Consider the following 283,381-nt stretch of genomic DNA (forward strand, 5'->3'; position numbering starts at 1 on the left):
GCAACTCTCATCAGCGTTTATGCTCCAACCCTGAAGTCTAACCCAGCTGACAAAGATAAGTTCTACACAGATCTCCATAAACTCATCCAGAATGCCCCTCTCAAGGACAAAATTGCCATCCATGGCGGGTTTCTACGCCAGAGTGGGCCGTGACAGCCTGGCATGGAAGGGAATGCTCGGAAACCATGGAGTTGGAAACTGTAATGAAAACGGACGTTTACTCTTAGAACTCTGTGCAGAACAGTAGCTGTCGAAAACCAACACCTTCTTTCAACAAAACGATCGCTTCAAGACCATATGGAAGCATCCCTACTCTAAACACTGGCACCTGATAGATTATATCTTGGTGCGCCAATGTGACCTAAATGATGTCCTGCATACTGGAGTCATGCCCAGTGCTGACTGTCATATAGACCACTGGCTCGTTCATTCAAAGTTGAACTTCCACTTCAAACCTAAGCCCAAGAAAAGGCCTAGAGACAACCCATCAAAGAAATTTTGAGTCAGCAATATGCAAACCTCATCTTGCAGCAATAGATATCAAACAACCTTACAGACTAGACTGGAACACCCTGATCTCACTGCTAATTCCACTCCAGAAGAACTTTGGGAACACATCAAAGCTGCAGTACTGGATACTTCCAACAAGATCATCGGACCCAGCACCAAGAAGAATAGGGACTGGTTTGATGAAAATGACAAGGAAATTCAAGATCTGCTAAAAATAAAAAGGTCAGTTCATCAGACTCACCTGGCTCAGCCGGCCAGCCAAAAGAAAAAGACAGCCTCCCCTCAAGCATGCAGCACCCCTCAATGTAAACTGAGGAACACGTAAAATGACTGGTGGATCGCACTTGCGGAAAATACTCTACTGCACACTGATACTGGCGACATAAGAAGTTTCTATGAAGCACTAAAATCTGTCTATGGACCAGCAGATCAAACCCAAAACTCCTTAAGGAGCGCTGATGGCAAGATCCTACACACCAACAAGGAGTCAGTCCTGGATCACTGGTCGGAGTTGGTTGAAACTCCCTTCAGCGCCAAGTGCCCAATGCATGATACTGCCATCAATTGCATCCAACAACAGCCTGTCAAAGAAGAACTGGATGAGGGCCCAACTCTGGAGGAAACTGTGACTGCCATCAACCAGATGAAGAACAACAAAGCTCCCGGAGCCAATGGAATTTCACCCGAAGCCTTGATGCATGGTGGCCCTACCCTATACACCAAGCTACATGGGTTTTTCACGGCCTGTTGGGAACAGGGCAGGATTCCACGGGATCTTCCTGATGCCGTTATCATCACCTTGTACAAAAACAAAGGAGAAAAATCAGACTGCTCCCACTAACGTGGGATCACCCTCCTTTCTATTGCTGGGAAGCTCCTGGCAAGAATACTTCTGAACAGGCTTATGCCTACCATTGTGGAAGAAAAACTCACAGAGAGCCAGTGTGGTTGCAGAGCAAACAGAGGCACCGCAGGCATGGTATTTGCACTCAGAGAGTTACAAGAAAAGTGCTGTGAGCAAAACAAAAACCTGTACATCATTTTCGTAGACCTCACCAAGGCATTCAACACTGTGAGCAGAGTTGGACTTTGGATAATCCTTGAAAAACCTGGATGCCCACCCAGGTTCCTGGCCATAGTGAAGCAGTTTCATGAAAATCAGTATGGACAAGTCAAGCAAAACAGCGACCTCTCGAGTCCCTTCCTAATCTCCAATGGCATGATGGTGCAGCAGGCAACGGAACGCCTTAAGGAGGGAGTTTACCTATGCTTCTGGACTGATGGAGGCCTTTTCAACCTCAGGCGCCTTCAGGCTCACACAAAGACACATAAAAACACATCCGTCAACTTCTTTTCGCTGATGACTGTGCTCTGCTGGCCCACAGTCAGTCAGACCTGCAACGTATAACAACATGGTTTTTCGAGGCGGTACAACTCTTCGGGCTAAAAATCAGTTTAAAGAAAACTGAAGTCCTGCATCAGCCTGCACCCCAAGAAGAATATGGACCACCAAGCATTGTCATTGAGGAACTGAGCTGAATGCCATCAAGCAATTTACTTATTTGGGCAGTGTCATCTCATTTGATGCCACCATAGAGGCAGTGGGAGTACTGGGGAGGCAGTGGCGTACTGGTATTGTCACTGGACTAGTAACCCAGAGACCCAGGTATTGCTCTGGGGACATGGGTTCGAATCCCATCACAGCAGATGGTGGAATTTGAATTCAATTAATAAATCTGGAATTTAAAGCTGGTCTAATGATGGCCATGAAACCATTGTCGATTGTTGTAAAAACCCATCTGGTTCACTAATGTCCTTTAGGGAAGGAAATCTGCTGTCCTTACCTGGTCTGGCCTACATGTGACTCCAGATCCACAGCAATGTGGTTAACTCTTAGATGCCGTCGAAATGGCCTAGCAAGCCACTCAGTTCAAGGGCAATTAGGGATGAGCAATAAATGCTGGCCTGGCCTGGCCTGCAACACCCACATCCCATGAAAGAATTTTAACAAAAGACAAGGAACTGGGCGATAGGGTCTCAAAAGCAAACAATACATTCAGCAGTAATAAAAACAAGAAATGCTGGAAATACTCAGCAGGTCTGGCAGCATCTGTGGAGAGAGAAGCAGAGTTAATGTTTCAGGTCAGTGACCCTTCTTCAGAACGGCGTTCGTACATTTGGCAGACTCTACAAATGAGTGTGGAGCGACCCCACAGCCTCAGAGCACAGACCAAACTCAAAAATCCATAGTCCTCACTACCTTTCTGTATGGCGCCGAGTCATGGATCCTATACTGCCGTCATGTATGCCTTCTAGAGTGCTTCCATCAGCGCTGCCTCCACAGTATTCTCAAGATCTGCTGGCAGGACCGTATCACAAACAGTGAAATCCTGGAAACAGCCAACATCACCAGCATCGAGGCCATCCTCCTGCAAAGCCAACGGCGTGGGCGGGTCCCATTGCCTGGATGGACGACAGTTGCCTGCCCAAGACCGTGTTGTACGGAGAGCTCACCATGGGTAAAAGGAACAGAGGGGCCCCATGCAAATGTTTCAAGAACTCCCTGAAGAAGTCCCTCTCTGTGTGCCACATCAACCATCGCCAGTGGGAAGCGCAGGCCATAGATCATGTTGCCTGGAGTTGCTACATCAGGAGGGCAACAGAGACCTTTGAGACTGAGTGAAGAACCAGCATGAAAGAGAAAAGGAGAAGGATAGATCCAATTGCCCCCAGCAGCTACTACAACCTCTCTTGCACCCGCTGTGGGAGAATCTGACAGTCACTGATAGGCCTGATTAGCCACCAGCGGGCCTGCATCTGATGAGTACAACCTTTCCAAAATCTTTGTCCACAAAGAAATGCCTGTGGCCATCCCCCTCTCTAACAGATATACTGCTTTGGATATTGTTGGGGGAGATGGCTCAGGGGAAAGCAGCAAGAGCTAAGTTCATGGCACCATGGGTGGCTCTGCTGCACAGGAGGGGAGTAAGAAGAGTAGTAGGGCTATAGTGATAGGGGATTCAATCGTAAGGAGAACAGACGGGCATTTCTGCGGCCACAAAAGAGACTCCAGGATGGTATGTTTCCTGGAGTGTGTACGTGACGGTTTTTTAGACCAATACGTGAAGAACCAATTAGAGAATAGGCTATCCTGGACTGGGTATTGTGCAATGAGAAAGGATTAATTGACAATCTTGTTGTGCAGGGTTCCTTGGGGAGGAGCGCCATAACATGATAGAATTCTTCATTAAGATGGAGAGTGAAGTCGAATCTGAAACTAGGGTCCTGAATCTAAATAAAAGAAACGATGAAGGTATGAGGCACGAGTTGGCTATGGTAGATTGGGGAACTTTACTATAAGGGTTGATGGTGGGTAGGCAATGGATAATATTTAATGGACGAGTGCATGAATTACAACAATTATTCATTCCTGTCTGGCGCAAAAATAGAACCAGAAAAGTGGCTCAACTGTGGCTTACAAAAGAAATTAGGGATAGTATTAGATCCAAAGAGAAGGCATATGAAATTGTCAGAAAAAGCAGCAAGTCTGAGGATTGGGAGCAGTTTAGAATTCAGCAAAGGAAAACAAAGAGGTTGATTAAGCGGGGGGAAATAGAGTATGAGAGTAAACTTGCAGGGAACATACAAGCTGACTGTAAAAGCTTCTATAAATATGTGAAGAGAAAAAGATTAGTGAAGACAAATGTAGGTCCCTTACAGTCAGAAACGGGGGAAATTATAATGGGGAACAAAGAAATGGCAGAACAATTAAACGCCTGCTTTGGTTCTGTCTTCACAAACAAGGACACAAATAACTTCACAGAAATGTTAAGGAATCTAATAAGAGGGAGGAACTGAAGGAAATCAGTATTAGTAAAAAAATAGTGCTCGGTGAATTAATGGGGTTAAAGTCTAACAAATCCCCAGGGCCTGATAATCTACATCCCAGAGTACTAAAGGAAGTGACCCTGGAAATAGTGGATACATTGGTGGTCATCTTCCAAAATCCTATAGACTCTGGAGCAGTTCCTACAGATTGGAGGCTGGCAAATGTAGCCCCACTATTTAAAAAACGAGGGAGAGAAAAAAACAGGGAACTACAGACCAGTTAGCCTTACATCAGTAGTGGGGAAAATGCTAGAGTCTATTATAAAGGATGTGATAGCAGAACACCTGGAAAGCATAAATGGGATTGGGCAAAGTCAGCATGGGTTTATAAAAGGGAAATCATACTTAACAAATCTATTGGAGTTTTTTGAGGATGCAACTAGTAGAATAGATAAGGGAGAACCGGTGGATGTGGTGTATTTGGATTTTCAGAAGGCTTTTGATAAGGTCCCACATAAGAGGTTAGTATGCAAAATTAAAACACATTGTATTGGGGTGTTGTAGGGTATTCCCAAGCGCAGAGGCACCTGCCGTAAATATCATAATGTTTAAATATTATTTGAGTAACCAGTAACTTGTAATATTAGTGAACAGTGAGGAGGTTGCAAAGCACCATGGGGCTCAGTTAACTTGACCACATTCCACAGGAGTGAGTAATCCAATCTCAAACAATAGGCTAATTAAAATGAAAAGCAGACGCCCTTGTGGAATGCTGACAAAGTTGCTAGCCTGTAACGAGGTGAAAACATCATGAGTAATCCCCTATCTGTGTATGGGCCGGTAACGAGGTGAAGATAAGGGGGTATGGAAAACATCATGAATAATCCCCTATCTGTGTATGGGCCGGTCATGCAGCCCCTCTATGCCTAGTAACTGCTTCTATTGGCTCTAATAATCAATGTATATAATCGATAATCATTGTGATTGGACCATGTCCGGCCGGGATGGGCTGAGTAACTGTTTGAAAATGTATAAGTATGGATGATTTTCCTTTGTTCAGTGGAGAGGCATCTGGACAGCCCAGTGACCTGCTCCCCGCTGGCGTAACTAAATAAACTGTTTGACATTGGAGCAGACCTGAGTGTCGAGTGATTCTTCTAGATTCATTCCCACTAACAGGGGTAATGTACTGGCGTGGGTTGAGAATTCGTTGACAGACAGGAAACAGAGAGTAGGAATAAACGGGTCTTTTTCCAGGTGGCAGGCAGTGACGAGTGGGGTACCGCAGGGATTAGTGCTTGGGCCCCAACTAGTCACAATATATTAATGACTTGGGTGAGGGAACTAAATGTAACATTTCCAAGTTTACAGATGACACAAAGCTGGGGGGGGGGGGGCTGTGAGCTGTGAGGAGGATGTAAAGGGGCTCTAATGTCATTTGGACAAGTTGGGTGAGTGGGCAAATGCATGGCAGATGCAGTATAACGTGGATAAATGTGAGGTTATCCACTTTGGTTGTAAAAACAGAAAGGCAGATTATTATCTGAATGGTGATAGATTGGGAAAGGGGGAGGAGCAACAAGACTGGGTATCCTTGTACACGAGTCGCTGAAAGCAAGCATTCAGGGGCCACAAACAGGAAGACAAATGGTATAGAGTCATAGAGTTATACAGCACACAAACAGGCCCTTCGGCCCATTGTGTCTGTGCCGGACATCAAGCACATCTCTATTCTAATCCCATTTTCCAGCACTTGGCCGTAGCCTTGTATGCTATGGCATTTCAAGTGCTCATCTAAATACTTCTTAAATGTTGTGAATGTTCCTGCCTCTACCACCCCTTCAGGCAGTGTGTTCCACATTCCAACCACCCTCTGGGTGAAAAAATGTTTCCTCAAATCCCCTCTAAACCTCCTGTCCCTTACCTTAAATCTATGCCCCCTGGTTATTGACACCTCCTCTAAGAGAAAAAGTTTCTTCCTATCTATCCTATCAATGCCCCTCAATTTTGTATACCTCAATCAGGTCCCCCCTCAGCCTTCTCTGCTCTAAGGAAAACAACCCTAGCCTATCCAGTCTCTCCTCATAGCTGAAATGCTCCAGCCCAGGCAACATCCTGGTGAATCTTCTCTGCACCCTCTCCAGTGCAATCACATCCTTCCTATAGTGTGGCAACCAGAACTGTACACAGTACTCCAGCTGTGGCTTAACTAGCATTTTATACAGCTCCATCATAACCTCCCTGCTCTTATATTCTATGCCTCGGCTAATTTAGTTTAGAGATACAGCACTGAAACAGGCCCTTCGGCCCACCGAGTCCGTGCCAACCATCAACCACCCATTTATACTAATCCTACACTAATTCCATATCCCTGCCACATCCCCACCTGTCCCTATATTTTCCCTACCACCTACCTATACTAGGGGCAATTTATAATGGCCAATTTACCTATCAACCTGCAGGTCTTTGGCATGTGGGAGGAAACCGGAGCACCCGGAGGAAACCCACGCAGACAAAAGGCAAGTTTCCCATGTGCCTTCCTAACCACCTTATCTATCTGTGCTGCTGCCTTCAGTGATCTATGGACAAGTACACCAAGGTCCCTCTGACCCTCTGTACTTCCTAGGGTCCTACCATCCATTGTATATTCCCTTGCCTTGTTAGTCCTCCCAAAATGCATCACCTCACACTTCTCAGGATTAAATTCCATTTGCCACATCTCCGCCCATCTTTCCAGCCCATCTATATCGTCCTGTAATCTAAGGCTTTCCTTCTCACTATGTTGGCCTTCATTGCAAGAGGATTTCAGTACAGGAGCAAGGATGTCTTACTGCAGTTATACAGGGCCTTGGTGAGACCACATCTGGAGTATTGTGTGCAGTTTTGGTCTCCTCTTCCGAGGAAGGATGCTATTGCCATGGAGGGAGTGCAAAGAAGATTTACTAGGTTGATTTCTGGGATGGCAGGCTTGACGTATGAGGAGAGATTGGGTCGACTAAGCCTATATTCACTAGAATTTAGAAAAATGAGAGGAGATCTCATAGAAACCTATAAAATTCTAACAGGACGAGGCAGGCTAGATGCAGGGAGGATGTTCCTGATGGCTGGGGAGTCCAGAACTAGGGGTCGCAGTCTCAGGATACGGGGTATGCCATTTAGAACCGAGATGAGGAGAAATTTCTTCACTCAGAGGGTGGTGAACCTGTGGAATTCTCTGCCGCAGAAGGCAGTGGAGGCCAAGTCATTAAATATATTTAAGAAGGAGATAGATATATTTCTTCATGCCAAAGGGATCAAGGGATATGGGGAGAAAGCGGAAACAGAGTACTGAATTAGACCATCAGCCATGATCTTTTTTGAATGGCGGAGTAAGCTGTCCGGAGGGTCGAATGGCCTACTCCTGCTCCTATTTTCTATGTTTCTATGAAAAAAAAAGCTGTAGTGGAACAGCTTGACTAGAGGCGTGGATGGTTCTGGAGCAGAAGTCTTCAGCACCACAGCCAGGATGTTGTTGGGGCCCACACCCTCTGCTTATCCAGTGCGCTGAGCTGTTTCTGGATATCAGTTGGAGTGAGTCAATTTCTGTTATTCTTTGAAAGCTTTTTATCCAAGTGTATCATGTTGCATATGGTATTACAGGAAAGGAGGCAGGGCATCAAACAGGTAAACCTGAAATAAAAACAAAAAGCGCTGGAAATACTCAGCAGGTCTGGCAGCATCTGTGGGGAGAGAAACAGAGTTAACATTTCAGGTCTGTGACCTTACATCAGAACAGACCTGAAACGTTAACTGTTTCTCTCTCCACAGAGGCTGTCAGACCTGCTATTTCCAGCGCAATCTGTTTTTATTTCAGATTTTCAACATCTGCTGTATTTTGCTTTTAGCTAAACCCGATTGGCTCCATCTGCAAAAATCCCTGTGTATTTCAAATATATATATTAGAAAGTGAACAACTCGGGAAAAGTAAATCCAGAAAATTACTTTTAAATTGCTTGACTGGGTCAAGAAATTGAACTTAAAACTAGTTAAGACAAATTTTGAACTGACGCCACAGCGCACTTAGTCAAAAAAGTGGAATTTGGGAATGCAGTGAGGTGAGATTTGCTGGAATCATTTATGAATCATTTAGGAGCTGCAGTGGGGGATGTTATGGTACTGCTGGATGGGTGAATTAAGATGAGACGAATGGCTTCCCTCATCTGTAATTATTTTGTGATCTCGTGGTTAGAGTGTCTCCTGTGTGAATCAATAGGGGAAATCTAGTCATTGCATTATGGACTTGATACAAACAGCGTCCTGGAATTTCTCAGTTCTCGCTGCTGTTCACAGTTGAAACATCGAGTAATTGCTTTCCCCTTTCGATTGCAGCAGAGACAAACAAACCTTCACGTACACGTTCTCCCTGGTAACAGTTGATTCTCTCCCAGACCTTTGTTCTCATTGGTCAATAGAAACAAATTTATAAAAGCAAAATACTGCGGATGCTGGAAATCTGAAACAAAAACAAGAAATGCTGGAATCACTCAGCAGGTCTGGCAGCATCTGTGGAAAGAGAAGCAGAGTTAATGTTTCGGGTCAGTGACCCTTCTTCGGAACCCGAAACGTTAACTCTGCTTCTCTTTCCACAGATGCTGCCAGACCTGCTGAGTGATTCCAGCATTTCTTGTTTTTGTTTCAGAAACAAATTTATCACTGGTCGCTGTATTCCCAGATTAATTGTTCTATTTTCGGCCCTATGCTTAGAGACAAAGTGAGATGTATCTTTACTGTTTTCCTATTGCAGAAAATAGGGCAAGGAACATTTTCTCTGTGTTAAACTGTGTAGAGTTCATTAATGTATCTTGTGGATATAAAATACTCATTGGTTTAAGGCCTGCGTGACAAATGGGCGGAGTGCTTATCCACTCTCTATGGTACGTGCATAACAAGCTCTTTTCTGACAACAAGTGGTATATTCTAGTAGCCGGTTTACAGAATAAGGGTTTTCAGTTGCGATACACTGCTCTCGCAATCATTCGTGAAATATTAAGCAGAGAATGGTACACTCCGAACCACAGGGTCCATGAGGTCCAGTTACACAACTGACCAGTGGGACTAAACCCAAGAAAATATCTCATACAAAAACCCTAAAAATTGACAGCACAGAAACAGGTCATTCAACCCAGCAGATACTGGATGGTTCTTCGGAAGCAGTACAATCATATTTTGTTGTACTTTATATGGCATTGCAGGAAGGAAGACCTGAGGGTAACCATCAAACAACTGAACCTCTTTGGTTGCACCAAGTCAATCGTCACCAATCTTGCCTATTCTGATAACTTTCACTGGGAGTGGAGTGGTGAATGCAAGGCGCGTCCTGGAATTTCTCAGTTCTCGCTGCTGTTCACAGTTGAAACATCGAGTAATTGCTTTTCCCTTTCGATTGCAGCAGAGACAAACAAACCTTCACGTACACGTTCTCCCTGGTAACCGTTGATTCTCTCTCAGACCTTTATTCTCATTGGTCAATAGAAGCAAATTTATCACTGGTCACTATATTTCCAGATTAATTGTTCTGTTTTAAGGCCCTATGCTTAGAGACAAAGTGAGATGTGTCATGATTGTCTTCCTATTCCAAAAAAATAGGGCAAGGTACATTTTCTCTGTATTAAACTGTGTATAGTTCATTCATATATCTTGTGTAGATAAAGTACTGATCGTTTCAAGGCCTGATAACTTTCACTGGGAGTGGAGTGGTGAATGCAAGGCGCAGTTAAGGGACCCGGTGAAGATGATTTTTAAAGATATATATAAGATAGTGAAACAACATGGAAATGTAAATCCAGAAAGTTAACTAGTAAAAGCAAATTTAGGACTGACGTCAGGAAGTACTTTCTCATTCAAAGACCGGTCAGTGCCTAGAATTGAATGTGAGAATGTAATGGAGGTAAAAACATTCCGGCATTATATATGAATCATTTAGGAGATGCAGTGGGGAATGTTAAGGTACTGCTGGATGGGTGAATTAAGATTGAATGAATGGCTTCCCTCATCTGTAATTATTTTATGAGCTTGTGGTTAGAGTCCTGTAGACCCAGTAAAAACACATATAGCAAAAACACTTTAGAACGTAAATAAAACAAAGGGGCACAGCACATAGATAGCCGAGGAATTGTAGATATGATTATAGAAAAGGTATTGAGGATACCAGAAACTAGGAGTCATCATGGACACCAGATATGATTAAAGAAAAGGTATTGAGGAGGATCCCAGAAACTGTACTTGGACTTAGCAGATATAGGCAGTGGTCATGGATACCAGATTTAATTAAACTCATAATAGACAATGGGAAACTGTGAAGGTTTGAACAGGTTCTCACTGAGCCAAATAAGGAATTATCATTATGTCATTATACCAGACCCCTATGAGTAAGTAAGAGAGGCGGGTCTTAGAAACAAGATTTAACCCCTGACTGAAACTGAGGAAGGTACGAGAACCCTGGGGAAGAACACTCGAGAAGATACCCTGAGCCAGGGGCTCAGAGAACCGAAGAGCAGCCGCAAGTCCAAGACTGATCACCTCGTGACTTGACGGGTAGTATACTGTACAAGTAGTGCGAGCTTGTACTTTGATGAGTTTTGATACTCTACAAGTAGTGAGAGCTTGTACTTGATGATTTAGTGTGGGAATAAAGTATTGAGATACCTTTCACCAATCGGACTCCGTGGATTCTTTAAGAGTAGTGTGCGTGCGTGTAAGGCACAACAGTGCCTCCATATAATTTTATTTGAATGAAAAAGACATTTTATCATGGATTTGATACAAACAGGCTCCAGAAATTTCTCATTCCTCGCTTCTGTCAAAAGTTGAATCATCCAGCCTTTGCTGTTCGACTGCAACAAAGACCAACAGCCTGCACTGACACAATCCCCCTGGTAACAGCTGATTGTGTCCCAGTGCTTTGTTCTCATTGGTCAGTGGCTCCGCATTTTTCCTTGGTTACTATGTTCACAGGTTATTTATGAGAGGAGAAACCTTGTGTGAAACAATCAACAAGTTAAAAAAACAAATAAAGGGAGGAGAAGAAAACACACTGGAGCCAGTCTCACTGAGAACACCTGAGGCTACCTGCCAGAATAACACTATAGCTATCACCTAACTTCAGCATCAATAACTAGCCAGAAGTGCAATAACATCGATTTGTTGACAAAGTGTACCATGGGAATTTAACTTTCCAGTTATATTGATGTAATCACCGATAGTTACAGGTCATAGGAACATTAGGAACGGGTGTAAGCCATTCAGCCTCTTGGGCCTGCTCCACCATTAGATCATAGTTCTGATGAAGTGTCACTGACCTTAAACATTAACTCTGCTTCGGTATCCACAGATGCTGCCAGACCTGCTGAGTATTTCCAGCATTTCTTGCTTTTATTTCAGATTTCCAGCATCTGCAGAATTTTGCTTTTATTATATGTTATATTATATTAGATCATGGCTGTTCTGTAGCTTGACTCCATTTACCCACCATAGATCTACATCCCTTACCCAATAAAAATATATTAATATCTGTTTTGAAAGCTCCAATTGCCCGAAAATCCACAGCCTTTTGGAGGACAGTATTTTGGATTTTCACTACCCTTTGTGTGAAAAATTGCTTCCTGATTTTGGTCTTGCAAGACTCAGGTGTAATTTTAATACTGTGTCTCCATGCTTACGATTTCCCCACTAGGGGAAATAGTTTCCTAATATCGGCCCAATCAAATCATGTCAACATGTTGTGACGGAAATTGCACCTGCCTAATGGAAACATATTAATTTTATCATATGGAATACTGTTTGAGAACTTCTTTTACTGGACATTGCAAATAACTTTTTAAAAAGCAGAACTGAGCAGTTAAAAAATGGCCAAGGCAATTTGCATTCTGAGAAGACAAGGGCTGGCTGAGAGACAGAAAGAAATTAACCAGTCTAGCTGGGACAATGGGAGTGCTCCCTGATTCCAGTAGTGAGATTGGTTTTACCAAGAGGGGTAATCAAAAGACATCGACACCACTTTAACTTTGTAAGAACCAAACACCAGCCCCCAGCGAGTATGTCTTGAAGACTTTTGAAATTCCAAACGGGTTGGCAGGGGAACATGGAAGCTCAATGCTACACTGCTAACCCCAGAGAACATTGAGGAACTCAAAAGGGATTACAAAGGTTGGAGAACCGTGAAACCCCTCTTTGAGTCTCCATTTCACTGGTGCGAGGCGATCAAGGAGAACATCAAGAGGTTCTTTATATTTAAAGGTGTTCAGAGGGCGAGAGAGAGACAGAGGGAAATGTCCTGACTCCAGAAAAGTATGCAAAATCTGCTCCGGCTGCAGTCGATGGGGGTCGAGGACAAGGAGGACCTCCACAAGGTGAAGAGCCAGCAGGCCTCGCTCTTTGCCACGGAGGCCTCCAAGATCATCTTCCGGTCCAGAGTCCGCTCCATTGAGCAAGATGAGATGTGCTCGCGTTACTTCTTCCAAAAGGTACACAGAGAGAGCTCTGTTATCAGCAGCCTGAAGGAAGAGGATGGCTCGGTAACTTCTTCGCAGTCCGACATACTAAGGATCAGCAAATCCTTTTATGCCGGGCAGTATGGCGCAAAGCCCACAGACAGCACGGCCTCCTGGTCCTTCCTGTCATCTATCACAGAAGTCTTAGATGACAGCATGAGGGAGAGACTGGACAAGCCGTTAACCCTGGACGAGCTGACAAAGGCCATCGAGTGCTTCGAGACGAGTAAAACGTCCAGAAGCGATGGCTTACCTGTTGAGTTGTATTCGGCCCTGTGGGACTGGGTCGGCCCGGACCTGCTGGAAGTATACAAGAGTATGCTCCTGGCCGGCAGAATGGCAGAACCCATGAGGAAAGGCATCATCACCCTCATCTACAAGCGGAAGGGGGAGAAGGCAGAAATCAGAAATTGGCGGCCCATCTCACTGCTTAATGTTGACTACAAGATTCTGTCCAAAGTCATAGCCAGTCGAGTCAAGTCTGCTCTGGAGTTGGTGATTCACCCTGACCAGATCTGCACTGTACCCGGCAGGAAGATCTCTGATAGTCTCGCGCTACTCAGGGATACAATCGCCTATGTATGGGACAGGAAGGTCTGTCTCATCAGCCTGGACCAAGAGAAGGCTTTTGACAGGCTATCACACACCTACATGATGGACGTGCTCTCCAAAATGGCAGAATCCATGAGGAAAGGCATCATCACCCTCATCTACAAATGGAAGGGGGAGAAGGCACTCGAGTCTGGGGAGGGAATCTGCAATTGGATCAAACTGCTCTATACGAACATCAGTAGCGCAGTCTCAATCAACGGATGGAAATCAGAAAGTTTCCTGATCCAATCTGGAGTCAGACAGGGCTGTCCTCTCTTCCCTGTCTTGTTTGTTTGCTGTATTGAACCCTTTGCTGAGTCTATTAGGAAGGATGCGAGCATAAGAGGGGTGACAATCCCAGGTAGTGGAGGCACCCAGGTTAAAACCTCCCAATACACGGATGACGTCGCCGTCTTCTGCTTGGATCCACTGTCCGTTCGCAGAGTGATGAGCATCTGCGACCAGTTCGAACTGGCCTCGGGAGCCAAAGTTAACCACGGCAAGAGCGAGGCCATGTTCTTTGGGAACTGGGCTGACCGATCCTTTGTCCCCTTCACCGTCAGGTCAGACTACCTGAAGGTGTTGGGGATATGGTTCGGAGGGGCTGGGGCAAGCACCAAAACCTGGAAGGAGCGAGTAGCCAGGATACACCATAAGCTGAGCATGTGGGGCAGCATTCTCTTTCCATTGTGGGTAAGAACCTGGTCATCAGATGCGAGGCGCTCACGTTGTTGCTGTAAGTGGCGCAGGTCTGGCCCGTACCCCACTCCTGCGCCGTGGCGGTCACCCGAGCCATTTTCCGCTTCATATGGGGATCCAAAATGGACCGGGTCTGGAGGGACACGATGTACAAACCTCTTGATAAGGGTGGGAAAATATACCCAATGCCGCCCTCATCCTGATGACCACTTTCGTGTGCGGCTGCATCAAGCTGTGCGTGTACCCCAAGTACGCAAACTCCAAGTGTCACTACGTGCTGAGGTTCTATCTGTCCCCAGTGTTGCAAAGGATGGGTCTGGTCACATTGCCGTGGAATGCTCCATCCAGTTGGACCGTGCCGTACCACCTATCCTTCGTGGAAAAGTTTCTACGGAAACACACCTTTGACCACCAATCCATCAGGCAGTGGTCTGCACGGAACGTCCTCAAGGCCCCACGGGAAAAGAAGATGGTGGATCCGGTTGGATGGTTCCCTGAGCATACTGCCAAAGTCATTTGGCAGAATGCCTCATCACCAGAACTTTCAAACAAGCACCAATATGTGGCTTGGCTGGTGGTGAGAAGAGCCCTCTCCGTCAGATCCTTCCTGCAAGCCCGGAGTCTCACACCCTTTGCACAATGCCCTCGAGGTGGCTGTGGTGGGGAAGAGACGGTTGCCCACCTCTTTCTGGAATGTGTCTTTGCAAAGCAGGTGTGGAAAGAGATGCAGTGCTTTTTGTCGAGGTTCATACCAAGCAGCTCTGTAACACAGGAGTCTGTGCTCTACGGGCTGTTCCCAGGGATGCACATCGAGATAAACATCAACTGCTGCTGGAGGACTATCAATTCGGTGAAAGACACCCTTTGGTCTGCCCGAAACTTGCTGGTCTTCCAGCACAAAGAGTTGTCCACGACCGAATGTTGCAGACTGGCACATTCCAAGGTCCAGGACTACGTGCTGAGGGACTCACTAAAGCTTGGGGCAGCCACAGCAAAGGCTCAATGGGAAAAGACCACTGTGTAAGGTCCCCCCCACCAAAATGAACTGAGGGGCTGGATCCATGAAAACCCCTCGAACTGTATCCGGAAGATATTTGTTTGCTGTAAAATGTACATGGCATGTAAAATGAAATGGAAGGGTTGTGAGGCAACTCACTCCTGTATTGAAGGAAACTGATCTCCTTTGCACTCTTTGTATTGTTTGACTTGGTCCATTTTGGAACTGTTTTGTAATGTATTTTTTACAGATTTTTATGAATAAAGTATATTTCGGAAATAAAAAAAATGAGAGCTGAGTGGCCCTGGCGGAACCCAAACTGAGCGTCACTGAGCAGGTTATTGCTAAGCAAGTGCCGCTTGATGGCACTGTTGATGACACCTTCCATCACTTTACTGATGATAGAGAGTAGACTGATGGGACGGTAATTGGCCGGGTTGGACTTGTCCTGCTTTTTGTGTACAGGACATACCTGGGCAATTTTCCACATTGTAGGATAGATACCAGTGTTGTAGCTGTACTGGAACAGCTTGGCTAGGGGCACGGCAAGTTCTGGAGCACAGGTCTTCAGTACCATTGCCGGAATATTGTCATGGCGCATAGCTTTTGCAGTATCCAATTCTTTCAGTCATTTCTTGATATCACGCGGAGTGAATTGAATTTTGAGGATATAACTAGTAGGGTAGATAAAGGGTAACCAGTAGATGTAGTATACCTGGATTTTAAAAAGGCATTTGATAAGGTGCCACATAAAAGATTAATAGGCAAGATAAGGGCTCATGGTATTGGGGTGAATATATTAGCATGGATAGAGGATTGGTTAACAGATAGGAAGCAGAGTGGGCATAAATGGGGCATTTTCAAGCTGGCAGGCAGTGAATAGCAATGTGCCGCAAGGATCAGTGCTGGGGCGTCAGCTACTTACACTCTATATTAATGACTTGGACGAAGAGACAGAGAGTAATGTATCTATGTTTGTTGATGATACAAAGCTCGGTGGAAAGGTGAGCTGTGGGGAGGATGTAGAGAAAAACATAGAAACAGAGAAAATAGGAGCAGGAGTAGGCCATTCATCCCTTCAGGCCTGCTCCGCCATTCAAAAAAGATCATGGCTGATTGTCTAATTCAGTACCCTGTTACCGCTTTCTCCCCATATCCTTTGATCCCTTTGGCATTAAGAAATATATCTATCTCCTTCTTAAATATATTTAATGACTTGGCCTCCACTGCCTTCTGCCGCAGAGAATTCCACAGGTTCACCACCCTCTGAGTGAATGAATTTCTCCTCATCTCAGTTCTAAATGGCATACCCTGTATCCTGAGACTGTGACTGTGACCCCTCATTCTGGACTTCCCAGCCAGCGGGAACATCGTCCCTGTATCTAGCCTGTCTCGTCCTGTTAGAATTTGATAGGTTTCTATGAGATTCCCTCTCATTTTTCTAAATTCTAGTGAATATAGGCTTAGTCGACCCAATCTCCCCTCATACGTCAATCCTGCCATCCCAGAATCAACCTAGAAAATCTTCTTTGCACTCCCTCCTCAGAACATCCTTCCTCAGAAGCGGAGACCAAAACTGCAAACAATACTCCAGATGTGGTCTCACCAAGGCCCTGTATAACTGCAGTAAGAGAGGTTGAAAAGAGATATAGACAGGTTAAGTGAGTGGGCAAAAAGATGGCAAATGGAGTATAATGTAGGGAAGTGTGAAGTTGTTCACTTTGGTTGTAAAAATAGAAAAGCAGAATTTTTTAAAAGGTGTAAAACTGCTAAATGTTGATGTTCAAAGAGACATGGGGGTACTTATACAAGGAACGCACAAAGTTAACATGCAGGTGCAGCAGGCTATTAGGAAAGCAAATGGCATGCTGGCCTTTATTGCAAGGAGATTGGAGAACAGGAATAAAGAAGTCTTACTAGAATTGTATAGGGCTTTGGTAAGACAGCATCTGGAATACTGTGTGCAGTTTTGGTCTCCGCATTTAAGAAAGGATATACTTACACTGGAGACAGTGCAGCAAAGATTTACTAAATTGGTCCCTGGGATGAGGAGGATGTCCTATCATGAGAGGCTGAATAAATTGGGCTAATATTTCCTGGAATTTAGAAGAATGAGAGGCGATCTAATTGAGACATACAAGATTCTGAAACGGCTTAAGGGCCAATCATTCAGGACTGAGATGAGAAGAAATTACTACACTCAAAGGGTTGTGAATCTTTGGAATTCTCTGCCCCAGAGGGTTGTGGATGCTCCATCATTGAATATATTTAAGGCTGGGATAGATAGATTTTTGGTCTCTCAGGGAATCAAGGGATATGGGGAGCGGGCAGGAAAGTGGAATTGAAGCCCAAGATCAGTCATGATTGTATTGAATGGTGGAGCAGGTTCGATGGGCCATATGGTCTACTTCTGCTCCTATTTCTTGTGTTCTTGCAAAATCACGGTGGCAGTTTCTAAGCTGCGAGACTCTACAGACGACCACTAAAAAAACAAACAAAACCTCTCTTCGACCTTCTGGTGCCAGAGAAGCAAGCCTGAAATTGTGCACGTGGCCCCAGCAAGGACGCCAAGACTTTAACTTCAATCAGGACATTAAGGACAGTACTTGTGTCCATTTATTACCAACTCTACTTCAACCTCCCAATTCCTTCTTTCTCTCTGTATCTACTTGTGTGTGTGTGCCTTTCGTATGTATATGAGTATGGATGCATTGCGTATTTTAGTAATTTTAACCAGTTTAGAGTGATAAGGTTAATGAACTTACATCTTTCTTATTTAAACCCAAGAAAACCTGTCTGATTGGTTCATTTGCAATTGTAATTAGAGTGCAGTGAGGTGGTAAGCTAAAATCACTGTGTTTAAAAAGATAAACCCTGTTGTGGCCAAACCAGAGAAGGGGCAAGAGGGGAGCCTGGGACCCCTTCCTTACCTGGTCATAACAATTGTAAAAACTTTGATCAGATTACCCCTCAATCCTCAAGGGAATACAAGCCAAGTTTATGCAACCCATCCTCATAATTTTACCCTCTAAGCCATAGTATTATTCTGGTCAATCTGTGCTGCATCTCCATTTGTATAACTATAATCATAGAAGCATAGAATGATACAGCACAGGAGGTCATTCAGTCCATCATACAGTGCAGCTCTTTGAAAATCTTATACAATTAGTCCCACTACCCTGCTCTTTCGCCATAGTGCTGTTTTTTTCCCCTTTAAATATTTAACCAATTCCTTTTTTAAAAGTTACTATGGAATCTGCTTCCACCACCTTTTCAGTCAGCATATTCCCGACCACAACAATTTGCTGTGTGTAAAATAAAATCCTCATGTCACCTCCAGTTCTTTTACAAATCACCTTAAATCTGCGTCCTCTGGCTTCCGACCCTTCTGCCACTGGAAGCAGTTTCTCCTTATTTACTCTATCAAAATAGTTCATGATTTTGATCAACAGCTTCTATTTATCTAGCACATTTAACGTAATAAATGTCTCAAGGTGCTTCACAGAGGCATTATAAAACAAAATATGCCAGCTACATAAGGAGATATTAGATGATCAAAAGTTCAAAGAGGTAGTTTGTAAGGAATGTCTGAATGGGGGAAAGTGAGGCAGAGAAGTGGAGAGGTTTATGGAGGGAATTCCAGAGCTTAGGGCCCAGGCAACTGAAGGCGCAAAGGTGGCACAATTAAAATCGGGGATGCTCAAGAGGCCGGAATTAGATGAGTGCAGATATCTCAGAGGATTGTAAGGCTGGAGGAGATTACAGAGATAGGGAGAGGCCAGGCCATGGATGGATTTGAAAACAAGGAAGAGAATTTTAAAATCGAGGTGTTGTTTAATTTGGATTCAATGGAGTCAGCAAGCGCAGGGGTGATGGGTGAACAGCATGAATGTGTTTATCAAATCTCTTCTCTTTTTCTGCTTTAAGGATAACAACCACTACTTCTCAAGTCTGTATCTTGGTACCATTCTAGTAAATATCTTTAAGGCTTTGACATCCTTCCTGAAGTGTGATGTCAGAATTAAACACAATACTCCAGTTGAGGCCTCTCCAGTGTTTTATAAAGGTTCAGCATAACCTCCTTGCTTTTGTATTCTATGCCTTTATTAATAAAAAGTCATACAGGATCCTTGGCTTTAACAACCTTAAGTATAACCTCCATCCCTTTGTATTCCAGCCCCCTTGAGATAAGCCAATATTCCAAATGACTTTTTGATAGTTTTTGTACCTCTGTATCTTATAGTGATATGTGTACTTGGACACCCAAGTCTCTTTGCTTCTCTATAGTTCCCAGTTTCTCATTATTTAGAAAATACTCTTGATTTATCTTTCATAGTCTAAAGTGAATGACCTCGTACATTGAACTCAATTCTCCCCAATTTTGCTTATTTACTTAATCTGTCTATCTTCCTTTGCAACTACTGCTCTCTACTACACTTTTTACTGACCAAGCTTTTGGTCACCTGTCCTAATATCTCCATGTGACTCAATGTCAAATTTTGATAATCGCCCCTGTGAAGCAACTTGGGACCTTTTCCTATATTAAAGACACGAAACAAATGCAAGTTGTTATTGTTGTTGTCTCTCTCTTAAACTTTGTGTATCTGTAAACTTAGATGAATGATTAGAAAGTTGTATATCCAAGTCATTAATATGGTGAAAAGTTGAAGCCTCCAAAAACAGATCCATGGTAAATGCCACTTGTCATAACCCGCAATCAGATAATATTCCTGTTATCCCTACATTTTGTCTATCTTGCAATCAATTTCCAACCCAAGTGATGAGGCTCCATCTAGTTCTGTGCACCCTCGTTTTTTCTAATCGCTCTAAAGAGGAAAAGAAAATTCCAGAGGCATTTGTTGTAAGCTTTACAATACGTTTAATGACAGCAATACAGATTGTTAAGTACTAGCGTTTAATATACAAGCAGAGATGCACGGAACGAGGAAAGGCTTCAAAACAAAGAAAATAAAACACATTTCCCCGACACGAGATAACATTAAAAAACATTACAAACAATTCTGAGGGGAAATTGTTCAGCATTCCACCTTTTTAATTTTTTTTCCAGATTTCTTTTGCTGTATAAAACAAGACAATGTGCATCTTATATTTTTACTGTCTCTCTACAGATTTACAGCCAAGTAGAAAATCATGTCAAGCAGCCAAGAATTTTCTGTCTCTGTCTCGCTCTCTCTGTTCAAAGAGGTACCAGGGGTTAGATGTGGCAGGTAAAATTCACTCAGGCAAAACTTCAACTCCAAAAAAGCCTTTTAAAAAGGTGCTATTAAAGATATACATATTTCAGAAGCTAGATCCCCTTGTAGGGGTAGTGGTGGGGAGTGTGGGCAAGACCGACTGACAGTGGTCTGGTCAGAGTTTGTGCATGCATACTGTGCTTGGTGACTGTCCAAATCTATAGTTTGTGCAGTTAAGCACCCCTCCCCCCTCAACCCCCCCCCCCCCCCCCCAAGGTCATTAATACAATCCAATGGCACAGGATTGATTTATTGATTGATTTTGAAACGTGTCAACACCAGCCAGTAGTTCAGTACGGATTTTTAAAGTCTTTGCGGCGATCCCTAAATTTTGAATCTATGAGTGAATTATTTTGCTGAATGTCCATTACAGTTCCTCTGACGCACACCGATCAGAGATAGATATGGGGCAAATCGACAGGCCACAGGTTCACAGTGTCCCGAAGATGACCCCTGTTGATTTCCCTTCCCAAACCCAGGAATGCTGGGCTCCTAAGGTGACATGCTCTATGCTGAGGTCGGCTAACTCACCACAGGGCAGGCACACCAGAGTTCAGAACCATTGTGAGATACAAATCACCTGAGCTTAGCGGTTGCTCCTCCCAACATTTTACAGGTAAGCAGGATAATGCAGTATTCCCTGGCACAAAATCTCACCTGCCGGAGACCCCGCCCATCGCCCTCAGTCCCGTCATAAAAGTAGCCCCACTGTGTGGGTTTGCAAACTCTTTTCCAAGTTTCATCTCTACGACACTGCCGACCGAATCAAGCAAGATTACAGCACTGACATGACTCAACTGGATCCACAGTACGAGGGTTCAGGACTGGTTTGAAAACTGTCCCACTTGGAATGCATTTAGACCGGTACACAGAAATAAAAAGACACTGGAGACAAACTGCAGGTCTGTCAGTGTCTGTAAAGAGGAAAGGCAGATTAATGTTTCAGGTGTGGATCCTTCCTCAGAATCCAATAAAACTCCACTCCAGAAACTGGATTCTGAAGAGTCTGTATCTAAAACCTTAACTTGTACTTTCTGCTAAATCTGCTGCATACTTCCTGCATTTCCTGGATTTATTTCAGATCTTCAGTATTTCTTTCTTTTGTATATGTACTCAGAAATCCACATAGGTAGAGATTAATTTTGTCCAATATAGACCTGCATATTCTCCAACCATTGGGACTTACTTTCCTAAATTTCAACAGTGATTACACTTCTAAAGTACTTAACTGGCTGTGAAACTCTTTGGAACATCTTGAGGTTGTGAAACGCGCTATATAAATGCAAGTTCTTTTTTCTTTAAGCCCAGAGTATTCAAGTGCAGGCTGGAGTCAAGACTGAGCGATCTCCCCAAGAGTGTGTAGAAGTACTGCACTTTACCGAGTAGCACTTTGGGATCCCAGTGCGCAGGATCCACAAAACTGGATTCACTGTGAGGTCCCAGATCCCAGCTCACAGGATCCACAACACTGGATTTACTTTGAGGTCCCTGTCAAATCAGGTCAGGAACTTGTGTGATCCTTGACCAGTTTCACAATGCATGTTAAAAAGAGAATAAGTTTATTTATGTTACGTTGGTTAAAGAGCAGATTTGGAAATATTATGTGCTCCAAACCGTGAGAGGCATCTTGGATTAAAACAAAGCTAGACAAGATACCTACCTCACAGAGGATAATGTTCAAGTACTGCCAAAGACTGACAATTGAAAGGAAAAATCTGTTATGTGTTGAAATCTGAAATATCAACAGAAAGCAGCAGAAGACCTGTCAACATAAGTCAGAACTTGCAGGGGTCTCTGACACCTCATCTTGGTAACCAGTCTTCACATATGTGCCAAGACAGTGAGTGGTAGCTGGGTTTTTAACTGAGGGAGCTATCACAGCCAAGACCGATCCTGTCCGTACATAACATTTGCACAGGTACAGTTTCCAGTACGAATCGCTGGATACCAATCAGGACCAGGTGTTTTTTACCTCCAACCCAGGGGTGCTAAGGCCAAGTGTAGCACCCCTGGCATCGCCCTAGGCAAGATGCCAATCTCAGCTTGGCCCAGAGGTGACACCTGGGACCTGCCTGGTCTGCATAACTCAGCTACTTACTGAATAAAATTTCTGAAGCTTTGGAGAGTGTCATCTAGCAAAAAAAAGCTTAAATGTTGTTTGAAAACCATGCAATAAAATCACCAATATCCCTTGAAAGAATATGCAGGCCCTTGTGCCGTGGAGTCCATCGCTGCTGTAAAATGCAGGGGCTTTGTGAATTCAGATGCATGTTACTGTAGACTTCTGTCTTGATAACTTTCTTTAAGGAGGTACTGTGGGGGTGCGGTCTATAGCAGTCTTTTGAGTTGGGGAAGAAACAGAAAATCTGGATGCCAATAATCACCACCCTCCCCTTCCCCCATCCCCAGTGTTTGTCCCCTTCTTACTGTCTCTTACAGTCCCATTGGCACCTGCTGCCCGTCCATGTGTTCCATTCTTCATGCGATCTATGACAGTGAGTGACGGTGTGCTATTCAACCACATGGGCATCACAGCCCCGTCTTCACCCAACATCCATGCATGGGTACTTTTGCTGTAATGTGTCACCAGATAGTGATCAGGAGCTGGACCCCTAGCTGAGACCAGCTGTAGCTACACCACCACCTCCCCCCGCCCCCCTCCCAACAATATTCTTGCTCCTGCTGAAATCAGCTAATGCAGCATAGTCCAGGAGAATGAATTTTGGAACATCCTGGTCCATACAGCTCAGTACCACACAGAGGGCCCATTTGCCCATTGCGCCAGCTGTGGAACCTTCTAGAACAGCAATTTATTTTCCTGCTCAGAGCTAAAGTGAGAGAGCACTTAGCAGGAGCGGAAAGGAGCTAGAATTGGGGCAGGCTTCAAATCTTCTCAGCAGCAACTTTTTTTTTAACACTTTATTTTAAAAAGAGAGAGTTAGAGGAAAATACTTTGTAGGAGCTAAAAAAAAATAGAAGCGGGTATTATATCCAATAATTAATGATAGATTGGGAAGGAGAGACCAATGATTGATGCTTGCGTTATTGGCTGCACAAGTTGGTTGCACAGTGACAAACCAGCCCCCAGTACCTCCACTTGTGGTTACTTTGACAGGTAGATTTATTTTGGGTTTTGGAACGAGCGCCGGACGTTCTGTACATCTTTACTGTGAGGCCTGCGATGTTGGGTTCTCCGACTTGCTCTCTTGGCTTGATGGGGGCTTGCTGTTCCAGGGGCTGTTGGCCCCCAGCGCAGGTGAGTTGTTGAAGCTGTCCTCATCGTCGATGCCATTGGTCGCATCGTACTGCGTGTTCTCCAACCGTGTGATGAGCCGCTCGTCCTCGTCGCCAAACTCGCCCCCCATCAGGGTGGGCTCACCCACCACCATCACGTCCTGTAACAGGGAGGTGACCTCAGCTCATTTAAAGAACAACTCACGACAGGATAGACAGACAGACCCATACAAACATGCACATGCACAGAAACACCTGAACACAACAGTGACTTGCATTTATATAGCGCCTTTAATATAATAAAAAAAATCCCAAGGTGCTTCACAGGAGGGCAAATCAGAAAAAAAATTGACACTGAGCCCACATAAGGCAACATTAGGACAGGTGACCAAACACTTAGTCAAAAGAGGTAGCTTGGGGTGTGGGGGAGGTGGTGGGGGGTAGGGGCGGCGGTGATGGTTGGATGGAAGGTAGAGATGCAGAGAGGTTTAGGAAAGGATTTCCAGGCACTGTTTGAAACCTACCCTTTGAATAAGATTTTGGTCGCCTGTCCTAATACTCCCTTATGTGGCTGAATGCCAATTTTTGTCTTTTAAGCTCTTGTGATGTACTTTTGGATGTGGCAAAGTGGAGAAATTTAGGGAGGGAATTCCCTAAGCAGCTGAAGGAACATCTGCCAATGCTGGGGCAATATAAATCGGGGATGCACAAGAGGTCAGAACTGGAGGAATGCAGAGATCTCAAGAGGATTGTTGGGCTGAGATAGTACGGGGGAAAGGCCATGTAAGAATTTGAACACAAGAATGAGAATTTTAAATTCGAGGCATACAGGCATATGGGTGTAAACATTCAAAACACAGACAGTCAAACTCAACCCAGACACACACATAACTCCAGACACACACCTAGATACACTGACACAGAGAAATATTTTGCCTATAGTTTTTACACGAGTCCACACATTGACTGTAGGGTTAGAACCCATTTGCCAATTTGTTAGTGTGTTCTCCCCATCATTAAGATACATTTTCCTCAACCCTTCATGACCCCCTCCCCCACCACCCATGCACACAACACTGTCAAGAAGGGAGGTGGACAACCTACTCCCAAGTCCCTGTCAGTACCACCCTATAATTAGCTTGAGATGTGACCAGGCCTGCTGGACATTCTCCATCCCTCCGTAGATCGACTTTCCAATTCACTCCAGCAAACCCAGATGGTCAGAAACCCATCCCATTGGGTGACTTGTGGATCTGAGGTCAATCACCAATGCATCTGATAAGCCAAGTCTTTTCTATTTATTATTTTCCTCGGATTTAAGGCCACAACCACCGCCCACCCACCGCTCCTCCCTAGCTCCTGAAGGTGTTGACTGTCGCTGGGTGTGGTTCTGTGGGCACACAGTCCCACCATTATGCCCTTGGGTGAGGTGCCTGAGTGGTCAGCCCAGACCAGGGAGTGCCAGTGGGTCATCAGATCAGTGTTCAAAGCTGACACTGGGTGGAAAGAGTGAAGCAAAGTGATAACAACATTAAATCCAAAGAAAATTTCCCAGAAAGAGAGTGGAAAATCTGGTGATTTCCAGTCCTTGTATGGTTCAGTGAGTGAAGGGCAAAGAAACGTGGATGCTTACAGGTACCTGACTGGACAGCGCAAAACTACTGGCCGGACTCTTCTTTTTGCTGTTGCTGTTGGTGTTGGAGTTTGGGCCACTGCTGATGGTGCTGCCCCCTGACATTTTCCTTTTCCTGCGTTTGCTTGGTGCCTGTCTGGCTGGTTCAGCTGCCAAAACAAGAAATCAGTTATCAAGGAACAATGAGTAATTTTATTAGAATGTCATAAAGCTGTCTAACAGGTATGTCTACCCAACTAACCACCCCATCTTGAGTCAGTTTTCATTTATCACACTGAGAGATGCTTGTTTTGACGAATGGAACCAAACCAAAGTCAACACTCACTGCCAGGGCAGGTCCAATGCATGTCAGATGCAGAACTCACTGCCAGTGATAATTTTCTACTTCCACATCAGCAAACCTGGGGTCTCTTTGAGAACCCAGGACCCTTTAGTCTGTTTTTCATAGTAATTGAGCTGAATGGAGTGTATATATCCACTGGGGTAAATATACATAAGTGTTTTATTCCTCACCACTTTTCTCTGATAACCTGCTCCAGAAGGCATTGAATTATTTCTGTTGCACTGTTCCACTGGTGCCAGTCACCTTGTAGCAGCATGTCTTAGTGTCATTAATCATGTGAGTGTTGATCTTTAATGTCACCAGTCTGCATGGATATTACACCTGATATTGACAGGCACAGGCACAGATGTCCAGCAGGGCTCATAGGGGCAGGATGCTTGTGCTTCCTCCCCCTCCCACCCCCCGAGCATACAGACATCAGTTATAGTACGAGCTCATCAAGAATTGAACCAAGTATCTTTATGGTCTATCACTCAGCTACTCACTGAGGCATCTGGGGAACTACTGTTCTTTAAACTATGGGATGGACAATAGGCTGGCCCAGAATTGGGCTTGGAGCCTCATTACCATTATTTGGGCAAACTGTCGGTGCCTTATGAGCCTCCACACTCACCTCATCCATTTTGAAAAGACAAAGGTAAGGACCCTTTCCTTGCCGGTGACAGTAAGTCAAGGGATGACAGCTGGAGCAGCAACTGTGGGCGGGGCTGAGGCACTGATCACAAGTGCTGAGGGGGTCAGGGGAGCACTCCAGCTCCTTCTGGCTCCACAGGAACGAGTTTTAAAATGTTTTACTTTTTGTAGACAGTCACAGTTGCAGACCAATTTCAGAAAGGGGACATAAAACAGGCACTAGGCCTCTCATTTATAATATGTAAGGTGAGGGTATGGATGCTAACACTTAGTTTAGTTTAGTTTAGAGATACAGCACTGAAACAGAACCTTCGGCCCACCGAGTCTGTGCCGACCATCAACCACCCATTTATACTAACCCTACATTAATTCCATATTCCTACCACATCCCCACCTGTCCCTATATTTCCCTACCACCTACCTATACTAGGGTCAATTTATAATGGCCAATTTACCTATCAACCTGCAAGTCTTTGGCATGCGGGAGGAAACCGGAGCACCCGGAGGAAACCCACGCAGACACAGGGAGAACTTGCAAACTCCACACAGGCAGTACCCAGAATTGAACCCGGGTCGCTGGAGCTGTGAGGCTGCGGTGCTAACCACTGCGCCACTGTGCCGCCAGGGACACATGAAAAATAGCCAGATCCAATCTTTTGGAGGTCCTTCAGGTGCAGGCAGTTGGTCCCTAAAATTGGCCCTTGTAATGTCCGCTAAAGGAGTGCAACAAGGTCCAGTTTCTTCCTGCATGGAGTTTTTTTTTATGTATAAACATTTTTCTCATTTGCTTTCGCTGTTGCAGACACGCAGAAACTAAAGAGTCATAAAGCCTCTCATGCACTTACCAGGGGGTGCAACCATCCGCTGCCACTTCTGAAACAGGCATGTCTTGAGGCAGTCCCTGGGGCTTAAGCTGTAGGTTTTATGCCTGGACATCAGCTCCTGCATTGGCTCTAAAATAACACAGAGCTGCCAGAGGGTGAGGAGGAGGAGGGAGCAAGGGAAAGCATGAAGAGGAAAGGATGAGTTTGGAGGAGGGGGAAGAGGGGTTGATGAATAAGAAGCAGCATTGGATAAAGGAGGGACATAAGGAGACAAAGAGGAGAAGAACCAGTTATGCATCTTGGTGCACAGAAGCATGTACACGACATTGGTATTCTACCATGGGAGATGTACAGACTCTTTCTTTCCAGACATTGTGACTTGCCATCTCAGGTCTTCCCAAGTCTCTAAAAGGGTAAATATTTGTTTTGGTCTGCAGTTCTGATGACCAGCTTGTATCTAACCTGGGTCTAAACAAGGCTCACCCTAAATTGGGCCTCATGTTAATCGGGGTGAGCTGCTGACACATGTTCTGCCTCCAGAAGCAGTTGCCACCTGCAGTCTGATAGAATTTGGGTCATTTGGCTCACCAGCAGTGGCCGTCTGGTATGTGGGAGAAGAACATGAAGAAGGATGATTGCAGCTGGCAGCAGTCTTCAGGAGTGCTGAGGAGCCCGGCTCATTGCTCCTGCTCCACCCGGCTCCACAGAAAGGTAAAATGAAAAAAAAATTTGCATTTTGGTGTCGGCTGCAGCAATTCCACCGAAACCTGAGAGAACCAGACCTGGATATTGCTCTGCTCAACAAGAGTGAATTCTGCTGGTTAGACCCCTCATTAGCATATACAAAGGACCAAATAGTTCTTTAAGATGCCTGAAAATCATCTGAGGCCAATATTGGTCAGTGTCTCCCCGTTTTACACTCAGGAAACATCAAATATCAAATTCTACCCAAAATCAAATAGGGAAATGTTTCAATGCAGTAGGAGTATGACAAAAACCCAAAGACATATATTCTAGCACTTCAGATAGTGTAAACTTTGTTGTAAAACATCTTACTTCATGTAAACCTTACAAGTTTTCCATCTATCCTATTAGGATTCTGAATCAGCTATTACGTCACTGGAACTCCTAATGTTGCATCTCCCAAGTCTATTGCTCCATTGCCCAAGCAACGCAGGGAAGTTTTCCTGCAACACTAGGAGCTAGTGCAAATCAACCAGAATCCCCACCACTAAATGTGGAAAATGTTGTAAAAAAGGTAACAACTCATTACTACATTACGAACTGATAAAGGAATTAGTTCACTGCACTGAGTCCAAACACCAGGGTCTGCTCCAGAATCCTCAAAGGATGGGTAATTAAAGCCAGACTTGCTAGTGACACCCACATCCCGAAGAATGATTAAAAAAAGCACTGTAGGACTGCAATAATCCAGGGATGGGCAATAAATGTTGTCACATCCCAAGAAAAAATTAAAATAAATTGTTATTAGTCTCAGAGCAAGGGAATCCACTTTTTTTTGTCTTTTCTACCTTGAAACCTTGAGGTCACATATAAAATCTAAATAAACCTTGTTAATTGCACGTATTTCAAGTTGCTGATAGTAACAGATTCTGATATTCCGATTTCTTAATTTGTGTAAAGTGGGTGGTTGTCTCGGCTACCTCAGAGCCCAGGTGGACATATATCGGCCGTTTTTTCAACACCAGTGGGTCAAGATCCAAGAACTCCCTAGTTAACAGCACTGTGGGTGCACCTACACTTCATGGACTGTAGCGGTTCAAGATGACAGCTCACCACCAACTCCTCAAGGTCAATTAGGGATGGGCAATAAATGCTGGCCTTGCCAGCGACGCTCACATCCCAGGAATGAATATTTTAAATCATGTGGGACTGTGTGACCAGAGTTACCTGTACATGAGATAAGTCCTCTCCCAGCAGGATATTTTATTTCTTTTTAAATGATAATCCAACATAGTCATTTCTTCCTGGTGCCAAGCCACAAAATTACCAGATTTATGAAATTCAATTTCATAATTATGTTTCTATGGGAATGAAAGGTTATTGGAGGTAGATGGAAGTGTGGAATTCGAGACACAAACAAGTTAGACATGATCTTATTGAATGGCGGAGCATGCTAGAGGGGCCGAATGGCCTACTTCTGCTTCTAATTCGTATGTTCATAATTTGTCCATGGTGGGCTCTGAACTCATGACCTCCAGGGTGCAAGTCTAGTCCCATAAACTGCACTACTCTTCCCAGCAATGAGATAGGTGCACTGAGGTCAGTCCATTCCACACTTCCAGACCCCCAGATTCAAACAAGTGAAAAGTATAAGTAAATATGGAGCTGAGCTTCCTGGGCTCTGAGGCCTAAAGCTCAGGGCCACCGTTTGGCAACCCTTGCTGTAGGATATCGCAGTTAGCACAGTGCTCAACAAATTTTCCAATAAACAAATAAAATCTGCCACTTTCTGTTCAAAAGAAAGCTAAGGTTGGGACTGGACCCCTTTAGCATGACGTGATACAGCAGTCTTATAACAGGATTCCCTGGCATTCTCTCATCCATAACAGAGGGAGAACTGCATTGGATTTGAGCAGTGGCTAAGATTACAGGAGGAAATCAAAAGGACCTGTTCCATCAGGGATGTGTTCTCCTGTAGCTACCATCAGTAGCTGCATCGAACTGTAGTGCCTTCCATGAGCTGGCTAGCTCCACACTGTCCAGGGTTCACATTTTGAGGAAGTACCCAGGACTACTAGCACCCATGAAATCTGGCAAAATTGGAAGTGGCAAATAATTTTAAGATAAATTAACTCAGATGAAATATTCTTTCAATCAAAACTTCAAAAGAACATGTAGTATTTAGTAATTAATATGGATTAAAGTGTTGCCAAGAGACTGCGATGCCTTGTTTCTTCCTAGTAGATTTTTAAACCAGGACGCTTTACTTTAAAGTGCCCTTACTCGGAGGTAGTTGAGTGTAGAGTTGGACAGGCCACATCTCGTGATGTTCTTTGACAGCTGATCCAGCATCTGTGGGTCCTGGGACTGTTAGAAAAACAAGGAATACAGATCAATGAGCAGGTTGGTGAGGCTTTTTTATTCTTTCACAGGATGTGGGCATTGTTGGCAAGGCCATCATAGAGGACAGTTAAGAGTCAACCACTTTGCTGTGGTTCTGGAGTCACATGTCGGCCAGACCAGGTAAGGATGGCAGATTTCCTTCCCAAAAGGACATTAGTGAACCAGATGGGCTTTTACGGCAATCGATGATAGTTTCATGGCACCATTACTGAGACTAGCTTCCAATTCCTGATTTTTATTAGAACCATAGAAAAATTACGGCACAGAAGGAGGCCATTCAGCCCGGCGTGTCCGTGCCAGGCGAAACAACTAGCCGCCCAATTTAATCCCACCTTCCAGCACCTGGTCCATAGCCTTGCCGGTTACAGCACTACAGGTGCAGGTCCAGGTACCCATTAAAAGAATTGAGGGTTTCTGCCTCCACCACCGTTCCTGGTAGTGAATTCCAGACACACCCCACCCTCTGGGTGAAAATGTTTTCCTCGTGTCCCCTCTAATCCTTCGACCAATCACGTTAAATCTGTGCCCCCGGTAATTGACCTCTCCGCCAGGGGGAACAGGTCCCTCCTGTCTATCTAAGCCCCTCATAATTTTGTACACCTTAATTCAGTCACCCCTCAGCTTCCTCTGTTCTAAGGAAAACAACCCTAGCCTATCCAATCTTTCCTCATAGCTGCAACCTTCAAGCCCTGGCAACATTCTTGTAAATCTCCTCTGTACTCTCTCCAGAGCAATTATGTCCTTCCTGTAATGTGGTGACCAGAACTGTACGCAATACTCCAGCTGTGTCCTAACCAGCATTTTATACAGTTCCAGCATTACGTCCCTGCTTTTGTATTCTATACCTCGGCCAGTAAAGGAAAGCATTCCATATGCCTTCTTCACCACTCTATCTACCTGTCCTGCCACTTTCAGGGACCTGTGGACATGCACTCCAAGGCCTCTCACTTCTTCTATCCCTCCCGTTTATTGTGTATTCCCTCGTTTCTTTGCCCTCCCCAAATGCATTACCTCACACTTATCTGGATTGAATTCCATTTGCTACTTTTCCGCCCACTCAACCAAACCATTGATATCTTTCTGGAGTCTACAGCTATCCTCTTCACTATCACATGACCAATTTTTGTGTCGTCAGCAAATTTCCCAATCATGCCTCCCACATTTAAGTCCAAATCATTAATATACACCACAAACAACAAGGCACCCAACACTGAGCCCTGTGGAACGCCACTGGGAGCAGCTTTCCATTCACAAAAACATCTGTCGCCTACTACATTTTGTTTCCTGTCCCTGAGCCAATTCTGGATCCAACCTGCCACATTCCCCTGTATCCCATGGGCTTTCATTTTGCTGACTAGTCTGCCATGTGGGACCTTGCCTTACTAAAATCCATGTAGACCACATCCACTGCACTATCCTCATCAATCCTTGTTACTTCCTCAAAAAATTCAATCAAGTTAGTAAGACATGACCTTCCCTTAACAAATCCATGCTGACTATCCCTGATTAATTCGTACCTTTCTAAGTGACAGTTAGGGGAGGCGGTGGCGTAGTGGTATTGTCACTGGACTAGTAACCCAGAGATGCAGGGTATTGCTCTGGGGACAAGGGTTCAAATCCCATCACAGCAGAAGGTGGAATTTGAATTCAATTAATAAAATCTGGAATTAAAAAGCTAGTCTAATGATGGCCATGAAACCATTGTCGATTGTTGTAAAAACCCATCTCGTTCACTAATGTCCTTTAGGGAAGGAAATCTGCTGTCCTTACCTGGTCCGGCCTACATGTGACTCCAGACCCACATGCCCTCTGAAATGGCCTAGCAAGCCACTCAGTTGGCAGCTCACTGCCACCTTCTCAAGGGCAATTAGGGATGGGCAATAAATGCTGGCCTGGCCAGTGACGCCCACATCCCATAAATGAATTTAAAAAAAAGTTTATCCTGTCCCTCAGAATAGATTCTAACAATTTACCCACCATCAAGGTCAGACTGACCGGCCTATAATTATTTGGCCTATCCCTCGGATTAATTAATTCAATTAGTTAATTGAATTTAAATTCCACCAGCTACCATGGTGGAATTTGAACCCATGTCCCCAGGGCATTAGCCTGGGCCTCTGGACTACTAGTTTAGTCATTACCACTACGTCACCATCTCCCCATAAATTATTAATGTATTAATACAAAACCTCAGATTCTCCCAGGTTCCAAGAAACTCAGAGCAGAGTCAAGGGTTTATTTTCAAAGTGTGAGTTTGTGGTTTTTGGTGGTTGGTGGGGGGAGGGGTGGGGGCAGGCGGTGTTAATTATTCATCCTTAGTGACCTGTATCATCAAAGGTGACACACCTTAGGCATCAATGGCCTATCACTTTGAAAAGTCAGCTTGTACTACGACCAGGAAGAATTTTACACTTTTAGTAATCATACGGGAGCGAGCCTCTTACACAGTGGAAGCCTTCCCACCTCTGAGTCAGATAATGCCAATGAGTGGAAACTAGAATATGGTCTCCAAATACTGGGTTGATATTCAAGGAGGAATTTCACATGCAGATAAAGTGACCCCTGGCTCAAGGGTAGCATTACCGCCTCTGAATTCAAAGTTAGGTTTGGACCCTACTCCAGACAGCCCAGGTGAGCGGACACCGGCTCTGAATACTAGGTTGACATCCAGTGGGGGCATATGAGTCTGATGGGTGTAAGTGGCTCCCTGCCATTGTGAAAGGTAGAGGAATCTTTAGCCCTGTTTATAGTCTACCTCGGAGAAGGTCCTCCGAAGACAAAAACCGTGAGGAAGCGAATACGAAACCACCCCAGCTACTGCTTCCCTAATAAGTGGCTCAAGCATCTCCAAATTCGAGAGAATGGTTTAGGACTCAAAAACACAAGAAATAGGAGCAGGAGTAGGCCGTACAGCCCCTTGAGCCTGCTCCACCATTCAATAAGATCATGACTGATCTTCGACCTCAACTCCACCTGCCTCAGGGTTGAACATAATAGAATAAATTGATGATGTAGTGTTCCATTTATGGAGGTTACGTCACACATTAAATATGATAAGAATTTTTCCATGAAATATTAATTTTAAGGGAATTTTCAAAGTGTAAGCATTCCAAAGACACAAACCACAATGATAGCACTGAATCTGAGTGAATCCATTAAATCAAAACTTTTCACCCCTCTACCAAATCAATTACTTCATTCATTTATGACAGAAACAGATCACTGAGACCAATGGGAAAATTAAAAAAAAAATAAAGATTGGCCCCTCTCGCTCAAAGTATTTGAACTGGAACTAGAGCAACCAAATCGGTGAAGGAAGTTTTCTTGTGGGTTTTAGTGCTTGTTAAGGTGAGGGATGTTCGGGTTGGACAGTTGAACACTTGCTCATTTCAGCTGCCCAGCATTAACATCGAGTGCTCCAGTGTAACAGTCTGCTGAGAAAATGCACCAAAGTTTACAGATCTGAGTGGGTGAAGGAGGAGTCCAGGTTCGGGAAGAAAATACTCACGTTCATAGCGAGGATGCTGCGTGGGATCAGCTCACGGTGCTGCCGGATGTTAAAATGCCAGGTCTTAATCCTCATCATATCATCAAACATGAACTCCAGATATAATCGTCCCTCCACGCACACCTAACAACACAACCATTGGCAAGATAAATAGCAATGGTACATCATTATATGTGTCAGATCTAACACTCTACTGGACCTCACCTCAGTTATAACTCACATATCCCACCTTCATTACAAATCTGTTAACACACCCCACCCTCATTTTTTCCATTCTCAGGATGTGATGTCATCTGGCATTTATTGCCCATCCCAAGTTGCTCTTGAGAAGGTAGTGGTGGGCCTTCACCTTGAACAAACCCTGTTAAACTTTGTGCCATTGTTGGCCTGCAAAGATGGCACATTGCCACAAAATCCCCCTCAGCCACAAAAAAACCCACCTCTGCAAATTCAACTATAGGACCAGGGTTTGACTCCAGCTCCACTTGATGGGGTTTCTTTGTTTATTGGATGTAAGTAGAGTTGCCAACTGGCTAGAGGTTTCATCACATGACTTCTTGCCTCCAACTCCAACCTGTTCAAGTAGTTTATTTTGTTTATATTGTAAATGGGGAAAAGTGTTCAAAGAAATGTCTTTTTTAATGCCTCTATGATTTTTGTCTCCCGAGTTGCTTGCAGCAGTGTCCAGGAAATTAACCTTTAATTGCTGAAAACCCCAGGGCAATAGTCACTTGAACAAATGCAGGTTAATTAAGGAAAGCTAGCATGGAATAGTTTGTGGAAAATCGTGTTTAACTAATTTGCTGGAGTTTTTTTGAAGGGGCAGCAGAGAGGGTTGATGAGGGCAATGCAGTTGATGTGGTGTACATGGACTTCCAAAAGGCAACTGATACAGTGCCACACAACAGACTTGTAAGCAAAGTTACAGCTCATGGAATGAAAGGTATTGTAGCAACAAAATTGGCTGAGTTACTGGAAACAGAGAGTAGTGGTTAATGAATGTTTTTGGGCTGGAGGAAGGTATGTAGTGTAGTTCCACAGGGGTCAGTGTTGGGATCCTTGCTTTTCCTGATATATATTAATGACTTAGACCTTGGTGTTTGGGCACAGTTTCAAAATTTGCAGACGATACAAAACTTGAAAGCATTGTGAACTGTGAGGAGGATAGTATAGAAATTCAAAAGAACATAGACAAGCTGGTGGAACGGGTGGACAAATGGCAGATGAAGTTCAATGCGGACAAATGTGAAGTGATTCATTTTGGTAGGAAGAACATGAAAAGACAATATAAAATAAAGGGTACAAGTCTAAAGGGGGTGCAGGAACAGATGGACCTGGGTGTATAGGTGCATAAGTCATTGAAGGTGGCAGGACAGGTTGAGAACGTGGTCAATAAAGCATACAGTATCCTAGACTTTATTAATAGGGGCATACAGTACAAGAGCAAGGAAGTTATGTTGTACTTGGATAAGACACTAGTTCAGCCTCAGCTGGAGTTTTGCGTCCAGCTCAGGGCATCACATTTAAGGAAAGATGTGAAGGCACTGGAGAGAATGCAGAGAAGATTGATGAGAATGGTACCAGGGATAAGGAACTTCATTTACGAACATAGATTAGAGAAGTTGGGACTATTTGCCTTGGAGAAGAGAATGCTGAGTGGAGATTTGTTAGAGGTATTCAAATTCATGAGGGTTCCGGACAGAGTAGATAGAGAGAAACTGTTCCCACTCCTGAAAGGATCAACAACGAGAGGGCACAGATTTAAGGTAATTGGCAAAAGAAGAAGTGTTGAAACTAGGAAAAACTTTTTCACACAGCGAGTAGTTAGGATCTGCAATGCACTGCAAGAGTGCGGTGGAGGCAGGTTCAATCGAGGGATTCAAAAGGGAATTAGATAGTTACTAGAAAAGAAAGAATGTAGAGGGTTATGGGGAGAAGGCGGGGGAATTGAACTAAGTAAATTGCTCACTCGGAGAGCTGGTGCAGACATAATGGGCTGAATGGCCTCCTTCTATGCTGTAACAATTCTGTGATTCAGAATCTTGGATGGATGGCAAACTTAACTGTAAGGGTCCTATATAATGAGTTTAGGTTAGTCTCAATGCAGTTCTTAGTGTGAATGGGTCCACAACATGGAATTGATCTTAATTTGGCAAACACTCTCAGAGAGTCTACAAATACAGAAATTATGGGACCAGCAAAAGGAGAGGCCCGGGAGAGGAGAAGCAGAAAAGGAAAGGCCCGGGAGAGGAGAAGCAGAAAAGGAAAGGCCTGGAAGAGGAGAAGCAGAAATGGAAAGGCCCGGGAGAGGAGAAGCAGAAAAGGAGAGGCCCAGGAGAGGAGAAGCAGAAAAGGAGAGGCCCGGGAGAGGAGAAGCAGAAAAGGAGAGGCCCGGGAGAGGAGAAGCAGAAAAGGAGAGGCCCGGGAGAGGAGAAGCAGAAAAGGAGAGGCCCGGGAGAGGAGAAGCAGAAAAGGAAAGGCCTGGGAGAGCAGAAGCAGAATAGGAGAGGCCTGCAAGAGGAGAAGCACAGAAAGGACAGGCCCTCATGGGGAGCAGCACAGAAAGGAGAGGCCCGTGAGGGGAGCACCACAGATAGGAGAGGCCCGCGAGAGGAGCAGCACAGAAAGGAGAGGCCTCTGAGAGGAGCAGCACAGAAAGGAGGGGCCCGCGAGAGGAGCAGCACAGAAAGGAGAGGCCCGTAAAGGGAACAGCACAGAAAGGAGAGGCCCGTGAGGGGAGCAGCACAGAAAGAGAGGCCCGCGAGAGGAGCAACTCAGAAAGAGAGGCCCGCGAGAGGAGCAGCACAGAAAGGAGAGGCCCGCAAGAGGAGCAGCACAGATAGGAGAGGCCCATGAGGGGAGCAGCACAGAAAGGAGTGGCCCGCAAGAGGAGCAGCACAGAAAGGAGAGGCCCGTGAGAGGGGCAGCACAGAAAGGAGAGGCCTGCGCGAGGAGCAGCTCAGAAAGAGAGGAACCTGAGGGGAGCAGCACAGAAAGAAGAGGCCCGTGAGGGGAGCAGCACAGAAAGGAGAGGCCCTTGGGAGGAGCAGCACAGAAAGGAGAGGCCCGTGAAGGGAGCAGCACAGAAAGGAGAGGCCCGTGAGGGGAGCAGCACAGATAGGAGAGGCCCACGAGAGGAGCAGCACAGAAAGGAGAGGCCCACGAGAGGAGCAGCACAGAAAGGAGAGGCCTCTGAGAGGAGCAGCACAGAAAGGAGAGGCCCGCGAGAGGAGCAGCACAGAAAGGAGAGGCCCGTGAAGGGAGCAGCACAGAAAGGACAGGCCCGTGAGGGGAGCAGCACAGATAGGAGAGGCCCGCAAGAGGAGCAGCACAGAAAGGAGGGCCCCTGAGGGAAAAAGCACAGAAAGGAGAGGCCCATGAGGGGAACAGCACAGAAAGGAGAGGCCCGCACGAGGAGCAGCTCAGAAAGAGAGGCCCGCGCGAGGAGCAGCACAGAAAGGAGAGGCCCATGAAGGGAGCAGCACAGAAAGGAGAGGCCCGTGAAGAGAGCAGCACAGAAAGGAGAGGCCCGTGAAGGGAGCAGCACAGAAAGGAGAGGCCCGTGAGGGGAGCAGCACAGATAGGAGAGGCCCGCGAGAGGAGCAGCACAGAAAGGAGAGGCCTCTGAGAGGAGCAGCACAGAAAGGAGAGGCCCGCGAGAGGAGCAGCACAGAAAGGAGAGGCCCGTGAAGGGAGCAGCACAGAAAGGACAGGCCCGTGAGGGGAGCAGCACAGATAGGAGAGGCCCGCAAGAGGAGCAGCACAGAAAGGAGGGCCCATGAGGGGAACAGCACAGAAAGGAGAGGCCCGCACGAGGAGCAGCTCAGAAAGAGAGGCCCGCGCGAGGAGCAGCACAGAAAGGAGAGGCCCATGAAGGGAGCAGCACAGAAAGGAGAGGCCCGTGAAGGGAGCAGCACAGAAAGGAGAGGCCCGTGAGGAGAGCAGCACAGAAAGGAGAGGCCCGTGAGGGGAGCAGCTCAGAAAGGTGGGCCCGCGAGAGGAGCAGCACAGAAAGGAGAGGCCCGTGAGAGGAGCAGCACAGAAAGGAGAGGCCCGTGTAGGGAGCAGCACAGAAAGGAGAGGCCCGTGTAGGGAGCAGCACAGAAAGGAGAGGACTGCGCGAGGAGCAGCTCAGAAAGAGAGGCCCATGAGGGGAGCAGCACAGAAAGAAGAGGACCGTGAGGGGAGCAGCACAGAAAGGAGAGGCCCGCGCGAGGAGCAGCTCAGAGAGAGAGGCCCGCACGAGGAGCAGCTCAGAAAGGAGAGGCCCGCGAGAGAAGCAACTCAGAAAGAGAGGCCCGCGAGAGGAGCAGCACAGAAAGGAGAGGCCCATGTGGGGAGCAGCACAGAAAGGAGAGGCCGGTGAGGGGAGCAGCACAGAAAGGAGAGGCCCGTGAGAGGAGCAGCACAGAAAGGAGGGGCCCGCGAGAGCAGCAGCACAGAAAGGAGAGGCCCGTGAAGGGAGCAGCACAGAAAGGAGAGGCCCGTGAGGGGAGCAGCACAGAAAGGAGGGCCCATGAGGGAAAAAGCACAGAAAGGAGAGGCCCGTGAAGGGAGCAGCACAGAAAGGAGAGGCCCGCGAGAGGAGCAGCACAGAAAGGAGAGGCCCGTGAAGGGAGCAGCACAGAAAGGAGAGGCCCGTGAGGGGAGCAGCACAGAAAGGAGGGCCCATGAGGGAAAAAGCACAGAAAGGAGAGGCCCGCGAGAGGAGCAGCACAGAAAGGAGAGGCCCGCGAGAGGAGCAGCACAGAAAGGAGAGGCCTGCGCGAGGAGCAGCTCAGTAAGAGAGGCCCACGAGAGGAGCAGCGCAGAAAGGAGAGGCTGGTGAGGGGTGCAGCACAGAAAGGAGAGGCTGGTGAGGGGTGCAGCACAGAAAGGAGAGGCCGGTGAGGGGAGCAGCACAGAAAGGAGAGGCCCGTGAGGGGAGCAGCACAGAAAGGAGAGGGCTGCGAGAGGAGCAACTCAGAAAGAGAGGCCCGCGAGAGGAGCAAATCAGAAAGAGAGGCCCATGAGGGGAGCTTCACAGAAAGGAGCGGCCCGCGCGAGGAGCAGCTCAGAAAGAGAGGCTCACGAGAGGAGCAAATCAGAAAGAGAGGCCCATGAGGGGAGCAGCACAGAAAGGAGCGGCCCGCGCGAGGAGCAGCTCAGAAAGAGAGGCTCACGAGAGGAGCAAATCAGAAAGAGAGGCCCATGAGGGGAGCAGCACAGAAAGGAGCGGCCCGCGCGAGGAGCAGCTCGGAGAGAGGCCCGCAAGAGGAGCAGCACAGATAGGAGAGGCCCATGAGGGGAGCAGCACAGAAAGAGAGGCCCACGAGAGGAGCAAATCAGAAAGAGAGGCCTGCGCGAGGAGCAGCTCAGAAAGAGAGGAACCTGAGGGGAGCAGCACAGAAAGAAGAGGCCCGTGAGGGGAGCAGCACAGAAAGGAGAGGCCCTTGGGAGGAGCAGCACAGAAAGGAGAGGCCCGTGAAGGGAGCAGCACAGAAAGGAGAGGCCCGTGAGGGGAGCAGCACAGATAGGAGAGGCCCACGAGAGGAGCAGCACAGAAAGGAGAGGCCTCTGAGAGGAGCAGCACAGAAAGGAGAGGCCCGCGAGAGGAGCAGCACAGAAAGGAGAGGCCCGTGAAGGGAGCAGCACAGAAAGGACAGGCCCGTGAGGGGAGCAGCACAGATAGGAGAGGCCCGCAAGAGGAGCAGCACAGAAAGGAGGGCCCCTGAGGGAAAAAGCACAGAAAGGAGAGGCCCATGAGGGGAACAGCACAGAAAGGAGAGGCCCGCACGAGGAGCAGCTCAGAAAGAGAGGCCCGCGCGAGGAGCAGCACAGAAAGGAGAGGCCCATGAAGGGAGCAGCACAGAAAGGAGAGGCCCGTGAAGAGAGCAGCACAGAAAGGAGAGGCCCGTGAAGGGAGCAGCACAGAAAGGAGAGGCCCGTGAGGGGAGCAGCACAGATAGGAGAGGCCCGCGAGAGGAGCAGCACAGAAAGGAGAGGCCTCTGAGAGGAGCAGCACAGAAAGGAGAGGCCCGTGAAGGGAGCAGCACAGAAAGGACAGGCCCGTGAGGGGAGCAGCACAGATAGGAGAGGCCCGCAAGAGGAGCAGCACAGAAAGGAGGGCCCCTGAGGGAAAAAGCACAGAAAGGAGAGGCCCATGAGGGGAACAGCACAGAAAGGAGAGGCCCGCACGAGGAGCAGCTCAGAAAGAGAGGCCCGCGCGAGGAGCAGCACAGAAAGGAGAGGCCCATGAAGGGAGCAGCACAGAAAGGAGAGGCCCGTGAAGAGAGCAGCACAGAAAGGAGAGGCCCGTGAAGGGAGCAGCACAGAAAGGAGAGGCCCGTGAGGGGAGCAGCACAGATAGGAGAGGCCCGCGAGAGGAGCAGCACAGAAAGGAGAGGCCTCTGAGAGGAGCAGCACAGAAAGGAGAGGCCCGCGAGAGGAGCAGCACAGAAAGGAGAGGCCCGTGAAGGGAGCAGCACAGAAAGGACAGGCCCCTGAGGGGAGCAGCACAGATAGGAGAGGCCCGCAAGAGGAGCAGCACAGAAAGGAGGGCCCCTGAGGGAAAAAGCACAGAAAGGAGAGGCCCATGAGGGGAACAGCACAGAAAGGAGAGGCCCGCACGAGGAGCAGCTCAGAAAGAGAGGCCCGCGCGAGGAGCAGCACAGAAAGGAGAGGCCCGTGAAGGGAGCAGCACAGAAAGGACAGGCCCGTGAGGGGAGCAGCACAGATAGGAGAGGCCCGCAAGAGGAGCAGCACAGAAAGGAGGGCCCCTGAGGGAAAAAGCACAGAAAGGAGAGGCCCATGAGGGGAACAGCACAGAAAGGAGAGGCCCGCACGAGGAGCAGCTCAGAAAGAGAGGCCCGCGCGAGGAGCAGCACAGAAAGGAGAGGCCCATGAAGGGAGCAGCACAGAAAGGAGAGGCCCGTGAAGGGAGCAGCACAGAAAGGAGAGGCCCGTGAGGAGAGCAGCACAGAAAGGAGAGGCCCGTGAGGGGAGCAGCTCAGAAAGGTGGGCCCGCGAGAGGAGCAGCACAGAAAGGAGAGGCCCGTGAGAGGAGCAGCACAGAAAGGAGAGGCCCGTGTAGGGAGCAGCACAGAAAGGAGAGGCCCGTGTAGGGAGCAGCACAGAAAGGAGAGGCCCGTGAAGGGAGCAGCTCAGAAAGGAGAGGCCCGTGAGGGTAGCATATAAGAAAGGAGAGGCGCAGGAGAGGAGCAGCACAGAAAGGAGAGGCCCGTGGGAGGAGCAGCACTGTGATCTGTGATCAGACTGGACAAGAAAAACAATCGTGAAGTGACGTCACAGGACAAAAAGTTCTGTGAGGCGAGTATTCTAGTAAGCTTTTAATTTAATTTAAATTCATGAACTATAAAGTAAGGCTAAATCAATTAATTAGTATAAATATGTAAAGCTCCTGTTATGACCCAGTGAAAAAGAGGTCCAGGTTTACCTTTCAGCATTCACCTGGCCTTACAGTTAGAGGGTTTAATTTTAAACACACCATGTTTTTAGCTCCCACTTGGTGAAGCCTTCTTCACCGCTTTCCAATTATAAGGCAAAGAAACCAGCACAAACAGGTTTACTTCGGTTTAAAGAAACGAAGGTTGAAATTTATTAAACTTAAACTCTAATTCGGTTGACGCCTATGGATACACGATGCATGGCTAGCATGCATACGTGATACACACATGCAAATAGAGACAGAAAAGAGCAGAAAAAATAAAGTGGAAAAAGTTTGAGGCAATATCTGAAGAGTTTTTGTTACAGTTCTTCGAGCTCACTGGAGAGTCCTTGATTGTAGGTGGATCTTGCTTTTCGTTGGGGCCCAGTATTCTTCTTAAACCTTGTTCTCTGTAGGAGACTTTTCTCTCTTGGGGTTCATCTCTCTTCAGTGGATTCAGAGGCTTGTGAGAAAGAGATGGGAGCAGACAGGAGAGATCTTCTCAGTCATGGAGCAAACAGTCTTTCTGAGTTCAAACTCTCTGTGGCTAGTTCAAAACCCTGGAACAGTCAGTTAGTCATATGACCAGCTGGTCTAACCAATCCTGGATTGTATCACCTTAGCAGTCTCTGGAATGCTTCTCTTACACACAATACCTGGTGATCGAGGTCCATTGTGGGTTGAATGTGTCAGGGAATGGTCCTTTGTCCTTCCAAGCACTGTCTGTTAATATGCAAACATCTTTTCCAGCCACGGCTGATCTGCTTAACAAGTCATTTCCTCACTCCAGCAACATTTTAAAATCAGTGTTCATGACAAAATTAATGTGCCTCACAGGCAGGTGGGGGCCCAGCATGTCACTATTTTGATGATTTATCATATAATTAAAATCAGTGTTCAAGTAATCAGATCTAGGGGGTAAAGTTAAAATTAAATAACAAAGGGAAGTAACATTAAAAGTTCCTGAATTTTTCAGTAAATAAAAATCTGAGGTATTTAGATAATAAGAGTTAAGTAAAAATATTTAACTTAACGGCCTATAAAATAAAATGATGTTAGTTCAAGGGAAGCAGCTGATTGGCAAGTATCTGGTGAGATTTTATTTATTTAAGTCTTGTTTATTTCCATTAAGTCAGTTAATAGTCAAACAGAGGAATTTCAGGGCACCTAGAACCCGTGGAGTGTACATCCTGTTCCACGTGGGAACTCGAGGACAGTTCCCGTGTCCTGGACAACCACATGTGCAGGAAGTGTCATCAGCTGAAGCAGCTCGAGTTCCGGGTTTCAGAGCTTGAGCAGGAGCTGGCATCAATGTGGTGCATCCATTGGCTAATAGTATCGTGGATAGCACATTTCTGAATGGTCATCCCACAGCCTAAGAGTGCGCAGGCAGAGAGGGAATGGGTGACTGCCAGACAGTTGAGGAGAACCAGGCAGGTATTGCAGGAGTCCTCTGAGGGCATCTTGCTCTCCAACCAGTATTCAGTTTCGAACATGGTGAGAGTGATTGCTGTTTGTAGTATATATAAATGATTTGGAGGAAAATGTAGCTGATCTGATTAGTAGGTTTGCGGACGACACAAAGGTTGGTGGAGTTGCGGATAGTGATGAGCATTGTCAGAGGATACAGCAGGATACAGATCGGTTGGAGACTTGGGCGGAGAAATGGCAGATGGAATTTAATCCGGACAAATGTGAGGTAATGCATTTTGGAAGGTCTAATGCAGGTGGGAGGTATACAGTAAATGGCAGAACCCTTAGGAGTATTGACAGGCAGAGAGATCTGGGCGTACAGGTCCACAGGTCACTGAAAGTGGCAACGCAGGTGGATAAGGTAGTCAAGAAGGCATACGGCATGCTTGCCTTCATCGGTCGGGGCATAGTGTATAAAAATTGGCAAGTCATGCTGCAGCTGTACAGAACTTTAGTTAGGCCACACTTGGAATATTGCGTGCAATTCTGGTTGCCACACTACCAGAAGGACGTGGAGGCATTGGAGAGGGTACAGAAGAGGTTTACCAGGATGTTGCCTGGTCTGGAGGGCATTAGCTATGAGGAGAGGTTGGATAAACTCGGATTGTTTTCACTGGAACGAAGTAGGTGGAGGGGCGACATCTTAGAGGTTTACAAAGTTATGAGCGGCATGGACAGAGTGGATAGTCAGAAGCTTTTTCCCAGGGTGGAAGAGTCAGTTACTAGGGGACATAGGTTTAAGGTGAGAGGGGCAAAGTTTAGAGGGGGTCTGCGAGGCAAGTTCTTTACACAGAGGGTGGTGAGTGCCTGGAACTTGCTGCCGGGGGAGGTGGTGGAAGCAGGTATGATAGCGACGTTTAAGAGGCATCTTGACAAATACATGAATAGGATGGGAATAGAGGGATACGGTCCCCGGAGGTGCAGAAGGTTTTAGTTTAGGCAGGTATCAAGATCGGCGCAGGCTTGGAGGGCCGAATGGCCTGTTCCTGTGCTGTACTGTTCTTTATTATTTGTTCTTTGATGGTTCCTCTGAGGAGAGCAGCCAGAGCCGGGTCCACAGTACCACCGCTGTATATGGGGGCAGGAAGAAGATTGGGAAAGCAATAGTGATAAGGGATTCTATAGTTAGGGGAACCGACAGGCACTTTTGTGGCCGCAGACATGAAGCCAAAATGGTACGTTGCCTCCATGGTGTGGTCAGGGATGTCACTAAGCAGCTGCAGAGCACTCTTAAAGGGGGAGAGTGAACAGCCAGTGGTCGTGTTCCATATCGGTACCAATGACATAAGTAGTAAGAGGGATGAGGTCCTGCAGACAGATTTTTAGGGAGTAAGAAAGAAACTAGCAAGCAGGACCTCAAAGGTAGTAATCTCCGGATTACTCCCAGTGTCACATACTGGAGAGTAGGAGGATAGAGCAGATGAATGCATAGCTGGAGAGAAGGTGCAGGATAGAGGGCACCTGAACACAGCCAAGACTAATGTTCTTGTGGGGTGGTTTGCTAGTGCCAGTCTTCTTCTTCTTTGGCCTCCTTGTCTCGAGAGACAAAGGGTAAGCGCCTGGAGGTGGTCAGTGGTTTGTGAAGCAGCACCTGGAGTGGCTATAAAGGCCAATTCTAGAGTGACAGACTCTTCCACAGGCGCTGCAGATAAAATTGGTTGTCGGGGCTGTTACACAGTTGGCTCTCCCCTTGTGCTTCTTTCTTTTTTCCTGCCAACTGCTAAGTCTCTTCAATTCGCCACACTTTAGCCCTGCCTTTATGGCTGTCCGCCAGCTCTGGCGATCACTGGCAACTGACTCCCATGACTTGTGATCAATGTCACAGGACTTCATGTCGCATATGCAGACGTCTTTAAAGCGGAGACATGGACGGCCGGTGGGTCTGATACCAGTGACGAGTTCGCTGTACAATGTGTCCTTGGGGATCCTGCCATCTTCCATGCGGCTCACATGGCCCAGCCATCTCAAGCGCCGCTGGCTCAGTAGGGTGTATATGCTGGGGATGTTGGCCGTCTCGAGGACTTCTGCGTTGGAGATACAGTCCTGCCACCTGATGCCAAGTATTCTCCGGAGGCAGCGAAGATGGAATGAATTGAGACGTCGCTCTTGGCGGACATACGTTGTCCAGGCCTCGCTGCCTTAGAGCAAGGTACTGAGGACACAGGCTTGATACATTCGGACTTTTGTGTTCCTTGTCAGTGCACCATTTTCCCACACTCTCTTGGCCAGTCTGGACATAGCAGTGGAAGCCTTTCCCATGTGCTTGTTGATTTCTGCATCGAGAGACAGGTTACTGGTGATAGTTGAGCCTAGGTAGGTGAACTCTTGAACCACTTCCAGAGTATGGTCACCGATATTTATGGATGGAGCATTTCTGACGTCCTGTCCCATGATGATCGTTTTCTTGAGGCTGATGGTCAGGCCAAATTTGTTGCAGGCAGCCGCAATCCTGTTATTGAATCTCTGTAGACACTCTTCAGTGTGGGATGTTAATGCAGCATCGTCAGCAAAGAGGAGTTCCCTGATGAGGACTTTCTGTACTTTGGTCTTCGCTCATGGACGGGCAAGGTTGAACAACCTGCCATCTGATCTTGTGTGGAGGAAAATTCCTTCTTTTGAAGACTTGAATGCATGTGAGAGCAGCAGGGAGAAGAAGATCCCAAACAGTGCAGGTGCAAGAACACAGCCCTGTTTCACACCACTCAGGATAGGAAAGGGGTCTGATGAGGTGCCGCTATGCTGAATTGTGCCTTTCATACTGACATGGAATGAGGTGATGATACTTAGTAGCTTTGGTGGACATCCGCTCTTTTCTAGTAGTCTGAAGAGACCACGTCTGCTGACGAGGTCAAAGGCTTTGGTGAGATCAATGAAAGCAACGTAGAGGGGCATCTGTTGTTCGCGGCAATTCTCCTGTAGCTGGCGAAGGGAGAACAGCATGTCAATGGTGGATCTCTCTGCTTGAAAGCCACACTGTGCCTCAGGGTAGACACACTCAGCCAGCTTCTGGAGCCTGTTTAAAACGACTCGAGCGAAGACTTTCCCCACTATGCTGATGAGGGAGATTCCACGGTAGTTGTTGCAGTCACCGCGGTCACCTTTGTTCTTATAAAGGGTGATGATATTGGCATCGCGCATGTCCTGTGGCACTGCTCCCTCATCCCAGCACAGGCAGAGCAGTTCGTGGAGTGCTGAAAGTATAGCAGGCTTGATTATTTCAGGGGTAATGCCGTCTTTCCCAGGGGCTTTTCCACTGGCTAGAGAATCAATGGCATCGCTGAGTTCTGATTTTGTTGGCTGTTTGTTCAGCTCATCCATGACTGGTAGAGGCTGGACTGCATTGAGGGCAGTCTCAGTGACAGCATTTTCCCTGGAGTACAGTTCTAGGTAGTGCTCCACCCAGCAGTCCATTTACTTGCATTGGTCAGTGATCGTGTCCCCTGATTTAGACTTGAGAGGGGCGTTCTTCCTGATGGTTGGCCCAAAAGCTCTCTTGATGCCATCTTACATTCCTCTGATGTTTCTGGTGTTGGAGGCCAGCTGAATACGACTGCATAGGTGTTGCGAGTAATCATTTGCGCAGCGCCAGGCTGTTCTTTGTGCAGCGCTTCTGGCTGCTTTAAGTGCTACAGATGTTAACTCGCTGGGGGCTTTCTTGTAGTTCAACAGTGCAATGCGCTTAGTGGCTATGACAGGTTCCAGCTCTTCAAAGTGAGATTGAAACCAGTCTGCATTCTGCTTCACACATTTGCCAAAGGTGGTCATTGCTGAGTCATAGATGGCACCTCTGATGTGGGCCCACTTGGTCTCTGCATCCCCTGTAGGAGTGTTTTGAAGGGCTTTTTCAGTGAATTTAGAAACTTAAGTAACAGCTGTGGATAAGAAATTCTGCTAGTGCTGATGCACGGGCGGCCCTTCTGCTTGGAGTGATACAGCTTCTTTGGTTTCAGTCTAACCTTGCTGCACACCAGTGAGTGGTCCGTGTCACAGTTCGCATTGTGGAAGCTGCGTGTGATTTGAACGCTGTGTAAAGAGGCTCGCCTTGTGACAATGAGGTCCAGCTGGTGCCAACGACGTGATCTTGGGTGCCTCCAAGAAACCTGGTGACAGGGTTTAGTATGAAAGAACGAGTTGCTGATGCAGAGGTTGTGATAGGTACACAACTCAAGCAGTCCCTGTCCATTCTCATTCATCTTTCCAATGCCATAGCGCCAAAGGCAGGAGGGCCATGAGTCATGGTTGGGCCCAATCCTGGCATTAAAGTCCCCCAGCAGGAACAGATGTTCGGTATTGGGGATGCTACTAATGATATTATGGAGTTCCTCGTAGAACTGATCTTTAGCTTCAGGTGGGGAGCAGAGTGTTGGAGCATAGATGCTGAGTACGTGTACTGGACCAGAGGCGGTGAGCAGTCCGATGGATAGTATGCGTTCCGAGCCATTTGAAGGTGGCTCTATCATGCTGAGCAAGGAGTTTCTGATGGCGAAGCCCACTCCATGCTGTCTTGGTTCTTCAGGATCCCTACCCTGCCAGCAGAAGGTGCAGTCTTGCTCTCTTAGAGATCCGCTTGCAGGGAGGCGTGTCTCCTGAAGTGCTGCAATGTCCACATTGAGTCTACTGAGATCGTTGTTAATGATGGCGGTCTTCCAAGAATCGTTGATTTGTGTAAGGTCTTCCGACAGGCCAGGACACATAGTTCTGACGTTCCAGCTTGCAAAACCAAGGGCTGGTACCTTCTTTCCTTTTTTTGTCGTGCTGTTTGGTGCGGTATTACAGTCCACTTGGCGGGCAATGACCCTGAGCTCCAAGCACCCATTGAATCAGGTGCACTGTGGGGGGACAGAACCTTACTGACTGGGGGCTGCCCGGTTTGAGGTGGGCGGTAGCTGTCCAGTGAGATGCGAAGACCTCTCCCACCGACAAAGGCAACCCGTGGCGCCCAATCTCTACGCCAATTGAGCTGGACTTATAACCCGTAACTGCTGCCTTCCATGTTGTTTTGGTCGCTGTGAGGCGACTATGGAGTGACCTCTCCATAGCGCATGCCTGGGCGGATGAGTTGTGAGTTGCCCAAACGTCAAAACCCCCCTCTCGGCCTTCCTGGTGGGGTCCAAAGGAGTGCAGAGCACGACGTTTAGCACCAGTATGGCTGCAGGAACTGCCGGAAACATGCCAAAGATGACACATGACCGCCTTCGGGGTTCCGCTCCGGATTTTCTGTTTGGGTTTACTAGTGCTAGTAGGGAGGGTTCAAACTAACTTGGCAGCCGATGGGAACCAGGAAGTAACATTAGCAAGGAAAAGCAAGGGGCATAAAGAATTGGGAGATACAGATGCACCAGAGTAAAACATAGTAAGGTTATTGGGTTGGGTCAGAGTAAGAGGAAATGCACTAACGCCTAAATTGGGTTTACTGTGCATGCATATGTAGTGAGCACGGCATGTAGTAAATAAGGTTCATAAGCTGCAGGCACATGTAGCCACGTGGGAATATGGTGTTCTGGCGGGACCTGGTTCAAAAAAAAGACAGAACTGGGTACTAAATATTGCTGGATACAAGGTGTTCAAGAAAGAAAGGGAAGGAAGGAAAGGATGAGGAGTGGCAGTATTGATTAAGGATAATATTACGGTGTTGGAGAGAGTGGGCAAGGACAGAATCTATTTGGTTCGAGCTAAGAAGCTATAGAAGTACAGTTATACTGCTGGGTATATTCTATAGGCCACCAACTAGTGGGAAAGGTATAGAGGAACAAATTTACAAGGAAATTACAGAGAGATACAAAAACTATAGTTATACTGGAAGACTTTAATAATCCTAATATCAACTGGGTTAGTAATAAAGAGCAGAGACTGGAAAGAGTTTATGAAGTATGTTCAGGAGAATTTTCTAGATCAGTATGTTTGTAGTCCAATGAGGAAGGAGGCATTGCTTGATCTGGTTCTGGAGAATGAGGTGGGACAAGTGGATCAAGTGTCAGTCAGGTAACATTTAGGGAACAGTGACCATCTTATTATACGGTTTAGGTTAGCTATGGAAAAGGACAATGAGCAATCCAGAATAAAAATTATTAATTGGGGGAGGGCCAATTTCAACCGGGTAAGAACAAATCTGGCCCTGGTAAATTGGAATCAAAGACTGGCAAAACTGTAACTGAACAATGGGCTACCTTTAAAAGTGAGATAGTTCGAGTACAGTTGAGGTACATTCCCATGAGGGGCAAAGGTAGGAGAAACAAAGCTGGAGCGCCATGGATGATGAAAGAGATAAAGAGTAAGATGAAGCAGAAAAAGGGTGCATATGATAGATGTCAGGTTGATAATACAAGTGAGAACCACGCTAAATATACAAAGTTCAGATGGGAACTATGAAAAGAAATAAGAGCAGCAAAGAGAGAATATGGGAAGAGACTGGCAGCCAACATAAAAGGGAATCCAAAAGTCTTCTACGGGCATATAAATAGTAAAAGGAGGGGTAGGGCCGATTAGGGACCAAAAAGGGGCTTTGAGCATGGAGGCAGAGGGCATCGTTGAAGTACTAAATGAGCACTTTGCATTTGCCTTTACCAAGGAAGAAGTTGCTGCCAAAATTGTAGTGAAACAGTAGGTAGTTGAGACACTAAAAAGGCTAAATATTGATAAAGAGGAGGTATTAAAAAGGCTGGCTCTACTTACCAAGTTGGCAAGTCACCAGGACTGGATCAGATGCATCTGAGGATACTGAGTGAAGTAAGGGTTAAAATTGCAGAGGCACTGGCCATAATCTTCCAATCCTCCTTAGATACAGGGGTGGTGCTAGTAGAAGACTAGAGAACTTTATATTTTACAACTTTGTTCGAATAAGGGTGTAGGGATACACCCAGAAACTACAAGCCACTCAGTTTAACCTTGGTTGCGGGAAAGCTTTTAGAAGCAATAATCCCGGACAAAATTAACAGTCGCGTGGGTAAATGTAGATTAATTAAGAAAGGGCAGCACAAGTTTAAGGGCAAATCATGTTTAACTAATTCGATTGAATTTCTTAATGTTGTAACAGAGAGGGTTGATGAGGGTACTGCGGTTGATGTGGTGTACGTGGACTTCCAGAAGGCGTTTCATAAAAGTGCCACGTAACAGGCTTGTCAGCAAAGTTGAATCCCATGGAATAAAAGAGACAATAGTAGCATGGATACTAAGTTGGCTGAATGACAGTAAACAGAACCTAGTGGTGAACAGTTGTTTTTCAGACAGGAGGACTGTATATAGTGAGGTTCCCCAGGGGTCAGTATTAGGATCACTGCTTTTCTTGGTCTATTTTATCTTTGGGTGTGCAAGGCACAATTTCAAATTTTGATACAGAATTTGGAATTATTGTAAACTGTAAGGAAGATAGTGATAAATTTTAAGAGGACATAGACAGGTTGGTGGAATAGGCGGACACGTAACAGATGAATTTTATGAAGTGATAACATTTTGGTAGGAAGGACGAAAAAAGACAATATAAAATAAAGGATGCAATTCTAAAGAGAATGCAGGAGCAGAAGAACCTGGAGGTCTATGTGCACCAAGTGTTGAAGGTGGCAGGGTAGGTTGAGGCATTGATATCATAATCCCTCAAAATGAGGATGACGTCTGCCAGGTTCATGATTTGTGTGTCCTCAGGCAACTCAGCAGGCCAGTCCTGGAACCACAGGTCTTTGTGCAGCGAGGACAAGTGTTGCCCTGAGGGAGGGGGGTTCTCGAGCCAGGGTTCTGCTCTCTCTCCTTCTGTTTGCGATGCTTCTCTGTGACAGAGTTTATGTGGTCAGTTTCCGACTGTGTTGTGGCTTGTTGGATGAGGCATCACCACATGGCACAGTTAGCAGCAAGTTCCTCCCAAGCATCAATGTCAGTTTGTCTCCTTTTCAATGAAGTCTTCAGAGTGTCCTTAAAATGTTTTCTCTGTCCTCCTTGAGATCGGGTGCCATCCTTAAGTGTGAAATGAGGATCTTCTTTGGAAGCCCATTATTTGGCATGCAGATGTAACGTCCAGACCAGTGGCGCCAGTTTCGCATGATCATGGTTGCGATGCTGGAGGAATTACCTTCGGTGAAGATGCTGGAGTTTGTTCGCCTGTCTCCCCACTTGACTTTGAGTATTCTGCGGAGACACCGCTGATGGAAATTCTCCAATAACCAGAGGTGTCTTTGGTAGGTGACCCAAGTCTCACTGTCATATAGAAGAGTGGTGACAACATCAACGTTGAAGACTAAAGCCTTCGTCCTCTTATGGAAATCTCTGTTGTTGAAGACATGGTTATGCGATTTTTAGAAAGCTGTGCAGGCACAGCCAATTCTGTGCTGGATCTCCGCTTCAATAGTGACCTTTTGAGAAAAGTAGCCGCTGGGTTATGGGAAGAGTTCAACACCTTATAAAGTCTCCCCATCAATAACAATAGCTGGAGATGTAGGTGCTTTTCAGGGGGAGGGCTGGTGGAGGATTTTGGTCTTGCTGATGTTGAGTGAGAAACCAACCCTTTGTATGCAGAGGCTGAGGATGGTCTGAATGTCACGTGCAGTGTGGGCCACAACTGCACAGTCGTCAGCATATTGTAAGTCATGAATGTGCTGGAGAATCACTTTAGTCTTGGCTGTCAGCCTGTTATGGTTGAAAAGCTTCCCATCGAGTCGAAACTGAAGTTGATCACGAATGAGTTTCATGACCAGGCTGAGGTAAATAGTGAAGAGAATTAGTGCAATCACACAGCCTTGCCGCGCCATTCAGAGACATAGAAACATAGAAAATAGGAGCAGGAGTTGGCCATTTGGCCCTTCGAGCCTGCTCTGCCATTCATTATGATCATGGCTGATCATCCAACTCAGTAACCTGTTCCCGCTTTCGCCAGATACCCTTTGATCCCTTTAGACCAAAGAGCTATATCTAATTCCTTCTTGAAAACATACAATGTTTTGGCCTCAACTGCTTTCTGTGGTAGCGAATTCCACAGGCTCACCACTCTCTGGGTGAAGAAATTTCTCCTCATCTCAGGGCTCGGTCCCAATCCATTGCAAAGGACAGGTGCTGTCATACTGTCATGCAACAGTCGCAGGACAGTAACATATTTTGCTGGATATCCAAGTCTCTGGAGGACTTTCCAAAGAGTTTCGCAGTAGATGGAATCAAAGGCCTTTGACAGATCAATAAAGGCCACGTAGAGTTCTTTACATTGTTCCAGGCACTTTTCTTGGATTTGTCGAGCAACAAAGATCACATCTGTGGTTTCCTGGATGGCCGTAAACCACATTGGGTCTCTGGATGTATGTCTTCGCTGACGGGTAGGAGGTGGTTAAGAAGGATTCATGCGAGAATCTTTCCCACTGTGGACAGGGGGGATATGCCTCTATAGTTCCCACAAATATATTTATCACCCTTCTTAAAAAGTGAAACAATAATGGCATTGCGGAAGTCAGGAGGTAGTACCTTTTCCTAGATTTTTATAAAATGGTCTGAGAGATTTGAGCAAGAATTCATTTTATAGATCTCTGCAGGAATGTTGTCCGAAACACTCGCCTTGTTATTCTTCATCTGTTGGATAGCCTTTTGTATCTCAGCAAGTGTTGGCAGCATTCCCAAATATGATCCTGCAGGCTGTTCAGGGATTGTTTTGATGGTTTTGTCTGATACTGTTGACTCCCGATTGAGAAGGTTCTGGTAGTGCTCCTTCCAACAGTCCCGCATAGCTGCATCATCTTTGAGAAGAGTAATGCTGTCTTCAGCTCGGAGGGGGTGGGGAAGGACCATTTGTTTTTGGTCCTGATGGCCTAGAAGAAGCTGTGCATGGCGTGCAGGTCTGCGTAATGATAGATTTCATTGGCCTTCTCTACCCACCACTTATTCTTGATGACCCGTATCATTCTCTGAGCTTCAGATTTGAGTAGTAAATATTATTCTCATTTCTGCTGTGATGTAGGGTGACTTTGACACATAATGAAGGCTTGGCATTTCCGATTGAGAATTTTGCATATTTCTTTATCCTTCTCGTCGAACCAGTCTTAGTGCCTGCGAGATTCGAACCCGATTATCTGGATCGCAGATTTGATTTTCTCCCAAAGCCTTCCTACACTGGCATCATTGGAAACTGTGAGAGCAAGACGGGAAGAATGTTGCACCTGGAATTATTCTCTGGTTTTCATATCCTGGAGAATATGGATGTTAAATCTTCTCCTGGATTTCTTTGAGGATCTTATGGTACAGCGTACAAGTATGTGGTCTGTCCAGCAGCTGTTTGCACCCGGCATGGCTCGGGTGACTGCACATCCTTTTTACCCCAGTCTCAGACAGTGACGTAGTCCAGGAGGTGCTTGGATCGGGGTGTTTCCACGTTGTATTGTATTTATCTTTCTGATGAAAGAATGTGTTTGTGATGGTTAGCCCATGTTCAGTGCACTTGATGAGGAGGAGAAGACCACTGACATTTAAATTTCCCACTCCTCCTTTCTCGTTGGGGCCCTTCCACACAGTGTAGTTGCACCCAATTCTGGCATTACATTCTCCCAGTAGAATCAGTTGGTCTTGTTTTGGGACAGCTGCCAATGCAGAATTCAGATCTGCATAAAAGAGCTCTTTGGTTTCATCAGTAGAATCAAGTGTGGGAGCATAAACACTGTTGATTGTGGCCCATTAGTTGCCACTGAGTTGAAGCCGTAAAGACATGAGCCATTCGTTAATGCCAGTTGGAAGTTCTGTTAAGTATATCTGGAATGGATGTGACGATTCCCCTCTGTTTTCCCCTTTGAGAAGAAAGTGCAACCTCCTCCTTTCTCTCTAAGTTGGCCTCCTGCAGGGAGTCACGTTTCACTGACAGCTGCAACATTGATGAGATATCTCGCAAGCTCCCGAGAAACTATGGCGGTTCTTCTTTCAGGGCATTCACTGCTTTGATTGTCCATAGGGTGCGCACATTCCAAGTTCAGAAATTCATGCATTTTATTATTTGTGTGTGTTTTCAACTGCAAGGTGGTGATCTCACCAAGTGCGGTTTTCTGGTCAGGACAGTTTGGGACAGCCTATTTTTGAGGCACCTTTTCTAGCCCCTTCCTCAAGTGAGGTGAGCAGAGGGGATGCTAAAAAGGACTGCTCTGTCATGGATGCTGCTGCCACAGAGCTACTTCTGTCCTAATTCCAAGAGCTCAATGACCATCAGGCAACCACCATGCAGATTTGTGATTAGAGACCTCCAAGTTCACATCCCAGTCTCTGATAGTACTCATCCAATGCCGTAGTGCTTTTCTAGCAGAGGACTGCGCACATCTTCTTTTAACGTGAGGAAGTCAGTGCGTCGTTGACAACCACACAATCTTGATGGGTTGGCAATCTTTATCCAACGGCATGGCAAGCCAGGACGACTGGTGAATGCCAATCCCACTGCAGCCTTCACAGCCGTTGATGTAGATCTGCCTCATTCATCTGCCTGTTCTACTGTTGAGGACTTGAAATGTATTTTTATTAAGGTTTATCCCACTAGATCCGCCAAGATCAGTGTAGCAGGCTCCCCTCGTGCAGGTTTTGGCTGGGATGATCTTGAAGGACAAGCTGTGAGCAGAGCCACAACCAGTCCGCCTCCCTGGGATGCGAAGACAAGTTCCAGTGGGAAGGTACTACTCAGCAGAGCCTTTGAGCAGTTTGAGAAAGTGGTGAGAAGCTATAAGGGATCCAGGGCTTTATAAATAGAGGCATAGTGTACAAAAATAAGGAAGTTATAGTGAACCTTTATAAAACACTGGTTCGGCCTCAATTGGAGTAGTGTGTCTAATTCTGGGCACCACACTTTAGGAAGGATGTGAAGGCATTGGAGAGAATGTAGAAAAGATTTATGAGAATGGTTCCGGTGATGAGAGACTTCAGTTACATGGATAGATTGGAGAAGCTAGGGTTGTTCTCCTGAGAGGAGAATGTTGAGAGATTTGATAGAGGTCATAGAGTTATACAGCACAGCACCTAACTATCCTAATCCCATTTTCCAGCACTTAGCCCGTAGCCTTGTATGCTATGGCATTTCAAGTGCTCATCTAAACACTTCTTAAATGTTGTGAGGGTTCCTGCCTCTACCACCCCTTCAGGCAGTGCGTTCCAGAATCCAACCATCCTCTGGGTGAAATTTTTTTTCCTCAAACCCCCTCAAAACCTCCTGCCCCTTACCTTAAATCTATGCCCCCTGGTTATTGACCCCTCCACTAAGGGAAAAAGTTTCTTCCTATCTAACCTATCAATGCCCCTCATAATTTTGTATACCTCAATCATATCTCCCCTCAGCCTTCTCTGCTCTAAGAAAAACAACCCTAGCCTTTTCAGTCTCTCTTCGTAGCTGAAATGCTCCAGCCCAGGCAACATCCTGGTGAATCTCCTCTGCACCCTCTCCAGTGCAATCACATCCTTCCTATAGTGTGGTGCCCAGAACTGTACACAGTACTCCAGCTGTGACCTAACTAGCGTTTTATACAGCTCCATCATAACCTCCCTGCTCTTATATTCTATGCCTCGGCTAATAAAGGCAAGTATCCCATATGTCTTCCTAACCACCTTATCTACCTGTGCTGCTGCCTTCAGTGATCTATGGACAAGTACAACAAGGTACAAGTGACCCTCTGTACTTCCTAGGGTCCTACCATCCATTGTATATTCCCTTGCTTTGTTAGTCCTCCCAAAATGCATCACCTCTCACACTCCTGAGGATTAAATTCCATTTGCCACATCTCCACCCATCTTACCAGCCCATCTATATTGTCCTGTAATCTAAGGTTTCCCTCCTCACTATTTACGACACCACCAATTTTCGTGTCATCTGCAAACTTACTGATCATACCTCCTGTATTCACGTCCAAGTCATTAATGTACACTGCCAACAGCAAGGGACCCAGCACCGATCCCTGTGGTACACCACTGGTCATAGACTTCCACTCGCAAAAACAACCCTCGACCATCACCCTCTGCCTCCTACCACTAAGCCAATCTTGGATCCAATTTGCCAAATTGCCCTGGATCCCATGGGCTCTTACCTTCTTAACCAATCTCCCATGCGGGATCTTATCAAAAGCCTTACTGAAGTCCATGTAGACTACATCAACTGCTTTACCCTCATCTACACATCTAGTCACCTCCTTGAAAACTTCAATCAAGTTAGTTAGACACGATCTCCCCCTGACAAAGCCATGTTGACTATCCCTGATTAATCCCTGCCTCTCCAAGTGGAGATTAATCCTGTCCCTCAGAATTTTTTCCAATAGTTTCCCAACCACTGATGTTAGACTCACCGGCCTGTAATTACCTAGTTTATCCCTGATACCCTTTTTGAATAATGGTACCACATTCACTGTCCTCCAGTCCTCTGGTACCTCTCCTGTGGCCAGAGAGGATTTGAAATTTTGTGTCAGAGCCCCTGCAATCTCCTCCCTTGCCTCACATAACAGCCTGGGATACATCTCATCTGGGCCTGGGGATTTATCCACTTACAAGCCCGCTAAAACAGCTAACACTTCCTCCCTTTCAATGCTAATATGTTCAAGTATATCACAATCCCCCTCCCTGATCTCTACACCTACATCGTCCTTCTCCATAGTGAACACAAATGAAAAGTAATCATTTAAAACCTCACCTATGTCCTCTGGCTCCACACACAGATTGCCACTTTGGTCCCTAATGGGCCCTACTCTTTCCCTGGTTATCCTCTTCCCCTTAATATACTTAAAAAACGCCTTAGGATTTTCCTCTATCTTGCCCGCCAGTGTTTTTTCATGTCCCCTCTTCGCTCTCCTAATTACTTTTTTAAGTACCCCCCTACACTTTCTGTACTTCTCTAGTGCCTCCACTGTTTTCAGCGCTCTGAATCTGCCTCCTTTTTTTACCTTATCCAATCCTCTATATCCCTTCACATCCAGGGTTCCCTGGACTTGTTGGTCCAATCCTTCACCTTAACGGGTATATGTTAGCTCTGAACTCTCACTATTTCCTCTTTGAATGACTCCCACTGGTCTGATGTAGACGTTCTGACAAGTAGCTGCTCCTATTCCACTTTGGCCAGGTCCTGTATTATCATATTACAATCGGCCTTCCCCCAATTCAGTACCTTTATTTCCGGTCCATCTTTGTCCTTTTCCATAACTTCCTTAAATCTTACAGAGTTTTGGTCACTATCCCCAAAATCCTCCCCAACTGACACTTCTATCACTTGTCCAGCTTCATTCCCTAGGATTAGGTCCAGTACTGCCCCTTCTCTTGTAGGACTTTCTATGTACTGGCTCAAAAAGCTCTCCTGCATGCATTTTAAGAATTCTGCCCCCTTTAAGTCTTTTGCACTAAGACTATACCAGTTGATATTGGGGAAGTTGAAATCCCCTACTATTATTACCCTATTATTTTTACACCTCTCTGAAATTTGCCTACATATCTGTTCCTCTATCTCTCCCTGACTGTTTGGAGGCTTGTAGTACACTCCCAGCCAAGTGATTGCCCCCTTTTTGTTTTGAAGTTCTACCCATATGGCCTCATTTGAGGAACCTTCTAAGACATCATCCCTCCTTACTGCAGTAATTGACTCCTTGATCAACAGTGCAATGCCACCTCCTCTTTTACCCCCTCCCCTGTCACGCCTGAAGATTCTATACCCTGGAATATTGAGCTGCCAGTCCTGCCCCTCCCTCAACCATGTCTCTGTGATAGCAACAATATCATAATCTCATGTACTAATCAACACCCTCAATTTATCTGCCTTACTAGTAAGACTCCTTGCATTAAAATAGATGCAATCCAGCCTTGCATTTTTCACTTGTGCCTTTACAGGTCTAAATTTGCTCTGTCTTCCAGACAGACTCAGCTTCTCTTCTATATTTGACTGTGCATCACCCCCTACTGTACCTCCACTCTGTATCCCATCCCCCTGCCAAAATAGTTTAAACCCCTCCCCAACAGCACCGGCAAACCTCCCAGCAAGGTTGTTGGTCCCATTCCGGTTCAGGTGCAACCCGTCCAACTTGTACAAGTCCCACCTTTGCCAGAAACAGACCCAGTGATCCAGGAAACTAAAGCCCTCCCTCCTACACCATCTCTTCACCATGCATTCATCTGCTCTATCCTCCTATTCCTATAGTCACTAGCACGTGGCACCAGGAGTAATCCAGCGATTACAACCGTTGAGATCCTGCTTTTTAATCTGCTACCTAGGTCCCTAAATTCTTGTTGCAGGACCTCATCCCTCTTTTTGCCTATGTCACTGGTACCAATGTGTACCACGATCTCTGACTGTTCCCCCTCCCCCTTCAGAATGTCCTGCAGCCGCTCCAAGACATCTTGACCCTAGCACCAGGGAGGCAACATACCATCCCCCAGTCTCGTTTGCGGCCACCGAAATGCCTGTCTGTTCCCCTTACAATTGAATCTCCTATCAGTATGGCTCTCCCACTCTTTTTCACCCTCTCCTGAGCAGCAGAGCCATCCCTGAACTTGCCTGTTGCTGCTTTCCCCTGGGATGCCATCCCCCCCCAACAGTATCCAAAGCAGTATATCTGTTTGAGAGAGGGATGGCCACAGGGGACTCCTGCACTACCTGCCTGCGCCTACTACTCCTCCTGGTGGTTACCCATCCCTTTTCTGCCTCTGCAGCCATTACCTGCGGTGTGACCACCTAGCTAAACGTGCTATCCACGACGTCCTCAGGTGTTCAAACTCATGACAGGTCCGGTAGACAAGGTAGATTGGAAGAAACTGTTTTCACTGGCAGAAAGGTCAAGACCAGAGGACACCGATTTAAGATGAATGGCAAAAGAACTAAAGGCAACACGAGGAAAAATCTTTTTTATGCAGCGAATGGTTAGGATCTGCAATGCACTGCCTGAGAGTGCGGTGGAGGCAGATTCAATCGTAACTTTTGCCGGGCTACAGGGAAAAGGCAGGCGAGTGGGGCTAGCTGAGTTGCTCTCGCAGACAGCCGGCACAAACACAATGTGCTGAATGGCCCCCTTATGTGTTGTAACCATTCTATTATTATATCCCACCAGTGGAGGAGGTGCCAATCCTCTGATCTGTTCCAACATCACATGAATCAGCTTGCCTCATTTCACAGGGTGGAATCCCTGCCTAGAGCCACAGTCGAAACACAAACCTTGCCCCCGCCCATGAAAAATGTTAAATTTCAAAGAATAGTTACAGCACAGGAGGAGGCCATCGTGTCCATGCCAGCTCTCTGTCAGAACAACTCAGCTAGTCTCACTCCCCCACCTTTTCACCGTAGCTGTGCAAATCTTTTCTCTTCAGATAATTCCCTTTTGAATCTGCCTCCACCACACTCTCAGGCAGTGTATTCCAGATCCTAAACACTCGTGTAAAAATTGGGACTCAATCCCGCCCATCTTCCCACTGTGGGTCCCTGGTGTAAGAGCCCCGGGCTGCAGTTGGTGGGTTTCCCAAGTCAGGCCATACCTTAGTGAACATGGGCTTCCCGTGCTGTGTCACCATTGTGCATTGGTCGCAGTCCAATGACACAAAGTTATTGTGGAATGATTCCTTTGGGTGCTTGAGGACATAATACAGGTCGGTCGCCCCTCCCTCGAAGATACTACGAAAATAGCGTGGGATCAAAGTCCGGCCGATAGCTGCAGGAGAGATGGAAGAAACGGGAAATTATTATTTGATTTGAAGGTACCTATTCTTGCTCTGATAATAGTTCCACTGGTGCCAGCCTTCCTCCTGCACTTTGCCCATTCTCCGTGTGACAGTCTGGGCAATGAGTGTCAGTAAGTTCGTCAAGAAATAACTTGCATTTCTATAGCGCCTTTCATGTCCTCAGGACGTTCCAAAGTGCTTTACAGCCAATTAAGTACTTTAATGAAGTGTAGTCACTGTTGTAATGTAAGAAATCGGCAGCCAATTTAAGCACAGCCAGGCCCCACAAACAGCAATGAGATAAATGACCACATAATCTGTTTGAATGATGTTGGTTGGGGGATAAGTATTGGCCAGGACACCGGGGAGAATTCCACTGTTCTTCAACAGCACCTTCCAAACCCGCGACCTCGTCCACCTAGAACGACAAGGGCAGCAGACGCGTGGTAACACCACCATCTGCAGGTTTCCCCCAAGCCACACATCATGCTGGCTTAAGGGGATACGGTGGCACAGTAGTAATTTCACTGAGCTAGGAATCCTGGGGATAGTGGTTCAAATCCCACCACAGCAGCTGGTGGAATTTAAATTCAATTAATTAATAAAAATCTGGAATTGAAAGCTAGTCTCAGTAACAGTGCCATGAAGCTCTCATCGATTAGCCCTTTAGGGAAGGAAATCTGCCATCCTTACCTTGTCTGGCCTACATGTGACTCCACACCCACAGCAATGTGGTTGACTCTTAACTGTCCTCTGCCAGCTGACAAGGGCAATTAGGGTTGGGCAACAAATGCCGGCCTTTCCAGTGGTGCCCACATCCCATGAAACAAATAATCCAACGGTGCAGCACCCTCCGTACTGCACTGAAATGTGAGAATTGATTTTGTGCTCAAGTCTCTGGAGTGGGATTTGAAGCCACGAATGACCACCTGACTCAGAGGAAAGAGTGTGGTTGAATGAGCTAAACTGTCACGGCATTAGGGCTGAACCTGATCCTGTCTCATTCAAAGTCCGCACCTCCCAGTAGGGGTCACGGGATGATGATCAGGAGCAAAAGCTCTGGGAAATTTCTTTTCCCCTTCACAGGTGCAGGCACTGAAACCAACTGAATTCAGTACAGACCACACTGCCCAGGAATTGATGCCTCGATCTCCAAGCTATTGGAAGTTTCCGGATCATGTAGTTCTTTATCTCAAACTACGAGAAATAGTTCTCAGGAGAGGGCTCAGATACAACAGCGTGAAACTTCATATCCAACAATGCTGTGGCAACTCACTACTGGTGTCGTCAACAGTTGAGAGCATGGGCATTAAGAAGTGAGAAGAGAAAGAGTGTTATTGGGAAATGGAACAATAGAATACTTACTGTATCTCTTCGGCCCGTCTTCCAAGCAGAAGGTGATGGTTAACATGGCATCATCTTCAAAGAACTCTGTGGTAAAGGCATCCCACCAGAGATTGTCGCATTCCTGAAGAAAGCAGGATTCAGTTAGAGGACGGGAATGTGAGAATGAAGAAAGAGAAAATGAAAGTGTGAGAATGAAAAAAAAAATGAATAAGGGGAAAACCAAGAGAAAGACTAAGAGAACAAGTGAGAGAGCAACAGAATGAGAATAAGAGTGAGTGAGTGAGTGAAAGAAAGAAGATGAGAGAAAACAAAAGAGAGATGGAGAGACAGGAAGAGAAAGGAGGAACAAGATTGTATAAGAGAGATTGTGAGAGAGGACGAGAGAGAGTGGAACAGAGAAAGGATGAGAAAGATTGTGTAAAAGAGAGAGGAAGAGACAAAGAGATAGAGTGGGAGGAAGAATGAGTGAGTGAGAAAAACAGAACATTACCCCCTCACAAGTTACATAACAGTTATAGCCAGGCTGCACTGATGTCAATGACCCTCACTATCACTCTAACTTCTCTGCCAGTTGATATAACTCATTGAAACATATAAAATTCTTAAGGGGCTTGACAGGCTAGATGCTGGGAGGATGTTTCCCCTGGCTGGGGAGTCTAGAACTAGGGGTCACAGTCTCAGAAAAAGGGGTCAGTCGTTTAGGACTGAGATAAGCAGAAATTTCTTCACTCAGCCTTGATCTTATCGAATGGTGGTGCAAGCTGGAAGGGCTGAATGGCCTTCTCCTATTTCTTATGTTCTTAGATAGCTCTCAACCCATTGTCATTGTTCAATCCCTGGTTCCCACACACAGTGACACCTGCTCAACTCTGGTCTTTGATAGACTTTTCCCAGCTGGGACTCATTCCATCACCTTCCAAGGGTCAAATTTCATGAATATGTTTTGCAAATGCATTCAACAAATCCCTGTCCCAAAATAGAGATCCAGCGGCCGAGAACTTGCAGTCAGTCAGTGGGCAGTGTGGAGGGGAGCACTGACCAGCTTCTTATTGATCCACAACGGGCTGGAACTATTATCTCAATATTTTACTTTGAAAAGTTTCAAGCTTGTCTGATGAGTCAGATGGTTTAGAGGAAGTTAGGTGAACACATGAGGAAGAAAGAAATTGAAGGATGTGCTGATACGGTGTGATGAAGTAGGATGGGAGGAAGCTCACGTGCAGAATAAACACCGGCATGGACCAGTTGGGGCAAATGGTCTGTTTCTGTGCCATCAATACTTTGTAACTTCTAGGTGAGGTGTACTGAGCAGGATGGTCCCTGCTCAATTCTGGGTCTGAGCTGAGTTAGTTGCTCTCAGCAGGGCAAGGGTAAGAGTGATATTATAATTGATCCAAGCTCCCATGAATTAGAAATCAGAAATAAAAATCAGACATGTTTGCATTCCTTATTCCTGTGGCCTAGTGATAGATGGAACAGTGTAGACGGAGCTTTACTGTGTATTCAACTCATGCTGTACCTGCTCTGGGAATGTTTGATGGGACAGTGTAGAGGGAGCTTTACTCTCTAACTAGCCCTTTTATTTTTTGAGAGGCGGCAGGTACAGACAGTTCTACTCTGTATTTACCTGCCCGGGATGTGTTCGATGGGACAGTGCAGAGGGAGCTTTACTCTGTATCTAACCCCGTTTTTTTTTTTTCGTTTTTTTTCTCTTTTTTTTTCTTTTGTGATGCTGTCCTGTGTCGAGCGAGCTTTACTCTGCATCTAACCCCCCCGTTTTTTTTTCTAACCCCGTGCTGTACCTGCCCTGGGAGTGTTTGATGGGGACAGTGTAGAGGGAGCTTTACTCTGTATCTAACCCCGTTTTTTTTTTTTCTTTTTTCTTTATTCGTTTTTTTTTCTTATTTTTTCTTTTGGGATTTGACCAAGGGATTAGTACCTCAGGGTTACTCGTCATACTGTTACCATGGGTGACTGCACCTCTGGATAAAGAAGGGTCAGAATTAACTGAGGCCCCTGTTCCTGATTGTGGTACATTGCTACAGAGTACATGTGCCCTGGACATCAGAGGAGGACAGAATTGGGATGGAGTGTGGCGCCCTCATGGTTGAATAGCTTCCTGACATTCACAGTCTGGAAACTCTTGCAAAGAATGGTGAGGGAACCTCCTGTCCTGGGAGTGTTTGATGGGGACAGTGTAGAGGGAGCTTTACTCTGTATCTAACCCCCGTACTGTACCTGTCCTGGGAGTATTTGACATTGATACTAGGTACCTGACATAGAAAGTGTAGCATTCTCCTGCACTAAAATTCCTCCTATTAATGAGTAAACAAAGTTTACAAAAACAACTTTCATTACAAATTGATTTTTTTTACCTCTGCCCAGTTCTGTAATCGTTTGTTGAGTTCGAATATCCTGTAATCAGTCTGGTTCATGTAGGGTGTGTGTCTCCTGTCACAAAAGAGAACAACTGCTGAACAAAGCACCTCATTCACAATAAGTCTGCTTTTCTTTTATTTGTATTTATGCCCAAATTGAATTCATTTGCACTCAGATTGACCACCAAACAACACAGACATTTTTTCAAAAATGTTCAGTTTTATTTTTCTTTCCCATATCTCTCTCCCACTCTCTGTTCTCTTGAAGACTTCTATTTCACTGAAAGGCTTAGACTCGTCTTCATTTCAAACTCCTCTCATGATCTTCATCAGTTTTGATGCTGCACCAAGGCCTGAATTTATGATAACTGTCCACTGCCAGGATTGGTGGCAGCAGTTTTGATCCCTTAGGCCTGAATGTGACCTCCTTTGTAACTAAAGACCATAGCCTATAAACGAAGGGTTTCTGGTCATGAAATTATTTGGTGCTCTCCAAAAAATTGACTTCAGAATTTCATCCTCATTTACAAGTCCCTCCATGGACTTGCCTCATGTGATTTCTTCCTGCCTCATTTTCTCCATATGCACCGTGCCAGCCGTGGTTCAGTTGGTAACACTCTCACCTCTAAGCCACAAGGTTCTAGGTTCCTGAGGACTTGAGCACAAAAAATCCAAGCTGACACTCCTAGTGCAGTACTGAGGAAGTGCTGCATTGTCAGAGGTACCCTCTTTTGTATGAGACGTTAACCCCAGGTGCCATCAGCTCTTGCAGGTGGACGCAAGATATCCCATGTCACTATCCAAAGAGCAGCAGGGGAGGTATCCCTGGTGTCCTGGCCAATACTTATCCCGCAATCAATCAACATCACAAAAACAGATTATCTGATTATTATCACAGTGCTGTTTGTGGGAGCTTGCTGTGTGTAAATTGGCTGCTGCGTTTCCTACATTATCATAGGATCAGAGGAAACAGAGTTGGCCATTCGGCCCATCGAGCCTGCTCTGCCATTCAAGCTGATCATCTACCTCTACGCTATTTTTCCCCACTATCTCCATATCCCTTGATGTCATTAGTATTCAGAAATCTATTGATTTCTGTCTTGAACATGCTCAATGATTGAGCTTCCATAGCCCTCTGGGGTAGAGAATTCCACAGACTCACCACCCTCTGAGTTAAGAAATTCCTCTTCATCTCAGTCTTAAATGGCCTGCCCCTGATTCTGAGACTATATCCCCTTGTTCTAAACTCACCAGCCAGAGGAAACATCTTATCCACATCTACCCTGTCTCTCCCTATAAGAATTTTGTAAGTTTCAATGAGATCATCTCTCATTCTTCAAAACTCTAGAGAATACAGGGCCAGTTACAACAGTGACTACACTTCAAAAGTACTTCATTGACTGTAGAGTGCTTTGAGATATCCAAAAGTCATGAAAAGTGCTAGATAAATGCAAGTCTTTTTTCTCTTCACTCCTCGTCACTCACTACTCCCTCTTCTCCACCAATGGTGTCTGCTCATTCAGACAGAATCACAGAATAATACAGTGCAGAAGAGGTCCTTCGGCCCATCAAGTCTGCACCAATGCATTAAAGACACTTTGGAACTTTTTGCTTCCACCTTTTCAACTCTTCCCTGCTTTTAAAAGCCACCTTAAAACCCCTCTCTTTCACCATGACTTTGGTACCTGCCCCAACTCTCTCCATTTTCTCTTCTCTCCAGCTTTTAACCAATGTTTTGAGGTGCCTTCTGGTGTGTGTAATGTCGTGTAGAAACGCAAGTTGTTAGAAAAGCTCATGAATTTGGACAGGAATGCAGTGGGTGTGGAGCGGCCTGTTGCTGACTAACCTGATTTTTAAAAATTCTTTCATGGGATGTGGGCATCGCTGGCCTGGCCAGGCCAGCATTTATTGCCCATCCCTAATTGTCCTTGTCCTTGATAAGAAAGTCACTATGCCAGTTTCAGTTACAAAGGAGGTCACATTTAGGCATCAGACTTCAAAATGTCGTGAATCCTGACAGTGAACAGATAATAAAGATTCAGGCCTTGGTGCAGCAATGCTCCTCTCACAGGGTAAAGTGGAGATGCAGCCAGCTGAGGTTCCAATGTGCTGCTGCTTCTGAGAATAACAAGACCATACATATTGTCTAGAGTCTATATGGCAGTGAGTGAATCATTGAGTCACTCACTTTTATTTAATTAGTCTGTTCCAAATTAATTGAATATTTCATGTCAAGATGTTTCCTAGTTTCTAAAGAAGAAATCAAGAAATACTTTGCTAATTCAGACCCCATTTGGAGCACTTACGTCAGTAATGAACACCACACCTGGCCTTGGAGAAGTTGCAACACAGATTCACCAGTATGATACCAGGGCTAAAAGGGTTAAATTACAAGGACACAGGTTCCAGGAATTTGTCTTGTATTCCCTTGATTTTAGAAAGTTGAGAGTTGATCTACTCGCGATACTTTAAATGATGAAGGAATTCAATAGGGGATAGAGAAACTGTTTCCTCTGGTGTGGGAATCCAGAACAAGAGGCAACATCTTAAAATTAGAGCAAAGCCATTTAGAAATGAAATCAGGGAGCATATTTTCACACAAAGGGTAGTGGAAATCTGGTACTAACTCTCCCAGCAGCTGCAGATGCTGGGTTTCAGTTGAAAATTTTAGGCTGACATTGACAGATTTTTGTTGGGTAAGGGAATCAGCCAGCATCTCCTGTCCTGGTCATCCACCAGTGATCCTTGTTGGAAACTGCACGTTGTGGGAATGTGAATTCACACTACCCATATATCTCAATGTACCTCATCGTTTGTGGGATCAGCACACAATGAGTTAAAACAACTTTCAGTTCTGTTGAACAGGGATGCTTTGTAGAGGATGAGAAGCTGAAAGAATGGGAAGATAACTCATCCTTTTCTTAAGGATCTGGGACATGTTATTTGGTCACTGTTTACAGTAATAAAGTGACAGAAGAGCTTAAGTGGACCATAAAACCATGGTAACAGAATCATTGGGAGAGGTTGAGATGAACATGAGTGTATCTTCTTGGCTCCATGTTATCTGAAGTCTGCATTGTCTGTCTTTTGATGTATTGTAGTTTAGTGTTAGCCTGCCATCAATGTAGAGATTAAAGGTAGAATTCTTATAAGTGTTTTGAACAAACCACTGTTTGCTATGGTCTTGCTGGAATTGTAAAGTGTGGTATCTGAGTTCTTATAGTGAATCGTGAACTCAATAATAAAGAATCATATAATCATATGGAATCGTATTGTATGATTTGACTGAGTACGCATGTTAGATTGTCTTTAACTAGTTCATGCTACACAAAGATTTGATTCTGCTGTTGTTACAAATGATGTCTGTTTAAAGTAACAAAAAAATAGAACAGGAAAGCAGTCCAACACATGTGACTAGACATTGGGTGAGGAAAGGATCCGAGTTTTGCCTGTGATGACCTCCGTGGGTGAATAGCTTCTGATACACACTGCCCCTGGCTCACACCTGTAGAGTGGGCAGTCAGGCATGTTAGCACAGACTTTGATTCAAACCTGGAATCTTCCAGCTCTGTATGACCCAAGTACCACAAGATCCATCCAGCTGACTGCCAAGCTATTAATGCAGTTCTGCCACTTACCCAATACCAGGCTCCAGGTATGTTGGAGGATACATAGGTGTCGGACTGTCAAGAGGAAGAAAAAGTACAAAGGAGAGTTTAAAATACAGGAATATTCAGTGGGATTCACTTTTCATCCTTGGAATAATATAACCACTACCCCCAACCCCACCATAGCAACTTGCCAAGGCATCTTCCACAGCACCTCCCAAACCCACGACCTCTACCACCTAGAAGGACAAGGGCAGCAGACACATAGGAACACCACCACCTTCTTAAGCACAATCAGGAATGGGTACATAAATGCTGACCTTGTCAGTGACACCCACATCCCATGAATGAATTTTTTTTAAACCCAGAATGACAAAGGATTTTATCGCTGGAGTGTATCTCAGTCCCAGAATTTCCTCTAATCTGGTAACTTCTACTCAGTCCATTGGAGCATCAGTTCCAAAGAGGGGTCAGGGATGAACCAATAAAAGTAACTGATTACCCATCTTGTATGGTGCAACTTACTGGCAACAGACAAGTGCAAGTTTTTGTTGTTGCTGAACAGTTTTGTTGTGGTACTGCAGTGCATAGATTTACAATGGCACCACCAACTGGCATCATTGTGGTTTTGCAGCTCAAACATCAGAGAACCATGGAAACGTACAACACAGGAGGAGGCCATTCAGCCCATCGTGCCTATGCTGGCTCTTTGAAAGAGCAGTTGTGTTTTGTCCCACATCCACACTTTTTGTTTGTAACCCTGTAAGTTCCTCATCAAGTATCTGTCCCAACTCCCTTTTAAAATTATTTATGGAATCAGGTTAAGCATTCCAGATCCCAACAACTCAGAGTGAAAACATTTCTCCTCATCTCCCCTCTGGATCTTTTGTCACTGATTTTGAATCTCTGACCTCTAGTATTGACCCATTCGCCAGAGGGAATCATTTTTCTCTACCTACGCTATCAAAATCTCGCATCATCTTGAAAACCTCTACTAGGTCACCTCTTAAACTTCTCTGTTCCAAGGAGAACAGTGCTAACTTTTTCAACCTCTCCTCATAACTGAAGTCCCTCATCCCTGGTAACATCCTCGTAAACCTCCTCTCTATCCTTTCTAAGGCCTTTACATCTTTCTTGAAGTGTGATGCCAAGAATTCGCCACAATATTCCAGCTGGGGCCTAACCAGTGATTTATAAAGTTCTAGCTTGATCTATTTGTTTTTATATTATGTTTTTCTACTTATAAACCCAAATTACCCATATACTTTTTAAATCATCTTATCAACTTGCCCTGCTACCTTAAGGATTTGTGTCACCAAGGACCCTCTGTTCATCTACACTTTTCAAAATCATTTATATTACACTGTCTTTCCATATTAGTCCACATTGAACTTAGCTGTCATGCTTCTACCCATTTCCACATTCTGTCTTGTGTCATCCTGAAGCTTACAACTATCCTCATCACTATCTATTACTTTATCAAGATTCATATCTTCTACAAACTTTATAATGCTGCACCCTACACCTGAGTCGAGGTCATTTATAAAAATTACAAACAGCACTGATCTGAAAACTGATCCTTGGGGAACACCACTACAAACCACCTCCTGAGCTGAAAAACATCCATTCATCACCCTGTGCTTCCTGCCACTGAGCCACTGAATCCATACCATCATTTTCCCCTTAATTCCATGGACTTCCATCTTCTTAATAATTCTTGTGTGTGGCACTTTGTCTATTGCCTTCAGAGAATTGATATATATATAACAGTTACTGTAAGACCTTGATCAACCTTAAGAACCTAAGAATGTAAGAAATAGAAGCAGGAGTAGGCCATATGGCCCCTCGAGCCTGCTCCACCATTCAATAAGATCACGCCTGAACTTTGACCTCAACTCCACTTTCCCACCTGATCCCCATATCCCTTAATTCCTTGAAATCAGAACAGAAAGTGCCAGAAATACTCAGCAGGTCTGGCAGCATCTGTGTAGAGAGAAACGGAGTTAACGTTTCAGATCTGTGTCCTTTCATCAAAACTGGCAAAAGTTAGAAATGTAACTGTCTTTGAGCAAGTGAAAGAGGGGAGAGGGGAAGAAGAACAAGAAGGAATGGGTGTGATAGGATGGAGCAGGGAGAGATTAAATGACAAATGTCATGGAACACAACGCAAATGGAGTGCTAAATAGTTGTAGCAAATGACAAAGCACAAGTCCAGAGAGAGTGCTAACGGCAGAATAATGAACAGTTCTGTACAAAAGCAAAAACATGAAAAATAAGATTGACTAGCACATGGTTAAAAATGAATAATTAAAAAAGAAAATATATATATATATATAAAATAAATAAATAAAAATAATAAATAAAAAATAATGGGGCTCATGGTCTGAAATTATTGAACTCAATATTGAGTCCAGAAGGGTGCAGAGTGCCTAATCGGAAGATAAGGTGCTGTTCCTCGAGCTTGCGTTGATGTTCACGGGAACACTGCAGCAGGTCGAGGACAGAAATGTGGTCATGGGAACAAGGTGGTGAATTAAAATGGCAAGCAACCGGAAGCTCGGGATCATGCTTGCGGACCGAGCAGAGGTGTTCTGCAAAGCTGTCACCCAATCTGCGTTTGGTCTCCTCAATGTAGAGGAGACCGCGTTGTGAGCAGCGAATACAGTATACTAAATTGAAAGAAGTGCAAGTAAATCGCTGCTTTACCTAAAAGGAGTGTTTGGGGCCTTGGATGGTGAGGAGAGAGGAAGTAAAAGGGCAGGTATTATACCTCCTGCGATTGCATGGGAAGGTGCTGTGGGACAGGGAAGAGATGTCGGGGATAATGGAGGAGTGGAGCAGGGTAAAGGCCTGCTCTGGCCTGCAAAAGAAAATCCAACCCGAGCCCAACAGAACCACATCTGACCCGAGTCTGACCCGGCCCAAGTCCTTCCATTTTTTCCCACACCCAACCTGACCATCAGTTGCAGAACACCTCCACTCGGTCCGCAAGCATGATCCCAAGCTCTCGGTTGCTTGCCATTTTAATTCACCACCTTGTTCCCATGACCACATTTCTGTCCTCGGCCTGCTGCAGTGTTCCAGTGAACATTTGTTGCTGATCTGCACAAGCTTAAAATAACTGTAACAAAACCACCTTTCTAGTCCAAACATTACATTAACAGTGGAGCCACTTACCTGTGATAGAGCGTGTCTGACCCGGTCCGACCCGAGCCCGAATGCCGGACCCGGAAGTGCAGCCCGACCCAACCCGAACCCAACACGTCGTCGGGTCCCGTTGGGTTCGGGTTGGGTAGCAGGCTTTTATACCAGGGTGTCACGGAGGGAACGGCCCCTTTATCATGCTGACAGGGGAGGGGAGGGAATGATGTGTTTGGTGGTGGCATCACGCTGGAGGTGGCGGAAATGGCAGAGGATGATCCTTTGGATGTGGAGGCTGGTGGGGTAGAAAGTGAGGACAAGGGGCGGCACAGTGGCGCAGTGGTTAGCACCACAGCCTCACAGCTCCAGCGACCCGGGTTCAGCTCTGGGTACTGCCTGTGTGGAGTTTGCAAGTTCTCCGTGACCGTGGGGGTTTCCGCCAGGTGTTCCGGTTTCCTCCCACAGCCAAAGACTTGCAGGTTGATAGGTAAATTGGCCATTGTAAATTGCCCCTTGTATAGGTAGGTGGTAGGAGAATGGTGGGGATGTGGTAGAGAATATGGGGTTAATGTAGGATTAGTATAAATGGGTGGTTGTTGGTCGGCACAGACTCGGTGGGCCGAAGGGCCTGTTTCAGTGCTGTATCTCTAAATAAATAAATAAAGGGGAACCCTGTCGCAGTTCTGGGAGGGAGGGTGAGGGCATCCACAGTATTTTTCTCTTATTCCTTTAATTTCTTGGTGTGCAATAATCGATCTCAAACTTGAATATACTCAACAATTGAGCCGCCACAGCTCTCTGGGGTAGATAATTCCCAAAGTTCACAACCCTCTGAGTGAAGAAATTTCTCATCTCAGTTCTAAATGGGCAACCCCTTATCCTGAGACTAGTTCTAGACTCTCCAGCCAGGGGAAGCAGTCTCTCAGCATCTACACTGTCAAGCCCTCTCAGAATCTCATGTTTCAATGAGATCACCTCTCATTCTTCTAAACTCCAGTTTAGGCCCATTCTGGGCAAAATTGGATAAACCTCTCATCCCAGGAATCAATCTAGTGAACCTTCATTGCACCCCTTCTAAGGCAAGTATATCCTTCCTTAGATAAGGAGACCAAAGTGTACACAGTATAGTTTGATCTCACCAAAGGCCCCGTACAATTGCAGCAATGCTTCCTTACTCTTGTATTCCAACCCTCTTGCAATAAAGACCAATATACCATTTGTCTTCCTAATTGCTTGCTGTACCTGAATGTCAATTTTCTGTGTTTTGTGTACAAGGACACCCAGGGTCCTCTGAACACCAACATTTAATAGTTTCTCACATTTTAAAAAATATTCTGTTTTCTATTCTTCCTACCAAAATGAATAGCCTCACATTTCCTCATACTATACTCCCATCAGCCACTTTCTTGCCCACTCACTGAACCTTTATTATCCCCTTGCAGACTCTTCAAAGCCTATTTTCCCACCTATCTTTGTATCGTCAGTAAACCTGGCTACATTGCACTCAGTCCCCTCATCTAAATCATAAATATAGATTTTAAACAGCTGAAGCCCCAGCACTGATTGTTGCAGCTCTCCACTAGCAACCTGAAAGTGACCCACTAATTCCTACTGCTTTCAGTTCCCTCATCAAAGAATTAAATCAAGTTAGTCTTTAACAAATCCATGCTAAATCTCGATTAACCCATGCCTTTCCAAATGAAAGTTTGTTTTGTCCCTGATAATAGTTTCCAATAACTTTCCCACCATTGAAGATAGGCTGGCTGACTCCTACTACTTCCGAAGAAGGGTCACTGACCCGAAACATTAACTCTTCTTCTCTTTTCACAGATGCTGCCACACCTGCTGAGTGGTTCCAGAATTTCTTGTTTTTATTTCAGATTTCCAGCATCCGCAGTATTTTGCTTTTATCCTACTTTATCTCTCTCTCCTTTATTAAATAGTGGTATTACATTAGCAACTCTCAAGTCCTCCCGCACTGTATCCAATGAGGATTGAAAAGGTTGTGCCCAATGCCTCTGCTATTTCTACCTTTGCTTCATTCAGGAATCTAGTATGCATTCCATCTGGACCAGGTGCCTGAACAACTTTCAGTAATGTTAATCTTTTTAGTACCTCTTCTCTATCCTGTCCATAACTTCTTTCTTCTCTTTTAGTCTAACTTTCACATCATCTACTTCCTTTGTGAAAGACAGATGCAAAGTACTCATTTAATACTTTAGCCATGTGCAATATAGATATACTGCACCATCATATGGAGATTCAAAATGATATAAGGACTATCCTCCTTGGGTGAGCTAGGTGGGATCTCTTCAGAGTCGATACTGGATCCAAGTAACATACCAACTGATGGAATTTTGGAACCTTTACAAACAAAGAGACTGAGCAATTGAACAAATATGAACTGATCAGAGAGAGCCAGCATGAATTTGTGATGGGTAAGTTCTGTCAAACAAACCTAGTTGAATTTTTTGAAGAGGTAAATAACAATAGATAAGGAAGTGTCTATGGATCTTATTTACATGGACTCACAGAAGGCATTCAACAAGGTTCCACAAAATGAGAGTGCATAGAATTGGAGGCAACCTATTGCCATGGATGGGGAATTGGTTAGGAGGTGGGAGACAGAGAGAGATAATTGGATATGACTGGTGGTGTCCCCCAGGGACCTGAACTGGGGCCTCAAATTTTCACTATGTTTTTAAATGACTTAACACAAAGTAATAGAGAGCCATACATACAAATTTGCAGACAAGGCCAAGTTAGGAGGCAAAACCCAAGACAGAGCTAAAACCTAACAGTGGTTGCAAAAGGAGTGAATTGTAAATGGAGTGCAAAATTTGGGAATTTGGTGAGAATGAGATTTGGCGCAGAAGGAGGTAGAGGTGCTTCCTTTTTTCCTTCAAAACTTCTACTGGTTTGTATAAGCCTGAGGCAGTCCAGTATTTAAAATTTTTGTCCGGTGTTTTTCTTAAAGTGCTTCATGGAAGTTAGCGGATATAAAAAGAAAAAGAAAACTTACAACAAATTAAAAAGTAGATATAAATAATCTAGTCTAAGATATGGCAGAGCAGGTTGTGTGTCTCACTGTAGTATGTAAGAGTTTGTGGACAGCGAGACTGTCTCGAATGAATCCATCAGCATCAGATGTCTCAGTCTCAAATCTCTCCAGTCAGAGCTGAAGTGTGAGTTGGAGACACTCAGACACATAAAGGAGGGGAGCAGTATCTGGACAGTTTGCTCCAGATTTCGGTCACACTTTGTAGGGAGGTACACATTCAGAACAAGGTTGGGGTGAACAATAGTTTACGGTGTAAGGGGAACCCAGGTGAGATAGAGATCGAGGATCCACAGAACTGATCCTATGCAGCGGGTACTATGTACTTGCTATCTGTGAGGAGAAGGATAAAGACAGTCAGAAGCACAGCTAGAATATGGACCATGGCATCTTGGAGCAAGAGGCTTTCCAAAGGAATGGGGTGAGGGGAGGGTGCGGGGAGAGGAGGGGGAGGGGAAGCCTAATGTGGTAGTTGTAGCGGATTCAATAATTAGGGGCGTGAATGACATCTTTTGTAAGTAGGATCGAGAGTCCCACATGGTTTGTTGCCGACCTGGTGCCAGGGTGAGGGACATCGCGAACTGGCTTGAAAGGATATTGGAGAGAGAGCGGGAGGATTTAGTCATTGTGATCCATGTTGGAACCAACAGCATTGGGAAAAATCGACAAGAGGTCCTCTTTGGAGAGTACCAGGAGGTAGGAGCTAATTTAAAAAGCAAGACCTCCAAGCGTTACAATCTCTGGATTATTAGCTGAGCTACATGGTAATTAGCATTGGGTTAAGCAAATTAGGGATTGAACTCATGCCTGAAGGAGTGATTATGGGAAAGAGGGGTTCCATTTCTTCGGACATTGGCACCAGTACTGGGACAGGAAGGAACTGTACTGTTGGGACGGGCTTCACCTGAACCGGGCTGAGACCGGGTCCTAGCAGAAAGGTTAAATAGGGCAGTCACAAGGGTTTTAAACTTGTATATGGGAGGTGGGGTGGGAGGGGTCAGGTGTAAAAGGTAGCATAAATAATGGTTTGAAAATAAATGAAAGGGAACAGAGTAGAGTCACAGGCAAAAATAGTGTTTTAGCAACATCTATACATAAAGGAAAAACTAAAAGATGTAATTAACCCAGGAGAAAGAAAAATAAAATATGTGGATAAAACAATAGAGTGGAAGGATTGGTTAGATGGACGCCCAAATTGGTGTTCTTTATACAAACACACAGAATATAAGGAACAAATTGAATGAATTGCAGATGCAAACTCAACTTGCAGGGTTTGATATGGTAGCCATTACTGAGATGTGGCTGCAAGAACGCAAGGCTGGAAAGTTAATATAGCAGGTTATAACATCTACAGGAAAGATAGGAAAAATGACAGAAGGAGAGGAAAAGCCTTAGTGATTAAGGATGAAATCACCTCAATGATACAACAGGATATAACAAGAGGGAGAAATTTTATGAGTAGAATTAAGAAAAAGAAAGTGATTTAAGTTAGTGGTTGGAGTTGTGTATAGGCTCTCCTGGTAGCAGCTGTAAGGTGGTAGATTGTACAAATGCAGAGATTAGACAAGCATGTAGCAAAGTCAGAGTGGTTTTTAATGGGGGATCTTAACTTTCTTATAGATTGGGATAAGCAGACTAGTTTATGTCAGAAAGGTAATGAATTTCTTGAGCGTGTCCGGGATAGTTCTGTGCAGCCACAGGTGGAATCTTACAGCCTTAAATCTCTGACGCAACAGCGTTACCATTTTCAGGTAACAAACCCAACCTCCCTGGTAAAGCCAGGGGGTTGCCCGCTGCACTCTCAATCTGCTGTTGGGAAGCCAGAAGGAGTCATTTTCTGCAATTTTCCCGCCTCCACCAGCCTGGGAAAATTCCACCCAATATGTCCTAGAACCAACAAGGGGCTGGCCATATTACATTTAGAAAGGTGCAATGATCTAGTGAACATTTATCGAATAATGATCATAATATAATCAAGGTCAACGTAGTGTTTGAAAAGTGGAAATTCAAAACAATAACTAAGATTCTAAATTAGGCTGGCTTCATTGCAATGAGACAGAGACTGCCCACAGTAAACTGTGCAAATTATGTTAATGGGTAAAACAACAAAACATCTGTGGGAGGTGTTCAAAAAAGAATTTGTCAGACAAACCCAATTTATATCCTTAAGGGACAAGAGCTCTACTTGCCAAAAAATATAGCCATAGACAACTTAAGAGTTGAGATACAACATAAAACTAAAAGTAAAAGCATACAGGAAAAAAAAGCATGGATCCTGGCAAACACGAAAGAAACAAAAATAGCAAAAGTGAGAAAACAGATAGTAAGAGCTACAAAAAGAAGGTATGAAAAGAAACTTGCAAAGGATATCAAAAATAAACACAGTGACAAATCCCAATGACCAGATGGTTTCCATCCCAGGGTTTGAAAGGAAGTTGGTGAGAACATTGCAGATACCCTAACTATAATATTCCAAAGTTCTCGCGATTCGGGAAACGTTGCTTTGGATTGGAAAATTGTGCATGCCGTTCCATTATGTAAGAAAGGTGAGTGAGGGAAACCAGGGAATTATAGACCAGTTAGTCTAATATCTGTTGTCGGGAAATTATTGGAGTCTATAATTAAGGACTGAATACCTTGAAATTTTCAGCTGATGAGAGAAAGCCAACAACATGAATTTGTAAAGAGTAGGTCATGCCTGATGAATCTAATTCAATTTTTTGAAGTGGTGACCAGTGTCCCCTCTATTTTCACATTGTGCACAGCCTGTTAATTTGAATGCACAATACCTTTAATTACTTTTTTTAAGCAGCTACACACACACAGTATCTAAAAGGGGACAACTTGTGAGCATGCTGTGCAATACCTCCCATGTTGCACATGTGTTGCTTACAGGTAACATTGAAGGTGACTAAAATAGTGGACTGGAGAATGTCTATGCATGTTATTTATATGGACTTCCAGAGAGAATTTGGTAAAGTCCTTCATAAGAGACTGTTAGCTAAAGTTGAAACTCATAGAATTAAAAGAAAGTTATTGACCTGGTGAGGAAATTGGCTGAGAAGCAGGAGACAGAGAGCAGGGATAATGGGCAGGTATTCTAACAGGCCGGACGTCGATGGTGGGCACTGAGGAAATGGCTTATTACCTGCACCCGCTTTCCCCCCCCTTTCCCCCCTTCCACTTCCCTGCTCCACCCTCTCAGCTCACCCCCTCACAACCCCGTCCCAGCCCGCCCCCCCTTGCACCATCTTCCCCCCGTACCCCCTTCCCCTGCACCCCCCCACCCCCTTACAGCCCCCTTCCCAGCTCCCCCTCGCACCCCCCTCCCTCTACCCCTCCCCCTCGCATCCCCTCCTCCCACCGGCACCATCCTACACCTGTGTAGGGGCCCCAACAACCCCACTGCCTTGTGGGCGTCTCGGGAGAGACCAAGGATGAGGGAGTAAACCCTAACAGATAATCCGGAGCGGAACCCCTAAGGCGGTCATGTGTCACCTTTGGCATGTTTCCGGCAGTTCCTGCAGCCATACTGGTGCCAAACGTCGTGCCCTGCACTCCTTTGGACCCCACCAGAAAGGCTGAGAGGGGGGTTTTGACGACTGGGCAACTCTCAACCTCCATAAACTTGCCCAGGCATGCGCCATGGAGAGGTCACTCCATAGTTGCCTCACAGCGACTGAAACAACACGGAAGGCGGCAGTTACGGGTTATAAGTCCAGATAAATTGGCGTAGAAACTGGGCGCCACGGGTTGCCTTTGTCGGTGGGAGAGGTCATTGCACCTCACTGGACAGCTACCGCCCGCCTCAAACCGGGCAGCCCCCGGTCAATAAGGTTCTGTCCCGCCACAGTCTACCTGCTTCAATGGGTGCTTGGAGCTTAGGGTCATTGCCAGAAAGGTGGACTGATACACCGCACCAAACAACACGAGAAAAGGAAGGAAGGTACCAGCCCTTCGCTTTGCAAGCTGGAACGTCAGAACTATGTGTCCTGGCCTGTCGGAAGACCTTACACAAATCAACGATTCTCGGAAGACCGCCATCATTAACAACGAGCTCAGTAGACTCAATGTAGACATTGCAGCACTTCAGGAGACTCGCCTCCCTGTGAGTGGATCTCCAGCAGAGCAAAACTACACCTTCTTCTGGCAAGGCAGGGATCCTGAAGAACCAAGACAGCATGGAGTGGGCTTCGCCATCAGAAACTCCTTGCTCAGCATGATAGAGCCTCCCTCAAATGGCTCGGAACGCATACTGTCCATCTGACTGCTCACCACCTCTGGTCCAGTACACCTACTCAGCATCTATGCTCCAACACTCTGCTCCCCATCTGAAGCTAAAGATCAGTTCTATGAGGAACTCCATAACATCATTAGCAGCATCCCCAACACCGAACACCTATTCCTGCTGGGGGACTTTAATGCCAGGGTTGGGGCCGACCATGACTCATGGCCCTCCTGCCTTGAGCGCTATGGCGTTGGAAGGATGAATGAGAACAGGCAGAGACTGCTTGAGTTGTGTACCTATCACAACCTCTGCATCACCAACTCGTTCTTTCACACTAAACCCTGTCACCAGGTTTCATGGAGGCACCCAAGATCACGTCGTTGGCACCAGCTAGACCTCATCGTCACAAGGCGAGCCGCCTTAAACAGCATTCAAATCACACGCAGCATCCACAGTGCGGACTGCGACACCGACCACTCCCTGGTGTGCAGCAAGGTTAGACTCAGACCAAAGAAGTTGCATCATTCCAAGCAGAAGGGCCACCCGCGCATCAACACGAGCAGAATTTCTCACCCACAGCTGTTACAAAAATTTCTAAATTTACTTGTAACAGCCCTTCAAAACACTCCCACATGGGATGCTGAGACCAAGTGGGCCCACATCAGAGACGCCATCTATGAGCCAGCTTTGACCACCTACGGCAAAAGTGCGAAGAGAAATGCAGACTGGTTTCAATCTCATAATGAAGAGCTGGAACCTGTCATAGCCGCTAAGCGCATTGCACTGTTGAACTACAAGAAAGCCCCCAGCGATTTAACATCCGCAGCAGTTAAAGCAGCCAGAAGCACTGCACAAAGAACAGCTAGGCGCTGCGCAAACGACTACTGGCAACACCTATGCAGTCATATTCAGCTGGCCTCAGACACCGGAAACATCAGAGGAATGTATGATGGCATGAAGAGAGCTCAGGGGACATAATCACTGACCAACACAAACAAATGGACCGCTGGGTGGAGCACTACCTAGAACTGTACTCCAGGGAGAATGCTGTCACTGAGACTGCCCTCAATGCAGCCCACCTCTACCAGTCATGGATGAGCTGGACATACAGCCAACCAAATCGGAACTCAGTGATGCCATTGATTCTCTAGCCAGCAGAAAAGCCCCTGGGAAGGACAGCATTACCCCTGAAATAATCAAGAGTGCCAAGCCTGCTATACTCTCAGCACTACATGAACTGCTTTGCCTGTGCTGGGACGAGGGAGCAGTACCACAGGACATGCGCAATGCCAATATCATCACCCTCTATAAAAACAAAGGTGACCGCGGTGACTGCAACAACTACCGTGGAATCTCCCTGCTCAGCATAGTGGGGAAAGTCTTTGCTCGAGTCGCTCTGAACAGGCTCCAGAAGCTGGCCGAGCGCGTCTACCCTGAGGCACAGTGTGGCTTTCGTGCAGAGAGATCGACCATTGACATGCTGTTCTCCCTTCGTCAGATACAGGAGAAATGCCGCGAACAACAGATGCCCCTCTACATTGCTTTCATTGATCTCACCAAAGCCTTTGACCTCGTCAGCAGACGTGGTCTCTTCAGACTACTAGAAAAGATCGGATGTCCACCAAAGCTACTAAGTATCATCACCTCATTCCATGACAATATGAAAGGCACAATTCAACATGGTGGCTCCTCATCAGAGCCCTTTCCTATCCTGAGTGGCGTGAAACAGGGCTGTGTTCTCGCACCCACACTTTTTGGGATTTTCTTCTCCCTGCTGCTTTCAGATGCGTTCAAATCCTCTGAAGAAGGAATTTTCCTCCACACAAGATCAGGGGGCAGGTTGTTCAACCTTGCCCGTCTAAGAGCGAAGTCCAAAGTACGGAAAGTCCTCATCAGGGAACTCCTCTTTGCTGACGATGCTGCTTTAACATCTCACACTGAAGAGTGCCTGCAGAGTCTCATCGACAGGTTTGCGGCTGCCTGCAATGAATTTGGCCTAACCATCAGCCTCAAGAAAACGAACATCATGGGGCAGGACGTCAGAAATGCTCCATCCATCAATATTGGCGACCACGCTCTGGAAGTGGTTCAAGAGTTCACCTACCTAGGCTCAACTATCACCAGTAACCTGTCTCTAGATGCAGAAATCAACAAGCGCATGGGAAAGGCTTCCATTATGTCCAGACTGGCCAAGAGAGTGTGGGAAAATGGCGCACTGACACGGAATACAAAAGTCCGAGTGTATCAGGCCTGTGTCCTCAGTACCTTGCTCTATGGCAGCGAGGCCTGGACAACGTATGCCAGCCAAGAGCGACGTCTCAATTCATTCCATCTTCGCTGCCTCCGGAGAATACTTGGCATCAGGTGGCAGGACCGTATCTCCAACACAGAAGTCCTCGAGGCGGCCAACATCCCCAGCTTGTACACACTACTGAGTCAGCAGCGCTTGAGATGGCTTGGCCATGTGAGCCGCATGGAAGATGGCAGGATCCCCAAAGACACATTGTACAGCGAGCTCGCCACTGGTATCAGACCCACCGGCCGTCCACGTCTCCGCTTTAAAGACGTCTGCAAACGCTATATGAAATCCTGTGACATTGATCACAAGTCGTAGGAGTCAGTTGCCAGCGTTCGCCAGAGCTGGCGGGCAGCCATAAAGACAGGGCTAAAATGTGGCGAGTCGAAGAGACTTAGCAGTTGGCAGGAAAAAAGACAGAGGCGCAAGGGGAGAGCCAACTGTGCAACAGCCCCGACAAACAAATTTCTCTGCAGCGCCTGTGGAAGAGCCTGTCACTCTAGAATTGGCCTTTATAGCCACTCCAGGCACTGCTTCACAAACCACTGACCACCTCCAGGCGCGTATCCATTGTCTCTCGAGATAAGGAGGCCCAAAAGAAAGAAAGAATTCTAACAGGCAGGCTGTGACCCGCAAGGATCTGTGTTGGGGCCTCAAGTATTCACCATATTTATTAACAACTCAGATGATGGGATAGAAAGCCACACATCCAAATTTGCCAATGTCACAAAGATAGGCAGCATTTTAAGCAGTTTAGATGGAAGAGTAAAATTACAAAGAGGTATCGATAGATTAAGTAAATGGGCAAAACTGTGGCAAATGTGAGGTCATCCACTTTGGACCTAAAAAGGTTATATAACATGTTACTTTCTAAATGATGACAAGCTGGAAACAGTGGAGGTCCAAAGACACCTGGGGGTTCAGGTGCACAGATCATTAAAATGTCATGAATGGGTACAGAAAGCAATCAGAAAGCCTAATGGAATGCTGGCCTTTGTATCTAGACGACATCTAGAATACAAGGGAATAAAAGTTATCCTACATCTATGCAAAGCCCTGGTTAGATCACACCATGAATACTGTGAGCAGTTCTGGGCACCACACCTTAGGAAACATAAGAATATGGGAACAGGAGCAGGCCATTCAGCCCATCGAGCCTGCCCCACCATTCAATACGATCATGGCTGATCATCCACTTCAATGCCTTTTGTCCACACTATCCCCATATCCCTTTCTGTCATTGGTATTTAGAAATCTGTCAATCTCTGCTTTAAACATACTCAATGACTGAGCTTCCACAGCCCTCTGGGGTAGAGAGTTCCAAAGATTCACAACCCTCTAAATAAAGAAATTTCTCCTCATCTCGGTCCTAAGTGACTTCCCCCTTATTTTGAAATTGTGTCCCTTGGTTCTAGACTCCCCAACCAGGGGAAACATCTTAGCTGCATCTACCCTGTCGATCCCTTTAAGTATTTTGTAAGTTTCAATGAGATCACCTCATATTCCTCGAAACTCTAGAGAATACAGGCCCAGTTTCCCCATTCTCTCTTCATCGGACAGTCCCGCCATCCCGGGAACACTCCCTCTATCATAATAATATCCTTCCTAAGGTAAGGGGACCAAAACAGCACACAATACTCCAGGTGCGGTCTAACCAAGGTTCTATACAATTGAAGCAAGACTTCACTACTCCTGTACTCAAATCCTCTTGCGATAAAGGCTAACATACCATTAGCCTTCTTAATTGCTTGCTGCACCTGCATGTTAGCTTTCAGTGACTTACTGACAAGGCCACCCAGGTCCCTTTGTACATCTACACTTTCTAATCTCTTACCATTTAAGAAATACTCTGCATATCTATTCCTCCTACCAAAGTGGATAACCTCACATTTTTCCACATTATAAAGAACATAAGAAATAGGAACAGGAGTAGGCCATTCAGCCTCTCAAGCCTGCCCTGCCTCCAATAAGATCATGGGTGATCTGTCCAGGCCTCAACTCCTCTTTCAGGCCTGCTCCGCATAACCCTCGACTCCCCGAGATTTCAAAAATCTGTCTACCTCCTCCTTAAATACTTTTAGTGACCTAGCTTCCACACTCTCTGGGGTAGAGAATTCCAGAGATTCACCACCCTCTGAGAGAAGAAATTCCTTCGCATCTCAGTTTTAAATGTGTGCCCCTTATTAACAGGTTCATCAAACATGATTTCCCATTCATAAATCCATGTTGACTATGCCCCATCAGATCATTATTATAACATTTATCACATCCTTTTGAATAGATTCTAGCATTTTCCCAATGACTGATGTAAGGCTAACAGGTCTGTCATTCCGTTTTCTCTCTCCCTCCCTTCTTAAATAGTGGGGTAACATTTGCTACTTTCCAATCTGCAGGAACCGCTCCAGAATCTATAGAATTTTGGAAAATGATCACCAATACATCCACTATCTCCATAGCTACCTCTTTCAACACTCTGGGATGTAGAATATCAGGTCCTGGGGACTTAACAACCTTCAGCCCTATTAATTTCTTCAATACGACCTTCTAACTAATACTAATTTCCTTGAATTGCTCATTCCCCCTAATCCCTTGGATCTCTAATTCTGGGAGATTTCTTGTATCTTCCTCAGTGAAGACAGACACAAAGTAATCATTTAGCTTCTCTGCCATTTCTCTATTCCCCATTATAAATTCTCCTGATTCTGCCTATAATGGACCCATATTTGCCTTAACCAAATGTTTCCTTTTTACGTACCTATAGAAGCTTTTACAGTCTGTTTTTATATTTTTTGCTGGTTTACATTCATATTCCATTCTCCCTTTCTTTGTCATATATTGGCCTTGGTGGGAGTACAAGGTAGATTGACCAGAATGATACCAAGGGTGAGATTATGAGGAGCAATTACACAAACTAGGGTTGTATTCCGTGGAATTTAGAAGGATGAGGAATGATTTCAGCAAAGTTTTCAAGATATTAAGGGGAACAGCTAGGGTAGATAGATAAAAACTATTTCCACTAGTTGTAATCTACAACTAAGGGACATAGCCTAATAATTAGAGCCAGACCTTACAGGAGTTAAATTAGGAAACAATTCTACACACAAAAAGTATTACAAGTTTGGAACTCTCTTCCATGATAGATGCAAAATCAATTGTTAATTTTAAATCTGAGATTGATTTAAGATTTTTGGTGGTCAAAGGTATTAAGGGATATGGGGCAAAGACGGGTATATGGAGTTAAGTCCGTGCCGGCCATCAAGCACCCATCTATTCTAATCCCATTTTCCTGCACTTGGCCCGTAGCCTTGTATGCTATGACGTTTCAAGTGCTCATCTAAATACTTCTTAAATGTTGTGAGGGTTCCTGCCTTTACCACCCCTCAGGCAGTGTGTTCCAGATTCCAACCACCCTCTGGGTGAAAAAATGTTTCCTCAAATCCCCTCTAAACCTCCTGCCCCTTACCTTAAATCTATGCCCCCTGGTTATTGGCCCATCTACTAAGGGAAAATATTTCTTCCTATCTATGCCCATCATAATTTTGTATGCCTCAATCTTTTCCCCCCTCAGCCTTCTCTGCTCTAAGGAAAACAACCCGAGCCTATCCAGTCTCTCTTCATAGCTGAAATGCTCCAGCCCAGGCAACATCCTGATGAATCTCCTCTGCACCCTCTCCAGTGCAAACACATCCTTCCTTTAGTGTGGCGACCAGAACTGTACACAGTACTCCAGCCTTGGCCTAGCTAGTGTTTTGTACAGCTCCATCATAACCTCCCTGCTCTTATATTCTGTGCCTCGGCTAATACAGGCAAGTATCCCAATATTTTTTTTTAATTCATTCATGGGATGTGGGCGTCACTGGCCAGGCCAGCATTTATTGCCCATCCCTAATTGCCCTTGAGAAGGTGGTGGTGTGCTGCCTTCTTGAACTGCTGCAGTCCATTTGGGGTAGGTACACCAGAATTTTGACCCGGCGACAGTGAAGGAACGGCGATATAGTTCCAAGTCAGGATAGTGTGTGACTTGGAGGGGAACTTGCAGGTGGTGGTGTTCCCATGTATTTGCTGCCCATGTCCTTCTAGTTGGTAGAGGTCGCGGGTTTGGAAGGTGCTGTCTAAGGAGCCTTGGTGCATTGCTGCAGTGCATCTTGTAGATGGTACACACTGCTGCCACTGTGCTTCGGTGGTGGAGGGAGTGAATGTTTGTAGATGGGGTGCCAATCAAGCGGGCTGCTTTGTCCTGGATGGTGTCGCGCTTCTTGAGTGTTGTTGGAGCTGCACCCATCCAGGCAAGTGGAGAGTATTCCATCATACTCCTGACTTGTGCCTTGTAGATGGTGGACAGGCTTTGGGGTGTCAGGAGGGGAGTTACTCGCCTCAGGATTCCTAGCATCTGACCTGCTCTTGTAGCCACGGTATTTATATGGCTACTCCAGTTCAGTTTCTGGTCAATGGTAGCCCGAGGATGTTGATAGTGGGGCATTCAGCGATGGTAATGCTGTTGAATGTCAAGGGGAGATGGATAGATTCTCTCTTGTTGGAAATGGTCATTGCCTGGCACTTGTGTGGCGCGAATGTTACTTGCCACTTATCAGCCCAAGCCTGGATATTGTCCAGGTCTTGCTGCATTTCTACACAGACTGCTTCAGTATCTGAGGAGTCACAAATGGTGCTGAACATTGTGCAATCATCAGCGAACATCCTCACTTCTGACCTTATGATTGAAGGAAGGTCATTGATGAAGCAGCTGAAGATGGTTGGGCCTAGGACACGACCCTGAGGAACTCCTGTAATGATGTCCTGGAGCTCAGATGATTGACCTCCAACAACCACAACCATCTTACTTTGTGCTATGTATGACTCCAGCCAGCGGAGGGTTTTCCCCCTGATTCCCATTGACCTCAGTTTTGCTAGGGCTCCTTGATGCCATACTCGGTCAAATGCTGCCTTGATGTCAAGGACAGTCACTCTCACCTCATCTCTTGAGTTCAGCTCTTTTTTCCATGTTTGAACCAAGGCTATAATAAGGTCAGAAGCTGAGTGGCCCCGACGGAACCTAAACTGAGCGTCACTGAGCAGGTTATTGCTAAGCAAGTGCCGCTTGATGGCACTGTTGATGACACCTTCCATCACTTTACTGATGATAGAGAGTAGACTGATGGGGCGGTAGTTGGCCAGGTTGGACTTGTCCTGCTTTTTGTGTACAGGACATACCTGAAGATTGTTGCAAATGCTTCAGCCTTATCTTTCGCACTGATGTGCTGGGCTCCCCCATCATTGAAGATGGGGATATTTGTAGAGCCACCTCCTCCAGTTAGTTGTTTAATTGTCCACCACCATTTCACGGCTGGATGTGGCAGGACTGCAGAGCTTAGATTTGATCCGTTGGTTATGGGATCGCTTAGCTCTGTCTATCGCATGCTGCTTACGCAGTTTGGCACGCAGATAGTCCTGTGTTGTAGCTTCACCAGGTTAACACCTCATTTTGAGGTATGCCTGGTGCTGTTCCTGGCATGCCCTCCTGCACTCTTCATTGAACTAGGGTTGGTTTCCTGGCTTGATGGTAATGGTAGAGTGGGGGATATGCCGGGCCATGAATGTTACAGATTGTGGTTGACTACAATTCTGCTGCTGCTGATGGCCCACAGCGTCTCATGGATGCCCAGTTTTGCATTGCTAGATCGGTTCGAAATCTATCCCATTTAGCACGGTGATAGTGCCACACAACACGATGGACGGTATCCTCAATGTGAAGGCGGGACTTCTTCTCCACAAGGACTGTGCGGTGGTCACTCCTACCAATACAGTCATGGACAGAAGCATCTGCAGCAGGCAGATTGGTGAGGACGAGGTCAAGTATGTTTTTCACTCGTGTTGGTTCCCCCACCACCTGCCGCAGACCCAGTCTAGCAGCTATGTGCTTTAGGACTCGGCCAGCTCGGTCAGTAGTGGTGCTACCGAGCTACTCTTGGTGACGGACATTGAAGTCCCCACCCAGAATACATTTTGTGCCCTTGCCACCCTCAGTGCTTCCTCCAAGTGGTGTTCAACATGGAGGAGTGCTGAGGGAGGGCGGTAGGTGGTAATCAGCAGGAGGTTACCTTGCCCATATTTGACCTGATGCCATGAGAGTTCATGGGGTCCGGAGTCAATGTTGAGGACTCCCAGGGCAACTCCCTCCCTACTGTATACCACTGTGCCACCACCTCTGCTGGGTCTGTCCTGCCAGTGGGACAGGACATATCCAGGGATAGTGATTGCAGTGTCTGGGACATTGTCTGTAAGGTATGATTCCGTGAGTATGACTATATCAGGCTGTTGCTTGACTAGTCTGTGGGACAGCTCTCCCAACTTTGGCACAAGCCCCCAGATGGTAGCAAGGAGGACTTTGCAGGGTCGACAGGACTGGGTTTGCCGTTGTCGTTTCCGGTGCCTCGGTCGATGCTGGGTGGTCCATCCGGTTTCATTCCTTTTTATTGACTTCATAGCAGTTAGGTACAACTGAGTGGCTTGCTAGGCCATTTCAGAGGGCATGTAAGAGTTAACCACATTGCTGTGGGTCTGGAGTCACATGTAGACCAGACCAGGTAAGGATAGCAGATTTCCTTCCCTAAAGGACATTAGTGAACCAGATGGGTTTTTACAACAATCGACAATGGTTTCATGGCCATCATTAGACTAGCTTTTAATACCAGATTTATTAATTAAATTCAAATTCCACCTTCTGCTGTGGTGGGATTCGCACCCTGTCCCCAGAGAAATACCCTGGGTCTCTGGGTTACTAGTCCAGTGATGATACCACTACGTCACCGCCTACCCAATATGCCTTCCTAACCACCTTATCAGCCATGATCTCATTGAATGGGGAACAGGCTTGAGGGGCTAAATGGCGTCCTCCTGTTCCCAGGTTCCGAAAGTGACTGAATAGTGCAGATGGGGGCAGAAAGTTGCAAAGGGACACTGTCAGATTATGTGAATGGGAAAAACTGTGGCAGATAATACAATGTAGGAAAATGGGAGACCATCCACTTTGGACTTAAGAAAAATACTTAAGTATTTTCTTAATGGTGAGAAGTTAGGAACAAATGCAATATCCTATTTCGACATAAGGGCTGCACTACTACAACATGCCTCACCGTGGCACTGCTGCAAATTCCAGACCTGCCATACTGCAAACTGCTGGCAGGTGGCGCCACTTAACATTCATGATGCAGTCGGCAGCGCCACCAGCAGGTACTTTGTGATATTGCAGCTCATTAAAAATGATTTAGAAAGGTCAGCTTTAATATCCCGTAAAACATTTGCAGTCAAATGAGTATACTTAACCAATTCCATCATTTCATCCACCCCTCCCATGCCATTCCCATACCATGCCACCTGCAAAACATTTGCAGTCAAATTAGTCTCTTTATTGCAACAGTACTTATTTAAATACAGGATTTCCAGTTATTCTTTCACCACGACTTTAACAGAATCAAAACTTCTGTCTCTGGAAAAAGCTACGTAAAGCTGTCCGTGTGTAAAACAGGCCTTGGAATATAAATACAAATTTTGTCAAGAGTCTGGCCTTGTGACTTCTTTACAGTCATAGAATATGAAAGTCTAATTGGGAGCTGTTTTCTCCTGGATTGAATAGGCAGGTTTATATCTGATGGGCTCAATGTTATTCAAGGAATAAACACACTATTTCCTTGAAATCTGCCTGTTATAATTTCAGCATCTATCATTGGAAAAACCAGCTTCCAAACTACCAATCTGGTTCCATGATAAGAACATAAGAAACAGGAGCAGGAGTAGGCCATTCAGCCCTTTGAGCCCACTCCGCCATTCAATGAGATCCTGGCTGATCTTCTACTTCAACACCATTTTCCTGCGCTATCCCCGTATCCCTTGATGTTTTTAGTGTGTAGAATAAGAGCATAAGAAATATTCTTCGGATTCAAGTTTTGCAACAGTAAGTGCTCCTTCCTTGAGTTTAAGTTTGTGTATGGCCATTGGAGTTAGACTGTGTAGAAACTCTGGAGAGTACAGACTATTATCATCTTCTTCATCTATACAGTCAACACTTTTAATTCACCTGACTGCTTTTCTAAAACCTTTTCATTCAAATCCGGTGAATCTTCATTTTTAGCGCAAAGAATAGCTTTTGAACAGTAAGTGGTATTTAAATACATCAATGCTTTCACAAAATAGGAAATAACACAATTTGACTCCTTGGAAAAACAATTCTTCGTCATTTCAATTGAATCTCCCAAATTTCTATCCCCTAGAACTTGCCCCAAAATGTTAACCTGAAATTTTCCTTCAATAGTTCATTGTTGTTTTTTAAATAAAAATTGAACACCCTGTGGTTCCTGAGAAGGGTGGGTGAATATGCACCACCTCCCCCGCCAACATAAACAGAGGACGCTTACACCTTACTCCAGGTGCCTTGTATCAGATGGATCAAAAAAATTGTTATACTCAGTACACTCAGTACCCAAATGGTACAATAAAGTTTTAAAGTACCCAATTAACCAGCTATCATTGCACAAGTACGGGAGGCACCGCCCACAAATAAACCCACCAACAAACACACCCCTTAAACTGACCAATCAAAACAGTTCAGACAGACAAACTTGGGGGACCCCAGTTCTACAATTCATGTATAAAATGCCACTTGGGGTTTGAGATTCCAAAGGTTTTTTATCGGGTGGGGACATGGTCTGCTCAGCTTCAATCCCCAAACCCTGCAGGTTGGGGGGGGATGAGAGGTGATAATGTGGAGCAGTCATGGGGGATGGGACACCTTGCCTGACTGTACCCCTGGAGGGAGAGTTGGCATCTCACCTGACTGTACCCTGGGAGAGGGAGAGAGATGCACCTCGCCTGACCGTAATCCGTGGGGGTGGGGGGGAGAGAGAAAGAGAGAGTCGGCACCTCACCTGACCATACCTCCAGGAAAGGGTCAGCACCTCAGCTGACCGTACCTCGGGGAGAGGGTCAGCACCTCGCCTGACCGTACCTCGGGGAGAGGGTCAGCACCTCGCCTGACCGTACCTCAGGGAGAGGGTCAGCACCTCGCCTGACCGTACCTCGGGGAGAGGGTCAGCACCTCGCCTGACCGTACCTCGGGGAGAGGGTCAGCACCTCGCCTGACCGTACCTCGGGGAGAGGGTCAGCACCTCGCCTGACTGTACCTCGGAGAGAGGGTCAGCACCTCGCCTGACCGTACCTCGGGGAGAGGGTCAGCACCTCGCCTGACTGTACCTCGGGGAGAGGGTCAGCACCTCGCCTGACCGTACCTCGGGGAGAGGGTCAGCACCTCGCCTGACCGTACCTCAGGGAGAGGGTCAGCACCTCGCCTGACCGTACCTCGGGGAGAGGGTCAGCACCTCGCCTGACCGTACCTCGGGGAGAGGGTCAGCACCTCGCCTGACCGTACCTCAGGGAGAGGGTCAGCACCTGGCCTGACCGTACATTGAGGAGAGGGTCAGCACCTCGCCTGACCGTACCTCGGGGAGAGGGTCAGCACCTCGCCTGACCGTACCTCGGGGAGAGGGTCAGCACCTCGCCTGACCGTACATTGAGGAGAGGGTCAGCACCTCGCCTGACCGTACCTCAGGGAGAGGGTCAGCACCTCGCCTGACCGTACCTCAGGGAGAGGGTCAGCATCTCGCCTGACCGTACCTCGGGGAGAGGGTCAGCACCTCGCCTGACCGTACCTCAGGGAGAGGGTCAGCACCTCACCTGACCGTACCTCGGGGAGAGGGTCAGCACCTCGCCTGACCGTACCTCGGGGAGAGGGTCAGCACCTCGCCTGACCGTACCTCAGGGAGAGGGTCAGCACCTGGCCTGACCGTACCTCAGGGAGAGGGTCAGCACCTTGCCTGACCGTACCTCAGGGAGAGGGTCAGCACCTCACCTGACCGTACCTCGGGGAGAGGGTCAGCACCTTGCCTGACCGTACCTCAGGGAGAGGGTCAGCATCTCACCTGACCGTACCTCGGGGAGAGGGTCAGCACCTCACCTGACCGTACCTCGGGGAGAGGGTCAGCACCTCGCCTGACCGTACCTCAGGGAGAGGGTCAGCACCTGGCCTGACCGTACATTGAGGAGAGGGTCAGCACCTCGCCTGACCGTACCTCGGGGAGAGGGTCAGCACCTCGCCTGACCGTACATTGAGGAGAGGGTCAGCACCTCGCCTGACCGTACCTCAGGGAGAGGGTCAGCACCTTGCCTGACCGTACCTAGGGAAAGGGTCAGCACCTCACCTGACCGTACCTCAGGGAGAGGGTCAGCACCTCACCTGACCGTACCTAGGGAAAGGGTCAGCACCTCACCTGACCGTACCTCGGGGAGAGGGTCAGCACCTCACCGGACCATACCTCAGGGAGAGGGTCAGCACCTCGCCTGACCGTACCTCGGGGAGAGGGTCAGCACCTCGCCTGACCGTACCTCGGGGAGAGGGTCAGCACCTCGCCTGACCGTACCTCAGGGAGAGGGTCAGCACCTCGCCTGACCGTACCTCGGGGAGAGGGTCAGCACCTCGCCTGACCGTACCTCGAGGAGAGGGTCAGCACCTCGCCTGACCGTACCTCGGGGAGAGGGTCAGCACCTCGCCGGAGCTTACCTTCCACCTTTTTTCCCTCGCAGATATCAACCTTTTCCCTGTAATAACATTTTTACAAATCTATCATGCATCTTATCCCACTAACAAAAGATTTCATTTCTACTACTCACCTCCATCCAGTCCAAAACTAAATCCAGGCACCGTTCATCAAATAAACCCACCAACAGACGGACTCCTTATTGTAATATATTCTTGTAACACTAAGATAATGAATGTACTGAATGTAACAATCTTTGCTCAATTTTTGATAGAAGCCGCCTGGAATAAAGGAGGAAGGTCCTAAACCAACAGACGCAGCCCTTAAATTGACCAATCAAACCAGTCCAGACAGACAAAAACTGCATATTATTATAGATTGTCTCGACAGTAGGTGCATATTGTCTGCACTGAAAATTATTTTTGAAACATGAAGGGTATTCATGACTATGTTTATATAAATCCTGGGAATTATCAGGTAATTGCTCCACATATTATAGAGTCAGAGTCAATTACAGTACAGGAGGCCATTCGGCCCATCCAGTCCATGCCTGCTCTCCACGGAGCTATCCAGTCAGTCCCACTCCCCCTCTCGATCCCCATAGCCCTGCAAGTTTATTTCCTTCATTGTGGCCATCCAATTTCCTCTTGAGATCATTGATCGCCTCTGCTTCCACCACGCTTGTGGGCAGCGAGTTCCAGGTCATTACCACTCGTTGTGTAAAAAGGTTCTTCCTCATATTCCCCCTGCAATGTCCTGCAATCTTCAAAGATCGATGCACATGCACCCCCAGGTCCCTCTGCTCCTGCACACACTTTACAACTGTACCATTAAGTATATACTGCCTCTCCCTACTCCTTCTGCCAAAATGCATCAGCTCACACTTGTCCGTATTAAATTCCATCTGCCACCTCTCTGCCCGTTCTGTTAGCCTGTCTATGTCCTTTTGCAGGTGGTTCATATCATCCTCACTGTTTGCAACTCCTCCAAGTTTGGTGTCTTCAGCAAATTTTGAAATTCTACTCCGTATTTCATGATCCAAGTCATTTATATATCGCGAAAAAGCAGTGGTCCCAGCTCTGACCCATTGTCTACCATCCTCCAGGCTGAAAAACACCCATTTATCACAACTCACTGTTTTCTGTCCTTAAGCAATTTTTTTCAGCCAATTGGACACTGACCCTCCTATTCCATGAGCCTCAATTCTGTTAACCAGCCTTTTATATGGTACCTTATCAAATGCTTTCTTAAAATCCATATAAACAACATCCACCGCATTCCCTTCATTAATCTTCGCTGTTACTTCATCAAAAAATTCAATTAGTCAAGTATGATCTGCCTTTTACAAATCCGAAGTTGGCTATCCTTAATTAACTCAAACCTCTCCAAGTATCTGTTGATTTTTTGCCTGATTATTGTTTCTAAAACCTTACCCACCATTGATGTTAAACTAATCGGCCTGTATTTGCTAGGAATGTCCTTACACCCTTTCTTAAATAAGGGTGTCACATTTGTCACTCTCCAATCCTCTGACACCTCCCCGTATCCAGGGAAGATTATGCCCTTCCACTATCCTTCTGTGCTGTAACAATTCTGTGATCCTTCCTTTGGCAACCTGGGATGCAAGCCATCCTGACCAGGTGACTATCTAGCCTAAGCATAGTCAGCCTTTCCACTACCTCCTCCCTCTCAATTTTTACCCTATCCTTTGCCTCTGCTCTCTCTGCTTCTACTTATTTTGTCAGATTCCTCTTACTTAGTACTCATGAAGTATTCTTAGCCTTGCCCTGCGTCTGTAAGCATATATTACCCCCTTGCCCCTGATAAGTCTCACTCTACCTCTTACTACCCGCTTACTAGTAGCAGACTTTTGGGTTCCCTTTTATGTTGATTGTCATTCTATTCTCATATTCTGTCTTATTTCCTCTTCACTTCCCTTCTCAACTTATTAAATATGGCCTGGTTCTCACTTGAAGAATTCACCTGACATGCGTCATACACCCTCTTTTGTTGTTTCATCATAATCTCTGTCTCCCTCGTCATCCAAGGCTTCCCTACCTTTCACCCTTGTTGGAACGTTCCTAGCCTGTACCTGAGTCTCTTCCTTAAAGATTGTTCTTTTTTTTTAAAAAAGAGATACAGCACTGAAACAGGCCCTTCGGCACACCGAGTCTGTGCCAACCAACAACCACCCATTTATACTAATCCTACATTAATCCCATATTCCCTACCACATCCCCACCATTCTCCGATCACCTACCTACACTAAGGGCAATTTATAATGGCCAATTTACCTATCAACCTGCAAGTCTTTGGCTGTGGGAGGAAACCGGAGCACCCGGCGGAAACCCACGCGGTCACAGGGAGAACTTGCAAACTCCGCACAGGCAGTACCCAGAACTGAACCCGGGTCGCTGGAGCTGTGAGGCTGCGGTGCTAACCACTGCACCGCCCTTTTCCTGTCAGTTCCTGTTTTGTGCTGAATTTCTCCCAGTTCTAATCCCAGGCTGAGTGGAATACTGTAAACAAACCCATTCCCAAACATTTGCTTGAGTCTGTCAATCAGCAGATATGTGACAAGGTGTTAAAATTGGTCCCAGTGTTCGCTGAGCAATGAAGGATACAAATCAGGCTGGGTCTCTCTTTGGATTGCCTTCCAATTACACCCTCTACTGGAAAACACAAGTGTATGAACATTGATTTCTGCCAATCAGGCTCAGCTGTTCCCCAAAGTCAAATATCTTGTGGGTACTCATTGTCTGGGCTCTTTTGTTGAAGAATGGGTGAGGTAGGAAAAGATGGCTTCTGTCTGTTGAACTGTATTCCAGCACGAGAACATGCATTTGGAAGAGGGAGAAGCTTGACCAAGGATATAACTATACCGCACTAGATATTTGGGATTGATGCCAGGCTATCCTCTGCAGGGTACTACTTATTCATTATAATAGGTGGCAGCAGGAAGTAGTTAGAGACACGAGCTTTGAAAATATTATTGATGGCGTGTTGAATTGCAGTTCTCAGACTTCAAATCATTCTTGAGGACAAGCAAAGGTTTCCACTCAGTAGAGGCATGACTAGCAGAAATTGAGGACCCAGGGGAACAGTGCATATCTTGGGGGGGTGGGGGGTGCTAACCTGAGCGCCAATTCCATTAAAGTCAGCAGCTTTTCTATAGCCTTCCTATGAGTTTGATCAGACAGAATGCGTTATTCCCCTCAGTTCAACTCTTGGCTCCTCACGTTACATTTCAGATGTTTATTTAAATATGGTGTCTGAGCAGTTTATGCGTAGAATATCGGACATAGGTTTTAATCTAATCGAGGGGTTTGGGTGGTTTATGTATATATAAAGCAGTGGATACCCAGGTGTGAGTTACAGGCTATAATCTAATCAAGGGATTCAGAGTGTTTATAGATAGATTAACAGATACCTAGGAGTAAGGCTGAAGCTAATTGAAGGGTTCAGGTGGTTTATATGTAGACTAACAGATACCCAGGAGTGAGCTACAGCCTGAAATCTAATCCATCACAGTACACCACATTACATATCACTATTGGTGCTCTGTATCACTACACCACAGTTTCATTGTGCTGAGTCTTGTGTGTTGCACGATTTCACAAGCTTCGACAGAAGCTTGAGAAGTTCCAGAACTATACAGATGTACTTAACTTAAACAATTTCTTTGTCATTCATTTATCTATTTTCCCTTTCCCCTTGACTCCAGCATACCCCACACCCACCACAGCCAGATGAGTAACCCAGCTCCTGACAATGTCACTCCCAAAGCAGGGATTCAGCCATGATTAAAATCATACTCCTCCTTTTAACCTCCCTCCACCTGTGAAGGTGCTGACTCACTTTGGCTGACAGGTTCCATGGTACTTGGCCCTACTGGGAAGTCTTCATGAGTGCCACTTCATGAGAGAGCCTAGAGACCGAGTGCCAGTAGGCCATTCGACTTTGGGAGGCATCACATACAAGCCTGATCTGACCCTCAAATGCATGCAAGGGTCAGTCGACAGTGATTAGGAGCAGGAACCCTAGCTGGTTTTCCCCGACCCTCCACCAGGAGACTTGAGACAATTGTAAATCCACTAGGAACAGCCCCCATTCGAGATATACAGACTTGGCACACTCCAAGGACTGAACCCGAGCCCTTCCTGGTCTGTGTGGCTCATAATGTGACATTCACCCACTGAGATACCAGGCCTTTCCATAACTGAGACTTTTTTTAATCACCTCAGCATTCTTCGAATATAGGAAAAAGAACTTGCATTTCTATAGCGCCTTTCATGATCTCAGGACATCCCAAAGCGCTTTACAGTCAATTAAATACTTATGAAATATAGTTACTGTTGTGTTGTAGGAAACATAGTCAATTTGCACACAAGACCCACAAACAGAAAAATGATAATGACCAGATAATCTGTTTTCAATGACATTGGTTGAGGGATAAATGGGAGAAAACTCCTACGAAAGAGCCTTATCTGTTCTCTGAGCTCTCAGATGTGCAGCGACTCACACAAACAGTGCAACAGGACAATATTCCAGGACAGTCCTCTCTGCAGCTGAAAGCAACCTCACTCCCTCAGCGGAACCTCAACTCCCTATTCGGAAGCACAAGAGAACAGGACTCCCTTGTCAGCTGCCGATCTCTAGCTCCCTGATGACTTGAATTCAGTGCCCGATGATCCAGACGGATTAGTGAAATCTCAAGGTCCGTTGCTGATTGATGCTAAACTGGTGTCAGCAGTAGCTCAGTAGGTAGCACGCTCATCTCTGAGTCAGGAGGTTGTGGGTGTGAGCAGCACGCCAGAGATTTGAACACAAAATCCAGGCTGCCACTCTGCTGCAGTACTGAGGGAGTGCTGCAGTGTCAGAGGTGCCATCTTTTGGATGAGACATTAAACCGAGACCTCTCAGGTGGATATTACAAAGATCAGCAGGGGAGTTCTCCATAGTGTCCTGGCTAATAATTACCCCTCAATCAACACCACTAAGGACAGATTATCTGGTCATTATCACATTGCTGTTTGTGGAATCCTGCTGTGTGCAAATTTGCTGCCAGGTTTCCGACATTACAGCAGTGACTACACTTCAAGTAATTAATTGGCTGTAAAGAGCTTTGAGCTATCCTGTGCTGGTGAAGGGTGCTACAGAAATGCAAGTTCTTTCTTTAAGTTAGCTGGTCTCAGCTAGGGCAGTGGTAGAGGTGTTACAATTGGGTCTCTGGGATTAGGAAGGGAAACAAGTCAAACAGCTGAACTACAGGTCCTCTACATTCTTCAGTCCCTCCAGCCTTGCTCCTGACCGCTATTCGGGGGCTTCTGCTGCAGGAGTGTGGATGTCGGCCGAGGACGGGCTCAGACACGTCTGCAATTCCCCACTCAGTTAAATCGCCTGCTGCATCTCTCACAGCCTAGACTCACACACGAGCAACAGGCAAGATATTGGGAGTTGGGGGAGGGCAGTAGTGGAACTCTACTCCAGCCAAACACCCTCAAGTGAGAAAGTGACTGGGAATGAAGAAAAACCAATGCAGCTCCCCGCACATGGTGATTGCACAAAATCACAAAGTAGGTAATTAAAAGGGAAGTTGTGGCCTTCCAAGACCAGGGGTGAACCATCTCTCAGTCGGGCACACTAGCCACGTACCTCTGGGCCCAGGGCTGGGACAAGCGTCTGGAGTATTTCCACCTTTTTCCCAGTGGAAACGAGCATTCGGAACAAAACGGCCCATCTTTAACTCCCAGCAGTGTTCCATTACCTCAGTAGGTTGATTCCCATTATCCGACTTTACCTCCCTGTGTGAAAACAGGTTCCTGCGGATCACCGATTCCTGAATGCTGAAATCAGGAATTTCCCACAGGTGGCCCTGGTCGGCACAATGTGTCTCAGAGCAGCTTCATAACTAAACAACACCTAATGTAAACAGCCAGTTCCTCCAGCCCATGGCTTAGTGGGAGTTCACACCCCTAACACTTCAAATTAGGGAGGCACAAAAATCAGCCAAGGTTCCTACACCTGCCTGATTGCTAACCTTGGTAAAAGTACATGCAAGCATAGATCACACAAGCAGAGAATCAGACTCATCTGTTCTGCCTCTCACTCTCAAGTATTCTGCTGCCACTGCCTGTCTGGACTTAACTATGACAATGGCCACTTTTGAGAGGAACTAGAGGGCAGTCAGTGTCCGTGGGACCCATACCCCAGTAAGAGTTTCTAGTTTTGTGATGACTGCACTGAGGCTGTAGCGAGGGCTGTTTGGTTAGATGACTGGTACCCATGGAGAAGAGCTGAGTGTCAGACCGGGCAGAGTTGTCAGAATCTGCGAGAGTAACTGGTTTTTGAAGGAAAGAAAGCATCATCGAGTGCACATCTGTTCCCAAGAGGCTGACACTTACCCGACATCGCGATCCAGCATGCTGCCCGGGTGGTAGGGGGGAAATGCGTTGCCGTTAGGAGGTTCCTTCGGCGAGTACAGTTTGAATGACTTAGACGAACACCCTGGAACAAGAGGACAGATGAACATAAATACAGTCACAGATACATAATTACATAAAGTACTGCGCATGAATTGGAGTGTATTCTCACCAGCATCTCCCCTTCCCCCACATAAGTTATCAGCTATTTAAGGTGGACTCCATTTGCCTCCACTTCAAGCCCCTGTGGAGTATTGACCTTGGAAAGTGTGCAGCACCGATTCACCAGAACGTTATCCGGGCTCCAAGGATTAGATTATGAGCAGGAATTACATAAACTAGGGTTGTATTCCCTCAAATATAGAAGGTTAAAGGGTGATTTGATTCAGGTTTTTTTGGATTGTAAAAGCAACTGATAGAGAAACATTTTTCTGCTGGCTTGGGAGTCTAGCACAAGGGGACATAACCTTAAAATCTGAGCCAGGCAATTCAGGAGAGAAGTAAAATCAGAAAGTGCTGGAAATACTCAGCAGGTTTGGCAGCATCTGTGGAGAGAGAAGCACAGTTAACGTTTCAGGTCTGTGACCTTTCATCAGAACTGGCTAAGGTTAGAAAAGTATTAGGTTTTAAGCAAGTGTGGCAAAGAAGAGAACAAAAGGGAAGGTGTATGATCGGGCAGAGGGCAGAAGAGATTAAGTAACAAAGATGTCCTGGGACAAAGGCAAAGAGAGTGTTAATGGTTGTGGTGAACGACAAAGCATTAGTCCAGAGAGAATGTTAATGGCAGAATATTGAGCAGCTCTGTCCAAAAGCACAACATGAAAAACAGGCACATGGTATAAAATAAAATCATTTTCATAAATAATAAGGCTAGGTCATGTTCTGAACTTGTTGAACTCAATGCTGAGTCAGCAAGGCTGCAGAGTGCCCAATTGAAAGATGAGATCCTGCTCCTCGAGCTTGCGTTGATGTTCACTGGAACACTGCAGCAAGACAAGGACAGAAATGTGGGCATGAGAGCAGGGGGGTGTGTTTAAATGGCAAGCAACCGGAAGCTCGGGGTCATGCTTTCGGACTGAGCAGAGGTGTTCCGTAAAGCAGTCACCCAATCTGCATTTGGTCTCCCAGATGTAGAGATGACCACATTGTGAGCAGTGAATACAGTATACTAAATTGAAGGAAACACTAGTAAATTGCTGCTTCACCTGGAAGGAGTGTTTGGGACCTTAGATGGTGAGGAGAGAGGAGGTAAAAGGGCAGGTATTACACCTCCTGTGATTGCATGGGAAGGAGCCGTGGAAAGGGGACAAGGTGTCGGGGTGATAGAAGAGTGGAGCAGGGTGTTGCGGAGTGAACGATCCTTTCGGAATGCTGACAGGGGAGTGGAAGGGAAGATGCGTTTGGTAGTGGAATCACGCTGGATGTGGCGGAAATGGCAGAGGATGATCCTTTGGATGTGGCGGCTGGTGGGGTGGAAAGTGAGGACAAGGGGAACCCTGTCACGGTTCTGGGAGGGCGGGAAAGGTGTGAGGGCAGAAATGCGGGAAATGGGTTGGACACGGTTGAGGACCCTGTCAACCACAGTGGAGGGGGAATGCTTGGTTGAGGAAAAAGGAAGTCAGGTCAGAAGGGCTGCTGTGGAAGATTGCATCATTAGAACAAATGCTTCAGAGACGGAGAAACTGGGAGAATGGGATGGAGTACTTATAGGAAACAGCATGTGAGGAAGTGTAGTCAAGGTAGCTGTGGGAGTCAGTGGGCTTATAATGAATTTTAGTGGACAGCCTATCCACAGAGATGGAGACAGAGAAGTCGAGGAAGGGAAGGGAAGTGTCTGAGATGGACCATGTAAAGGTGAGAGAAGGGTGGAAATTGGAAGCAAAGTTGATGAAGATTTCCAGTTCGGGGCGAGAGCAGGAAACGGCACCGATACAGTCACCAATGTACCGGAAAAAGAGTTGGGGGAGGGGGCCTGAATAGCGCTGGAACAAGGAATGTTCGACATATCCCACAAAAAGACAGGCATAACTAGGACCCATGCGGGTATCCATAGCAACACCTTTTACTTGAAGGAAGTGAGTGGAGTTGAAGGAGAAGTTGTTCAATGTGAGAACAAGTTCAGCCAGGCGGAGGAGGGTGGTGGTGGATGGGGACTGGTTGGGCCTCCGTTCAAGGAAAAGGCGGAGAGCCCTCAAACCGTCCTGGTGGGGGATGGAGGTGTAGAGCGATTGGACGTCCATAGTGAAGAGGAGGCGGTTGGGACCAGTAAACTGGAAATTGTCAAAATAACATAGGGCATCAGAAGAGTCACGGATGTAGGTGGGAAGAGACTCGACCAGAGGAGAAAAGATAGAGTCAAGATAGGAAGAAATAAGTTCAGTGGGGCAGGAACAGGCTGAAACAATGGGTCTGCTGAGACAGCCTGGTTTGTTGGTTTTTGGGAAGGAGGTAGAAGCGGGCTGTCCAAGCTCTCCACCCTCATTCTCAGGCACTTCTTCCTACTACCTCCCCCGGACCATGACCCCACCACCGAACATCAAGCCATCCAGGACTGTCACTGACCTCATCTCTTCCTGAGATCTTCCCTGTACAGCTTCCAACCTTATAGTCCCACAACCCCGGACAGCCCGCTTCTACCTCCTTCTTCCTTCATCTCCACTCACTTCCATCAAATAAAAGGTGTTGCTATGGGTACCCGCATGGGTCCTAGTTATGTCTGTCCTTGTTCCAGTCCTACTCAGGCCCCCTCCCTTACCTCTTTTTCCAGTACATTGATGACTGCAGGAGTGCTGCTTCCTGTTCTCGTCCTGAACTGGAAAACTTCATTAACTTTGCTTCCAATTTCCACCCTTCTCTCACCTTTACATGGTCCATCTCCAACACTTCCCTTCCTCAACTTCTCTGTCTCCATCTCTGAGGATAGGCTGTCCACTAATATTCATTATAAGCCCACTGACTCTCATGGCTACCTTGACTACACTTCCTCACACTTTGTTCCTGTAAGGACTCCATACCATGCTCCCAGTTTCTCCGTCTCCGACACATCTGCTCTGATTAAGCAACCTTCCACAACAGCACTTGTCTTCCTTCTTCCGCGACCGAGGAATCCTCCTCCACTGTGGTTGACAGGGCCCTCAACCGTGTCCAACCCATTTCCCACACTTCTGCCCTCACCCCTTCCCCTCCCTCCCAGAACCGTGACAGGGTTCCCCTTTCCACCCCACCAGTCTCCACATCCAGAGGATCATCCTCCGCCTTTTCTGCCACATCCAGCATGATTCCACCACCAAACAGATCTTCCCTTCCCCTCCCATCAGCATTCCGAAGGGTTTGTTCCCTCCGCGACACCCTGGTCTACTCCTCCATGACCACTGACACCTCGTCCCCTTCCCACAGCACCTTCCCATGCAATTGCAGGAGGTGTAATACCTGCCCTTTTATCTTCTCTCTCCTCACCATCCCAAACACTCCTTTCAGGTGAAGCAGTGATTTACTTGTACTTCCTTCAATTTAGTCTACTGTATTCTCTACTCACAATGCGTTCGACTCGAAGGGCCCAATGGCCCACTCTTGCTCCTATTTTCTATGCTTCTATATTGGGGAGACCAAATGTAGATTGGGTGACCGCTTTACGGAACACCTCCGCTCAGTCCGAAAGCATAACCCCGAGTTTCCGGTTGCTGGCCATTTCAACACACCCCCCCCCACCCAAATGTGAGCTCGCATGCCCACATTTCTGTCCTTGGTGTGCTGCAGTGTTCCAGTGAACATCAACGCAAGCTCGAGGAACAGCATCTCATCTTTTGATTCGGCATTCTACAGCCGTGCAGACTTAACATCGAGTTCATCAATTTCAGAGCATGACTGGCCTATTTATTTACTTATTTGTAAAAAAAAAAAATTTATATCACGTGCCTGCTTTTCACATCGTGCTTTTGAACAGAGCTGCTCATTACTCTGCCATTAACACCCTCTCTGGACTAATGCTTTGTCATCCACCACTAACATTAACACTCTCTTTTCCTTTGTCCCAGGACATCATTGTTATTTAATCTCTTCTGCCCTCTGCCCTATCAGACACCTTCTCTTTTCTTCTCTACCCTCGCCCCCCTTTCACTTGCTTAAAACCTAATATTTTACTAACCTTCACCAATTCTGATGAAAGGTCACAGATCTGAAATGTTAACCGTGCACAGTTGCTGCCAGACCTGCTGAATATTTCTAGCACTTTCTGTTTTTATTTCAGATTTACAGCATCTGCTGTATTTTGCTTTTAATTCAGGAGAGAACAAAGTTAGGAAACGTTTCTTCATGCAAAGGATGTTAGGAATTGTGGAGCTTTACCACAAAAAAAACAGTAGATGGTAGATCAGCTGATATTTTAAAATCTAAGATCGACAGATTTTTGTTAGACAAAGGTATAAAAGGATATGGAGCCAAGGTGGGTGGATACAATACAGATTGGCTATGATCTCACTGAGCCGCAGAACAGGCATGAGAGGGCTGAATGGCCTTTTCCTGTTCCTATGCTGATAGTAGCAACCCTCCATATCGTGAGGTCAGCACAGAAGGAGGCCATTTGGCCCATCATGCCTATACCAGAGGAATCGAGGACAAGGCAGCACAAGCTTATAATTAGAGCTAGTCCATTCAGGAGTGAAATCAGGAAGAAAGTATTCACACCAAGGGCAGTGGAAATGTTAAATTCTCTCCCCCAAAAAACTGCGGATCATGGGGGTCAATTGGAGCTTTCAAGACTAACGTAGATTTTTTGTCAGGTACAGAGCAAAAGCAAGTAAATGGAGCGGAGATACATATCAGCAGTGATCTAACTGAATGGCAAAACAGGTCAGAGGAGCTGAATGGCCTCCTCCTGTTCATAGGTTCCTCCGATTGCTCCATGGGAAAACACACCAAAGTGGTACTGCGTCCTACAGACTTAGCGTCATCTGCAAACTCGGATAAGTAACTCTCTATTCCTTCATCCAAGTCATTAATAAATATGGTGAAAAGATGTGGTCCCAGAACAGTTCCCTGAAGAAGATCACTTGTCACATTCCGCCATTAGAGAATGAGCCCTTCATCCCTGGCTCTGTCTCCTATCTCCCAACCAATTACCAAACCAGGTTACAAGTTTAACCCCAATTACATCCTCTTTTATTTCTGATAATCTCTTTTGCAGAATCTTATTAAATGCCTTCTAGAAGTCATTCTAGACAACATCCACTGACAGTCTCCAAACCACTGTGCCAGTAACCTCCTTAAAGTCCTGAATAGCCTAAGCGGCATCGCACTACCACAGAGTCATGTGCAACAGACTCATGTATCTTTATTATCACTCCTTTCCACCCAGCCACTGTCAACAATGATAATATTGGATTGTTTTCACATTCCAAAACTCATACAAGCGAGAGAGATGATGGACTCATTAAACAAGTCCTGAAGCCATGGGAAATTCCTAACTTGCAAGATCAGATATGTCAGATAAATGTTTCTCATATTCTACATTCACCATGAAGCAATCCCATGGGTTAGATACAGAGTAAAGCTCCCTCTACACTGTCCCCATCAAACACTCCCAGGACAGGTACAGCATGGAGTTAGATACAGAGTAAAGCTCCCTCTACACTGTCCCCATCAAACACTCCCAGGACAGGTACAGCATGGAGTTAGATACAGAGTAAAGCTCCCTCTACACTGTCACATGAAAAAAAAAATGAGGTTAGATACAGGGTAATGCTTCATTTCCACCATCCCATCAAACATTTTCAAGATGTCTCCTAAAAAAAAAGAAAAAAAAAAAAAAAACGGGGTTAGATACAGAGTAAAGCTCCCTCTACACTGTCTCCATCAAACACTCCCAGGACTGGTATAGCACGGGTTAGATACAGAGTAAAGCTCCCTCTACACTGTCCCATCGAACACTCCCAGGGCAGGTACAGTACGGGGGTTAGATACAGAGTAAAGCTCCCTCTACACTGTCCCATCGAACACTCCCAGGACAGGTACAGTACGGGGGTTAGATACAGAGTAAAGCTCCCTCTACACTGTCCCATCGAACACTCCCAGGGCAGGTACAGTACGGGGGTTAGATACAGAGTAAAGCTCCCTCTACACTGTCCCATCAAACACTTCCCAGGACAGGTACAGCACTGGGTAGGCTGCTTTCTGATTGGGAATCCTGAGTGCCTCAATAAGGTATGGCTGACAGTGCTGCAGTCAGTTGCTGGAGGTGCTGCTGGAGAGGGAGAGCTGAGGACGGAACTACAAAACTTTGAACAACTTTTGCTGTAGTGGAGGAAAAACTTTGGCAATAAGACTGTATTTCGAGGTGGGTGTCGAGCACCAGACTTTTATTTCATTTGGATTTATTTTTATTTATGGATACAGCACTGAAACAGGCCCTTCAGCCCACCGAGTCTGTGCTGACCATCAACCACCCATTTATACTAATCCTACATTAATCCCATGTCCCTACCACCTTCCCTCAATTCCCCTACCACCTACCTATACTAAGGGCAATTTATAATGGCCAATTTACCTATCAACCTGCAAGTCTTTAGCTGTGGGAGGAAACCAGAGCACCCGGCGAAAACCCACGCGGTCACAGGGAGAACTTGCAAACTCCGCACAGGCAGGACCCAGAATTGAACCCGGGTCGCTGGAGCTGTGAGGCTGCGGTGCTAACCACTGCGCCACTGTGGGATTGTTGTGGGAGGTGGCAGGTGGAAGAGGACGGAACAACAAGGGGTGGGGGGCTGTACAATTCTATAGGGAGCTGTGCAATTGCACTGAATACACAAGGAAGCTCCCTCCTCACCCTAATTGCCCAGCCTGGGTCAGCTGAAGCTGCCTGGCGATAGAGACAGAAGGATCGAACTAGTGCCTGGGCAGCTTTCGGCTGACCCAGGTGAAGACCCCTCCCACAACCAGAAGACCGGAAGACCAGGAGTGTTTAGAGTGCTCAGAGTACCACCCTTCAAGGAGAAAAAAAAAGCAGTCATCGCTTGCAGCCTGTCTTTCCCCTTTCCTGTATTCCCTCAGCCTCTCCCCAAACTTACTAGTTGGTTTGTTTGTTTTTGTTTGTTTGCCTGCAATTAGGGGGTGGGTTTGGCTCTTGAACCATGGCAAGCCCATCATCACCGGTGGTGGGGCCCTCTCATATCGATGCAGCTGCAGCCTCTGTGGCCACCCGTGTGACTCCGTCACCTTTTAAATTAATTACTTCGAGCCATGGGGTAAAAAGCTATCCCCACCCCAATATGTCTATATAGGCCTGTGTAAAGGCAATGGCCGAGGTTATCGGCCCCTCGGCCATTGTGGCTGCCTCAAAAATGTACAGGAAGTCTGTGTTCTTTTTGAAGACCGAGCGGGCCATGTCCCTGGCCCTGAATAAAGGGCTCACTGTGGGTGGGACTTTCCTGCCGGTGGACCCTCTAGGGGCCACTGCGCAGCGGATAATGCTATCAAACGTCCCGCCCTTTATTCCCAGTGAGCTCCTCCTCCCCCACCTGCACCATCTGGGGGAGGTGAGGTCGGTGAACATCCCAGTCCAGCTCGGTCTTCGGGAGCACAGCCTCCGACATGTTTACTACTCCCGCCGCCAGCTATTTATGCAGCTGGCGCGGGAGGAGGTCTTGGAGGGCCACTTCAGTGTGGAGTTCCAAGGGACGGCCCACCGTGTCATTTGGACCTCGGACGGGGCGCGGTGCCACATCTGCAAGGGGGTGGGGCATGTTCCTAAGAACTGCCCCAATCTACCGGCTACCAGTTCCACCTCGGCGGCCCAGGGTTGCGCCACTGCACTTCCTCCCACACATCCAACAGACATCTCGCAGTCGGTTCCGGAGGCTGTGGTTTTCACAGCCTCCGGCGGGGAGAGGAGTGCCCGTCCGAGTGGAAGGACGGCGCGGAGGAAAAGTAAACACCGAGAGGCTCATCCCCTGGACGCCGTAACACAACCCGAGGCTGGGCTCAGCCCAAGGCCCACTCCCAGGGAATCCAGCTGCCCCAGGGCTGGGCTCAGGCCCAGAGTAACTGAAAAAAAGGAGGGTGCGGAGGAGGAGGCCTCTGATGACATGGAGATCTCTGAGCCTCTGCGCCCTAACGGGAAAAAGAGGAGAAGGCACCCCTCCACAGAGGTGACACAGGGCCCTGAGGTGCAGGGCCCATCTGTTGGAGAGGAGCTGTCTCCTGTTTCGGGTCCCCAGGTTCCCCCTACCACCACCAACATCAAGGCTGCAAAGTCTGGGCAGGAGCCCCCTATTCTTCAGGATGGAAGGGTGTGGGAGGCCCCTCCTATGGGAGCAAGTGAAGCCCTACTTGTGGTGGGAGAGTCTGGGGTCGCTTCTGGAGAAGCCTCCCATTCTGCCACTGGATGAGGTGCCCTGAGTGGAGGGGAGGGCGAGGCACTAAAGGGTCGGCCCTCCCAGCCAGAATCCACTGACAACCAGGAGACACCCGACCCGGGTAAACTGAAAATGCTGCCCCATCTGCTGGGCCTGTGAGTGCTGGCGGAGCGGGAGATGGCCTCCTCTCTCCGCCTCCAGTCTCGGCACCGGCTGGATTTCCGGAGTCGGGAACTTCCGTCTCCCCTGGACCGTTCATTGGCCTGGGGACGGAGAAGGAGGGGGGTCCTGAACCGTTGGGGGGTCCTGAACCCACAGGCTCCAGTTCTATCTTAGAACCCAGAGAGGACTCCTCCGCCATCGATCCTGGGGGTGGGATCGTGACCGAGGCGGGACCAGCTGGCGTGGCCGGGACGTCCACCCCACAGTGTGTGGTGGGTGTGTCGACCGCTGGCGGTGACAACCCGGAGGAGGATGGGGACTCGGTGTGGGGCACGGAGGACGACCTTGATTCCATCGCCAGTGAGGTGGTGGAGTCCCTCGTGCCTCCCACTGAGTCTCCTCTCATCCCCACGGCGGAACTCCGGGATTTCCTCGCGGCTTGCAGGGGTTGCCGCGATAAAGTTCAGCTGGCCCTCGGCCGTTGGTTGAGTCTGGAGCTGATCATCCAGTCCGTCCGCGCCGCCCTCAAGAAAGCGGGCAAGGATGCAGGTGTGAAACTGGTTGAGAGGCGCCGTTTTAATGCGTTTCTCAATGGGTTGCTGGGGGAGTGGAAGGCCAGGTGCACTTCCACTCCCTCCTCACAGTGAGGTGTTGGTGACGGGTTTTTTTTTAAAGTACCTTTGACATGAAGATAACCATAGCCAGCCTCAACATCAACGGCAACAGGGGGTCTCACCCCAGATTTCACAATCTCTCAGTCCTCAGGGAAGGGAGATGCGTGGTGAGCTTTCTGCAGGAAACCCACACCGTTCCAGGAGACAAAGCCACCAGCTCCTGGAGTGGCAGGGTGGGGTCTAGAGGAGTCACCTCACCCCTATTTCTAGTGGGGTGGCTATCTTGTTGGCCCCGACCTTTCAGCTGGAGATCTTGGGGGTCAAGGAGCTAGTGCCGGGCCGCTTGCTCCACCTCGCCGTTCGCCTGGGTAACGTGCCGCTCCACTTTGTGAACGTGTACGCGCCCAGGCCCGGCGTGTTGCAAGCACGCTTCTTTGAAGAAGTGTCCGCTCTCGTGAGCTCCATCGATAGCGGCGAGTGCATCATCCTCAGGGGGGATTTTAACTGCACCCTCGAGGTGGGGGATCGCTCCGGTCCCCAGCGCGGCCAAGCGTCGGTGGAGAAGTTGAGGGGACTGATCAGCTCCCTTAACTTGGTGGACGTCTGGCGGAATCGCCATCCCGACTCCAGCGCCTTCACGTGGAGGTCTGGAGGAGGGGGGTCGCGAATCGACCGCCTCTACATTTCGCAGGCGTACGTCTCCCGCGTTTCGGCGGCCTCCATGCGGCTGGTGCCGTGCTCAGACCACCGCCTGGTGTGGGCGGAGTTTACTCCGCTCCGCACGCGGGCGGGGTCCGCGTACTGGCACTTTAACAACCGGCTGCTGGAGGATGAGCGATTCCGGGACTCGTTCCGTCGATTCTGGACCGACTGGAGAAGGAAGTAGGGCAGCTTCCCCTCCTTGAGGCTATGGTGGGATGTGGGCAAGACTCACATCCGCGTCTTCTGTCAGGAGTATGCAAAGGGGTCGACCAAGAGGCGGGAAGCCGAGATCGGGCGCCTAGAGAGGGAGGTGCTCGACTTGGAGTCCCGCCTCGGTCATGCCGTCGCGGACCCGGCCCTGTGGCAGGCGTATAAAGAGAAGAAGGGCGTGCTGAGGGACCTGCAGCTCATAGAGTCCCGAGGCGCATACGTGAGGTCGCGGATCCAGATCCTGGAAGATTTGGACCGCGCTTCACCCTTCTTCTACTCGCTGGAAAAATGGCGGGGGGTCCGTAAGCAGCTCGTCGAGCTGCTGGCCGACGACGGATCCTCCATCACGGATCCGGAAGGAATGGGCCTCCTGGTCCGTACTTTTTACAGTGCATTGTTCTCTCCAGATCCGTCCAACAAGGACACGCACAGAGTTTTGTGGGTGGACCTGCCGCAGGTCAGCCCGGAGGGCGCCAAAGGATTGGAGGCTCCACTCACGTCGGTGGAGTTGACTGGCGCCCTCCACCAGCTCTCGAGGGGCAAATCCCCAGGGCTGGATGGGTTGACTGCGGAGTTGCGCAGGGCGTTCTGGAACGTCCTGGGGGATGATTACTTGCGGGTCCTGGGGGAAAGCCTGGCGACCGGGGAGATGCCCCTCTCATGGCGCAGGGCGGTCATCGTCCTGCTGCCGAAGAGGGGCGATCTCCGCCTGCTTAAAAACTGGCGTCCGGTCTCCCTCCTCTGCATGGATTATAAGATCTTTGCCCGGGCTATGTCTACCCGCCTGGGCTCCGTGCTGGCCTACATGATCCACCCTGACCAGTCCTACACGGTCCCAGGCCGGTCCATCCAGGATAACATCCACCAGGTCCGGGACCTGATCCATCTTTCCCAGAGGACTGGTCAGTCGGTCGCCTTTCTCTCCCTCGATCAGGAGAAGGCGTTCGACAGGGTGGATCACGAATACCTTTTCGGGACTCTGTGCGCTTTCGGACTAGGGCCGTATTTTGTGGCCCGGGTTCAACTTTTATACGTCGCCGCGGAGTGTCTAGTCAAGGTTAACGGGTCCTTGACGGCGCCCCTTCGCTTTGGGAGAGGAGTGCGTCAGGGATGCCCCATGTCCGGCCAATTGTATACCATCTGCGTGGAGCCGTTCCTGTGCCTGCTTCGCAGGAGGTTGACGGGATTGGCTCTGCCTGAGCCGGCCATGCGGGTCGTCCTCTCGGCTAACGCCGACGACGTGCTCCTCGTGGTCACAGATCCCGTTGACTTGCGGAGGATGCGCAACTGCCAGCAGACCTTTTCTGCCGCGTCCTCTGCGAGGATCAATTGGGAGAAATGTTCCGGTCTCCTGGTGGGTCAGTGGCGGGTGGACTCCCTGCCGGAGGAGTTGACACCTGTTGAGTGGAGCACCACGCACCTCCTCTATCTGGGAGTCCACCTTAGCCCCGCTGAGGAAGCCTGGCCGGCAAACTGGCAGGAGTTGGAGGCGAAAGTCACCATTCGGCTGGGGCGTTGGACAGGACTGCTCCGAGTGCTTTCCTACAGGGGCCGAGCGCTGGTCATAAACCAACTGTTGGACTCCATGCTGTGGTACCGGTTGGTCACTTTGGCCCCGCCCCCTGTATTTGCCACCAAGATCCAGAAGAAACTCGTCGATTTCTTCTGGGGCAAGAGGAAACACTGGGTCTCTGCCGCGGTCCTGAGTCTCCCGATCGAGGAGGGCGGCCAGTCGCTGGTGTGCGTCCGCACCCAGGTTGCAACTCTCCGCCTTCGGACCCTGCAGAGATACCTCCCAGATGATGTGCGCTGGCGACATATTTTTTCCGCCAGTGTCACTGTCTTCAAGACGACACATAGCTCCCGGTGGAGACTGTTCGCTGCGCCTCTCTGAGGGAGTTGCCTGTCTTTTACCGGGATCTATTCCTAGTCTGGAACGTGGTCGCCTCCAGTCAGGGCGCTCCCCCGCCGGTGGAGGAGAGCGCCTCGGCTGTCCGGGTGGCCGACTCCGGGGACGGACCGGCGGGCGGAGGAGTAATCGAAGCCCCCAGGACGCCCCTCACTGTGGGTGGCGAGGGGGCTCGGGAGTGCGGAGCGCTCCCGGTGGAGCTGACCTCCGCTCGGCCGGAACTGCTCATCGGTCCCAGGCCCCGAAACCCTCCTCGGGAGCCGGTCCTGCACAACCCGAGCCGCCTCTCGGAAATGCCCTCCGTGCCATTCCAATCGGCGCGGAGGGGTTTCCTGTACGGGCTGCTCCTGCACACTCTCCACCTCCTCGCCCTCGTCAGCCGGCTGGACACGCCCTGGCGGTCCGCGTTGCCATCTGGCGGCGAGGGGAAACCCCGATGGAGGTCTCTCTACGCAGGACCCCTTCCCCTTTACATCGGGGACCTGGGGTGGAGGGTGTTGCACAGGGCTGTCCCGTGCAATAGACTTTTAAGTAGGTTCACGGACTCCCAGGCCGCCTGTACTTTCTGCGGCCTGGACGAGTCCGTGTTTCACATATATATGGAGTGTGCGAGGTTGCAGCCCCTGTTTGAGTATTTGAAGGGACTGCTCCTCAGGTTCTGGCTGCACTTCAGTCCCACGCTCCCGATCTTTGGGCACCCAGTGCGGAGGGGCGTGGGCCGGGAGGAGGATCTCCCCGTCGGTCTGCTCCTGGGCCTGGCCAAGGTGGCAATTCACAGGTCCAGGCTGTGGGCTGTCAGGGGGTCGGTCCTCCCCGAGTGCCTGCCCCCCTTCCGCGGTTACGTTTGCGCCCAGGTGTCCCTGGAGAAGGAGTGCGGTGTCTGCCGGTACGCTTGAGGCCTTCTGCGACCGGTGGGCACAGCAGGGACTGGAGTGCATCGTGGGACGCCGAAAATGGCATTTTAATTTGAGTTTTTTTGTTTAGTTATCTGTCTTTAATAAAGTTATTTTAAAAATATAAATATGTATATAAAGGGGTCTGAGGAATAAAGGCCCCCTCAACATAAAATATATATAAAAGGGGCCTGGGGTATAAAGGCCACCTTAAAAAAAAAACGGGGGTTAGATACAGAGTAAAGCTCCCTCTACAATGTCCCATTAAAAAACCGGGTTGGACAGCTCCCTGTACTCTACTAACTTTGGAAAAGTATCTCATGTTTAACCCACGTGGCATTTTCCCAGTTCCATACCAGTCACATGACTGTCCGAGGAAGCTTGCCACTGCCAGTTTGGTGCCAATCAATGGACAGTCAATCCTAAAAGTGCCAAGTGGATGCTTCTACTTCGCGCCTTCCTGAGGTCCCGATATTCATGGATACCAATGTCCAGCCAATTCAGTTCACATCACTGAACATTAAAAAGCAGCTGTGTGCACTGAACACCGTAAAGAAAATGGAACACAACAAAATCCAAATGTAGTGAAGAACTAACAGCCTCCCCCAGCCAAGCAGTTCCAGTATAGCTTTCCACTGGCATCTCTCCGATAGTATAGAAGATTGCCCAGGGTGTCCTATCCACAAACTACAGGATAAATTTAGCCTGTCCCATTGAAGGAAGAGAAAGACAGACTTGTATTTATAAAGTGTCTTTTCTCACCTCAGGAATGGTCATTTAGGGCTGAGATGGAGAGAAATTTCTTCACTCAAAGGGTAGTGAATCTTTGGAATTCTCTAGCCCCGAGGGCTGTGGATGGTCAATCAAATGAGTATGTTCAAGACTGAGATAGATAGATTTTCTGGCACTCTGGGAATCAAGGGATATGGGGATTGGGCAGAAAAGTGGAGTTGAGGTAGTTGATCAGCCCTTGGCCTTATTGAATAGCAGAACAGGCTCAAGAGGCCTACTGTCTTAAGTTCTTTAACCAATCTAGCATTTTTTTCACGTGTAGTCACTGTTGTAACGTAGGATATAGGGCAGCCAATTTGCACACAGCATGTTTCACAAACAGCAATGTGATAATGAGTAGATAATCTGTTTTAGTGATGTTGGTTGAGGATAAATATTGAACAGGACAGAGGGGAGAACTCCCCTGCTCTTCTTCAAAATAGTGCCAGGGTATCTTTTACAGACACCTGAGGGGGCAGACAGGGCCTCACTTTAACATCTTATCCAAGAAACAGCACCTCCGACGAAGCAGTGCTCCCTCAGTACTGCACCAGGAGTGTCAGCCTGTATTATGAGGCTAAGTCTATTCAGTGGGACTTGACTCCACAACTTTCAGAGGTGTGAGTGCTGGCCTCCGAATCACGGCTTTAGCAAATACACACAAAGCTAAAAACAACCATTGCACCGAATACACCACACAGAAACAGGCCATTCAGCCCAATCGGTCCATTCCAACATTTATGTGCCCCTCGAGCCTCCTCCATCCTTCAGCATAAACCTCTATTTCCTCCATCAGAGGTCCCCTCTTTTGAATGCAGTTAAACCGAGGCTCCGCCTGCTTCCTCAGGTGTGCATCTGCCATAAAATTAATCTATACCTCTCCCACAGAACTGTTATTGACCTATAAGCCTTGCTGGTAGGCTGTTCAGCTTAGAGGGCATTTTAATTGTGGGCACTCCTATCCTCACACAATTTCAATAGGTGTTACTGCATCGTAATTAGCAGTGGGAAACCCTGGATGATGTTTCTTCCCTATAGGGTCTATGGCCTGTTACATGGTCCTTACTGCTGCCTGGCTGGGATCCAGTAGATCGAGGTATCAAACCTGTAACCTGTCTTATCTACAGCAGCAATAATTGACATTTATATAGTGCCTTTAATGAATGTAGTAAAACGTCCCAAAGCACTTCACAGGAGCATATTCAGACAAACTTTAATGCTAAGCCAAAGAGGGAGACATTAGGAAAGATGAGCAATAGTTTGGTCAAAGAAGTATGTTTTCATGAGCACGTTAAAAAGGAGAGGTGGAGAGGCTGAGGGAGGGAATTCCGGAGCTCAGGACCCAGGCAGCTGAAGGCACGGCCACCAATGGTGGAGCGATTAAAATCAGGAATGCACAAGAGGCCAGTGTTGGAGGAATGCAGAGATCTCGGTGGGGGGAAGGGGTGGTGTAGGACTGGAGGGGGTTACAGAGATAGGGAGGGATGAGGCATGGAGGGATTTGAACACAAGAGTTGAAGTAACAGTGTTTTAACTTGTTTTTATAACCACGACAACAGAGATTATCACCGGCACTTTCAGGCAGAATCAGGGCTGTGTATATGTAGAAAATTGCCAGGAAAAATGCACCACCCCACACCCGTTCCAGCAGATGCCATCTTTAAAGACCAGGAACACCTACCTGCCCACCAGCTTCAGGCGCCAGGTCTCTTTGCTGCAGCACCCCTGAGTACTCAGGACCCCGGTCACTATTCTGGGAGACAACTGAGCCACAGGGTCACCGAAAAGTTGAGTTTTAAATTATTTTTGTGGGAGGCTAGAGGACGGAATAGTGCCTTAACCAGAGATGGGCAATTATTCTTCTTTCAGTATGCCATGAGCTAGTTTTAAACCTACTTCACAAACATGTGGAAGAGTTGGGTACAAAAATACAGGGGTGCAAAAATACAAAAAGGAATAAAAGTGATCTTGCATTCGTACAGCACCCCAAATATCCCCAGGATGTCCCAGAGTCTCTCACTGCCAAGGAGAACAAATGGATCTGCCCCCTGTATACTGAAAAGCCAGAGAAACAATGATCCTTTTAGAGATTTCTTAACACAGCTCAATCTCTACCAGGGCAGCTAAACGATTAAGGCGCCTTTTCGAAAGAAGAAGCACCAAAAAAAAAAGCAAGAGTGGACATAAGCGGAGAGTATCAGGGGCCAGACTGAGGGTGAAGGCAGGGGAATAATGGCACAAACGTCACTTATGAAGGCCAGCTACAGACTCCTGCTGTTTCTAGATAAGATTATCTGCTTAATAACTCTTCTAACCGTTGCCTGTTTAACACATCACATGAGAGCAGTACAGGAACCAACAACAACACCACCCCCCCCCTCCGCCTTTTCCCATTTTTTGTTTTGTTGTCTGTCATTGACGGGCTGTGTTTTTCTAACCAGGCCTTTAATGCTCTTTCTTTCATTCACCTTCTTGCTTCCTGCCAGGCCACCAAATCGGCTTCTTTATTTAAAAGGTAAATGTACAATCAGCTACAAGTAGCAAGAGACTTTCGAGAAAAGCAGCAATTTTTTTTTAAAATTAGCACCAGCCTCTGACCAACCCCCTTCCCCTGTCATCCCCCACAGCCACAGCAAACAATGAGGAATCTCCTCAGCTCCTCCAGCCCCAGGCCTCAGGCCTAGGCTCGCTCTTTATGTGTCAGCAGCAGTCTGGCACTCAGTTAAAACAAATAGAAGTGCCTGGAATGTGAGCAGCAATCACACACAAACAAACACACGCATACACAGCAACAAGAAACAGTAAAAAGAGGCTTTCTTTTTACCTTGGTAGAAGCTGATCCGTAGGAAGGGGGGGGCACCCAAGGCTGATTGGAACTGAGAAACCCCTCCCCTCCCCAAAAAAAACACTTCAGCAATATAATCTTATTTATTTATTATTTCTTCAAGCCAAAGCCCTGAAGTGAGGTGGAATGCCTGCTCTCTCTCTCTGAGCCTTCCCAAGTCTTTTGTTCTGTGGAGAGGTGGGGGGGGGGAGGCAGCTGTCAGCAAACAACAATAGCATGCAGAAAGGAAAGGCCCACTTGGTGTGTGTGTGTATGTGGCCCCGGTTTGCACTGAGTCGGAGGCTTGTGGCAGACAGCTGGCCATTCTCAGCACCTCCCCCTGCTCCCAGGCAGACAATACCAGGGCCCTGGATGCTGCCTCCTCAAGGGAGCCAAACTGCCTCTCTGCTACACAGGCCCCAAGACAAAGGAAAAAAGGGCTAACATTATATATATATATATATCTGCAAATGCAAAGAATAAAGACTGTACATTCAGCCCCTCACAGCAATGAAGGTTATCTCCCCTTCCCTTTTTGTTGGTGAGAGTGAACCCTCTAATTTATATTCCCTCTGCAAGGCAAAAAAAACATTAAAAAATATAATCAGAGTGTGTGGGATGCGTAAGGGACACGTTCAAGGATGACTGCAAATCAGGTCATTTTTCGTGTCGAACTTACTTTCGATTTTACCCCTGAGCATGAAGGAAAAAAATTTTTAAACCATTCTGAATGGTTCTGTCACGTGAGAAAATGGGTCAGGCATGAAATGAAAACCAAACCTTTCTGTCTTGAAACAGGTCCTTGCAAAAATTACTCAAATGAGATATTTGTCAAGGAATGAAAGTAAAATTGAAATGGCAGTCGCCCATTATTTATCCTTTGTAGAGATCAGAAATTGTTCCCTGTTTTCTTTCCCTTACAATCTTGCCCTGAACATTATATCTGCTGTGCAATTTTATTTTCTAAATTTAATACGGTAATTTTTCTTTCTTTTCCAAGTGACACTGTCATTATGCAGCCTGAGGCCACAGAAACAGATATTACTTTAATTTTTTAAATTCACTATCCACACCCTACCCCTCCACTGATAAATATTCACCGACCACCCCCCCCACTCCATCAATATCCACCCCCACCCCCAATCAATATGCACTGGTACCCCCAATCGCTCTCCCATTCTCCCCAGTCACGATTCCCTTCCTCAAGAACACTGTTCCCCTCCCTCTACATCAATATCAACCCAATCACTATCGACCAACCCTCCCCTTCCCCAATCATTATCCAGCCACTGCCTGATCTTAACGACCAACTGCTCACTCCAGTCTTTATCCAGCAATCTCCACTCTCTTGTCAGCTATTCAGCAACATCTGCTTGAGGTGCACCTGTGGACCTCACGTGGTGGAAAAGATCAGGCACTGTTGTGATGCCTCCTACAGTTGAATTGCCCCTTGACATTCATTATTGGTTTTTCCACATGGAAAGCGGCCACTGGATTAAGATAGCAGAGGCCGATTGGTAGCTGTGGGAGAGAGCTGGTCTGCGAAAATCAGTTTCAGCTCAGCTACAGAGGAGGCATGGGTCAAAAGCGGGGGTGTTCCTGCCCTTCCCTCACATAGCTCACAAGAAAACAGTGTCATAAAAAGTGTCGTAAATATTAATGCATAAACTACAACCATATTACAACATTATAACCACAAAAATATATGTAAAACTACAGCCTTCATCACCTTTGAGACACTAAGAATGAAAAACAATCTTTAAAAGGAGAAAGAAAGCCAGTCATTTCCTGCAACTTTGGCTGACCTTGGGATTTATAAACAACGGCCAGTCTATGAAGGAATAATTATCCTCCAATTACTTATAGATGGAAACTGGCCCTCAACCAGAACAACAACTTGCATTGTATAGCACCTTTAAAGCAGTAGAATGTCCCAAGATACTTCACAGGTGTGATATCGCAAACAAGCGACTTAAGGAATATTCGGGACAGATTAAGGGACCGATAACCAAAGGCTCGGTCAAAGGGGTAGATTTTATGGAGCATCTTAAAGGAGGAGGGGCAGAGAGGCGGAGAGGTTTAGGGAGGGAATTCCAGAATTTAGGCCCTTGGCATCTGAGGGCATGACTGCCAGTGGTGGAGCGATTAAAATTGGGACTGCCTAAGAGGTCAGAAATGAAGCAGCACAGAGATCTCGGAGGGTTTTATGGGTGGAGGAGATTACAGAGGTAGGGAGGGGAGGAGGCAACAGAGGGATTCCAAAACAAAGATGAGAAATTTAAAATTGAGATGTTGCTGGACTGGGAGCCAATATAGGTCAATGAGCACCGCGGGTGATAGGTGAATGGGACCCGGTGCAGGTTAGAATACAGGCAGCAGAATTTTGGATGAGCTTACGTTATGGAGGGTGCAAGGTGGGAGGTCAGCCAGAAGCTAATTGTAATAGTCAAGTCTGGAACTAGCAAAGACATCAATGAGGGTTACAGCAGCAAATGAGCAGAGGCAGGGGTGGAGTCAGACAATATTGTAGAGATATGAATTAGAATTAGAACATTACAGCGCAGTACAGGCCCTTCGGCCCTCGATGTTGCGCCGACCTGTGAAACCATCTGACCTACACTATTCCATTTTCATCCATATGTCTATCCAATGACCACTTAAATGCCCTTAAAGTTGGCGAATCTACTACTGCTGCAGGCAGGGCGTTCCACGCCCTTACTACTCTCTGAGTAAAGAAACTACCTCTGACATCTGTCCTCTATCTATCACCCCTCAACTTGAAGCTATGTCCCCTCGTGTTTGCCATCACCATCCGAGGAAAAAGACGCTCACTATCCACCCTATCTAACCCTCTGATTATCTTATATGTCTCTATTAAGTCACCTCTCCTCCTCCTTCTCTCCAACGAAAACAACCTCAAGTCCCTCAGCCTTTCCTCGTAAGACCTTCCCTCCATACCAGGCAACATCCTAGTAAATCTCCTCTGCACCCTTTCCATAGCTTCCACATCCTTCCTATAATGCGGTGACCAGAACTGCACGCAATACTCCAGTTGCGGTCTCACCAGAGTTTTGTACAGCTGCAGCATGACCTCGTGGCTCCGAAACTCAATCCCCCTACTAATAAAAGCTAACACACCATATGCCTTCTTAACAGCCCTATTAACCTGGGTAGCAACCTTCAGGGATTTATGCACCTGGACACCAAGATCTCTCTGTTCATCTACACTACCAAGAATCTTCCCATTAGCCCAGTACTCTGCATTCCTGTTACTCCTTCCAAAGTGAATCACCTCGCACTTTTCCGCATTAAACTCCATTTGCCATCTCTCAGCCCAGTTCTGCAGCCTATCTATGTCCCTCTGTACCCTACAACATCCTTCGGCACTATCCACAACTCCACCGACCTTAGTGTCATCTGCAAATTTACTAACCCATCCTTCTACACCCTCTTCCAGGTCATTTATAAGAATGACAAACAGCAGTGGCCCCAAAACAGATCCTTGCGGTACACCACTAGTAACTAAACTCCAGGATGAACATTTGCCATCAACCACCACCCTCTGTCTTCTTTCAGCTAGCCAATTTCTGATCCAAAGCTCTAAATCACCTTCAACCCCATACTTCCGTATTTTCTGCAATAGCCTACCGTGGGGAACCTTATCAAACGCCTTACTGAAATCCTTATACACCACATCCACTGCTTTACCCTCATCCACCTGTTTGGTCACCTTCTTGAAAAACTCAATAAGGTTTGTGAGGCACGACGTACCCTTCACAAAACCGTGCTGACTATCTCTAATGAACTTATTCTTTTCAAGATGATTATAAATCCTGTCTCTTATAACCTTTTCCAACATTTTACCTACAACCGAAGTAAGGCTCACAGGTCTATAATTACCAGGGCTGTCTCTACTCCCCTTCTTGAACAAGGGGACAACATTTGCTATCCTCCAGTCTTCCGGCACTATTCCTGTCGACAATGACGACATAAAGATCAAGGACAAAGGCTCTGCAATCTCCTCCCTAGCTTCCCAGAGAATCCTAGGGTAAATCCCATCTGGCCCAGGGGACTTATCTATTTTCACACTTTCCAAAATTGAAAGAATAAAGCACATCTTTAGCAGCAGAACACCACACCACACGTTACATGCTATAATAGTGCTGTCCTTGTACATCAGCGCATTCGCTAAATTGGTATCACCAGTGCCACAAACAGATCTTCTAAACAGGAGGGACTACATCATTCCCCAGTAAGTGCATCGCAGAGTATGGGATACTGAGCCACATAGATCAGCAAGCTCCCAGGGTCTGTGTCGGATTGTATTACAGGAGCTGATCATCAACTAAGTGGATGGCAAGGGTGTCAGCATTGGCATCAGTGCCCCCTTTGGTAGATGTTGAGTTGAGGGAGGGAGAATCCATCAAGGCTCCTACTCCTGCTCAGCATCCAATGAACCCTAACAGAAAGTGCCAAAGACAATGACAGGTTATGAAGCTTTCAGCAGTCGAACAGCCTGCTGACACTGGCCATCTCAACTCATAGGACAAAACTGTTTCCAGGGAGAGGTCAGCACAGTCAGCAGAGGAAGGGAAGAGAACTCGTGCAGAAAGTTGGAAAGCTTCCGGGCAGGGTACATACCTCCAGCCTCATAATCCTCCTCCATCTCTTTACAACAGTTCCTTCAACAAGTATTCTTTTTAACATATATACATATTTAAATAGGACTTGTTCTTGATGTAGCTCTGTCCTGGATTTGAACCGTGCACTCGGACGAATGAATGCAAATTGCTTCCTCTCAGTTTCAAGTGTTGAGTGTTACATGCTGCGGCTGGCATGATGATGGGTGGAGCTGGGGGAGGGGTGGGGTGGTCGAGTATTGGACTGACTGCCAAGGAGATACTATCAGATCAGTTTGTGCGCCACTGAGGTAGGGTGAGTAAGCAGGGCCTGCAGGCTACCCCAGCTCCCAGTTACTGAGCTGGAAACCGCAGGCAAAAGCCTGGCCGGTTCTGATAATGACTCGATCAGATTGCTGTGTCTCAAATACCCTGAGGCATAAGTGGTGCGGGTATATGAGGTCAACTCAAAAAAATATATATAAAGTGTTTGACATTTTTAGTGTGTGCAGACTGCATGCAAGAGGCCTGTATTCAATTTAGTTACCAAGCAAACATTTAGGATGTCCTTACCGATTCTGCCTTGCAGGTGACTCCAGTTCCACACCAATGTGATTGACTCTTAACTGCCCTCTGAAAAATGCTCACCATCAACTTCTCAAGGCAACAAAGGATAAGCAATAAATGCCGCCTTGCCAGCACTGTCCACATCCCAAAAATAAATGACAAAAGATACTGATTCTGATAACTGATTTTACAATATTGTTTTCCCCTACCCCTCATTATATTCACTCAGAAAAATGCTAACACAGAAGGTATTAAGCCCGACATAGGAACAGGAGTTCATTCAACCCCCTCAAGCCTGTTATGCCATTAAATTAGATCATGGCTGATCTATACCTCAACTCCATTTACCCGTCTTTGCTCCATACTCCCTGACCCAAGAAACATCTATTGAACTGTTTCTGTGCTGTATTATTCTATGACTCTATAACAAGCCCCTAAGGTAAGCTTACTTGTGCACCTTTTTTCAATATCTTTCAACCCCATCTATCTAACATCCCACAATATCCCTCAATCCCACTCACCCACCTTCTCACAATATCCCTCATCCCCACTCACCCACCTTCTCACAATATCCCTCAACCCCACTCACCCACCTTCTCACAATATCCCTCAACCCCACTCACCCGCCTTCTCACAATATCCCTCATCCCCACTCACCCACCTTCTCACAATATCCCTCAACCCCACTCACCCACCTTCTCACAATATCCCTCAATCCCACTCATCCACCTTCTCACAATATCCCTCATCCCCTCTCACCCACCTTCTCACAATATCCCTCAACCCCACTCACCCACCTTCTCACAATATCCTCAATCCCACTCATCCACCTTCTCACAATATCCCTCAACCCCACTCACCCCTCACAATATCCCTCAATCCCACTCATCCACCTTCTCACAATATCCCTCAACCCCACACCCGCCTTCTCACAATATCCCTCATCCCCACTCACCCACCTTCTCACAATATCCCTCAATCCCACTCATCCGCCTTCTCACAATATCCCTCAACCCCACTCACCCACCTTCTCACAATATCCCTCAATCCCACTCATCCACCTTCTCACAATATCCCTCAACCCCACTCACCCGCCTTCTCACAATATCCCTCAACCCCACTCACCCGCCTTCTCACAATATCCCTCATCCCCACTCACCCATCTTCTCACAATATCCCTCAATCCCACTCACCCACCTTCTCACAATATCCCTCAATCCCACTCACCCACCTTCTCACAATATCCCTCAATCCCACTCATCCACCTTCTCACAATATCCCTCAACCCCACTCACCCGCCTTCTCACAATATCCCTCAACCCCACTCACCCGCCTTCTCACAATATCCCTCATCTCCACTCACCCATCTTCTCACAATATCCCTCAATCCCACTCACCCACCTTCTCACAATATCCCTCAATCCCACTCACCCACCTTCTCGCAATATCGCTCAACCCCACTTATCCACCTTCTCACAATATCGCTCAACCCCACTCACCCACCTTCTCACAATATCCCTCAACCCCACTCACCCACCTTCTCACAAGGTCCCTCAACCCCACTCACCCGCCTTCTCACAATATCCCTCAACCCCACTCACCCACCTTTTCACAATATCCCTCAACCCCACTCACCCGCCTTCTCACAATATCCCTCAATCCCACACACCCACCTTCTCACAATATCCCTCAATCCCACTCATCCACCTTCTCACAATATCCCTCAACCCCACTCACCCGCCTTCTCACAATATCCCTCAACTCCACTCACACACTTTCTCACAATATCCCTCAATCCCACTCATCCACCTTCTCACAATATCCCTCAATCCAACTCATCCACCTTCTCACAATATCCCTCAACCCCACTCACCCACCTTCTCACAATATCGCTCAATCCCACTCATCCATCTTCTCACAATATCCCTCAATCCCACTCACCCACCTTCTCACAATATCCCTCAATCCCCGCACCCATCTTTTCAACCTATCCCACAATGCCACCCACCCACCTTCTCCCTATATCCCTCAATCCCACCTATTCACCATATCCCTCAACCCCATCTAACAACCTTCTCACAATATCCCCCAACCGCAACCACCTTTTCCCCATATCCCTCAACCCCACCTACCCACCTTCTCTCCATATCCCTCAACCCCACCTACCCACCTTCTCTCCATATCCCTCAACCCCACCAACCCACCTTCTCTCCATAACCCTCAGCCCCACCTACCCACCTGCTCACCATATCCCTCAGCCCCACCCTCCCACCTGCTCACCATATCCCTCAGCCCCACCCTCCCACCTGCTCACCATATCCCTGAGCCCCACCTACCCACCTGCTCACCATATCCCTCAACCTCACCTACCCACCTGCTCACCATATCCCTCAGCCCCATCTACCCACCTGCTCACCATATCCCTCAACCCCACCTACCCACCTTCTCTCCATATCCCTCAACCTCACCTACCCACCGGCTCACCATATCGCTCAACCCCACCTACCCACCTTCTCTCCATATCCTTCAACCCCACCTACCCACCTTCTCTCCATATCCCGCAACATCACCTACCCACCTGCTCACCATATCCCTCAGCCCCACCTACCCACCTGCTCACCATATCCCTCAACCTCACCTACCCACCTGCTCACCATATCCCTCAACCTCACCTATCCACCTGCTCACCATATCTCTCAGCCCCACCTACCCACCTGCTCACCATATCCCTCAACCTCACCTACCCACCTGCTCACCATATCCCTCAACCTCACCTACCCACCTGCTCACCGTATCCCTCAACCTCACCTACCCACCTGCTCACCATATCCCCCTGTCCAAGTTCTCTCCAGAAATACATCCCATTTACACTGCCCACTTCAATGTTCTTCCCTGGGAATAGGTTCCAAAACAATGACAACAACAGTAACAACAACTACTACTTAGATATTTATATAGTGCTTTTAAAGTAATAAAATGTTTCAAAGTGCTTCACAGGAGAATTATAAAACAAGATATGACGCCGAGTCAAATGAGGAAATACTCGGTCAGATGACCAAAAGCTTGGTCAAAGTGCTATGTTTTAAGGACTTAAAGGAGGAAAGCAAGGTGGAGAGGCGCAGAGGTTTAGGGAGGGTACTCTCGCCTTAAGGCCTAGAAAACGGAAGACGCAGCTACGAATGGTGGAGCAATTAAAATCGGGGATGCTCAAGAGGCCAGAATTAGAGGAGCGCAGATATCTCGGAGGGTTGCGGAGTTGAAGGAGATTACAGAGATAGGGAGGGACGAGGCCATGGAGGGATTTGAAAACAAGGATGAGAATTTTAAAATCAAGATGTTGCTTGATCGGAAGCCAATGTAGGTCAGCGAGCACAGGAGTGATAGGTGAACAGCAGCAGCTGAGAAAGGGGCGAGGTCGGGTGATGTTGCGGAGATGAAAATAGGCAGTTGTAGTGATGGTACAGATATGAGGTCGGAAGCTCATCTTGGGATCCAATGAGACACCAAGGTTGCAAACAGACTGTTTAATCTCAGACTATTGCTAGGGAGAGGGATGGAGTTAGTAGTTAGGGAACGGAGTTTGGAGTCGGGACCGAAAACAATGGCTTCAATCTTCCCAATATTTAATTGGAGTAACTTTCTGCTCATCCAGTACTGGATGTTGGATATGCAGTCTGATTTTACATGAGATGTGAGTGTCGCTGACAACAGCAGCATTCGTTGCCCATCCCTAATTTCTCTTGAGAAGGTGGTGGTGAGCCGCCTTCTTGAACCGCTGCAGTCCATGTGCTGTAGGTACACCCACAGTGCTGTTAGGGAGTTCCAGGATTTTGATCCAGCGACAATGAAGGAACGGCGATATAGTTCCAAATCAGGATGATGTGTGGCTTGGAGGGGAACTATCAGGTGATGGTGTTACCGTACATCTGCTGCCCTTGTTGCAGTCTCAGGATAAGGGGCTGATCATTTAGGACTGAGATGAGGAGAAATTACTTCACTCAAAGGGGTGTGAATCTTTGGAATTCTCTACCCCAGAGGGTTGTGGATGCTCCATTATTGAACACATTTAAAGCTGGGATAGACAGATTTTTGGTCTCTCAGGGAATCAAGGGATATGGCGAGCAGGCGGGAAAGTGGAGTTGAATCCTAAGATCATCGATGGTCGTTTTGAATGGTGGAGCAGGCTTGTTGGGCCATATAGTCAACTTCTGCTCCTATTTCTTGTGTCCTTGTGTGGTACAGGCTGCGGGTTTAGAAGGTGCTGTTGAAGAAGGCTTGGTGAGATGCTGCAGTGCATCTTGTAGATGGTACACACTGCTGCTACTGTGCACTGGTGGTGGAGGGAGTGAATGTTTAAGTTGGTGGATGGGGTGCCAATTAAGCGGGCTGCTTTATCTTGGATGGTGTCGTGCTTCTTGAGTGTTGTTGGATCTGCGCTGATCCAGGCAAATGAAGAGTATTCCATCACACTCCTGACTTGTGCCTTGTAGATGGTGGACAGGATTTGGGAGTCAGGAGGTGAGTTAATTGCCACACAATTCCCAGCCTCTGACCTGCTCTTGTAGTCACAATATTTATATGGCTGGTCCAGTTCAGTTTCTGATCAATGGTAACCCCCAGGATGTTGATGGTTGGATTCAGAGATGGTAATGCTGTTGAATGTCAAGGTGAGATGGTTAGATTCTCTCTTATTGGAGATAGTCATTGCCTGGCACTTGTGTGGTGCAAATGTTACTTGCCATTTTTCGGCCAAAGCCTGAATGTTGTCCAGGTCTTGCTGCATGTGGACTGCTTCAGTATCTGAGGAGTCATGAATGGTACTGAATACTGTTCAATCATCAGCAAACATCCCCATTTCTGACCTTATGATGGAGGGAAGGTCATTGATGAAGCATCTGAAGATGGTTGGGCCTAGGACACTACCCTGAGGAACTTCTGCAGTGATGTCCTGGGGCTTAGATGGTTTGACTCCAACAACCACAACCATCTTCCTTTGTGCTGGGTATGACTCCAACCAGTGGAACGTTTTCCCCCTGATTCCAACTGACTTCACTTTTGCTTGGGCTCCTTGATGCCACATTCAGTCAAATGCTGCCTTGATATTAAAGGCAGTCACTCTCACCTCACTTCTTGAATTCAGCCCTTTTGTCTATGTTTAGGCTAAGGCTGTAATGAGGTCTGGAGCCGAGCGACCCTGGCAGAACCCAAACTGAGCATGGGTGAGCAGGTTCTTGCTGTGTAGGTGCTCTTGACGACACCCTCTGTCACTCTACTGATGATCGACTGGAGACTGCTGGAGCGGTAATTGGCCGGACTGGATTTGTCCTGCTTTTTGTGAACAGAGCATACCGAGGCAATTTTCCACATTGTCGGGTAGATACCAGTGTTGTAGCTGCACTGGAACAGCTTGGCGAGGGGCGCGGCAAGTTCTGGAGCACAAGTCTTCAGTATTACTGCTGGGATGTTGTCAGGGTCCATGGCCTTTGTTGCATCCAGTGCCTTCAGCAGTTTCCTAATATCATGCGAATAATTTAGCAACAGTGGAGGGGTCAAGAGGTGGTGATGAGGTAGAGCTGAGTGTTGCCAGCATACATGTAAAAACTAACGCTGTGCTTTCGGATGATGTCGCTCAGAGGCAGCAGGAAATGAGAAATGGGGGGGGGGCCAAGGATAGATCCTTGGGGGACACCAGAGGCAACGGTCTGGGAGCAGGAAGAGAAGCCATTGCTGGTGATACTCTGGCCACAATTAGACAGATAAGAATGGAACCAGGTGAGAACAACAACTTGCATTATATATAGCATTTAACATTAGGCCCCAGCGTCTAGCTTTCAAAGGAGTGGGTCTGAATTGATTAAAAAAAAAGCACTGGATGAGTTCATATATGTGTCAATTAAGTGGCTATGGATATTGCGGCTCTCGTATTCGCTGTTGCTGGAGAATTTTTGTGTCCATTCCAAATGCTGCCTTTGCATCTTATATTGTTCCTTCCACATATGGCACAGAAATTTGCATTGGACAGTGCATGATGTTTGCAATGGCTTCTCTTCTTGCTCCCTGAGGTGCTACAGATATGCTGAGGTAATTTTTCTGATATTATAGATCAATATAAAAAAGAAAAACTTGCATTCCTATAGTGCCTTTCACGATGTCCCAAATCAGTTTATAGCCAATGAAATACTTTTTGAAGTGTAGTCACTGCTGTACTGTAGGAAATGTGGCAACCAAATTGCACTCAGCAAGATCCCACAGACAGCAATGAGATAAATGATCAAATAATCTGTTTTATTAATGCTGTTTGAGGGATAAATGTTGCACGGAGCCAAGGGGGAGAGGGTAAATCAGGGAGAAAGTCAAGACATGGGCAGCTCACGTGGAGCTGCCTGAGATCGGCTGCAGAACTGGGTGGGAGGTAACAAGCTAGTTCCCTATCAGCTGAAGATTCTGGGAAGTCTGCAAGGCATGTAAAACGCCCAAGGCGCTTCACAGGAGCGATTATCAAACAAAATCTGACACCGAGCTACGTAAGGAGATATTAGGACTGGTGCCCAAAAGCTTGGTCAAACAAGGGTTTTAAGGACCATCTTAGAGGAGGAAAGGGAAAGAGACAAGGAGGTTTTTGAAGGGAATTCCACAGCATAGGGCCGAGTCAGCTGAAGACACTGCTGCCAATGGTGGAGCAATGAAAGTCGGGGATGCAGAAAAGGGCAGAATTGGAGAAGTGCAAAGATCTTAACAGACAGTGAGCTGAGCCTGCGCAGCCTCCACAGGTGAATTATCCCAACTGCACTCATGTTCTGTACATACATGATGAGAATGGTCACCGGGTGCCTGTGAATACAAATCCCAGCAAGGAGAGACGAGAACAGGGACTAAATTGAGAAAAGCAAATATAAAAAAGAGGGGGAGAGAAAGAGAGCAAATTAACACAGAATACAGAGGAAATAGAGTTCACTATCATATTCATCTCCATGGCAACTGGTGCCTAATAATCCAGCTGTCGCTGCTTTGGTAATTAATCTCTGCCCTAAATCTCAGAGCCAAAGATCCTTTCAATGCAAACAAATTTCAGAGCAGCTCAGCTTCCTTACGTTCGTGCACAACTGGTTCCAAAGAACGTTTTCCAATGTCTCCTGCTCAGAGAATGTTTACAATCAAGAAATGGCCATCAGACCCAATAATCCTCCATCATAGATCAACAGCACCCGCCTTCCCACTATATCCCTCAACCCCACCTTCCCACTCCATTCCTCAACCCCACCTTCCCACTATATCCCTCAACCCCGCCTTCCCACTATATCCCTCAACCCCACCTTCCCACTCCATTCCTCAATCCCACCTTCCCACTATATCCCTCAACCCCACCTTCCCACTATATCCCTCAATCCCACCTTCCCACTATATCCCTCAACCCCGCCTTCCCACTATATCCCTCAACCCCACCTTCCCACTCCATTCCTCAATCCCACCTTCCCACTATATCCCTCAACCCCACCTTCCCACTCCATTCCTCAACCCCACCTTCCCACTATATCCCTCAACCCCGCCTTCCCACTATATCCCTCAACCCCACCTTCCCACTCCATTCCTCAATCCCACCTTCCCACTATATCCCTCAACCCCACCTTCCCACTATATCCCTCAATCCCACCTTCCCACTATATCCCTCAACCCCGCCTTCCCACTATATCCCTCAACCCCACCTTCCCACTCCATTCCTCAATCCCACCTTCCCACTATATCCCTCAACCCCACCTTCCCACTATATCCCTCAATCCCACCTTCCCACTATATCCCTCAATCCCACCTTCCCACTATATCCCTCAACCCCACCTTCCCACTATATCCCTCAATCCCACCTTCCCACTATATCCCTCGACCCCACCTTCCCACTATATCCCTCGACCCCACCTTCCCACTCCATTCCTCGACCCCACCTTCCCACTCCATTCCTCGACCCCACCTTCCCACCCCATTCCTCGACCCCACCTTCCCACCACATTCCTCGACACCACCTTCCCACCCCATTCCTCGACACCACCTTCCCACCCCATTCCTCGACACCACCTTCCCACTCCATTCCTCGACACCACCTTCCCACTCCATTCCTCGACACCACCTTCCCACTCCATTCCTCGACACCACCTTCCCACTCCATTCCTCGACACCACCTTCCCACTCCATTCCTCGACACCACCTTCCCACTCCATTCCTCGACACCACCTTCCCACTCCATTCCTCGACACCACCTTCCCACTCCATTCCTCGACACCACCTTCCCACTCCATTCCTCGACACCACCTTCCCACTCCATTCCTCTACACCACCTTCCCACGCCATTCCTCTACACCACCTTCCCACTCCATTCCTCAACACCACCTTCCCACTCCATTCCTCAACCCCACCTTCCCACTCCATTCCTCAACCCCACCTTCCCACTCCATTCCTCAACCCCACCTTCCCACCCCATTCCTCAACCCCACCTTACCACCCCATTCCTCAACCCCACCTTCCCACCCCATTCCTCAACCCCACCTTCCCACCCCATTCCTCAACCCCACCTTCCCACTCCATTCCTCAACCCCACCTTCCCACTCCATTCCTCAACCCCACCTTCCCACTCCATTCCTCAACCCCACCTTCCCACTCCATTCCTCAACCCCACCTTCCCACTCCATTCCTCAACCCCACCTTCCCACTCCATTCCTCAACCCCAACTTCCCACTCCATTCCTCAACCCCAACTTCCCACTCCATTCCTCAACCCCATCTTCCCACCCCATTCCTCAACCCCACCATCCCACTATATCACTCAACCACACCTTCCCACCACATTCCTCAACCCCACCTTCCCACTCCATTCCTCAACCCCATCTTCCCACCACATTCCTCAACCCCACCTTCCCACTCCATTCCTCAACCCCACCTTCCCACTCCATTCCTCAACCCCACCTTCCCACTCCATTCCTCAACCCCACCTTCCCACTCCATTCCTCAACCCCACCTTCCCACCACATTCCTCAACCCCACATTCCCACCACATTCCTCAACCCCATCTTCCCACTCCATTCCTCAACCCCACCTTCCCACTCCATTCCTCAACCCCACCTTCCCACTCCATTCCTCAACCCCACCTTCCCACTCCATTCCTCAACCCCACCTTCCCACCACATTCCTCAACCCCACCTTCCCACCACATTCCTCAACCCCACCTTCCCGCCACATTCTTCAACCCCATCTTCCCACCACATTCCTCAACCCCACCTTCCCACCACATTCCTCAACCCCATCTTCCCTCCACATTCCTCAACCCCATCTTCGCTCCGCATTCCTCAACCCCACCTTCCCACCACATTCCTCAACCCCATTTTCCCACCACATTCCTCAACCCCACCTTCCCATCACATTCCACAACCCCATCTTTCCACCACATTCCTCAACCCCACCTTCCCACCACATTCCTCAACACCATCTTCCCACCACATTCCTCAAACCCATCTTCCCACCACATTCCTCAACCCCACCTTCCCACCACATTCCTCAACCCCACCTTCCCACCACATTCCTCAACACCATCTTCCCACCACATTCCTCAAACCCATCTTCCCACCACATTCCTCAACACCATCTTCCCACCACATTCCTCAACCCCATCTTCCCTCCACATTCCTCAACCCCACCCCGCCACATTCCTCAATCCCACCTTCCCGCCACATTCCTCAATCCCACCTTCCCACTCCATTCCTCAACCCCACCTTCCCACTCCATTCCTCAACCCCATCTTCCCACCACATTCCTCAACCTCAACTTCCCGTCACATTCCTCAACCCCAACTTCCCGCCACATTCCTCAATCCCACCTTCCCACTCCATTCCTCAACCCCACTTTCCCACTCCATTCCTCAACCCCACCTTCCCACCACATTCCTCAACCCCATCTTCCCTCCACATTCTTCAACCCCATCTTCCCTCCGCATTCCTCAACCCCACCTTCCCACCACATTCCTCAACCCCATTTTACCACCACATTCCTCAACCCCACCTTCCCACCACATTCCTCAACACCATCTTCCCACCACATTCCTCAAACCCATCTTCCCACCACATTCCTCAACCCCACCTTCCCACCACATTCCTCAACCGCACCTTCCCACCACATTCCTCAACACCATCTTCCCACCACATTCCTCAAACCCATCTTCCCACCACATTCCTCAACACCACCTTCCCACCACATTCCTCAACACCATCTTCCCACCCCATTCCTCAACCCCATCTTCCCTCCACATTCCTCAACCCCACCCCGCCACATTCCTCAATCCCACCTTCCCGCCACATTCCTCAATCCCACCTTCCCACTCCATTCCTCAACCCCACCTTCCCACTCCATTCCTCAACCCCATCTTCCCACCACATTCCTCAACCTCACCTTCCCGTCACATTCCTCAACCCCACCTTCCCGCCACATTCCTCAATCCCACCTTCCCACTCCATTCCTCAACCCCACCTTCCCACTCCATTCCTCAACCCCACCTTCCCACTCCATTCCTCAACCCCATCTTCCCTCCACATTCCTCAACCCCATCTTCCCTCCACATTCCTCAACCCCACCTTCCCACCACATTCCTCAAACCCATCTACCCACCACATTCCTCAACACCACCTTCCCACCACATTCCTCAACCCCACCCCACCACATTCCTCAACACCATCTTCCCACCACATTCCTCAAACCCATCTTCCCACCACATTCCTCAACACCATCTTCCCACCACATTCCTCAAACCCATCTTCCCACCACATTCCTCAACACCATCTTCCCACCACATTCCTCAACCCCATTTTCCACCCCATTCCTCAACCCCATCTTCCCACCACATTCCTCAACACCACCTTCCCACCACATTCCTCAACCCCATCTTCCCGCCACATTCCTCAACCCCATCTTCCCGCCACATTCCTCAACCCCACCTTCCCTCCACATTCCTCAACCCCATTTTCCACCATATTCCTCAACCCCACCTTCCCACTATATCCCTCAACCCCACATTCCCACTCCATTCCTCAACCCCACATTCCCACTCCATTCCTCAACCCCACATTCCCACTCCATTCCTCAACCCCATCTTCCCACCACATTCCTCAACCCCACCTTCCCACTCCATTCCTCAACCCCACCTTCCCACTCCATTCCTCAATCCCCACCTTCCCACTCCATTCCTCAACCCCACCTTCCCACTCCATTCCTCAAACCCACCTTCCCACCACATTCCTCAACCCCATCTTCCCACTCCATTCCTCAACCCCACCTTCCCACTCCATTCCTCAACCCCACCTTCCCACTCCATTCCTTAACCCCACCTTCCCACTCCATTCCTCAACCCCATCTTCCCACCACATTCCTCAACCCCATCTTCCCACTACATTCCTCAACCCCATCTTTCCACCACATTCCTCAACCCCACCTTCCCACCACATTCCTCAACACCATCTTCCCACCACATTCCTCAAACCCATCTTCCCACCACATTCCTCAACACCATCTTCCCACCACATTCCTCAACCCCATCTTCCCACCACATTCCTCAACCCCACCTTCCCGCCACTTTCCTCAACCCCACCTTCCCGCCACATTCCTCAACCCCACCTTCCCGCCACATTCCTCAACCCCACCTTCCCACTCCATTCCTCAACCCCACCTTCCCACTCCATTCCTCAACCCCACCTTCCCACTCCATTCCTCAACCCCACCTTCCCACCACATTCCTCAACCCCACCTTCCCGCCACATTCCTCAACCCCACCTTCCCGCCACATTCCTCAACCCCACCTTCCCACCACATTCCTCAACCCCACCTTCCCACCACATTCCTCAACCCAATCTTCCCTCCACATTCCTCAACCCCACCTTCCCTCCACATTCCTCAACCCCACCCCACCACATTCCTCAACCCCATCTTCCCACCACATTCCTCAACCCCATCTTCCCACCACATTCCTCAACCCCATTTTCCCACCACATTCCTCAACCCCACCTTCCCATCACATTCCTCAACCCCATCTTTCCACCACATTCCTCAACCCCACCTTCCCACCATATTCCTCAACCCCACCTTCCCGCCACATTCCTCAAACCCACCTTCCCGCCACATTCCTCAACCCCACCTTCCCGCCACATTCCTCAACCCCATCTTCCCACCACATTCCTCAAACCCACCTTCCCGCCACATTCCTCAACCCCACCTTCCCGCCACATTCCTCAACCCCATCTTCCCACCACATTCCTCAAACCCACCTTCCCACCATATTCCTCAACCCCACCTTCCCGCCACATTCCTCAAACCCACCTTCCCGCCACATTCCTCAACCCCATCTTCCCACCACATTCCTCAACACCATCTTCCCACCACATTCCTCAACCCCATCTTCCCTCCACATTCCTCAACCTCACCTTCCCGCCACATTCCTCAATCCCATCTTCCCGCCACATTCCTCAACCCCACCTTCCCACCACATTCCTCAACCCCACCTTCCCACCACATTCCCAAACACCATCTTCCCACCACATTCCTCAACCTCACCTTCCTGTCACATTCCTCAACCCCACCTTCCCGCCACATTCCTCAATCCCACCTTCCCACTCCATTCCTCAACCCCACCTTCCCACTCCATTCCTCAACCCCACCTTCCCACTCCATTCCTCAACCCCATCTTCCCTCCACATTCCTCAACCCCATCTTCCCTCCACATTCCTCAACCCCACCTTCCCACCACATTCCTCAAACCCATCTACCCACCACATTCCTCAACACCACCTTCCCACCACATTCCTCAACCCCACCCCACCACATTCCTCAACACCATCTTCCCACCACATTCCTCAAACCCATCTTCCCACCACATTCCTCAACACCATCTTCCCACCACATTCCTCAAACCCATCTTCCCACCACATTCCTCAACACCATCTTCCCACCACATTCCTCAACCCCATTTTCCACCCCATTCCTCAACCCCATCTTCCCACCACATTCCTCAACACCACCTTCCCACCACATTCCTCAAACCCATCTTCCCGCCACATTCCTCAACCCCATCTTCCCGCCACATTCCTCAACCCCACCTTCCCTCCACATTCCTCAACCCCATTTTCCACCATATTCCTCAACCCCACCTTCCCACTATATCCCTCAACCCCACATTCCCACTCCATTCCTCAACCCCACATTCCCACTCCATTCCTCAACCCCACATTCCCACTCCATTCCTCAACCCCATCTTCCCACCACATTCCTCAACCCCACCTTCCCACTCCATTCCTCAACCCCACCTTCCCACTCCATTCCTCAATCCCCACCTTCCCACTCCATTCCTCAACCCCACCTTCCCACTCCATTCCTCAAACCCACCTTCCCACCACATTCCTCAACCCCATCTTCCCACTCCATTCCTCAACCCCACCTTCCCACTCCATTCCTCAACCCCACCTTCCCACTCCATTCCTCAACCCCACCTTCCCACTCCATTCCTCAACCCCATCTTCCCACCACATTCCTCAACCCCATCTTCCCACCACATTCCTCAACCCCATCTTTCCACCACATTCCTCAACCCCACCTTCCCACCACATTCCTCAACACCATCTTCCCACCACATTCCTCAAACCCATCTTCCCACCACATTCCTCAACACCACCTTCCCACCACATTCCTCAACCCCACCTTCCCGCCACTTTCCTCAACCCCACCTTCCCGCCACATTCCTCAACCCCACCTTCCCGCCACATTCCTCAACCCCACCTTCCCACTCCATTCCTCAACCCCACCTTCCCACTCCATTCCTCAACCCCACCTTCCCACTCCATTCCTCAACCCCACCTTCCCACCACATTCCTCAACCCCACCTTCCCGCCACATTCCTCAACCCCACCTTCCCGCCACATTCCTCAACCCCACCTTCCCACCACATTCCTCAACCCCACCTTCCCACCACATTCCTCAACCCAATCTTCCCTCCACATTCCTCAACCCCACCTTCCCTCCACATTCCTCAACCCCACCCCACCACATTCCTCAACCCCATCTTCCCACCACATTCCTCAACCCCATCTTCCCACCACATTCCTCAACCCCATTTTCCCACCACATTCCTCAACCCCACCTTCCCATCACATTCCTCAACCCCATCTTTCCACCACATTCCTCAACCCCACCTTCCCACCATATTCCTCAACCCCACCTTCCCGCCACATTCCTCAAACCCACCTTCCCGCCACATTCCTCAACCCCACCTTCCCGCCACATTCCTCAACCCCATCTTCCCACCACATTCCTCAAACCCACCTTCCCGCCACATTCCTCAACCCCACCTTCCCGCCACATTCCTCAACCCCATCTTCCCACCACATTCCTCAAACCCACCTTCCCACCATATTCCTCAACCCCACCTTCCCGCCACATTCCTCAAACCCACCTTCCCGCCACATTCCTCAACCCCATCTTCCCACCACTTTCCTCAACACCATCTTCCCACCACATTCCTCAACCCCATCTTCCCTCCACATTCCTCAACCTCACCTTCCCGCCACATTCCTCAATCCCATCTTCCCGCCACATTCCTCAAACCCACCTTCCCACCACATTCCTCAACCCCACCTTCCCACCACATTCCTCAACACCATCTTCCCACCACATTCCTCAAACCCACCTTCCCACTCCATTCCTCAACCCCACCTTCCCACTCCATTCCTCAACCCCATCTTCCCACCACATTCCTCAACCCCACCTTCCCACCACATTCCTCAACCCCACCTTCCCACCACATTCCTCAACCCCATCTTCCCAAAACATTCCTCAACCCCACTTTCCTACCACATTCCTCAACCCCATCTTCCCTCCACATTCCTCAACCCCACCTTCCCTCCACATTCCTCAACCCCACCTTCCCACCACATTCCTCAACCCCATCTTCCCACCACATTCCTCAAACCCATCTTCCCACCACATTCCTCAACCCCACCTTCCCACCACATTCCTCAACCCCACCTTCCCACCACATTCCTCAACACCATCTTCCCACCACATTCCTCAAACCCATCTTCCCACCACATTCCTCAAACCCATCTTCCCACTCCATTCCTCAACACCACCTTCCCACCACATTCCTCAACACCACCTTCCCACCACATTCCTCAACACCATCTTCCCACCACATTCCTCAACACCATCTTCCCACCACATTCCTCAACCCCACCTTCCCACCACATTCCTCAACCCCACCTTCCCGCCACATTCCTCAATCCCCCCTTCCCACTCCATTCCTCAACCCCACCTTCCCACTCCATTCCTCAACCACACCTTCCCACTCCATTCCTCAACCCCATCTTCCCACCACATTCCTCAACCCCACCTTCCCACCACATTCCTCAACCCCACCTTCCCACCACATTCCTCAACCCCATCTTCCCAAAACATTCCTCAACCCCACTTTCCTACCACATTCCTCAACCCCATTTTCCACCACATTCCTCAACCCCATCTTCCCACCACATTCCTCAACACCACCTTCCCACCACATTCCTCAACACCATCTTCCCACCACATTCCTCAACCCCATTTTCCACCACATTCCTCAACCCCATCTTCCCACCACATTCCTCAACACCATCTTCCCACCACATTCCTCAACCCCACCTTCCCACTCCATTCCTCAACCCCACCTTCCCACTCCATTCCTCAACCCCACCTTCCCACTCCATTCCTCAACCCCACCTTCCCACTCCATTCCTCAACCCCACCTTCCCACTCCATTCCTCAACCCCACCTTCCCACTCCATTCCTCAACCCCACCTTCCCACTCCATTCCTCAACCCCACCTTCCCACTCCATTCCTCAACCCCATCTTCCCACCCCATTCCTCAACCCCACCATCCCACTATATCACTCAACCGCACCTTCCCACTCCATTCCTCAACCCCACCTTCCCACTCCATTCCTCAACCCCACCTTCCCACTCCATTCCTCAACCCCATCTTCCCACCACATTCCTCAACCCCACCTTCCCACTCCATTCCTCAACCCCACCTTCCCACTCCATTCCTCAACCCCACCTTCCCACTCCATTCCTCAACCCCACCTTCCCACTCCATTCCTCAACCTCACCTTCCCACCACATTCCTCAACCCCATCTTCCCACTCCATTCCTCAACCCCACCTTCCCACTCCATTCCTCAACCCCACCTTCCCACTCCATTCCTCAACCCCATCTTCCCACCACATTCCTCAACCCCACCTTCCCGCCACATTCCTCAACCCCACCTTCCCGCCACATTCCTCAACCCCATCTTCCCACCACATTCCTCAACCCCACATTCCTCAACCCCATCTTCCCTCCACATTCCTCAACCCCATATTCCCTCCACATTCCTCAACCCCACCTTCCCACCACATTCCTCAACCCCATTTTCCCACCACATTCCTCAACCCCACCTTCCCATCACATTCCTCAACCCCATCTTTCCACCACATTCCTCAACCCCACCTTCCCACCACATTCCTCAACACCATCTTCCCACCACATTCCTCAAACCAATCTTCCCACCACATTCCTCAACCCCACCTTCCCACCACATTCCTCAACCCCACCTTCCCACCACATTCCTCAACACCATCTTCCCACCACATTCCTCAAACCCATCTTCCCACCACATTCCTCAACACCACCATCCCACCACATTCCTCAACCCCACCTTCCCACCACATTCCTCAACACCATCTTCCCACCACATTCCTCAAACCCATCTTCCTACCACATTCCTCAAACCCACCTTCCCACCACATTCCTCAACACCATCTTCCCACCACATTCCTCAACCCCATCTTCCCACCACATTCCTCAACCCCAACTTCCCACCGCATTCCTCAACACCATCTTCCCACCACATTCTTCAAACCCATCTTCCCACCACATTCCTCAACACCACCTTCCCACCACATTCCTCAACCCCACCTTCCCACCACATTCCTCAACACCATCTTCCCACCACATTCCTCAACCCCATCTTCCCTCCACATTCCTCAACCCCACCCCGCCACATTCCTCAATCCCACCTTCCCGCCACATTCCTCAATCCCACCTTCCCACTCTATTCCTCAACCCCACCTTCCCACTCCATTCCTCAACCCCATCTTCCCACCACATTCCTCAACCTCACCTTCCCGTCACATTCCTCAACCCCACCTTCCCGCCACATTCCTCAATCCCACCTTCCCACTCCATTCCTCAACCCCACCTTCCCACTCCATTCCTCAACCCCACCTTCCCACTCCATTCCTCAACCCCACCTTCCCACTCCATTCCTCAACCCCATCTTCTCTCCACATTCCTCAACCCCATCTTCCCTCCACATTCCTCAACCCCACCTTCCCACCACATTCCTCAAACCCATCTACCCACCACATTCCTCAACACCACCTTCCCACCACATTCCTCAACCCCACCCCACCACATTCCTCAACACCATCTTCCCACCACATTCCTCAAACCCATCTTCCCACCACATTCCTCAACACCATCTTCCCACCACATTCCTCAACCCCATTTTCCACCCCATTCCTCAACCCCATCTTCCCACCACATTCCTCAACACCACCTTCCCGCCACATTCCTCAACCCCATCTTCCCGCCACATTCCTCAACCCCATCTTCCCGCCACATTCCTCAACCCCACCTTCCCTCCACATTCCTCAACCCCATTTTCCACCATATTCCTCAACCCCACCTTCCCACTATATCCCTCAACCCCACATTCCCACTCCATTCCTCAACCCCACATTCCCACTCTATTCCTCAACCCCACCTTCCCAGTCCATTCCTCAACCCCACCTTCCCACTCCATTCCTCAACCCCACCTTCCCACTCCATTCCTCAACCCCACCTTCCCACTCCATTCCTCAACCCCACCTTCCCACTCCATTCCTCAACCCCACCTTCCCACCACATTCCTCAACCCCACCTTCCCACCACATTCCTCAACACCATCTTCCCACCACATTCCTCAACCCCATTTTCCACCACATTCCTCAACACCATCTTCCCACCACATTCCTCAACACCATCTTCCCACCACATTCCTCAACCCCATTTTCCACCACATTCCTCAACCCCATCTTCCCACCACATTCCTCAACTCCATTTTCCACCACATTCCTCAACCCCATCTTCCCACCACATTCCTCAACCCCATTTTCCACCACATTCCTCAACCCCATCTTCCCACCACATTCCTCAACCCCATTTTTCACCACATTCCTCAACCCCATTTTCCACCACATTCCTCAACCCCATTTTCCACCACATTCCTCAACCCCATCTTCCCACCACATTCCTCAACCCCATTTTCCACCACATTCCTCAACCCCATCTTCCCACCACATTCCTCAACCCCATTTTCCACCACATTCCTCAACCCCATCTTCCCACCACATTCCTCAACCCCATTTTCCACCACATTCCTCAACCCCATTTTCCACCACATTCCTCAACCCCATCTTCCCACCACATTCCTCAACCCCATTTTCCACCACATTCCTCAACCCCATCTTCCCACCACATTCCTCAACCCCACCTTCCCACCACATTCCTCAAACCCATCTTCCCACCACATTCCTCAACACCACCTTCCCACCACATTCCTCAACCCCACCTTCCCACCACATTCCTCAACACCATCTTCCCACCACATTCCTCAAACCCATCTTCCCACCACATTCCTCAACCACACCTTCCCACCACATTCCTCAACCCCATCTTCCCTCCACATTCCTCAACCCCACCTTCCCGCCACATTCCTCAATCCCACCTTCCCACTCCATTCCTCAACCCCACCTTCCCACTCCATTCCTCAACCCCACCTTCCCACTCCATTCCTCAACCCCACCTTCCCACTCCATTCCTCAACCCCACCTTCCCACTCCTCAACCCCACCTTCCCACTCCATTCCTCAACCCCACCTTCCCACTCCATTCCTCAACCCCACCTTCCCACTCCATTCCTCAACCCCACCTTCCCACTCCATTCCTCAACCCCACCTTCCCACTCCATTCCTCAACCCCACCTTCCCACCACATTCCTCAACCCCACCTTCCCACTCCATTCCTCAACCCCACCTTCCCACTCCATTCCTCAACCCCACCTTCCCACCACATTCCTCAACCCCATCTTCCCACCACATTCCTCAACCCCACCTTCCCACCACATTCCTCAACCCCACCTTCCCACCACATTCCTCAACCCCACCTTCCCACCACATTCCTCAACCCCACCTTCCCACTCCATTCCTCAACCCCATCTTCCCACCACATTCCTCAACCCCACCTTCCCACCACATTCCTCAATCCCACCTTCCCACTCCATTCCTCAACCCCACCTTCCCACTCCATTCCTCAACCCCACCTTCCCACTCCATTCCTCAAACCCACCTTCCCACTCCATTCCTCAACCCCACCTTCCCACTCCATTCCTCAACCCCATCTTCCCACCACATTCCTCAACCCCACCTTCCCACCACATTCCTCAACCCCACCTTCCCGCCACATTCCTCAACCCCACCTTCCCACTCCATTCCTCAACCCCATCTTCCCAAAACATTCCTCAACCCCACCTTCCCAGCACATTCCTCAACCCCATCTTCATTCCACATTCCTCAACCCCATCTTCCCTCCACATTCCTCAACCCCACCTTCCCACCACATTCCTCAACCCCATCTTCCCACCACATTGCTCAAACCCATCTTCCCACCACATTGCTCAACCCCACCTTCCCACCACATTCCTCAACCCCATCTTCCCACCACATTCCTCAAACCCATCTTCCCACCACATTCCTCAACCCCACCTTCCCACCACATTCCTCAACCCCACCTTCCCACCACATTCCTCAACACCATCGTCCCACCACATTCCTCAACCCCACCTTCCCACCACATTCCTCAACCCCACCTTCCCACCACATTCCTCAACCCCATCTTCCCACTACATTCCTCAACCCCATCTTCCCACTACATTCCTCAACCCCACCTTCCCACCACATTCCTGAGCCCCATCTTCCCACCACATTCCTCAACCCCACCTTCCCACCACATTCCTCAACCCCATCTTCCCACTACATTCCTCAACCCCACCTTCCCACCACATTCCTGAGCCCCATCTTCCCACCACATTCCTCAACCCTATTTTCCCGCCACATTCCTCAACCCCACCTTCCCACCATATTCCTCAACCCCATCTTCCCACCACATTCCTGAGCCCCATCTTCCCACCACATTCCTCAACCCTATTTTCCCGCCACATTCCTCAACCCCACCTTCCCACCACATTCCTCAACCCTATTTTCCCGCCACATTCCTCAACCCCACCTTCCCACCATTTTCCTCAACCCCATCTTCCCACCACATTCCTGAGCCCCATCTTCCCACCACATTCCTGAGCCCCATCTTCCCACCACATTCCTCAACCCCATCTTCCCACCACATTGCTCAAACCCATCTTCCCACCACATTGCTCAACCCCACCTTCCCACCACATTCCTCAACCCCATCTTCCCACCACATTCCTCAAACCCATCTTCCCACCACATTCCTCAACCCCACCTTCCCACCACATTCCTCAACCCCACCTTCCCACCACATTCCTCAACACCATCGTCCCACCACATTCCTCAACCCCACCTTCCCACCACATTCCTCAACCCCACCTTCCCACCACATTCCTCAACCCCATCTTCCCACTACATTCCTCAACCCCATCTTCCCACTACATTCCTCAACCCCACCTTCCCACCACATTCCTGAGCCCCATCTTCCCACCACATTCCTCAACCCCACCTTCCCACCACATTCCTCAACCCCATCTTCCCACTACATTCCTCAACCCCACCTTCCCACCACATTCCTGAGCCCCATCTTCCCACCACATTCCTCAACCCTATTTTCCCGCCACATTCCTCAACCCCACCTTCCCACCATATTCCTCAACCCCATCTTCCCACCACATTCCTGAGCCCCATCTTCCCACCACATTCCTCAACCCTATTTTCCCGCCACATTCCTCAACCCCACCTTCCCACCACATTCCTCAACCCTATTTTCCCGCCACATTCCTCAACCCCACCTTCCCACCATTTTCCTCAACCCCATCTTCCCACCACATTCCTGAGCCCCATCTTCCCACCACATTCCTCAACCCTATTTTCCCGCCACATTCCTCAACCCCACCTTCCCACCACATTCCTCAACCCTATTTTTCCGCCATATTCCTCAATCCCACCTTCCCACCATATTCCTCAATCCCACCTTCCCACTACATTCCTCAACCCCACCTTCCCACTACATTCCTCAACCCCATCTTCCCACCACATTCCTCAACCCTATTTTCCCGCCACATTCCTCAACCCCACCTTCCCACCACATTCCTCAACCCCATCTTCCCACCACATTCCTCAACCCCATTTTCCCACCATATCCCTCAACCCCACCTTCCCAATACATTCCTTAACCCCATTTTCTCACCACATTCCTCAACCCCACCTTCCCACCATATCCCTCAACTCCACCTTCCCACCACATTCCTTAACTTAACCCATTTTCTCACCACATTCTTCAACCCCATCTGCCCACCATATCTCTCAACCCCACCTTCCCACTACATTCCTTAACCCCATTTTCTCACCATATCCCTCATCCCCTTTTCTCTCTACGCATATCTAATTGTTCTTTATGCTTATTTGCATCATCCACCTCACTAATGGAGCACCCCTGGTTGGAATTCCTTACTTTGTGATAGTTTTAGACCTATAAGGTTGGAATTGGTCTGCACAGAATGCGTTATTAATGGGAAAGAAAATCAGGCATGGTGTAAAAATGGGCCGGTGATTCGCCATGTAGAAATCGAAAATATCATAATAGAGTGGTCAGCACAGATTTCAAAGGCGAAGGTCATGCTTGACCAACCTTATTGAACTCTTTGAAGAAATAACAGAAAGGGTGGATAAGGGTAATGCAGTAGGTGTAATAAAAGGCCTTCGATAAGGTACCGATCACATAGTAGACTCATGACGAAGGTCAGAGCATGTGGAGTCAGGGGACAGTCAGCAGAATGGATTGCAAGCTGGCTACAAAGCAGAAAACAGAAAGCAGGGGTTAAGGGTAATTACTCAGACTGGCAAAAGATGTTAAAGTGGCGTTCCACAGGGATCAGTGCTGGGACCACTGCCATTCACAATTAACATTAATGGTTTGGACTCAAGAGTTGGAAGTATAATTTCAAAAGTTGCAAGCAATGCCAAATTGGGGGGTGTAGTTAACAGAAAGGAAGAATGCGATACAATATTAGAGGGCCTTAATAAACATGCAGAATGGAAGTGTAATTAGATGAATGTACAATATATAGGTAAGTGTGAGGTGGTGCATTTTGGTAGGAAGAATAAGGAGGCCACTCACTGCTTGGATAATAAAAGTCTAAATGGGGTAGAGCAGGGTTGTCCAACATATGGCCTGTGGGCCAGGATCCAGCCCATGAAAGATTTCCATCCGGCCCGTTGATGTATTTCAGAGATGAGAAATTTCCCATTGGCTTCTTCTTGCAGACCGGCTTTTTAAAAAAGTCACGGTCAGTTTCACAGATGACAGGTGAAGGGAGCGGGTACATCAGTTTCCGAACTTCGGAGAGATTCGGGGTTTTCCAGCAAGTTCTGACTTTTTTGTAAAAGCTCGCCGGAAAATCCCAAATCTGTCCGAAGTTCAGAAACCACTGTTCCCGCTCCCATCACCAGAGGGGTGAGAGAGAAAGAGGGACAGAGAGAGAGAAGGGGGCCAGAGAGAGGGGAAGAACAGAGAGAGAGAGAGGGGGACAGAGAGGGAGAGAGGGGCAGAGAGAGAGAAAGGGGGCAGAGAGAGAGGGGGCAGAAAGAGAGGGGGGAACAGAGAGAGAGAGAGGGGGACACAGAGAGAGAGAGAGGGACAGAGAGAGAGAGGGGGACAAAGTGAGAGAGAGGGTAGAGTGAGGGGGGGGACAGAGACAGAGGGGGGCAAACAGAGGGAGAGAGGGACTCAGAGAGGGGGCACACAGAGAGAAAGAGACAGAGAGAGGAGGGAGAGAGCACAATCAAAATCACTCCTGACAGATGGACATTTATCTGGAACACTCCGCATCGCTACAAGTGTGCAGGCAAACAGTGATTACTTGTGCAAGCAAAAAATTGCCAGGTATCTCATTAAATCAGTGTCCAACATAGTGATGAGAAAGTAAGTCAATAAATTAATCTTCTCATTTAAAGCTTCTTCAGAAAAATGCGCATTTGTTGTTTTGATTAATAGTAAGATAAATTTTTTATGCCTTTATTTTTCCAAAATTGTCTCACCAGTCCCTTATGTAAGACAAAAGTAGTAATGCGGTCCCCCACGCGAAAAGGTTGGACAACCCTGGGGTAGAGGGACAGAGAAATCTGGGATACAGAAACACACATCACAAAAAGTACCGATGCAGGTTAATAAGGCCATTAAAAAAAAGCAAACCAAACCAAAAACTGGTGTTCATTTCGAGAGAGATAGAATTGAAAAGCACAGAAGTTATGTTAAACTTGTATCAAACTTTGGTTGGAGCACACTTAAATACTGTGAACTGGTCTCCATTTTATAAAAAGAGTACACAGGCACTGGAGAGGGTGAAAAAAAGATTCACAACAACTGAGAGGATATAATTATCAAAAAAAAAACCCTCAACAGCTTTTCTCCAGAAAAGAGAAGGCTGAGGGGTGACCTGATAGAGGTCTTTAAGATAGTGAAAGAGTTTGATAGGGTAGACAAAGGGAAAATGTTTCCACTAAGTCTAAAATTAGACATCATAAACATAAGATAGTCACTAATAAACCTAATAGGGAATTCAAGAGAAATGTCTTTATCCACAGAGTGGTTAGAATCTGGAACTTGCTACCAAAAGGAGTGGCTGAGGTGAAGAGTATTGGATGCAATTAAGGGAAAGCTAGCTAAACACATGAGGGAGAAAGGAATAGAAGGATATGCTGATAGGGTGAGATGACGAGGGGTGGGAGGAGGCTCATGTGGAGCATAAACACCAGCCTAGACTATTTGGGTCGAATGACCTGCTCCATGCTGTACACTCAAAGTATCTATTAGCCTCTGTCATGGTTCTAGGAGCTAACACAGTGTGCAAAGCAGTTTAATATCTTGAAGCATCAGGTGGCATCAGGGAGTTGCTGGGAGTGGTGGTGAAGGCAAGTGAGAGAAGACTGACTCTGGGAACTGGGACTGGGGAGGGGAGGCGTCAAATACCACACAGAATAGGGGAGAGAATGCAGGATCGAGTTGGGGGAGGATTACTAATAAACAATTTGAAAAGTATTATACAATTAGATTTAGAAATAGAGATTCCCGAAACATATTTAAAAGAGCTGGCAATTTTTACACAAAAATTAAAATGAAAATCCCAGCAAATTTACGTCAACATTCCGCAATTATCTGATGACCCTGCTCAGTTTTCTCTGAATCTTCCTGGTTGCTCACCCTTCCCCCTCTCGAGGTCAATAAGACACTCCCTCTTACGAGGTTCTGAGAACAACACTCAACACAGGGTCTGACACATCAGGGTGGAAATTCCAATACCCTGATCACCAGTTAGCAATCTTCCAATCCTTTTACACCTCAGATTTTAAAAGCCTCGTCCTAGTGTTCAAATCCCTCCAGGGCCTCACCCCCTCCCTATATCTGTAACTTCCTCCAGCCCTCAACCTTCCAAGATCTCTGCATTTCTCCAATTCTGGCCTCTTGCACACCCCAATTTTAATCGCTCCACCATTGACAGCCGTGCCTTCAGTTACTTAGGCCCTAAGCTCTGAATTCCTTCTCTAAACATCTCCGCCACTCCCTCCTCCTTTAATAACCCTCTTTAAAACCTACATCTTTGACCATGCTATTGGTCACCCCTCCAAGTATCTCTTCCCCAGGCTAGCCAGAATAAGCACTGACAGGGGAGAAAATTGTGCAGATAAAGCAAGTTTGCAAAGACAGATGCTTTCAGTTAAAAGGGAATTAAAACAAATGAGGACCAGTCTCAGTTTATTAAACTCAGATTTAACATTAAACTCAGTACATGGTAGGAGCCTACTTCACAGGAAGGTAGACTTTGGTAAGATTGGTACTGAGCTCTATGAATCTTTGATAAAGCTGTGTGTGCCTCCGAGAATGTGTGGTGAAGGGTTGGATCCCTTTTGTTAAATATACATTGGCAATGTGAAATTATTGATGTGTGCTTTGATGAAGGGGCACTGGAGATAGACATGCCAAAGCTCGCGATTGGCCAGGATGCGGAGAATCTCCAACATGACCTTGCACCACAAAACTATTTCACCACAAGGCAACTGATTGCAAGTTCCCCCCACCCAGGTTTCTCCACAACTGTTATTGGGATTCAGTTCTACCCCCTAGTGTCAGCCGTGGTTCATTTGGTAGCCACTTTTACCTCTGAGTCCGAAGGCTGTGGGTTTGAGCCCCACTCCAGAGTCTTGAGCGCATAATTCAGGCTGACACTCTCAGTGCAGTACTGAGGGAGTGCTGCACTATCGGAAGAGCCGTCACTTGGATGAAATGTTAAATCGAGGCCCCGTCTGCTCTCTCAGATGGATGTAAAAGATCCAATGATACTGTTTAGGAGGGGAGTTCTTGCTGGTGCCCTGGGCCAATGCTTATCTCTCAACCTAGATCACTAAACAGTTGATCTGGTTATTATCACATTGCTGTTTGTGAGCTTGCTGTACGCAAATTGGCTGCTGTGTTTACTACATTACAACAGTGACTGCACTTTAAAAATGCGTCATTGACTGTCAAGGCACTATCCAAATAGGAACAGGAGGAGGAGGAGGCCATTCAACTCCTTGAGCCTGCTCTCCCATTCAGTTAGATCATGGCTGATGTTCACCTCAGTTCCATTTTCCCATCGAGATTATTTAAACTTGAGTTTTTATGAAAACAAAGCACATATGCATGAGTAGAAAAAAAGGTAAAATTGAAAATTGAAAAGAGTAAAAGTTGGATGGAGAAAGAAGAGTAGAACAAGGTGGAATGGGACACCAGGAAAAGTGGAATTAAAAGGTTAAATATTATTGTCTTTAAATTGTATTTTAAGTGTTTAAGTGTTTATATTTGTAGTATAAAGCTAAATCCCCAATTCCTGGTATTTGAGTAGATTTATTGCAATAATGTTAGTGTTTGTTTCAGTGTCACAGTGTGAGCAGAAAGTAAAAAAAAAAATCATTCAGACTGAGGGTTCCCCAGATTCTGGCATAGTATTAAGATGGCTCTTCATTAATTCTTTCTCTTCCCCATTCCATTCCTTGTCTGCTCTCCAAAGGGCGGCTTTGAGTTGCACTTAGGGAGTCACAGTATATGCATGCATGTATGCATGCATGGGTACACATCTATATTACAGTATATGTATCTTGGGTCTTAATCCTGCACTGGCCACAAAATAGGAAGATTAGCAAATGTATGTACATGTGTGCCTCCTTGTGTGCCCACTGGTGCTGTATTGTGCCTATGTGTGTGGGCATGCATGAGTGAACAGGTGTGTATGTGTGTGCACAAGCATGTTTTTCTGTGTGCGTTTGAGGGTGTCGGTGTGTGTGCATGTTTGTGCGTGCGCATGTTTGCGTGTATGTGAATAGCCTGCCATCTACTGGGCAGTTTTGGGAGCTTCATCCAGTACTCAGTGACACATATTAGGGCAGATTCTAACTTTGATGAACTTTGACCCTGATTGCAAATTAGAAGGACGAAAAGGCAAAGAATGCACCCCACAAGTTCCACCCATTTGCATCATGTGTTAAGCAGCCTAACCAGCAAATCTTGAGGGACCACCAGAGGCTGTTCAGAAAATTGCCAAAGTTTTTATTAAAGTTTCATTTTTGTGGGGCTAAGGGAGAGCCAACAATAAAACATCTGTAGGATTGGGGGGGGTGGGGTTGGAGGCGGGGGTGGGGGGGGGCACAGGGAAGTCGCGTCTGAGCTCCCACTCTTAATTGGGATCCAGCAGACAGTGTTCGATATCAAGCTGAGCTTATGAGATCCTCCTCCGCCTCTAGCAGTTCAATAGCCTGCTGCCACTCACCATCAAGCAGCAGACATGATCACACTGGCTGGTTGGGCAGGGTGTCAAGAGCAAGCCCAGGGAAGGAAGGAGAGAGAACCGCAGAGAAAATCAGAAAAGGACAAGCAGAGATCATTTAAAAAGGAAAACTGGAAAAAATATAATATAAAATATAAATATATAGTCAACTTAAATCAAGTCTGTACCTTAGCTGAAATTTATTAAGTTGTGTTTTAAGTTTTCTTTGGAAAACACTGATGAAATATTTTTAAATTCATATTTGTTAAAGTGGACCCATCATGCATAGGGAGCTGCTTCTTGACCCGGAAGTAATGCTGGCATCATAATACTTCAAAAGTAAAAAGAGGGAGGAGTGCACTGTTTTTCTAGTTCCACTTCTCTACAGGCCACAACATATATTTAAATTTTTCCCAGTTACCAATACGGTCATAGACTCTATTTTTATCCCAGAATGAAATACACCAACCAGGTTTCCTTAATAAACAACAAAATTATCAGTTTATTATAAAACAAGACATAACCAGTAATGAAGCAAAGCATTAACACACAGAGTGAAATACGAAATTTCTCTTTTACCTTAACCCCTCACACACACATATACCAGTTAACCGAAAAAATAAAGAGATTTTCTCTTTAGAGCTCTATTACAAAAAAAAACCCTAAAAAATACTTTGGCCAAGTACTTGCTCATTCTTGAACAAAAAAAGAGAGGATATGGAAAGATATCATATATCCTTTGTTTTGGTTTGGCGTCCCAAATATGCGTAGACGGCTGTCACTGGGATCTTCCTAGAACGTTCTTTTCAGGTGACGTTGAGGATCAGTTTTGCAAGCCTTTCAGGAGAAATGCAGCAACAGTTTCAGTCTGTTTCTTATACTTGCTTCTCAGGCCTTCTTAAAGAGATGGAAAAGCTGTCAGGCTTTTCAAAGAGCTGGAACAGGCTGAGTTGGGGTTTGCTTCCCTGGCATGTTTTCTCCAACTGTCTTTTTAACACTGTCGACACCTCAAACTCACTGTCCAAACCAAAACCAAACAAATGTCACAAGAGCCAAGCCTCCTGTCTTGACCTGTCACTTCTTTGTAAACATGTTTCCCCAAGTCAAGAAACCCCTGCTGGGTAATTATCTGAAGACAGGTGACTTCCAGGAAGGGCTTGTTTTTAGCACTCCTTAATTCTTCCAGTAATTGTTTGTTTTCAAACCAAGTCCAGAAGACCTTCCAATGACCTCTTTTTTAAACAAAACACCAAGTCCTGCATCTATGGAGTCCTTTTCAGTTTTAAAACCCAAGTCCTCAAAAAAAAGTAACAAAAAAATGGAAGCACTCGTAACAGATGTGAGATTGATTATTTTATTAATTCTCAGGATGAGGGCGATGCTGGCCAGGTCAGCTTTCATTGTCCCTGTAAAGGTGGTAGCGGGCCTTCTTGTACCGCTGCAGGTTTGATTCAACTGACTGCCTTGCTAGGTCAGCCTAGAGAACCGTTAAGAGTTAACCACGTTGGTGTGGGAGTGGAGTCACATATAGGCCAGACTGGGTAAGGACGGCAGATTTCCTTCCCTAAAGGACATTCGTGAACCAGTTTGGGTTTTTTATGACAAGCGCTCAGTTTCATGGTCATTTTCACTGGATAACAAATTCTTTTTTATTTTCGGATTTTTAAAAACTGAAGGGGGATGCGAGGAAGAACTTTTTTACACAGCTAGTGGTAATGACCTGGATCTCGCTGCCTACGAGGGTGGTGGAAGCAGAGATGTTGAATGATTTCAAAAGTAAATTGGATGGGCACTTGAGAGAAATAAACTTGCAGGGCTACGGGGATAGAGGGGGAATGGGACTGATCGGATTGCTCTAGAGGGACTCGATGGGTCGAATGGCCTCCTCCTATGCTGTAATGACTATGACTATAAATTCAAATACTCAAAACGCTGTGGTGGGATTGTGACCATGTCTCCTCAGGATCCAGTAATGGACCCTCAACTGTGCCCACGACATCCTGAAAATATGATACAGTGCCACATAAACATACAGTTCTTTCTCTTTCTGTGTGCCAAATGAGGAACATTTTCTTTTTTTGTCTTGAATCTGTTTTGTTGCTGGGTCTAGTTTCAAGAGTACTGGGCCAATCACCAATCACTCACTAAATTAGCTACTCTTGATTTGTGAGCCCGAAACATCAGCTGGGTACTCAACTATGTAAGGCATCGCAGCTGAGCTTGATCCTGTCCTAGAATCATAGAATCTTACAGCACAGAAAGAGGCCATTTGTCCCGTTGTGCTTGTGCCAGCTCTTTGAAAGAGCTATTTAGTTTAGTCCTACTCCCCTCTGCACTTGCCCCCATAATCCTGCAAATTAGTCTTCTTTAAGAGAACTCTTCACCCAACAACTAGATACACGCAAGCACGCACGCAAACACACAATCAGCAAACAGGGGCCTGGACCATGAGAAGCCGAGGACTGATTTTGTCCCTTCTCTATTGAGGAGTGGTTCAAGTTAACATGGAGCCCCTTAATTCTCAACCTGACAAATTCAGCAAACAACAAATGGGGTAGGAAAAATTTCAGGTTTTGTTTTAAAAGTTCATTACCTAAACTTGCACTTCCCAAGATTTTTTTTAACTTCCTTGCAGTCCCGTACGTAAGAATTCTTTGCCTTTTCAAAAATGAGCTCTGCAAATCCTGGGGCTCATTGTGAAATGATCAGATTTGGCAGGGCCTTTTTCTGATGCAGACTTCCACCCTGCTACAACTGTTAAAACCTAAGAAAGGGGGGCGTTTAATTAAGAAACAGCAACAGCAGCAGGAACTGGAACTGGGAACTGTTTGCTAAGGAAATGATGAAAAGTTAAGGGGCATTGTGTGGGTGTTCTACACCATCCTGTATGCAATCACAGCATCACAATTCTTTGAAGACTAAACAGCTACACACAGGGAATGCCTCTGATGGCTCAGGTATTGACTATGTGCTGAGTTAGCTGAGCCCAGCTAGGAAGATAATTTTCACACCCCCAAAAGGGCAGATAGGGCCTTGAATTAACATATCATTCGAAAGTTGGCACCTCTGACAGTGCGGCATTCCCTCTTTACTGGCACTGAGAACGTCAGCCTCGATTATGTACTCAGGTCTCTGCAATGGGACTTAAACCCAGAACCTTCTGACTCAGAGACAAGAATGCTACCCAGTATGCCACGACTGACAATTATAATCACTTTCTAAGTTCACATATAAAGAATGTGAGCTGTTACTTCAGATTTCCACCATCCACGGTATTTTGCTTTTGTTTAAAGAATGGATACCTATGTGAGGCAGTGGAGCCATACCACAAGCATAGTCACCAGAGAATAAAGACAAAGGGTTGGGAAGAAAAAAGTAAAACCTGGGAACATCCCAGATTGGGATTCCCTGGGACATCAGGTGTGAGGCGCAGAGAAAAATTCATGTTTTTACAGCATTAAGATGTAGTAGCGAATAGCCCACAACCTCATCAGCCCCCTCCCCACCCCATGTTATATTTTTCTTTTATTCATTTATGGGATGTGGGTAGTGGCTGGCAACATCCCGAAGTGCCTTTGAGAAGGTGATGGTGAGCTACCTTCTCGAATACAACTGAGTGGCTTGCTAGGCCATTTCAGAGGGCCAGACCAGGTAAGGACAGCAGATTTTCTTCCCTAAAGGTCATTAAAGGTCACTAGTTGGGTTTTTAACAAGAATCTGGTAGTTTCGTGGTCACCATTTCTGATACTAGCTTTTTATTCCAGATTTACTTAATTAACTGAATTTAAATTCCCCAGCTACCGTGGTGGGATTTGAACTCATGTCTCTGGATCTCTGGATTACTAGTCCAGTAACATATTGTAAGATATCTCCATGTTAGCTTCCCATCCTCTATCTTCCATGAACTCCAACTTGTCTAAACCTCCAGCTGCCCAAATCCTGTCCACACTATGTCCTGTTCACCCAATCACTCATTACAAACCTTAATACATGAACAAAATATTTCTCCTTATGGCCTTATGTCACCTCACCTCCGCAATCTCCTCCGGCAAGGTCAAATTCCTGTGGGAACACTATCATCATTCGCACTGCAGTAGGTCAAAAAGAAGTCCTATCACTACCTTCTCAAGGGCAACTACATCCCAAGAATGAACTTAAAAATAAAATCTCCTCCTGCATCCTTCATTCCGCTGAGTCCGGTCTCCTGTATATTCACCCTCCCCTCCCAAATCATGCCCCTATTCTTGGGATTTGCCCATCCTTATGTACTGTGACAGCGTTAACCACAAGTCAACCAGGTGGTGTGGTCTACAGTAATAGGTATCCTAATTCGCACCAATTCCATTCACCCATCACCTCCTATACTCACTGACCTATATTGGCTTTCAGCCCAGCAATGCCTCGATTTTAGTTTTGAGATACAGCACTGAAACAGGCCCTTCAGCCCACCGAGTCTGTGCCGACCATCAACCACCCATTTATACTAAACCTACACTAATTCCATATTCCTACCACATCCCCACCTGTCCCTATATTTCCCTACCACCTACCTATACTAGGGGCAATTTATAATGGCCAATTAACCTATCAACCAGCAAGTCTTTGGCATGTGGGAGGAAACCGGAGCACCCGGAGGAAACCCACGCAGACACAGGGAGAACTTGCAAACTCCACACAGGCAGTACCTAGAACTGAACTCGGGTCGCTGGAGCTGTGAGGCTGCGGTGCTAACCACTGCGCCACTGTGCCGCCCAATTCTCATCCCTATCTCTGTAAGTTCCTCCAGCCCTACAAACCTGTGAGATCTCTGTGTTCCTCCAATTCAGGCCTCTTGTGCACCCTTGATTTTAGTTGCTCTCCCATCAGTTTCTGTGCCTTCAGCTGTCCAGGCCCTGAGACTGGAATTCCCTCCCTAAACCGCTCCGTCTCTTCACCACTCTCTCTTCCTTTAAGACACTCTTTAAAACCTATTTCTTCAACCAATTTTTTAGTCACCTGCCCTATTATCTCCTTATGAGGCTCGATGTCAAACTTTGTTCGATAACATCGAGTTGCACTGAATGTACAGCACAGAAACAGGCCATTCAGCCCAACGAGTCTATGCCAGCATTTATGTTCAATACAAGCCTCTTTCCATTCCTCTCATCTCACCCTATCAGAATATCCTTCGATTCCTTTCTCATGTACTTATCTAGCTCCTCCTTAAATTCATCTAAACTATTCACCTCAACCATCCCTTGTGGTAGCACATTCCACATTCTTACCACTATCTGAGTAAAGGGGTTTCTCCTGAATTCCCTTTTGCATTTATTAACGATTATCTTATATTTATGGCCTCTAGTTTTGGAGTTCTACAAGTGGAAACATGTTCTCTATATCTACTCTATCAAACCTGTATCCTCTCAGTTCTGGTATCATCCTTGTGAATCTCTTTTGCACTTTCCCCAATGCCTCTATATCCTTTTTGTAATATGTAACCCAGAACTGAGCCCAATAATGTTCCTGTGAAGCACCTTGGGATGTTTTACATTAAAGGTGCTTTATAAATTCAGATTGTTGTTGTAGCAGGGGAGTGACAGGTTCCTATCCCTGAAGGGCATTACAGAACCACTTGGCTTTTCAACAACAATCCAGCAGCTTTCATTTCCATTCTATCCGTTGCCAATCCATAAATTCCAGAATTATTTTTAATTCACTTTCACCACTTTCAGTAGTGTGATTTGAGCTCGGGGTTGCCAGTTCAGTACCATAACCACAAGACCAGTGAACCTATAATTGGCCACTTTGATTCCACTCTCTGGAATTCCCTCTTCAAAGCCCTCCTCTCCACATCGCTCTGGTGTTAACCGTGGCTCAGTGGTTAGCACTCCTGCCGCTGAGTCAGAAGGTTATGAGTCTGAGTCCGATTCCAGACACTTGAGCACATAACCTAGGCTGCCGTTTCCAATGCTCCACTATCAGAGATGCAGTTTCTCAGATGGGCAGTTAAATTGAAGCTCCGTCTTCCCACTCAGGTGGATGTTAGAGATCCCACAATGTTATTTTGAAACAGAGTGGGGGAGTTTTTCCTGGTAGCCTGATCAATATTTATCCTCAACTGACATCACTACCAACAGATTATCTATTTATTAACACATTTCTGTTTGTGGGAGCTTTCTGTGCACAAATTGGCTGCCGAGTTTCCTACATTAACATCGGTGACTACATTCCAGAAGTATTTAATTGGCTGTAAATTGCTTCAGGATGTACTGAGGGCATGAAAGATGCCACAGAAATACAAGTTCTTTCTTACTCTCTGTATCTTTACAAACCTTCTCAAATGCCTCTTTTTGACCAATCTGTCAAATACCCCTCCAAACTCCCCAACCACAGCTCAGAATCCATCCCCTTTTCCCCATCTGATTCATCTTGTAAAAATGGAATATTTTCTACTTTAAAGAAAGAAAAAAACTTTCATTTATTTAGCGCCTTTCATGTAGTAAAATGTTCCAAAGTGCTTCATATAAGGGGATACTAGAACAGGTGATCAAAAGCTTGGTCAAAGAGGTAGGTTTTAAGGAGCATCTTGAAGGCAGAGAGTGAGGCGGAGAGGTTTGGGGGGAATTCCAGAACTTAGGGCCCAGGCAGCTGAAGGCATGACCACCAATGGTGGGGAGTGAAGGAAATCGGGGAGGTGCAAGTGGCCAGAATTGGAGGAGCTCAGAGACCTCAGAGAGTTGTAGGGCTGGGGGAGATTACAGAGATAGGGAGCGGGTGAGGCCATGAAAGCATTTGAAGGTTGAGCAGGAAACCAGGCTGAATTACCCCTTCACCAGCTCAGGCCCATTGAACCCAACAGTAGTGACTAGCTACCTCGCGGCAGACTGGGAGCCAAACCTGGAACACACCTGGTCTGTGCTACGCCCCAAACCCCTGCTTTGTAAAGCTCACGTTAAACCCTGGGCCCTACCCAGCCACTAACGCACCTTCATTTACAGAAATCTCACCGATTGTTTTACAAAAAAAAGATAAATATCTGTGTTATTTATCTGAGTCAAGCCGTGGGCAGGCATCACGGTTACAAAAGCAGAAGCGAATTACCAGTCAAGTGGCGCACTCTCACGTAAGCAAGTGTAAAAGTTTACAGATGACGTGACTGCTGAATGGATATTCTAAAGCCTGTTTTTTTTGCATTCTACGAGATTCCTAAATACGCAATAGCCAGAAGGGCAATACACATGTGTATGAATAGAAATATAAAATAAAACGTTCATCAGACATCGTTTTGTTACATGCTGCGTGTGCTCTTGGAGGAATAAAATCCTTGCAGATCAAATCTAAAATGGTTCAACCACAAAAAAACACATTAAGGATCTTTTTCCCTCTCTCTGCTTCCACAGCTATGTCTGAACCGAAAATAATGTGGAGCCACAGGCCTCAACCCAGCCCCACATAAACCACACATTTCCACATCAATAAAGTTAATTGGTTAGCCATTAGTTACTGGAGTATGCTGTACTCACCAGGACATGAGCAACCTCCTGACATTTTTCACATCTCTGAACTCCCTTCCTATATGTATATATGTTTTTTTTAATCCTTTTTTTCCCTTCTGGTTGCAACAAGCAGACAACACAGCCTCTCTCTACTTCATGGTGTCCTGTGTGTGTTGATGTCACGTACTGAAATCTCTGGGAAGGAGAAAAAAAAAGAGAGAGGGACCATCAGAGAAACAGGAAGCAGAAATTATTCGTCCCTCAAAGACGGAATGCCTCCGCTCATTAATATGCAAATACAAAATTCAGTGGGTGGAGTGTGTGTCTGGCAGGGTAACCCAGGAAACAAGAGATGGCAAAGCAACAACAAGCATGTGACCCAGATTTTCTCTCTCTCTCTCTCTCTCTAAAAGGTTGTTTTCTACAGAGAAATCCCGTTCCCATTAAATTCCTTTCGCTATCCATCAGTGCCCTCTGAACAAGGAGAAACCGTAGCCCCTTTCAGCTAGATCTGCAGTGTTTATTCATCGAATAGAAGTCACTTACCTTCCCCCTCCCTACCCTGTTCCTCCCCTCCCTCTCTCCTCTCCCCCCACTCCCAGTCCAGAATCTGGGAGATTGAGAATGTTAACTCTTTCTGAACCGTAGTCCAAGATTTTAAGAGAACTATTTTTTGTTCTCCCCATTGCTTTATTCAGAGGTCATACAACACAAATTCAGTGAATAACTGCACTGCCCACCTCTGTACTGGGAATAACAGACTGCAAGGTCCCATCTTTGATTTCCTGATTTGAGTTAAGTGATGAAGGGCTTGCCTCAGTGCGCCTGGGATTGGAAGGAGAAGAATCTGCCAGTGTTCCTGCTCCTACGGTTTTGAGTCTCCAGGAATTGAAGATTAATTCTCTAGGACACTGTTGCAAGCAAAAACCAGAGAGAAAAGTCATTTGTGTCTTTAAAAAATGATTTTTTTTTTCATTTTTGTCAACACTTTTGCTTATTTGTTATTAAAATGTTGGAAAATATGGGGAAAAAAGGCTGTTTGGCAGTCAACTATTGGGCAACAAAGAGTCTCTGATTGGCCCTGGGAAGGGGAAGGGTTGTGACGATGGACATGTTGGGTGGCCAATAATGGGAGCATGGGGGGGAATGGTTGAAGTCGGGAGATCATGTGATGAAACCGCCAGGACTACATCCAACAACAGGTGGAAACTGTACAGCTCCTAAAGGATGCATGTGGTGTCAGCCCTGGCTCAGTGGATAGCACTCTTACTGCCAAGACAGAAGGTTTGGGTTCAAGTCCCACTCCAGGACTTCAGCATCAAAGACAAAACTGACACTTCACTATTCAGTATAATCCATAAATAAACCTTATGTGGAAAATTGGTTGATGCCCCAGAAATACAATATAAACAGCTGTTGGTGTATCACACTTGGGTGGCTGCCAAAGTTACAGCAGGAGTTTGGCAGAACCCGGGTGGAAATTCTACCACTCTGTTTTTTGATGGCATTTACTGAGGGAGGATTGATGGTCAGAACACTAGGAGAGTTCTCTGCTCTTCTTCAAATAGTACCTTAGGATTTTTGAAGTTCATCTCAACCAGCAACTCCAACAACACCACCTCAGCTGAGGTTATGAGCTCAAAGTCTGGAAAGGGATTCGAACCTAAAACCTCTGAATCAGAAATGAGAGGGCTTCAACCCGCCCAGATCAATGTGTTTCTCTAACTCTGGTCTCATGTGCATCACTTAGTTCCATCAGCCCACCATTGAGGCCATACCCTCTTATTGATATATAATAATGACCTGGACTTGGGTATACAGGGGCATCATTTCCAAGTTCGCAGATGATACAAAACTCGGAAATATAGTAAACAGTGAGGAAGATAGTAACAGACTTTAGGAGGACCTAGACAGACTGGTGAAATGGGCAGACACATGTCTGATGATATTCAACACAAGGAAGCGAGAAGTAATTCATTTTGTTAGGAAGAATGAGGAGCGGTAATATAAACTAAATGATACAATTTTAAAGGGGGTTCAGGAACAGAGAAACCTGGGAATGTATGTGCACAAGTCTTTGAAGGTGCAAGGCAGGTTGAGAAGGTGGTAAAAAAGGCATAATGGATTCTTGGCTTTATAAATAGAAGCACAGGACTGAATTTTACTGGCTCCTCGATGCCATGGGTCGCAGCATGCGGGGGCCGGTAAAATGCTGCGGGGAGAGGCCTGCCTCGACCTGCAGCATTGAGAAGGGCCCGCTGCATATTACCGGCGGAGGGGGACCTCGGTGCAGCCCTCCTGCCGCCTGGTGGCAGGCCCTTCATCTCCATATGCAGATCGGCACTAAATATATGCAAAATAACTTACCCGCCGTCCCACGCAACTTTACGGCCTGCGTCCAGCCTTCGCCCGCTTTCGGGACTCCACACGGAGTTCTGAGGCGAGGATCTGGTGGGGAGTGATAAAAACTACAGGGTGGGAGGGATGAGTAAGTGGTGAAAACAAATGTAATTTGTTGTGTGAATGGTGGGAAGGGGTTAGAGGCCAAATGTTAGAAGGTTGGGGGGGAAAGTTTGGGTATTTGAGAAATCAATGGATGGTCATTTCAGGCAATGAAATGACCATTGTGGGGGTGGGGGTGTTGGGGAGGGGCCTCCATTACTTACCTTTCCATTTAATACAAATCACTTAATTTTTCACTTTAAAAATTAAAATTAATTGTACGGGCTTAAAGCCCTTTAAAAATGGCACTGGTGCCTGCGCAGTGGCACCAGACGCCGTTGCCGGGGACGCGGAGGCCGTCCCTACACGTCATCGGGGGCGGGTGCTCCGTCCCCACTATTTAGATGAGACCCCACGCGAAATATCACAGGGGCTCCTCAGCGGCCGCTGAATGCGGACACCCCGCCGAGTTCAAACGGCACCGCCGCAGAGCGCAGCGCCCGAGTAAAATTCAGCCCATAAAGTACAAAAACAAGGAAGTTATATTAAATCGTTATAAAAAACCGGTTAAACCCCAGCTGTAGTATTGGGACTAATTCTGGACACCGTGTATTATAAAGAATGTCAAGGCCTTAGAGAGGGTGCGGACGCGATTTATTAGAATGGTAGCAAGGCTGAAGGACTTCAGTTATGTGGAGGAACTAGAGAAACTGGGGTTATTCTCCTTAGAACATAGAAGGTTAAGGGGAGATTTGAAAAGAGTTTCTCAAGATTACAAAGGGTTTGATAGAGTAAATATGTTTCCAGTGGCAGAAGGGTTGGTAACCACAGGACACAGATTAAGGTGATTGGCAAAAGAACCAGGGGAAGATGAGGAAAAAAATTTACCCATGATTATTTGGTCTGGAACGCGCTGCCTGAAAGGACAGTGGAAGCAGATTCAATATTAACTTTCAAAAGGGAACAGGATAAATACTTGAAAAGGAAACATTTGGAGGGCTATGGGGGGAAACAGCAAGGGGAATGGGACTAATTGGATAGCTGTACCAAAGACCCAACACAGACATGATGGGCCGAATGGCCCCCTTCTCTGCTGTATCATTCTATGAATGCTGTCCAGCTATTGCTTTATTTTCAGGTTTAGACTGAATCTAGCACCTTAATGATCTGCCAGACTCAGTGTCACAACCGACATTTTCTGTATCCACCAAGCTACTATGCAAGGTTAAAGTAAGATTCATATGAGTACATTATGCTATTGGTTTAAATCTCTCAGAAAAAGATAGAACTTGCATTTCTATAGCACCTTTCATGACTTCAAGACCTCAAAGTAAAGGCCTGCTACCAGACTCGAACCCAACGACGCATGTCGGGTCGGGTCGGACTTCTGGGTCCGCCATTCGGGCTTGGGTCGGGCTCGGGTCGGATCGGACACGCTCTATCACCACCTCAGGTAAGTGACTCTAATGTTAATTTACTTTTTGGACTTTAAAGGTGCCTTTGCTACAGTTATTTTAAGCTTGCGCAGGTAAGGAACAAAGTGAAAAATAGAAGGTAAGTTAACTGATGGTCAGGTGGGTTGCGGGAAAAAATGGAAGGACTCAGGCCAGGTCAGGCTCGGGCTCGGATGGGGTTCTGTCGGGCTCGGGTCGGGTCTCATTTGCAGACCCGAGCAGGCTTTTACTTCAAAGCGCTTTTGAAGTCTAGTCACTGCTGTAATGTAGGAAATGCACAGCAAAATCCCACAAAGGCCAATGCGATAAATTACCAGATAATCTGTTTCAGTGATATTAACTAACAGATAAATATTGGGCAGAACACGAGGGAGACCTCCCTTGTATCAGAGGGATCATTTACATTCACCCAAGAGGGCAAAAGGAATCTCAGTTTGATGTCTCATCTGACAGATGGCACCTTTCAATGGTGTATTCCCTCAGTACTGCCCTGGGATTGCCACTCTAGATTAGGTGCTCAACTCTCTGGAGTGGAGCTTACACCTACAACCATCTGACTCAAAGATGAGTGTCACCCATCGCTGACACCTTAAATTACAACAATGTGAGTGAGCACTGCGCGCTGCTCAATCCGAGAAGACACAGTGTGATCCCAGGGCTGGGAGTCTAGTCTCTGCTTCAGCCCCTCCCTCCTAAACTTTAAAAAGTTGTTCATCATCTTCAGCCCTCCCTTCCTGCCAAGAGTTGAGGCATTTTTCTCAAGGCCAGATTCTCAATTCCAAACAAGACATTCCTAAGGATAATGGACCTTCAAGTAATTTTGCTCACGGACACAAGGAGAGTTCTGTTCAGACTGATTGCCTTGGGCAGACAGCCAAAGCTGCATTACACAGTGGGAGGCCTCCTTAAGACTGGGCATTACGTAACACACAGGGGAAAAGATATCCAGCAGCAGTGCAGACTAAACACTTTGCCACACAGAGAGCTGTGTGTACTGAACAATGCGTTACACATGGTGCTGTGTGTACTGAACAGTATGTTACACATGGAGCTGTGTGTACTGAACAGTACATTACACAGGGAGCTGTGTATACTGAACAGTGCATTACACAGGGAGAGCTGTGTGTAATGAAGAATGTGTTGCACAGAGAGCTGTGCATACTAAAGTGCATTGCACAGAGGGAGCTGTGTGTACTGAACAGTGTGTTACACATGGAGCTGTGTGTACTGAATAGTGTGTTACACAGGGACAGTTGTAGGTATTGAACAGTGCGTTACACTTGGAGCTGTGTGTACTGAACAGTGTGTTACACAGAGTTATGTGTACTGAACAGTGCGTTACACAGGGAGAGCTGTGTGTACTGAACAGTGTGTTACACAGGGACAGTTGTAGGTATTGAACAGTGCGTTACACTTGGAGCTGTGTGTACTGAACAGTGCGTTACACAGGGAGCTATGTGTACTGAACAGTGTGTTACACAGAGTTATGTGTACTGAACAGTGCGTTACACAGGGAGAGCTGTGTGTACTGAACAGTGTGTTACACAGGGAGCTATGCGTACTGAACAGTGTGTTACACAGGGACAGTTGTAGGTATTGAACAGTGCGTTACACTTGGAGCTGTGTGTACTGAACAGTGCGTTACACAGGGAGCTATGTGTACTGAACAGAGTGCTACACAGGGAGAGCTGTGTACACCGAACAGTGTATTGCACAGGGCACTGTGTGTACTGAACAGTATGTTGCACAATGTGTTACACAGGGAACTGTGTGTACTAAACAGTGCGTTGCACAAGGTGCTATGTGGACTGAACAGTGCATTACTCAGTGAGTTCTGTGTGCATTGCACAGGGATAATCTCTGGGTTATTACCTGAGCCACGATAAAATTGGTGTAGGGTAAATGAGATTAAACAGTTAACTGCCTGGCTCAAAGATTGGTGTGGGAGAAATGGGTTTTGATTCATGAGGCATTGGCACCAGTACTGGGGAAAGTGGGAGCTGTACCGTTGGGACGGTCTGCACCTGAACCATGCTGGGACTAGTGTTCTGGCGCGTCGTATAACTAGGGCAGTAGAGAGGGCTTTAAACTAAATAGTGGGGGCAAGGGATCAAGTGAGGGAAGATGTGATAGTTTAATGAGAGAGGAGGAGGCAAGACAGCAAGATAGCAATAAAGATAACGATGATCAGGGTGTGAAAGGAAGGGACAGTGTGTACAAATTGGAGTGAGCCAGCAAATAAAACTAGAGGTTGTGAACTAACAGAGTGGGGGGAGGGTTCGAAAGAGGTGAGGTTTAGAAATCCAAAGAGAAAGGCCAAGGTATCTTGTAACAGTATAACATTGGGTAAAGACAAGCGGAATGGGACAGGAAGGAACAGAGAGTTTAACAGAAATTGTACATCAGCAAATAAGGTCATTGAAGGGAACAGAAGTAAAAAAATGAAATTAAAGTTTCTATATCTGAATGCACGAAGCATCTGCAATAAGATAGATGAACTAGTGGCACAAATAGAGATACATAATTTAGATCTAATTGCCATCACAGAGACATTGTTAAATGGTGAAAAAGGTTGGGAAATAAATATTCCAGGGTATACAATATTTTGGAAAGACAGACAGAATAGCAAAGGAGGAGGGGTAGCACTGATGGTAAAGGATGACATAAGGGCAGTAGAGAGAAAGGATCTTGCCTCAGAAGATCATGAAGTAGAATCAGTATAGGTGGAAATAAGGAACATCAAGAATCAGAAAACATTGGTGGGGATAATTTATAGTATTTTTGTATCATATATTTGTGATACAAACTAACAGTAGTTATAGCATTGGACAGAGCATTAAAAAATAAATTATTGGAGCTTGTAACAAAGGCAATGTAATAATTGTAGGGGACTTTAATCTTCATATAGACTAGGACAATGAAATTGGCAGGAGTGGTCTAGGAGATGAGTTTGTCGTATGTTTCCAGGACAGTTTCTTGGAACAATATGTTGTGGAGCCAACTAGGGATAAAGCTATCTTAGATCTAGTATTGTGTAATGAACCAGGGTTAATAAACAATGTTTAACTAAAAGATCCACTGGGAAACAGTGATCATAATACCATCGAATTCCATGTTAAGTTTGAAAGTGACATGCTCCAATCACAAACAAGAATCCTAAACTTAAACAAAGCCAATTATGTAGGCATGAGGGGAAAACTGGTTACGGTAAATTGGGTAAATAGACTAAACGGTATGGCTGTAAATGAACAGTGGGAAATGTTTAAAGAAACAATTCAAAATGTTCAACAAAAATTCATTCCTTTGAAAAACAAAAACTCAGTAAGGAAGGCTCATTTGTGGCTCACTCAGGAAGTTAAGGATAGTATTAGATTAAATGAAAAGGCTTACAATGCTGCAAAAACGAATAGCAAGTCTGAGGATTGGGAGTGTTTTAGAAACCAGCAAAGGGTCACCAATAAAAAAGGAAAAAATAGGATATTGTCAGAAGAGTTTTGTTTTTTTATTTGAAAGCTTAGTATTCTGTGTGTTTTTAAAAAGACCAGGAAAAAGGATTTTTTGTGAACACTGAATGCTGAAACTTGGTGTTTGAACTGAGTGGGACAGACTGGAAAACAACTATTCCAAACAATAGCAAGGGAAATGACAGGTCACATGACTTATTGTTAGAGTTCAGTTTCACATTTGGCTTTGTGAAAGACCAGTGCTGGACAGGCAGGAGACAGAACAAACTGGCTGGGACCTGTTTTTTTGCAGAACAGATAAAAGAAGTCTCCCTGAAAAAGAAGGCTTGCCTCTCTTGTAAAAAAAGAAATTCTGCATTTGAGGTGCTGGCTGTGGTCTGCCTGGAGAGAGAAAAAGACCCCTGGAGTGGAAAAGACCCAAGAAAAGAGGAGTTGCAGCTCTCTGTGGAGGAAGGTTGCTTTGCTGAGAGGAAGCCCTGCATTTTTAAAGGTAGCAAATTCCTATTGCCTCCAGTCTCTGAAAAATTGCCTCAGGAGTGATTCCTGTTGCCTCTTATGTTTTGGGAGATCCTGAAAGCTCAAGAAGCTTCTATTGCTAGATTGCTAATTCAAAACCCAAGTCAACCTGTTGCTACACCCTTTGCTGAAAGATCTGTGTGACAGCTGTTGCAGATGAAGTGACAGCTGTTGCAGATGAAGTGCCATGAACACCCACCCATCACACACTATTCATCAACCTCGTCTGGACAGACCTCGAGTGGCATCCGACTATTTGACTCTGGGACACCTCACCGACCCAGAAATATCATATCTGAACGTGACAACATATTTATTTTATTATTCCTAAGAAACAGTTGTAAAGCAAAACATCCTTTTAAAACCGATTAACTTTTTTTAATGAATGTGTGTGTGCATGAGGGTTAGGAAGAATAAGAAATTTTAAAAGAATCTTTTCACATATAGAGTTATCTCATTATCATTTATGACTTAGTTTATTAATAAATAGTTAATTTTGTAGTTGTTTAAGGAAACCTGATTTGCTGTGCTTTATTCTAGGGGCAAATAGAATGTTTAATTTCGCTATTTTCCAGTAGGTGGGAAACTTTACTAATATGCTATGACCTGTAAGTAGTGGGATTGAATTAACAGTGCTATACTCCCGCCTTGGTCATAATATGAGAGTAAACTAGCCAGTAACATAAAAACAGATTGTAAGAGTTTTTATAGGTATATCAAAAGGAAGAGAGTAGCTAAAGTAAACACTGGTCCCTTGGAAGCAGAGACAAGAGAAATTATCATGGTGAATTAGGAAATGGCAGAGGCATTGAACAAATATTTTGTGTTTGTCTTCATATTAGAAGACACAAGTTCCATACCAGAAATAGGCAGTAACCTAAGGGCTAAAAACAGTGAGGAAATTAAGGAAATTAATATCACCAGGGAAAAAGTATTAGAGAAACCTAAGGGACTAAAATCTGACAAATACCCAAGACCTGATGGCCTACATCCTAGGGTTCTGAAAGAGATAGCTGCAGATATAGTGAATGGGCTAGCTATGATTTTCCAAAATTTCTTAGATTCAGGAATGGTCCCATCAGATTGGAAGTTGGCAAATGTAACACCGCTTTTCAAGAAAGGAGGGAGAGAAAAAGCAGGGAACTACAGGCTAGCTTGCCTAACATCAGTCATTGGGAAAATGCTGGAATCTATTAGTAAGGAAGTCTTAACAATGCACTTAGAAAAGTATGGTATGATTAAAACAAATCAGCATGGTTTTTCCAAAGGGAAATCTTGCTTGACAAATTTATTAGAGTTTTTTGAGGACGTAACTCGTAGGGTAGATAAAGGGGAACCAGTAATTGTAGTATACATGGATTTCCAAAAGGCATTCAATGAGGTGCCACACAAAAGGTTAATCGGCAAGATAAGGGCTCATGGAGTTGGGGGTAATACATTAGCATGAATAGATGATTGGTTAACAGACAGGAAGCAATGAATGGGCATAAATGGGGCATTTTCAAGTTGGCAGGTAGTGCATAGTGCAGTGTTGCAAGGATCTCAGCTATTAACAATCTATATTAATGACTTAGATGAAGAGACAAAGAGTAATGTATCTAAGTTTGCTGATGATACAAAGGTAGGTGGAAAGGTAAGCTGTGGGAAGGACACAGAGAGGCTGCAAAGAGATATAGACAGGTTAAGTGAGTGGGCAACAAGATGGCAGATGGAGTATAATGTAGGGAAATGTGAAGTTATGCACTTTGGTCGTAAGAATAGAAAAGCAGAATATTTTTTAAAAGGTGTGCAACTTGTAAGTGTCGATGTTGAAAGAGACTTGGGTGTGCTTGTACAAGGAATGCAGAAAGTTAACATGCAGATACAACAAGCAGTTAGGAAGGCAAATGGCATTTGGCCTTTAGTGCAAGGGGATTGGAATACAGGAATAAGGAAGTATTTGCTACAATTGTTCAGGGTTTTGGTGAGACCACATCTGGAGTACTGTGTGCAGTTTTGGTCGCCACATTTAAGAAAGGATATACTTGCACTGGAGGCAGTGCAGCAAAGGTTCACTAGATTGGTCCCTGGGATGAGAGACTAAGTAAATTGGGCCTATATTCTCTGGAGTTTATGGAATGTGTCTTTGCAAAGCAGGTGTGGAAAGAGATGCAATGGTTTTTGTCGAGGTTCATCCCAAGCAGCTCTGTAACACAGGAGTCTGTGCTGTATGGGCTGTTCCCAGGGACGCACACCGAGATAAACATCAACTGCTGCTGGAGGACCATCAATTCGGTGAAAGACGCTCTTTGGTCTGCCCGAAGCTTGCTGGTCTTCCAGCGCAAAGAGTTGTCCCCGACCGAGTGTTGCAGACTGGTACATTCCAATGTCCAGGATTACATGCTGAGGGACGCACTTAAGCTTGGGGCAGCCGCTGCGAAGGCTCAATGGGGAAAGACCACTGTGTAAGGTCCTCCCACCAAAGTGAACTGAGGGGCTGGACCCATGGGAAACCCCTCGGGTTGTATACACCAAATATGGGTTTGCTGTAAAATGTACATGGCATGTAAAATGGAACGGAAGGATTGTGAGGCAACTCACTCCTGTATCGAAGAAAACTGTTTTCCTTTGGACTCTTTGGAATGTCAACTTTGTGCTGTTTTGAACTGTTTTGTAATGCATTTTTTTTTTTACAGATTTTTATGAATAAACTATATATTTTGGGGAAAAAAATTCTCTGGAGTTTAGAAGAATAAGATCTGATCTCATTGAAACATATAAGATTCTAAAGATAAAAGCAAAATACTGCAGATGCTGGAAATCTGAAATAAAAACAAGAAATGCTGGAAATACTCAGCAGGTCGGGCAGCATCTGTGGAAAGAGAAGCAGAGTTAAGTAAGATTCTAAAGAGACTGGCTAGGGTAGACTCTGAGAGATTATTTCCACTGGTTGGAGAATCTAAAACACGGGGGCACAGTTTCAGGATAAGGGGCCAATCATTTAGGACTGAGATGAGGAGAAAGTACTTCACTCAAAGGGGTGTGCATCTTCGGAATTCTCTACCCATCGTTGAATACATTTAAGGCTGGGATAGACAGATTTTTGGTCCCTCAGGGAATCAAGGAATATGGCGAGCGAGCGGGAAAGTGGAGTTGAATCCTAAGATCAGCGATGATCATTTTGAATGGCGGAGCAGATTCGCTGCTCCAATTTCTTGTGTTCTTGTACTGAACAGTGTGTTACACAGTCAGCTGTGTGTACTGAACAATATGTTACACAGGGATCTGTGTGTACTGAACAGTGTGTTATACAGGCAGCTGTGTGTACTGAACAGTGCATTACACAGGGATCTGTGTGTACTGAACAGTGCATTACACAGGGATCTGTGTGTACTGAACAGTGCATTACACAGGGATCTGTGTGTATTGAACAGTGCATTACACAGGGATCTGTGTGTATTGAACAGTGCATTACACAGGGAGCTGTGTGTATTGAACAGTGCATTACACAGGGATCTGTGTGTATTGAACAGTGCATTACACAGGGAGCTGTGTGTACTGAACAGTGCATTACACAGGGAGCTGTGTGTACTGAACAATGCATTACACAGAGACAGCAGAGGTACTGAACAGTGCGTTACACAGGGAGCTGTGTGTATTGAACTATGCTGAGTACCCAGACAGTGGTGACTGCCATGAAATCTGAAGGCCAGCACAGAGCCCAATTTTAGTTTGTTCAGTTTGTTTCTACTGTGCCTACCAACTGTGTTTATTTCATGTTTGTGCTTGTGGCTGTTCAGTTTTCAGTCCATTAACACCCGATCTGTACTAATGCTTTGTCTTTCAGCACACTATTAACATATTGTTTGCCTTTGCTCCATGACCTTCTGGTCAGCTATTCTGTGACCTTGTCCTATCTACACCTTCTCTTTTGTTATGTCTTGTCCCACCCCCGCTTTACTTGCTTAAAATCTTTTACATTTCTTATAGCTGCCAGTTCTGAAGAAGGGTCACTGACCTGAAATGTTAACTCTGCTTATCTCTCCACAGATGCTGCCAGACCTGCTGAGTATTTCCAGCATTTCTTGTTTTTATTACACAACCCAAATACCCCTGACTACTATTAAGCTGCTTAGCAGAGCAAGACAGATCAGTAATATACTTACAGTCATAGAGTCATTCACCGCACAGAAGGAGGCCATTTGACCCATCGACTCCGTGCCGACTTCTAACAGAACCTGGACAGTGCTGGAGAAACAGAACAGAAGCAAAGTGCATTAAGACAGTTTGCACAGGATGCACAGGTGTTAGAAGCTGATGATCTAGTTATCTCTTCTCTTCTTTGGCCTCCTTGTCTCGAGAGACAATGGGTAAGCGCCTGGAGGTGGTCAGTGGTTTGTGAAGCAGCGCCTGGAGTGGCTATAAAGGCCAATTCTAGAGTGACAGACTCTTCCACAGGCGCTGCAGATAAAATTGGTTGTCGGGGCTGTTACACAGTTGTCTCTCCCCTTGTGCTTCTTTCTTTTTTCCTGCCAACTGCTAAGTCTCTTCAACTCGCCATGCTTTAGCCCTGCCTTTATGGCTGTCCGCCAGCTCTGGCGATCACTGGCAACTGACTCCCATGACTTGTGATCAATGTCACAGGACTTCATGTCGCGTTTGCAGACGTCTTTAAAGCGGAGATATGGACAGCCGGGGGTCTGATACCAGTGACGAGCTCGCTGTACAATGTGTCCTTGGGGATCCTGCCATTTTCCATACGGCTCACATGGCCAAGCCATCTCAAGCGCCACTGGCTCAGTAGGGTGTATATGCTGGGGATGTTGGCCACCTCGAGGACTTCTGTGTTGGAGATACGGTCCTGCCACCTGATGCCAAGGATTCTCCGGAGGCAGCGAAGATGGAATGAATTGAGACGTCGCTCTTGGCTGACATACGTTCTCCAGGCCTCACTGCCATAGAGCAAAGTACTGAGGACACACGCCTGATACACTCAGACTTTTGTGTTCCGTGTCAGTGCACCATTTTCCCACATTCTCTTGGCCAGTCTGGACATAGCAGTGGACGCCTTTCCCATGCGCTTGTTGATTTCTGCATCGAGAGACAGATTACTGGTGATAGTTGAGCCTAGGTAGGTGAACTCTTGAACCACTTCCAGAGTGTGGTCGCCGATATTGATGGATGGAGCATTTCTGACGTCCTGTCCCATGATGTTCGTTTTCTTGAGGCTGATCTTTAGGCCAAATTCATTGCAGGCAGCCGCAATCCTGTCGATGAGTCTCTGCAGACACTCTTCTGTGTGAGATGTTAATGCAGCATCGTAGGCAAAGAGGAGTTTCCTGATGGGGACCTTCCGTACTTTGGTCTTCGCTCTTAGACGGGCAAGGGTGAACAACCTGCCACCTGATCTTGTGTGGAGGAAACTACCTTCTTCTGAAGACTTGAACACATGTGAGAGCAGCAGGGAGAAGAAGATCCCAAACAGTGTCGGTGCAAGAACACAGCCCTGTTTCACACCACTCAGGATAGGAAAGGGGTCTGATGAGGTGCCGCTATGCTGAATTGTGCCTTTCATATTGTCATGGAATGAGGCAATGATACTTAGTAGCTTTGGTGGACATCCAATCTTTTCTAGTAGTCTGAAGAGACCACGTCTGCTGACGAGGTCAAAGGCTTTGGTGAGATCAATGAAAGCAACGTAGAGGGGCATCTGTTGTTCGCGGCATTTCTCCTGTAGCTGACGAAGGGAGAACAGCATGTCAATGGTGGATCTCTCTGCTCGAAAGCCACACTGTGGCTCAGGGTAGACATGCTCAGCCAGCTTCTGGAGCCTGTTTAAAACGACTCAAGCGAAGATTTTCCCCACTATGCTGAGCAGGGAGATTCCACGGTAGTTGTTGCAGTCACCGCGGTCACCCTTGTTCTTATAAAGGGTGATGATATTGGCATCGCGCATGTCCTGTGCTACTGCTCCCTCATCCCAGCACAGGCAAAGCAGTTCGTAGACTGTTGAAAGTATAGCAGGCTTGGCACTCTTAACTTAGCTTTTTGAGTTAGCTGCTCATCACAGTGAAAGCTAGTACCAAACACAGACATTGAGACAGTCTTGTGGTAAGACACTATGCCTGTCCTGTTTCTCAAATTAGGGAATTCTGCTCATTGGCTTTCATGTAGCTGTCAGAATATGTGATGCTTGTCATGTGTTCTTTGTGTTATTTTGGACCAAGGGACTGACGGAATCTCGTGAGGGTATAGACGTTCTTTATGTTGTTGTGACTGGTGGCTCTGGCATGCCTCGCACATCCTCACTAACTTTTCGATGTCACCGTTGAACCCTGGCCAGTAAACAGTGTCTTGTGCCAATCATCTCGTTCGCTCTATGCCCATATGGTCTTGGTGAAGTTGAGACAAGATGTCCTGTTGGAGAGCTTGGGCACAATCACTTGTTTTCCTTTGAAGATGACACCTCTTGAGATACCTCTGTAAGGCCAAAAGCATCTGAGGGTTTCTGGCACCTCTTTTATAGCATCTGGCTAACCTTAGAGTCATGGAGTCATACAGTTATACAGCACAGAAACAGGCCCATTGTGTCTGTGCCAGCCATCCAGCAAATAACTATTCTAATCCCATATTCCTGCACTTGGCCCGTAGCCTTGTATGCTATGGCGTTTCAAGTGCTCATCTAAATACTTTGTTGTGAGGGTTCCTGCCTCCACCACCTCTTCAGGCAGTGCGTTCCAGATTCCAACTACCCTCTGGGTGAAATTTTTTTCCTCAAATCCCCCCTAAACCTCCTGCCCCTTACCCTAAATCTATACCCCCTGGTTCTTGACCCCCTTGCTGAGGGAAAAAGTTTCTTCCTATCTAACCTATCAATGCCCCTCATAATCTTGCACACCTCAATCATGTCCCCCCTCAGCCTTCTCTGCTCCAAGGAAAACAACCCCAGCCTATCCAGTCTCTATTCATAGCTGAAATACTTCAGCCCAGGCAACATCCTGGTGAATCTCCTCTGCACCCTCTCCAGTGCAATCACATCCTTCCTATATGTGGTGACCAGAACTGTACACAGTAGCTGTGGCCTAACTAGCGTTTTATATAGCTCCATCATAACCTCCCTGCTCTAATATTCTATGCCTCGGCTAATAAAGGGAAGTATCCCATATGCCTTCCTAACCACCTTATCTACCTGTGCTGCTGCCTTCAGTGATCTATGGACAAGTACACCAAGCTCCTTCTGACCTTCTGTACTTCCTCGGGTCCTATCATCCATTGTATATTCCTTTTATTTGAGTTTTAGTTTAGAGATACAGCACTGAAACAGGCCCTTCGGCCCACCGAGTCTGTGCCGACCATCAACCACCCATTTATACTAATCCTACACTAATCCCATATTCCTACCACATCCCCACCTGTCCCTATATTTCCCTACCACCTACCTATACTAGGGACAATTTATAATGGCCAATTTACCTACCAACCTGCAAGTCTTTTGGCTTGTGGGAGGAAACCCGAGCACCCGGAGAAAACCCACGCAGACACAGGGAGAATTTGCAAACTCCACACAGGCAGTACCCAGAATTGAACCCGGGTCGCTGGAGCTGTGAGGCTGCGGTGCTAACCACTGCGCCACTGTGCCTTGTTAGTCCTCCCAAAATGCATCACCTCACACTTTTCAAGATTAAATTCCATTTGCCACTTCTCCGCCCATCTTACCAGCCCACCTATATCTCCCTGTAATCTAAGGCTTTCCTCCTCACTATTTACAACACCACTAATTTTCGTGTCATCTGCGAACTTACTTATCATACCTCCTATATTCACGTCTAAATCATTAATGTACAATGTACCTTGTATGATGACTCTCCACAGGGCCTTCAGTTGTGGGTCATTGGCTGTTTCTGATTGCAGTTGGCCACATTTGTGCTGCCCAAAATGCAATAAATCGATTTTGAGCACATCTTCCACCTCAATGACCATGCTGTTCACTTGTAGATCCAGTGGAACTTCTTCATTCTTGTTCGGGTTTGGCAATCTGCTCAGCGTATCCAAAGTGACCATTTTGGTACCCGCTTTTGTAGCAGACATTGAAGATCTAGACATATCCTGATTGCTCCATCCTTCTTTATTATGCATGTAATTGAGCTGCACCAGTCTGTGTGATGATGCACACGATGGGTGCTGCCATTGCATTCCATGTCATCCAACTCGTGCTTAAGCTGTTTTTGTATGTGCACTGTGCACTTTCTGGGACGGTTGATTGGCAGAATTGCATCCTCTCTGAGGTGCAGTACGGCATCGCCTTTGAAATCTCCTATGGCGTCGAACCTGTCCGGGTACATTTGTTGTAGGTCGTGGACTGACTGACTCAATGCGGATATCCTTGGTCTCTTCTGCTGTAACGGGTACCTTGGTGAACTCATGGATAGTCACGATGTTGAGGTCCTTACATGATGGTAGTCCTGCCACTGCTGGTCTGCTTGTGTCTACCAGGTAAAATATTTGTGGTTTCCATGCCAACTTGCCATAGCTGCATTGCATTGTTAATGTGCCGCTGCAAGGGATGGGTGACCCGTTTTATGTAATTAACTTTGCAGTTGTCGGTTGTATCATTAACATCCAACAACCCCAGTACATATCCTTCAGGATTCAGACTGGTAGGATATTTGCACTCGCTCCCGTGTCAATCTTAGTCCTGAATGTGCGCTTGCCAACTTTCCTTGGGCACGTGATATTAATAATAGCGAAAGCTTCCAGTTGTTTGACTTCAACACAATCCATCAGGTTCACAATGTGAAATGCCTGCTTTCTTCTGGCTGAGAATCGCTCCACTCTGAGCCTTGTCTTGGGTCTATTTCGCTGTAGACTTCGTGTATCGGCTTGCGTTTATGTAGGTCTCTCGCACTCTCTTTGCTGTTGTTGCCATGTTGCTGCACCTGTCTTCTGTTTGTTTGTGTCCTATTGTGACTTCTGGCTGTGTTTCTGGAGCCATATTTCTTGAATAGGTGGGCCAGTGGCCTTTTGCACTGCACAGGACTTGAAATGCAGGACAACTTCGCGGTGAGTGGGACAAACCACACTTACCACACAGCTTGCTTGCTTTTTGTGACCTGGTTATGGTATGGTGCCGATACTGTCGGTTGCACCTAGTGCTTGCACATGTTGTTGTCCAGCTACAATGGCTTCGTATTTCTTGCCATCTTCTAGCAGCGCATCAATGTTGTGATCTTTGTTTTTCCCCAAGAGGTCTTTTTGAAATGCTTCAATAGGTGTTGAAACAATCACCAGCTCCATTGTTTGCTCCAACAACTCAGTTTCTGAAAAATCACATTTGTTGCCCTTACTACGGCATCTACTGATAAATTGATTATTGATTCCTGTGGCTGTTGCTTGGAGGACATCAATTCCAGGCAATGAATTCTAAAATTCACTCTTACCCAGAGCTGATCTTCTACCACTTTCCATATCTTCGTGGGATCTTTCTCATTCTCATCAGATAAGCCATTGATTCTGTATAACCTCTCATTTCCAACTGCTACCAGTATTTTCACAGCCTGCCTCTCTGGTTCTACAACCACTTGGTCTGTAAAGCATAACTGCATTCTTTGTTTAAAAAGTTTGAACTTGGATAGAGTATCAATGGCCTTCCAGTTCATGCTGGGAAATTTGCTATCCATCTTTCTGTTGTTATTTTGCTTTCTGCTCTATATTTAACTTTGTTCAGCTGTGTGTGCCTTCAGCGCTGTATTTATTATGACTTTTCTATTTGTGATTTGAAACTGGTTTTAAAACCTGTTCTATTAACACTGTACGGTTCACCCTTTAAGAAAATCTCCTTTTTTAGACTAGCTGCTTTGATGGAATGTAACAACTGCTTGACAGCGTTCTCTGTTTATTTTGCTTTCAGCACTTCAGCCTGTATGTTTACACAGCTGTTCGAAAGGCAGTTCAAGGGCTTTCCGCTTTGCCTTTTTTGCTAGAGTTTAGTTATGTTCGTCACGCTTGACTGGTTTAATTATTTTTTCAACTTGACTGCTTTAATGGAGACTCTGAAGTGTTTGGGTTTTCCCGTGCTTTTTTTTCACGATTGGATTTTGTTTGTTTTTTAATTTGCACTGTTACGAATAGGTGAGGAAGGGGTCTCAGGCTCCCCTTTTTGCCCCTTTGTCTGGTTTGACCGCAACAGGGTTTATTCTTTTACACAGTGATTGAACTTACCATCTCGGTGAGTGCTTGCTCCTATTCCTCTAATATAATTGCCAAAGAACCAATCAGACAGATTTTTTTCAGTTTAAGCAAGGAAGATGCAAGTTATTATCCTTAACACTCTAAACTGGTTAAAAATACTAAAATATGCTACACATCCATGCATACATTCACACAAGAGCCACACACACACAAATAGATTACAGAGGGAAAAACAAAGTTGGGTGGTTGGAGTAGAATCTGTAATAAATGTAATTTAAATACAGTTTATCAGTCCCAGAGTCCTTAGTTGAAATTGTAGTCCTGAAATCCTCACTGAGCCACGTGCACGGATCGGGCTTGCTTCTCAGTGCTTCGGAAGGCAGAACAGAGGTTTTTGACCCTTGTCCCCTCGGTGGTGGTTGTGGTGGGCTGTAGACTTGGCTTTACCAGTTGCAGTTGTGTCTTCTCGGGATCTGTATTGGAGAGAGGGAGAGAAAGAGAGAGTACTGCTCCCTTGATGGCTTACAGCTACTGTCCTGCTGTCTGAGTCACAACTCGCAATCTCCCCAGAGTTGCACAAGCAGTCACATGACATTACCAACCCTTTGGGTTTTAATGAGGTTCTTCTGGAATTTTCTCTGAGAATCAAGGCTTTACTCCCCCTCAGGCTGTCCAGTCACACCTGGTAGGGGTTGGCTCTTTCAAAGTCAATGGGTGCCAAAGGCTGTTGATGAGTATTTTGAGAAAGCCATCTCAGGTAATTTAATCAGAAATCACCCCATTGTTCTGGCTAGGTTGCCTCAGTCATGTTGTCTCTGGTCTACTCTGTTACTGTTTCATATGCAAATTGCTGTGGCCACCTGGGCTGCCAGATTACGCTTTTTAAAAGATGTTATTTGTAAGAATTTCCAGTAAATGTCTTAGGCAAATTTCCAATCGATGAAATTAAAATTTCCCATTTGGCATGTGGGGTTTTCACGACAACGCGCTTTTCAGGGCTTTCCCCCTTTTTCCCCTCTGGCTCACACAGAGCCTTTAGAAAATGATTTTTTTAAAAAACTTGTCAAAGGCTTTTTTTAACCTGGATTTTTCAATCATTGGCACAATGATTCACCCGATCGCTTGCCCCTCAGCCAGGCTTCCGTTCTATGATTCGCAGCCTTCTAAGGTCACTTCAAATTTTCTCTTCCATTATCTCTACTGCTTTTAAATTTTGTTTGCTGTTTTACCAGTGGTCTTCAAGCTTATATCCTGTCTTTTCACCACCACTACCACCATGTCATGTATTTTCTGTGTTATCTTAAGTAACACAATGAGGTACGGGGATTCCAGTTCCTTGAAGATCTCTAAAAGGTTTATTAACAACTAAACTACTATATACAATATAGAGAAAACTATATACAGAATATTTGTCTAGGGTGTTACAGTTGCAGAGAGACTATGGCTTCTAGTCACATGACTATATCCTGGTACTTAGCTCATTAGCATACTGAGTTCTTAATGGGACATCACTCTGAAGGCGATCATACAACAAAGCTCTGCGGTTTTCCCTATATGCTTAACCCTCGCTGACTAACATTTCCCATAACACTTCACACTTCGGCCTTTTCCACAAAATTTATCCTAAAACATGGTCTCACTGACATTGTGCACCAAACTTCAGGAAGGATGCGAAACAGCGCAGATTCACAAGAGTGGTTAAATTATTAGGACCGGTTGCATAAACTTGGCTTCAATTCCCTTGGGTTTAACAGCTTGAGGGGTGATCTAATCAAGATGTTTAAAATGATGAAGGTATTTGTTGTGTGCAAATGCAGGTAATGTTATTTCACGCAAAGGGTAGTGCAAGTCCAGAACTCTCTCTCCAAAAGGTTATGGATACTGGGGGACAATTGGTGCTTTCAAGCCTTAGTTTGATAGATAGTTGTTTGGTAAGGGTATCATGGGTGTTTAGGTGCTAATCCATGATATAATTGAATGCCAGAACTGCTTGAGGGGCTGAATGGCCTACTCCTGTTCCTATATCCAACCTGTGCTGTACCTGCCCTGGAAGTGTTTGCTGGGACACAGTAGATGGAGCTTTACTCAGTATCAAACCAGTACTGTACCTGCCCTGAGAGTGTTTGATGGGACAGTGTTGAGGGAGCTTTACTCCGTATCTAACCTGTTTTTTTTATTTGCTGAGGGGGCCTTTATTCCCCAAGCTCCCTTTTTATACATTTAAAACAGATAAATAAAACAAAACTCAAATTAAAATGCCATTTTCGGCATCGATGATGCACTCGGAAGTCTTCAAGCAAATCAGCGGACCCCGCATGCTCCTTCTCCCGGGACATCCGGGCACGAATGTAATCTCGGAAGAGAGGCAGGCAATCAGGGTGGACGGACTCCTCCCAATGGCCCGCAGCCTGGACCTGTGAATTGCGACCTTGGCCAAGCCCAGGAGCAGACCGACGAGGAGATCCACTTCCAGGCCCACCCCCTTCCACACTGGGTGCCCAAAGATCAGGAGCATGGGCTGCAGTGCAACCAAAACTTGAGGAGCAGCCCTTTTAAATACTCAGAGGGGCTGCAACCTTGTGCACTCCATATATTAATGGAACACGGACTCGTCCAGGCCGCAGAAATTAGAGGCGGCCTGGGAGTCCGTGAACCTACTTAAAAATCTATTTCATGGGACTGACCTGTGCAGCACCCTACACCCCAGGTCCCCGATGTAAAGGGGGAGGACTCCCGTGTAGGGAGACCTCCACTGGCGTTTCCCTTCACCATCAGATGGCAACATGGACCGCCATGACGCTTCCGGCAGGCGGACAAGTGCGAGGAAGTGGAGAGTGTGTAGGAGCAGCCTGTACAGGAAACCCCTCCACACGGTGTGGAATGGCACAGAGGGCATTTCCGAGAGATGGCTCGGGTTGTGAGGGACCGGCACCTGAGGAGGGTTTTGGAGCCTGGGTCCGATGAGCAGTTCTGGCTGAGCGGGGGTCAGCTCAGCCGGGAGCGCTCCACACTCCCAAGCTCCCTCCTCATCTGCAGTGAGTGGCTTCAGCCCCAGAGCCGACTGCCCGGACAGCCAAGGCACTCTGTCCACCAGCAGGGGTGCGCCCTGACTGGAGGCCTTGCAGCTCCCGGCAGAGGACATTGCCCTTTATTTTACCAGGATCTATTCAGAGTCTTTTTTCTTCTCTTTTTTTTCTGTAGAGTTATAGCCTGTACCTGCTCTGGGAGTGTTTAATGGGGACAGTGTAGAGAGAGCTTTACTCTGTATCTAACCCTGTGCTGTACCTGTCCTGGGAGTGTTTGATGGGACAGTGTAGAGGAAGCTTTACTCTGTATCTAACCCCGTGCTGTACCGGCCCTGAGAGGACATGAAAAGTTGTAAATAAGATCCCTATCAAGTACTGGTACATAATGTAAAAATGGGCCTGTGGATGCAGAAGGCACTTTTTTGACAATAAATCCACCAACTGCCTGCCCCTCCTCCACGTGCTTCAACACAGCCATTTACAAACATAAAATACTGATTGCAGCAGCTTTGCCTCCAACTGAACGTACCCTGGAGGCGAGAAATTTGTGGTCACTCAGATCCATGGGAATTTCCGCTATCTCTGGGGCCGCATGTGCAGGAATTCCAAGGCTTAGGCTGCAAATCATGCAAAGAGCAATGGAAATTCCTGGGCTTTGTTATAAAGAAAGAACTTGCATTTCTGTAGTGCCTTTCACAATCTCATGACATCCCAAAGCACTTTACAGCCAATGAGTTACTTTTGAAGTGTAGTCACTGTTGTGATGTAGGAAATGCGGCAGCCAATTTGCATACAGCAAGCTCCCACGAAGTATAATAATGACCAGATCATCTGTTTTTTTTCCAAAAGATGTTGGTTGAGGAACAAATATTGACCAGGACACTGAATGAAGTCCCATGCTCTTCTTCATATATTGGTCATGGGATTTTGTGCATCACCTGAGAGGGCAGAGGGAGCCTCAGTTTAACATTTCCTCCAAAAGACCACCAGCAGAGCAGTTCTCCCTCTGTACTACATTGGCGCCTCAGCCTGGATTATGTGCTCAAGTCTCTGGAGTGGAACTTGTACTAATGACTTTCTGAATCAGAGGCGAGAGTGCTATGCACTGAACCAAGGCTAACCCCACAATAGCATAACAACATGTCTGCAGAGGTTTGAACGATTGCAGATATAGGGGGAGTAGGATTGACCTGGAGTCTGCAGGCTTGAAGATCAATCTCCTGGACACTGCTGCAAGCAAACCCAGGAGAAAAATCAACAAGACATTAAAAAAACTGTGTGTTTTTTCTTGTTTCCTTTGAACATTTTCATTCATTAGTTATAAATGTATTGTAGGAGGTACTATTATAAAATATACTGGAAAATTATATACAGTAAGCCAGTGTCTTATGATATATACAGGAGCATTATACTCAGTAACACATGGTGTGTTATTATATAATATATACAAGAGTGTTATTCCCAGTAAGATACGGTGTGTTATTATATAATATATCCAGCGTTATACCCAGTAACACACAGTGTGTTGTTATACAATATATACAGGATTTTTATACCCAGTAACACAGTGTATTATTATATAATATATACAGTTATATGCAGTAACACAGTGTGTTATGATATATACTGAAGCATTATAACCAGTATCATAAGACCTTAAGGAGGGAGTTTACGTACACTTCCGGACTGAGGGAGGCCTTTTCAACCTCAACGTCTGGGATGTGGGTGCACTGACTAGGCCAGCATTTATTGCCCATCCCTAATTGCCTTGGAGAAGGTGGTGGTGAGCTACCTAACTTGAACCACTGCAGTCCATATGAGGTAGGGGCACCCACAGTGCTGTTAGGAAGGGAGTTCCAGGATTTTGACCCAGCGACAGTGAAGGAACGGCGATATAGTTCCAAGTCAGGATGGTGTGTGACTTGGGTGAGAACCTGCAGGTGGTGGTGTTCCCATGCATCTGCTGCCCTTGTCCTTCTAGATGGTCGAGGTTGTGGGTTTGGAAGGTGCTGTCGAAGGAGCCTTGGTGCATTGCTGCAGTGCATCTTGTAGATGGTACACACTGCTGTTACTGTGCGTCGGTGGTGGAGGGAGTGAATGTTTGTGGATGGGGTGTCAATCAAGCGGGCTGCTTTGTCCTGGATGGTTTCGAGCTTCCAGTGTTGTTGGAGCTGTTATTGTTGTCTTCAGGCTCACACAAAGACACAAGAAAAACTCATCTGTGAACTTCTTTTCACCGATGACTGTGCTCTCCTGGCCCACAGTCAGACATACCTGCAACGTATAACAACACATTGTGTGCAGCAACCACAGCCTCAGAGCACAGACCAAACTCAAAGTGTACAAAGCCATAGTCCTCCTCACCCTTCTGTATGGCGCGGAGTCGTGGGTCCTTCTCGAGCACTTCCATGGGTGCTGCCTCCACAGCATCCTCAAGAACCGCTGGCAGGACCGCATCTCACACACTGAAGTCCTGGAAACAGCCAACATCACCAGCATGAAGCCATCCTCCTGCAAAGTCAACTGTGTTGGGCGGGTCACATTGCCCGGATGGATGACAGTTGCCTGCCCAAGATCGTGTTGTATGGAGAGCTGACCACGGGTAAAAGGAACAGAGAGGCCCCATGCAAACATCTCAAGGACTCCCTGAAGAAGTCCCTCTCTGTGTGCCACATCGACCATCGTCAGAGGCAAATGCAGGCCATAGATGGTGATGCCTGGAGATGCTACATTAGGAGGGATACAGACACCTTTGAGACTGAGTGAAGAACCAACATGAAAGAGAAAAGGAGGAGGATAGATCCAATTTCCCACAGCAATGCCTTCACCTTCACTTGTACCCGCTGTGGGAGAATCTGCCAGTCACAGACAGGCCTGACCAACCACCAGCAGGCCTGCAACCGATGTCTACAACCTTCCCAAAATCTCCATCCACAAAGAAATGCCAAGAAGAAGAAGATACCCAGTAACACAGTGTATTATTATGATATATAATGAAACATTATACCCAGTAACACATGCTGTGTTTTTTTTCCATTCTTGGGATGTGGGCATCGCTGGCTAGGCCAGCATTTACTGTCCATCCCTAACTGACCTAGAGAAGGTGGTGGTGAGCTTCCTTCTTGAACCACTACAATCCTTGGCATGTAGGTATACCCACAGTGCTGTTTGAAAGGGAGTTCCAGGATCTTGGCCCAGCGACAGTTAAGGAACGGTGATATAGTTCCAAGTCAGGATGGTGTGTGGCTTGGAGGGGAACTTGCTGGGGTGTTCCCATGCATCTGCTGCCCTTGTCCTTCTAGGTGGCAGAGGTCACGGGTTTGGAAGGTGCTGTCTAAGGAGCCTGGGTGAGTTGCTGCAGTGCATCTTGTAGATGATACACACTGCTGCCGCTGTGCTTCAATGAAGGGAATGAATGTCGAAGGTGGTGGATGGGGTGCCAATCAAGCGGGCTGCTTTGTCCTGGATAGTGTCGAGCTTCTAGAGTGTTGATGGAGCTGCACCCATCCAGGTAAGTGGAGAGTATTCCATCACACTTTTGACTTGTGCCTTGTAGATGGTGGCCAGGCTTTGGGGAGTCAGGAGGTGAGTTACTCGCCGCAGAATTCCCAGCCTCTGACCTGCTCTTGTAGCCATAGCATTTATGTGGTGGTCCAGTTCAGTTTCTGGTCAATGATGATCGCCAGGATGTTGATAGTGGGGGATTCAGTGATGGTAATGCCATTGAACGTGAAGGGGAGATGGTTAGATTCTCTCGCTTGAGCTGTTTTATCGCCTGGCACCTGCGTGGCACGAATGTAACTTGCCACTTATCAGCCCAAGACTGGATGTTGTCAAGGTCTTGTTGCATATGGACTTGGGCTACTTCAGTATCTGAGGAGTCGCGAATGGTGCTGAACATTGTGCAATCATCAGCAAACATCTCCACGTCTGACCTTATGATTGAAGGAAAGTTATTGATGAAGCAGCTGAAGATGGTTGGGCCTAGGACACTACCCTGAGGAACTCCTGCAGTGATGTCCTGGAGCTCAGATGATTGACAACCATCAACCATAACCATCCTTCTTTGTGCTCGGTATGACTCCAACCAGTGGAGAGTTTCTCCCGATTCCCATTGACTCCAGTTTTGCTAGGACTCCTTGATGCCACACTTGGTCAAATGCTGCCTTGATGTCAAGGGCAGGCATTTTTCACCTCACCTATGAAGTTCAGCTCTTTTGTCCATGTTTGGACCGAGGATATAATGACGTCAGAGGCTGAGTGGCCCTGGCGGAACCCAAACTGAGTGTCAGGTTATTGCTGAGCAAGTGCCGCTTGATAGCACTGTTGATAACCCCTTCCATCACTTTGCTGATGATTGGAATAGACTGATGGGGTGGTAATTGGCTGGGTTGGATTTGTCCTGCTTTTTGTGTACAGGTCATACTGGGACAATTTTCCACATTACCGGGTAGTTGCCAGTGTTGTAGCTGTACTGGAACAACTTTGCTGGGGGTGCGGTTAGTTCTGGAGCACAAGTCTTCAGTACTATTGCCAGAATGTTGTCAGGGCCCATGGCCTTTGCAGTATCCAGTGCCTTCAGCCGTTTCTTGATGTCACATTGATACTGGCATCTGTGATACTGGGGCCCTCAGGAGGAGGCCGAGATGGATCATCCACTCAGCACTTCTGGCTGAAGATGGATGCAAATGCTTCAGCCTTGTCTTAATATATAGAATATATACAGTGTTACACCCAGTAATGCATAGTATGATATATATATATATATATATGTATAGCGTTACACCAGTAACACACAGTGTGTTATGCAATATATGGTGTTACACCGAAAAACACATGGTGTGTTATATAATATATACAGTGTTACATCCAGTAAGGTGCTGATTCTACCCATCAGAAGCTTCTTCCTAATGCATGAAGCTCTCATTCAGCCCTCTTTGAAAGTATAAGCTTGAACTTCATCAGCTGGAAATTTCAGAAGAGCCAATGAGTTCTCCAAGCTGGAAGTATTTACTTCGGCATGATAAAGCTTGTGTAGAAAAACTCCTCTGATATTTGTTCCCAAGGGTGTTGCTGTTCCTAAAGGAAATGCAGTTTGCCACTCACTGATCAACGAAAGGATAAGAAAGCCAGAAGCAACACAATACAGTCCTTCAAAGCCAATTCCACAGACCGGGCACAATATGTTCTGTCATTGACTCCACCCAACCCATTGGATTTTTCTGTGTGCTTGAGCAGATAATTAGCCAAATGCATGAATTAAGTTTCATTCTACACCCTGGACCAGCATGATGTCTCAATCATCCCATAACCTCAGGAGCCCCCACCTTTCTGTATATAATCTACTCGAAGTGGGGACAGCTTGCGTCTTTTCTAAAATCTGTGCCGAGATCCTGCCCAGTTTAGGAAATTAATTTAAACTCAGTCAGTCAACCCTGTGGACTGCACCCCTCTCCCAACTTGCTAATGTGTTCCAAAATTTAGACTATTCTCCGTGCCACACCCACACAGTCCCAGCTACAGTAAGCTTGTCCTTACACAACCTGCTTGTTAGTTATTTGTAAAGCAAAATGAAATATTCTGTTGCTACCTTCCAGAAGGTCTGATCTCAGAACACAATGCTGTACTGCGGAATCTCCAATGCACCATTAGCTCCTACCTCTTTCGGTCACTCTGATTTGGTGTCACCAGAGAGCAAAATCATTTCAGTGTTGAGGCTCTTTGTTTCCCTAGTCACTATGGTTTACATTTCACTATGGTTTCCATTCTTTATTCAATGCTCTACATTTTATGATGCAGCAAATTTGGCCAATGATTGTCAAAATTCCCAACTCCCAACCCCACTCTCTCCCAATCCCAACCTATTGACCAGCAGCTTTTGTGTTTGAAGTGACACCAATCCACATGTTAAAAATTCTCACCAATTTTCTCTAATGTTGTTTCAGGACCATTTCTCCCCCAACTTTACAGTCCACAGGATTGACTGACTGAGTTTAAATTAATTTCCTAAACTATTCTCATTAATCTTTCATATGGAACTTTCTCGTGCTTTTTTAAAAAAGTCTAAGTACAAACATTGGAGGATTTACCAGTTTTCTTGGGTTATAACTTTCTGAAAGAAATCAAGGATGTTTGGCAGGTAGGATCTTCCTGGTCTAAAGCTGTGGTGACTGTTGTTTAGATATTCTTCAAATTTACTTCTGAAAATTAATTCCATTATTTTACATGGAATTAAAATAAGACTAATGCATATGATTTTTACATTTTTGAATACAGGTATAATGTCAGCCTGTTCGAATCGGTACCTCCCCAAGGTCCATTGACCACTTCATAATAATGGTTATGCCTTGGAAATCTTGCTAGTCTCTCCAAACTCTGCAATAAATGTTACTTATCCCTGGGGATTTATTTGCTTTAAGCCCTTTGATGGTCACTTAGGTCTTCCACCTCAATTATATTGTGGGGGGGGGGGGGGGGGGACTTAGGTATCTGTTGAAAGTTGCTTTTTTTCCCCTCTACAAAAGATGCACATAATTTGGTAAATTTGTACTGACTGACACAATGAAAACATCGGATACAGAATGACAGCTAAAATAACAAACATGGCTCAGAACTCAGGAAGACAAGGAAGCTTCCAGGCTTCAAGGCAAAGTGCCTTCATTGAAAAAAGGTTTTTTTAAACAACGGGACTGCAATTACAGAGTTACATTACAGTTGCCCAGTTGCATCTGATCCAAAGATTAGATTTTGCCAGCATTTCTCCCACAAGAATGAAGTTAGTTAAATATTTTCCCCTTCCCCATGGGTATGTTAGCCTTTTAAAGTGGGAAACAGGGTCCCTCACGACATAATGATAAGCATAGCAAGTTAATGATTGGAAGAGTAAAAAGAGATCAACTGCTATGAAATAAAACAAGAAATGCTAGAAATACTCAGCAGCTCTGGCAGCATCTGTGGAGAGAGAAGCAGAGTTAATGTTTCAGGTCAGTGACCCTTCTTCAGAACTGGCAAATATTAGAAATGTAAAAGGTTATACGCAAGTAAAGCGGGGGTGGGGCAAGAGATAACAAAGCACGTGTAAATAGGACAAGGTCACAGAATAGCTGGCCAGAAGGTCGTGGAACAAAGGCAAACAATATGTTAAAGGTGTATTGAAAGACAAAGCATTAGTACAGATAGGGTGTTAACGGACTGAAAATTGAACAGCCGCAAGTACAAACATGAAAAAAAAACGTGGGCAAGCAAACTGAACAAACTAAGATGAAATAAAATAAACACAAAAAAAAAATTTTAAAAAGGAAAAAGAAAAAATAAGTAAAAATGAAAGTAAAATAGGGGGCCCGTCATGCTCTGAAATTATTGAACTCAATGTTCAGTCCGGCAGGCTGTAGTGTGTCTAATCGGTAAATGAGGTGCTGTTCCTCGAGCTTGCGTTGATGTTCACTGGAACACTGCAGCAATCCCAGGACAGAGATGTGAGCATAAGAGCAGGGGGGAGTGTTGAAATGGCAAGCAACCGGAAGCTCGGGGTCCTGCTTGCGTACTGAGCGGAGATGTTCCGCAAAGCAGTCACCCAGTCTGCGTTAGGTCTCCCCCATGTAGAAGGGACCACATTGTGAGCAGCGAATACTACATTGAAAGAAGTACAAGTAAATCAGTTGCTATGAAAACTACTGAAAGAGCAGGTTAAATAACAACTGAGTGACTTTTTTTTTTTGCCCTCACTTTGCTTCATAAATAGGTCAGTGGAGATTGGTAAGTAGCTTATGTCCAGGATGAAATTTGGGACTGGTTAAATGCACTTATCTTGCATCACTCCACCTCCCTGAGAATGTAACAGCAGCGCATGCACAGCACCAATTCCTGGTTCGGCCTGACCGGTTACCGCGCCTGCGCAGTATCGCAACGCAGCACGCCAGCTTTTATAACTTGGGACAAAAACAAGAAATGCTGGAATCACTCAGCAGGTCTGGCAGCATCTGCGGAAAGAGAAGCAGAGTTAACGTTTCGGGTCAGTGACCCTTCTTCCGAAGAAAGGTCACTGACCCGAAACGTTAACTCTTCTTCCGAAGAAGGGTCACTGACCCGAAACGTTAACTCTTCTTCCGAAGATGGGTCACTGACCCGAAACGTTAACTCTTCTTCCGAAGAAGGGTCACTGACCCGAAACGTTAACTCTGCTTCTCTTTCCACAGATGCTGCCAGACCTGCTGAGTGATTCCAGCATTTCTTGTTTTTGTTTCAGATTTCCAGCATCCGCAGTATTTTGCTTTTATAACTTGGGGTTGGGGGAAAAAAACCAACGCTGAATATCAGACGATGAGGTTCGAATTCTCGGAAACTCATTACAAAAGGTACAAAAAAGGAGACAGCTTTTAAAAAGAATAACTTTTATAATTGCAAAGCATTTTTAGAAATAGAAAGGGGCGTTTTAACAAACCGGTTGATACTGGTTTCAGGCGGTTTCCGCAATTGCGCAGTAGCATCACCTTCAGCTCCCAGCATCCTCTTGAGAACAACAAAATATATATATATATATATTTATAATTCGTACGACTGGGAAATAGAAATAAAATATCGACTGCAGGGTTAAACGGTCACGAATACATTGATATGGAATTACTTCGGTAAAAAAATGACATTTTTTATTGTGCGCTGCGAGCCGCCCCTGCCAACGCGCATGCGCAGTCGGCTTCCCGTCAGCCCTCGGTGGCAATCAGCGACTGTGAAAAAAAATTAACATAAACACCAAACCGTGAGGTTTTCGCAGTACGACATACGGCGGTGTTGAGATGAAGAGGTCCAGATGAAAAAGCATCAGAATTTTGGTGCTTCAGGCGGGCTTGTGGTTCGTACTGCGCATGCGGAGAGTGGGTGAGGGGCGGTCCCAGAGTGCTTTGCGGGACAACAAGGGACGGAAGCGAAAAATCGCGAGCGGCTCTGAGGAGAAAAACCTTCCCCCCCCACCCCCGAATATTAAAACATTCTCTGCCCGATTATTGCTTTATAAATAATAACTTTTTCATTTTATTTGCTGATTGTGTTTTGTTTTAAAGTTGAATTTTATTGTTTTTGCTGGCGGGGTGTGGGAAAGTTCCGCGGTCGATGCGCGGTTCCGCTCACTCCAAGCTGACGATGGTGCAGAAAGAGAAGGCGGTCGGAGCGCTGGAGGAGGGCGACGCCGATTCCTTACCCCCCACCGACTCCTGCCCCGCTCCCGCCCCGGCACCCGGGCCCCCCGTGACTGAGGCCGGACACACTACCCCGTCTAGCGACCCGGCCGCCGCTGCCGCCGCCGCCGAGCCGGTCCCCCAGGAGACGGTCACGGTTAACGGTGGCCTGGATAACCGCCCTCTGCCCCAACCGCCCAACCCTACCGGCGACAAGAAGAAATTTCTCTGTGGCGTCGTAGAAGGTAAGGAAGAATCAACTGGTGTTTTTATTTAAATACACACCCCACCCCCCCCCCATCCCCAAACCCGTGCCCCGACAGAAGCTGTATTTGTCTTTAGTTCCAGGTTATTTTTAAACCTTAATGTGGTGTCGAAAGTGCGGTTTGTTTTCGCGTTTAGCTGTTTCCTTTGTGGTGGTTGATGGTGTGGGGGCTACTTATGACATCACAATAATGCCCTCTGCCCTGCCTCTAGATGAAGGCCATTTCATAGGGGGATGGGGATAATAGGTTAATATATATGTCACTTGATCAAGTGACATAAGATAACTGCAATTGAGTCCCTGCCTATAATTCTTCTGGATGTTGATCAGTTCCCCTGACTCTTCTCGCCCTCCCAGAAACAAATTTTGATGTCTTACTGGTATGGAACCATGCAGACTAGGAGATACCATGTTGTGTTAATTGTACCCACCTAAGGTGCTGTACTTGAACCTGACATCATCACCACCCCCAAGGCCAAGAGGGGGAAAAGTTCAAAGATTTCCCTTTCCTGATCATGGTCAAAATAAGTGAACATCAGGAATGTATGTGGGAATGAATGCTGGTGATAGTACCTCAAATGAGCAGTGATCTCTCTTGTTTGCCTCTATTCTCAGAGGCTATTGATGTTCCCTGAAAGGGCTTGTAAAGCTGCCGTTACTTATGGAACCAAAAGTCAATGCCCTTGGGAAAAGAGATGGGAGGAAGAGCAGCAGAGATCTTTGGGCAGAATCCATATTGGTCAAACCATATTAATCCATATTAAAATGTTAATTAAAATTTTCCATTGTGCTCCATACAGGAGAGAGTTATATCTTCACTGTAGTTTGTTGGTTCGTTTGGGAATGATTGTTGTTTTTGATGGGTGTGCTTTTTCCTGTTCAAAGCTACGTTGAATGAGCTGTATCTTTTTTGTTCTGATGGGTATTGTGAAAGCTTGCTAAAATGGGATTGCTGTGCTATGAATGAGTTTGGAAAGAGTTTTGGGTTTTTGGATATATGTGGAATGTGAGCTTTTGCTATAGGATAATGTAGTTCTGTGAACAATTTCTGTTAATCGTACCAGAAATTTGTCTTGGTTTCCTTTTGCGGTCTTAGTTGGAGGGTGTGAAAATTGTTTGCTCTGACCACAGTTCTGTACTTTATAAAAATGTTATGTCTGTTTGATAAATGGAAAATGCCTTGTCTATGCTTCAAATATAATGAAATTTAGTTGAGCTCTGTTTTAGAAAAATCAACTGATTTTTCATAAGTGGAATATTATTACACAAGTGAGTCCTAAGGAATGTACTTGGTCCTGATGTTTAGATTGCCCCTGCTATAGTCCAGTATTGGAGAATAAGTTGAAGATGTATATGGATGTTCAATTTGGTTTCTGTCACTTCAAAACATGAGATATGTCTCCATTATGAATTTGTTTAATACGTGGTCATAGATTATTTGGTCTACTTCCAAGAATTGTGTCTGCCTCGTTTTAGGCAATTTGGTGCTTAAGACTGGATATAATATTTCAAGTATAGTCAGCTAATGCTATTTTGTAAACACATATGTCCTTCCAGCCCAGTGTATAGTGGTATCTAACAGTAGAAATGAGCATGCCCTATTGGTTTGATTTAGTGGCTAATTGAACACAAGATGCTTGGAAAAGCAGACATGTTGGAGGTGGTGTCATGACACCTATCTTGTCACATTTGTAGGTAACAGTAATGTTAGCTATGTATTGGTGAAACTTTGAAGTGTTGCCAAAAAAAATTGCAGACCATTAAACAAGATGGAGAAACCTTCATTTCTTTGGGCATACACTTACTGCTCAGAAATGGCAGAAAATTTGACTGGTTGCAGAGCGTTCTGCTTACGTGTATAAATGGCTGAAATATTTTAGTGTCGTATTACCGTTAGCATCTAGAACAGCTATGGTTGACAATCCCAAGTTTTACTCACATGAATGAATCATCAAATCATGAATTTAATATGTTGGATTATTCACATAAGTAGGATGAAAATTTTGCATTTTTGGATTTTACTTGAAATCTTGTTTTATTCAGGGTCATTTCTTAAGAATAACATAATAAATTTCCTGTAGGTAGGAATGTGTGTAGAGTCAAAATTAAGCCTGGTACACATTGAGCACTTGGCTGTAGAATTAAAAGAAAATATCTTACGATAGACTGAATTCTTTGGTAATACTAAGGGAAGCATCTGTACACCAATTGGTGAATCTTTCCCATGTGTTGACCACTTTCAGACTGTTTTTTAACAGCTCACAGGCAGACATTTTGTTTGATATTCCCTTGATGTGCCGACTTAAAGTTCTGCTTCAGTGCTGACAGGAATAGAGACCAAGGACAGCACACAAAATGTCTGCTCTGAAGTTTTCTTAAGCCAATAGCATTTGAGTCACAATACTAACAAAACAGGGCATATGAGATTTTCTGTAACAAGATCTAGATTTTTCTTTTATAGGTAAGGATTGTGTGACAGTGCAGAATAACCTTATAGTAAATTCTTCCATATTTTCACTATGAAATAAGGAGTTCTATTAGACTTATAATTTCCTTTTTTCAGCCTGCTTTAAGAACCAATTTTGGTAGGTTTTTTAAAATCTGTATCCGCTTGTTTGAAGCTGAATTGTGTGCTGTGATCAGTGGGTGACTCTCAGCGGTTTGCTGAGCATTTATTTGAACATTTAGTTTAGTCGATGGAAGTTTAAATACTTGTTAAATCATGTCAATTTCATAGAGACATTATGGCACAGGAGGAGGCCATTCAGGCTCTCTGTCGAGCAATCCAGTCAGTCCCATTCCCTGGCTTTATCCCTGTAACCTGTAAGATTATTTCCCTTAAGTGCCTATCCAATTTCCTCTTGAAACCATTGTCTCCGCTTCTACCGCCCTTGTGTTCCTTCTGAATCTTGGTTAAATCCCAAGAGCAAATTAAGGATAGACAGAAAAACATTGATGCAAAGCAATTAAGTTTTGAAGTTGAACTCAAAACAAAACGTGCTGGAAATACTCAGCAGGTCAGGCAACATCTGTGCTTCTCTCCACAGCTGCTGCCTGACCTCAGTATTTCCAGCATTTTGTTTTTATTTCAGATTTCCAGCATCTGCAGTATTTTGCTTTTATTTGAAGTTGAACTGTCTGGTTACATAGTTTTGGTACTTTTTTTGTTTCTATATTTCACTATGCTATGTCCTTCATAGAATCAAAGAACATTTAAGGCACAGAAAGAGGCCACTTGGCCCATCGTGTTTGTACTGGCCAAAAACGATCCACCTAGTCTAATCCCACCTTCCAACATTTGGTCCATAGCCCTACAGATTACGGCATTTGAGATGCATATCCAGACTCCTTTTGAATGAGTTCAGGGTCTCTGCTTCAACTACCCTTTCAGGCAGTGAGTTCCAGACCCCCACCTGGGTGAAAAAGTTTTTCCTCATCTTCCCTCTAATTTTTCTACCGGTCACTTTAAATCTAATATAAAAGCAAAATACTGCGCATGCTGGAAATCTGAAACAAAAACAAGAAATGCTGGAATCACTCAGCAGGTCTGGCAGCATCTGTGGAAAGAGAAGCAGAGTTAACGTTTCGGGTCAGTGGCATTCTAGTACAGTATCAAAATTTCTAGGAAGATGCTGAGAGAGGCTTTAACGTATGGTAATTTTCCTTGTACAATTTTCTTCAACTTTGTATCCTAACCCATGCTGTGCTGTCTTGACTTTAGCCTTCTGTGCATTCTCCACCCACCTCCAATCTCCGCTCGAGCACTGCTGGCAAAGTCTTCAGCTGTTTGTCTTATTCCTTAGTGCTCCTTTCCTAAACCATTTTGTGTTGCTACCTCTTGCCTTTAAAGCTTCTGTAGTATAGGCTGAAAGTAGCTTGTAATGGTGCTTACAATTTCACAAAGATATTTGGAAAGGATCAAATTTCACATACGTAGATGTGATATTTGTGGCAAAAATAAGCTAACTGGAGCTAAAATTATGTCCATGCTTAATGCACTAAGATTTTGCCATTGGGTAAACTTGCTGCTCACATCAGTCATGGTGTCTACTCATTGTGCGCTTACAATGTGCAGTCAACTGACTTAACCAATGTCCCGTGTAAAGGCAGTATATGGTCTGTTGGCTGGTGGTCATTTAATAAAGGAATTTGAGCTTGCATGTTTGGAGTGAGAGTGACGTCAGTAAAGTGAAACAAGGGAGGAATTCTGACATCTAAATTGATGGGTGGGCAGGGAAGGGGGAGAGAGTAATTGGTTTTCCATTCAAAACCCTGATGCCAAATCCAGTTAGAGAACCTACGAATAGTCTTCATTCTACAGATGGTGATCTTGGTAATCAAATACTCAAAAGTAATTATAAAATAAGAATTGATAAATTGTTGGATCATAAATTTGCAGTGACTCTTAGTTCTGCGGTGTGATTGTTATGCTGACTAGATGGGTCACCATTGCTGGCTGAGCCTGTAATGCTTACTGACATTAGATATCCAGAACAGAATGCTGCTTATGTCTATGAAACTGTAGTGCAAGTGCCATTCTAAATAAAGAATGGTCTGGGGATGACAACAAGGCTGTAATCCCATTGACTGTTTCAGCTGAAACATATAGCCATATGGTACATATTTACATGTGCAACAGCTCTTAAATGCCTTTACATTTCTTTCCTCTGGGAAATGCTATTGGTAGTTCAGAGGTAATTTAACGGGCTGTGGCTGAATGCCTCCCCATCTGGCCATTTTACCTAATGTAAACTAATCCTGTTGCTAATAGAACTCATCATACAAAGCCATGGCCCTTCATGTAATGATTTGACTCCAAATTATTTTAAAACATTTCTGTAAGATGAAACATTATTGCTGGTAAAGGGTTCCAATCAGTATGTAAAGTGCTTGGAGTGTTGCCGCTTTTCTCATTTCTACTAAAGGTTGGTGAATTAAATTTGCTGCTGTAACATTACTGTTTGACTAGAATCTGATTAAACCATTTATAGTCTGCCAGGGGCCTGCTGTTGGTTCTCTGGCACGTTCTTTTTTCACTTGCAATAGAATTTTAAAAGAATAGAAACTCTCAATTTATCCTTATCTTTGTGGACACCCTTGCATCCAAACATGTGAACTTCTGTATTCAGCTGTGTGCTTTCTTAAAGGGAAGTGTGGTTTGGGGAAATGTGCTGTTTGCATACCCTAATTTGTTTGACAAATTAGTCTGGTCATTATTTTTATTCACACATCGCTGTTTGTTATAAACCTGGCTGTGTTTCTGATGCCCCATTTTATATTACATAAATATAAAATTGTATTTACAAATGAATGTTCTGGCAGCACTTCCCTGATGGGTGAAAGATAGTCTTCTTTGGCCGCCTTGTCTCGAGAGACAATGGGTAAGCGCCTAGAGGTGGTCAGTGGTTTGTGGAGCAGCACCTGGAGTGGCTATAAAGGCCAATTCTAGAGTGACAGACTGTTCCACAAGCACGGCTGTTACACAGTTGGCTCTCTCCTTGCACTTCTGTCTTTTTTCCTGCCAACTGCTAAATCTCTTCGACTCGCCACGCTTTAGCCCCGTCTTTATGACTGTCTGCCAGCTCTGGCGATTACTGGCAACTGACTCCCACGACTTGTGGTCAATGTCACAGGACTTCATGTCGCGTTTGCAGACGTCTTTAAAGCGGCGACATGGACGGCCGGTGGGTCTGATACCAGTGACGAGCTCGCTGTACAATGTGTCTTTGGGGATCCTGCCATCTTCCATGCGGCTCACATGGCCAAGCCATCTCAAGCGCCGCTGGCTCAGTAGGGTGTATATGCTGGGGATGTTGGCCGCCTCAACGACTTCTGCATTGGAGATACGGTCCTGCCACCTGATGCCAAGGATTCTCCGGAGGCAGTGAAGATGGAATGAGTTGAGACGTCGCTCTTGGCTGACATACGTTGTACAGGCCTCGCTGCAGTAGAGGACACAGGCTTGAAACACTCGGACTTTTGTGTTCCATGTCAGTGTGCCATTTTCCCACACCCTCTTGGCTAATCTGGACACAGCAGCGGACACCTTTCCCATGCGCTTGTTGATTTCTGCATCGAGATACTGGTGATAGTGAAGCCCAGGTAGGTGAACTCTTGAACCACTTCCAGAGCGTGGTCGCCGATGTTGATGGATGGAGCATTTCTGGCGTCTTGTCCCATGATATTCGTTTTCTTGAGGCTAATGCTTAGGCCAAATTCATTGCAGGCAGCTGCAAGCCTGTTGATGAGTCTCTGCAGACACTCTTCTGTATGGGATGTTAATGCAGCATTGTCAGCAAAGAGGAGTTCCCTGATGAGGACTTTCCGTACTTCGGTCTTCGCTCTAAGATGGGCAAGGGTGAACAACCTGCCATCTGATCTTGTGTGGAGAAAAATTCCTTCTTCTGAAGGCTTGAATGCATGTGAGAGCAGCAGTGAGAAGAAGATCCCAGTGTAGATGCGAGATGTAGTATGAGTATATAATATGAGTAAGAGATATAGGTGCGAAAGACAGTCCAGCAATGTTTCAGCTCATTATGGATTGTGTTGCTTTGCTTCACACGATGCATTTTCCACATCACATTGTTGTTCCCTGCTCCCAAATCTCTTGCTCTGATATATGGGTGTGGCCTGAAGTGATGTATTTTATTCGTCTGGGTTTCATTCCCTTCCGGGGGGTGTGGGGGTGGTGTACCTGTTTATTTGTGATGGCATTGATGAGAATAGTACCTTACTGCTCTTGGTGGAATGCATTGTTTCAAATCGTCCTCCTGGCCTCTCCGTTTTGGTGATTATATTTACAAGACAAACTGTATTGTGCTATCTGAAAATCACGCCCACGTGAAGGAAATGAAATCCGATCAAAGACCTCAATGTGAAAACAAAACGGCACTCCATTGCTGTTGACTATGATGACTGGATGCTTAAAGAATCTCTGCTATGTCATTCAGCGGAGAACTGCTTTGGAAGCATTTCATTGTCTGAGAGTATAATGGGCTGATTGAAGAGTGTAATATCCTTATTTTTATTGATCTTATTGAATCCCCTATTGGACTTACTAGTGATAACTATCTTGTTTATGACTGCTCGTTTTGGACCCCACAAGTCGCGACATTTTCTCTGTCTCTCCTATTAAACCCTTTCATGATCTTAAAGACCTCTATCAGATCAGCCCCCAAGCCTTCTCTTTCTAAAGGAAAATAACAGCTTGTTGAGCTTTTATGATGTGTATACCCTATCATTTCTAGTTCGTTTCTTTTAAGTTGGAAAACTAGCAGAATCAGGAATTCAATCATTGTTCTGATGAAAGGTCACAGACCTGAAACATTAACTCTGCTTCTCTCCACAGAAGCTGCCAGACCTGCTGAGTATTTCCAGCACTTTTTAAGTTTCTTTCATTGTCACATTTTATGGGTTTTTCCTCCCCATATCCTCTTTAGTTTCCCATTCAACACTATTTATGCCCACTTTGTTTTGGGCATCTCTCCCAAAAGACCATTTTCTGTGTGGTTCTCCCATCCAGTTTTTTCCTCCCTTGTGGAAAGCATCTACCAGTTGCATGGCATTTCCCTTCAGCATTACGGCTGAGATTGGTAACTGGAGTGTAGGGCCACTGGCAGTTCTTTATCTCCCCTGTTCTTAAGGGGAAGGTTTGGATTTAAGACTCATTCCCATCTACATCTTGAAAAGGGAAAAATTAATTTGAAAATGTCAGCACTGAAACTGATTCAAAAGGGAAAATATACCTACAGATTGTAGCAAGAACAATTTTGGCTGTTTTCTTCTCATTAAAATGTCAGAGCTTTTGAATTTTCCTTCTGCTCATGAGGTTTCATGAGTACTGTCAATACTTGTATTTAGTTCAAGTGACCAGTAATTTGTGAAACCAGACTGCAAAAATCAGTCACAAAACATAGGGCCTTCATGATTTAGGATATTCCTGCCATGTACACATTCAGTAACAAAAGTGGCAATATTGGCTGACTTATTTTCTTGCATAAACTCAAGCCAGTTGTATCTCCACACTTTTATGGTTCAAGAAAGGGCAGTGAGAGTAGTTTTGTATTGTTCTTGTACAGAGCTGAAATAGATCTGATGGCCCTTTAGTTCCATAGCCTTCCCTCTCTAAGATCACTAACTCATAACATAACCTTCCAAATTTGGATGGCTCTGTTTAACACTAACACTAGGCACACATTTATTCACTGTGCAGTTGGGAACTGAATTAGGATTCCTTAAACTATAGTTTCTCATGTTGCCAGTGAGAATCATGCCATGGCTAATTATCTTTCCATTGATGGATACCTATGACTGAAATATTTCACTGAAATTTCTCTCCCTTAGCAGTAGCAAAACAACGTAATATGAAGTAGATACTGCAGAAAGGTCCCATGTATTGAGTATTTGAGATTTGGTGATTTGTGCATAATTTTAGTTTCCTTTTTCCTGTTTTTATGATGGTCAAAATGTAAATCAGTTTAATGTTAAAACATTGTGTAATGGTAGGTTATCAGTGGATTAATATGGTGGATGATGATGTGGAACTTGTACTGTGAGTTTATTGGCTCTCAGGTTGTCAAGGCAACAATTGTTCTGCGCTGTGGGGTTTAGGAACAGCTGTTTGAGTGTAAATCAGTGGTGTGATCTGAGTTTAAATCAGTTGTGTGATGTGCACATAAAGCGCTCTGAAAAGCAGATATCTGAGCATTCCTGTGACCCAAGGAATGCGTAGCATGTCATAGAATCTTGCAGCACAGAAAGGAAGGCCATTTGGCCCGCTTTTTGAAAAAGCTGTTCAATATAGTCCCATAACCCGGCCTTTTCACAATCCTGTAAATTAGTTCTCTTTAATTACATGTCCAGTTGCTTTTAAAAGTTCTTATGGAATCTGATTCCATCGCCCTTTAAGATGATGTAGTTCTTGACATTTTAAATCTGTAACCTCTGGTTATCAGCCCACTTGCTAGAGAAAACAGTTTCGCCCCAACTGCTCTGTCAAAACCCCTCATAAATAGGTCTCCCCTTAATCTTCTCTCCTTGAAGGTGATCACTCCCAGCATCTCCAATCTGCCACATAACTGAAGTCCTTCAACTCTTGCATCATCCTGGTAAATCCCTTCTGTATCCTGAAGGCCTCGACATCCTTTCTGTACTGCAGTGCTCAGAATTGTACACAATACTCTGAGGCCTAAACACTGATTTGTAAAGGTCTAGAATAACTTTGTTTTTGTATTCAGTGCCCCTATTTATAAAGTCAAGTATCCATACACTTTCTTAACCACCATATCGACTTATTAATATGCAACCCCTAGTCCCTATGCTCTTGTATCCACCTAATAAATGAAGAGCGATGCTGTAAGTTGTGAATCTCAAGAGCTCTCTGGTCGACTTACGTTCTCTATGCTATTTGCTTTGCACAATTGGCATCTTGCCCTTAACCTCCCCATAATTTCTATGAACTTACTGGATTTGCACATTAACTATACCATGAAACTTGCAGATAAAGCTCATAATTAATAGTGCAAGTGCCTTTTTAATGACCTGATAATTGTTAATGCAATGCCAATCAATCTCTCCTTGCCAGGAACGGGAAAATTTAATATGTTGAGTCTCTGTTCTGCATGTATCAAATTGAGATCTTCAAAATTTCAATTTAATTTTTTCTTTCTCTGAATCCAGTCTTATTTTCTATCTGTTTAGTCCTCAGTCTTTATTTGTTTTAGTTCATGTGTCTTTTTAATTGTTCTGTATACCAAATTGCTTCAGTATCAGACTAGATTTGTGTGGTTTATTGTCACCACTGTTAATATTAGGTCATGAGATGAATTTTGTTAAGTATGCTATGCGTGTAAATCTCCATTTTGGGCACTTTCTAAAGTGCACCAGAGATGACGCCAATGCACTACAATGTTTTCCACATGAAGCTTTATAGCTTTTATAAGCTTATTTGCAATGTTTGGAAGAGAGAGAGAATTACATTTATATCGCGCTTTTCCCATCCTCTGGGCATCCCAAGGCATTACAGCTAATTAAGTTTTTTTTTGTAGTTAATATTGGCCAGCACTCCAGGAATAACTCCCCAATAGTTTCTTCGAATTTTACAATAGGTTCTTATAAGATCAGTTAAGGACAGAGGGGGCTTTAGTTTAATGTCTGAAAGATTGCATCCCTGACAGTGCAGCATTCCCTCAGTGTTAATTGTATATTAATGGTTTAATTGTATGCATGTGGTGGACATTAACTGGGGATTCACTTGTGCCCCTATAAATAGCCACAGACTGAAACTGTGGTTGTTGGGTTAGGAGGTGCGTGCTTGTAATGAGTAACTCTGTTAATGCTTATAAAAGTGTGTTTTTAAAAAGAAAAAGGCTCCAGTTCTTCAACTGGCTCTTTGGTCTATAATACTACTGCACTGTAGTGTCACTGGATTATGTGATCGGGGCTCTGGAGTTGGGCTTGAACCCACAACTTTCAGAATCAGAGGCAAGAGCATTGACACTGCTGATACTTTACATGTAGTAGAATACATATTTTGTGGCTCTTGCTATGAACAACCAATGTTAGTTGGCTAGTCTTGCCATATCAATCTTTTCATTGATATGTAAAGTGATGTTTGATATATTGCTTTGTACTTGTGCTTTTATTTCCTATTTAAAACTGCCCCTGAAAGGTTGGTGCTGCTCATTATATGAATCAGATTAGTCAAGTGGAACTGAATGCAATATTTTAAGTCTTGTTTTGATATTTTAACGTGCAGTTTTGCTTTTTCCTAGGATTTTATGGCCGTCCCTGGAGCATGGAACAGAGGAAGGAACTGTTCAGAAGGTAAGAATTCCATTACAGGCACCTCCATTTTGAAGTTGGGTGGCCATGTAAATGTTGACGTTGCACAAGAAATAGTTTCTTAAAATAGAGTCTTGACTTGTCTTTTTTGGTGCTTGCTTTTTGCATTAGGTGCCTTAACTGAATCTTTGCTTCTGAAGGAAACTACAACAGTGTGAATCACTGGTATTTAAAAATAAAAATGATGAAAGCCATTTTGTTCATTTCAGGCCATCTATCACTAAATAACCCATCACAAGATCAGACTTGGTAGTTCCAAGGCTTTTGCCTCCTCTCTGCCAAGAAGTTAATGCCCTATATTGACCCCTTTCCTCTGTGAAGGTCTTCATAACATTAGTCCTAAATTTGTCTTTTTGCTAGTTTAACGTTGTATCCCTTTTGTCATTATTCTAATTTGGCTTGCAGTGTTCTGGATTTGCCTTTCTCTGTTCTACTGTTTTAAATAACTACATGAGGTTCCCCTCTTTCCTCACAGTTCAATCATTGTATCTCAGTTTGTGTCCAGCACTCTAGCACTGGATGCTGTCAATGAGGGAGTTTAATTTGTTGATCTAATGTTGGTTACATTCTTCAACAGAATGCGCAAGTGGGGATTGAACACTTACCTGTATGCACCAAAGGATGATTACAAGCATAGAATGTTCTGGCGGGAGATGTACTCTGTTGAAGAAGCAGGTGAGTTCTGTAGTGGTAGTGATCCCCTAGTTGTCAGACACTGTCCTGCACATTAAGTTCCATTTATATTAAGTCCTGTCTCTAGTTCGAAGATGTAGCTGAAGGTAGCGATAGTTAAGAAACAGAACATAAGAAATAGGAGCAGGAGTAAGCCACACTCCCCTTGAGCCTGCTTCAACATTCACTAATCCCATGGCTGGTCTTTTAACTCAACTTGGCTTTCCCAATCTATCCACATATCCCTTAGTGTCCAAAAATTTAACAATATCATTCTTGAATATTAGATCAAAGAACAGTACAGCACAGGAACAGGCCATTCGGCCCTCCAAGCCTGTGCCGATCATGATGCCTGTCTAAACTCAAACCTTCTGCACTTCCGGGGTCCGTATCCCTCTATTCCCATCCTATTCATGTATTTGTCAAGATGCCTCTTAAACGTCGCTATCGTACCTGCTTCCACCATCTCCCCCGGCAGCAAGTTCCAGGCACTCACCACGCTGTGTAAAAAAAAAAAAAAAAACTTGCCTCACACATCCCCTCTAAACTTTGCCCCTCGCACCTTAAACCTATGTCCCCTAGTAACTGACTCTTTCACCCTGGGAAAAAGCTTCTGACTATTAACTCTGTCTATGCCATTCATATAACTTTGTAAACCTCTATCATGTCGCCCCTCCAAACCAGGCAACATCCTGGTTAAACCTCTTCTGTACCCTCTCCAAAGCCTCCACATCCTTCTGGTAGTGTGGAGACCAGAATTGTATGCAATATTCCAAGTGTGGCCTAACTAAGGTTCTGTACAGCTGCAGCATGACTTGCCAATTTTTATACTCGATGCCCTGACCGATGAAGGCAAGCATGCTGTATGCCTTCTTGATTACCTTATCCACCTGCATTGCCACTTTCAGTGACCTGTGGACCTGTACGCCCAGATCTCTCTGCCTGTCAATACTCCTAAGGGTTCTGCCATTTACTGTATACTTCCCACATGTATTAGACCTTCCAAAATGCATTACCTCACATTTGTCCGGATTAAACTCCATCTGCCATTTCACTTCCCAAGTCTCCAACCGATCTATATCCTCTGACAATCCTCATCACTATCCGCAACTCCTCCAACCTTGTGTCGTCCGCAAGCTTACTAATCAGACCAGCTACATTTTCCTCCAAATCATTTATATATACTACAAACAGCAAAGGTCCCAGCACTGATTGCTACGGAACACCACTGGTCACATCCCTCCATTCAAAGAAGCACCCTTCCACTGCTACCCTCTGTCTTCTATGACCGAGCCAGTTTTGTATCCATCTTGCCAGCTAACCTCTGATCCCGTGTGACTTCACCTTTTGTGCCAGTCTGCCATGAGGGACCTTGTCAAAGGCTTTACTGAAGTCCATATAGATAACATCCACTGCCCTTCCTTCATTAACCATTTTCATCACTTCCTCAAAAAACTCAAATCAAGTTAGTGAGACACGTCCTCCCCTTCACAAAACCATGCTGCCTCTTGCTAATAAGTCCACTTGTTTCCAAATGGGAGTAAATCCTGTCCCGAAGAATCCTCTCTAATAATTTCCCTACCACTGACGTAAGGCTCACCGGCCTGTAATTTCCTGGATTATCCTTGCTACCCTTAAACAAAGGAACAACATTGGCTATTCTCCAGTCCTCTGGGACCTCGCCTGTAGCCAATGAGGATGCAAAGATCTCTGTCAAGGCCCCAGCAATTTCTTCCCTTGCCTCCCTTAGTATTCTGGGGTAGATCCCATCAGGCCCTGGGGACTTATCTACCTTAATGTTTTGCAAGACACCCAAAACCACCTCCTTTTTGATATCGACATGACCCAGACTATCTACACACCCTTCCCTAGGCTCATCATCCACCAAGTCCTTCTCTTTGGTAAATACTGATGCAAAGTACTCATTTAGTACCTCGCCCATTTCCTCTGGCTCCACGCATAGATTCCCTCCTCTGTCCTTGAGTGGGCCAACCCTTTCCCTGGCTACCCTCTTGCTCTTTATATACGTATAAAAAGCCTTGGGAGTCTCCTTAATCCTGTTTGCCAATGACTTTTCATGACCCCTTTTAGCCCTCCTGACTCCTGCTTAAGTTCCTTCCTACTTTCTTTATATTCCTCAAGGGCTTCGTCTGTTCCCAGCCTTCTAGCCCTTATGAATGCTTCCTTTTTCTTTTTGACTAGACAATATTCCTCGTTATCCAAGGTTCCTGAAACTTGCCAAACTTATCCTTCATCCTCACAGGAACATGCTGGTCCTGGATTCTAATCAAGTGACGTTTGAAAGACTCCCGCATGTCAGATGTTGATTTACTCTCAAACAACCGCCCCCAATCTAAATTCTTCAGTTCCTGCCTAATATTGTTATAATTAGCCTTTCCCCAGTTTAGCACCTTCACCCGAGGACTACTCTTATCCTTATCCACAAATACCTTAAAACTTACGGAATTATGGTCACTGTTCCTGAAATGCTCCCCGACTGAAACTTAGACCACCTGGCTGGGCTCATTCCCCAATACCAGGTCCAGTACAGCCCCTTCCCTAGTTGGACTATCTACATATTGTTTCAAGAAGCCCTCCTGGATGCTCCTTACAAATTCTGCCCCATCCAAGCCCCTAACACTAAGTGAGTCCCAGTCAATATAGGGGAAGTTAAAATCACCCACCACAACAACCCTGTTGCTTTTACATCTTTCCAAAATCTGTCTCTATGTCTGCTCCTCTAGCTCCCTCTGGCTGTTGGGAGGCCTGTAGTAAACCCCCAACATTGTGACTGCACCCTTCCTATTCCTGAGCTCTACCCATATTGCCTTGCTGCATGAGCCCTCTGAGGTGTCCTACCGCAGTGCAGCTGTGATATTCTCCTTAACAAGTAATGCAACTCCCCCACCCCTTTTACATCCCCCTCTATTCCGCCTGAAGCATCTGAATCCCAGAACGTTTAGCTGCCAATCCTGTCCTTCCCTCAACCAAGTCTCTGTAATAGCAACAACATCATATTTCCAAGTACTAATCCAAGCTCTAAGTTCATCTGCCTTACCTGTTATACTTCTCGCATTGAAACAAATGCACTTCAGACCACCAGTCCCGATGTGCTCAGCAGCTTCTCCCTGCCTGCTCTTCCACTCAGTCTTACTGGCCTTATTCACTAGTTTGCCCTCAGTTATTTCACCTGCTGACCTACTGCTTTGGTTCCCACCCCCCGCCACACTAGTTTAAACCCTCCCGAGTGACACTAGCAAACCTCGCAGTCAGGATATTTGTGCCCCTCCAGTTTAGATGCAATCCATCTTTCTTGTACAGGTCCCACCTGTCCCTGAAGAGATCCCAATGATCCAGATATCTGAAACCCTCCCTCCTACACCAGCTGTTTAGCTGCACTATCTTCCTATTTCTAGCCTCTCTGGCACGTTGCACAGGGAGTGGTCCCGAGATTACAACCTTAGAGGTCCTGTTTTTTAACTCCCTGAACTCCCCCTGCAAGACCTCGTCACTCTTCCTGCCTATGTCGTTGGGACCAATGTGTACCACAACCTCTGGCTGTTCACCCTCCCCATTCAGAATGCTCCCTGCCCGTTCAGAGACTTCCTTGACCCTGTTACCAGGGAGGCAACGTACCATCCTGGAGTCTCTTTCACATCCACAGAAGCGCCTATCTGTGCCCTTGATTATAGAGTCCCCTATAACTATTGCTTTTGTGCACTTTGTCCCTCCCTGCTGAACAACAGAGCCAGCCGTGGTGCCATTGCTCTGGCTGCTGCTGTTGTTTTCCCCTGACAGGCCATTCCCGCCCCCCCCCCCCCCCGCCAAACAGTGTCCAAAACGGTATACTTGTTAGAGAGGGGGATAGCCACAAGCGATTCCTGCACTGACTACCTGCCCCTTCTAGCGGTCACCCATCTATCTGCCTGCACCTTGGGTGTAACCACGTCTCTAAAACTCCTGTCTATGATGCTTTCCGCCACCTGCATGCTCCTAAGTGCATCCAATTGCTGCTCCAACTGATCCATGTGGTCTGTGAGGAGCTGCAATTGGGTACACTTCCAGCAGATGTAGTTGTCTGGAACGCTGGAAGTGTCACGGACCTCCCACATCTCACAGGTGAAGCACTTTACCCCTCTAACTGATATTTCTAGCACTAATCAATAAATTAATTTAAAATAAATACTTATTAAATCCTTACTAAATTAAGTTACATTAACTATATGGTCCCTAGCGCTATATTTCTACTATAAATATTAAATACTAAATACAGTAATCTCCCTCCGGTTTAGTTACTCCTCTACTTTAGTCACCACTTCCTATTATGAGTATTAAGGCAGTCACTTATTAATATTAATGCCCTTTAAAAGCACACGATGGATTTCGATATATTGTGACCAATGTAATCAACCCTTCCTTATTAGTTTTACTTACTGCTTGTATTGGCTGTGCTAGGCTTCCTGTAACCAGCAGAATAAGTGTGCGAAAGTGAACTGGCACACAGTGATATTTAAAAGCAGTATTGCTCGCCTAAGTGCCAATAGATTGTTTTTGTAGTACTTGCAGAATGTCTAATTAATTGGTTAGAATGGGTTCTTTAAAAGTGTTAGGGTTTGGCAACAGTTATGCTGAAATTGTCTTGTCTACAGTTCATGAGTGCAGTGAAGCTGTTATTTAATATCCTACTTAAATTGAGAAAGTAGTTCCAGTTTGGGGCTGAAGTTCCTAGTTTGCACTATGAATTCTGACTTGATTTGCTAGTTGGAGTCAGGGGTTGTATTGGATAGTGATCTAAATAAAAACAGCATTATTGCCCTCTGTAGGTAGAGACACCAGCTAGCAAACTACTGTGAACTGAATGACTAGCTAGAGTCTTATGTCAGCGGCTGTTTTTGTTTGTCTTTGGAAACTAAACCATAATAACAAGTCGTACGACTGTCTATTATAGCAAAATACTACAGATGCTGGAACTCTGGAATGAGAACAGAAAGTGCCAGAAATGTTCAGGTCTGGCAGCATCTGTGTAGAGAGAAACAGAGTTACTGGTTCTGGTCTGTGACCTTTCATCAGAACTGGCAAATATTAGAAATGTAACAGTCTTTGAGCAAGTGAAATGGCGGGGGGGCGGGGAGGGAAAGGAGGGGAGAAGAGCAAAAAGGAAGGTCTATAATGGGACGGAGGGCAGGAGAGATTAAATGACAGATGTCATGGAACAGAATGCAAATGAAGTGCTAAATAGTTGTAGGAAAAGACAAAGCATGAGTCCAGAGAGAGTGCTAATGGCAGAATAATGAACAGCTCTGTCCAAAAGCAAAAACATGGGAAAACAAGTTTAAGACTAGCACATGGTGAAAAAATAAATAATATTTACAAATAAAAATAAATGAATAAAAATAAAAAATGGGGCTCATGGTCTGAAATTATTGAAGTCAATATTGAGTCCAGAGGGCTGTAGAGTGCCTAATCAGAAGATGAGGTGCTGATCCTCAAGCTTGCATTCAGTGGACCACTGCAGCAAGCCGAGAACAGGAATGTGGGTATGACAGCAGGGTGATGAATTAAAATGGCAAGCAACCGGAAGCTCAGGGTTAGACTTGCGGACCGAGCGGAGGTGTTCCGCAAAGTGGTCACCTAGTCTGCGTTTGGCCTCCCCAGAGTTGAGACTGCATTGTGAGCAGCGAATACAGTACTAAATGGAAAGAAGTACAAGTAAATTACTGCTTCACCTGGAAGGAATTTGAGACCTTAGATGGTGAGGAGAGAGGAGGTAAAAGGGCAGGTATTACCCCTCCAGCATGGGAAGGTGTCATGGGAAGGGGAAGAGGTGATGGAGGTGTGGACCAGGATGTCGCAGAGGGAACAGTCCCTTTGGGATACTGGGAGGGGAGGGGAAGATGTGTTTGGTGGTGACATCACACTGGAGGTGCAGGAAATGATGGAGGATGTGGAGCTGGTGGGATGGAAAGTGAGTCCTGGGAGGGAGGGGAAGGGGTGAGGGCAGAAGTGCAGGAAATGGGGAGGACGCGGCCGAGGGCCCTGTCAATTACAGTGCGGGAGAGTTCTTGGTTGAAGAAAAAGGAAGATTTATCAGAAGCGCTGTTGTGGAAGGTTGCATCATCAGAACAGATGCACCGGAGATGGAGAAACTGGGAGAATGGAATGCTATGGGGAGGCAAGGTGTGAGGAAGTGTCGTCGAGGTAGCTGTGGGAGTCTGTGGGCTTATAATAAAAATTAGTGGACAGCCTATCCTCAAAAGATGGAAGCAGAAGTTGAAGAAGGGAAGGAAAGTGTTGGAGATGGATCACGTGAAGGTGAGAAGAGTGGAAATTGGAAGCGCAGTTGAAGTTTTCCAGTTTGGGGTGAGAGCAGGAAATGCCACCGATATAATTATCAATGTAACAGAGAAAGAGTTGGGGAACAGGGCCTGATGCTACTACCAAACACATCTTCCCCCTCCCCTGCCCGGGAAGGGATCGTTCCTTCCGCGACACCTTGGTCCACTCCTCCATCACACCTGACACCTTGTCCTCTTCTCATGACACCTTCCCGTGCAATCGCAGGAGGTGTGATACCTGCCCTCTTACCTCCTCTCTCCTCACCATTCCCAGTCCCCAAACACTCCTTCCAGGTGAAGCAACGATTTACTTCAATTTAGTATACTGTATTCGCTGCTCACAATGCGGTCTCCTCTACATTGGGGAGGCCAAATGCAGATTGGGTGATCGCTTTGCAAAACACCGCCGCTTGGTCCGCAAGCGTGATCCCAAGTTTCCGGTTGCTTGCCATTTTAATTCAGCTTGTTCCCATGCCCACATTTCTGTCCTTGGCCTGCTGCAGTGTTCCAGTGAACACCCTGCAAACTTGAGGAACAGCACCTCATCATCCGATTTAGGCACTCCACAGCCTTCTGGACTTGATATTGAGTTCAACAATTTCAGATCATGTGCAGCATCGTTTTTTATTTGTATGTATTTTCTTTTATCTATTTAACCATGTGCTAGTCTTAAACTTGTTTTTCATGTTTTTGCTTTCAGACAGAACTGTTCATTATTCTGCCATTAGCACTCTCTCTGGACTCATGCTTTGTCTATTACTACAACTATTTAGCACTCCATTTGCATTCTGTTCCATGGCACATATCATTTGACCTCTTTCCCCCCCGTCCTTTCACAGTCCTTCCTTCCTTGTCCTTCTTCCCCCTTTCACTTGCTCAAAGACAGTTGCATTTCTAACTTTTGCCAGTTCTGATGAAAGGTCACAGACATGAAATGTTAATTCTGTTTCTCTCTACGCAGATGCTATGAGACCTGCTGAGTACTTGACACTTTCTGTTCTCTATGACTGCTATTGGTTTCTGCAGGAACGTAGCTGAACATGACTATTTTTCTGCCACTCTAAGATGTTCTAACTAAAGCCTTAGAGGAGATTGTCACAGTTGGTAGCCTTTCTCAAATCCCTTGGAGCAAGCTGCTATGCCAACCTGGTTTTTCATACTGATATTCTGTCCTGGGATGGGGTAAGAGAGGAGTATATTGCCTTTGGCCATCCTGAATAGAGTGCCAGCGTGGGACTTATCATGCTGCTGTCTGAACAGTTAGCCCTGCTTTGTTTAAGGATTGGCTGTCCTTGGTTCGAGTGTTGTGATTTTTGTTCTCCCTTTTTCTCTGTTTTGATTATTCATAATCTAATCTCTTCTATTCCAGAACAATTAATGCAGCTAATTTCTGCTGCAAAAGAGCACAATATTGAGTTTGTCTATGCCATATCTCCTGGACTTGATATCACATTCTCAAATCAGAAGGAGATTGCTACCCTTAAACGCAAATTGGGCCAGGTTGGTGGTTTTTATGATGTATTTATTCTTTCCCTTCCACCCCTCCCTACTCCTCCCTCCTCCTCCTCCTCCTCCTCCTCCACCACCACCACCACCACCTCCTCCACCACATCCACATCCGGATTCTAATGCTCACAGCGTTCCATTTCAATGTCTCTACATTGCTTGCTCTCTCTGATCCTTGGCCCCTCTCTGCTTCTTTCTCTGTAGGCTATCCCTAAATTTGTCACTTTCCTGTTTGATTCTTACTGTTTGTCTCATTTTGTCATTTCTGTATCGTATGTGAAGAATGGCTCCTTGGGGAAGTTATGCAGAGGACTTGATGGCCATCCTTACTGTCTGGTTTGAGTCATAACTGAGAATGTTGTTTGGGAGATAGGGGTGAGAGCAAGTTCTTACTGTGCATTAGTGGTAGGAAAACATTTTGAAATATTGTTTCTGTAAGCAGAATGGATTCATTAAATTGAGTACTCACTTTATTTGAAGGGTCGGTTAGTGTGGCTTTTCAGAGGTGATTGAGTACTTTAGTGATGTAAATCTCCATTTTCCTTTCTCCCACCTCACATCTTGAAAAGGCGTGTCTCTTCCATGGTGTGTGCCTTGCCCACTGCACCACCCAAACATGCATTGTTATACCGTTCCTGAGAGAGCTTTTTAAATCTTCTCCTTGATCCCTTTCTGTTTCCACACTTCCAAGAGTACACACGAGGTGTTTTTAGCCTGCAGCCATAGCTTCTGAACATCGTTGTCTCCATGTTTATAGGTGTCACAATTCGGATGCAAGTCCTTTGCATTATTATTTGATGACATTGACCACAATATGTGCCCAGCAGACAAAGAGGCGTTCAACTCATTTGCACATGCACAACTGTCTGTCACTAATGAGATCTATCAGTACTTGGAAGAGCCAGAACACTTTTTATTCTGTCCTACAGGTGAGTAGACAATTGTAAATTAATCACGGTCACAGTGCAGCCTGGGGATAGGAATTCTGTTCCCAGTGAGCATGTAAATATTGTACTTTTTTGAAATGTGATTTTACTTTGTTCTTGTCTGGGGAAAAGAATCTACATGTGCTGGTGTTTTACATTTGAAATTGGGCAGCTCCAAAGGTGCGGTGGAGTTAATACAGGGATCAGTTTCCTGGAATGTGTAAGTATGTGGAATTGGCTACTCTGGTTTACAGTGCTACAGGGAGTCTTCAATCTGACATGTTGTAAGTCTGTATTTTATGAACTTGAGAGCCTTAACATTTAAGGCTGAAAGACAACAAGGCTTTCTGATTTCATCCTTCAGTTTTAGAATTGCCAGTGCTGTCCTTTGGACCTTACTTCTACTGTAATTGGCCTTCTGCTTGGTGTGGTGGGGCTCCAGATGGATCTTCGTAGAATGGTAGAATTTGAGCCTGAATTAGATGCTAATGTATCTCGATGTTTTTTACTACCTATGTACAATGGAGCCCAACAACAATCTGAGCAGCAGCAAATGTGCTTCATGTGTTTCGAGCTGCAAAAGGGGACTTTTGCTGAGTTCATGTTTATATATCCATTTATTGACTGGAGCCAGTGCAAACAAGGGAATAGTGGGAAGATTTAATGGGTTCGGTGTGCTGCACACTTTGTTGTGTAACCAAATCAGATTTGGTTTGTTAGAATAAAATAATGTTCCAATTTCAGATGTACCATATAGTCATATACAAGTCTAGAAACTTGACAAAATCCAAAATGAAACAGTAATCCTATTCCCATAGGTTCCATGCTAGAGTTACTAAAGAGGAATAACATGTCTTGGTGTCTTTGTAAATATGAAAGATTCTTTTGTGGCATTTCTTATGGTGAGTCAGCTAATAGGCTGGCTTACAAGTACAGCATTGCCGTATAATTATATGTTGCAAGTCCATCTCCTGTAGCGTTGCACATGTGGAATCGGACCAAGTGTACTCTTATGTTGAAGCTCTTAGAGGGCAAGGGATATTTGGACCAATGTGTGCAGATACATCTAGTCTTCATTTTTAGCAGTGCCTTCTGTTATGTTTTTGCTATGACCTAATATAATTCTTAAAACAAAATTTGTGGCATTTGGGAAGCAGAGAAGTAAAATTGGCTGGAGCATGGGCTCTAGGCTGAGGAGCTGGGAAATGCAAAAACAGGTGCTACCATTACCCCCATTGGCAAGAGGTTATCCACCTGTGGTGGTGATGCATGCTGTTTTTACTATATTAAGTATTCTTGTGAAAACATTGTGCTGTTTTGGTTTTATTATCCTGACAAGTTTGCAGATCTTTGTCCTTTGAGGTTTCTGATGAATGCTTGTTGTGCATTGACCATTTGTACATATTAACTGAGATTATTGTTGGAAGTGGAATTGGTACTGACTTATTTCTACTTTCCTTTTTCTTGTCCAGAGTACTGTGGAACCTTTTGCTACCCCAACGTTGCACATTCTCCATACCTTCGAACTGTTGGGGATAAACTACTTCCTGGCATTGATGTGTTGTGGACTGGTGAGCTTTATACTTTAATAGTGTGTCCGTGCATTTTGGTGAGTTTAGATTGCCGGACCAATATTGTTACCAAGCTTATTTGATGCATGTATTTGCAATAGAACAATATTTTCAAACGTTCTTATGTGGGTAGCCCCTGAAAATGTTGGCATCTTGCTACAATTGTGCAGGGTTTTGGTGAGACCACATTTGGAGTTTTGGCCTCCATTTAAGAAAGGATATACTTGCATTGGTGGTGGTACAGCAAAGGTTCACTAAATTGGTCCCTGGGATGAGAGGGTTGTCCTATGATGGGTGTGAAGAATGCAATTAAAGGTTCTAGGAAAAGAGGAAAAATGGCATTAGACTGGATTGCTCTGGGAAGGAAATGGAACATGCATGATTGGCTTTGTGGCCTCCTATGTTGAAATTTTTAATTTTATCTTAACTGGCTGCACCTAAAACGTTTGCTGGAATTTTCTTTATGGGAGATAGTTCCATGGTACCTTGACAATACGGTGATCTAAACTATGCTTACTGAGATGAAGTGATCATTTGTCTGTGGGGAACTTGTTGGTCACCACAACTGAGCCTTGTTCGTTGCACGCAATACTTTCTGGTAGATGTACACCAGAGAATTGGGAGTCGGATCTCTGTTCCAGGCTAAGGAAGGTAAAAGCCAGTTTTAGTTGCCCCACTACTGCTTCAGCTGAGATCATCTAACTTGGTCAGAATCAAACCTTGGTATTTCTAGTTTGTTTGTTTGTTTTAATACTGCACCATGGGATCAGTATACTTACTTAGCCTTTGGAGCATTGTTGTAATTGAATAAATGACTTTCCTCATTTTAAAACCTGTAAATCATGCAAAATTTACTGTTTGAGAAACTAAGATTCTCTTGATCTGTAGGTCCAAAAGTAGTCTCCAAAGATATCTCTGTGGAATCCATTGAAGAAGTCACCAAAATACTGAAGAGGGCTCCTCTCATCTGGGACAATCTCCATGCCAATGATTATGATCAGAAGCGCCTCTTCCTTGGACCATACAAGGGGCGGTCGACTGAACTCATTCCGCGGCTGAAAGGAGTACTAACGAACCCTAACTGTGAATTTGAAGGAAACTTTGTGGCTATTCACACACTGGCTACATGGTACAAATCCAACATGAATGGTGTGAGGAAGGATGTTGTGATGAGTGAGTACACTATCAAACTCTGTTGCTTATGTTTTGTCTGAGGGTGGGCACACTACTGTGCTATTGCAATTTTAAAATTTTCATTCATGGGTTACGTGCATCACTGGCAGGCCATTATTGCCCATCCCTAATTGACCTTGGACGTGCCGGTGGCGAGCCGCTCCCTTGAACCATTACAGTCCGTCTGGTGGAGGTACTCCATAGTGCTGAGGGATGGTAGCATAGTGGTAATGTGACTGGACGAGTAACCAGAGGCTCAGACTAATGTTCTGGAAACATGAGTTCAAATTCGATCATGACAACTGGGGGGTATTTAAATTCAATTAATTTAATCTGGGATAAAATGCTAGTTTCATTTAAAAACTCGTGAAGGGTATCTGCCATCCTTGCCGACATGTGATTCCAGATCCACAGCAATGTGGTTGACTCATTTTTTTTAAATTTTGAGATACAGCACTGAAACAGGCCCTTCGGCCCACCGAGTCTGTGCCGACCAACAACCACCCATTTATACTAATCCTACATTAACCCCATATTCCCTACCACATCCCCACCATTCTCCTACCGCATACCTACACTAGGGGTAGTTTACAATGGCCAATTTACCTATCAACATGCAAGTCTTTGGCTGTGGGAGGAAACCGGAGCACCCGGCGGAAACCCACGCTTAATTGCCCTCTGCAATGGCTTAGCAACCCACTCAGTTGTATCAGACTGTTACAGTGGGTGTACCTACCCCACATGGACTGCAGCGGTTCAAGAAGGCGGTTCATCACTACCTTCTCGAGGGCAGTCGGGGATGGCAATAAATGCTGGCCTTGCCAGCCATGTTCACATCCCAAGAACAAATTAAGAAAAGAGTTTCCAGATTTCAAACATTAATAAGAACACAATAATAAAAAATGCTGGAAATACGTAGCGGGTCTGACAGTATCTGTGGAGAGTGAAAGAGCTGACATTTCAGGTCAGTGACCTTTCATCTGAACAGCTGAGAATTTCCAGGATTTTCTGTTTTAATTTCAGATTTCCAGTGTCTGCAGTATTGCTTTTGTATTAATTAGAACAGGCCAAAAGTCAGCTTTGGCCCCAAAGAGGGAGCTTTCATTTTGTGTTTAACTTTACCAAGTTATTCTTCCCCTCAACAAAAAATGTGACTTAGACTAAATGCAGTTCCACAACTGCTGTCAGTCCTCTAGCTATCTGTTCTTAGTGTAATCCTAAACAGAAAGTAGTGGCAGGTTTTCAACAAGAAGGCATCATAACTAAACCCAGTTCTTCACTAACACAAACTTACCAGAAGTGAACAGGGATGGAAACTTGGTCAAATTTCTCCTCTTTTTCCATTTCCCCAATGCGTGGACTGTTGATGAGTAGATAGATTTAGCAACACTGCTGCTGTTGTCACTGAGATCCTCTAACTGTGCCAGATTGGAAATTGAAGCTGGGATCTTGCTGCTCTGTACAGCCCAGTACCATGTTGAACATTTGCTGATATTAAAAAGTGACAATATGAATGCAATGCCGTATGAATGAGCGGTCTGGCTAGTAAGCAGTGTAGGTCCTGATTCTAATATTGCCACCTTTTCTTGGTGTACCACTCTATCCTGTGTATACTTAACTTCCTGTACTGGCCATTTTCCTGATAGGGCAAGCGAGTGGTTGTCCCATTGTGTATTGCATTCTGTCCTGCAGTCATTTGGTCCCTGTCACGTCAGTTTGCCTGTCGTTCTAATTCCTTCATGCTTATGCTTATGATTTTATTTTTGGTTGTATAATACAGCGCCCTTAACTCTATTTCCTCCAGCTGACACAGAAGAGAGCACTGTATCTATCCAGATCAAACTTGAAAATGAAGGCAGTGATGAGGAGATCGAAATGGATGTCTTATACAGCCCTCAGATGGCTTTAAAAATGGCTATATCAGAATGGCTGCAGGAATTTGGAGTGCCACATCAGTACAACTGTAAGTGTCCTGCACTTGAGTGTTTTTCCCCCATCTTCCTTAATAAAATTTTTCTGTGGTTAATCTACCAAGATTTGCACCACTCCTGTGAAGCAGAAGGATGACCTACTAACTACTAAATATCTGACAGCAAGCAGAAAATGGGAGGTAGTTAGATGCACAATGCTGCCCAGGCAAGATTCATTCTCCCGCTCCTCACCTGTTCTCTAGGCCTTGCTTTTGCTGATCAGCTTGCTTGGAGTGGGGGATCGAATCTACCTCTCTCCACTCTGCACTTTGGCACTACTGGACTGATTTTTCAGTTTCCAGTTGGAGTATGCTGTCTTGAGTGCAGAGAGGAACTTGCAATTGAATTGAGAATAGTAAGAGTTAATAAGAGCAAGTATCGGTACTGCTTACAGACTAATGCTCTTTGGCGAAATGGAAACAAAGTAATAGTTGCAGTAATATTTGAGAGCTGGGTATGCAGTGAACTAGGAGATATTTGTAGGGAAATGGATTCCTTGGCACTAACAGATCTTGGAGTGGATGGATATTAATTACTGTGCCTAGTAAATAGGAACATAGGAGCAGGAGTAGGCCATTTAGCCCATCGAGCCTGCTCCGCCATTCAGTCTGATCATGGCTGATCTTCCACTTCAGTGTTTTTTTTTCCCCACACTATCCTCATATCCCCTATGTTTGTTTTTAGAAATCTGTCAATCTCTGCTTTAACCATACTCAGTGACTGAGCTTCCACAGCCGTCTGGGGTAGAGAATTCCAAAGATTCACAACCCTCTGAGTAAAGAAATTTCTCCTCATCTCTGTCCTAAGTGGCTTCCCCCTTATTTTGAAATTGTGTCCCCTGGTTCTAGACTCCCCAACCGGGGGAAACATCTTAGCTGCATCTACCCTGTCTATCCTTTTAAGTATTTTGTAGGTTTCAATGAGATCACCTTTCATTCTTCGAAACTCGAGAATACAGGCCCAGTTTCCCCAATCTCTCTTCATAGGACAGTCCCACCATCCCGGGAGCAAGTCTGGTGAACTTTTGTTGCACTCACTATGGCAATAATATCCTTGCTAAGGTAAGGGGACCAAAACTGAACACAGTACTCCAGGTGCGGTCTAATCAAGGTTCTGCACAATTGAAGCAAGACTTCACTACTCCTGTACTCAAATCCTCTTACGATAAAGGCTAACATATCAATAGCCTTCCTGATTGCTTGCTGCACCTGCATGTTCGTTTTCAATGACTTATTGACAAGGACACCAGGTCCCTTTGTACATCTACACTTTCTAATCTCTTACCGTTTAAGAAATACTCTGTATATCTGTTTCTCCTACCGAAGTGGATAACCTCACGTTTTTCCAAATTGTATGCCATCTGCCAGGTTCTTGCCCACTCACTAAGTCTGTCCAAATCCCCTTTAATAAAGGTACATGCCAGTATAGGACCAAGACTAAAAGGTCCCAAGATTAATATTTGCTCTGATACTACAGCCTGTCTGAGATCATGTACCTCGGTACAGGTCAAGATTTAACCTTGAGACCTCCTAGTTAGTTCATGTGGGTTGGTGCTGAACAAGGCTACATTTTTATCCACTAAGCCATTGGTTGAGCTGCTCACTAAAATTAACTTTTTCCACTAATAGTTGATGAGTTTGAGTTTGTATTTTTTTAAAAACATTTTTTTGTTCTCAGGCCGAACAGTCCCTCACAGTGGTGCAAAGACAAATGCAATTGATATAGGAGCACTAGACACGCCCTGCCTGAACTCCTCCACGACAGTGACCACAGTCTACCAACAGCCCATCATGAGTCAGGGAAGTCCACTGAGTGGCGAACCAGCCCCACTGGCTAAGGAAGAGGAGGAGAAGAAACAGCAGTCCGATGAAGAACCAATGGAGATGGTGGTGGAAAAACCAGATGAGCAAGAAGCCAAAAACGTCAATCAGATCCTTACAGATATTGTCAAGGCCAAAATGTCTGAGGATCTCAAACCCATGGAGATGGACAAAGACAGTATTGCTGAATCCAAGTCTCCTGAGATCTTCATGCAGGAGGACTCTGGCAGTGACATTGCACCCATGCAGACAGATGAGCAGACGAACAAGGAGCAGTATGTCCCAGGTCCCAATGAGAAGCCGTTGTATACTGCTGAAGCTGTGACTCTGGAAGACCTAAACCTCTTAGCTGAGATGTTCTATCTGCCTTATGAGCATGGACCCAAAGCCGTTCAGATGCTGAGGGAATTTCAGTGGCTTCGGGCTAACAGTAGTGTTGTTAGTGTGAACTGTAAAGGAAAAGATGCTGAAAAGGTCAGTGCGCTTTGTGTGCTCTCTTGAACCTGATTGCAAATGGTTTGCTTTCAGAATGTTGTAGAAGTGGAAAGGGCTACGTGATGCAGTTAGTTGAACAATGACTTCACATCTGGAACCTGAGTTTGAATACAGCCCAAGTGCCTGGGGGTGAGCATCTCTTGTTGACTAATTTGGGCAATCTGAATGCAGTTCCATGTGGGATTGCCCTCTTGGACAAATGGGGCAGTAGTGGTAGTTATCTGGTCTCAGGAGCTGTTGGGGTAGCTCGTGTGAGAAATAAAGAAGATGATGCAATAAAAACAAGAAATGCTGGAAATATTCAGCAGGTCTGGCAGCATCTGTGGAGAGAGAAGCAGAGATAACGTTTCAGGTCAGTGACCCTTCTTCAGAACTGGCAAATATTAGAAATGTGAAAGGTTATAAGCAAGTAAAGCGGGGGGTGGGGCAAGAGATAACAAAGGAGAAGGTGTAGATAGGACAAGGTCACAGAATAGCTGACCAGGAGGTCATGGAGCAAAGGCAAACAATATGTTAATAGTGTGTTGAAAGACAAAGCATTAGTACAGATTGGCTGTTAATGGACTGAAAATTGAACAGCCGCAAGTACAAGCATGAAAAAAAACAGTAGGTAAGCAAACTGAACAAACTGCTCTCATGCTCACATCTCTGTCCTGGGATTGCTGCAGTGTTCCAGTGAACATCAATGCAAGCTCGAGGAACAGCATCTCATTTCCCCATTAGGCACGCTAGAGCCGATCAGACTGAACATTAAGTTCAATAATTTCAGAGCATGTGGGACCCCCCGTTTTAATTTTATTTTTAGTTATTCTTTTTTATATTTTTTTTGTTGTTTTATTTCATAGTTTGTTCAGTTTGCTTACCCACTTTTTTTCATGTTTGTTCTTGTGGCTGTTCAATTTTCAGTCCGTTAACACCCTACCTGTACTAATGCTTTGTCTTTCAACACACCATTAACATATTGTTTGTCTTTGCTCCATGACCTCCTGGTCAGCTATTCTGTGACTTTGTCCTATCTACACCTCCTTTGTTATCTCTTGCCCCACCCCCCGCTTTACTTGCTTAAAAGCTTTCACATTTGTAATATTTGCCAGTTCTGAAGAAGGATCACTGACCTGAAACGTTAACTCTGCTTCTCTCTCCACAGATGCTGCCAGACCTGCTGAGTATTTCCAGCATTTCTTGTTTTTATTTCAGATTTCCAGCATCTGCAATATTTTGCTTTTATGTAAGATGCAGTTGCATGCGCACTACTTGGATGAGGACTATGCTGTATTGGTGGGAGAAAAGAGAAAACATACACTTCCTGTCCTGGTTATACTTCAACTGAGTGTTTGATAACAGTGGGTGATTGAAATGTAATGTTTCATTTTCCAGTACTGGTGGTAAATAGGACAAAATTAAAATGTTTAAAAAAAAAACGCAGCTCACCGTTTTACTTTACAGGGGGACGAAAAATGCATTTTTTTGCAGGTGGGAAGTGTTGATGAGAATGTTGATACTATGAATGAAATGCTCCCTCTACACCTCGTCAGCATCCTGTATTTCTAGGACCGGCACAAGGGTCATATACAGAGTAAATTTCCCTCTGCACTGTCCTATGAATTATGCTCAGGTTAGGTACATCATGGGTTAGATACAGATTAAAGCTCCCTCTACAGTGTTCAAGCAAACACTCCCAGAGCAGGTATGGAATGGATTAGAAACTGGTTAGACACGGGCAGAGGGGGGGGTTAAAAAAAAAGACTAAGACTGTTAGAAATTTGCAGCAGTCCAGTCAGCATCTGAAGCGATGAGTTAACGTTTTTTGGGTGTTGCTCTAAAGTTAACAGTTTTCTTCCCTGTTCAGATGTTAGATTTGCTGAGTCTTTCAGCATTTTTAAAAATCGAGTTTCTAGTATTTGTTGTTTTTTTAGTTCAGGTTGTAGAATAAGACTCCCTTTACACTGCCCCTCAATGTCCTTGTGATTGTTGCATGGTTTCACCCATGTTTCTTGGTGATTTAACTTTCAACATTGCTTGTAAATTAGCATTCACTATTCACCTCGCCACTTCACCTGCAGTCCCCCTCTATGTTCTTAGTTAAAACTGACTTTCCCACCCCCCACCCTAGCTAAAACAACTTCAAGTGAAAATATTTTTGTATAACCTGGTTTTGTCAGATAGCTATTACAACATTTTATAAATTTGTGTATTTGTGGAGAACTGAATGAACAGCATTTTTCTATACAGCATGTAACTAGGAAAGCTATTAGAATGTTATCATTTATCACGAGGGGAATTGAATACAAAAATAGGGAGGTTATGCTTCAGCTATACAGGGCATTGGTGAGACGACATCTGGAGTACTGTGTACAGAACTGGTCTCCTTATTTAAGGAAGGATGTAAATGCGTTGGAGGCAGTACAGAGAAGGTTTACTAGACTAATACCTGGAATGGGCGGGCTGTCTTCTGAGGAAAGATTGGACAGGCTAGGCTTGTATCCACTGGAATTTAGAAGAGGAAGAGACGACTTGATTGAAACATATAAGATCCTGAGGAGTCTTGACAGGGTGGATGTGGAAAGGATGTTTCCCCTTGTGAGAGAATCTAGAACTAGGGGTCAGTGTTTAAAAATAAGGGGTTCCCCATTTAAGACAGATGAGAGAGTTTTTCTCTGCGTGTCGTGAGTCTTTGGAATTCTCTTCTCAGAAGAAGGATCTTTGAATATTTTAAAGGCAGATGTAGATAGATTCTTGATAAGGGGGTGGAAGGTTATCGGGGGTAGGTGGAAGTGTGGAGTAATCAGTTCAGCCATAAACTTATTGAATGGTGGAGCAGGCGCGAAGGGCCGAGTGGCCTATTCCTGCCTGTTCGTATGTATACTTGTAAAGCTGCTGTTAATACTGAACTTCTTGTCATTTGATTTTTCTCTCTCTTTCCTTGTCCCTTTCTTTCCCCTATTGCTCCACAAGCTGAAACATCTGAGTGGAGTTTGAGCTGCATTCTTTAATTTCATCTGTTTAATGTTGGTAACTAAATGCATTTCTCTGGAGAGTGGGACTGGATCTAATTTAAATTTCTGTTGTGGCTGTTGCCGACCATTGTTGGTGTTTTGTTGATTCCCTTACAGTGAAAAATACACGCACAGAGCTGAAAGTAGTTAGCTGAGAGACTGTCAAGTGTGTTCTTAAGTGATCTGCCCATATGTTGCATAAATAACAGAGCTCTTTCTCTAGGGAGACCAATATTATTTGTTTATGTGGCAAGTGGAGAGAGGCAGTGCAGTTATGATTTCCTCTTTGATGGTATGCACCTACTTTGTAATGTCTTTCCTGCCATTATTGTCAACTCAAGTTAGGTACAAAACAACTCAATGGATAGATACTGGGTTCTGATCTTTGCCGTACTTTGATTTACCTGTACAAAGGGACTTTGTGGCAAACCACGCCACACCGTTCCTTGATTGATCCCACAAATGTTTCCTCATGCAACCTGATTTGTTTGAATATTGTAGAATCTCAGGCAAAAGAAATGGGCAATTTCTGAATAGAGTAGAGCTAATATCACTTGCCCTAATGGTGAATGTTGGCTTACCTGCAGAAGGCTTGTTCTTTGTTCACTTAAGTTCAGCTTCTGTAGACACAGCTTCCACCTAGCTTGCTCTCTCTCATTCTCAGACCTGCTTTTCTTGTGTAATTCTTGACTTCTTCCAAGAATTTGTTTTTGGGCTCAGTACCATCTCTTCCTGTCAACAAACTTGGGTGCAGCTCAGTGCGACCTTGGATGGAGCAGCATTGGGCAAGATTACCTGACTAGACTGGTTGTATGTTGCTCAAAGCTACTAACGGGGCTGTGTTCCCAGGTGAATTTTGCCCTTTTTAACACCCCCTTAAAGAATGGGGGAGGCTGTTTCTCCAGTGGAAGATTATTTGACTGGGTGGGTGTTAGCATTTGGATTGCACTGTGTATAACATGAGTAAAATTATGCATCACTGGATTTTGCACCCAACATATATTCAGATACTATAAATTGTTTTGATTTTGTATTGCAGATTGAGAAGTGGCATTTCAGAGCTACTAAGTTTGAAGAGATGTGCTGTGGCGTCATGCAGATGTTTACCCGTCTTGCCAACTGTGAAAACCGATCGATTCTATATGATCTCTACCCATATGTCTGGGACATAAAGGGTGTGGTATCTATGGTGAAATCCTTTGTCCAGTGGTTAGGTAGGTATCATCGCAGTCTGGTCTTGTTCCCTCATGCCCTTGGTTTAAGAATCTTCAATTGTGTCAGCCCTTGAAAAATGTATCTCCCTAAGCCAAAGCAAATCTTCTAATATAGATCCAGGGTACTGTATGAAATGTGGGGATAGCTGTGTCAAAATGACATTAAAATGCTCCTTGTTCTTAATTCTGCCACTTTTTTTTACTCTGGTTACAATTTTATCTAATTATCCCATAATCTTTTTTTGCTCTTGAATTGCCTGTCTATTGGCAAGCTGATGGTTTCAAACACAAGTGTAGTAACAAAACATCACCAGGGCTAATATGGCCAACTTGAGGGAATTGTTTTCAAGGCACTGATCGTTTCTTTTTCTGGTTGTATTTTTCAGAGGCTGATGCAATTGTTATCAGTAACTATTTCAAGTACACCAGTAGATTTTTTTTTAAAAAGAAACTCCCCATTGCATTTTATTTTGTGTTGTCTCTTTCTGGGACTGACTGTGGACTGCATCACATCACTAGAACTGGCTAAATGTTACAAAATTGAGGAACTTTTCTGAAAAAAAATAAACAAGAAACATAGAACTGAAATGTGCCATGATCATACAGAGCTGTTGGGAGCTGCTTGCTGTGTGTTTTGTAACAACATTACTGTTTTCAACAGAACAGTGGCAGGCCAGCAGATGCAGCAATCCGAAGGCTTGGAACGCAGCCTCCAGGCCAGCGCGCATGCGAGCTTTATAAAAAGCGCAAGGCTATTCTGGTGTCTGCTGGTTCAGCCAGAACTTCAAAAGCATGACCAGTTCCAAAAAGCAAGATGGGGAGCTTTTCCAAAACTCAAACTGGAGACTTCAATCTCCTTTTCCAGAAGCAATTGGAATACAGTCATGGAATGAAACTGTAGTCATAACTTTTATTACATGTATATTGATTGGGATGGGGAAGTGCAGGCTGAGTAAGGCACCAGCATGGTCTGGGTTACAGCATGTAACCGAATTTTATTCACAGGTTTCTACGCAGATGGCAGGGAATATGACGTGGATGCAGACTTTTAAAAGTGATGCAGCAGGCAGCTCAACTAGCACTATGATCACGGCTTGGGTTCAGATCATGAGTCAGCTTTTGGAATGCTTGGGGTTAGGGATTGTTTTCCTCCGATCTAAGAGCAAAGCTTTGAGTAAACACTTTGTAAAGGGTGGTTACCATTGAGTAGTGTGGAAGGGGTGAGAAGAGATCTTTCTGCTAAAAATGTTGCCAAGGATTTGATACTGAAGTTTTGCAATCTGATAGCAGTGAGACCCAGGCCTGGGGAGATTGTTTTGACACGTTCCAGAATTTTATTTAATAAATTAATCTCGATGCAAAATTTGTAATAGATTCTTCCTGTGAAAAGCACTTGAAAGCACCTGTAGATCTGAGAACTTGTATCAGTAAAAGTTTCAACAAAACACAGTTGTGGTTCTAGAAAACATATTGAGCTCTTCAGTATGAACTCTGATCCATAGTTTCTGTATTTGGCAAATGTACATATAACAGTTCATTGCTAGATGGCAAGCAGTAGATTTCATTTAATCCACTACTGGAGACACATAGCTTTGGCAGAAGCAGTAATCGGGTACACAAGGAGCTGTGCTTCTACTGAAGTATTTGGCTAATTCCGTCCTAGGTCATTGAATGTTGGGGACCACAAGTTGAAATGAGAAACCTGGCCCACCCTTCTAGACGAGGTCTTGAAGTCTGATATTTGTCAGAGATACAGTCCTAGTGTGTGTAATGATGCAGTTCGCATTCTGCCATAACCTGAGTGTGATGCTGTGATGTGACGGGTTACTAACGGCCTCTTCTATTGTCTTGTCTTCTTCCCTCATTGTGTACAGATGGAAGAATCCTCAGCACAAGTTACTACAGCTGTGGGATCGACAACGCCAGATGTACGAAGCGTGGCGTGATTATTCATTAAGATTAGAATGATAGGCAGTGAGGCTTTTTAAAGGGAGATGTATTGAAGAAAGTTTTGAAGTCACATTTGCGCAGCTACTATTATAAGAAATGCTTTAACAATTCCTTTTATTTATAGAGCGCTTATGTTAACTTAGATAGTCTTTGAAATCAAGGCTAGCTGTGCTACTGTCCAAATGTACCCGTTACAAGCTTTTTGAAATTTAATTACTGTATAATTTTGTGGTCTGTTAACAATGCATGGAAAAAATTCTGAAGCTGCTGATATTTTTTGAAATGGGTTGCATCTTGTAAGCTGACTTATTTTATGTATGGACAGAAAATCAGTTGCAGCTTAACTAGAATTTTACAAGCTTTTCACTTCCCCCGCCCCCCAAAAAAAAATTATTGAAGCTTCAGTAAAGTATCTGCTTACCATTCTTCACATAGTTCATTTTTGTAACGTTTACCTCACCCATCTCAGCACAGCATGTAACTTGGGTACTGCTCAGGACTGTATCTCACTAGTGAATTGAGAGGGAACGCTTCCTTATTCTTAGCCAGGTTTCACACTCGTTTTGCATTAATGCATTAAAACAAACAAGGCCCAGAAATTGAAGCTTTTCCTCTTGCATTGCTGCGCTGATCCTGTCAGATGACTGAACTGGTATGGACTGTATAGTAGAGATCATCTTTGTTCATGTATTTGGGATGCTGAGGGAAAGAGAACAAGTGAAAGTAAAGTGAGTTATCCACTATGTTCTGCAGTAAAACTTCTCAGTAGAATTACAATTTTGTTGCAGTGAAAGGAGTTTAATATATCTTACTGCGACAAGGTGAGAGTCCGGGTTCCTGGAAATGGTGCGGAGATGGCTTGTCTTTGTACATGTGTGAGCTCAGCAGTCTGTACTGCAGGATCTGAACGCATGTGGTTTTGCTAATTTTAAAATGGTTAATGCTTTAGTTTCTTGTGTTGTGGGCAAGGATGATGGGGAAAACACAAGAATCTGTTCACGGGGGCATTTGATTCTTTGTGTCCGTTGTCCACCCGGTCCCAAAATAATGAAGAGTTACTTTTTGAGAGAAAGGTCTCTCTCTGACTTGTTCTTGGTTGTACTAAGAATTTCTGACAGCCCAACCTGACTCCCTGGCTAACCCATTAAAATCAATGAAACAAATTCTGTAATGGCTGCTCAAATCTAGTTCTTTTCCTCCTCTCTCCCAACCCTCTCCTCATCTCTGAATGCTTGTCCTGCAGTTGACCTGTTATGCAATCCAGTCGTAAGAACATAAATGGGAGCAGAAGTAAGCCTTACAGGGCCTTGAGCTTGCTTTCCATTCAGTAAGATCGTGGCTGATCTACTACTGCAGTTTCCTGCCCTATCCCATATCATTTGATTCCCTTATTGTCCAAAATTAGACCGGCACCAGTGAAAATTCGGTTATAACACCTGAGTTAGTTTGGTTCCTATATGAATTAACCCATTTACGTGATTTGAATTGTAGCCCTCGTTGGGAAACGACTTCAAGCTTTCACCCAGCTTAATTTAGTCCAAGAGGGTGCCCTGAGAAATCACAGATTGGATGGATTTTGTAGTAAACATCAAACAATTTCTTCAGTCCTTCAGTGTTCATTTGTAAGAAACTTTGGTATATCTGTGGTTTAGGCTGTCTGAACAAAATGGTAGGTGGAGTTGGAGCTTGCTGTCGCTGACAAGACGACCCCCCCCCCCCCCCCCCCCCAGTCTAAGGATGATAGTGGGGCAGTATGTAAATGCGGGGTATAGAAATGCAAAAATCTAAATTTCTTGTTGAAAAGAAATTCCTTTTATTCCCTTGTGAAATTCTCCTTCCTTCTTTCTAAATGGTTATTTTCTGGTAGGCGTGTCTGAATTGCTTTCTTTTTCTTGCATCTTAAAAGAAGTGGCTGCTGAGATAGTAGATGCATTGGTTTTAATTTTCTAAAATTCCCTAGATTCTGGAAAGATTCCATCAGAATGGAAAAAAGCGAATGTGACTATTCAAGAAAGGAGGGAGACAGAAAGCAGGAAACGACAGGCCAGTTGGCTTAACATCTGTCATTAAGGATGTTATAGCGGGGCACTTATACAATCTCAATGTAATCAGGCAGAGTCAACATGGTTTTATGAAAGTGAAATCATGTTTGAGTCATTTATTGGTGTTCTTTGAAGAAGTAACAAGCAATGTAGTGCGTGCAATTCTGGTCGCCACACTACCAGAAGGACGTGGAGGCTTTGGAGAGGGTACAGAAGAGGTTTACCAGGATGTTGCCTGGTCTGGAGGGCATTAGCTATGAGGAGAGGTTGGATAAACTCAGATTGTTTTCACTGGAACGACGGAGGTAGAGGGGTGACATGATAGAGGTTTACAAAGTTATAAGCGGCATGGACAGAGTGGATAGTCAGAAGCTTTTTCCCAGGGTGGAAGAGTCAGTTACTAGGGGACATAGGTTTAAGGTGAGAGGGGCAAAGTTTAGAGGGGATGTGCGAGGCAAGTTCTTTACACAGAGGGTGGTGAGTGCCTGGAACTTGCTGCCGGGGGAGGTGGTGGAAGCAGGTACCATAGAGACGTTTAAGAGGCATCTTGACAAATACATGAATAGGATGGGAATAGAGGGATACGGTCCCCGGAAATGTAAAAGGTTTTAGTTTAGGCAGGCATCAAGATTGGTGCAGGCTTGGAGGGCCGAATGGCCTGTTCCTGTGCTGTACTGTTCTTTGTAGATAAAGGGCAACCTGCGAATGTGCTACACTTAGTTTTCCAGAAGGCATTTGACAAGGTGCCACAAAGATTACTAAGCAAAATAAGAGCTCATGGCATTGGGGGTAACATATTAGCATGGATAGAGGGTTGGTTCGCTAACAGGAAACAGAGTAGGCATAAATGGGTAATTTTTGGATTGGCAAGATGTGACGAGTGGAGTGCCACAGAGATCAGTGCTGAGACCTCAACCATTTATAATTTATATAAATGACTTGGATGAAGAGACTGAATGTATGGTTGCTAGATTTGTTGATGAAGCAAAGGTAGGTAGGAAAGTAAGTCGTGAAGAGGACATGAGTCTGCAAAGTGATATATATAGGTTAAGTGAGTGGTCAAAAATTTGGCAGAGGTAGATAAATTCTTAACTAACAAGGGAGTCAAAGGGTATCTGGTGGAATTGAGGCCACGATCGGATCAGCCATGAACTTGTTAAATGGCGGAGCAGGCTCAGAGGGGCCGAATGGTATGCTACTGCTCCTAATCCATATGTTTGTATGTCTTTTTTGATTTTGATTAGAGATACAGCACTGAAACAGGCCCTTCGGCCCACCGAGTCTGTGCCGACCATCAACCACCCATTTATACTAATCCTGCACTAATCCCATATTCCTACCAAACATCCCCACCTGTCCCTATATTTCCCTACCACCTACCTATACTAGTGACAATTTATAATGGCCAATTTACCTATCAACCTGCAAGTCTTTTGGCTTGTGGGAGGAAACCGGAGCACCCGGAGAAAACCCACGCAGACACAGGGAGAACTTGCAAACTCCACACAGGCAGTACCCAGAATCGAACCCGGGTCCCTGGAGCTGTGAGGCTGCAGTGCTAACCACTGCGCCACTGTGCCGCCCTGTCCCCACTTGCTATTAAATGATCAGTGTCTGCTTCAGAGTTTGAACAAAACAGTGTGCATTTGTCAAACCTTGTAGAAGTTTCAAGATTCACCTTTTTAGGCAGAACTTCAGCTCTGACCAGGCTGGCCATATACCTGTTCATGGAGTGACTTGGCAAATATACAGGCCAGTATCATGAAGGAATCCCCCTGTGTTTAGTTCTGTCACACTTCAGTGACCATTGATGCTATTCTGAACTTGAAACTACTGGACCAGGAAGCTAAACCAGAAGAAACAAATCTTTGTGCTACAGTGGGAGATGAGAATCTGAATCACAGAATTGTTACAGTGCAAAAGGATTCCCTTTTGATTGCTTCAATTGAACCTGCCTCCCCCATGTTGACAGGCAGCGCATTCCACAGCTGTAGCCTACTTATTTAAAAAAAAATGCTTTCATGGGATGTGGGTGTCGCTGGTTAAGTCAGCATTTATTTCCCATCCCTAATTGCCCTTGAGAAGGTGGTGAGCTGCCTCCTTAAACTGATGCGGTCCTTGGGGCGTAGGTACATCCATAGTGCTGTTAGAAAGGGAGTTCAACGATTTTGACCCAGCAACATTGAAGGAATGACAATATAGTTCCAAGTCAGGGTGGTGCGTGACTTGGAGGGGGGCTTGCATGTGGTGGTGTTCCCATGAATGTGCTGCCCTTGTCCTTCTAGGTGGTAGAGGTTGTGGGTGTTGTTGAAGGAGCCTTGGTGAGTTGCTGCAGTGCATCTTGTAGATGGTAGACACTGCTGCTGCTGTGTGTCAGTGGTAGATGGTGTGTCGATCAAGTGTGCCGCTTTGTCCTGGATGGTGTCGAGCTTCTTGAGCGTTGTTGGAGCTGCACTCAACCAAGCAAGTGGGGAGTATTCCATCACACTCCTGACTTGTACTTTGTAGATGGTGGACAGGCTTTGGGGAGTCAGGAGGTGAATTGCTCACTGCAGAATTCCCAGCCTCTGACCTGCTCTTGTACCCAGAGTATTTGTGTTTGGTCCAGTTCAGTTTCTGGTCAGTGGTAGTCCCAGGATGTTGATATTGGGGGATTCAGCGATGGTAATACCATTGAATGTCATGGGGCGATGGTTGGATTCTCTCTTGTTGGAGATGGTCTTTGCCCTCCACTTATCAGCTCAAGCCTGATTGTTGTCCAAATCTTGCTGCATGTGGGCACAGACTGCTTCAGTATCTGAGGAGTTCCGAATGGTGCAATTATCGGCGAACGTCCCCATTTCTGATGATGGAGGAAAGGTCGCTGAAGCAGCTGAAGATGGTTGGGCCTCGGACAACACCCTGAGGAACTCCTGTAGCAGTGTCCTGGGACCGAGATGATTGGCCTCCAGCAAGCACAACCATCTTTGTGCTAGGTTTGACTCCAACCAGTGAAGATTTTTGCCCTTGATTCCCATTGACTTCAATTTTGCTATGTCTGTTTGATGCCACATTCAGTCAAATGCTACTTTAACATCAAGGGCAATTGCTCTCACTTCCCCTCTGGAATTTAGCTCTTTTGTCCAGGTTTGGATCAAGACTAGTGAGGCCGGGAACTGAGTGGCCCTGGTGGATCTCACACTGAGCATTGGTGAGCAGGTTGTTGCTGAGTAAGTAACGTATGGTAGCACTGTTAATGACACCTTCTTCACTTAGCAGCTGATTGAGATTGGGCTGATGGAAGGTAATTGGCCAGATTCAGTCTGTCCTGCTTTTTGGGGACAGGTCATACCTGGGCAATTTTTCACATTGTCGGGTAGATGTCAGCGTTGTAGTTGTACTGAAACAGCTTGGCTGGAGGTGTGGCTAGTTTTGGAGCACAAGTCTTCAGTACTACAACCGGGATGTTGTCAGGACCTATAGCCTTTGCAGTATCCAGTGCCTTCACCCATTTCTCTATCACGTGGAGTGAATCAGATTGTTTGAAGACTGGCATCTGTGATGCTGGGGACCTCGGGAGGAGGCTGAAATGGAAATTGCACTCTACTTCTGGCTGAAGATGATTGCAAATGCTTCAGCCTTGTCTTTTGCACGAATGTGCATGGCTCCCTCACCATTGTGGAAGGGAATGTATTTGGAGCATCCTCCTTCACCTTTGTCAGAAGACTGTGGGTTTAGGTTTCACTTCAGAGATTTGAACACAAACATTCAGGTTCACACTGCCTTGTGATACTGAGGACGTGCTGTACTGTCTGAGGTGCCAGTTTAGACATTAAACCGAGGCTCTGTCTGCACACTTAGGTGGATGCAAAAGACTCCGTGAAGATGAACAGGGGATTTCTCCCTGGTATACTGGCCAATACTTATCCCTTGATAAACATCACTAAAGTTACCTAGATAATTAACAGACATTGTTTGTGGAGGCTTACTGTGTGCAAATTGGCTGTCATTTTTCTTGCATTCCATCAGTGACTACACTTCACAAGCACATCATTGACTGTAAAGTACTTTGGGATGTTCTGCAGTTGTGAAAGGTACGCGATAAATGCAAGTCGTCTTAATACTTGTAGTACCCCTGAAGTTGCAATAACCGAATCAACTTCTGTATAACTTGGAACTGTTCAGTTCTTTTGAGAAATTATCGATGCCTTCAAAGGATAAACCTATCTACTCGAACATAGATCATGTGTGTACAATTCTGAGATGTGTTCTCAAAGACTACCAATTCAATGAAGTGTGCTTCGAAAAAAACTGAGGCTGCTTAAGATTTGGGTTTTATGCTGCAGTGCTCAGAAAAGGGATTTCTTTTTTATGGGACAAACATTTGCATATAAATGTTTGACCCCATTTTGATTTGGATTGAGTTCACATCTAGATGAGCTCAAAGTTAACTAGCCTCAAACAGTGAAAAATTAGAAGAACCGTGTCTCATCTTTGCAGAGCAGCAGATGTGTACCTGAGTTATTAATATTGTTACGACTGAGGCAGGAGGAGTGCACTGTTTATTCTAGTTCCACTTCTCCACAGGTCACTATATATATTTAAATTTTTTCTCACTTACTGATACAGTCAATCTATTTTTGTCCCAGAATAAAGCACACCAACCAGGTTTCTTTAATAAACAACAAAATTATCAGGTTATTATAAAACAAATCTTAACCAATAATGAAGCAAAGCATAAACACACAGATCAAAATATAGAAGTTCCCTTTTTATGTTAGCCCCATACACACGCACACACCGGTTAACCGGAAAAAGATATTTACTCTTTAGAGCTCTAGTATATTAAAAAAAAACATTGGCCAAAATACTTGCTAATTTTTGAAGAAAAAAAAGGGAAGATATAAAAAGGTGTCAGAAGTCCATTTTGGTTTGGCATCCCAAATGTGTATAGACGGCTGTAACTGTTCCTAGAATAGTTCTTGTCAGGCGATGTTTGGGCAGACTTTCCAGGCAAAATGCAGTAACGGGTTTCAGGCAGTTTCTTACACTTGCTTCTCGAGGTGGAAAACTGGTAGGCTTTTCAAAGAGTTGCAACAGACTGGGCTGAGGCTTTGCTCCCTTGGTAAGTTTTCTCCAACTGTCTTTTCAAATCATTGTCCATATCCCAACCCACTGTCCAAAATGAAACCAAAACCAATGTCGCAAGAATCAAGCCTCCTGACCCCTATAAATCTTGACCTGTAACTTCTTTAAACATCTTGTCCCAAGTCAGAAACAGCCCCTGCTGGGTAATTATTTGAAGACAGGTGCCTTCCAGTAACTGTTTACAGCCCAGAGCTCTGTGACCCTTGTTTAAAAAAAAAATCCATGGACTCCTTTTCAGTTTTAAACCACAAATCATCAACATTTGCAAAAAATGACACGCTCATAACAATATAACTGCCTCAAAAATAACCTGGATGAATACCTGGTTAGAACAGACTTGAAGATAATTTGAGATAAGTGTAAACAGGGGTGATAAAATATTCCAATGGAACAATGTTTCGATGCTACTGAAACCATAGCCCTACCTGGTCATGTGAAAGTCTAGATCTTGTGTTACTCTTGATTACCTTTTGGGCTTGGAAGAATTTCTGTGGAACTTCTTGAAAGATGGAGTAGATTGCTGAGAGGAAGCGATGGAACAAGTTTTACATCTTTTGTGGAAGAAGCCAGCTGGATGGGCAGGAATGACTTTATTTCCTGCTCTGTTGTGTACGTAAGACAGCACCTGTATTTGTGCTTCTCATAGCCCTCTGGTTGCCCAGGTGAACATGAGGAAAGCATTGCCCATTCATTGTGTCAAGAAAGCAGGAAGGTGAAATGTACACCATGCTGACTACTTTGTCAGTGTGCTGACATTGTATGTTTGCTTTGCTTTATGAAGTTTTTCATCCTTTGAAAATCTTCCAATAAACAGGAGATCAGAACAAGAGATACTATAGGTCACTGTGACTTGAGTTTTCAATGAGTCACTGATTTTGCTGATTAGTTTTGAAAACAATTTGGTTTGGTTGATTCACACTGCAGCTTGTACTATTTTTGGCCTGTGACCTGAGTAGGTCGGGGAAGTGCTTGTTGTTTAAAACAAACATATCCTCATACCAAATGTCATCTGACAAGAAGAGCACCTGAATGTGACTTCACTTAAATTAAGTATTTCCGATTTACTTAGGGCTGCAATGTAACGTCTGGGAGGCATCCTTTCAATACTTGAGATTTATCCAAGGTACCCAACAGATAGGGAAAAAATTGGAATTAATCCATTCGCAAGTTTTTAAAAGAACATTGTTGTAAACTGAGCGCCATTGCAGACCATTCTTCGATTTGCAGTGGAGCTGGATGGGGTTGATAGTCGGATTTTGCATATTGTAGCTCCCCAAAAAAGTGAACTGTAATAGGGCAAAAGAGTGATTCCTGAATAATGTGAATCATTACAGCCCTAAATCTTTTAAGAGGTAGTTCTAGGTCAGATAGGACATTTCTTGTTGCGCGCTTTTTCTTTCTGTTGAAAAGGTGGTATGTTGCTTTTGCGGAAAAGTAAGACCACAGGAAGCCCCCACGTAACATTCTCCGCTTGGATCTGATCAACAGGGTGTCGTAGTCAATCTTCAGCACAGTTCTTGAGTGGCGACCAAGAACCCTGGGCCTTTAGAGGTGGTCTAGCAGGAGAGTTTCAGGTATTCTACGAATTCCCGGTGACTGACTTTTTTTTCATTTTGAGAGAAAGAAAACTTGTACAAAAAGAAAGGATTGGTCTGTTGATGGCTAGCTGGTTTCCCTAACAGAATCTGGTACATTTGGTACTGGCACTAATTTGCTTTCTTTTCAGTTGGAAGGAGATGCTGGAATCCCATTGCGCCTGCGCGCGCTGCAAATTTTAGTTTGTATATGTCTTTCACATAAATGTTCCTTTGCAGGTCGCGCAGCGTTTACTCAGCGCCTGCGCCAGCGCGGCTTGCTTGCTTTGTTCTCGAAGTTCCATGAACAAACATGACCACATGATGAAGTGAATATTCAGCTTCTAAAGTGTGGGTGGGTTGGGGGTGAGGGAATGCACAAGATGTTTCTGACTTAAACTGAAGTGAAATTTAGCTTGACTTGTGAACGGTACCCACGGGTGGTCCTCAGATGTGAGGGGCAACAGAGGAGAAAGATGTGTTTGACATGAATACTGCTGAATCTTCCTGGTTTTGCTAAAACATTCATGGAGTTTCGCTGCGCTGTTTTTCTTTTTCTTCCCTACAGGTGCTTTTGCGCGCAGCCTGCGAAACCGCGCTTGCGAAGAAGCTTGGGATGCAAGGCTTCGTCAGCCAGTTAACCCTCTCCAGACCAAACCTCCTCCCTGAAATTTCCTTTCTTTCCCCCACCCAGAAGAGTTCATTTGTCTTTTTAAAAAAAAAAACACGTAAAACACACATTTTGCGTAGTAAGTACATTAGTTTATATCTTGACTTATTTGCTGCTGAAGTTACTGGTCAGCATTCTGGGTCATTTTTAAAGTGTAAAATGCAACCCTTTACAGAAATGAGCGGTTCCCCACTTAAAAGGAAAAATTTAATTGATTCCTTGTTAAACTGAGTTTGCTTTACATGGTGCCTTCAGTAGCAAATGAATTTGAAATTGGAAAGGTATGTTGTGTGAAGCAGATGTTGGTATCCAGATTCTGAAGTAGAGCTGTACTGACTAAGCTGTTTGTTCTTCACAGCGTTTGTTGCCAATTGAGGGGGCAAATGATCTCTTCTATCAGCCGCCACCGCCCATGCCTACCTCAAAAGTATACGCAATCAGGCCGTACTTTCCAAAAGATGAGGTAAGTTTACTGATGTGTGAACCTAAATGAAGTTGCTATTGAAATGTTCTTAATTTTGAAATCTAGTTATCTGTGTGTGCTAATGTAAACTAGGATACATTGTAAATTTTAGTGAGGTTACAATACATTTGATCAGTCAAAATAACCCCACCCAATCCCAATAGCAAACTGTGAAACTTGGTGTTGAAGGCAGTCACAGCTTCATATCTATGGTTACTGTAGTTGAACCAGATCCCTGTCATGGGACCACAAGAAGTTTGCAGAACAGGAGGAGGCGATTTGCTCTGTAGTGTCTGTTCGAGTTCTGTTCTAGAGCATCCAAATCTAATCCTCCTACCTGGATCTCTCCCTATAGCCTGTGTCTCCCTATAATTCAAATATTTATCCATTCTTCCCTTAAGCAATGCTTCAATCTGTCGCACTCTGCAGGTGTACAATGGTGGTGATTAGTGGTGGGCCAGAAGATTGGGAAAATTTTTAGAAACCAGCAAAGAATGACTAAAAAACAGAGAGAGAAAGTGGAGTACGAGGAAACAAGCAAGAAATATAAAAACAGACAGTAAAAGCTTCTACAAATATAAGAAAAGGAAAAGAGTAGCATAAGTGAGCATTGGTCCCTTCGAGGATGAGACTGGGGAATGAATAATGAGAAATGAGGAAATGGCAGAGGCTTTGAACAAGTGCTTAGTATCTGTCTTCACAGTAGACAATACAAAAAGCATCCCAAGAATAGTAGAAAATCAGGAGGCAAAAGGGAGGGAGGAACTTAACAACTACTTTCAATAGAGAAAAAGTAATGGGAATGCTAATGGGACTAAAGGCTGACAATTCCCGTCGGTCTGAGGGTCTTAAAGTGGCTGCAGAGATAATGGTTTGTGGGAGGTAGGCTAGAGGCCAGCATTTATTGCCCCATCCCTAATTGCCCTTGCACTGAGTGGCTTGCTAGGCCATTTCCGAGGACATTTAAGAGGCAAGCACATTGACGTGGGTCTGGAGTCACATGTAGGCCAGACAAGGTAAGGACAGCAGATTTCCTTCCTGAAAGGACATTATGAACCAGATGGGTTTTTACAATAATCAACAATGGTTTCATGAGTCATAGAGTTATACAGCATAGAAACAGGCCCTTCAGCCCATCGTGTCTGTGCCAGCCATCAAGCACCTATCTATTCTAATCCTATTTTCCAGCACTTGGCCCATAGTCTTGTATGCTATGGCGTTTGAAGTGCTCATCTAAACACGTCTTAAATGTTGAGAGTTCCTGCCTGTACCACCCCTTCAGACAGCGTGTTCCAGATTCCAACCACCCTCTGGGTGAAATTTTTTTTCCTCAAATCCCCTGTAACCTCCTGCCCCTTACCTTAAATCTGTGCCCCCTGGTTATTGACCCTTCTGCTAAGGGAAAAAGTTTCTTCCAATCTACCCTATCAATGCCCCTCATAATTTTGTATATCTCTATCAGGTCCCCCCGCAGCCTTCTCTGCTCTAAGGAAAACAACCCTAGCCTTTCCAGTCTCTATTCATAGCTGACATGCCCCAGCCCAGGCAACATCCTGGTGAATCTCCTCTGCACCCTCTCCAGTGCAATCACACCCATCCTATAGTTTTTTTTTCTTTCATGGGATGTGGGCGTCGCAGGCCAGGCCAGCATTTATTGCCCATCCCTAATTGCCCTTGCACTGAGTGGCTTGCTAGGCCATTTCAGAGGGCATGTAAGAGTCAACCACATTGCTGTGGATCTGGAGTCACATGTAGGCCAGACCAGGTAAGGACAGCAGATTTCCTTCCCGAAAGGGCATTAGTGAACCAGATGGGTTTTTACAACAATCGACAATGGTTTCATGGTCGTCATTAGACTAGCTTTAAATTCCAGATTTATTAACTGAATTCAAATTCCACCTTCTGCTGTGGTGGGATTCGAACCCATGTCCCCAGAGCAATACCTGGGTCTCTGGGTTACTAGTCCAGTGACAATACCAGTACGCCACCACCTCCCCATTATAGTGTGCTGCCTAGAACTGTGCACAGTACTCCCGCTGTGGCCTTACTAGCGTTTTATGCAGCTCCATCATAACCTCCCTGCTCTTATATTCTATGCCTTGGCTAATAAAGGCAAGTATCTCATATGCCTTCCTAACCACCTGATCTACCTGTGCTGCTGCCTTCATTGATCTATGGACAAATACACCAAGGTCCCTCTGACCCTCTGTACTTCCTAGGGTCCTACCATCCGTTGTATATTCCCCTGCCTTGTTAGTCCTCCCAAAATGCATCACCTCACACTTCTCAGGATTAAATTCCATTTGCCACTGCTCTGCCCATCTTACCAGCCCAACTATATCTTCCTGTAATCTAAGGTTTTCCACCTCGCTATTTACGAAACCACCAAATTTTGTGTTATTTGCGAACTTACTGATCATACCTCCTATATTCACATCTAAATCATTAATATACACTACAAATAGCAAGGGTCCCAGCACCAATCCCTGCGGTACTCCACTGGTCACAGGCTGCCAGTCTCAAAAACTACCCTCGACCATCACCCTCTGCCTCCTGCCACTAAGCCAATTTTGGATCCAATTTGCCAAATTGCCCTGGATCCCATGGGCTCTTGCCTTCTTAACCAATCTTGCATGTGAGACCTTATCAAAAGCCTTACTGAAGTTCATGTAGACTACATCAACTGCTTTACACCTCCTTGAAAAATTCAATCAAGTTTGTTAGGCACGATCTCCCCCTGACAAAGCCATTCTGACTATCCCTGATTAATCCCTGCCTCTCCAAGTGGAGATTAATCCTGTCTCTCAGAATCTTTTCCAATAGTTTCCCGACCACTGATGTTAGACTCACTGGCTTGTAATTACCTGGTTTATCCCTGCTACCCTTCTTGAATAATGGTACCACATTCGCTGTCCTCCAATCCTCTGGTACCTCTCCTGTGGCCAGAGAGGATTTGAAAATTTGTCTCCTCCCTTGCCTCACATAACAGCCTGGGATACATCTCATCTGGGCCTGGGGATTTATCCACTTTTAAGCCCGCTAAAACTGCTAATACTTACTCCCTCTCAATGCTAATATGTTCAAGTATATCACAATCCCCCTCCCTGATCTCTACACCTACATTGTCCTTCTCCATAGTGAACACAGATGAAAAGTAATCATTTAAAACCTCACCTATGTCCTCCGGCTCCACACACACTGCTACTTTGGTCCCTAATGGGCCCTACTCTTTCCCTGGTTAACCTCTTGCCCTTGATATACTTATAAAATGCCTTGGGATTTTCATTTATCTTGCCTACCAGTGTTTTTTCATATCCCTGCTTCGCACTCCTAATTACTTTAAGTACCCCCCCCCCCCCCCCCCACCCACCTTACACTTTCTATACTCTTAGTGCCTCTGCTGTTTTTTTTTCCTTATCCAATCCTGTATATCCCTTGATATCCAGGGTTCCCTGGACTTTTTGGTCCTACCCTTCACCTTAACAGAAACATGTTGGCCCTGATCTCTCACTATTTCCCTTTTGAATGACTCCCACTGGTCTGATGTAAACTTTCCTACAAGTAGCTGCTCCCAGTCCACTTTGGCCAGATCCCGTTTTATCATATTGAAATCGGCCTTCCCCCAATTCAGAACCATTATTTCTGCTCCTTCTTTGTCCTTTTCCATAACTGCCTTAAATCTTAGCATTATGGTCACTATCTCCGAAATGCTCCCCTGCTGACACTTCTACCACTTGTCCGGCTTCATTCCCTAGGATTAGGTTCCTTCTCTTGTAGGATTTTCTACGTGCTGGCTCAAAAAGCTCTCCTGTTTGCATTTGAAGAATTCCGCCCTCTTTAAGTCTTTTGCACTAAGACTATTCCAGTTGATATTTGGGAAGTTGAAATCCCTGACTATTATTTTTACACCTCTCTGAGATTTGGCTACATATCTGCTCCTCTGTCTCTCCCTGACTTTTTGGAGGTCTCTAGTACACTCCCAACCAAGTGATTGCCCGCTTTTTGTTTTGAAGTTCTACCCATATGGCCTCATTTGAGGAATCTTCTAAGATATCATCCCTCCTTACTGTAGTAATTGACTCCTTGATTAACGGTGCAATGCCACCTTCTCTTTTACCCCCTCCCCTGTCACGCCTGAAGATTCTATACCCTGGAATATTGAGCTGCCAGTCCTGCCCTCCCTCAACCATGTCTCTGTGATAGCAACAATATCATAATGCCATGTGTTAATCAATGCCCTCAATTCATCTGCCTTACTAATAAGATTCCTTGCACTAAAATAGATGCAGTCCAGCCTTTCATTGTTCACTTGTGCCTTAACAGGTCTATATTTGCTCTGCCTTCCACATTGACTCTGTTTCTTTCTTATATTTGACGGTGCATCTCCCTCTACTGCACGTCCACTCTGTACCCCATCCCCCTGCCAATTATTTTAAACCCCAACACCCCCCAACAGCACTTCCAAACTCCCGACAAAGATGTTGGTCCCGTTATGGTTCAGATGCAACCCGTCCAACTTGTACAGGTCCCACCTTCGCCAGAAACAGACCCAGTGATCCAGGAAACTAAAGCCCTCCCTCCTGCGCTATCTCCTCAGCCACATTATCATCTGCTCTATCCTCCTATTCCCATACTCACTAGCACGTGGCTCCGGGAGTAATCCAGAGATTATAACCTTTGAGGTCCTGCTTTTTAAGCTACTGCCTAGCACCCTAAATTCTTGTTGCAGGATCTCATCCCTCTTTCTACCTATGTCGTTGGTGCCAATGTGTACCATGACCTCTGACTATTCACCCTCCTCCTTCAGAATGTCCTGCAGCCGCTCCGTAACATCCTTGACCCTAGCACCAGGGAGGCAACGTACCATCCTGGAGTCACGTTTGCGGCCACAGAAACGCCTATCTGAACCCCTTATGATTGAATCCCCTATCACTATAGCTCTTCCATTCATTTTTCCTCCCCACCTGTGCAGCAAAGCCACCCGTGGTGCCATAGACCTGGCTCTTACTGCATTCCCCTGAGAAGCTATCTCCCCCAATAGTACTCAAAGCGGAATATCTGTTAGAGAGGGAGATGGACCCATCTGCCTTGTTCTTCTACTTTGCCTGAGTTCTTCTACTCATGGTCACCATTAGTCTAGCTTTTAATTCCATATTTATTATTTGAATTCAGATTTCTTCATCTGCCATGGTGGGATTCAAGCCCATGTCCTTGGATCATTAGCCTGGCTTCTGGATTACTAGTCTAGTGACATTACCACTATGCCACCACCTCCCCTATGTGTTGGTTGTAATCTTCTAAAATTCGCTAGATTCTGGAAAGGTCCCAGTGGATTGGAAAAATGTAAATGTAACATCTGTGTTCAAGAAAGAAGGGAGACAGAAAGCAGGAAACTATAGGCCAGTTAGCCTAATATCTATCAATGGGAAAATTTTGTAATCCATTCTTGGAGGTAGTAGCAGGACATCTAGAAAAGCACAATACAGGTAGGCAGAGTCAACATGGTTTGGTGAAAGGCAAATAGTGTTTGACAAATTTATTAGAGTTCTTTGAGGATGTAGCAATCAGGGTGGATAAAGGGGAACCAGTAGATTTAGTGTATTTGGATTTCCAAAAGCCATTCGATAAGATGCCCCATAAAAGGTTACTTTACAAGATAAAAGCTCATGGTGTTGGTGATATATTAGCATTGGTAGAAGACTGGTATTCCTGTATGGCACCGAGTCATGGATCCTATATCGCCGTCATGTACGTCTTCTAGAGCGCTTCCATCAGCGCTGCCTCCACAGCATCCTCAAGATCCACTGGCAGGACCGCATCTCCAGCATTGAAGTCCTGTAAACAGCCAACATCACCAGCATCGAGGCCGTCCTCCTGCAAGACCAACTGCGTTGGGTGGGTCACATTGCCTGGATGGACGACAGTCGCCTGCCCAAGGTAGTGTTGTATGGAGAGCTGACCACAGATAAAAGGAACAGAGGGGTCCCATGCAAACGTTTCAAGGACTCCCTGAAGAAGTCCCTCTCTGTTTGCCACATTGACCATAGCCAGTGGGGAGCGCAAGCCATAGATAGGTGATGCCTGGAGATGCTACATCAGGAGGGCTTACAGACACCTTTGAGACTGAGCGAAGGACCAGCATCAAAGAGAAAAGGAGGAGAAGGATAGATCCAATTGCCCCCAGCAGCGACTACCGTTGTACCCACTGTGGGAGAATCTGCCGGTCGCGGATAGGCCTGACTAGTCACCAGCGGGCCTTCAGCCTTCCCAAAGAGATAGAGGACTGGTTGACTAACAGGAAACAGTCAGGATAAATGGGGCATTTTCAGGATAGCAAACTAACTCGTCGAATGCCACAGGGATCAGTGCTGGGCCTCAGCTATTTATGATCTATATTAATGAAGGGACCAAGTACATTGTAGCCAAATCAGCTGACGATATGAAGGTGGGTAGGAAAGCAAGTTGTGAGGAGGATGCAAAGTGCAAAGGATATATAGATATCTTAAGAGTGGACAAAAATTTGGCATATGGAGTATAATGTGGGAAAATGTGAGGTGGTCCCCTTTGGCAGGAAGAATAGAAAAGCAGCATATTATTTAAATGGAGAGAGACTGCAGAATGCTGTGGTACAGAGGGACCTGGGTGTCCTTGTATGTGAATCACAAAACATCAGCATGCAGGTACAGCAAGTAATTATGAAGGCAAGTGGAATATTTGCCTTGATTGCAAGGGGGATGAAGTATAAAAGTAAGGAAGTCTTGCTCCAGCTGTACAGGTCTTTGGTGAGACTGCACCTGGAGTACTGTGTACAGTTTTGGTCACCTTATTTAAGGAGGACATAATTGCATTGGAACCAGTTCAGAGAATGTTCATTAGGCTGATTCCTGGGGTGAGGAGTTTGTCTTATGGAGGAAAGATTGAGCAGGATGGGCCTATACACATTGGAGATTAGAAGAATGAGAGGTGATCTTATTGAAACATATAAGATTCTGAGGGGGCTTGGCAGGATAGATGCTGAGAGACTCCCCTCGTGAGGGAATCTAGAATTAGGAGGCACAGTTTCAAATTAAGGGGTCTCCCATTTAAGATGGAGATGAGGAGGAATTTCTTCTGAGGTTTGTTAGTGTTTGGAATTCTCTTCGCCAGCGAGCAGTGAGGGTTGGGTCATTGAATATATTCAAGGCTGAGGTAGACATTTTTGATTGACAAGGGAGTAAAGGGTAATGGAGTGGCAGGCAGGAAAGTGGAGTCAAGGCTGCAGTCGGATCAGCCATGATCTTACTGAATGGCAGAGCAGGCTCCAGGGGTCGAATGGCCTACTCCTGCTCCTATTTCTGGTGCAGCACAAAATTCTACAAATACTCTGTGTAAAGGATTTTCTTCTAACTTTGCTGTTTTATTGATACTTTTACATCGATAACTCCCTCATTACTATCTCTCCAACCAGCCATTGTTCCAGTTCCCTCTTCATAGTTTCAGAAGCGCTCTCCTCTTAGCTATTTCTCCTCCAGTGAAAATAATCCCAATATCTCAAGTTACCCCTCAGAGCCCCACATTCTTCCTTCAGCATCAGTTTCTGAGTCAGGAGTTGGAATACTAGCATTTTTGAGTCCAATTGTAAACCTTAATTGTATTAAACATTAGAAGCAGTGGCAAATGCAGAGTTGTGGGGAGAGAGGAGTGGGATTAGTTTTCTATTTCTCCAGCAAACACCTGGCCCAGAAAAATTAAGCCATTTAGCTTCCTTCTGTGCTGTAAATGTCTATGGTTCTTATTGCAGTGACCAACTGGCTGAGTCAAATCTGGAATGGTCATGACCAGCAAGCTGGGTGGGGGAGGGGGAACGATGGGATTGGTGGGTGCAGGTTTCTGGTGTGCTGTTGCTTATCAGTATGAGACTGCTGTGGTCAGGTTTATCAAGGGGATTGGTGACTGGGTTGAAGTATGTACCAGTCCATATATCCAAAAGATCCAACACCCTGATTTAAGCCATACAGACTTGCGGGCTTATCTTTTTGCTCTGTTAGTTTCAGAAATAAATCTTTTTCTTAATGTGGATAACTTTGACTCCTATTTTGGTAAAGAGCAAAATTGTATGGTTTGCTTTGGCAGACTTCAGACTCCCTGTCTTTCCTGAATAAAAACAAGTGGATCAGTCGCCTGCTCTCTTGTCTCAAGTGCTTGATGATTAATCTGCACAACAGAAATAGTGATAACCTGATCTTTCCAGGTAAAGGAATCTGGGAAGCTGGAATGCTATGGGATGAAGGATTTGTCCTCAAGAGTATCGTACAGGCAGAAATCGCCACTGATATGAATTTACTTGGTAAGTTTGATATCAGATTGGACAGATACAGTCAACCTTTCCAGAATTGAGACCCTGGACTTTTTAGTGACTCTGGTACCTGTGCAGGTACTCACCTCTGAAATCACTTCTTTGGGCTGATCCGCCAGTCTCTGGATGTTGGATCTTTGGACATCTATTTCAGGGTATTGCAAGCACTTCTTTGGCATTCAGATTTGAGACCAGACCTGCCATGATTTAGCTCTTTCTGCCAGTCAGTGAACTGAAAGGTTTGGACCTTGGCAAGGTTTAGTAGTAGGTATCCGTCCGTCTCGGAAGATGATGGACTTCGCCTGGGGTGTATGTTACTTCTGAGTTGAATATCGCCAGTTGTGGCTGTAGAGGCTGACTCGTGAGGGGCAATCCCTGCCACAGTTGACACATAAATATCATTGGCCTGAGGTTGACTTGATTTTTTTTTCTTCTGCTGGATGCTCTCTCTCTCTTTTACAGGATATATTTCTGCCAGTGTTTTGGCACTGGCTTCTAAAGACCCTAGATGGAGTCATTTTAGTTACATGAGTTTGCTAATACTACTGGTTAAAAGATAATTCTGTTTCCTGAATTGGGAACAGGGAGATAGTCTTGGGGGTTTGTGAATTTACTTAAAAATTCTTGCAGCTCTTAATTATTTGAGGCTCGTTTCCACCTGAGAGATACTTGAACACTAGTTCGATTCTCAAACAGTAGTTCGATTCTCCTGGTACGTTTGGAATTGCATGGATGCAGTCGTGATTCGGACACGAGGCACGGGAGTATCCTGAGCCCAGACCTAGTAAGAGATGTTGCAGGTCATTGTTAATCCTGTCTAATGCCTTACTGGCAGTTGTACCAGTTCTACTGCATAGGGGTAAGGTGGTTTCCTTTCATTATATCAATGGGATAATAAAACAATACTGAATGGGGAAAAAATGGTAAGGCTGTCCCTTCGATCAGTTCTAAGTTAGCATGTCTATTAAATGGGTTGTTTATACCTGTCTGGGAAGCAATTCTATAGGTTTCTTTGCTCTGGAAAGTTAAATCACAATATCGAACAGAGTCCCATACCGCAGACCTTTGACTAGCTCTCTGCCTTGACATGACATTTCATGATCCCAATGCTCATGACATTTGATCAGTTATTATCCATGTTTCTTGAGGTGTGAGTTGGCATGATACCTGCTTAAGTGGGAGTGTATTCTATGTATTCACTAATTTGGTGAAAAAAATTCCTGCTAATAGTGAATTACTATAAATAAGCCTAGCTGTTTGTGTCCTTTGTTGTGTTGCCTTGATGCCCTTCTACAATTCCCTCGTAGATTAATTGATTTGTTCCCCTCATGGAATTCATATCTGGCAATTTTTTTAGCAATTGCCTGCCAGTCATTGCTGGTGGTACAAGCCTAAGATGTGTCCAAAACGTGCCTGTTTTTTGGGTGAGCTCCATGAATCAGTGGCACACGATCCAAACTGTTCAATATTGGTGTTTTCTTGCTATCCTCCATGATCTCTTACTGAGAGTAAGATGAAAGTGGTGAAACTATAACTGCTGGAAAGCTTTCTGAAATCTGATGCCCCACAGCAGAAGCTTTATTGGTATACAAAGGAATTTGTTTAAATCAAAAGTAAGGCCAAGTTTAGCATTTTTTTTTTATTGTCTTTAATTGGCATCACTTCCACGTCAACCTGGGACAAAGGTATTATTTTTCAAATGGGAAAACGCAAGAGAGCCTCTACTTTTGCTTTTAATTATGTCGTCACTATGGTCTCGTAACTCAACCATGGTCATCCTTACACTTCTGGGATTCCTTTACTCTGACAGTGCCATTGGAGTTTAAATATTCTTTTTTCTGTTTACTAGAGAGAGATTTCTTGAATTTTCATCTTCTGTGCTGATCCAGTCCTCTTGTCAATCCCTACTCAGCATGTGTTCCTTGGGTCATGTAACCCAATGATGGACTGATTTGTAACAGGCCACAAGAAGATGAACTGAATTTGCTTAAGAATGCCTTCCCTAAGTCCTGAATTACTTGAGGTTGCTTTTTACCTGAGGCACACTTGGACACTACGTCTATGTTTGGAGTTGCATGGATTAGCCTGTGCCTAGACCAAGGAGGTGCTGCAGGCCACTATTCCTTAAACCTGTCTCGTACCTTACTGGTTCAGAGGATGTTCCAATTCTGCTGCATAGGCGTGATGTGATTTCCTTTGTCTGCAAACTGCAAATCATCTATACAATCAGTCTGTATAGTTGAAACTTTACATTGTTGGATATAGTTGCCTATTTTGTGTTAACTTAGTTTCCCATTTAAAGGGTTATTGTATTAGTCCTTTATAAATTGAGATTGGAGTAGGACCATGTGTTTTTCCCTCCAACCTGTGCTGTTTTGCTCCAGTTCTTGTGGAAAGCATTGAATCTGCTAGGGTTTGAATAGGCATTGGGCGTCTTGGTACCTTGGCAAACGTCGCAAAAAAGATTTCAGGATGTTATATTGCGGTTTGTGGGATCTTCAAAAGTACATCATTGGCTGTACGGGGCACTGAGATGTCTGGTGGTTGTGAAAGGTGCTATATGAATGCAAGTCTTCCTTTCCAAAGTGACCATTGTGTATGAATCTTGGATGGTGAATATTGGCACCTTACCAAAGCTTGGTCACTTTCTCATCTGATTTACATACATAGGCACAAGCACTTCTATTAGGCGTTCACTAGAATGACATTGGAAGAAAAGAAACATGGCTAATTTTTTTGGATCTCCCTCTTTCTCCCATAAACCAAAGCTGAGATGAATTGTGATGCCCTTACTACCACTCTAGCTGAGATCAAATAAGTCACCATAGACCAGGGACAGGGCCTTCCTGATCTGTTTGGCTCTAATTCTCTGGATAAACTTAAGTCTTTGGAGGAACCCAGGCAATGCTAATGAGAGCTGTATTTCTGCTCGGCACAGGAGCTGCTACATTTTTACTTTTTTTTGAAAGAATTGTGTGAAATAGGAGCAGAATTATCTGCACTGAAGGTTGTTCCCAGATGTTGGTGTCACTGGAACTCTGAACTTATGACTGTAAGAGATAAATATAGCATTATTGCCTTTTGGATTCATGCACATTCTTCTCTTTACTCAACAGCTAGCTTTTCATGAGACTTTTGTTTAGGTTTTTATTTCCTCCAGCATCATTCCATTGGAGCCATTTTAATCCCACAATCATGGGCGAAGATATCATTATGTAGGATCACTGGCTGCTCTTAAAGGCACCCTAATGCCTCGCCTTAGTGTACCTGCAACGTCACCACGTGTTTTTGCTAAGTACCACTGTCCACCTTCCCCCACCAAGAAAGCTGTAATTTGACAAAGCAGTACTTGTACTTGTGTACGACATAGTAAATTAAGATTTAGTATATTCCTGCCCCTTAATGTATTCTTTATTTAATGTACCAGGTCTTTTTGGGTATTCTCAGGGCAGTTTACTTATGCATTTCTCAGTTTCTGGATTTTAACCTCCTTCAGTTCAAGTGCAAATAAGATTTGATTGGTCTCATCAGGAGCCCTGAAAATGAACCCTTGTTCCTCCATTTTCTGACTATAATAAACCCAATTTGGTTGTTAGGAGGTAGAATGAGTAATGATTGTGCTCTTTCCAGGACCCACCAAGGAGATGACTCTTAATATCTTTGCAATTCACTTTTCTAATATCCAAGTCAGCAGAAACCCAAAGATGAAATGTATGCTTATCGTATTTTATCAGGAGTGGTTCCATTTTATCAATGCATTCCTGACGTGTTAAAGTACTAAGTATTAGCTAGGTTTGCTTTTATCCACAGGCCTCTGTATACAAGATCTGTAAGGAGATGTATGATGATGAAATGGATGGTGACTCCATGTCTTATCAGCCAGATATCATTGGTGACAGGTGGGTATATAGTGTGTGGTGGAGGGGCTGGGGGTACTTTGTTTTCTTGGCTCATCTCGATTGCATTATGGTTTCTGTTGGGTTCTATTTCCACATGTGCTTTGCCCCCTCTTGTAGCTCATCCTGTAGGTCGCTTTTCATCGATGCAGCGGAACATGTGTATTATTGATATTTTTGGCACAGGTGCTTTGCCAAATGCTAATTTTTCTTCTCCCTAATCCTGAGTAAAGGCCTGCTTGGGTCTGGAAAAAAAAACCCGACCCGAACCCAACAGAACCACATCGGGCCCGAGTCCTTCCGTTTTTTCCCGCACCCGACCTGAGCCCGAAAGCCGGACCCTGAAGAGCGACCCGACCTGACCTGACCTGAACCCAACACGTTGGGTCCCTTCGGGTTCGGGTCAGGTACTAGGCCTTTAATCTAGAGTAGTTGAAGCAAACTGTAGTTTCCCTTCTCCACCTTAGTACAGAAAGCAGGACAAATCCAATCCAGCCAATTACTGCCCCATCAGTCTACTCTTAATCATCAGCAAAGTGATAGATGGCTGTTGACAAGCGTCACTTGCTCAGCAATAACCTGCTCGCAAGTGCTCAGTTTGGATTCCCTCAGGACCATTTGGCTCCAGGCCTCATTATAGTCTTGGTTCAAACATGGACAAAAGAGCTGAATTCCTGAGGTGAGAGTGAACTCAAGGCAGTTTGATGGAGTGGCACCAAGAGGCTCTTGTAAAATTAAAATCATAGAATGAGAGTATTGCTGAAAACAGACATTTTGTTGAAGCTTTTCATCTTGCACTCATCAGGACAATTTGCAAGAATACCAATGTAAAGGAAGCAACTAATTTATACTATGAGAAGAGAGTGCTGATTGGTTGGCAAGTGGACTCTGGTAGAGGCATTTTCATGGAGAATGCACCAGTTTATGGTGACTGGTACTTAACTGTCAAGCTTTGTTTGAAATTTAAACCAGGCAGCTTGACTGGTCAAGGCATTGCCCTGAGGAATAAATTAACGAATGGCTGTCACTTATTTTGTTCAGCTGAAACAGGTGCAGTGTGTGTACATGATCTTTGTCTGCAAAGAACAGGGCCCTGTGTATTAATATATGTAGCTTCCAGTACGTGCAAATGTGCCACACTGCGAGCCCTACTGACAAACTTGAATTGGTTGTCAGTGTAATTCTTGGCACACTGAGGATTTTTAGCAAATGTTGTCCAGTCACGGAATCACATCTAATGTTGGACACTGTTTTGAGTTTTCAAGCACAGGCAGGTTGGGTACGGTCTGTACCTTGCCCATCGCCAACAGCAGAAGGGACATGTTTGATATGATCTACCAGTCTTTGGGACATACAACCTATATACCTTAGCATCTCACTGGCGTTGAAATTCATATGTATTACTCGTTTGTGTGATAGGCAGAATATCTTTTTGGGTTGCCGGCAGCATCCTGTTAGTGACAAACACCACATGTGTTGCTACTGCATAGTTGCAGCGTGAAACAGCTAGCTTCACCTGTTGCTCAAATCTTTGGTATGCATTGCCCTTTCAGGGTAATCTGAGGTAGACTGGGCACTTTTCAAGGCCGGAAATGACGGCCTTAGGCCCGTTCATAAGTTTACGCGATATACAGCGAGAAATGATCTGCTCAGGGTAGCCATTGTCACGCAGGATGCCTTTAATTTGCCCTATTTCAGCATCAAGCTTGCAAAGTGAGCAAATGACTTGGGCCCTATTTGAGGTTGCTGATAATGCCAATCTTATGCTGGGTGGAATTATAAGAATCCCAATGCGTGTATTGACAAGTGAAGGTAGGCTTGTGATAGCAGATTTCACAACTAGTACCTCAAGGACTTTCAAGGTGCTTGCAAAACTCAAAACGGTGCCTAACATTAGATGTGATTCCGTGATTGGACATTTGCTAAAAATCCTCAGTGTGCTAAGAATTACACTGACAACCAATTCAAGATTGTCAGTAGGGCTTGTAGTGTGGCACATTTCACGTCAGTTCTGTGCACCGATGGGGAAAAAGGGTTTCTCTGGAGAGTGCACTGAGAGTCATGATCGGAACATCATGGGTGACTCAGCTGTGCTGCGATGGCGTGAAAGGGACAAGAGGGCAATAGTGGTAAGGGATTCTATGGTTAGAGGAACGGATAGGCATTTTTGTGGTCGCAGGCGTGATTCCAGGATGGTATGTTGCCTCCCTGGTGCAAGGGTCATGGATATCACCGAGCGGCTACAGAGTACTCTGGAGGGTGAGGGTGCACAGCTGGAGGTCATGGTCCACATTAGTACCAATGATATAGGTGGAAAGAGGGATGAGGTCCTGCAACAAGAATTTAGGGATCAAGGTAGCAGATTAAAAAGCAGGACCTTAAAGGTTGTAATCTCTGGGTTATTCCTGGTGCCACGTGCTAGTGAGTATAGTAATAGGAGGATAGAGCAGATGAATGTGTGGCTGAAGAGCTGGTGCAGGAGGGAGGTCTTTAGTTTCCTGGACCACTGGGTCTGTTTCTGGCGAAGGTGGGACCTGTACAAGTTGGATGGGTTGCACCTGAACTGGAACAGGACCAACATCTTTGCTGGGAGGTTTGCTAGTGCTGTTGGGGGGCGGGGTGGTGGGGTGGTGGTTAAACTAATTTGGCAGGGGGATGGGATACAGAGTGGAGGTACAGTCGAGGGTGATGCACCGAGTCAGTGTGGAAGACAGAGCAAATATAGACCTGTTGAGGCACAAGCGAATAATGCAAGGCTGGATTGTATCCATTTTAACGCAAGGAGCCTTACTAGTAAGGCAGATTAATTGAGGGCGTTGATTAACACATGGGAATATGATATTGCTATCACAGAGACATGGTTGAGGGAAGGGCAGGACTGGCAGCTCAATATCCCAGGGTATAGAATCTTCAGACGTGATAGGGGAGAGTGTAAAAGAGGAGGTGGCATTGCAATGTTGATCAAGTAGTCAATTACTGCAGTATGGAGCGATGATATCTTAGCAGGTTCCTCAAATGAGGCCATATGGGTAGAACTCAAAAACAAAAAGCGGGCAATCACTTGGCTGGGAGTGTACTACAGGCCTCCAAACAGTCAGGGAGAGATAGAGGAGCAGATATGTAGGAAAATCTCAGAGGTGTTAAAATAATGGGGTAATAATAGGGGATTTCAGCTTCCCCAATATTAGAGGGGATAGTATGGGTGCAAAAGGCTTAAAGGGGGCACAATTCTTAAAGTGCATTCAGGAGAGCTTTTTGAGCCAGCACATAGAAAGTCCTACAAGAGGAAGGGGCAGCACTGGATCTAATTCTAGGGAATAAAGCCGGACAAGTGGTAGAAGTGGCAGTGGGGGAGCATTTTGGGGATAGTGACCATAACTCGGTAAGATTTAAGGCAGTTATGGAAAAGGACAAAGAGGGACCGGATATAAAAGTACTGAGTTGGGGGAAGGCATAATTCAAAACAGGATCTAGCCAAAGTGGACTGGGAGCAGCTTCTTGTAGGAAAGTCTACATCAGAGTGGGAGACATTCAGAAAGAAAATAGTGAGAGTTCAGGTCCAACATGTTCCTATAAAAGTGAAGGGTAGGACCAACAAGTCCAGGGAACCCTGGATGTCAAGGGATATAGAGGATTGGATAAGGGGAAAAAAAGGAGGCATATGGCAGATTCAGACGCTGAAAGCAGCAGAGGCACTAGAGGAGTATAGAAAGTATAGGGGGGTACTTTTAAAAAAAAAAAGTAATTAGGAGAGCGAAGAGGGGGGCATGAAAATACACTGGCAGGCAAGATAAAGGAAAATCCTAAGGCGTTTTATAAGTATATTAAGGGCAAGAGAATAGCCAGGGACAGAGTAGGGCCCATTAAGGTCCAAAGTGGCCATCTGTGTTTGCAGCTGGAGGACATAGGTGAGGCTTTAAATCATTGTTTTTCATCTGTGTTCACTATGGAGTAGAACGATGTAGGTGTAGAGATCAGGGAGGGGGATTGTAATATACTTGAACAAATTAGCATTGAAAGGGAGGAAGTATTCGCTGTTTTAGCGAGCTTAAAGGTGGATAAATCCCCAGGCCCAGATGAGATGTATCCCAGGCTGTTAGCTGAGGCAAGGGAGGAAATTGCAGGGGCTCTGACACAAATTTTCAAATCCTCTCTGGCCACAGGAGAGGTACCAGAGGACTGGAGGACAACGAATGTGGTACCATTGTTCAAGAAGGGTAGCAGGGATAAACCAGGTAATTACAAGCCAGTGAGTCCAACATCAGTGGTAGGGAAACTTTTTTTGAAAAAAAATTCTAAGGGACAGGATTAATCTCCACTTGGAAAGGCAGGGATTAATCAGTAATAAAAACAGAAAGTTCTGGAAAAACTCAGCCGGTCTGGTAGCATCTGTGGAGAGAGAAGCAGAGTTAACGTTTCAGGTCAGTGACCCTTCATCAGAACTGCAGTTCTGAAAGAGTCTGTTTCTGTGCTGTATAACTCTATGACTCTGACTCTGACATTTGCACATACTGGAAGCTACATATATTAAAAACGGGGCCCTATTCTTTGCAGACAAAGATCATGTACACACATTGCGCCTGTTTCAGCTGAACAAAATAAGTGACAGCCATTTGCTCGTTCATTCCTCAGGGTAATGCCTTGACCAATCAATCAAGCTGCCTGATTTAAATTTCAAACGAAGCTTGGCAGGTAGCTGTCGGTCACCATAAACTGGTGCATTCTCCATGGCAACGTCTGTACCAATCAGAGTCCACTTGCCAACTAATCACTCTCTTCTCATAGTATAAATTTGTTGCTTCCCTCACATTGGTATTCTTGCGAATTGTCCTGATGAATGCAAGACGGAAAGCTTCGACAAAATATCTCTGTTTTCAGCAATACTCAAGTTCTGTGCTACCAACTGACTAATCATAGAATGTTTACAGCACAGAAAGAGGTTATTTGGGCAATCGTGTCTGTGCCAGCTCTCTAAGAGCAACTTGGTTAATCCCAGTCCCCAGTCTTTCCCTGTAGACCTGAAATTCTTTTCTGTTCAGATAATTATCCAATTCCCTTTTGAAAGCCATGATTGAATCTGCCTTCATCACACTCTCGGGCAGTGTATTCCAGATCCTAACCACTCGCCTACCTAAGTTTTCCTCATGTCACCATTGGTTCTTTTGCGTTTTGCCTTAAATTGGTGTCCTCTGGTTCGCGACCTTTCCACAAATAGGAGCATTTTCTATCTATGCTGTTTTGACCCCTTATGAGATTTGATAGAAGTGTTCAAAATCATGTCTACCTCCTCTAAGGAAAACAACCCCAGCTTTTCCACATGTCTGCGCGTTCCACTAATGTCATTGAAAATTGTGGGGTAAAGCTCTCCATTGGTTGAAATCATACCTAGCACAAAGGAAGATGGTTGTGGTTGTTGGGAGGCCAATTCTCTCAGCCTCAGGATATTGCTGCAGGCGTTCCTGAGGGCAGTGTCTGAGGCCCAACCATCTTCAGCTGTTACACCAATGCCCTTCCGTCCATCATAAGGTGGGGATGTTTGCTGATAATTGCACAGTGTTCATTTCTATTCATAGCTCCTCAGGTACTGAAACAGTCTATGTCTGCATGCCTCAGGACCTGTGGCAAGTAACATTTATGCTACGCAAGTGCCAGGCAATGACCATCACCAACAAGAGAGAATCTAACCATCTCCCTTTGATATTCAATGGCATTATCATTGCCGAATCACCCACCATCAATATCCTTGGGGTCACTATTGACCAGAAACTTAACTGGACCAGCCACACTCGTACTGTGGCTACAAGCACAGGTCAGAGACTGGGAATTCTGTGACTAGCTCCTCCTAACTCCCCAAATCTTATCCACCATCTACAATCTACTCCACAATCATAAAAAGTTTAAGGCACAGAAAGAGGCCACTTGGTCCATTGTGTCTGTGCTGGCTGAAAAACGATCCGCCTTCCAGCATTTGGTCCATAGCCCTGCAGATTACGACTCTTGAGGTGCATATCCAAAACCAGACGACTTTTATTTATTTATTTAATTATTTAATTTATTTATTTAGAGATACAGCACTGAAACAGGCCCTTCGGCCCACCGAGTCTGTGCCGACCAAGAACCACCCATTTATGCTAACCCTACAGTAATCCCATATTCCCTACCACCTACCTACACTAAGGGCAATTTACAATGGCCAATTCACCTATCACCTGCAAGTCTTTGGCAGTGGGAGGAAACCGGAGCACCCGGCGAAAACCCACACGGTCACAGGGAGAACTTGCAAACTCCGCACAGACAGTACCCAGAATTGAACCCGGGTCCCTGGAGCTGTTAGGCGGCTGTGCTAACCACTGCGCCACTGTGCCGCCCTGCGCCATGAGTACAAGGCACAAGTCAGGAGTGAGATGGAATACTTGTCTCTAACAACATTCAAGAAGCTTGACACCATCTAGGACAAAGCAGCCCGCTTGATTGGCATCCCATCCACCAGCTTAAACATTCATCCCCTGCACCAGTGCAAAGTGACTGCTGTGTGTACCATCCACAAGCTGCACTGTAGCAACTCGAGGCTTTGACAGCACCTTCCAAACACCACCACCTGCAAGTTCCTCTCCAAGTTGCACGTGACTTGGAATTATATCACCGTTCCTTAATTGTTGCTGGGTCAAAATCCTGGAGGTCCTTGCCGAACAGCGGTTCAAGAAGGTGGCTCACCAGCACCTGCTCAAGGGCACCTAGGGATGGGCATTAAATGCTGGCGTTGCCAGCGATGCCCATATCCCATGAACTAATAATTTTTTTAAAAAGCTAAGATCAACGCTGACTACAGTAGAATCTGGACTTGTCTGTTTGTGTATGGTTGTTTTCTGCTGGTTTTTCTTTTAGCTGGAGGCATCAAGTGACCCTTATCCTTTTTCTAAATCACATTTGAAAGTTTACTTCCCCTCATCACAGTGGCGCAGTGGTTAGCACCGCAGCCTCACAGCTTCAGGGACCCGGGTTCAATTCTGGGTACTGCCTGTGCAGAGTTTGCAAGTTCTCCCTGTGACCACGTGGGTTTTCGCCGGGTGCTCCGGTTTCCTCCCACCGCCAAAGACTTGCAGGTGAGAGGTAAATTGGCCATTGTAAATTGCCCCTAGTGTAGGTAGATGGTAGGGAATATGGGATTACTGTCTGGTTAGTATAAATGGGTGGTTCTTGGTCGGCACAGACTCAGTGGGCTGAAGGGCCTGTTTCAGTGCTGTGTCTCTAAATAGATAAAATAAATAAATAAATCACTTCTGAGGATATTAGACTTGTTGTGTTTGATCAAGATGAACATTGTTTGACCTGGGGAATGGATTGCTTACCCAATTTGTCACTTCCCAATCCCACGCATCTCCAGCTGCAGATTGAAGCTCATTCAACTCCAGCTCTGCTTTAGAAGAAATTCTCTTGAGTTCATGTGATATCTTCATTTCCCAACATGTCACCCACCTACAGCTACAATAGGGGGTACAGTAGCATCGTGGTTGTGACTGGACTAGTAATCCAGCAGCCTCGTCTAATGATATGGAGACATGAGTTCAAATCCCAGCATGGCATTTCGGCAATTTAAATTCCGTTAATTACATAAATCTGGAATTAAAAAGCCAGTATCAGTAAGAGTGACCATTAAACAACCAGACTTTAAAAAAAAATATATATATATATATTTCTTTGTCAATTTCCTTTATGGAAAGAAATCTGCTGTCCTTACCTGTCTGGCCCATATGTGACTCCAGGCCCACAATGGGCTTAACTCTTACACAAAAGCAAAATACTGCAGATGCTGGAAATATGAAACAAAAGCAGAAAATGCTGTAAATATTCAGGTCAGGCAGCACTTGAGAGAGAAGCAGAGTTAACATTTCAGGTCGTGACCGTTCGTGAGTTCCGATGAAAGGTCACTCGCCTGAAATGTTATTTACGTTATAAACGCAATTTATATAAATGACTTAGATGAAGGGACGGAAGGTATGGTTGCTAAATTTGCTGATGACACAAAGATAGGTAGGAAAGTAACTTGTGCAGAGGACATAAGGGGGGGTTGCTACAAAGGGATATAGATAGGTTAAGTGAGTGGGCAAAGACCTGGCAAATGGAGTATAATGTGGCAGTGTATGAAATTGTCCACTTTGGCAGGAAGAATAAAAAAGCATATTATCTAAATGGTGAGAGATTGCAGAGTTCTGAGATGCAGAGGGATCTGGGTGTCCTGGTGTATGAATCGCAAAAGGTTAGTATGCAGGTACAGCACGTAATTAGGAAAGCTAATAGAATGTTATTGTTTATCGCGAGGGGAATTGAATACAAAAGTAGGGAGGTTATGCTTCAGTTATACAGGGCATTGGTGAGACCACATCTGGAGTACTGTGTACAGTACTGATCTCCTTATTTAAGGAAGGATGTAACTGCGTTGGAGGCAGTACAGAGAAGGTTTACTCAACTAATACCTGGAATGGGCGGTCTGTCTTACGAGGAAAGATTGGACAGGCTAGGCTTGTATCCGCTGGAATTCATAAGAGTAAGAGGCAATTTGATTGAAACATAAGATCCTGCGTGGCTGTGGAAAGGATGCTTCCCTTTGTGGGAGAATCTAGAACTAGGGGTCACTGTTTAAAAATAAGGGGTCGCCCATTTAAGACAGAGATGAGAAATTTTTTCTCTCAGGGTCGTGAGTCTTTGGAATTGTCTTCCTCAGAAGGCGGTGGAAGTGGAGTCTTTGAACATTTTTAAGGCAGAGATAGATAGATTCTTGATAAGCAAGGGGGTGGAAGCTTATTGGGGGTAGGTGGAAATGTGAAGTAATCGGTTCAGCCATGGACTTACTGAATGGTGGAGCAGGCTCGAAGAGCCGAGTGTCCTACTCCTTCTAATTCGTATGTTCCTATGTTATCTCTGCTTTTCTCTTCACAAGTGCTACCTGACCTGTTGAGTATTTACAGCATTTTCTATTTTTGTTGCTTTACTGTAAACTGTCCTCTGAAATGGCCTGCTGACTCAGTTGTATTCAAGAAGGAATTGGATTTTCAAAAGGCCTTTGATAAAGTCCCCCACGGGAGGTTAATTAGCAAAATTGAAGCACATGGAATAGGAGGTGATATACTGGCATGAATTAAGGATTGGTTAACAGGTAGAAAACAGGAATAAACGGGTCATTTTCGCGTTGGCAGGCTGTGACTAGTGGGGTATTGCAGGGATCAGTGCTTGAGCCCCAGCTGTTAACAATATATATCAATGATTTGGATGTAAGGACCAAATCTAGTATTTCCAAGTTTGCGGATGACACAACGAGGTGTTGTGAGGAAGATGCAAAGCGGCTTCAAGGGGATTTGGAAAGACTTGGTGAGTGTGCGAGAACGTGGCAGATGGAATATAATGTGGAAAATGTGAAGTTATCCACTTTGGTAGGAGGAACAGATGTGCAGAGTATTTCTTAAATGTTAAGTGATTAGAAAGTGTAGACGTACAAAGGGACCTGGGTGTTCTTGTCAATAAGTCACTGAAAGCTGACATGCAGGTGCAGTGAGCAGTTAAGCAGGCTAATGATATGTTAGCCTTTATCGCAAGCGGATTTGAGTACAGGAGTGGTGAAGTCTTGCTTCAATTCTATAGGGGGCGGCACAGTGGCGCATTGGTTAGCACCGCAGCCTCACAGCTTCAGTGACCCGGGTTCAGTTCTGGGTACTGCCTGTGCGGTGCTTGCAAGTTCTCCCTGTGACCGTGGGGGTTTCCGCCGGGTGCTCCGGTTTCCTCCCACAGCCAAAGACTTGCAGGTTGATAGGTAAATTGGCCATTGTAAATTGGCCCTAGTGTAGGTAGGTGGAAGGAGAATGGTGGGGATGTGGTAGCGAATAGAACAAAGAAAATTACAGCACAGGAACAGGCCCTTCGGCCCTCCAAGCCTGCGCCGATCCAGATCCTCTATCTAAACATGTCGCCTATTTTCTAAGGGTCTGTATCTCTTTGCTTCCTGCCCATTCATGTATCTGTCTAGATACATCTTAAAAGACGCTATCGTGCCCGCGTCTACCACCTCTGCTGGCAATGCGTTCCAGGCACCCACCACCCTCTGCGTAAAGAACTTTCCACGCATATCCCTCCCTAAACTTTTCCCCTCTCTCTTTGAACTCGTGACCCCTAGTAATTGAATCCCCCACTCTGGGGGAAAAAGCTTCTTGCTATCCACCCTGTCACGATTTTGTACACCTCAATCAGGTCCCCCCTCAACCTCCGTCTTTCTAATGAAAATAATCCTAATCTACTCAACCTCTCTTCATAGCTAGCGCCCTCCATACCAGGCAACATCCTGGTGAACCTCCTCTGCACCCTCTCCAAAGCATCCACATCCTTTTGGTAATGTGGCGACCAGAACTGTACGCAGTATTCCAAATGTGGCCGAACCAAAGTCCTATACAACTGTAACATGACCTGCCAACTCTTGTACTCAATACCCCGTCCGATGAAGGAAAGCATGCCGTATGCCTTCTTGACCACTCTATTTACCTGCGTTGCCACCTTCAGGGAACAGTGGACCTGAACACCCAAATCTCTCTGGACATCAATTTTCCCCAGGACTTTTCCATTTACTGTATAGTTCACTCTTGAATTGGATCTTCCAAAATGCATCACCTCGCATTTGCCCTGATTGAACTCCATCTGCCATTTCTCTGCCCCACTCTCCAATCTCTCTATATTCTGCTGTATTCTCTGACAGTCCCCTTCACTATCTGCTACTCCACCAATCTTAGTGTCGTCTGCAAACTTGCTAATCAGACCACCTATACTTTCCTCCAAATCATTTATGTATATCACAAACAACAGTGGTCCCAGCACGGATCCCTGTGGAACACCACTGGTCACACGTCTCCATTTTGAGAAACTCCCTTCTGCTGCTACTCTCTGTCTCCTGTTGCCCAGCCAGTTCTTTATCCATCTAGCTAGTACACCTTGGACCCCATGCGACTTCACTTTCTCCATCAGCCTACCATGGGGAACCTTATCAAACACCTTACTGAAGTCCATGTATATGACATCTACAGCCCTTCCCTCATCAATCAACTTTGTCACTTCCTCAAAGAATTCTATTAAGTTGGTAAGACATGACCTTCCCTGCACAAAACCATGTTGCCTATCACTGATGAGCCCATTTTCTTCCAAATGGGAATAGATCCTATCCCTCAGTATCTTCTCCAGCAGCTTCCCTACCACTGACGTCAGGCTCACCGGTCTATAATTACCTGGATTTTCCCTGCTACCCTTCTTAAACAAGGGGACAACATTAGCAATTCTCCAGTCCTCCGGGACCTCACCCATGTTTAAGGATGTTGCAAAGATATCTGTTAAGGCCCCAGCTATTTCCCCTCTCGCTTCCCTCAGTAACCTGGGATAGATCCCATCCGGACCTGGGGACTTGTCCACCTTAATGCCTTTTAGAATACCCAACACTTCCTCCCTCCTTATGCCGACTTGACCTAGAGTAATCAAACATCTGTCCCTAACCTCAACATCCGTCATGTCCCTCTCCTCGGTGAATACCGATGCAAAGTACTCGTTTAGAATCTCACCCATTTTCTCTGACTCCACGCATAACTTTACTCCTTTGTCCTTGAGTGGGCCAATCCTTTCTCTAGTTACCCTCTTGCTCCTTATATATGAATAAAAGGCTTTGGGATTTTCCTTAACCCTGTTTGCTAAAGATATTTCATGACCCCTTTTAGCCCTCTTAATTCCTCGTTTCAGATTGGTCCTACATTCCCGATATTCTTTCAAAGCTTCGTCTTTCTTCAGCCTCCTAGACCTTATGTATGCTTAATTAATGTAGGATTAGTATAAATGGGTGGTTGTTGGTTGGTACAGACTCGGTGGGCCGAAGGGCCTGTTTCAGTGCTGCATCACTGTATGACTCTATGAAGGGGGAAGCCACTTAGGACAGAGATGAGGAGAAATTTCTTTACTCAGAGGGTTGTGAATCTTTGGAATTCTGTACCCCAAAGGGCGGTGGAAGCTCAGTTATTGAATATATTTAAAGCAGAGATTGACAGATTTCTAAATACAAATAACACAAGGGGATATGAGGATAGTGTAGGGGGAATAAGGCATTGAAGTGGTTGATCAGCCATGATCGTATTGAATGGCGGAGCAGGCTTAATGGGCTGAATGGCCTACTCCTCCCATGTTCCTAAGGTGGCTCACCACCACCTTTCAAAGGCAGTTAGGGATGGGTAATATTTCTGGCCTGGTCAGTGACACCCACATCCTGTGAATGAGTAAAAAATAAAACTCTAGTTGTGAATTGTTACTTCAGTGCCAAATTAAAGGCAGCTTTATAGGAGCTGGGCTGAAGTGGCCAGTGAATTTGTTTCGTACAGGAATCTTAGGCAACAGACACAAGAACTTCATCTGGGCTAAATTTAGCCGCAAGGTGCAAAGATTGCACCCTGTGCCTACTGAAAACTTGAATATAAGTCCACACAGTCCACAGTTCAAATTTAAAGCTTGCCTTCCTCATTATTGTGGGTGACGTGTGATAGATATCCATATAGTGTGCATCCAGAGAAATAAGGCACTGCACTTGCTCATTTGATGTGTTTTTTTTCTGACTGGTGAGGTGGTTTTTATTGCTAGTTCCTCCTGCCCTGAGGGCATTGAGTTAGTCTTAGAGATTTGGACTGGAGTCAAGAGTAGATCAAAGCAGGTCCAGGGCAGCAGGTTCCCTTCCCTGCCGGACACTAGTGAACTAGTTAGGTCATTTTCTGATACTGGTCCACAAATTATCAGAATTTTGAATTCAGTTTCATGCTAAGACTTGAACTCGCAACTTCAGGGTGATTAGTTCAGTTATCCAACCCCTAAGCTACTGTACCGTCTACCCTTAAACCAAGTGTTACCTGATATAGAGGAAGCCACTTTGTACAAAAAATTAATATGAAAAAAGCTTTTTGTTTTAATTAGTATAAGTGGCACTATGGTCGCCACAATTGGGGCGTCCATTCTCCTGGTTGTAAAGGGGGTAAATCAGCCAATGCTACTCTTTGCTATCTGGTGTGTGTGCAAGGGTGCGAAGTAAGAACTGGCTTTGTTTTGACTTACAATAAGCACCACAGTTGAATAGTCTGACATTCGCAATCTCAACATCTGGGGCAAGCTTTCAGAAAGGGATTGCCTCTCTGAAATTGTACCTCAGGATTTGGTGTCTTAATGAGAGAGACTATTTAAAAACTATTCTGTAGCTGTATGGTGGGTTGTTCTTCTGTGGCTTATGTCTAAAGGAAAACTTCAATGTGGTTTAATGCTCTGTACTTGTACTAGTTTTAATGTGTTTTTGCTCTCTTTGCAGTTTGGTGGGAGGTCTTCTGACGTTGAGCCCAGATTATTGCTTCGTGTTAGAGGATGAGGGCAGTATATGTGGTTATGCACTTGGGACTGTAGATGTGAAACCATTTTGTACAAAGTGCAAAGTCTCCTGGATACCCGCTATGCGGGAGAAGTATATTAAACCAGAGGCTAGTAAGGACCTTTCGGAAGAACAGGTACTCCCAAATTACCGGATTCACTTTTACTGTAAATTCAATGAGTGGTTTTAACAGAACTTAAAGTACCTTTTATCGTCTCAGTCCTAGTACAAAAAATACACTGGCCTTCTTGAATCCAGAGAATTATAAATTGTGTCTCTTTTCTCAAGATGTGTCCTTAAACAATGTCTCTATTTGGACACGTGCAAGAAGTAACTCGCCATTTCTTTCTGATAATTGGCCACAATCTGATAGCCTCGTGGGCCAATCGGATGTCACAGTTGTGGAAGTAGGGAACTGATTTGTTTTTATAGATTTCCAGGAGGCTTGTCAAAAATAACCAAAACACACTAGCTGCTTTTCCACATCTAAACCCTTGAGGTTTATGTGTCTCATGTAAGCCTATCACAATGGCACCTAGCCTGGTGTAACAGCACTAATGTACAAACACACACTGTTAATGATCTTAGATTTTTATTTAATGGCAGTTTCTTTGAAATTCCTGACTTTTACAACACCTGTTTTTTCTTCCTTCCTTCCCATCACGTTTTTTGTGAAGCACTTTGTGGTGTTTTTTCTTAAAGTTACTTGGAATTTGGAAGCCTTATATAATCAGGCAAGCGGTTGCCAAGTAGGACTGACCGTATAATCTTAGTAAAACTATCATTAGTCCTTGAACTAACTCTGCTGGTGATGGTCAATCTGCCTTGATCATAACCTCTCTTTAAATAGTGCCTTTCTTGACCACCGGCTGCTTCAAAGTGCTTTACAAACAATGATCTTTTGAAGTGTAATCACTGTTGTAATGTAGGAAACTTATCAGCCAAATTGCGCACAAGAATATCCCACATACGGCAATGTGGTAACCAGATAATCTGTTTTTCTGTTGATTGAGGGATAAATATTAGCCAGAAATTCAGTACGCTTTGTGTAATCCTGATGTATCATTAGCAACCCATAGAACTTCCTGTCAGAATCTTTATCAAACGTCTGTCTTTGGCTCTATTGGCTGTGGTCCATCATTTTTATTCCCCTCTCCCCCTCCAATTTATTTTTAAAAGCAATAAACAGCTTACTCTTATTGATGGCCTGTTAAGCATTCAAGCATTCCAAGGTGCCTATGAAAGAAAAGAAAATGTAACAAAATGTGCAGTTATTGTTTAACGAGCGAACTTAACAGCCTTTTTGCACACAGCAGGGTTCCACAAACGGCACTGAGATGGCCAGGTGTGGTGGTGGTTGTTGAGCCAAGGATATTGGCCAGGACAGTGGGAGAGTACCCATTTCCCCATTGAGTAGTGCTATGGGATTTTTAGTGTTGAACATTTAATGTTCTGTCCAAGTTAACGCTAACAGTGAATGTGCATGTAAGTGACTTGTCTTTGGTTCTCATGTAGAAAATGATGCTGAGCTTCCATGAAGAGCAACAAGGCCTGCCAGAAAGCTTCCTCGCCACCTTCCCCTCGCTAATTAAAGTGGATGTGCACTCGAAAGTGACGGATCCGAGTGTTGCTAAGAGTATGATGGGCTGCTTGCTTTCATCCTTAAAAGCTAACGGTAAGGGTCTTTTTCCTCTTCGCTGTGTAAATGTTTTGCCTGTTTATCTGAAAAGAAGCCATGGTGATTACTAATTATTTGAAGTGATACACTGATTGTATAATGTGCGGCACAGTGGCGCAGTGGTTAGCACCGCAGCTTCACAGCTCCAGCGACCCGGGTTCAATTCTGGGTACTGCCTGTGTGGAGTTTGCAAGTTCTCCGTGTCTGCGTGGGTTTCCTCTGGGTGCTCCGGTTTCCTCCCACAGCCAAAAGACTTGCAGGTTGATAGGTAAATTGGCCATTATAAATTGCCCCTAGTATAGGTAGGGGAGTATAGGGACAGGTGAGGATGTGGTAGGAACATGGGATTAGTGTAGGATTAGTATAAATGGGTGGTTAATGGTCGGCACAGACTCGGTGGGCCGAAGGGCCTGTTTCAGTGCTGTATCTCTAAATCTAAAAAAAAATAATTGCCTGCCAAAGTATTACCCACCCGTTCCCTGAAACACACACAAATGAATTGTCTCCCATCCAAATAGTTGAAACCACTATGCAATGTCTCTTTCTAAGATGTACCCTCCTCACAGTAATGATGACTCCAGGGTGAGGGGCTACAGTCACAAAGGGAAACTTGAGAAGTTGGGAATTATTTTTTCCCTTGCTTGGGAAGATGAAAATTGTTCAGGCCTCCTTCTGCCTCATCCTCACTATCCCTTTCATCCTTCTCTGTCCCTATTACCTGACATAACTGTTGCTGCTTATCCTCCTCCCGCGATAATGTTTCAACATATTGATCTGGCACAGCCGATTCTTTTTCCGGCAATCTGGGGTGTCAATCAAATAATTTACTTTACCAAATCTCATGACCACTTCATATGGATCACTGAATTGTACTTTAATCAGTTCCTGTAAAGGCAGTAATGCTAACACCTCATCCCCTGGTTGAAGTGTTCAGGTCTTAGCATGCTTGTCTGCCCATTTCTTCATGATTGTTTGGGAAGCTTTAAGGTGTTCCTGAGCCACTTTGCAAGCTATCGTGAGCCGTTCTCTGAACACGGATATATAATCTAGCACAGAAGATTCATCCCTCTGTTCTAAAAACCTTTCTTTAATTAGTTTTAGAGGACCTCTTATGTCCATAAACTAATTCAGAAGGACTAAAACCGGTAGATTCATTAGATGAATCCCTAATGGCAAACAAAAGAAAATTAGCCCTTTATCCCAATCATGGGGATATTCATGACAGTATGCCCTGATGGTACCCTTCTAAAGCTCCTGTGTCTTTGGGTGGTAAGCTAAAGACTTGAACTGTATTGTACCCAAATTGGACGAACAGCCAACAAAATCGGAACTCAGTGATGCCATTGATTCTCTAGCCAGTGGAAAAGCCCCTCGGAAGGACGGCATTACCCCTGAAATAATTGAGTGCCAAGCCTGCGATACTCTCAGCACTCCATGAACTGCTTTGCCTGTGCTGGGATGAGGGAGCAGTACCACAGGACATGCACAATGCCAATATCATCACCCTCTATAAGAACAAGGGTGACGGCGGTGACTGCAACAACTACCGTGGAATCTCCCTACTCAGCATAGTGGGGAAAGTCTTCGCTCGAGTCATTTGAAACAGACTCCAGAAGCTGGCTGAGCGTGTCTACCCTGAGGCACAGTGTGGCTTTCGAGCAGAGAGATTCACATTGACATGCTGTTCTCCCTTCGCCAGTTACAGGAGAAATGCAGCGAACAACAAATGCCCCTCTACCTTGCTTTCATAGATCTCGCCAAAGCCTTTGACCTCGTCAACAGACGTGGTCTCTTCAGACTACTAACAAAGATTGGATGTCCGCCAAAGCTACTAAGTATCATTGCCTCATTCCATGACAATATGAAAGGCACAATTCAGCATAACGGTGCCTCATCAGACCCCTTTCCTATCCTCTGGCGTGAAACAAGGCTGTGTTCTCGCACCTACACTGTTTCGGATCTTATTCTCCCTGCTGCTCTCACGTGTTCAAGTCTTGAGAAGAAGGAATTTTCCTCCACACAAGATCAGGTGGCAGGTTGTTCACCCTTGCCCGTCTTAGAGCGAAGACCAAAGTACGGAAGGTCCTCATCAGGGAACTCCTCTTTGCTGACTATGCTGCATTAACATACCACACAGAAGAGTGTCTGCAGAGACTCAGCGACAGGATTGCGGCTGCCTGCAACGAATTTGGCCTAACCATCAGCCTCAAGAAAGCGAACATCATGGGACAGGACGTCAGAAATGCTCCATCCGTCAATATCAGCGACCACGCTCTGGAAGTGGTTCAAGTGTTCACCTGCCTAGGCTCAACTATCACTAGTAACCTGTCTCTCGATGCAGAAATCAACAAGCGCATGGGAAAGGCTTCCACTGCTATGTCCAGACTGGCCAAGAGAGTGTGGGAAAATGGTGCACTGACACGGAACACAAAAGTCCGAGTGTATCAAGCCTGTGTCCTCAGTACCTTGCTCTATGGCAGCGAGGCCTGGACAATGTATGTCAGCCAAGAGCGATGTCTCAATTCATTCCATCTTTGCTGCCTCCGGTGAACCCTTGACATCAGGTGGCAGGACCGTATCTCCAACACAGACGTTCTCGAGGCGGCCAACATCCCCAGCATATACACCCTACTGAGCCAGCGGCGTTTGAGATGGCTTGGCCATGTGAGCCGCATGGAAGATGGCAGGATCCCCAAGGACACATTGTACAGCGAGCTCGCCACTGGTATCAGACCCACCAGCTGTCCATGTCTCCGCTTTAAAGACGTCTGCAAACGCGACATGAAGTCCGATGACATTGGTTAGAGGTCGTGGGAGTCAGTTGCCAGTGATTGCCAGAGCTGGCAGGCAGCCATAAAGGCGGGGCTAAAGCGTGGCGAGTCAAAGAGACTTAGCAGTTGGCAGGAAAAAAGACAGAAGCGCAAGGGGACAGCCAACTGTGTAACAGCCCCAGCAACCAATTTTATCTGCAGCACCTGTGGAAGAGTCTGTCACTCTAGAATTGGCCTTTCTCGCCACTCCAGGCGCTGCTTCACAAACCACTGACCACCTCCAGGCGCTTACCCATTGTCTCGAGAGACAAGGAGGCCAAAGAAGAGAAGATGATATTGTGAATAGCTGGGGTCCTAGCACCGATCCCTGCGGTACCCCACTAGTCACTGCCTGCCATTCAGAAAAAGACCTATTTATCCCTACTCTTTGTTTCCTGTCTGCCAACCAATTTTCTATCCATCGCAATACACTACCCCCAGTCCTGTGTGCTTTAATTTTACATGCTAATCTCTTATGTGGGACTTTGTCGAAAGCCTTCTGAAAGTCAAAATAAACCACATCCACTGGTTCCCCCTCATCGACTCTACTAGTTACATCCTCGAAGAATTCTAGTAGATTTGTCGAGCATGATTTCCCTTTCATAAATCCATGCTGACTCTGTCCGGTTCTACCACTGTTCTCCAAGTGCTCTGCTATAAAATCTTTGATAACAGACTCTAGAATTTTCCCCACTACCGACATCAGGCTGACTGGTCTATAATTCCCTGCTTTCTCTCTACCTCCTTTTTTAAATAGTGGCTTTATGTTAGCTACCCTCCAATCTGTGGGAACTGTTCCAGAGTCTATAAAATCTTGGAAGATGACCACCAATGCATCCACTATTTCGAGGGCCACTTCCTTAAGTACTCTGGGATGCATACCATCAGGCCCTGGGGATTTATCGGCCTTCAATCCCATCAATTTCCCCAACACCATTTCTCTACTAATACTGATTTCTTTCAGTTCCTCTCTCTCGCTAAGCCCTGTGTTCCCCAACATTTCTGGTAGGATATTGGTGTCCTCCTTTGTGAAGACAGAACCAAAGTATGCATTTAGTTGGTCAGCCATTTCTTTGTTCCCCATAATAAACTCCCCTGTTTCTGACTGTAAGGGACCTACATTTGTCTTCAATCTCTTTCTCCTCACATACCTGTAGAAACTTTTACAGTTCGTTTTTATGTTCCCCGCAAGCTTGCTCTCATACTCTATTTTCCCCTCCTTAATCAATCCTTTGCTGAATTCTAAACTGCTCCCAATCCTCAGGTCTGTTGTTTTTCCTGTCAAATTTATATGCCTCTTCCTTGGATCTAATGCTATCTCTAATTTCCCTTGTAAGCCATGGTTTGGCTACCTTTCCCATTTTATTTTTGCGCCAGATGGGATAAGCAATTGTTGCAGTTCATCCATGCGCTCTTTAAATGTTTGCCATTGCCTATCCACCGTCATCCCTTTAAGTAACGTTTCCCAATCCGTCATGGCCTTTGTAGTTTCCTTTCCAAAGATTCTGAATCAACTATGTCACTCTCCATGTTGATGAAGAATTCTATCATATTATGGTCGCTCATCCCCAAGTGGTCTCGCACCACTAGATTGTCAATTATTCTCTCTCATTACACAATACCCAGTCTAGGATGGCCTGTTCTCTAGTTGGTTCCTCAACATATTGGTCCAGAAAACCATCCCGTATCCACTCCAAGAATTCCTCCTCTACGGTATTGTGACTAATTTGAATTGCCCAATCTATATGCAGATGAAAGTCACCCATAATTACAGATGTTCCTTTTTCGCATGCATCTCTAATTTCCTGTTTAATGCCATTCCCAACATCACTAAAGTTTGGGGGTCTATATATAACCCCCACTAACGTTTTTTGCCCATTAGTATTTCTCAGCTCTACCCATACAGATTCCACATCGTCAGAGCTAATATCTTTCCTCACTATTGCATTAATTTCCTCTTTAACCAGCAATGCAACTCCACCGCCTTTTGCTTTTTGTCTGTCCTTAAATACTGAATATCCCTGGATGTCCATTTCCCATCCCTGGTCACCTTGCAGCCATGTCTCCGTAATCCCGACAATATCATACCCGTTTACTTCTAATTGCGTGATTACTTCATCCACTTTATTGCGAATGCTCCGCGCGTTAAGTCACAAAACCTTAAGGCTCGTCTTTTTAACATTACTTGTCCCCTTCCCACTATTTTTCACTGTGGCCCTGTTTTATTCTGGCCCTTGATTTCTCTGCCTATCACTTTTCTTATTCCCCTTACTGTCTTTTGTTCTTGTCTTTGATCCCCCCTCCTCTGACTCCTTGCAAAAGTTCCCATCCCCCTGCCATTTTAGTTTAAACCCTCCCCAACCATTCTAGCAAATACTCCCCCTTGGACATCAGTCCCAGTCCTGCCCAGGTGTAACCTGTCCAGTTTGTACTGGTCCCACTTCCCCCAGAACCCAATGCCCCAGGAATCTAAAACCCTCCCCCTCACACCATCTCCAGCCACATATTCATCTGATATGTCCTGCTATTTCTACTCTGACTAGCACGTAACACTGGTAGTAATCCTGAGATCACTACCTTTGAGCTCCTACTTTTCAACTTACTTCCTAGCTCCCTATATTCTGCTTTTCGGGCCTCATCCTTTTTTTCACCTATATATTTTGTACCAATGTGTACCACAACCACTGGCTGTTTACCCTTCCCCTTCAGAATGTCCTTTAACCGCTCTGAGACATCCTTGACCCTAGCACCAGGGAGGCAGCATACCATCCTGGAGTCTCTTTTGCTGCCACAGAAACGCCTATTCGCCTTGCAATTGAATCCCCTATAACTATTGCATTCCCACACTTCTAACTCCTCCCCAGTGGTGCAACAAATTAGGCTGTTGCTGCTTTCCCCTGGTCACCCATTCCCCTCCTGCCTGTGGGGTCTGAGCTTGCAGTGTGACCACCTCTCTCTACATGCTATATCCACGATACACTCCACCTCGTGACTGCTCTACAGTGTCCCCAGCTGCCGCTCCAGCTCCGAAACCCAGGCTTCCAGGAGCTGCAGCTGGATACATTTCCTGCACACATGCTGGTCCCGGGCACTGGAAATGTTCCCAGCTTCCGACATGGAGCATAAGGAGCACACCACGGCTTTGAGCTCTCCTGCCATGACTTAACCCATTAAATTAAACCTTCTGGAAGATCTTAATGTCCAATAATATCAGTTACTCTAAGGCCCTTCGTCCCTGGTTTTCATTACTTCAGAACTCCCATTTAAAAAAAAAAATACTTACTATATTTGAAATAAACTTTAAACTTTTCTTACCTGAGATACTTACTCAGCTATTTAGCACCATTCGCTAACAGCAGTGACTCACCACTTTATTTAACTCTGGATCGGCTTGCTGAGCTTTTATCAGAGCAGACTTATTTAACATTTCCTTTGGATTATCCAAATCCCCAAAGACAGTTTCAGATATTCGACTATCTGACTGTGGTGCCAATTTTGCCTCTGACAATGGAACTTTTTTAACTAAAAGCAAAATACTGCGGATGCTGGAAATCTGAAATAAAAACAAGAAATGCTGGAATCACTCAGCAGGTCTGGCAGCATCTGTGGAAAGAGAAGCAGAGTTAACGTTTCGGGTCAGTGACCCTTCTTCGGAACTCGGAACTTTTTTAACCATTGCTTGGGTTACTACACATGAAGGAAAAAAATCCTGGAACCTCTTCCTGCAACTGTTCTGTCTCTTTAACTTCACTTGGTTTTTCCTTGACTATTGGAGAAGCTACTATCTTCGCTCTGGCCAAATCATTCCCCAGGAGTAGGTCAACTCCATCTACTGGCAAATTATGGACAAGTCCTACAGTTACCGTCCCAGACATTAGGTCAAGAGTTTGGGTGGTTCCTGTATCCTTAAGTATAACTGTAAAGTTTACCTGCCTCACTTGAGGGGTAAGGAGTTACTTTTCATTTTGACAAGAATTCCCTATAACTGTTATCTTATTCACAAACCCTGTACTCACAGTGGGTTTTTTTTATTTAGCCTTACAGCTGCCGTCAGAGCTACAGCCTGATCTGCTGTACTCTTGGTCAGAGCCCCTTTCTCTGCCCATTAAGTCCCATGGGTTTACCCCACAACTTACAGCATTCTGCACAAAGATGTCCCACCTTGTGACAATTGTAACACTCAGGCTTGCGACCTCACTTCTACCCTCAGTAGCTTCCTTTCTGGCCTGAAGAGATGATCTTGGGGCGTTCCCAGCTGTCCCTTGTCACCGGCTACTTGCCTTCCTTTCACCCTCCTACCTTCTATTCTTGGATTTGTGGGGGTGATGGACAAATGGTTTTGGCTTATAAAGAAGCTCGTAATCATCAGCAATTTCTGCTGCCTGTCTGGCCGTTGAAATCTTCTGGTCCTCGATATGGATTTTTACTAACAGGAGTGAGCTTTTAAATTCTTCCAGGAGAATTAGTTCCCTAAAGTTCTCCTATGTGGCCTCTACCTTTAGTGTCAGTATCCAACGATCAAAATTGATTTGCTTTACCCTCTCAAATTCTATATAAGTCTGCCCAGACAATCTCCGGAGGTTCAGAAATTTCTGCCGGTAAGCTTCAGGGACTAACTCATAAGTAGCGAGAGTAACCTTTTTTGGCATCTCATAATCTGCGGAAGCCTCCTGCAGAAAGCATGGCGTAAACTTCATGAGCTCTGCCCATCAACCTGCTTTGCAGAAACTGTGTCCAGCTTTCCTTTGGCCACTTCATCTCTCTGGCTATCGTTTGAAAAGAAATGAAAAATGCCTCTACAACCCTTTCCTCAAACTTAAGGAGGGCTTGCACAAATTTGAGCAACTCTCCACTGGGTCCTGGGCTGGAGTCAGATCTCCCCACCAAAACTTTCACTGGAGTCAAGATCGCCCCTTTGTCTTAGTTCCACCTTTTTAACTTCAAATTCCTTTCCTTCTCTTTGAATCTTTCTTTGAAATGCTCTTTTTCCCTTTTTTTCAAATTCAAGCTTCTTCGTTGTCAATTCTCTTTCAAGCTCACATTTTTTTCAATTCTATTGCTTTTTCCTGTTGAAGCTGAAATTTTTCCATTTCTTTTTCCTTGTCAAGTTCAAGCTGCTTCATCTGTAACTGAATTTTAGATAATTCAACTGCGCTACCCTCTGGTTTGCTTTCTTCTACCAATTTCAAGTGGTGTGCTATTACTTCAATTATGTCTGCTTTGTTAGCTCCTGGTTTTAACTCTTAACACCAACAGTTCTGCCAAGTCCTTTAGTCTACATCTTCCAGTCGCATCTTCCCCTCCCTTCCCCTGTCAGCATTCCGAAGGGATCGTTCCCTCCGCGACACCCTGGTCCACTCCTCCATTACCCCCACCACCTCGTCCCCGTCCCAGGGCACCTTCCCCTGCAATCGCAGGAGGTGTAATACCTGCCCATTTACCTCCTCTCTCCTCACTATCCCAGGCCCCAAACACTCCTTTCAGGTGAAGCAGCGATTTACTTGTACTTCTTTCAATGTAGTTTACTGTATTCGCTGCTCACAGTGTGGTCTCCTCTACATTGGGGAGACCAAGCGCAGACTGGGTGACCGCTTTGCGGAACACCTCCGCTCAGTCCGCAAGCAGGACCCTGAGCTTCCGGTTGCTTGCCATTTCAACACTCCCCTCTGCTCTCATGCTCACATCTCTGTCCTGGGATTGCTGCAGTGTTCCAGTGAACATCAACGCAAGCTCGAGGAACAGCATCTCATCTACCGATTAGGCACACTACAGCCTGCCGGACTGAACATTGAGTTCAATAATTTCAGAGCATGACAGCCCCCCATTTTACTTTCATTTTTAGTTATTTTTTCTTCCTTTTTTTTACATTCCTTTTTACATTTTTTACAATTTTTTTTGCATTTATTTCATTTCATCTTAGTTTGTTCAGTTTGCTTACCCACTGTTTTTTTCAGGTTGTTTTTCTTCAGGTTTGCACTTGCTGCTGTTCAATATTCAGTGTATTCACACCTAATCTGTACTAATGCTTTGTCTTTCAACACACCATCAACATATTGTTTGCCTTTGCTCCATGACCTTTTGGTCAGCTATGTGGCCTGGTCCAATCTGCACCTTCTCCTTTGTTATCTCTTGCCCCACCCCCACCTCACTTGTTTATAATCTGTGACTTTTCTAATATTTGTCAGTTCCGAAGAAGGGTCACTGACCCGAAACGTTAACTCTGCTTCTCTTTCCACAGATGCTGCCAGACCTGCTGAGTGATTCCAGCATTTCTTGTTTTTGTTTCAGATTTCCAGCATCCGCAGTATTTTGCTTTTATTCCTTTAGTCTAACCTTGGTTAAGTTTCTCATCACTCAGGGATACATCCTCTTTTCCCCAGAAAAGTCACAGCACCTGTTAAAGACATTCTGGTAAAATAAACTTTAGTCTACTACACAAGAACCTTTTTTTTTTTTCTTCCTTTTCCTCTTTTTTTTTCAATTATTATTACCCCACTTACAATTGCACGTCATCAGCAAAGAGCCCCCAGTTATATGTTACAACCGAGGCGGGAGGAGTGTACTGTTTGTTCTACTTCCACTTCTCTATAGGTCACAACATATATTCAAATTTGTTCCCACTTATCAATGCAGTTAATCAAAGACACTATTTTTATCCCAGAATAAAACACACCAACCAGCATTCTTTAATAAACAACAAAATTATCAGTTTATTATAAAACAAGTCTTAACCCCAGTAATGAAGCAAAGCATAAACACACAGATCAAAATTTAAAAGGTCCCCTTTTACCATAGCTGCTCACTCTCACTCTCGCACACATACACATACCGAAAGAACAGAGATTTACTCTTTAGAGCTCTGGTACAAAAAAATACGTCAGCCAAAAATATTTGCTAATTCTTGAAGAAAAAAAGAGTTGTGAAAAAATGTCAGATGTCCTTGATCTTCCTAGAACAGTTCTTGTCTAGTGACGTTGAAGATCAGTTTGGGCAGACTTTCCAGGAAAAATTGCAGCAACAGGGGTTTCTTAGACTTCGTAGCTTCTCAAGAGACGGAAAACTGGCAGGCTTTTTCATAGAGCTGGAACAGACTGAGCTGGGGTTTTGCTCCCTTGATAAGTTTTCTCCAACTGTCTTTTCAAACCATTGTCCATATCCCAACTGCCTGTCCAAAACAAAACCAAAAACAATGTCACAAGAATCAAGCCTCCTGACCCCTATAAATCTTGACCTGTCACTTTTTCGTAAACCTCTTTCCCCAAGTCACAAACAACCCCAGCTGGGTAATTATTTGAAAGCAGGTGCCTTCCAGTAACTGTTTACAATCCAGACCTCTGTGACCCTTGTTTAAAAAAAAAACATCCATGGACTCCTTTTCAGTTTTAAACCACAAATCCTCAAAATTTAACAAAAACATGGCTGTACTTGAAACAAGGATGAAGAAATTCACTAAACTGCATAATCAGACTTTTGTTAAGTCAGCCTCCTGTATTCATGTTCACTCTGTGCTCAACAGGAATCTAAGCAGAACTTTCAGCAAAGAATAATGCACTGAGGTGCACAAATATACAGTTTGGCTTTGCTAGTTTTTGTTTAGTAACTGAGGCACTGTTGTAGTTTTGTTTCCTGCTTTTAGGCCCCATTTCTATTTGATTTACATATTTCTAATAGAGAAGTTCTGTCGTTTTAATTGTGTAGCATTCATATAAACATTAATAAATACCAAGAATGGAAGCTGTGTATAGTGCTGGAGCATTTTTTTAACTTTAGTGTCTTCAGGTGAATTACTTTGCAGATTTAAACATCAGTGAGCCTAGCCAAGATCTTTTAAGACATTGCTTTTGATTCTATTCTGCAACACCCCAAACTTCTTGATCTTAAGTCGCAGTCTTCATCAGTGTTTGGCTCAAGGCCCATATTTCAGGAATGCTGGAATGTGCTCCTGCAACAAGTAATGTGCCTTGGTCTCGCAATCTCCATGATTCCATGAACAAATACTGACGTTCTGATACCTTCCCACACAAATGGACAGGGAATGGGGAAGAAGGCACATAAATCTACTGATGGTTTCTGTTTACTGTGGAGCAATAGAAAGGGGCCATCACTGAATCCCAGCTTCAATGCAACAACAGCGTGCATTTATATAGTGCCTTTAATGCAGTAAAACATCCTAAGGAGCAACTGTCAAACAAAATTTGACACTGAGGCACATGAGATATTAGGATGGGTGACCAAAAGGTTTGTCAAACAGGTAGGTTAGTCAGTCAAGTCACTGGAGTCTCCCAAGGACAGCACATAATGGGAGAGGTGGCCTGTAACAGATCCTGGGTATATTAAGAGTGCCCCAATTCTCTGCAGGTTATTTGCAGTGGGTGTCCATGAGTCGAACTCATACTTATTATTATTTCTTATTTCCATCCTTTTAGGATCCAGAGGAGCATTTTGTGAAGTAAAACCCAGTGACCGAAGAGGTCTGGAATTCTACAGAAAGCTGGGCTTCTTGGAGTTGGCCAAAATGGAGGGATTCCCAAAAGAGATGTTGGTGCTGGGAAGGAACTTGTAACGGGCGTCCTGTGCAACGTAGTGTAATTAAAGGATGTGTATAATTAAATGTATCTAAATTTAGCCTTAAGCTGAATAGCCTGTGTTTAATAATGTTTTATATTTTATCTTTTTTATTTGCAATACATAATAAGGTGAACTCGATCTAGATGGCACTTTGAGAGATGGGTGGAACTCCACTGATGCAGTAACAAAGCATTATCTTCCTCCTTTTCTGTTTTTACCCTTTTCTATCCTTCCATTCTTCCCATCTCACACAAGAAATTCTCTGCTGTTAGACTGGAAGCTGGCAAGATGGTGACTAGTTTCTCTCGCTTCTGATGCTAGTCCCTAGCTGATGGTGTGTGCTTGCTGTGCAGCCAATTAAACTACCCATTTCTCGTCATAACATGGCTGTTTCATAACTGACCATCCATAAAGGAATAATTGGAGTCTCTGGTTTGCAGTGACAATGAGCCCAGTTCAGTTTGATTGAGTAAGGTTTTGGGACTTCAACTGGTGTCTTGGAGTAAGCATTTTGCAATTTCTGTATTTTTCTGTGAAAACTAATGGCTTTTTGGGCTTTAAATTAATACCTCTCCACTGAGTAGTTAAATAGAATTCTTCCTGGATAAAGGAAGAAACTGTAACTGTTGGAAATCTGAGATCAGAGTAGCAGTGCTGGGACTACACATCAGGTTAGTCAACATCTGTAAAGAGGAAAGGCAGGATAATTTGGGTGTGTGCCCTTCACTAGAACCTGATTGAGCTGTTTATCCAAACTATTTAGTGTGGTTGGAGAGCTCCTTTTTGTATGAAGGCCTCCAGATGTCTGACTTGGAAGTGGCACTGCACTGGGTTTCACCAACAAATTAGATTTATATCACGCCATTAACGTAGTAAAACGTTGCAAGATAATTGATAGCCGTCCCGCATGACTCTATCTACGTATCTCTCCCAGCCAACTGATGGGAGGAATGTAACCTCCATTTGGTCACCAAGACCTGTGTGCTAGCGAGGTCACTTAATGGTCTGCTCTTACACCTGGTCAAGCAACCTTACCTTTGCGTTAGTTAGAACCACTTCCGGAAATATATTCCTCAACAGTCTGTGACAAAACCATTATTATAGTCTGCTACACTTCCTCTTTTCAGCCATTGGCACTCTTGTTCTCTATATGCACTAAATAGTCCGTCTTAAATTGTTACTTTTACTTATATGCTTGAGGCATTAAGTCATAGGCATCAATAATGGCATGTTTTACACATTGTCTAACGTCAGTTCATACCGCCCATCACATTGACACCAGGGGAAAACCTTGAGTACCTCCTTGAGAGAAGCTGGATAGGATAAGATCTGGAGTCTGCAGAATCCTGTTCTTTTATTCCGCAACTCAAAAGTTCTTGCATCTGACAATTGAGGTTAGGATTTTACCCTCCCCACCTTTGGGTGAATCGGGGGCGGGGGGGGGGGGGTTGCAGGGATGGGCACAAGCATTGACAACTGAGACAGCTACTTTATCCTTATTTATAGTTTGTAGTGTTTTCAATAGCTGGAAGTCGATGCATTTGCTTTTCTATCTGTATTATACTGATACCAGTATTCCTGCAACCAGTGTCGGTTGTAGCAATACGGTCTCTGGGGTAAGGTCAGAGATATGTGGGCTGTGCTGAGATTATCACTGCTCGCAGGGTGTCTCTGGGTCTCTACTTACACATGACCAGTAAGAGTGCACCAAGCTGTGACTAGTCATTTGGAAACTCTAATGAGCCATTTTCGTCTGAGGGGTGGAATGAAAACATTCAATACTGAAATTCTGAACTAGAACTAAATGTCTAGCAGATTGGATAAAGTCTGTTAGATTAATCTTTCTCTCCCAAACATCAACCTGCTGAGTATTCTAATACTGCTTTTGTTTTGCCCTATTGGCTAAAATGAGCACAGCATCTTGTTTAACATTTCCCTTACTTCAGAAGCAAAACTGAAGAATTTACTTAAGAGCCCAAAATCTGATTAGAATGCAATCAACATTTACCACCTCGTGCCTCAACTTAATTTCAATAGGGAGGAGGGTGGAGTAAAGAAGCATGTGTGGAGGGGACTGGGTGAGGTACATAACTGGAACCTGAATTAGTGCCCTTGAGCCTTCTCAAGGGCAATTGGGGATGGGTAATAAATGCTGGCCCTAGCCAGCGACGCCCACATCCCAGGAAAGAAAAGGAACCAGTGCTAAATAATGGTTTACAGCTGCCATTTGGATTTTGAGTTCTGAAGAATCTTGCTTTTCTGTATTTGGTAGTCTAGTTTTAGTGTTGAAGTGCTTTTTTTTATTCATTCATTTGTCCATCCATAATTGCGCTTGAGAAGGTGGTGGTGAGCCGTTGCTTTGAACCACTATAGTCTGTGTGCTGTAAGTACCCCCTCAGTGCGTTTAAATTCCAGGATTTTGACCCAGTGGCAATGATAGGGATGGTGTGTGACTTGGAGGGGAACTTGTGGGTAATGGTGTTCTTCTAGGCGGTGGAGGCCACAGGTTTGGGAGGTAATGCTTGATGCAGGTTTCAAAACTCATTTGTTGTTTTGTCACCAGGTAAACTGAAATATTTTTATACTGTGGGTACCCAGGGGTACAGTTAGATTCTACCCTCCCAAAATTGCAGTGTGACTGGTGTGAGTATTTTGAGCTGTATAATAATAGGATGGAATACTAGTGGCTACAGTTCTACAGAGCCACATTGGGGTGCTGTGTTGCCTATCATACTATTAACTGATTATTACTGTAATATAGCAACACCAAACATGGAAGGTGACAACACTTCCTTTGTTTCTATATCTTGGCAGGAATTTAGCTGCACTTCTCCTTTTATCTTCTGCAGCCCATTTTGAACAAGCACAGACATACTGCTAACTCTTAGCATCTGTTAACTGGTGCCCCCTCCCCAAAACTTCCGACACTCATCAGTGGAGAGAAAGCCCAGACGAGGACAGAACTGTGTACATATAAATCTTTTAAAAAGATCATCTTTTGTGTGTCTATTTTTTTCTTCTAAGACCTTTGAATGCAGGCTGGAAGGGCTTGTGTGCGCAAAGTTCGCTGTCCCAAAATTGGCATGCTAGTAGCTAAATATATGCTGCTGATTTTTTCTGAATCTTATCCTGATAAGTGGCTCCAACAGTTGTGCCAGTTTATTAATGTGGATAAACTAACCCAGTCCTTTGGGGGGGGGGGTCATGTTTGAAGAGAGGGACCCTGAATGAAAATGCTCAGAGGCATAAATTAAGTGAATATGAAGACTTGTCGTATGCTGAATCTATTCTAAGTTCCTTAGCCCAAGTTCCCCTGGTTAATTGCTTCTTTTGGGATATTATGTGAGTAAAGCTCAACTCCTTCACAGTTATTTTGGTTTGGCATCATTTATGGGAGTCGGGGAGATACAGCTGCCGAAGAATCTGGTGGTTGTCTTCTGTGTGAACTGAATTTGCCGCTGCAGGTGCCATTACTACGAATTTGGGCTGGCTTAGTTTCAATTGAGGAGCAAAGTATTTCCTCCATAATTGGATTAGTCACTGGACTGGCCATTGAAATGATTCCTGAGCATTACCTCAAATATTACCAGAGTAGACATTACTCTTGCCCTTTTATTGTGAATATTCCTCTGGTTGAAATGGGAATAATGTGACTTATGTGAATAATAAGTTGCAGAATAGTTGACGGACTATCAGATTGGGAGGCTTTCCCTGTCTGATGGGTGCCCTTCTTAAAGTAACTTGATATTTTTGAAGCTATGATGCAATTGATGGGGAAGAGAACCATAGAAAAGTTACGTAACAGAAAGAGGCCATTCTGTCCATTGTGTCTGTGCTGGCTGAAAAATCTGGTCGCCCAATCTAATCCCACCTTCCAGCAGCTGGTTACAGCACTTCAGGTGCAGGTCCATGTACCTTTTTAAATGAGGGTTTCTGCCTCCACCACCGATCTGGGCAGTGAATTCCAGATACCCACCACCCTCTGGATTTAGAAGTTTTTCCTCATGTCTCCTCTAATTCTTCTACCAATCACCTTAATTCTGTGCCCCTGGTAATTGACCTCTCTGCTAGGGGAAGCAGGTCCTACCTGTCTACTCTATCTAGACCCCTCATAATTTTGTACATCTCAATTAAGCACCCCTCAGCCTGCTCTGTTCTAAGGAAAACAGCCCTAGCCGATCCAGTCTTTCCTCATAGCTGCAACTTTCAAGCCCAGGCAACATTCTTGTAAATCTCCTCTGTACTCTCTCTCCAGAGCAAGTATGGTGTTCCTGTAATGTGGTGACCAGAACTGTATGCAATACTCCAGCTGTGGCCTAACCAGCGTTTTATACAGTTCCAGTATTACATCCCTGCTTTTGTATTCTATACCTCGACCAATAAAGGAAAGTGTCTTCACCACATTATCTGTCCTGCCACCTTCAGGGACTTGGTGGACATGCACTCCAAGGTCTCTCACTTCCTCTACCCCTCTCAATATCCTCCCATTTATTGTGTATTCCCTTGCTTTGTTTGCCCTTCCCAAATGCATTACCTCACACATGTCCAGATTGAATTCCATTTACCACTTTCTCCCCACTCAACCAAACCATTGATATTCTGGAGTCTACAGCTATCCTGTTCAATATCAACTACACGACCAATTTTTGTGTCATCTGCAAATTTCCCTATCATGCCACCCACATTTAAGTCCAAATCAATATATACTACAAACCTTAAATCCATGCTGACTGTCCCTGATTAATCCATGCTTTTCTAAGTGACCGTTATCCTATCAGAATTGATTCTAATAATCTGCCCACCACCGAGATCAGACTGACCGGCCTATAATTATTTGGCCTATACCTCGCACCCTTTTTAAACAATGGTACAATGTTTGCAGACCTCCAATCCTCTCGGACCTTGCCTGTATCTATTGAGGATTTGAAAATGATCCTCAGAGCATCTGCTATTTCCTCCCTGGCTTCCTTTAACAGCCTGGGATACAATCCAACTGCCCCTGGTGATTTATTCACTTTCAAGGATCTCAGACCCTCTAGTTCATCTTTTGTTTAGTTTAGAGATACAGCACTGAAACAGGCCCTTCGGCCCACCGTGTCTGTGCCGACCATCAACCAACAATTTATACTAATCCTACACGAATCCCATATTCCAATAACATCCCCACCGGTCCCTATATATTTCCCTACCACCTACCTGTACTAGGGGCAATTTATAATGGCCAATTAACCTACCAACCTGCAAGTCTTTGGCATGTGGGAGGAAACCGGAGCACCCGGAGGAAACCCACGCAGACACAGGGAGAACTTGCAAACTCCGCACAGGCAGTACCCAGAATCGAACCCGGGTCCCAGGCGCTGTGAGGCTGCAGTGCTAACCACTGTGCCGCCCATTATGCTTATTGTATCCAATATTTCACACTCCTCTTGAGCTACAATGTCTGCATCATCCCTCTCCTTTGTGAAGACTAGGACAAAGTATTCATTAAGAACCCTGCCCGCATCTTCTGCATCCGCGCACAAGTTACCTTGTACATCCTTGATGGGCCTAACTTTTCCTTAGTCATCCTCTTGCTCGTAATGTACTGATAAAACATAGAACTATAGAAAAATTATGGCACAGAAGGAGGCCATTCAGCCCATCGTGTCTGTGCCGGCTGGAAAAAAACTAATCTACTCCCACCTTTGAGCGCCTAGTCCATAGCCTTGCCGGTTACAGCACTTCAGCTGCATATCCCCAAGTACCATTCAAAGGAATTGAGGGTTTCTGCCTCCACCACTGTTCCTGGCAGTGAATTCCAGACTTTGGATTTTTCCTTGATTTTACCTGCCAATGTTTTTTCATGTCTTCTCTTTGCTTTCCTAATTTCCTTTTTTACTTCACCCCTGCACTTTCTATACTCCTAGGCTTTCTAAAGTATTGTGTTTTTGTGACTGTCAGAAGCTTTCTTTTTCTTGCCCTGTATGCGTCTAGATAAACACAGGGCTCTAGATTTGGCAGTGCCACCCTTTTTCTTTGTGGGGACATGTCTACACTGTACCTGTAGAATATTGATTTTGAATACCTCCCACTGGTTTGCCACTGATCCTTCAAATAGCTTTACCCAGTCCACTATTGCTAGATCACCTCTCAGCTTTGTAAAATTTGCCTTACCCCAATTTAGAACTTTTAATCCTATTCTATCTTTGTCCTTTTCCATAATAATGCTAAATCTAACTGTTATGGTCACTATCTCCAAAATAGCCACCCACTGCTACTTCATCCACTTGCCCAGCTTCATTTCCTAGGATGAAATCTAGAATTGTGCCCCCTCTCATTGGGCTTGTTACGTGCTGGCTAAAAAAGTTGTCTTGAATACAGTTCAAGAATTTTGTGCCCATCACACTATCTCAGTTGATAACAGCGTAGTTGAGGAATCCCCAACTATTATTGCCCTATTGTTTTTGCACTCATAAATTTGCCTACATATTTGCTCTTCTATCTCCCTCATTATTTGGGGGTCTATAGTACACTCCTAGTAGTATGGCTGCCCCTTTTTAAATTTCAGAGCTCAAACCATATGGCCTCATTTAATGATTAATTTAGCATCTCATCCCTCCTCACAGCTGCAATTGATTCTTTAACCAATAATGCAACACCCATTTTTTAAAAAATTCCCCCTCCTATCCTGCCTGAAAAACACTATACCCTGGAATGTTGAGCTGCCATTTTTGCCCCACTTTAAGCCAAGTTTCCGTTACAGCACTGATACTGTGTTGCCATGTGTCTATCTGTACCCTTAGCTCTTCGGCTTTATTTGCTATACTCTGTGCATTTAAATACCTTTTAACACTGCTAAATTCCTGTGCTGTACACCTTTTAACCTTTGCTTCTTCTGTCTTTTAGTCACTCGCTAAATTTCTGCCTCCTGTTCCCGGCTCTAAATTTGTCCTATCTGAAACTGCGTTTAGGTTCCCATTCCCTGCTAATCTAGTTAAAACTAACCCCAACTGCACTAGCAAACTTTCCTACAAGGTCCTGTTCAGGTGTAGACAGTCCAGCTTTTGCAGGTCCCACCTTTCCCAGAACTGGTGCCAATGCCCCAGAATCTGACGCCCTCCCTCCTACACCATCTCTCCAGCCATCTGGTATATTCTCCTATTTCTATACTCTTTTTTTTTATTCATTCATGGGATGTGGGCTTCACTGGCCAGGCCAGCATTTATTGCCCATCCCTAATTGCCCTTGAGAAGGTGGTGGTGAGCTGCCTTCTTGAACTGCTGCAATCCATGTGAGGTAGGTACACCCACAGTGCTGTTAGGAAGGGAGTTCCAGGATTTTGACCCAGTGAAGGAACGGCAATATAGTTCCAAGTCAGATGGTGTGTGACTTGGAGGGGAACTTGCAGGTGGTGATGTTCCCATGCATCTGCTGCTCTTGTCTTTCGAGGTGGTAGAGGTTGCGGGTGTGGAAGGTGCTGTCTAACGAGCCTTGGTGTGTTGCTGCAGTGCATCTTGGAGATGGTACACACTGCTGCTCCTGTGCAGGGAGTGAATGTTGTGGATGGTGTCGAGCCTCTTGAGTGTTGGAGCTGCACCCATCCAGGCAAGTGGAGAGTATTCCATCACACTCCTGACTTGTGCCTTGTAGCTGGTGGACAGGCTTTGGGGTGTCAGGAGGTGAGTTACTCACCGCAGGATTCCTGGCCTCTGACCTGCTCTTGTAGCCATGTTGTTTATATGGCTACTCCAGTTCAGTTTCTGGTCAATGGTAGCCCCTAGGATGTTGATAGTGGGGGATTCAGTGACGGTAATGCCGTTGAATGTCAAGAGGAGATGGTTAGATTCTCTCTTGCTGAAGATGGTATTGCCTGGCACTTGTGTGGTGCAAATGTTACTTGCCACTTATCAGCCCAAGCCTGGATATTGTCCAGGTCTTGCTGCATTTCTACACGGACTGCTTCAGTATTTGAGGAGTCGCGAATGGTGCTGAACATTGTGCAATCATCAGCGAACATCCCCACTTCTGACCTTATGATTGAAGGAAGGTCATCGATGAAGCAGCTGAAGATGGTTGGGCCTCGGACACTACCCTGAGGAACTCCTACAGTGATGTCCTGGAGCTCAGATGATTGACCTCCAACTAGCACAGCCATCTTCCTTTACGTTAGGTATGACTCCAACCAACAGAGTTTTCCCCTGAGTCCCATTGACCTCAGTTTTGCTCGGGCTCCTTGATGCCATACTTGGTCAATTGCTGCCGTGATGTCAAGGGCATTCACTCTCACCTCACCTCTTGAATTCAGGAGCTGAGTGGCCCTGGCGGAACCCAAACTGAGCAGGTTATTGCTAAGCAAGTGCCACTTGATGGCACTGTTGATGACACCTTCCATCGCTTTACTGATGATTGAGAGTAGACTGATGGGGCGGTAATTGGCTGGGTTGGACTTGTCCTGCTTTTTGTGTACAGGCATACCTGGGCAATTTTCCATATTGCCGGGTAGATACCAGTGTTGTAGCTACACTGGAACAGCTTTGCTAGGGATGTTGCGAGTTCTGGAGCACAGGTCTTCAGTACTATTGCCGGAATATTGTCAGGACCCATAGCCTTTGCAGTTTCCTGTGCCTTCAGTCGTTTCTTGATATCATGTGGAGTGGATCGAATTGGCTGAAGTCTGGCATCTGTAATGCTGGGGACTTCAGGAGGGGGCCGAGATGGATCATTAACTCAACACTTCTGGCGGAAGATTGTTGCAAATGCTTCAGTCTTATCTTTCGCACTGATGTGCTGGGCTCCCCCATCATTGAGGATGGGGATATTTGTGGAGCCACTTCCTCCAGTTAGTTCTTTAATTATCCACCACCATTCATGGCTGGATGTGGCAGGACTGCAGGGCTTAGATCTGATCCATTGGTTATGGGATCGCTTAGCTCTGTCTATCGTATGCTGCTTATGCAGTTTGGCATGCCCGTAGTCTTGGGTTGTCGCTTCACCAGGTTGACACCTCATTTTGAGGTATGCCTGGTGTTGCTCCTGGCATGCCCTCCTGCATTCTTCATTGAACCAGGGTTGGTCTCCTGGCTTGATAGTAATGGTAGAGTGTGGGATATGCCAGACCATGAGGTTACAGATTGTGGTTGAGTACAATTCTGCTGCTGCAGATGGCCCACAGCGTCTCATGGATGCCCAGTTTTGCATTGCTAGACCTGTTCGAAATCTATCCCATTTAGCACGGTGGTAGTGCCGCACAACATGATGGACAGTATCCTCAATGTGAAGGTGGGACTTGTCTCCACCAGGACTGTGCGGTGGTCACTCCTACCAATACAATCATGGACTGAAGCATCTGCGGCAGGCAGATTGGTGAGGACGAGGTCAAGTATGTTTTTCCCTCATGTTGGTTCCCCCCACTACCTGCCACAGACCCAGTCTAGCAGCCATGTCCTTTAGTGCTTGGTCAGTAATGGTGCTACCGAGCCACTCTTGGTGATGGACATTGAAGTCCCCCACCCAGAGTACATTCTGTGCCCTTGCCACCCTCATTGCTTCCTCCAAATGGTGTTCAACATGGCGGAGTACTGACCCATCAGCTGAGGGAGGGTCGTAGGTGGTGATCAGTGGGAGGTTACCCTGCCCATGTTTGAACTGATGCCATGAGACTTCATGGGGTCCGGTGTCGATGTTGAGGACTCCCAGGGCAACTCCCTCCCTACTGTGGGCCACTGTCCCGGCACCTCTGCTGGGTCTGTCCTGCCGGTGGGACAGGACATACCCAGGGATAGTGATTGCAGTAATAAAAACAAGAAATGCTGGAACCACTCAGCAGGTCTGGCAGCACCTGTGGAAAGAGAAGCAGAGTTAACGTTTCGGGTCAGTGACCCTTCATCGGAACACCGATTGTGATTGCAGTGTCTGGGACATTGTCTGTAAGGTATGATTCCGTGCTCTCCCATCTTTGGCAAAAGCCCCCAGATGTTAGTAAGGACTTTGCAGGGTCGACAGGGCTGGGTTTGCCGTTGTCGTTTCCGGTGCCTAGGTCGATGCCGAGTGGTCCGTCCGGTTTCATTCCTTTTTATTGACTTCGTAGCAGTTAGATACAACTGAGGGGCTTGCTAGGCCATTTCAGAAGGCATGTCAGAGTCAACCACATTTCTGTGGGTCTGGAGTCAGATGTAGGCCAGACCAGGTAAGGACAGCATTAGTGCCCTAAAGGGCATTAGTGAACCAGATGGGCTTTTACAACAATCGACTGCTTTCATGGCCATCATTAGACTAGCTTTTAATTCCAGATTTATTAATTAAATTCAAATTCCACCACCTGCTGTGATGGGATTCGAATCCATGTCTCCAGATCAACACCCTGGGTCTCTGGGTTACTAGTCCAGTGATAATACCATTCCGCCACCACTTCCCCTTATGTGGCCTTGGGCGTAAGCCAGAGATTACTACCATTGAGATCCTGCTTGCTATCTCTTTCCTAACTCCCTAAACCCAGCCTGCAGGACCTCATCCCTTTTTCTACCTGTCTCATTGGGACCAATGTGCACTATGATCTCTGGCTGTGCACCCTCGCCCTTCAGACTGCTCTGTAGCCACTCGGTGATATTCATGACCCTTGCACCAGGGAGGCAACATACCATTCTGCAACCACAGAAATGTCTTGTCTGTTTCCCCTAACTGTGGAATCCCCTACCACTATTGCTCTCCTGTCTTTTCTCCTCTCTCTGCACAGCTGAGTCACCGATGGTGGTAGGGTTGTGGAATCCCCAGATGGCAAAGGATGTGCGTTCGACAGGTGTGAGCAGCCCTGCCATGCATTGAATTATTTCTTTACTGCACTACAATTGCAAACCAGCTTCTTCCACTGCACCGAACTAAGAACCAACTGCTGGAGGGCTTAAAAAAAAGTGCCTTCTCCCTGCTCACCAAACACGTATCTCCACACGCTGCGTGCAATCTGTATGTTTTTTGCAGGCTCCACCTGACCACTCTATTTATACTTTTTGAACGTAAAACTGCAGCAACTAGATTGGATGGAAGGGATTGTCGACAGTGCTATCACGTTTGGGTTCCACTAAGGCCATTCAGCTCTTATCTGCATTACAACCTTGATCCAAACATGGACAAAAGAGCTGCTCTCAAAACGTCAGGAACAAAAAAAAGAGGGAATCACACTGCTGAGAGTGTACTATAGACCTTTGAACAGTCAGAGGAAGATAGAAGAGCAGGTAGGCAGGCAAATCTCTGAGAAGTGCAAGAACAATAGGGCAGCAATAGTAGGGGATTTTAATATTAACTGGGATAGTTTTAGTTTGAACGGAATTGAGGGAGCAGAATTCTTGCGGTGCTTTCAGGAGAACCTTTTTACCCAGTATGTAGCAAGTCCAACAAGAGTGGGCACAGTTTTAGACTTAGTTTAAGAAATGAAGATGGGCAGGTGGAAGAAGTGGCAGTGGGAGAGCATTTTGGTGGTAGTGATCATAATCAGTCAGTTTTAACATAATTATGGAAAAGGACAGAGATAGAACAGGAGTTAGTGTTCTCAATTGGGGCAAGGGCAATTTTACTAAACTGAGGAGTGGTTTAGCGAAAGTGGACTGGAAACGGCTACTTGAAGGTAAATCAGTGTCAGAGCAGTAGGAGGCATTCAAAGGGGAGATTCAAGGGGTCCAGAGTAAACATGTTCCCATAAAGAAAAAGGGTGCGTTGGCCAAATCTAGAGCCCCATGGATGTCAAGGAACTTACAGGGTAAGATAAGGCAGAAAAGGAAAGCAGACTGGAACGACAGAGGTGGAGGGGCGACATGATAGACATTTACAAAGTTATGAGCAGCATGGACAGAGTGGATAGTCAGAAGCTTTTTCCCAGGGTGGAAGAGTCAGTTACTAGGGGACAGAGGTTTAAGGTGAGAGGGGCAAAGTTTCAAGGGGATGTGCGAGGCAAGTTCTTTTCACAGAGGGTGGAGAGTGCCTGGAACTTGCTGCCGGGGGAGGTGGTGGAAGCAGGTACGATAGCGACGTTTAAGAGGCATCTTGACAAATACATGAATAGGATGGGAATAGAGGGATACGGTCCCCGGAAGTGCAGAAGGTTTTAGTTTAGGCAGGCATCAAGATCGGCGCAGGCTTGGAGGGCCAAATGGTCTGTTCCTGTGCTGTACTGTTCTTTGTTCTTTTTGTTCTTCGTTCTTATGTCCGACACCGAGAACTCAATACGACAGAAAGCTGAGAGGAGTATAGAAAGTGGAGGGGTGAAATCAAAAAGGAAATTAGGAAAGCAAAGAAAGGGCACGAAAGAATATTGGCAAGCAAAATCAAGGTGAACCCAAAGATGTTTTATCAATACATTAAGAGTAAGAGGATAACTAAGGAGATAGTAGGGCCCATAAAAGTAACCTGTGTGTAGGCATGGAAGATACTGGTATAGTTCTTAATGAATACTTTGCTTCTTTATTTATTTAGAGATACAGCACTAAAACAGGCCCTTCGAGTCTGTGCCGACCAAAAACCACCCATTTATACTAACCCTACAGTAATCCCATATTCCCTACCACCACTAGGGCCAATGCAAGTCTTTGGCTGTGGGAGAAAACCGGAGCACCCGGCGAAAACCCACACAGTCACAGGGATAACTTGCAAACTCCGCACAGGCAGTACCCAGAATTGAACCCAGGTCCCTGGAGCTGTGAGGCTGCTGTGCTAACCACTGCACCACTATGCCACCTGTGTTCACAAAAGATGGGAATGATGCAGATATTGTAGTTAGGGAGGAAGAGTGTGAAGTATTGGATGTGATAAACAGAGGGTGAGAGGAAGTATTAATGGGATTAGCATCCTTGAAAGTTGATAAATTACCAGGGCCAGATGAAATGTATCCTACGTTGTTAAAAGAAGCAAGAGGGGAAGTAGCAGAGGGTCTGACCATCATTTTCCAGTCCTCATTAGATACAGGTGTGGTGCCGGAGGATTGGAGAACTGCTAACATTGGACCTCTTTAAAAAGGGAGCGAAGGATAGACCGAATAATTACAGGCCAGTCAGTCTAACCTCAATAGTGGGGAAATTATTGGAATCTATTCTGAGACAGGATAAAGTGTCACTTAGAAAGACACAGGTTAAATCAAGGATAGTTAGCATGGAAAGATCTTGTTTGACCAACTTGATCAAATTTTTGGAAAAGTAACAAGGTAGATAAGGGTAGTGCAGCTGATGTGGTCTACATGGATTTTTAGCAAGGTCCCACATGGCAGACTGGTTAAAAAAATAAAATCCTATGGGATTCAGGGAAATGCAGCAAGGTGGATTGGCTCTGTGGCAGGAAACAAAGGGTAATTGTTGATGGCTGTGTTAGCAACTGGAGGGCAGTTTCCAGTGGCGTTTCACAGGGCTCAGTACTGGGTCCCCTGCTTTTTGTGGTGTATATTAACGATTTGGACGTAAATGTAGGGGGCATCATCAAGAAGTCTGCGGACGACACAAAGATTGGCTGTAGGCTGCAGGAAGATATTGGTCTGGTCAGATGGGCAGAAAAGTGACAAATGGAATTCAATTTGGCGAAGTGTGAGGTGATGCATTTGGGGAGGTCAAACAAGACAAAAGAATACACAATTAATGGGAAAATACTGAGAAGTGTAGAGGAAGTGAGGGACCTTGGAGTGAATGTCCACAGATCCCTGAAGGTAGCAGGACAGATCAATAGGATGGTTAACAAGACATGTGGAATCCTTTCCTTTATTCGCTGAGGTATAGAATATAAGAGCAGGGAGGTTATGCTGGAACTGCAAACTCATTGGTTAGGCCACAACTTGGAGTACTATGTGCCGTTCTGGTCATCTCATTACAGAAAGGATGTAATTGCACTAGAGAGGGTACAGAGGAGATTTACGAGGATGTTGCCAGAACTGGAAAAATGCAGCTATGAGGAAAGATTGGATAGGCTGGGGTTGTTCACTTGGAACAGAAAAGGCTGAGGGGAGATCTGATTGCAATGTACAAAATTTTGAGGGGCCTGGATAGAGTGCAGGTGAAGGGTCCATTCACCTTAGCAGAGAGGTTAGTGACAAGGGGGCATAGATTTAAAGTGATTGGTAGGGAGATGAGGAAAAGTTTTTTTACCCAGAGGGTGGTGATGGTCTGGAACTCACTGCCTGAAAGGGTAGTTGAGGCAGAGACCCTCAACTCATTCAAAAGGAGTCCAGATATGCACAAATGCTTGTAAGCTGTAGGGCTATGGAAGGTGGGATTAGAATAGATGGATCATTTTTTGGCCAGCACAGACACAATGGGCCAAGTGGCCTCTTTCTGTGCCTTAAACCTTCTATTATTCTATGAAACTGTCATGAAAGCATTCTACAAATTCATCTTTTAGACCACTGTTGCCAATTTGAGTGCCCCAGTCAATATGCAGATTAAAGACCCCCACAATTATTTTTTTACATGCTCCGATAGCTTCCCATTTTATGTTCTGTCCAGTTAGGGGACCTGTAAATTACTCCCACCAGTGTTTTCTGACTCCTGCTATTCCTAATTTCCACCCAAACTGATTCTACTTCATGATCTTCTGAGTCCAGATCCCTTCTTATTAATGTCCTTATGTCATCCTTTACTATCTGGGCTACTCCTCCTCCTTTGCCATTCTGTCTGTCTCTCTGAAATATTGTGTACCCTGGAATATTCAGCATGTGTTGGGTTCCAGTCAGTCAGGTCGGGCTTCCGGGTCCAGCATTCGGACTTGGATCGGGTTTCCTTTGCACACCTCTACTTTGATGTTCTGCATTTTAGCTTGGAGCCTAACTCCTCAAATTCTCTAAACAGAACATCATTTCTGGATCTACCAATGCTGTTGGTTACCACATGGACCACGACAACTGGATCCTCCCCCTCCCACTCCAGGTTCCTCTCCAGCTGCAAGATGTTCTTAGCCCTGGCACCGGGCAGGCAACACAGCTGTCTGAGCTCCCAGTCCCAGCTACAGAGAACAGTATCGATCCTAAAGGCCTGCTCAGGTCGGGAAAAAGAATCCAACCGATCCACAGCGGACCCGAGCCCAACCCGGCCCGAGCCCCTCCAATTTCACCCCGAGATCGACCCGACCTGAGCCCGAACCCACTTGGCCCGACCATCCCTTGACTTACCTTCCGACTGGGAAGCTCCATGAAGTTGCAGCGCATGTGTCATGACGTCATAGTTTTTAAATTTTTAATACTTACCAGCAGAGCACTTACCGTGTGTGTCCGGCCCGACCCGACCCAGACTCGGCCCAACCCGACCTGAGGCCTTTAATCTATCCCCCTGACTATACTGTCTCCTATCACTACCACATTCCTCTTCACTCCCCCTACTGGAATGATGTTTTTCACCATGATGCCATGGTCAGTCTGCTCATCCATCTTGCAGTCCTTCTCTTCATCCACACAGGTAGCAAGAACCTTATACCTTTTGGACAATGTCAGGGGCTGAGGCTCCTCCATCACTACATGCTGATTCCCCCTACCTGCCTTACTCACAGTCACACCCTCCTGTCCCTGATCATTGGCCATCTCTAATGGCCTCCCTGCTCTAAGGGGTGTGACTGCCTCCTAGAACAAAGTGTAACTCTCCCCCTCCCTGATGCTCCTCAATGTCTGCAACTCAGTCTCCAGTTTAGCAATTCTGAGCTGAAGTCGTGCAAGCTGCAGACACTTACTGCAGACATAGTTGTCCGGCACTGCAGTGCATTTCACAGCTTCGCACATGCTGCAGTTGCAGCACACCACCCGCCCTGGCATCTCTGTACAACCTTATTTGTTTAATTAGTCAATTAGTTAATAATTCAAGCTGAAGTAATGGAATGTTGCACTCACCTACCTTGAAGTCAAAGAAGACTCACCAGCTGCTGGAGGCTGGAAAAGATAGGAAAATGAGCCCCTCTTTCTCCCTCTATGCCGAATTCCCATGTGCACCAAATTCACTCTGGCAAATGTCTCACTCAGGCAACGATCTGGGACTGGGAGTTCTGTACAGACTGGGAGTTGTGAATAGGCTCAACCCACACACTCCCACCCCCAGTAACAGCTGTTAAGTAGTAGAATGTATAAATGTTGAGATTAGGCAAGCATGCAGCAAAAGCAGAGTGGTTTTAATGGGGGATTTTAACATTCATGTAGATTGGAATAAGCATACTAATTCCTGTCAGAAAGGCAGTGAATTTCTTAAATGTGTTTAGGATATTTTTCTGAAACAATGAGAGCAGGTCATATTAGATTTAATAATGAGTAATGAACCAGATTTAGTTAACATGCTAACAGTGCATGAATATTTATCTAATAGCAATTGCAATATGATAGGGTTTAGTATAGCATGTTACCAACAGGTGAGAAAGGTGCTTAGGGTTCCCTTTCAGCCTTCACCTGGTCTTACTGTAACTGGATTTAATTTTAAACACACTGTGTTTTGAGCTCCCCCTTGGTGAATCCTTGTTCACCGCTTTCCAATTATAAGGCAAAGAAATGAGCATAAACAGGCTTTCTTGGGTATAAAGAAGAAAAATGAAATTTATTAAAACTTAAACTCTAATTCAATTAACGCCTATAGATACAAGCCCCACCCCACGCTAGCATGCACACGTGATACACACATGCAAATAGAGACAGAAAAGAGCAGAAGAAAAATAAAGTGGAGATGGTTGAGGCAATATCAGAAGAATTTCTTGTTACTGTGCTTCGAGCTCACTGTAGTCCTTTTGTAGGTAATTCTAGCTTTTCGTTGGGGCGCAGTATTCTTCTTAAACCTTGTTCACTGCAGGAGACTTTTCTCTCTTGGGGTTCCTTTGCCTTCAATGACTTCCAAAGCTGGTGAGAAAGAGATGAGCAGACAGGAGAGGCTGCGGTGAGCCAGCCACGAGAGGTGTTTTCAGTCCAGGAGCAAATGGCTTTCTGTCTGATCAAAACTCTATGGCAAGTTCAAATTCCTGCAACAGCCAGTTAGTCATGTGACTAACCTGGTCTGACCACGTTCGTTCTGTGTATTGGGAGCGGCAGCGGTGGTGGGGGGGAAGCTCCTTTGTTCCAACACTGTCTGATAGTATGCAAAAAATGTCTTTCCAGCTAGGGGCCTAGCAATTCCTTGTGATAGGCCCTCTTTTCTTCCCAGCAACAATTTTAAGTTTAATGTCAGTTTGGCGAAATTAATGTGCCCCATTTTTGGTGGGTGGGGACCTGCATGACAAACATTTGAAAGGGGTAATGTGAAACAGCTACTAAGATTCTAGATTTAGGTAAGGCTGACCTCAATGGGATGGAGACTGACCACAGTTTTTTTTATTCGTTCATGGGATGTGGGCGTCACTGGTTAGGACAGCATTTATTGTCCCCCCCAATTGTCCTTGAGAAAGTGGTGGTGAGATGCCTTCTTGAACTGCTGCAGTCGATGTGGGGTAGGTGCACCCACAGTGTTAGGAAGGGAGGTCCAGGATTTTGACCGAGCCACAGTGACGGAACGGCGATATAGTTGCAAGTCAGGATGGCGCATGGCTTGGAGAGGAACTTGCAGGTGGTGGTGGACCCATGCATTTGCTGCCCTTGTCCTTCTAGATGGTAGAGGTCACGAGTTTGTAAGGTACTGTCTAAGGAGCCTTCATGCGTTGCTGCAGTGCATCTTGTAGATGGTACACACTGCTGCTGCGCGTCAGTTTGTGGATGGGGTGCCAATCAAGCGGACTGCTTTGTCCTGGATAGTGTCGAGCTTTTTGAGTTTTGTTAGAACTGCACCCATCCAAGCAATTGGAGAGTATTCCATCATACTCCTGACTTGTGCTTTGCAGATGGTGGACAGGCTTTGGGGAATCAGGAGGTGAGTTACTCGCTGCAGGATTCCTAGCCTTTGACCTGCTCTTGTAGGCATGGTATAAGGGCCAGCATTCCATTAGTCTCTTTATCTAAAGGACTAGAATAGAAGGGAGTAGAAGTTAGGTTACAGTTCTACAAAAGCCCTGGTTGGACCACACCTGGAGCACTGTGAACAGTTCTGGGCATCACACCTTAGGAAAGATGTATTGGCCTTGGAAAGGATGCAATGTAAATGATACCTGGACTCCAAATTAGGAATGATTACATAAAATAGTGTTGTATTCCCTGGAATTTAGAAGGTTGAGGGGTGATTTGTTGAAAGTTTAAGATACTGAGGGGAACAGATAAGGTAGAGAGAAACTATTTCTGCTGGTTAGGGAATCGAGAACTCGGGGTATTATCTAAAAGTAGGAGCCAGGCCTTTCAGCAGTGAAGTTGGGAAACACTTCCACATGCAAAGAATGGTAAACTTGCAATTCTTCCGTAACTGGCAACTGATGTGAGTCAATTGTGAATTT

The 283,381-nt window shown here is 45.7% G+C and overlaps 3 protein-coding genes across 9 annotated transcripts; 2 read left to right on the forward strand and 1 right to left on the reverse strand.

The window, feature by feature from the left end:
* Positions 1-22,039: 22,039 nt before the first annotated feature.
* On the reverse strand, positions 22,040-152,782 carry ldb1a (LIM domain binding 1a). 5 transcript variants are annotated; one of them, XM_068053177.1, is made up of 11 exons: positions 152,534-152,782; positions 96,224-96,326; positions 66,541-66,585; positions 62,900-62,972; positions 60,543-60,645; positions 58,995-59,167; positions 33,671-33,793; positions 30,043-30,126; positions 27,097-27,220; positions 25,276-25,424; positions 22,040-23,803 (listed from the first exon to the last, which is right to left on the reverse strand). In XM_068053177.1, exons 1-11 carry the CDS (start codon positions 152,556-152,558, stop codon positions 23,573-23,575), a joined length of 1,233 nt encoding a protein of 410 aa, XP_067909278.1. In that variant the 5' UTR covers positions 152,559-152,782; the 3' UTR covers positions 22,040-23,572. The 5 variants fall into 5 exon arrangements, with proteins under 5 accessions (XP_067909278.1, XP_067909279.1, XP_067909276.1 ...); XM_068053178.1 differs by having other exon boundaries at positions 25,282-25,424; positions 62,900-62,975; XM_068053175.1 differs by having other exon boundaries at positions 62,900-62,975.
* Positions 35,803-40,586, forward strand: LOC137380993 (octapeptide-repeat protein T2-like). The gene is made up of 4 exons (XM_068053413.1): positions 35,803-36,159; positions 37,462-37,571; positions 37,763-38,032; positions 40,478-40,586. The coding sequence occupies exons 1-4, from the start codon at positions 35,803-35,805 to the stop codon at positions 40,584-40,586; spliced, it is 846 nt and encodes a 281-aa protein (XP_067909514.1).
* A 29,668-nt stretch (positions 152,783-182,450) lies between the features above and the next one.
* oga (O-GlcNAcase) lies at positions 182,451-268,052 on the forward strand. Of its 3 annotated transcripts, XM_068053180.1 has the most exons (17): positions 182,452-182,990; positions 193,783-193,834; positions 194,430-194,527; positions 202,229-202,359; positions 203,123-203,294; positions 204,764-204,862; positions 205,751-206,035; positions 207,840-207,998; positions 209,683-210,299; positions 214,356-214,530; positions 216,405-216,458; positions 225,138-225,223; positions 226,252-226,356; positions 238,502-238,590; positions 251,948-252,140; positions 253,520-253,679; positions 264,919-268,052. In XM_068053180.1, the coding sequence occupies exons 1-17, from the start codon at positions 182,681-182,683 to the stop codon at positions 265,053-265,055; spliced, it is 2,922 nt and encodes a 973-aa protein (XP_067909281.1). In that variant the 5' UTR covers positions 182,452-182,680; the 3' UTR covers positions 265,056-268,052. The 3 variants fall into 3 exon arrangements, with proteins under 3 accessions (XP_067909283.1, XP_067909281.1, XP_067909282.1); XM_068053182.1 differs by lacking the exons at positions 253,520-253,679; positions 264,919-268,052 and adding an exon at positions 244,161-244,396 and having other exon boundaries at positions 182,451-182,990; XM_068053181.1 differs by lacking the exon at positions 216,405-216,458.
* The last annotated feature ends 15,329 nt before the right edge of the window (positions 268,053-283,381 follow it).

The sequence above is a fragment of the Heterodontus francisci genome, chromosome 20 (assembly GCF_036365525.1).
Source record: "Heterodontus francisci isolate sHetFra1 chromosome 20, sHetFra1.hap1, whole genome shotgun sequence".
Taxonomy (NCBI): domain Eukaryota; kingdom Metazoa; phylum Chordata; class Chondrichthyes; order Heterodontiformes; family Heterodontidae; genus Heterodontus; species Heterodontus francisci.

Excerpts from the sequence above, each read along its gene's own strand:
- LOC137380993 (XM_068053413.1), top strand. The coding sequence starts at position 35,803 with ATGGAATTGATCTTAATTTGGCAAACACTCTCAGAGAGTCTACAAATA. Across the intron at positions 36,160-37,461 it reads AAAAGGAAAGGCCTGGGAGA|CACAGAAAGGAGAGGCCCGC; the intron begins GCAGAAGCAGAA and ends TGAGGGGAACAG. Across the intron at positions 37,572-37,762 it reads AGCACAGAAAGGAGAGGCCC|GGAGCAGCACAGAAAGGAGA; the intron begins GTGAAGGGAGCA and ends AGGCCCGTGTAG.
- ldb1a (XM_068053175.1), bottom strand. The coding sequence starts at position 152,558 with ATGTCAGGAGGTTGCTCATGTCCTG. Across the intron at positions 62,976-66,540 it reads TACCTGGAGCCTGGTATTGG|GAGACACACACCCTACATGA; the intron begins GTAAGTGGCAGA and ends CTTTTGTGACAG. Across the intron at positions 60,646-62,899 it reads GATTACAGAACTGGGCAGAG|GAATGCGACAATCTCTGGTG; the intron begins GTAAAAAAAATC and ends TGCTTTCTTCAG.
- oga (XM_068053180.1), top strand. The coding sequence starts at position 182,681 with ATGCGCGGTTCCGCTCACTCCAAGCTGACGATGGTGCAGAAAGAGAAG. Across the intron at positions 225,224-226,251 it reads GTCTAGCAGGAGAGTTTCAG|CGTTTGTTGCCAATTGAGGG; the intron begins GTATTCTACGAA and ends TGTTCTTCACAG. Across the intron at positions 252,141-253,519 it reads AGGACCTTTCGGAAGAACAG|AAAATGATGCTGAGCTTCCA; the intron begins GTACTCCCAAAT and ends GTTCTCATGTAG.